The sequence below is a fragment of the Podarcis liolepis genome, assembly GCF_965112155.1.
Source record: "Podarcis liolepis genome assembly, chromosome: 17".
Taxonomy (NCBI): domain Eukaryota; kingdom Metazoa; phylum Chordata; class Lepidosauria; order Squamata; family Lacertidae; genus Podarcis; species Podarcis liolepis.
The window spans coordinates 43,263,378-43,507,170 of NC_139571.1; the positions used below are offsets into that span (position 1 = coordinate 43,263,378).

Here is a 243,793-nt window from a genome sequence, read left to right on the forward strand (position 1 = left end):
ACATGCCTACGCAAATACCTCTGTGCCCAGGGGTATCCTTGTGAGAGACGGAGTGCCCTTGACATGCTCACTGAGAAATTTTAGAAGCGCAGTGTGTCCTTTCTGTCTAAAAGGCTCTCCTTTCAGATTTAATTGCTGTATTGTTTTAGCAAGTACTATATGCTGATTAAATTCTTATTCTGACAGATCATAGTAAATGGAGTAGCTAGCTCTCCAGAAGACATCCAGAGTTATGCTTCCTGTACACTCTTTGGTGCAAGTCTGAAAGACTTCCCGGACAATGGGACAGAGCAGGAGAGAAATTGCCATGGTTCTATAGATGCTTGTGTGAAGTGGCTGCTTAAGAATGAATTTATCCTGATTTCGGTGTCTGATACAGGCAAAGGTAAAATGCACATTTGCATTTGGATTGCATGTTAAAGCAAAAAATGAAACATGCAGATTAGGAGCAGCAAACATTTGTACCATTTATGTGCAACCTTGAGCATAGCTTCTCTAACCTGTTTTGATGCTGTCTCTATGCTCAGCTTCTTCCACAAATTGATTCAATCTTGTTCTTTAATTTCTGTGCCTCAGTCACCCTCCCACGCCCTTTTAAGCCCTAACAAATCTTCCCAATCGATGTTTTACAAAATAGGCTACAATTTGGAAACTGTGCCCTTTGTCCCGACCCTGGGGGCAGCAAAGAGTAAAGACTCAAAGGAAGTCAATTGTTTAGTAGCTTGTTCCATAAATTCAAGGCATTTTAATCATGCACTTGGTACCACCTGGATACCATGTAGCTGCAACATCAACCAAGATTGTAATTATTGCTCTGCAGTAGGTCTACCACCTACCAGAAAAGAGTCCCAAAGACAGTAAAGTCACTTTGATCTCCAAAGGGGCCGATATTGGTGCCATTAGAATAAATGGTCATGGTCTAGTCACAGTGGAATTGGAAGCTTTAGGAAGAAAAACACATACCCATGTGGTGCTTTAACTCTCTGCTTTAGTCACCGCCAAGTGATGCAGAAAAACTGAAAGAAATTTCAACTAATTATTTCACTGAATATGATGCTTCTGAGGACTTGATAACAATCAAGTGGGAGGTGATGAAAGCTGTGATGCATGGGATTTGCATCAAGGAACTGAGATAAAAAAGAGACAAGGGACAGAAACTTCGGAGCAGGAGAGAGATAAATTACTGACAAAATATAGTAAATGAGGCTTCAACAGGGTTTATAAGCAACTAGAAGAGAAAGGAATTGAAATTATTAGAAGCTAAGAGAATCATGGCTAAATTTTAATATACAAATAGGGCCTTTGGTGTCAAGTAGTCTAAGGGACGCGGGTGGTGCTGTGGGTTAAACCACAGAGCCTAGGGCTTGCCGATCAGAAGGTCGGCGGTTCGAATCCCTGCGACGGGGTGAGTGCCCATTGCTCAGTCCCTGCTCCTGCCAACCTATCAGTTCAAAAGCATGCCAAAAAGTGCAAGTAGATAAATAGGTACCGCTCCGGCGGGAAGGTAAACGGCGTTTCCGTGCGCTGCTCTGGTTCGCCAGAAGCGGCTTAGTCATGCTGGCCACATGACCCGGAAGCTGTACGCCGGCTCCCTTGGCCAATAAAGCAAGATGAGCGCCGCAACTCCAGAGTCGGCCACGACTGGACCTAATGGTCAGGGGTCCCTTTACCTTTACTTAGTCTAACATAATCTGTTAGGGCTTCTTCTTTGCTGTTTAGGGTGCAAGGCAACATTTCCCAGCGCCCACTCACAAAACTGGGACAGTTTTGAGACGTTTAAAACCCATGGAAGGTTGTTGTTGTTTTTTTATTCAGGGGAGCTCAGAGCCAAGAGACTATGCGGCCTTTCTGTAGCTCATCAGGCCGCACACCGTAGTTCAGGTTTTCTTTTCTTTTTTGCTGCGTAGAAAATTGCATAGAAGGAGCTATTACAACTCCAAGGGCATTTAGTCAGGTTTAATTTGAATCTCAGGGATTATCTTTTTTCCTTCCCACTTCCTCATCTGGTTTGCTGGATATGATTCATTTATTAATTTTACAGTGTTCAGTCCTTGGAATCCGTTTTAAAAGAATAGGCTAGCCAGCAATAGCAAAGGCTTTGCCGCCGACTTTATTCTGAGATCCAGTAAGAATATACACTAGAGATTTAGATGTGGTTGGGGTAAGGCAGCTTCATGTGGCTATGTGTAATACTATCAAATTATACTTCTTACATTCGTCTCAGTTCAGAAATGAATCTGTCATTGATCCTACCGTCTCAGGTTCCTAGTCTGCAAAGATATGAGAATTCCCTCCCCCCAGCCACTAAAAAAATTCAAGAAACAGGATAATTAAAGACAAATTCTTGAGGATTAGCTGTGTTAGTTCGTTGCAGCAGAGCCTCAAAGCATTTTGCAAATGAACTGTAAAACACTTGTACTTTCCTGCAGTGGCTCCCCATTTGCTCTTCCCAGGGAGTTCCCCCTGGCACCTTCATTATGCACCTTTAGTAAAAGGCAAATGACCCCTGATAGTTAAGTCCAGTCGCAGACGACTCTGGGGTTGCAGCACTAATCTCACTTTACAGGCCGAGGGAGCTGGTGTTAGTCCACAGACAGTTTTCCGGGACATGTGGCCAACATGACTCAGCTGCTTCTGGCGAAACCACAGCAGTGCACGGAAACACCATTTACCTTCCCGCTGGAGCGGTACCTATTTATCTACTTGCACTTTTGGGCATGCTTTCCAACTGCTAGGTTGGCAGAAGCTGGGATCGAGCAACGGGAGCTCACCCCGTCGCAGGGATTCAAACCGCCGAACTTCGGATCAGCAAGCCCAAGAGGCTCAGTGGTTTAGACCACAGTGCCACCCACGTCCTTATTTTACACCTTTAGCCAGGCGAAAACATTATCCTTCAACCAGGCCTTTGGTTGGCTAACATCCTAAATCCTTTTAAATGTGTTGGGTGGGGGGCGGGTTATTGGTATATTTTGTTTTTGTTCTTGTTTTAATTATGTATTTTGTGGTTTTATCTTGTATTTTTATGCTGTGAACCACCCTGAGATCTACAGACGAAGAGCAATATACAAATTTAATTAATAATAATAATAACAATAATAGATGTATCTTTTCTCTTGGCAGAAATATATTGCCCAACACATCTTGGCTCTGCTACCTTGTTTTCTTCCTTCTCACCCATAGCAGCACTAGAAATTTTTGCTGATCTCCAGAGAGCAATGAAGAGCTTTGTCTTAGAGAATGATCTGCACAGTCTTTATTTGGTATGATTTTGTTCAGACTTTTTCAGCTACTTGAGGTATACAGTCTGATATTCCAGCGGAGGGGGAATCCTTCCTGACACCAGTGGCTTATAATTTATGCCTTATCCCAGCAGATGAAGTTATGTCTTAAACATAATCAGAAGAAATTATATTTGCATCAGCCACTAGCCATAGCAATAAAATAAAATGTACTGAAGATAGAGGTAAAAACTTAACATTTTTGGGGTTAACATCTATAATCAAATAATAAATCTTACTCTGATTGGCCCTGCAAACATATTAAACTGCTGCTTTGAATTTTTAAAGTTTTCCCCCACTGCAGGTATACTTTTTCAGCTTGGTTAAAGCTAATCCCATACGCTCTTTTTTATCAATTCAAAGCTAAAGATACCCAGCTCCCTCAATTGCTCCAGTGCTACATCACACTGTTGATTCATGTTAAGCTTTCCCCACCTCTTTTGGTGGTGCGAAAATAGTATGTAAAGGAAGTAGGATTCAAAACCTGTTTCTTCTTGTTTTGGTTCTTGTTTTTTTAGGTCACCCCTGTTTATGAAGACTGGGCCAAAATAGACTGGTATCGATTCTTTTGCATGTGGGAGAAGTTGCCTGCCTCAATGAAAAGAGTTGCAGAGCTGGTTGGAATTGAAGAAAGCTTTTTGGCTTGCTCTGTGAAGGGCAAAATAATTACTAGAACAGAGAGGCAGCGTAGGCAAATGGCCATCCACAAAAGGTAATGGCTGAACAACTTACAATGTTACACTATGGTGTATATGACATCACAAAGTGATGGTGACATTATTGCAAAATACTCCACCTTTGCAACCGGCATTCAGCAGTTTTCTGCTCTAAGTATAATGTTGAAGTTACTGGATTTGCAAGTAGCGTGTGTTTAGAAACAAGTTTCTTCTAAAACATTTCCATGGAGCCTATCTGTAGTACAAAATAAAGGGAGTAATAACTTTTGAAACAGGCATTGTGATTGATAATACCCAACACACATTCATCTGATACGGAGCAGTTTTGAAGAATCTCTTGCAAATAAGCAATTTCCAGTGCTTGCAGGCAATTACTGTGCTCCTCATGCTGTCTGTGTTCTTTGCCAGGTTTGCATCTTCATTTAGCAGCGTGTGGTCATATAATCTAAGAGGGAATTCAAAATTGTGGGTGATACAAAGGCATCCCAGCCTGAAACTTAGGTTTCCCAGTATGCCATTTGAGTTTCCTCTTTCTGCTAGTAAGGCACACACAATCCATCTTCTTGTACCTTGGACAAGTGCCCTGCATGGATGTGCCTCTTCCCCATGGAACAGCTGTCTTATTTCAGAACTTTCAATTAGCTCCACTTACTTTTTACCACTCTCAACCAGCAGCACAATGGCAGGATCATCTCTAATTTTATGAATTACTTTTTCACTCGCACCCTCTTTTCAGTAGAACACATTGCATTATACACAGACACCCCCAGTTTCTCATTCAGGCTTTAAGTAGACCCAGGGCTCCTTAGCTTCACCAACTGCCTTAAGATGGTAGTCCTTTTGCCATAGAATCATAGAATCATAGAGTTGGAAGAGACCACAAGGGCCATCGAGTCCAACCCCCTGCCAAGCAGGAAACACCATCAGAGCATTCCCGACATATGGTTGTCAAGCCTCTGCTTAAAGACCTCCAAAGTAGGAGACTCCACCACACTCCTTGGCAGCAAATTCCACTGTCAAACAGCTCTTACTGTCAGGAAGTTCTTCCTAATGTTTAGGTGGAATCTTCTTTCTTGTAGTTTGGATCCATTGCTCTGTGTCCGCTTCTCTGGAGCAGCAGAAAACAACCTTTCTCCCTCCTCCATGTGACATCCTTTTATATATTTGAACATGGCTATCATATCACCCCTTAACCTCCTCTTCTCCAGGCTAAACATGCCCAGCTCCCTTAGCCGTTCCTCATAAGGCATCGTTTCCAGGCCTTTGACCATTTTGGTTGCCCTCCTGTGGACACGTTCCAGTTTGTCAGTGTCCTTCTTGAACTGTGGTGCCCAGAACTGGACACAGTACTCCAGGTGAGGTCTGACCAGAGCAGAATACAGTGGCACTATTACTTCCCTTGATCTAGATGCTATACTCCTATTGATGCAGCCCAGAATTGCATTGGCTTTTTTAGCTGCCGCGTCACACTGTTGGCTCATGTCAAGTTTGTGGTCAACCAAGACTCCTAGATCCTTTTCACATGTACTGCTCTCAAGCCAGGTGTCACCTATCTTGTATTTGTGCCTCTCATTTTTTTTGCCCAAGTGCAATACTTTACATTTCTCCCTGAGATCAGGTTAGTCTGACATGACTTATTTTTCAGAAATCCATGCTGACTATTGGTGATCACAGCATTCCTTTCTAGGTGCTCACAGACTGTTTGCCATATACAGTGGTACCTCAGGTTAAGTACTTAATTCGTTCTGGAGGTCCGTTCTTAACCTGAAACTGTTCTTAACCTGAAGCACCACTTTAGCTAATGGGGTTTCCCGCTGCTGCCGCGCCGCCGGAGCATGATTTCTGTTCTCATCCTGAAGCAAAGTTCTTAACCCGAGGTACTATTTCTGAGTCAGCAGAGTCTGTAACCTGAAGCGTATGTAACCTGAGGTACCACTGTATATAACATAAATGTGCCTGAGTTTGTGACAATCATAAGTTGCAAGGCAGTAATTACCATTGCAAACCCCTCTTGGTGTTCCCTTGCTTCCTTTCCTTGTGCCCCCAACTTCTTCTGCAGGAATGTTAGCTACCTTGCCAATTCCCCCCAGGCACCATCTGTTTCCAGAATTCCTGCCAAATCCTACCATCACCTTGACAACACTCACTGTTACAGGCCTAACATAACTGCAATCCAAGATATGGATCTAGCTGGCTGCAATTTCTGCAGGACACTTGTTAATCTGCAGGGCACATTTAAGTTGGTGTACCGCAACCCCTTCTAATTTTTGTTTGGACCAGACTGCAACATGGACAATTACAGATGGTCTTTTCTGATTGTTGCTGCTGTTCTAGTCATAAAGTGGCAATCGGGCCTCTGTGTGTAGCTTTCTGTAGCCTTTCTTCCAGCTGAGAGACCAGTACAGTACTACAGTACTGTTAAAGTTAAAAGAAAGTGAAGAATGCTTGCAGTTGGTGGAGGGCATTTGGGGTGGAATGGGAAAATCAGTCACACATCTCTTGAAGCAAGACTAGAACCCACTTAACAGAGGTTCAACAGAGATTGTCCTGCTTGGCACATACGTGTTTACTCAACTCCTGCTGTTAGGATGTTTGGATAGATTGTAGGGAGTTTATTCCTCAGATTCGTTTCTGCCACCTGCTTAGGGATATATGAAGCCTCTTCCACCTTCCTGCCCCATGATCTTTGATATCATTGCTTTAAGGAATTATTATGCCTCTGTGTCTTCACGTACATCATATGCTATCCGTGATTTAGTGGGATGCACATCCACATCCAAACGTGCATTTCTGTTTTAAACTCTCAGCTAGCTTGCACATCCAGCCCCTGCCCCCCCCCCCGGCCAATTTTCTTCCCAGTGGAAGGTAAGTTGAAGAAAGTCAGACAGAAAATGAATTTGGCATAAATGTTGACACCGGTAGAGATGCAACCTTCTCGATTACTGCATCTGCTTCTAATTTTTTCGTTTCTATGTTCTTACCATAAAGCAATATTCATGCCCCTTTTGCAGCACACCAACTTATCTTAATTTTTACTGATGTAGATTTTTTACAAGCCTGGCTCTCTTGGACTTGATAAATGAGGTTCCTATAAATGATGTTGCTAAGAAATACGGCAGCAATCGTGGACAACTTCAGTCTTTACAACAGTCTGCTGCTACTTATGCAGGTGAGGCAATACTGATACATAATTTTATAAGTAATAAATTATTATTATTATTATTATTATTATTATACAAATTGGTGTTTGCAGGAGACTCCTTTGGGAGGAATGGCAGGATAATAAATCCAGTAACCTTTGCTGTATCTTATACAATATATTTCAGTCTTCCAACGTGTGCAGATTTGGCCAATAACAGTGTGTGTGTGTGTGTGTGTGCGCGCGCGCATGTGTGTGTGTGTGTGTGTGTATATATATACACACAGTGGTACCTCTGGATATGAATGGGTTCCGTTCCGGAGCCCCGTTCGCATCCAGAAGCAAACACAACCTGTGTCTGCACATGTGCCGGTCGCGATTTGCCGCTTCCGCACATGCGCGTGACGTCATTTTGATTGTCTGTGCATGCGCAAGCGGCGAAACCCGGAAGTAATGCGTTCCGTTACTTTCGGGTCGCCGAGGAGCGCAACCTGAAAGTGCTCAACCTGAAGCAACTTCAACCGGAGGTATTACTGTATATATATATCTCATAAGGGAATATTTGGCACTGTCAGAGTGAACATATGAAGACACCCCTGTGGTAGCTATCTTAAATGATCTCTTGAAAGCGATCATTTGCACCATTTACACACACACTGTTTGATAACAACATGTTTTTTTAAAGAAAAAGTTTTAAAATGCTGAATTTTGTAACAATTCTTATATATTTCAGGGATGATTACCATTTTCTGTAACCGTCTGGGGTGGCACAATATGGAACAGTTGCTCTCCCAGTTTCAGAGTCGTCTCACATTTGGAATCCAGAGAGAGCTCTGTGATCTTGTCCGGATATCTCTGTTAAATGCACAGTGTGCCAGAGCTCTCTATAAGGCTGGCTTTGTCACGGTCGCTGATGTCGCCAAAGGGAATATTGCCGAGGTGGAAAATGCCTTCAGGAATGCAGCACCTTTCAGAAGGTTAAAAGTATTTCTAGTATGACAGAGAGCTATCCCTTTGATACAGTTTTAGCTAGCATAAGTTTGGGAAATGGATCTGATTCTCACTCTTGGATGTCGGTTTACTAGAGTTTAGTATGTTACACTCCAATAATTTTATTTTAGCTTTCTTATGCTCCCCAGTGCCAGTGTGATATGTCTGAGATGGCTATTGGTGTAAAATACCATACATAAATGTTTGTCATGCTTTATCTAGGTAATATTTAGGATTCTATTTAAGACTCATAATATGGTGGTGTTTCAATCCTACTCTTAAGGAATGTGTGTTCCCATGTCAGCATGCCTGTGTGCTGTCTTCCAGGTTCCCCACCTGCTTGGAGTAAGGCAAGTGGTGTCAGAAGAGAGGGCCTTTTTGGTAGCATAATTCCCTCCCCAAGGCACCTGTGTTTTATTTATTTTTCTTCTTTCAGTTCTAACTTCAGCTGTTTCTGTACTTTCATTACTGTGTCACTGTCAATTTATATTTGTTAATAATTTTCCCCCTTTCTATACTGCCCTGGAAACATATGAAGAGCAATATACATTTCCCCTAAATTATGATATATATCACCTTAGGATGTGCAGTTCTTTAAAACTGACCTCTTCTCAGTAGAAGATTTCTGCTATCTTCTTCCTCCTCCCTCATGCTCTTCTGCACCTTCTAAGGGGAGCAGCATCTTAGAGAAATCCTGAAGGGAAAACTGTATTCCTCCCCATCCTTTCTTTTCTTTGGTTTTGCACCCCTTTTCTTCTTCCTTAGCTTTTTTCTAGAACTCAAGTGTCCAGCGACTGATCTCTGAATGCACATAACCTCTGATGCAAGCTAAGTTGTCACCACTGCTTCCCAACCCCTTTGTTCACTTCCTTATCGGCGTGCAGACTAATATAAAATTTGACTTTTTGTTATGGGTGCATGTGAGGTGACATGTTAAACAGAGGCTGGATGGTCATCTGTCATTACGATTACGATATCTTTATTGTCATTGTCCCTTGCGGAACAATGAAATTGAAAAACTACATAAAACTACATAAAACTACCACAAAACTACATAAAAACTACATAAAACTACATAAAACATTCAAAACATTCATGGCTGCTTGAGCTGAGATTCCTGCATTTTAGGGGGTTGGACTAGAAAACCCTTGAGGTCCCTTCCGACTCTACAATTCTATGATTCTATGACAGTAAGAGTGCTATGGTAGGAATTCTTTACAAATTTTTAAAGTCTGAAGCATGATTTCCAGGTAATATTGTCTTGTTTCTTCTGCTTCAGTCGTAGGGCAGTGGATGAAGATGAACAGGCTGTTGAGGAGCACCAAATTACACCCCTTATATGGATGTCTGGACTGAAGGGTTTGACTGAGATTGAAGCAGCTAATCTTGTTGTGCAGGAGGCTAAAACTCTCTTAAAGGAGGACTTGGCTGCTTTGGGAGTGCAGTGGAACCCCAATGCCTCTCTCTTATCAGATTCCTCTTCCACATTTTCCATAACAGGACAAGTTGAGGAAGAGGAAAAACATAGACTGTGTGGGAAACAGATATCAAGAAATAGCCAAAGTATAATTTCATCAGACAAAAGTATCGGTTCTCAACCTGATAATGCAAAATGGGTTAGACAAAAAAACAAGAGGTCGTTAGATGCTAGTTTAGTAAATGGCAGACTTGAAGAGACTCTGGTAGATGGAACTAAGGGAGAGACAAGACATGATGACGTATGCTGTAGTGCAAGCAAACGGCTAAATCTGAGAAAAGATGGGGAAAGTATGAGAGATACCTCTGTGAAGCAAAAGTTGGATTCCATGATAAGTACTGAACGGAGGACAAAGCCAGGCTTGAAAGCTACTTCAAAAAAACATCATGTTGCAGCTAGATTTAAGAAAAAGGCTGGAATTAATTTAAATCAAAGTAGGGAACAGAGCACAGTTGCAAAATGGAGTAGGCCTTGGAGTCAAGAATCAAGTTTCAACAATCATTTTCCGTCCTCCAGCGACAGCTGTGAGTCAAACCAGAAACATCACCAAACTGTAACCAAAGGATCATTAGGCTACCAGGAAGGAATTGACAAAATATCCCTACAGGCAAATGAAATATACCAAGATAGTGGGAAAACTGTGCACAAATTGCTTATAGAACCTATACATGCTAGTGAATCCAAATATGAGTTAACACTGAATAATCACATTAAAACACCCGCTTTGAATTCAGTAGAGGGAGATGCAGCTCCTGTTAAAGATAAAATGGAAATGCAAGATGTTATGGACGATCTGGTGATATCTGATAAGAAATTGAATCTGATAAGAAATTGCAGCAAATTGGAGCTCAGTAAAAACGGTGCTAGAAGCATAATTACTGAAGATAAATTGGACAGAGGTAGAAATGTTTTTAATGAAGCAGCAAGTGGCGCTATCACCACAACAGGAAATCGGCAAACAGCAGAGAGTTCTCGAAAAGCAGACAAAAATGAGCCTGGAAGATTCAACCCCACCCTGGAAAATGCAAGTACAGTTAGGGGTGAAGTGCATAATCACCCTGATAATGTTCTGAAGCCTTCTGAATGCATCAAAAGCTGTTCTCCTGATCTGTATTTTGTCTTCAAAGAATTTGAAGAAAGCTTCCAGTTAGATACGCAAACTGAGAGGATATTGCAACAGGAGGTGGCAGCTACAGTAGCTGATAAACAAAAAGACTTAGTAGCAGATTCAGCACTGAAAATAAAGTGTGCTAGTACTTCAGAAACTAATGCTGCATATATATTGGATAAGCTAGCGTGCAGAAAAGCAGAACCGTTACCTGTTAAAAAACCCGATGTAGCAGGAAACACAGCTTTATTGCATTGTAAAGCAAAAGGCGCTCACAAAAAGCCTATGAAATACCCAGAAATACCATTTTGCCTTGAAAGAAACAGTTTTTCTGTTATGGACTCCCAGTTAGAAAGCTTCTTACGAGACTATCGGACTCCAAATCTGGCAGAAGAGCAGGAAACTGTTGTTCTTTCAAAGGCTTCCTTTGCTGCTAATCAGTGCCCACCTGCTGTCGATGCAAATGCCAAGGGCTGTCCTTTGCCTGAAATAAATTTGAACAGCAGTGACAGTTTGTTGTTTGATGAAGACTTTAACCACATTAATGACCCTCAGGATGTTCACATTGGTGAAGCTGTTGCCATGGGAGAACTTCCACTGCAGCAAATTATCCCTGCTCCTTTCAAATCCACTTTAGAAGCTGATCTTCCAGGTGTACAGAATGTGGGGCCAGGCAACGGTGTATCAAATACCACTATAAACCAGCAGCGACTGACAGAGTATCATGAGGATGACTCTCTAATGTTCTCAGATGCTGATTCTTTCCACATAGCAGAAGTGGGAGATGGTGAGTCCGTGCCTTGTTTTCACAAAAACGTTCTCAACAAGCTGAAAAATGTGAGAGAGGCAGATGATGATGTCAGACCTGAGATTACTGGAAAAGATGCAAATGCTAACCAAGTGGGAAAGTGTGATTTTTTATTTGATTTAAGTCCAGGAATGAAAGAAGTCTTAGATGAATGGCCAAGCCCCACTGGAAATAAACCTGAAATTGATACAAGAAGCAATTTGAGAGTAGTGCTAACTGAGAAAAATCAGGATTCTGCCCTATCCTGTGGTCAGTGCAAATTTCGCAAAGATTTTAAGAGCATGGATGATCAGAGTAAGACCTGTGGCTCTTTACTAATCAACAGAAAAGGTAGTTCCATTTCTTGGACAGATGGGAACAAGGAACCTCTTTCTCCAGCAGAGTTCATGGAGCTTCCTTCACAGGAACAACGCTTTGTGGCACATGCTGAAGCCAGAAATATGAACCCCACAGACAAAGCTCCTGGTCTTCAGCTCCTGCAGAACGCTGCACTTGATTCACACCCACAAGCAAAACCAGAAAATGGCAGACATGCTGAGTTTCCATCTGAGGATGACTCTATTATAATTGAAGGTTTTTCACTGCAGTTATCTCAAGATCTACCATCCTGCAGTGCTGAAAATTTTGCTATAATTGATGTAGCGAATGATAAGGCTCTTTTCCAAACCTTCATTAAAGAATGGAGCACGAAAAAGAGATTTGCTATCTCGGTGGCTTGTGAAAGAGCAAAAGGCCCCCTTTCCCACAGATCAGCTATTGGTGCCAAGTTCAAGCAAGGTGAGTTTGCCCCCTGTGCTCCTTCCATTATTTTAGAAATGTATATTTTAGACATTTTATTCTGGATTTAGTAAAGTGGCAAGTGGCCCTATATCTGAAAGATAATCTACAGATTGATCTGAATCTGGGAAGGAAACAGAGTTTATATTCTAATGTATATTCAGTGGTTCCAACTAGGAAGAAGGCATATGCCTAGTTTTAGTAGCAAAAAGTCACTTGGAGATACCAAAGACGACAAATACGGATTCTTCACTGGTTAATGAGAAATTGCATATAATGTTTCCTCTCCACAGTTTCTTATGCCATTTAGTGAAAAGGGTTCGGCTATCATGGTTCATGGATTTATAGGTTATAGAAAGCACTGAGTTTGTTACATTGAAATCAAATCATACAATACAGTATACAGTCGTACCTTGGTTTTTGAACAGCTTAGTTCTTGAAAGTTTTGACTCCCGAATGCCGCAAACCTGGATATGACGGTTCCAGTTTGCAAACTATTTTTGGAAGCTGAACATCTGACGGGGCTTCTGAAGCTTTCTGTGCTTTGGCTGTGCTTTGGTTTCCGAATGTTTTGGAAGTTCAATAGACTTCCAGAACAGATTCCATTCTACTTCCAAGGTACAACTATATATATACCTGTCATTTAACATGTGGCCCAAAGAACCATGACTGTCGCACTGACTTCAAGCTCCACTTTTCTGCTGGGAATGGCTAGTGGGGAGCTTGAAGTCAGTGCCTATCAGATGATCAATAACTACTACAAGTCTTCCTTGACAGTGCAACATTTGGAACACACTTCAAGACTCCCAGTAGTCAGCCTTGTTTCCACAAGCCCTCACATGATATCACAGATGATGTCAGGTTTGGGGCAGGTGGGTTTGGGAGAAACTGCCCTGCAAACTACCTTGGGACCCTAATCAGGTCTGCAGGCCAAAGGTTCCCCTACCGCTATCATAAAGATAATTTAAAAAGCAGGAATGGAAAGTATGCTTTGCGCACAATTTGCAGGAACTTCAGGGGGTCTAACAGATTTTAATCTTTGTGTGTTCATAGGGAACGTGCACCAGGAGATTCAATATGAAGGTGATGGATTTCCTGTTACAGCCTGTGAAGACCTGCTGGTAGTTGGATTAGCTGTGTGTTGGGGTGGAAAGGATGCTTATTACATTTCATTGCAAGAGAAATCTCAAGAACAGACTGGTAAGGAAGTGTTTTCTAAAGGAAAGCACTTTAGAGAAGCCTATGCGTAGCATCTTGCTGCCTTCCCAAATCCATGTTAATGAAATTATAAAGTATTGTTTTATCCATAAGAGTGGCAGTTATGGTTTATCTGGACAGAGAACAATCACAGAATACTGACGAAAGGTGCAGCTTTTCCGAGGGACGGCAGAGCTTGGATTGCTTCGGGGTAAAAAATCTCACATAGGATTACAGCAGGAAAAGATGGAACTGAGTTTGGGACGCAGCCTTGTGTAAGGTGCAAGTGGGGAAGCTGAGGGCTGGGAGTTCAGGTCCATGGGAAGAAGTAAGATGCTTCTGAGAAAAGACCGAACGGCACAGGTGGGAATGGTAGAGAACTGGGGAAAGATGGAAGAATAAGGCCTGAGCTTTGAAGCCTATGAATGAGGATGGTGGTGCTGTGCTCTTAATGCGAATGGAAGGTATAATGGGAGCTGGAGACTGCGAGTAAGAGAGCCAAGAGGCAAGGGTGATTTTTATACTGCCCTGTACAAGGAAAAACAATGTATGTATAGGCATACACTCTTCCCCCCTCTTTCCTCCCATGGGTCCTTGTCATAATACTTAAATAAGATGGTTTCTCTGTTGTTTTAGAAATCAGTGCCAGTTTGGAACCGCCTCCTCTGGATCAGAACTTGGCCGCAGCAGAGAGGTTGCAGCATCTTCAATTACACCTGCAGGATTCCAAGAGAGCGTTTTCGCTTGCTGTGTATGATTTCATTCAGCACTACAAGATCCTCCTGAAGGCCTGTGGCATCTCTCTGGCAGGATGCTATGAGGACCCAAAGGTTTTATAGCTAACCCTTTTTCTATCTCCTCAATCACTCAATCTTTATTATGGTCCAGAGACCCAACAAATCGTTACAAAGCAATGCATAATTCAGACAGCCTACCTCTATCTGTAAAGTGAGAGTGATGTTTAAAATCAATGTTTAAATCCCCCAGCAATTGCCAGAAATAGAACTTATAAATTCCTATCTTTGGGGAGGGACGCACATACATATACCCAAATCTTGTTGCATTCTTGTGGGGGACGGAGAACGCATTTTGAGTTAAGTGTGCTTTGCATTTCCCTCATTCTAGGTGGCGTGCTGGCTGTTGGATCCTGAGTCTAAAGAACGCTCCCTTCACAACATGGTCACCAATTTCCTTCCTCAGGAATTGTTCTTGCTGGACAAACTTGGAGCAGGCCAGGGGTGTCAGAGTCTGGGGCTCAGCGCCAGCGCAGATCATTCTGGACGATACAGAGCAGCTGTGGAGTCTGTTCTTGTCTTTCATATTATGGAGCATCTCAATACTCTGTTGCATAAAGATAACTTGCAAGGTGAGAAGGCGAAGAACTTACCCCATGGGTGGTATTTAACTAAGTTTTACTCAGAGTAGAGCTATTAATATTAATGCACCTAACTTAGCCATGTTCATTAATGTCAATTCACTTAGTTAAATACCACCCTATGAATTAAGTTTAAAGTACGCTAGTCTCCAGCTGAATTTCAGACGCACATTAGAAAATCTAAAAACCTTATACGCTGTAGTGTGAAATTGTTTGTATCTTGCTATGATTAAACATGTTTGGAAAGTGACAGAATATCAGTACTCTTTACTAATGAGAAACAGATTTTCACATGTGACAATGAACTCTCTCTCCCCCCCCCCCCATTTTTCTTTTTGCAACACAGTCCTTTTTTGTAATTGTGATGCCCTGAACCTTGGGCACAAGGAGTGTGACTTTGGCAATACAAACAATGAATGATTATGATTCAATAGGTACATTTTCATAGACTTAGAATTGTAGAGTTGGAAGGGATCACAAGGGCCATCTAGTCCAACCCCCTTCAATGCCGGAATATTTTCCCAGGGTGGCGCTCGAACCCATGACCCTGAGATTAAGAATCTCATGCTCTGCTGACATTTTGTTTGTTGCCAGTATGAAACCTTCTCAGGCGTGATAGGCCTCCAACACTAGCTGTCTTGCTTTCAATTCCTTGACCCACAAACTCTTATTCACTCTGCACTCTGCAGATACTCCTTGTGCAACATGTTATTAAGAGCTACTGAGAATGTTAGTGGGGTGGAGTGGAGGGGTAATTGGTGAAGCACCATCTTTTATTATTATTAATTCAAGTAATTCTCTTCCGTCATTGTGTGTTTTGTGACACTGAACGAATGTTGTCTTTTGCCTCATTTGTCACTGTGTACCACAGATACTTTTCGTAAAGTGGAGATGCCAAATCAATATTGCCTGGCCTTGCTGGAGCTCAACGGTATCGGATTTAGCACAGTTGAGTGTGAGACGCAGAAACATGTCATGGAAGCGAAACTCAACGAGATTGAGAATCGGATATATCAGCTGGCAGGTCACAGTTTCTCCTTGACCTGTCCTGATGACATTGCTGAGGTACTGAACACATGGCCCCTTTCAAGAGAGTGAGCCCTGTCCTTATTGTGATCAGTGAGAGAAAACTGAAAAACAAATCCAGTGAAATTTTGAGTGGGATAAAGTTGCCGTCCTTCAGTTGGCCAGAGTGCTGAGAGGTTGTTCTCAACACATCGTGGGTGGAATTCAATGTTTTGCTAAGGCAATAATTGCATCAGTGCAAGTATTCCTGGAATGATGTTCCATCTCTCCCCGCCCCAGCCTCGTTGTCCTGTTCCAGGGATTCTCCTGATCTCCCTTTGCCAATTAAGGGGGGGGGTGTGCTGAGGGAAAAGGGTGGAGGGAAAGCCCCTTGCACTAGTAGGATTTCTTCATCTGAGTCCAGAGAGAGGCTAGAGAGAAACACAGATTCTAAACTTCCAATAAAAAATTAAATCAGCAGCTGCCATTATTTGCGTCATTTTAGTTAAAGTGTTCTTAATATTTTCTGCAGAAAATGAAGATTATGTTTAAGTGCTCATTCTTACTTAACTAACTTCTCCTTAATTACCTCACTATTATTATTAATTGAATTTATATACTGCCTTATAAAACCACAAAATACATAATCAAAATAAAAACAACAACCCAATACCCCCTCAAAACCCCACATGTTAAAAGGGCATAGGTTGTCAATCAAATAAACCAAAGGCCTGGTTAAAAAGGAACGTTTTTGCCTGGTGCCTAAAGGTGTTTGGTTACAAGTTTTTTTTAAAAAAATCCAGTATTGGTAAAATGGGAGTTTGTGGCCTCGCAGAGGTTGTCTGCTAATGGATTAGCTACAATCTCAGTTAATTGTAGCTTAAGAAGTGGGCATGGGAAGGAGAAGTTGTCTGAGCCCCAAGAAAATGGCAAGATTCCACTGACTGAATTTATTACCTCTTTCAGGTGCTGTTTTTGGAGCAGAAGTTGCCATTCAATGGAGAATCAAAAGTGCAAAGGGGCAAGAAAACATTAGGTTACACTGGAAGGAAAATAGCAAATGGAAAAATTGCCAAATTAGGCAAGCAATTCAGTACAACCAAGGTATATTGTTTGTGTGCAACCCCTGGAGAAGCATCCTTTCTAGCCTATGTGTCATTGTGGGAAGCTAGTCATTCAAAACCCATAAAAACCCACTGGTGGAATTACAGTGGTACCTCGGGCTAAGAACTTAATTTGTTCTGGAGGTCTGTTCTTAACCTGAAACTGTTCTTAACCTGAAGCACCACTTTAGCTAATGGGGCCTCCTGCTGCCATTGTGCCGCCGTTGCACGATTTCTGTTCCCATCCTGAAGCAAAGTTCTTAACCCGAGGTACTATTTCTGGGTTAGCGGAGTCTGTAACCTGAAGCGTATGTAACCCAAGGTACCACTGTATGTTTCACAATTGCTAGTTTTGCATAAGTGATGTCCACACAAAAATCAAGTTGCCTCCTTTACCGTTGTGTTACCTGACTCAGTATTATCAATTCCATGCATTACTTAAAGGCCTCAGATGTTTTTGCCCGTGAGCTGTACTAACTGCAGCTCACCGTAGCAACCATGCCTAGCTGGTCTTCATAGAATCCTAGAATTGCAGAGTTGGAAGGGACCGCAAAGGCCACCTAGCCCAACCCCAGTCTGCTTGATCCTTTAAAAAATGTTGACTAAGCCAATGTCTATGACGCATTATTGAGGCAGCAAATGCCATTCAACATTGCAGTAAGGCAATTGTTCAGCCAGGAAAAGCATTTTTGGCTTCCTGCCTTGGGATGAGAAGACAAGTTTGCTTAGGGCTTTCTGTGAGCCTTAAGGGGGAAAGGTCCAAGAAGAGAAAAGGCAGTAAACAATAAGAGAGAGGGGCTGGTTGACCTTTCCCACCATCTCCCAACCCACTCCCTATGTGCTAGGAGGTCTCTTTTCTCTAAGCGTCACAAGGGCTCTGCTTTGTCACCTTCTGTCCCGTCTACGGCAGAGTCAAAGCAGAAAAGAAAGGAGGTCCTTGGCACAGGACTCCCGGTGCCATGCTAGCCTGGCTGTACCCTCATAGAGCCCAGAATATTTTTCAGTGCTCCCATTGTTACAAAGAATCAATGGGAAAGATAGCTAACTGACTTGTGCCACGGTTAATTTCCATAGGATGTTCTGGAGAAGCTGAGGGCCTTGCACCCATTGCCAGGCCTGATTTTGGAATGGAGGAAGATCACCAATGCCATGACCAAAGTGGTGTTTCCACTGCAGAGGGAGAAGCGTTTAAACCCCGTGCTGGGCATGGAACGGATCTATCCTGTTTCTCAGACTCACAGTGCTACAGGTAGCAGGTGCTTTTTACATCGGAAGGTATCTCCTTGGTGGTTTATCAACGTATGACTGAAAAAGAACCAGGAAAGCTAGCGCATGGTCCAAAGGAATCATGGAAGCTTTGCTGTTTTTGTCTGATGGCACTTTTTGCGGGAAAGATCACTCATTGATTGAGTGTCCCTAGAGCAGGAATGTGGAACTGGTTCAAGCTGCGGGACCACATCCAGAGCTGGCCCAGCCTCCACAGGCTATTTTGGCAGCTTGGAAGGACTGCCCACCTGCCAAATCCCAGAAGCATGCAGAGGTTTCTTACCCATCTTTGTGCTGTGGTGCTTCATGTTAATACTGGAGATCAGATACCTCTGTGCCTGATGCCAGGCGGCTAACAGGCATGTATGGTTTATTCAGATGGCCTTGTGGGCCAGATTCAGAGGGCTGGTGGACCTATTTGGGTCTGCAGACTGGAGGTTCCCCACCATTGTCCTGTGGTTACATTTTTTTTTAATTACTGAAATGCCCACCTGCTACTTTGAGGCCTCCTTGCCCGACAGCTGAATTCACTCTGCTGCTTAACTAAGCCTCTTTTTCTGAGCTGACCAACCTACTAGCTAGATCTGTTTTGTGTGGAACTGTATATTAGTGCAGTTTTCTTTTTACCCTTTCTCCAAAATTTCCTTGTTTACTGTGGCCCCTGAAGCTTGCTGTCTTGGGTAAAATTGAAAGCTCGGTTTCTACAGGCTTACCAAGGATGTAGCCCCTGAACTATATAGGATTTAGCTCCTTGAACACAGTGCCATTGCTGTGCCTTTGTTGGTCAAATCTGATGCTTAAAAAAATTATAGAAATGGGTGTTACTTATCCTCCAGTCACCTGGCTGCTTAACTTGCCAGTTGGCTTTGCCTCTTTGTAACTCATGGAGTGAGCTTCTTCACTGAACTCTTTTTAAATTTGCATCATATGTATTCCATATAAACACTAGAATTTTGAAATGTACTAATTGAGCATCATCATTTAAAGAGTACTTTGTTTTGCAAAAATGGAAGCTTGTTGGTCAAGTCTGCTTTGGCTTCTGCTTTTTCAGTTCAGCATTTAGTGCTTTAGTTTTAGCTTCAGTATTCCTTCAGACGTCTGCTGTACTGCCACATACTGCCTGCCTTTTCACCTTTGCACCACGTTTGCTTTTAGGCCGTATAAGCTTCAGGGAACCAAATATACAGAATGTGCCAAAAGACTTTGAAATTGAAATGCCAACCATGGTTGAAGAGAGCCCACCTTCCCAGAAGGAACACAATGGGTTCAGTTTACTCAGAAGCAGGTAAAGTTTTCTTATCTATTTTTTTTTTATATCAGCTGTCATATTTTTTCTGATACATTCTTTAAAAGACCAGAATGTATCAAAGTTAGGGTGCCTTTTTTCCACCATGAAACTGAAGGTGGCTTGCATTGAGTTCCCAGAACGTCTTCCATCAGAGCATTAATCACACTGGCTTGACATTAGCAAGGTGGCTGCATCTTGTCGCCTTTGAACATGTCTTGGTTCTATAGTTAATACAGTACCTGCTGGCAGGAAACATAAGGAATAATCTGTAAACTGATGTGGTTGTGAAGTTTGCTTAATTGCCTGCATTTGCACATTGCCACACTTGCATTTGTAAACAAAAAATGACCATTTTTGGTGCATTGTTTTGTTCTTTCCCATAGCATATTATTTTACTAAATTTGTATACTGCCCTTCATCCGATGATCACTGGGTGCTTTACAGCATAAAAATACAAAATGAAAACACAAAATAAATAACAAAAACAACCCCATACATTTAAAAATCTGTTGATTTGTCAAATCGGCCAGTGGCCAGGATATAGAGGAGCATTTTCGCCTGGCGCCAAAAGACACGTAATGAAGGCGCCAGGGGAGCCTCCCTGGAGAGAGCATTCCTCAGAAAAGACCTGTTCTCATGTTGCCGCCCTCCAGAACTCTCGTGGAAGGGGCACGCAAATAAGGTTGTATGGCTACAGCATCTAATTATTCAAAAACCTGATCTTTAGATAAATATACAGGAGTTCAGGAAAAGCCAACTGGAGTGAGGTTTGTACAAGTACTCTCTAAAATGAAGGCCATCAAGGTAGATATTTTCCCGCTTAGAATCGCTGTGATATGTACACCTTGCAAAGTGTCACCAAAACCTCACATCCGGAAACTGCAGGATGTACATGAAATTCATGTGCCTACTGCCAAGGCCAGAGATGGCACATCACAATAAGTACATAAGTACTGTAACATCTTATTGGAACCCTATTGGGAATGAAAAGAAGTTTGTGTGTGTGGAGTGTTGTATAAAAATGAAGATGAGAAAAAACTTTGAAGTATCTGAATAGATGCATTTTTAAATAATTATTTGCTTGGCTCTAAATGTCCAACCTTGCAAGCCAGACCTATCAAGCAACAAAACCCACCCTCTAGAAATTACTGCTTGACTAGCCTATTGCATGCAAACCAGAGTAACAGTCAGCCATAAATATGAAGTTATTTTGTATTTACCTGCTACAGATATTAGATTTAACCCTGCTGTTTGGTTTAACACTGTGTGTCTTACAGAAGTCAATTAGATGCCAGTTATTTAATTTTATTTTACAGATGGAGAAAGCATTCTGTGCTACCACATGGACAAAGGAGTCTTGCTGAACCCAGTGGGGGGAAAGTACCATTTTCTGTTAGCATGAGGCATGCCTTTGTGCCATTTCCAGGTAACACCTTGAGAAATGCCTCATTATAGAGCTAAAAAGTAGAAGAGGGATATACAGAATTGAGCAATTATATTGTGCTGACACAATGAGCCTATTCAGACCCAATGGCAACCAAGGTTTGATGTTACATGAACAAGCCTGAGAAAACTTGGCAGCAGCATGTACTGCTGCCTCTTCTTATGCGTAACTCCCCATCATTGTTTGAAGGAAATTATAGTTTATTATGAACAATAGTTTCAAAGAAGGAACCTGTTTTACTACCTGAAATAAACGTCCGCTTTAGGAATTATTCTGTTTTATTGGCTGCAGGAGGGTTGATCTTGGCAGCTGATTATTCCCAGCTTGAGCTGAGGATCCTGGCTCATTTGTGCTGTGATCAGCGGCTTCTCCAGGTCTTAAATGAAGGTTCTGATGTGTTCAAAAGCATTGCTGCCGAGTGGAAGATGATTGACTCTGAAGCAGTTGGGGATGATTTAAGGCAACAAGCCAAGCAGGTAACTTACGGAAACATTTAGAATTCTTGGAACATTTTCATATAATTGAATGATAGTGGGTTTTGAAATAAGTTGTACAGGCTGAGGGATGGATTCAACTAAATAGCAAATGAGCAAACTCTGGCATATTGAATGTTTTAAATTTGTGTCCTTTGTTGCTTTGTGCAGATTGTGCTTTATTCTAATAAACAAACCTCATTTATAAGTAATCAAACAGTTTTTCTCGCACTTTAGTCCCCTTGGTTGTAGAGTATACTCTAGAATTAAAATTAAAATTGCATTATTTTTCTAGATTTGTTATGGAATAATATATGGAATAGGAGCGAAATCTTTAGGGGAGCAGATGGGTGTTGAGGAAAAAGATGCCTCCTGCTACATTGACTCCTTCAAATCAAGATACTCAGGTAAAGATTGCTAGCATCTGATTGTCTGGGCTTTTTGGCATAATTAACTGATTAAAAATATCCAGCATATAGTGAGTTGTGTAAATCTCTTTGCCTATGTTTTTTGTAACCTTTTTGGTGTTGGTTTAAAAGGGAGTTCAAGATACTGAGCCAAGAACTTACCTTACATAAACCCTTAAGAGTTGTGGCAACTTGGAGTTCTGTGTATTATGCAAAATGAAACGCTATGAATGTACCATGTTTTAACTTGCAGTGGTCTGTAGGCTGCAGAATTGGATAGCAGAAGAAAATAAAACACTGGCGTGTGACTGAGCAAAGTTTCGGGGTCATTGAATCCCCTTGATGGAGTGAGCTCCCGTTGCTTGGTCCCAGCACCTGCCAACCTAGCAGCTCGAAAGCACACCAGTGCAAGTTGATAAATAGGTACTGCTCCGGCAGGAAGGTAAACGGCGTTTCTGTGCGCTCTAGCTTCTGTCACGGTGGTCCGTTGCGCCAGAAGTGGTTTAGTCATGCTGGCCACATGACCTGGAAAGCTTTCTGCGGACAAACGCCGGCTCCCTCGGCCTGAAAGCGAGATTAGCGCCGCAACCCCATAGTCACCTTTGACTGGACTTAATCGTCCAGGGCTCCTTTACCTTTACCTTACTGCATGTTTGCTGCCTTAAACTTCATGATGGAAGGAAGATGGGATAGAAATGTAATAAACAAAACAGCAAAGAAGGCTATACATCCACTGTTGATTTGCACGTTTCCACAATCTTGCAGCTGAAATGTAAAATATAGCAACATAATAAATTGGGAAGAGTTTCCTTGTATCTTCTTTTCCTTTCTTAAGCTGATGGGATACATATTGACACCCAAGCATGGAAGTCTCCGTATGAAATGTCAGCATATACACAGAATTAACTAGAGCAGCCGCTGTTGAATATTTTGGATTGAACTGGAAGTTGCACAACACTGTTTCTTTTTTAAAATAGGTATTCAGAAATTCCTGAGAGAAACAGTCAGGAAGTGCAGCAGAGATGGGTTTGTGCAGACAATCATGGGGCGGCGTAGATACCTGCCAGCAATTAAGGACTCAAATCCTTACAGAAAGGCTCAGGTATGCAAAGAAGTGTTTTTTTCAGCTGCTAAAATCTAGCTGAGCTGGGAGATCCATTGAGCTAGCTGAGTTTTACTCTCTCCCCAGTGATATTGACTTTGGTAATATATTACTGTGCCCATTCAATCTAAGATGAGCCAGCTTAAATTTAGTTTGCACACTTCTTGTGCCTGTTGGACCTCCTTTTGGCTGGAGGAGCTTTCAGGGACCAAGGTGCCCTCAACTGTCTTACCGAAACTGCAAGCAATACCAGAAGAATATAGCAGTTTTCCGTAGCTGCTCCTAACATTTCCTTCTAAAACTTCAGAATCCACTGCTCTGTTTTTAACTAGTTGTGCGTTGCAACTGAGCAGGGATTGGAGGGACTGTGCAAAGCTGAAGGTTACTTTTGGGATTCTTGCTTTCTGCAAGGCTTTCCTTCCCATCTGTTCTCTCCCTGCTTGTCCCACTCACTCAGGCTTGAGGTGTGGAAGGAAGACTAGACAGCTGCAATTTCCTCAAAACTTCTGTCCCTTCTATTCCTTCTTTTAGGGGTTCAGGCTGTCCACTTCAGAAACTCTGCACTGAAAAGATTTGTTGTTGTCGGGGAGGGGAAGTTGGCTGCTTCTTCTTCTAAGTCATTTTGTAACTTTAGGCAGAGAGGCAAGCTGTGAATACTGTTGTCCAGGGCTCTGCAGCGGATATTGTCAAAACAGCCACCGTGAATATTCAGGCTCAGCTGGAATCTTTCCCTTCAGCAGTAAAATCTTATGGACACTTGGAGAGCTCGTTCCAAAAAAGACAAACGGGTATGTTTTCTCCTCTGGCTTTGTATTTGGTAGCAAATGCTTCCCATCTAAAAATGTTACTGGGTGGGGGATAAATAGTCAGTGTTCTCTTCCGCGAGCCTCCTCTTCGTATGAAACAGCTGGATTTGGGCTGCATGTATGCCCGTAAAATTATTTCAAATTCCCAAGTCACCATGATTTCCCAGTGCTCATTTACATTTTCCTGATCCCTTGAGCAAGGTTTTGAGGACTTTGAAGAAATTGAGGTATGAGGAACTCGTGGGTTAGACCCTACTTTTTTCTTTTTCCTTTCTCATCCTGTGATGAGGCTGCATTTTAATATTTTAATGTTTGAATATTTCAATCTTGTTTTTAAGTTGTATTCATTCAACTTGTTTTTATTATTGCTTGTTAGCCACCCTGAGCCCGGCCTTGGCTGGGGAGGGCGGGGTATAAATAAAAATTATTATTATTATTATTATTACTTCTTCATCAGATAAAAGACTCTAATGCTCACATGGCTTGTTGTATTAGAGGCGATGGCATTAGCCAAGAAAAATTTATTTTTCTTAAATTACAGCAGCAAGGGCACTCATTCATGATTTATTTCATTTATGATTCTATGCAAGGGACAGCCTAAACTTTGGAAATGGCTTTCTAACGCTAGAAAGTGCCATAGGTAAAACAAGTAGAATTTTACCTTTTTTTTTAATCTAGCATTGTGGAAAAAAACAAAGAAATACATTTTGCAGACCAGTCATTTATTTAGGGGCTGCAATAACGTTTGACGCCTGCAAGAGTGAATATTTTGAGAATAGGTAATACTTTTTCATCATGTTCAAATATACTTAAAAACTGCAGTAAAATGATAACCAAATGACCCCTGAAAAGCTTCATGATATATATGATAAATGTTGGAAATGTAGCAGCTTTATCCATATAGTGGCTGTGTAACAAAGCAAAGGACTTTTGGTTTCAAAATACAGAAAATAATGAAACTACAATTAAATCTTGATGCTGCTTTATTCTTGTTAATTAATGCAGGTGCCTGTACAATAAGAAGAACTAATATTCTATATGATTGTTGCAGTCTAAGAATATATTTATTTTCCCCACCCATCTGACTGGGTTTATGCTAGTCGTTGGAAAAAAGACTCAAATCCCACTGGGAATGGGAACAAAAAATGTACAATACACAGTTATGGCCAAATTTACAAGCTATTTTAAGACTGAAAGGTGGAGGCAGAATTAAACAGAATGAATTGAACACTGGCATTACAAACACATGATTTTCCCAGATGCAAAGATATTTGATACAAAATATAACAAGTTATGAATAATATACTTTCCGTTTTTCTTAATTTTTAGAAACATTCTTATATAAAACTAAATATTATTTAAAAACCTAGAAGAGGAATGAGATATTATCCAATTCAGGAACAGAAATACTAAAGAAATAGAAATGCTAGAGCAATAAAGAAGCAAAGCCATCACAATTACATATTTGTCTTCAAATTCTTTTTTATTCAGTTTTACACTATACATTTGAATTCAGACATTAGTCATAACCATCAACATTTAGGATTCCCCGAATCCTTAGACTTCCCTCCCCCCTCCGTGGTTTCTGATATCAAGCTATTTCCACTGCATCTTATATTTTATCTCTCTCTCTCAAAACAATCCATTTTTACCTTCGTTTTTAGTACATCAACAAGCGTTACTCTTGCCCAAGTTTTTAGTTGTTTACAGGCCATAACAATTACCTAGCAATACAGAACAAATACAAAGAATGTCTTTAGGTACTTGTGAATTTGTATAGCTCTTCCCATAAGCATTACTGAAGTCATTGTTTAGGTTTCATTTTGCCTAGGAAAACCAGAGAGGATGGAGAAGAAGAAGATGATACATTCCGTACCTGGAGGTTTCTTCATTCTCCAGCTGCATGACGAGCTTCTCTATGAGGTTGCAGAAGACAGCCTGATTCAGGTAGGAGGAACTGGTTTTACTGAAAACTGGGGAGTGCATCCCTCTCATAGAATGGGGCTGGCGTGTTTGTTCACAGGGTGGATAAAAATCAATGATGTTTTGAAAAATCAAAATATATTTTTCCCATTTAAATCAGATTTTTAAAATAAAACATTTTGGAGGAAAAATCTTTCTATTTAAATTACATTATAGTCCAAAGGCTATCCATCAGGAAATAAGGATTTGTTTTAAGCTTTTCATGTGTGCTAAAACTCAGTTAATTGTTTAACCGCATCAATTAACAAACATGGAGACATATGCTATAATGTTATTGTTTTAGTTAAATAATTTGTTATTAAGGAAATGATTGTCTCCTTCTAGTAAAGTACAGCAGAAAAGTTGTCCTAACATAAACAGTTAACTTATTAAACCTCACAATAATTTCATAATGACCTGTCTATGTATTTCTAATAGTATAACCAAATCAGTAATTTTTGATATAATTACTCTGAAAATTAATTATTCCAAAAATGAAACCTTCTTCTGGTTGTAAATATGAAGATTGTAACAGCAAGAATGTCTTTCTGTAAAAAAGTGATTTAAATCAAATCCACCCTGTTTGTTCACCAGTGTTGGCTTCAGTAAACTATAGAAGTACGATGGAGATATGGGGGCCATTCAGAGTTGTTGCTGAACCAAATCTGCACTATCTCCCTGTGTTGATATGTGCATCGCCTCTTCTCACTTTGTTGTGTTTGCAACAAATGATTTGTGTATTGGCTTTTTACTCTGCCGTAACATGCAATTTACCTATACCTTCTTAACTGCTTTCTGTGGGTGTACGAAGCTGCATTTGTTGAAAGGGAGACACAAACTTGAGGGCGTGTTGTGAGCTTTTCCTGGGGGAGTTTTGGCTCCCAGAAATTTGCATTCAGCTTCTCTGAATTTCAGCATAATTCTGACCCGCTTTTAGAGGCGTTTCCAGCTATGATACCAGTTGGAAATTCAACACGTCTGATCAACTGGACTAAATAAACTGCAGCCCTTTCTGCCTTACTGTCCCACTGATTCTTCTAAGTGCCTTGTCCTTTAGGTGGCCCAGATTGTTAAACATGAAATGGAACACGCCGTCAAACTCTCGGTGAAACTGTCGGTAAAAGTCAAAGTTGGGCCCAGCTGGGGAGACCTGCAAGAGCTGGAGTTGTGAACAGGTCATATAGAAGTTTGTACTGCGCTGCCTGATGCTGCAGCGAAATGCAAGACGTCTCTGACGAGTCTGGACAACGGGATCCATTTCTTTCAATGACAATTTTGAATTCTCCTAAGAATCTTTAAATCACACTTCCCCAACCTGGTGCTCTCCGTAGTCCAATACAGCTAGAGGGCGACGGGTTGGGGAAGGCAGCTCTAAATGACATGTCGCATAACTAGAAATCACAATGAAATGCTGAAAGCAAAGTATTTAAATGAATTCCTAGTAATATATTTATTTATTTGAAGACCTACAATTTTTCTCTTTCTTAACTGACTTGGGAGAAGCATTCTGAGCTTTTCCAGCTGGGATCCTCTGGAAAGTTTGGTTCCCCGGCTGCTTGTGTTAGTTCAAACATTTCACAATGTGCACGACTGAATGTACAATTTAGGGTAGCTATTGCTCAGATTTCCGTGATACTTGCATCTTTTAAAAAAAGGATGACATTCTCCTGGGAATTCATACATGCATATGACTCACTGCATTTTACACCATATGCACAGAATAAGACAGTATAAGGCATTAGCAGCCTTTCCAAAGTGTGCACAGTTCAAAAGCAGTAAATTTGGGAAATAGCCCGTTGCCAGAGCAAAGAGGGTGTCTCTTGATTTAAGGGACTATGATGTTACTGTAGTGAATATTCACCAGGTCTGTCCACTCACTTCCTTCGTTTGCTCTGAGAAAATGAATTTTCTCTGATTCTCCTGTCTCTAAAGCAGGTCGCCGTATCCTGCAATTCTGGCTCCTGTTGTGGGTTTTCTGCCAGCATTTTAACCAATGAATCGTTTGTATGATATTATTTCATTGCTGTGTAAATAATAAACAGATTTTTTATAGCACTTTCCTTCGCTGGAGCGTTACTTGAAAAAAAGAACAGCACTGTGCTTTGACAGGTAGGCCACCTGATATATCGTTAGATGCCTGCGGAATGTTACACTGGTTTTTGTATTTGCGGTACTTATAATTTTATGTGTGCATGTGAGTTTTAGATGTGTTTTATCAATAATTTCTTATGTGTGCTGCTCACGGGATCCTCGCTGCGGGAGCACATTCACCCGGTGCTACACCACCTGTACTTGCTCCCGGTGGAGTACAGGATCAGGTTTAAGGTGCTGGCTTTAACTTTTAAAGCCCTAAACGGCCCAGGATCCTTGTACCTACGGGTCCACCTCTCCTGGTATGTCCCATGGAGGACCTTAAGGTCCACAAATAACAGTTTGGAGGTCCTGAGCCTCAAGGAGGCTAGATTGGTCTCAACTAGGGCCAGGGCCTTTTCAGCACTGGCCCCGACTTGGTGGAACGCTCTCTCACAAGAGACTAGGGCCCTGCAAGACGGAGCTGCTCCGCCAGGCCTTTGGTTGGGGTTGAGTCTGATTCTTTTCTTTCTATACAGTGGTACCTCGGGTTACATACACTTCAGGTTACCGACTCGGTTAACCCAGAAATAGTGCTTCAGGATGAGAACAGAAATCGAGGCCCCATTAGCTAAAGTGGTGCTTCAGGTTAAGAATGGACCTCTGGAACGAATTAAGTACTTAACCCGAGGCGCCACTGTATAAGAACAAGCATTAAAGAGGCCTCCTAGCCCGCTCACAGGTCCTTTATATCAAGACCAGTGGTAACAGTTGGCCCTGGAGAATATTAACCACTCTCAATTTTGCCCATGGACTGCCATCTGTCCAGATTTTACCCATGGACTGCCATCTGTCCAGATTTTAATTTGCTCTGAACTAATTTTAAGATGTCTTTTAATTGATTGCCTGTTTTTATGTTCTTTGTATACTGTGTTAGTTTTATGATGTTAGCCACCCTGAGCCTGGCTCCGGCTGGGGAGGACAGGGTACAACGAAAATTTTATTATTATTATTAGAAAGCTCATGATTAACTAAAAAAGATAAGGTTCCACTTTGTTTGCATGTGTGCATCATATACAATTTATGCAACTTTAAAAGCCCCAAGTGGCAGACTTTGGGTTTCCAAATTTTAGTGGCATCTTGTTTGACACTAAAATTCTCTCCCTCTCTCGCTCTCAGAGCCCAGTACCAAACCAGCTGCACTACCCTAAAACCGCCTCCGATAGAAACTTGGCGGTTGATTGACAGACTAAAGAGGTTTCATAGCCAGCAGAATGGACAAACACCCGTGGTTTTGGACTTTCACCCCCAAACTGGACTCTGATGGCTGGTCCAGACTCTTTGCGGGCAAACAAGCGCCCTGAGGAGAGATCCCCACAGCTGGATACCCCAATATCCCAAAGGCCCTCAGCAGAAAACAGACCCTGACCGGGATGCCAGTCAATGATCGCCCAGCTGCTCTAGAACATTGCTGAGACATTGCAGGAGCACTGCCCATAGAATCAGAGTTGGGAGCCTGAGGGTCATCTAGTCCAACCCCCTGAAATGCTGGAACCTGGTCCTGAATCCTCACCTCAGACTCCCTCCAAGGCACCTTCTGGTTACAGATCACAGCAATGAGGGGGGTTGATTTCTTGGCCTAATCTGCTTCATTGCTCGATTTCCCAACACTAGCAGTGAAAAGGAAAGCAGCTCGTATTTCTACAATCCTGCTGCGATTTCCAATTGCCAGCAAAGGTTCTCCTTTTTGTCACAGCTACCTGATGTCCTCTTGGGCTTTGACTAACGTTGACTGCTGCATAAATAAAGCACCATAATTTGGCCACGGAAGTTTAATCTTACTTTATTTTTCTACTAATGAAATGCACAAGTGTTTTCAAACTAAGATTGTCTACAGAAAAGGAATGTCAAATGAGAGGAATGCAGGGCATTGTCTGTGGAGAGCAACATGCTTGAGATGTACTGACTTCTTTGCTTTAAAAAGAAAGTGTTGCTGCTTATTTCTTTTGTGGAACTTAGAAGGAAATCCCTTTTCTTCAACCACAGCATGCTTTGCTTTTGCGCCTTTTGTTGTATGAGAAGTCAATTAGTCATGCAAAGTTTTAAGTTTAAATGCATTAACAATCTATTTTGTACAGGACATTTTCAACTATCGACAGTCCTCCCCACAGTTCAAACCTAATTCCAGTGAAATCATTACCTGTTAAAGATGATTGTTCCAGTGGGAGTTGGGAGGAAGAGACTCAGTGTAGACTTGATTACAAAGACCCACCACGTCTAGGTCTCTGAAAAAGTTCTCGCGTGATCCTCTAGTGTGAAAGGGATTCCAAGGAGCTGCTTCTGCCCACTGACTGGATTTTTAGAATAAGGCCTCAAGGTCCTTTGACTCCTGTTCTCAGTTCACAGAAGTCTTGCTTCTTCATGGTTAAAAGTCAAAACTGGTACCATTTTTTGTCCTTGTATTTCAACATTACCTACAGGAGTGGAAAAGCAATATTAAAAGCAATATTATTCGAGAGACACAAATGAAGAAGTCACAGTTCAACATTGATTCCCAATATTTTGTAGCAGAGGACACCTCTTCTGGGGACACGGGTGGCGCTGTGGGTTAAACCACTGAGCCTAGGACTTCCCAATCAGAAGGTCGGAGGTTCAAATCCCCGCGACGGGGTGAGCTCCCGTTGCTCGGCCCCTGCTCCCACCAACCTAGCAGTTCAAAAGCACCTCAAAGTGCAAGTAGATAAATAGGTACCACTCTGGCGGGAAGGTAAACGGCATTTCCGTGCGCTGCTCTGGTTCACCAGAAAGTGGCTTAGTCCTGCTGGCCACATGACCCAGAAGCTGTACGCCGGCTCCCTCGGCCAATAAAGCGAGATGAGCGCTGCAACCCCAGAGTCGGCCGCAACTGGACCTAATGGTCAGGGGTCCTTTACACTGTTGGGATATGAGTACTACGCAGCTACAAACAAGCAGTTCAATGTTTACATCACATGATGGGTCTAACCATGGGACAGGATGTTCCAGGGATTTCTCAGGGATTTGTTCTCAGTGTAATATGAGACCTTCCTATTGCTTGTGTGAAGGAAGTCTGATGCAGCTGCTCGGAGGAGACTGAGTGAGCAGACATGTTTATGGTACAGTTGTACAGTCAGAAATAAAGTAGAGATGAAATAGATTTTCTTTCTCCTGCTGCTATGCAGAGGGGCAGGGGGTGTGCACCTTTCATCAGGGAGGTGTTGCCTATCAAGATCTCCCTGGTCTGCCAGCCAGGGTAGGTCACCGGCAAACAGGCCCCAACCAGCCTGGGAGAGGAGCCAGCCTTTCCCGAGGGGGCCAGTTTCCAACATACACCTCTTCTGCCCACAAGCGGTGTTAATTGAGGCGAGTGATGGGACACTGGCTATTACTGGCCAATACGCGCTCCATCTCCCCCACTGATGTCTAGATGAGAAGCCTCCTGTCATCAAATTCTACTCAATATTGATCCAGAGCAGATTCCAATGTATAGTGAGCAGAGTAAAAACTTAAACACGTTGCAGGATTCCCCAAAAATAGGCCAGAGGCAATTAATATTTCATCTAGCAGAGCTTTACAGCTCCTGAAGGCAAATGAGCATAATGGTCACAAATCCAATACAACGAGGACTGGCACTGTCCATAAGAAATCCGGTTGCAGCAGACTCACCGTCTTTTTCGCTCCATAAGACGCACCTGACCATTAGACGCACCTAGTTTTTAGAAGGGGAATGCAAGGGGGAAAAATACTTTTAAAGGGAGCGCTGAGCAGAGCCTGTATGCATCCCGGGCTATGCTCAGTGCTCCCTTTCACGAGCCGCATGGAGCATGTTTTTCTCTTCACTGACAGGCTGCCCTTCTCCCTCTTTGGGGGAGAAAGCCCCCAAGAGCCGCACACATGCTCCACGCGCCTCGTGAAAGGAATGCGGCTCTTGGGGGCTTTTCCGGGAGGTGGGGGAAGCGACTGAGGGGCTGCCCTCTGCCCCTTCCTTCACCTCCCACAAAAGCCAGCAAGAGCCGCATGCTCTTTAAAGAGCGCACGGCTCCTGCAGGCTTTTCTACGAGACAGGGGAATCCCCCCACCTCCCGCAGAAGCCGCGCACCCTTTAAAGAGCACACAGCTTTTGCGCGCTTTACAACGAGGAGGGAGAAGGGACTGATGTGGCCAGTCCGTCCCTTCTCCCTCCTGGGGAAAACCCACAAGAGTCGCGCGGAGCCTGCCTCCCACCTGCATTCGCTCCATAAGATGCGCACACATTTCCCCTTGCTTTTTAGGAGGGAAAGAGTGTGTCTTATGGAGCAAAAAATACAGTAACTTAAACTTACAATAGCGCATAAGTCTAAACCTTAACACTAAGCATACTGTGCACGGAACGCCACCCCAGAAGGGAAAGAGACAGAGAAACGCAAGCTCCTTCTGGCCCTACTTTTATAGTCAGCACGATATTGACAATAAGAGATAAGAGAACCAGTTTAAGCCAGCTGTACTCAGCTTCTCGGAAGGAATAACCCAAACGTCATGAAGTTTCTTTCACACAGAGAAGCTTCCAGAAGCCTCTTGAATTAAGTAGAACAGGAAAGATCTCTGCACATCAGATCCATAATGTCTGCGCCAAGAAATGCAACCTGACGCCTCATTGGAGGACCACCGCTCACCTCATGTGCATGTTTGGAGAAAGCTTCTGCACTGGCCATCATTCTCGCCGTCCTCTCATCCAGTTCCCCCAGTTTCTGCCCCCTCTCATCCAGAGCAATGCGCGCCCGAGCCAGCTCTCCGATTGCGCTGCCGGCGGCTCCTTTCACCCCTTCGATGCCCCCCGATCCGGGGATGTGCTGAGCAAGACTGCGAGATGCTTTTCCTGCCGTGGCCTCGCCAACTACCAAGAGAATTCAGAACTGAATCAGAGGGTTTTCTTTCTATACTATCTCCCCCCCCCTTGTTGATGCTATTCTGTAAAAAAAGGGGGGGTGGCGTTTGCCCTCCTAGGTGACATCATGCCGGGTCATAAGGAAAGGGTTAAATGAGTGAAGTGATTGGCCATTGGGAACCTAAGGGGAGGAGTTAGAGTTAGCGTTGGAGTTGTTGAGGAGTCAGTCGGGTGTTAGAGAAGGGAGAGTGAGGCTACGTCTGTGGGTTGGGATAGTTTGATGTGAGGGAGAGAATCTGCTGAGAGCAGTCAGACAGACAGTTGGGATAATCAGGCCGGTAAGGAAACGAAGAGTAAGAAACTGACAAGAAAAATGATCTGAAACTTGTTAAGGCTTATAAAATAAACTCATTTATTTGGTTTAATGTTAACAACTGTCTGGACTCCGTGTGAACCCGAGAGAAACGGGTTGGTGGCAGCGGGGAAGCCATCACAGTGGTGGCACAGGGATCTATAGACCGTCAAACGTCCGGGGACCATGTGTGATCGCCACGGGGGGGGGGGGTAATATGTTATTTCATGCCCTCTTGCTGAAATGCTGTACTGACAGTTCAGCAGCCTGGGGCCGTGGTGCAAAAGCAGCTCCATCTTCTGAAGGGATAATTATTCCATTTTATTAATCAGTTATTGTGGTGTTTGCCTCCTAGGTGGGTCATAAGGAAAGGGTTAAAATGAGTGTGATGTGATTGGCCAGTGGAAACTGATAGGAGGAGTTAGGGTTGGAGGGAGAGTTGTGTGAAAGTCAGTTGGGAGTTGGGAGTTGGAGGAGGAAGAGGGAGAAATAGTCTGTGGGTTGGTTGAGTTGTGTGGTGAGAGAGTGAGAGGAATTGTTAGGTGGAGTCAGATAGTTAGTTGGGCTAATCAGTTTGAAGTTGTTAGGAGCGAATAGGACAGTTAAGGAACTAAGATTCAGAAACTGCCAAGAAAAAATAACTGAAACCATAAGCTTGTTCATGCCTATAAAATAAACTTGATTATTAATGTTACCAACTGACTGGACTCCCTGTCCCCTTGAGAGAAACGGGTTGGTGGCAGCAAAGAAAGCAATCCTGGGGGCCCTGTGTGATCGCCAGTTCTATCCTCGGTTTTCCTCCAATGAGCAGTGACATGCATGGTACTCCCCCACTCCATCCTATCTTCACAACAACCCTGTAGCTCAGGCTGAGAGACACCAAGAGATCCATGGCTGAGTGGGGATTGGGGCCCTGGTCACCCAGGTCTTCCTCCAACACACTAACCAAGACACCACACCGGAAGACTCAGCTGAGACACAGCTCTGTCTCCCCAGAGGCTCACTTCCCTCCTCCCCACACTTAGGGGGGAAATTTCACACAAGAGAAAGGTAGCAAGAATCTTTGGAGAAAGTCTTACCTGTTAGATCAACTTGTGAACAGGGACAAGGGATGCTTTTTCCCCTTCCTATCTATGCAGAACCCTGGCCATAGCCCTTGGCACACTAACACACACCAACTTGTGGAAGGTCTGTTTTGAATTAGTGGTGTCAAACATAGTATAGTGGCGCCTTGGTTCTCAAACTTAATCCATTCTGGGAGTCCATTTGACTCCCAAAACCATCCAAAAACCAAGGTGCACCGTCTGATTTGCTGCAGGAGCTTCCTGCACTCAAGCGGAAGCTTCCGAAAAACATTTGCAAACTGGAACACTCACTTCCAGGTTTGCGGCATTCGGGAGCCGATTTGTTTGGGAGCAAGCCGTTCAAGTACCAAGGGACCGCTCTATCACCCAAATTATCTATTTGAATAATCTTTCCCATTTTGCTGCACAGGGACAGCAGCACATCCCAAAAGGTGTGTAGGCATGGCCGCCAATTTCATTTTCTTCCATTCTGCAGGCAAATGCCTCCTTCGCTATTAGCTTCCTTGGGCTTTTTTCTCCGTTTTGTGTTTGATGTGAGTGAGAGGGGGAAGATGACTTACAGAGCTCTTCTCTGTCGAGTGTGCCTCCGGTTCCACCAAACAGCCCCTTCAGAAAGCCTCTGTACTGAGCCTCCGGAGTTTCCACCGGAGTGAACAACTCCCCAAGCATGTCCTGGGCAAAAACAAAGCAATTTTAGGCAAAACAACAGACCAGAAGGCAGGTACTTTCACCATACTAAACTCTGGAACGGAATGGGATGTCTTCCCCTCCTCTAATTCCTTTCTTGGCCCATTTCCAGACACTTCCAACCACAGTGTTTGACGAGGTTTCCAGACTCACCTGCAGATTGTCAAACATCTCCTGGCTGTAGTTCAGTCTCTGGACTTCTGTGGGAGAACTAAGATACAACGCTTGTCCTTCGTTGGTAAAACGAAAGGTCCGGGCAATCCTCATGTCTGTTACGGGCAAATAATGAACATCTAGCAAAGGGCGGAGGCTGGGTAAACTGGAAAGAAACAAGCAGACGTTATATGTTGGAATAGAAAATACAGTATTCCCTGCAGTCCAGATTCTCAACTTTGCCATTAAAGCAGCTGTAATCCTATGCGTATTTGATGGAGGCAGTGAGAGATTTTACTTTCTTGGGCTCCATGATCACTGCAGATGATGACAGCAGCCACGAAATTAAAAGACGCCTGTTTCTTGGGAGAAAAGCAATGACAAACCTAGACAGCATCTTAAAAAGCAGAGACATCACTTTGCCAACAAAGGTCCATCTAGTTAAAGCTCTGGTTTTCCCAGTAGTGATGTACGGAAATGAGAGCTGGACCATAAAGAAGGCTGATCGCCGAAGAATGGATGCTTTTGAATTCTGGTGCTGGAGGAGACTCTGGAGAGTCCCATGGACTGCAAGAAGATCCAACCTCTCCATTCTGAAGGAAATCAGCCCTGAGTGCTCACTGGAAGGACAGATCCTGAAGCTGAGGCTCCAAGACTTTGGCCCCCTCAGGAGAAGAGAAGACTCCCTGGAAAAGACCCTGATGTTGGGAAAGATGGAGGGCACAAGAAGAAGGGGACGACAGAGGACAAGATGGTGGGACAGTGTTCTCAAAGCTACCAGCATGAGTTTGACCAAACTGCGGGAGGCAGTGGAAGACAGACTAAACAACAACAACAAGTCCCACTGAACACAGTGCCACTTGCTCCTGTATAGGATTAGGTTGTAAATCAACCAGTGGTCAGGTTCATTCAGGTGCTACAGTAGCCCCAGGTAAAATTTCATCCTATGATAAACATTTTGCATAAAGCATATCCAAACCTTGCAGGTAGCAAAGCTGCTACCTGTGCGAATTATCTAACTGCCTCCAAAATACTATTAATATTCTGCTGGGAGCCGCCCAGAGTGGCTGGGGAAACCTAGCCAGATGGGCGGGGTATGAATAATAAATTGTTATTGTTATTACTTCTACCCCTACCGTGAGATTAGAGGATGGGGATGTGAGGTACAGGTGCATATCAGCAACACGATGACACTTCCCCCCCCAAACCTCTAGATTATCTTTCTCAGAAGTTCTACTAAGATATTAAAAGGCATGTTTTAAATAGCATGGTAGGCAAGACAGGACCTGGGACAAAGGCCAAGGGTTAGAACAACAGTGACTTCCAGCACTGCTCCTCTAGGAATGAGTGGAACTACTGCAAAAAAAAAAATTCTTATTTAGAAAAGTCTACCCAGAAGCTTACAATCTGTTTTAATATTTTAAACTTCTCTATGTTTTAAAGTATGGTTGTAATTTTTTCTATTATCTTTTTGTAAACTGCTTTGATGTTTTTGTAGAATCAATTGAGTGTATAAATATAAACAAACAAACAAACAAATCACAGTGTTCCCTTAATTGGCAACTCTGACAGGCCGCAATGTTGAGCACGCGAATGGTAGCTGTCCAAGCGACTGAGACAAAGAAGCTGAGAAGCATCCATCACACCATGACTAGATATTGCCCTTGCAATGAGCCTTTTTGATTCTACTCTAAAAAGGCATCATCCGAGTTGGAGCAGATGCCAGTGATTTTATCACCAAAGTGTTTAGTAAACTGGGTGTTAGTAGACTATCAAGTGTATCACCAACTCAAAATTGTAGGCCAGAATTGTAGTCCTTCTAAAGCATTTGGAAGAGTTCTGCAGGCCAACAAGCTAAAACAATAGCAAAGAAGAAAGACGTTTTCATCACTATCAATGTCACAAAGTAGGCCTGAAAGGGAGCTCTCTCTAATCGCTGTGTTTTTGGACTTGCTTCATATCTTCCATCGCTTGCATTTCAGCCATCTTCCTACTGCCCTCAAATTGGTAAAGAACCAAGATGAATGGGAGAGGGTGCTTGGATGCAATCCTGTCTAATTGCCCAGACCATTTCCCTATTCCAGGGGTTGGCAACACGCAGATCGACTAGACATGTCAGCAGTAAATTCCCCCCAGAAACATCCTGAGAGGTTGTTAACTTGCATAAACAAAGAAACTTAATATATATATATCTACAGAGTGTTATCCATATTCATATATGTGGAATAGGAGAAGGATTAGGATTTTCCTTGGAATCCTGTTTCAGAGGTTCCTTTGATAAGCAAATACACATCACCCCTAACTGTGCTGGCCATTTTCCCCTTCCCTTCGATAGGGAATAGCTCATAATATTCACTTAATAATTTTAAATACCTCAGTATCATGATATGCCCATGGGCAGAGAAGCATGCCAAGCAAGCACTGTTACACATGGTCACCACATCCGCTCGCAAGAGAAAGGAGGTGTCTGTGATATTGTGAACATAGAGGCAGATCTGGGAAGGCAGTGAAAAAACTTTGGCTTGTTTCTCTGAACAGACAACGGCAAACTGGTGGTCTCCCATGTCCTGGGATGAACACGGAGAATGCATGACGAGTTTTCTTTTTCTTGTTCTTTCGCTTTCGTCGGTGCTGTTTGGATCTCTCCATGTTTCATAGGGTGGGTGTATTAGGGTCCCTGTGCAGCTCAAGCAACCAAACGTTAACACTGCTCCCTTCAGTGACAGAACGGTCCCTAGGAAACATAATTCAAATTGATTGATTAACTTCCCCAAATTAGCTATATAGCTGCCAACACACACTAACCAACTTTATACAGTCATTTGTTGAGTATATGTGCATCTTCCTCTTCTGCTGCCTCATGACATTGACAAATGATTAGACTTTAGAACAGCCATGCTGGTTTATAAATCTCTAAAACCTGAGGGAGTCAACTCTGGAAAGTCGCATGCCAACCTGCTGGCAGCACTCAAGAGATTATGCTGGTCAGAAAATCTCCTATCACCTCTTTGAATTATCTGAATAGTTCCCACCCATGCCATTAACTTCTCATGTGCAGCTTGAGCGGAAGGGAGGAGCACAGTCTTGGCGTCATGTTTCCTGGAATGAGCAAAATAGGAATTTAGCTCCCGCTACCTCCAAATATGACAAAGCGAGAGACTTTTTTCCTTCAAAAAATTGGAAGCTATTCTTAATGTTGTAAGAAAAAGCCAGGGTTTTTTTCAGTTGGAACTTACTGGAACTGAGTTCTGGCACCTCTCAGGTGAGCGCCATTGCAATTGTAAGGGACAAGGGAGGTGTTCATGGAGAATTCTGGCACCTATTTTTCTAGAAAAAATAGCACTGTAGCCAAAAATAGCCAATCAGCAAACTCGCAGCTAGTAATAGTTAGAAGATGGAGCTGGTTACTGCAGTTGCTACTTCCAAAGGAAATAATAGTTTTATTTGTTTTTAAACCTTTTTTATTCAATTTTACATTTGAATTCCAACATTAATCATAATCATCAGCATTTAGGATTCCCTGAATCCTTAGACTTCTCTCCACCCCTCCATGATCAAACTTTTTCTACTGCATCATATATTTTCTCTATATTCTTAAGATAATCCATTTTCTCGTTAGTTTTTAATCACTGCAAGTGTTACTCAAATCCTGCCAAAGTATTTAGTTGTTTACAAAGTAAATTGTATCCCCCCCCCATTCCTTATTAAAGTTTCTTATCTTCCTGGTTCCTGATTTTCCCAGTCATTTCTGCCATTTTGCCCAGCATCTTCATCAACCATTCGTCTCTGGTCGGGCAAAGGAAGCAACAGTTAATCTGTTGCTGTTGGCATCCATCTGTCTCGAGAGAGTGTGCCTCCAGGGGGGAAGTCAAACCGCTGCATTTGTAAGCACCCAAGTGGCCTTTCTGGGGCACAAGGCTGGGCAGTGTATATGGAGGTCCTGGGCTGCCCAGATGACAAGACCCCCCACTTGACCTCACTGATGTGTTCCAAAGGAAAGCACAGCAATAAATTCGGCACCAGCTTGGCTGCAGGAGTTGACGGAAGGAGGCATACAAGACACCATCCAACTGTCTTAGGAACTCCCCTCCAGATTTGTGCAGGGTTAGCCTTGGCGCTGTGGGTTAAACCACAGAGCCTAGGACTTGCCAATCAGAAGGTCAGTGATTCGAATCCCTCTGACGGGGTGAGCTCCTGTTGCTCGGTCCCTGCTCCTGCCAACCTAGCAGTTCGAAAGCACGTCAAAATGCAAGTAGATAAATAGGTACTGCTCCAGCGGGAAGGTAACCGGCGTTTCCGTGCGCTGCTCTGGTTCGCCAGAAGCGGCTTAGTCATGCTGGCCACATGACCCGGAAGCTGTATGCCGGCTCCCTCAGCCAGTAAAGTGAGATGAGCGCCACAACCCCAGAGTCGGTCACGACTGGACCCATTTGTCAGGGGTCCCTTTACCTTTTTAATAGGTGTTACATGGGTGTAGGGACGCGGGTACTGCTGTGGTCTAAACCACAGAGCCTAGGACTAGCCGATCAGAAGGTTGGCGGTTCGAATCCCCGCAATGGGGTGAGCTCCCGTTGCTCGGTCCCTGCTCCTGCCAACCTAGCAGTTCGAAAGCACATCAAAGTGCAAGTAGATAAATAGGTACCGCCCCGGCGGGAAGGTAAATGGTGTTTCCGTGCGCTGCTCTGGTTCACCAGAAGCGGCTTAGTCATGCTGGCCACATGACCTGGAAGCTGTACGCCGGCTCCCTCGGCCAGTAAAGCGAGATGAGTGGAGCAACCCCAGAGTCGGCCACGACTGGACCTAATGGTCAGGGGTCTCCTTTACCTCTTTTACCTAGCCTTTTTTTCTCCTGAAGATATCCCACAAGGCACAAGTTTAAAGTCTAGTTTATAATAAACAAAAATAATCTAAAGTAAGATTTGCTTAAGAGCGCTTGCCCCTCACTGATTTGCATGGGCTGTACCACTTCGGGCTGCAAGGCGGGGTGTAACAATAATCCTTCTCTCCACAAAACAACTCCTTGAACACAGAAAATTACCATGTCAGGAAGTAAGGATTTGGTACAGCTCAGATGTAGGGTTAGCACTTCAGTGAGAACTAAGCCTAAATCGTAAGATTTCTGACCACATTGCCCCTCCACTGCACCAAAGGGAGACAAATCCTGAGTTTAACAAGTTATTGTGCTTAGTGGTGTATTTTTACATATTTTCAAGAAAGCCAGGAAATCAAGATTTCTTACCGCTTGGAGAAACGACTACAGGCTCCGTCTGCCTCAATTCATCCACAGTGGGCAGGTTAAGGGATAGCGTCAAGACCATACCGAGGCCTGTACCAACCCAAAGGCAAGGAGACACTGTGGTGTCATTTTTCCGTGAAAAGGACTCTGTGAAATACAATGCTGTAATTGCTTCTTTAGATTCTTTGTCTATACTGGAGACACTGGAGCTTCGAGAATGGCTGATGGAGTTCTCTCTGGTTTCTGTCGAAAGAGAGCAACACAAATGAACACACCTTCTACCGAGAAGAGGCCACGGGGTCCCTCTGGTCCATTACTGCCTTCACCGTTTAGCAGCAGCTCTCCAAGGTATCAAAGCTGCTCCCTGAGACTGTGTAATTGGAGATGCATTTGAAGGAGGCAACATGAGAACGGGGTCTTTTCTGCAGTGGCCCTATTTGTGGAATGCTCTCCCCAAGGAGGCTCACCTGGCACCTTCATTATACATCTTTAGGCACCAGGTGAAAATGTTCCTCTTCAGCCAGGCTTTTGGCTGATTAACAGTTGGTGTCTTTTTAAATGCATCAGGAGGATTCGTTTTGTTCTTGTTTTTATTATGTATTTTGTGGTTTTATTTTGAATTTTTACGCTGTGGACTACCCTGAGATCTTCAGATGAAGGGTAGATAGATAGATAGATAGATAGACAGACAGACAGATAAATAGATAGATATGTCCTAAGCCTATGCATCTAAGCTACAGGTGGTCTTTACAGAGCATATAAAACAGCAGTGTTCCAGAACAGACAACCAAGCCTGTTTGTCTTCATAATCTCACAAACTGATTACTTGCAGTAATCCCAAAAGAGAGAGTGCTTATTAGAAACTCTAGAAGGCTAAGCTTGTGTGCCAAATTCTTTAAATACCTAAGAATAATAACCCCTTAAAAACCACATTAAAATACAAAAATGACTCATAGTTGCCAAGGGTCCTTCAATGCATTCACCAACCCCAGTTTGTGCTTTCAAAGCCCTCTCAGAGTTTTTCTTTTTTACTTGTCACATTATGGAGCCTCCACGTTAATTGGCCACCTTTGTGTGATGTCACACATGCACATACCTCCAAAGAACTACCCATTTAATAATTATCGACAGGGAACAGTACAAATGCTACTACCACAAAAAGTGAAGTGAAATACCACATAGATCAATTTTAAATTTTAAAAAGGTGAAAACAGCAGCTCCCAAATGCATATGTCTACTGACCTTCCGTTGTGACTGGCAAAGAAATCTCCATGCAAGCAGCAGATTGCACTTTCCTGAATGGAGGCTTTCCAGAACCGCGGCGGTTTATTTTTGAAACATCCGCACTAGACATCCTTTTGCCAGAGCTGCAGCTTTGGGAAGTTGGACTTGTACAGTGTCCGTTTATGTGATCTGCAGTGACATTAAAAAATAAAATAAGAAGTCACTACAGATTTTTTAATTGTTATATTAGTTGCTGTTATTCCTCTATGCTGTGAGTCACTTTGGGCACAAATTTGGGATTAAATAAAACAAATAAATATAAACGAATATAAAATAATCTGAAAAATAAAATAAACATGATTGAGCAAGTTACTTCATACCTCTCCAAAGCACCTTATAGTTTGCAGGATTCTCTCTCTGTGTGTATAAAATCATATTGTAGCTATAATAATATTGCTATTCCTATTACAAATATATTTCCCAGCGAACATAATATATAATATTTCAAGAGTGGAGATGTGCTTCATCTCACAAGCGAGAAACAGAGTGACCATCACAAACTGCTGACATACCAGAGCACATTTACCTGAGGTTGTGGGAGACTTGCATCTCTCCAGCTCCAGTGACACTGGACCATCTGATAGCTCAGTAAGACCTGGGGGGAAACGCAATGAAAATATGATATAATCAATTATCTAGGGACAGTAGGGGTGGGAAGAAGCTTGGAAACAGGTTTTTTTGCCCACAAATACCTTGTTCAACAAGGAACATTTTTAGTGGGGTGGCATGGTAAAAAAATATATATCAAAGGGATTGGTTCACATATCCCCCCCCCCAAAAGCATACAAATATAATAGAGACCTGGCCACATGCTTTACACACTCCAATATGAAATAAAAAAATCAAGCCACATGGAGCCAATATTAAACTCTACATAATCATGTATGTATCCAAGAGGCATAACTGTGTCCATTTGATTTCCATATTTGGTGGGAAATAGATGCTCCCTACATCCCTAAACTGCCATTACAAGAGCTTTTTCATCCCAAGGGCTCCTTGCCAGATCCTGAAATCCCAATATACTCAGTTATGCCACTTGATGAAGCTGTGAAACATTAACACACAGTTCACTGACCACTGCAAACGAAAGGAAAGACCACATAAAATATCACACTGGCACTGCTTATCCTATTCTATGAACCAGTAATTTCAGTCCTCGTGCTGTTACACAATTTAGAGCTGGTGAAGACATAAAACGCACCTCCTTATCCTGGACAGATTAAACCTGTGCTTCCTCACAGTCAGCTTACTAATACTACACTGAAACAAATAACCTGGCTGCAGCTGGACCACGTTGCTTGGGCATGGCTTACAAATTAGAGATCATGGAATTGTCGAGTTGGAAGGGGCCCTGCGGATCTTCGAGTCCACCCCCTGCAGTGCAGGAATAGGCAGCTGCCCCATACAGGGGTCAGACCTTTGACCAGTGTTCGAAACTCCCACTGTTCCAGGCGCATTTTGCAACAGGGAATTTCATTAATGCAAGCAGTTTCCAGGCTCTGGGTGCAGTACTGCGCCTAAGATTTCAGATTAAAACTGCAGAGTGGAAGGAAAGGAGGACCTTTTCCTGCCTCCCCACTTCCAGCTACTTCTGAAGAGACCCTCTTAAGAATATTAGGGGGGTGGGCAGGGGAAGGACACTAGACCATGTGAAAAATGAACATAATATTTTAGCTGCAGCTCATTCATTTTCAGCTTTGTATTCTTGTTATAAAAAAGCACACCTAGAAATTCCGTTGTTGTGCCCATAACCTTGGTCTAAGGTGCCATTTAGCTCCTGGCTTCCATATCTCAGTTTCTAACACTCCCTGTGACACCTTGGTGTTATTAGCACCACACTGTATCCAACTGAGCTATCCAAAATTGAAATGGCTTTCTAGATGTTTGAGATGTGGATGGAAGTGGATGGAGTTAAACTCTCATGAAAGCAAAGCTCTCAGTTTCTGAAAATGCATCCTCACTTTTCACAGCACATCATTCCTGTCAAATCCGACATCCCCGTGAATGTCAGCTGGAGCACTTTACAGACTTCAACAAGGCATTCTCTACATGTCACCCATCACTTCCTCTGATCTCATGAGAAAAATGCCACAGTAAGTCCAAAAGCATCACCTAGAGGTGATGGTGATCCCTGCTTCCAAACACCTTTCACTCCACTCAGCAGCATGGACTTCACGACTCTGGAAGTCACGATCTAGCAAAACGTTTCCAGCAAGCAAGGCAAACTGATGGCTCAGACAACAAAACTGCATTTTTCTGCTACAGCCCCCTAGAGAGGTTAGCTGTCTGGGAGCCTGAGGACTGGTTGCATAATGACAGAGTTTGAAGGGATACATGGACTGCACCTCTCTTGACGAGAATCCGTAATGCCATGAACCATTGCCATCTGCAAATAGTTGAAACAGAACTTCAGACACCTTGTAATTCTGTGAACTAAATCGTAAAGCCCACATTCCACCTTCCCTGGTATGTGGGAACTGGTGTATTAAAAGGAATCTGCACGTACTTGGGGAAAAATCTTCAATTTCCTATTCTTCAATTTCCTATTTCCTCTTGGTATAATGAAAGGAGAGAAATTCTTCAGCTGTGCCTAATACAAATTAAGCTCTGTTTCAATGCCCTCAGACATTTAAGTCTTTATTGCTAATTTTAGCTGTTTGAAAACTAGACGTGGTTACTAACTCTGCACACAGCCTCTCTCTTTTAACCATGCTTGTTAGGAACTTTCAAAATCTCCTAACGGTTGAAAGCAAAGGCTATGGGATTCGTGCATTCCTAAATGTTATTTATTTGCACAATGGCTAGATAAATTATTCAGTGAGGAGTCCCATAAATTAAATGACTAAATGATGGGCTCTTTTCTCTAGAAGCTATTACCCTTATTCATCTCCACCATTTGTTACCGATGGGATCCCTGTCATGGGATTAGGCACCAGGCAAAATTAATTAGCTGCAGGTGTACAAAATTAAATATAAGGAGAGTGGGCATGAAGCCAGCCAGCAATTCACCAGATAGCCATTGGAGAGAAGGGGAGAGGAATAACTTGAGCCACTTTTGGAATATTTGAGTCACGGGCAAAACACAGAGTCCATTTAAGTTAACAAGACCATTAATTCTTGGCGGTGTGCTCCTGTCCTATGGATCCCTGGTAATAACTGCAGAAAGACTATTTTTATACAGTTACATTTGATACTCTTAAACGAAACCCTCGAGTCTTTTGATATGGGATAGAGAGATCAGTCCTAAATGAATGTGGTTAAAAGACAAGAGTAGGAGCTATAGGATTTGACTCTTGGACAATAGCCCCATGCGACCAGCCTGGAGGTACCCAGCCTATAAGCTGCTTCTCCCCTGATTTTGGCAGCTAAGGAAAACTAGAGATTTCTACAGCCATTTCATGAAGAAGTTATTTTCAATAGTAACTTATTTTCTGCATATAATTTTACGGAAGCTGTTATGAAGGAGGTATCAGCACTATCATCATAATCAGTAGTGAGGTTAAAATCCTAAGCATCCTACTCCCAAGTAAAGTCTACTAAACATGTGCAACAGACTTCTGAGTAAACATGAACATTATGTCAGAGCAAAACAACTAAGTTAAACTGCTTTTCATGTAGCTGAGTGGTAATTGCAGCTACCTTCTGAAAGGACGCTCCTACAAAAGGAGATTAGTTACTTTTGTTGGATTGAACCACCACTTAACTACTAACAATAGTAATTAATTTCACCCATGGGGGGAATATTTAAACAAACAGCTATTACCATACAGAAACACTGTATAAATTTCAACAGAAACACCAAAATAGTCATTTCAAAGAATGTAAGCATGCCTGCAATTACTAGTAGACACTGTGACAATTCCTTCTATTATTCCTTCAGCTGGATGTTAGGAGTGTGTAGCAATTCTTTTTTATATATATCCCTAGTACAATATTTCTGCAGATTAATACTTTCATTAGAAGAAATGGCTTTTGAGTGTATAGATTTAAAGTTTAAAGAATTTCTGGCAAGCCCCGAGAGATTTTATCTCGTGCAGAAGGCTACAACTGAGTATTCACGTTCAAACTAATCCATTCCGACGAGTCAAGAGACGAACTAGACAAGACACCAGGAATAAGACAGCAGGGGCTCACCTGACCTCCAGCCATCCATTGTTGCTGCCCACCAGGATGAAGACGGGGAGGTACAAGATGGCAGCAAGACTGGTGTGGTGGAAGAGTGCTCTTAAGTGAATGCCAAGGTGTGTATGTATGCGGGACTCCCCAATTTTCACTCGGACTGCAGTGTACAGTGAAGGAACATTCAACAATTTCCTTCTAGGCTGCAGTCCTTCCCCATCCCCCCAAAAGCCCCCCGTTAGCCAGAAAAATGTGACAACTTTGTCCTGGTGAGAGAGGATGTGATATTGACACAATGGCTTGCAAACCAGTTCTGTACAGGCGCAGCTTCTCTTGGTATTGATCTGAAGAAGAAGGTGGTACATGTGCCCAAAATGTGGTACATCTGCGCAAAGTACTAACCTCTCAACTTCCCTTCAAATGCATATCATTTTTTTAAATATATAAAAACAGATTTTAACGCACAAAGAGCATTATGCTTCTCTTCAGTTGCCAAAAGTACTGAAGACAGATTCGTACTTCATGCAGAAACAAATTTGATTGCTGTGTGTTCTGTACTGTGGCAGGTTACCCCAATTACATGCAACAGCAAACTAGGGTTTGCCACTGATTTGGAAGAAGGGAAAGAAAAACAGAGCGGGGGGTGGGGGTGGGGCGACAAACATGCACACATATTTAAACATCCATTTACGTATGTCTTGCAACCCTCGTTGGGCCAGGGTTTCTGAGACATATGTTCACACACACATGCATATTGCAGAAATATTGAAGATGGTTCCACACTTTATGCAGCAACACACAAAGGACACTTGCAAATGCCCAGCCTAAAGAGGCAGTCCGCACAGGCTCTCGCAAGTGCCCAGTCTCCACAGCTTTTGTCACCATCCACGAAAACCTCAACAGAAAACCCATTGCTCTTCTAGCAATTTTCTTTGGGTGAAGCACTATGAGGTGGTTGTGTTTTTTTTTGCAACCAAATGTATAAATTTCATGAAGTAAATAAATGAATGAAAATTAAAACCATTTCTGCTAAATTTCACCACCATTTCAACTACAATCACCATCAGATCTAGAGATGGTACAGTTACAATTACTACTACAGTGGTACCTTGGTTCTCAAACGCCTTGGTACTCATACAACTTGGAACCCAAACACTACAAACCCAGAAGTAAGTGTTCCGGTTTGAGAACTTCTTTTAGAAACTGAACGTGCTCTGTTTTGAGTGTTACGCTTCCGATTTGAGTGTTACATTTCGGTTTTGAGTGTTACGCTGAGGTCTGTTTTTGCTATTTATTTTGCATTTTTGTGACTTGATTGATTGTGTGACTGAAGTACTTCCTTTATTGCTTTCATTTTATGGATCAATGGTCTTGTTAAATAGTAAAATTCATGTTAATTTGCCGTTTTAGGGGTTGTTTTTAAAAGTCTGGAATGGATTAATCCATTTTGCATTACTTTCTATGGGAAAGCGCACCTTGGTTTTGGAACAGACTTCCAGAACGGATTAAGTTTGAGAACCAAGGTACCACTGTATAACAAGGCATGTTTCACGCGTCCTCCAAAAAGGAGGAAATGGCATGCATGTTGGATGGAAACACACCGACACCTGACAAAGCACTTGTCCTATTCTTTGGAGAACTTACTCTGATAGGAAGTACGGATCCGTTTCGTTAAATCAGGATAAAAGTTAGACAGGCCACGCATGCAAAAGTTGTCTTGGGAACATGCCAGAATATCAGCAGCAGCAGCAGGCAGAGGAAAGAGTGGGGAAAAAACAGTCCAAAGTGAAAGGAAATGATATGACCATCTACATAAGCCCAGGTGAAGGAACCTTCACACCTGTCTTCACAGGCTCCTCTGAGTCAGAAGACACACCAAATAAATTAATTTAAGAACTGAAAAATGTGGGATGGATACTGGAGAGCCAGTAAAAGAGAGTGCAAGTATGTAATGTCTTTTTTAAAAAAAGCAATTTCTGAAAGGCTTAGAGAGTTTTGCTGTTCCAAAATTCATTTCATCCTTTTTTTCCAGTAGCTTAATTGCTGCTCTAAAGTTTCACCAGGTAAGATGTAGTAGAAACTGTCCAGTGGAGTTTGTTGAATACGTAAGGATGTAAGTGCCAAAAAGAAACAAACAAGCAAAACTACCACATCTGATTTCACCTGGGAGATTAAAGGTTGTTTCATTTATTCTTGGATTCTCCTTTGCACCTTGGTCAGCCCACCTGTCTGTTATGCCAAGTTTGCATCCTTGTGCCACTGAAAACTCATCCTGAGGACCAAGCATGACGCACAATATCCATAACTAATCACTCAGCTTTCTTGCTAGCTTTGTAAGCAGTCATGGATTTGCATCAGGGCTGTGATACTTGTACAGGGTTAAACCCTTTGCGCCACACCATTTTCCCAATGGAAATGAGCCCCTGAAGCTGTCACTAGCCTTTGTTGGAGGGTAGGAGGAGGAAGACAGAAAATAATTGCTGCACCGTGGCTTATTTCAAGTGAGCAATTTCCAGCAAGGAAAGGACTTGGGGAGTGGGGATTAAACCTCTCCTTCCTCAGCTTCAGGAGACAAATCCAAATTCTGCTCCACCCCCAGCTGCTTTTAAGGTTCAAATAGGTGACAGGAAGATTTAAACATGGATTGCCATCATCATGTGTGTCTGCTCTTAGCTTATGGCATATTTATGAAGAGAAGTAGTATTTGGAGAACAGACTTAAGGTGTCCTCTGAACTTTCTACCAATTGAAAAACCAATCTGCTCCCAATTAGGTCAGTGAGAAAATGCTTACTGACCAATGGAAAAACAGAAAGGATGTGCTTTAGTCATTAGGCAACTCCTAAAGTATGTGGATAGTCCTCTTGGAGCACAAGACAAAGATGGGGAGCCGTTCAATTCAGTTGCATTCAAAGATGAATCAAACCCACTTTCCCGAACAATATGAGAACCAAAACACCACCATCCTTCAAAATTCACACTTCTCCATAATTTGTAACCCAATTCTCCAACCAAACAAGATTTACAAAACTGAATATATTAGGGGAAAATGTGCATAAGAATGAACACTCTGTTGAACATAACATAAAAAATGCCTTATGTTTGGGGGGGGGGACGGCTTGCAAAAAGTGTGTGCTACAAATGAGTAATTCACCCTAAAATGCTGATGACTTTTCAGAAGTTTTTTTTTAAACAATTAAATAAGTAAATGCAAACTGCTGCAGAGATTTGGAAAACTGAAAAAAAAGAGAGAGAGAGAACTGATCCTTCCAGCCCTACCAGCAAGTAAAGAGTAGAAGCCCTGGAAAGCTGGGGGGGGGGATTGGGAATGTTGACTTAGCTCCATACTCTCCACATGTTTGTGCAAAAGAATGTATGGATGTGTTTAGGCTGCATGAATATGTATGCTATGGGCAGCCTACTTCTGCCTCATCCCATCCACCAATGGGTATGTGTTTACCTGCGAAGCTGTTGGGTCTCTTGTGTTTGTCCTATTCAGCAGTATAACTATTTAAAAACCTCACTGCTAGGCTACAAGCAGTGGAGACTTTAAACCAAATCATAGCTTGAGTCCAACCTTGAAAGAAATATTTTTATGTAGTTGTCTAACAAATTAATTTTTATTTTTCAAAGCATCCAAAATACAATATTCTCTCCCTGTCAGAAACTATCCTGTAAGCTTTGCTGAAGAGTGGATTTCAAACAAGATAAAACACAAGTAAACAAACACCTGATTCAAAAGAGTAAGCTCTATGCAGAGCTTCAGAAAACTCTACATAGTGTGATACTATATCTGAAATTTGTGATCTTCATACTGCTGCACTTACGTACCGATGATTAGATGCTCAGAGTTTGTTTCATTTGCCTCAACTAATGTTTTAAAAGATAATATAGGCAGAATGCAAATTAAACATTTCTTAGCTTTCTGAAGGATTTAACAAGGGGAGGAATCAAAATGCTAACCAAGAGCACAGCATAGCTTAGCCTGAAAGTTGTCTGTTCTGAACTTCTTAATCATAGAATTGTAGAGTTGGAAGGGACCCTGAGGGTGAGCTAGTCCAAACCCTTGCAATGAGGGAGTCTATGACAGACTGCCACCCAACCTCAGCTTAATAAACTTGAATGAAGAAGAGTCCACCAGCTTTTGAGGAAGTCAGTTCCACTCTTGAACACCTCTTACCACCAGAAAGTTCTTCCTGATGTTTAGTCTGAATCTCCTTTCTTGTAACTTGAATCCATTGGCTCGGATACTACCCTCCAGAGAAAACAAGCTTGCTCCATCTTCTACAAGACAGTCCTTTAGGTATTTGAAGGTGGCTGTCTTCTCTCAGCCTGATCTTCTCCAAGCTAAAAATACCCTCAACTGTTCTTCATAAGTCTTGATTTTCAGACCTTTTATCATCTTGGTCATCCTTCAAGATCACCCAGAAACATCAATTGGTTCAGAACACAGTGGCCAGATTACTAGGTAAAGGGACCCCTGACCATTAGGTCCAGTCATGACCAACTCTGGGGTTGCAGCGCTCATCTCGTTTTATTGGCCGAGGGAGCCGGCGTTTGTCCGCAGACAGCTTCCGGGTCATGTGGCCAGCATGACTAAGCCGATTACTAGCTGGGATTTTATTTATACCTCATGTAACCCCTGCTTTAAAACCAGCAGCACTGGTTGCCATTTTGTTTCTGGGTCCAATTTAAGATGCTCATGTTAACATTTAAAGCTCTAAATGGCTTAGGCTGCATCCTTCTTTACAGATCGTCTCAGGTATTAAGATTGGCAGAGAGGGCCTTCTTCACAGCTCCACTGCCCTCAGAAGCTTGGGTGGGGTGTGGCAGCCCAGGAGAAGGTGTTCTTTAAAAAATAATGATTTTCATGTCATGTTTTAAATTGTTGTAACCCACTACACAACCTAAGGGTGAAGGGTGGGTAAAATAAAATAATAATAATAATAATAATAATAATAATAATAATAATAATAATAATATCATTACATGACAAGCAGTCTGTCCGGTGCTTTTCATGTCGTTATGAGCTTTCTCTCAACTAGCACACATGCATTTTTAACCCATTCCAAAAACTGCAGGCAGCAAGAGAAAATTCTGTCCCAGTTCTTCCTACCTGCAGTAAACTGCTTGCTTCTGCGCGGAGAACGAGGCTGGCGCTGATAAGGATCACTTGACCCATAGAGCTCAAGGCTCCCCATGCTCAGCAGCGTGGTCTTCTGCATAAAATCCACAACAGCCAAACCATTGCAGCTTCCAAAGGCAACTCTGTGGAAAGAAACATTCTTCAAGGACACGGTGCTTTGGTATTATCTGCTTCAAGCAACGATCCAGCCGCAGTTAAAGGAAGAAGTTGGGTTATGTGTGACTCTTCATTCCATTTACACCCATCCCCAACCAAATGCTTCTTGCGATGTGGAAATACCACTCCAACTCTCATTCATTTGACGCTGAAACATGTCTGTTCACCCTGATCGTGCATTTCATACATACAATACACAGCTTGTCATTCCAGTTTTCCAGCTCAGAGGACTGGGGCCATGGAGCTGCAGAATGGGAGATGGGATTGTCTTCAGAACCACCCTTGGATGTCCTGAATGCACTGGAAGCTGTAGCACAAGAGAAACTCGTCTCTCCCACCTCATGACGCTGCCTTGTCATTAGGGATGAACATTCCACAGATCTCGGATTCCAAAGTGGACTCACCTGATTTAATCCAGGCAGTTCATGGCCCAGATCAAATCATGTCTACTTTAGCCTGCTTTAGAATCTGTAGCCGTGGAAACAGGGCTCTAGTGCTGCCTCTGATAGATTTTTTTTAAGAAAAATGTTCTCCAGAGGACGTCATCTGGCCACTTACAGCCTGCTGTGGCTAACATGCGGGTCTTCTTGCCACCACACACACCACACACTCTCTGGGAGCAATGGGGCTTGATTGTTGGAAGAACCACTCAGTTAGTAACCAAGCCAAGGATAATTCTGTAGATAGTTAGGACTCAGAAACACTTATGCTTGCCGTGTGCCTAGAAGGCATGTGTCTGAGCAGTTTTGCCATTCTCCTGCTGCCCCCCCCCCCCCGGAACAACCAAAGGACACGTTGCAGTGCAAAGTAGTGCAAGAAACACTGGCAAAAACATGATCTCCTGAAGAAAATTAAAATATTTTGGGTTAACTTATGTTATGTACTAAGCTTGGCGCCTAGAACAATAGGCAAGTAAGATCCTAGAATGCAACAACTGATTGGCTTGCAGGAGAAGACCAATCAGGCTCCAGGAGGAAGTTAATCAGCCTATTAGGCTGGTAGGATCCTAGAATGCAACAACTGATTGGCCTGCAGGAAAAGACCAATCAGGCTCCAGGACGGAAGCAGAATCAGCCAATCAGACAGGACTCATTGTGTAAATAATGTATATAAAAGCCTGAGGTTTGGGGGGCAATCAAATCACTGTTTTACAAGCTGCAATAAAGAGCATGAAATCACTACAGGACTCTGAGTATATTTCAACTTACAAGCCGTATGCGGAGTTTGCTGCTAGGCTGGTTATCTGTTGGGGAGAGTCGCCATCAGCGCACGCCAGCTGAATAACAAGGACTGCTTGGTAACCAGGAGGCATCCTCACAGCACGAGTCTTGACACTGAGAGCAAAAGGACAAGCTGTGAACAGAAGGACCAAGCTATGCCAGAAGACAGAATTGTAAGAACTACTTGGAGGAGAGAGAGAACTTCCTGTTGCATGACCTCTACTCTCATTCAGGGTTGACAAACATCCGGAATGTCCTGGACATATCTGGAATACTGCAGCCGCAAGCAGTGTCCGGACAGAAATAGGCAAAATGTCTGGGAAAATCTGGATGTGTGGCAACCCATGTCGGCAGTGCATTTTTTTGCCGATTTTCCTAAGAAACGTCCAATTTCTTTGCAATTTTGCTCCAAAAAAAGATAGAGAAAGCTCAACAAATTTTCTGTCTGGATTTTCACTCTTTGAACTATGGCAACCCTGCTTTCATTGGTTGTTGTTGTTATTATTATTATGACTTGGTTTCTTACCCTCCCTTCAGCATGAGGTTACACCTATTTATAAATATAGTAATTTAGGAAAAACTAAAAGAGATTTCAATCAACAGAATAGGGTGGGTCAAAGAATACATATCTAGTGTATCAAAGACCAGGGCAAAGAGGTGTGTCTTCAGGATGTAAAGAAAACTATGCAATGTGGGTGCCAAACGGGCCTCTGTGGAGAGGGAACTCAGTTCTTAAGTGTGTCCCTGGAGCTGCCTTCTCATCCTTCCTCTTCTATGCCTACAGAACTGTAGAGTTGGAAGGGATCACAAGGGTCATCTAGTCTAACCCACTGCAACGAAGGAATCTTTTGCCCAACAGGGGCTCAAACTCACAACCCCAAATTTAAGTCTCATGTTCTACCAACTAAGCTATCCACCTAGTAAACATCTATACTTTTCAGAAGAGACTGTGATTTAGGGCAGAATATCTGAAATAATCTACATAGGCTATAAGAAATTTTTCTCTCAAAGGTTTTCTCTCTCAAAAAAAAAAAAAAAAAAAAAGCTCTGCTGTACCTAATGCATGGAAGCCTGAAGATAAACTGACTCAGGAGGTCGGACTGATTGAAGCTTGCCATCCCAGGCCAAGTCATTCACTGCAGAGAGCAAGAAGTCAGTCTGTTTACCAGTCAGGGGGGCTTTTGCTACATGGGACCTGATCAGACTCTGGGAGTCAATCAGTGACCTCGGCTGGTTATCGGATGCAGGGTGTGGCAGGACCTCCCAGAGTGGCCCCGTGTCATGGACAGACCTGTCGACAACTCCTTCAGGCTACCCAGCAAGGTGAAAACAGCAGGCTAGAAAACAGGCTGCCTGGCGGATGGATCCTTGCCTGATGCTGCACAAAACCCCAGTCCATTGTTGTTGGCATCTGTCTATCTCGAGAGGCAATGGAGTGCGCCTCCAGAGGGAACTACTGGAGAACCACAGTGCCTGCTGTGGCTACAGAGACTGGTAACATGTAACTGCGATCCCCCCATGTTGTTTTTGCTACATTAGCAGCACCGAAATGACCTCCCTGGGAAGCAAGCCTGGGCAGAGTGTCTGGAGGTCCAGGGCTGCCCTCTCGGCCTCCCTGATGTGGTCCAAAGGAAAGCAGAGCAATATGCTTGGCACCAGCTTGGCTGCAGGAGTTGCAGCAGTACACGGTGCCATCCAAATGTCCTAGGTACTCTACTTCGGATTTGTGTAGGGTTTACTCCTTAGCCTTTTCCTCTCCCAAAGATGTCCTGCAAGACAGTCTATGGGAATCAATAAAAACTGGGGCCATGTTTAATCCACACTCTGCCTCTGTATGTCACTGATCCCTCACACCTGCTTCCTAATGCCCAGTGCTTGATCCACCAAAGAAGACATTTGGCTAGTATACTTTCTATATTTTTATCTGCCCCTTTATATATCATCTTTGATACATCATCATCCTGTTTAGTTTCAATAATTTTTATCTCATCACTTATTTATTTAGACACGCTAGATATGAAAAAATAAAAGTTAGTTACAACTGGAAAATCAAGCATCAATTAAAATGCCTGCTGGAATTTTTTTAAAAAAAGCAGCAAGGAAGCCTGCCTGACCTCAGCTGGAAGGGAGTTCCATAAATTTGGGTCCACAATACTAAATGCACGGCTCCTGGGAAGCCAGTAAAGGTTTGCCACCTCATTCCATTCCACTGGCCATTACTGGGTTCTACACAGTGCAATACAAGCCAAGCAAATCTAAACAAAAACCAAATCCCTGCCTGCCTTAAGGAATTTTATATCCTAAGCTTTGACAGAAGAGAGGACAGCAGAGGGAGAGGGAAACAAACCTTTCAAGCATCTAAATTGTGTACCTGAGACATGGGATACTGTCCTTCATCGTTCCTTCAGATGCTGCCACAGTGTTTGTACTGCCTGAGAGATCTTTTAAAGATGGAAGAGGGGAAGAGGCATTTGGAAAGGGAGGAATCATTTCTGCCTCGGGACTAATGATATCTTCAGCCTCACTTTGGAGGTGCACCTCTAAAGACTTAAGGAAATTAAAACCCAAGTTATTTTATGAAATCAAGTATGTTCTGAATAAAAATAAGTAGCAGCAATAAATCTGGTCAGTTCCTAGTATAGCAATCAAGAGATTCATTTGATAAGGTATTAGTTCAGTTAAAATGAAGGGGAGGAATGAATTAAGGGGAGGAGGAATGGAAACATCATCAACACTAAATATCCTCCACAGAACTTGCCCATTAACCAACCAATACCTGCCCCCCAACAACAACTTAAAATGAAATTGACCTTCATCTAAAGAACTAACATAAATGGGGTGGGAAGTCTTATAACCTAAGACCTGAATTTCGAGGATAACAATGGGATTTTTGCTCTCTCTTCCTAAGCATGAGATAGAGGGTACTTAAAGCAGTTGCTCAACAGATTCATCACCATGAATTTGGGCTCCTGGGAGTTTTGTGCCACTAATGTTATCTCAGAAACAGAAACACAAGGTTATTATGAAGAAAGACAGTACCACCCAGTAAAATGTTTTGCATCTGAGAATTTGATTTTGGGTTGTTGTTTTTTTAAGTAATCAACTGGCTCAAATGCAATCTGTACCCAAGGCCTTCCTACGTAACAGTTCACAGTAGTACACATGAAATAGTGTTACAATCACTTGCATATATGTATACATTACACAGAGGAAGTTAAAACGTGCAGTCATTATTGCACTGCCTGTTTCAAACATAGTTCTGTGTTGCAACATCCCAACTATCTGAAATTTTACTTGATTAACAAAATCTAAGCTTTTCACTTATGCTACATGCAACCCTGGAATACAGTGGTGCCTCGCAAGACGAAAAGAATCTGTTCTGTGATTCTCTTCGTCTAGCGGTTTTTTCGTCTTGCGAAGCAAGCCCATTGACGGATTAGCAGATTAGCGCTATTAGCGGCTTTTAGCGGCTTATCTGCTGATCGGATCAGCTGATAAGCGGCTTAGCGGCTTAGAAAAGGGGGGGGGAGGGAAAAAAACCAGCAGGAACTCGCAATACATTGTCGTCTTGCGAAGCAAGCCCATAGGAGATTCGTTTTGCGAAGCCCCTCCAAAACGGAAAACTCTTTCGTCTAGCGAGTTTTCCGTCTTGCGAGGCATTCGTCTTGCGGGGCAACACTGTATGATGTGTTTCATAACTCCCCACCAAGCCTTGAAGTAAGCAATGCAATAGATAAGCAAAACTCATGCAAACTTACTGAGATTTCAGTATTAACTTCATGCTTGCTGAATCTGTAAACAATAACATAGGCAGAGACTCCTGCTACACAAAACAGTCTACTTTCAGGGCACCAGTACATCAACTGGATGGCAAAAGGATCCTCTTCTGTGTTTTCTGGTGCTGGTTTTCCTTCTAACTTCTGCTTTTCAAAAACCTTTGAGGTTTTTAACTTGTATAACATCTGCAGTGTAACTGGAGAATATTGAAGACATCTATTATATTGCTTTAAACTAGATTAATATATGCTCATTATCTGTAAATATCACAACCTGTCTTTTCCAGTATTGTTAGATACTACAGTGAAACAGTGCAAAATGCAGCATTATTGAGTTTCATACTAGATCATATCTTCCGTTATCTGTGCTCTGCTCTCAGAGAAGACCAAAAAGAGAGACATACCTTAGCAGTGGATAGAGCCCTGCTCTTTTAGGGCGTATGAAAAAGAAGGTCAACCTTTCAACATAAGGAATCCTCTACCTTAAAAAAAATTGAAGATATATGATGGAATCCAGTGTAGCACTAAGTGGAGCAGGTGTGTACAGAACAAGGTTGACTCATGCAATGGGACTTAACCCCCTCTGCACTCCCTCCAAACCTGTTCTGGGGTTTTCCCCACACCACCAGAGCGGATTTACTGGTGGAGAAGAGATGGACCACGTTCCTGTTGTGCAAGCAGACCACGTTCCACACATGCAACACCTGAGTTCAATCCTGCCCATTTACTTTCTTTGCTTTTTTGTGTAATGCCTTTTAAGATTACAGTAAAAAGAATGAAAATATACCGTATATACTGAAGATATTCATACAATTCTGAATCCATAAGATGTGCAAAGGGTGCTCAAATCTTTATCTATCACCCTACCCATCTTGTAAGTTGGACACAGTTGTTCAAGATACGTCTGGCCAGCTTGACATTACTGGCTTCCATTTGAAAAGTGCAAAACCCAGGATTTTTCTTACCATAAGTTCCTATTCTCAAGGGAGGCATTAAATATCCTTCAGGACATTCCCTCCCCCTTTTAATCAAGGAGCAAGGCCAACTGCTGGTTGACTCATCCATGGGAAGGATCTCCAATCTACCAGACCATCCTGGACAAAAGCAAGAACCCTAAAACCTAGGAGAAACTAAAAGGAAGGCCAACAAGGTGAATGCAGAAAAATACACAAGCCACACAGATAAGAGGGAGAACGCCTCAAAAGGCCTTACCTAACAACTCCCTTCGTATGTCTATTGTTGAATTATTTGCAACAATTATCAACACATTTATATGGGATACAAATGTATTTTCAGTATTTTTTTCCTGTAGCACTGGTGCAATTCACAGTGAAGCACCTTTCCCTGATGAGGTAGGACTGCACTGGCATTTATAGGGAACACAACTGCTGCTCAGGGGTCACACTGTATGAAATACTGTATCTCCCTTGTTCTAAACACAATTCTATGCTACATGCTACAGGAGGTTCTTAAGTAATGTGAATTCTATCATCTTTCTTTACCACACAACTCTGTGTCACTCAGCACCGTAATTAATTATTATTAATTAACCACACTTCATCCTGAGGTTCCAGGGCGGGTTACAACATTAAAACACAACATTAAAAAGGCACAGACAGTGGAGTTCCCACCGCTGCACATTCTAGCCCCTCACACATTCAAAGCATTGCTCACAACACAAATATGTGTTTCTGTGCCACGGACACAGCAACCAACCTGCTAGTCTTTTTGTTTGTTTGTTTGCAGAGCAAACAGAAAGCGTTAAAGGCATTGGAGGCGGAGTCTGAATTCGCATTCATTCATGCTACACTGTTCTAAAAAGGAATGGCAAAATTCCTTAAACAACCACCTATTTAACAAGATCCAAAACAAATGCACTTGGATGTAGTGCCAAACTTCTGTCCTAATAACATGGCAACCCAGAGTCCTGCTTGGAGTCAAGAAAGAGCCGGCTAATAGACCAAGTGTTTGAGCGGCATATGGTTCACCACTTCAACAAATCAGCCCCGAGGCTGTGCTGAATGGAGGCCCTGATTACTATTGCAGACTAATTGAACTGCCTCGTTTGCAAATGTGTTGATTCTTGCTCCATGCTCTGTAAAGAAGAGTGTAATTGACATGTTGGAGAAACAGCAACTGGGACTGGTGTGTGTTGGCAGCACAGATACCCTACCTTCCAAGTCTAAAGAACAAGAACAGTGCCACAAATAGGGAGAGCAAGATAATTACTCCCCTGTAGTAAGCAACAAGCCCTACCATTGCTCAAAAGTGATGTGTTGCACAGGAGAGAGAAAGGGGTGGGGGAGAGAAGGAGGTGGAAGAAAGTGAGCATCCAAGAACTTGGGCGGCAATGAGCCTCTTCCTCCTGCACCACTCTTCCTTTTTGGATCCAGGGATCTTCCTTTCCTCAGCCTTTTGACTCTGAAATTTAAGGCTTTTAAATTAAGCCCAACTGCCCAGGTTCACGAGTGCGTACTCCCACCTGCTCAAAGGTTAAAGATGGGGCAGGAGAAGAGGATGCCAAACCAGTTCTGCAGGATCAAGGCTGCTCTCACTGATAACAGTGTGTGGCTGATTCACTTGGAAATCAACCAATACAAGAATTAGATACCTGTTCCAACACCACAAGCTATACTGATATGCCCCACTGTGTGTTGCCGCATAGCACAGAATTAAAACATCACTGAAATTTCCCCTTCCTCATTTTGTTTCTTAGGGCTACAACATACGCTACATTTCATTCCAGAACCAATGGAGAGGGAATACTTGTTGTTTTCTATTTAATGCACACACAGTCTAGCTCCGTTGCGTATTTGTTGCCCCTAAAAAGCAGTTACTGAGAAACTGGTTTCGTTTCAAAAATAAAAGCTCATTGCAGGCTGATTCTGTATTACCCTGCAATGCGTCCACTGGAAAACCCATGTAGGTGGTCTGGCAATAGGGGACGTCTCAACACCTGCCCAATAGCGTTCTGGGTGGGCATATACCAAGACTGCAACCACCACTTTTATCTTCCTTCTCCCGGGGCATGTGCAGGGAGGAAAAGGTGTGGATAACCTAATGGGGGGATTTTCAAACACATATCAAGTAACCACACACCCATCCTTGTGCATGGCTAGATCTAGAATCAAGCAAGATTGAAAGCGGCATGTTGAGGGCAAACATGAAAACTGCATTTCTGTGCTACAAACTTCGATAGCATGTATTCAACCTAGCTGTACCCAGGCTCTTTTTTTAGCCTATATATCATTCAGAGAAGGAAAGCATAGTAGCACAGGGCAGTATCAAACTAAGCAGTTCTGCTGGCTGAGCTCCTCTCTCTGCATGCTTCCTAAATCTGTTTTGGATTTCCCCCCAACGCTCTGCAGCAGATTAAGAAGACATGTGGGAAGAGGACAGGGAGGGGAAGTTCCATTGCACAGCCAAAAGCGCTTGCGCTAGTGCAGCTCTTCAGCTGAATTCCAGCCATAATAATTTTCATAAACTAATGCCTTTCCAGAGCATAAAAGCCCTGATTCATCATCCCTCTCTAAATCCATAATTTCCCTTGCAATGGGATAACAGTTCAACCCCATGCATTGCTCAGAAGTAATTCACGCTGGGTCCAGTGAGATTTACTCCCAGGTAAACGTGCGTAAAAACTAGGTGTCGTTTGAATGTTTCACTTGATCACCCTGTCCCTAGAAACAGAATTCCTCTACCTTGAAAAATTGTGTAGAAGAGTGAGATGTTGAAAGGTTGGCCATCTCTGGTTTAGAATTAAAAAGAAATCAACATATATACATTTCAGGATTTCAGGATTTCTTATTTTGTCAGCCTGGAGCATGATGCCACAGAAACAGGAGGCAAAGGGGAACAAATGGCTTTGGACAAAGAAACCCCACAGTGATGTGGGTCTCCTTCCACCAACATTCTCACTGAAATGTCGGGAATCAATTTCATTCCATTTGTTACATTAATCCTATCCTTTCAATAATGAACAAATTAAACAATTATTTCCCTTAAATTTGTAGCATGCAGTTATTAATGGTTTAAAAATTGTGTTTTGGCACTTACTGGCAGAAGCATCCCAAAATTTCACTGTTCCATCTGCATGACTTAAAAAGAATAGATTAAAAGTCAATTAAAACAAAGTACAGAACAGTTAACCTTTTAGTAAGGCTGCGTACAAACTGAAGCTTTAAAGCACATTCAGAACACATTTCTTCCCTCAAAGAATTCTGGGCATTCTAGTTTAACCCTTCATAGAGTTACAAGAGACTACAGTGGCTAGGATTCTTTGAGGGAAAGAAGAAGAATTCTATTATTTATACCCTGCCCATCTGCTTCACATGTGCTTTAAAGCTCCAGTTTGTACACAGCCTAAACGCCACATATATACCAAGGCCCCTGCAGATGCCCTATATATTGCACATTCATGATGATTTGTGCCCATTGTGCTATCGGGGCAGTCAAATGCAATCTCACTTTCAATACTGTTTGCAGCAGCAAATGTTTTGGGCAGTCACACTGCTTCTTTTCCAGTCAGTGCATATCCTACAACTTCATGCTGAAGTCCAGCCACATATCAATTATGAAGAAACACTGCATAAACACTAATAAAGAACAATTAAATCCGCCATGAATTCACTATTATTGTGTTAAGCCAGGCACCCCCAAACTCAGCCCTCCAGCTGTTTTGGAACTACAACTCCCATCATCCCTAGCTAACAAGACCAGTGGTCAGGGATGATAGGAGTTGTAGTCCTGAAACAGCTGGAGGGCTGAGTTTGGGGGTGCCCGTGTTAAAAACATGCTGTGGAACACATATGCAATACTGTACTGGAGGAGCCCTGGGTCTCCCTGCGGTGAGGGAGACAGACTGAACACAGCTGGTAAGCCATTGTGACAGCCAGTCCTTGATAGCTGCCTCACATCTTTCAGCTCTTCATTAAAGCATGGAAAGACTGAGCTCTGAAAACTGGGACAAGAAGCCTAGAAGTCAGTTTGTGAATCACCAGAGACAACCCCCGAGGACAGCTAGCAAGGTCAAGGGGAAATCAGAAACTGGTTGGGTCTGTAAATGGGTCCACCACTCCTTCAGTAAGCAGCCTCCTATAATAGCAGCCTCCTTACCCTGTTATGATAATTTCAGGATAGGTCTGTGCTCCGAGGTTCCACGCTCCGCCACTGATAGGCCACTCCTAAACACCATCAGAGGAGTTACATTTAGAATACTGAAATGCTGCATTTTAATTTCCAGGAAAGTGACAACTTACAGCTGTATATATGTTAGTGTGTCAGCTGCAGTATGTAGGTGTGTCATGTGAATGTTGCGTGTGCTCCTCCCGGGGCTGGAAAGGGGTTCGTTTAACCTCTGGTTAGCTAGTAAAATTGAATTACTGTGTAGTGAAATGATGCATGTCTAAAAAGTGTTTCACCAACATGAAAAGTTTGGAAAGCTCTGCACTATACCTTTAAAGCATGGGTAGACAAACTAAGGCCCGGGGGCCGGATCCAGCCCAATCACCTTCTAAATCCGGCCCACAGACGGTCTGGGAATCAGCGTGTTTTTACATGAGTAGAATGCGTGCTTTTATTTAAAATGCATCTCTGGGTTATTTGTGGGGATAGAAATTCGTTCATATTTTTTTTTCAAAATATAGTCTGGCCCCCCACAAGGTCTGAGGGGAAGTGGACCGGCCCCCTCCTGAAAAAGTTTGCTGACCCCTGCTTTAAAGCACACTCATTCTCTCTCCCCCAAAGGATTCTGGGTACTGTAGTTTCTTAAGGGATGTTGGGAAGTGTGAGGGGTAAAGCTAAAAATAAACTTTGGTCATCATTCAACTATAGCTGCTGTCTTTGTGCTTTAGGGCCAGATTCCAGTGCTTACTTTTAAGCCCTAAATTGGGTGGTTCCTATGTACGTCCAGGAGGACACTCTCTCTCTCTCTCTCTCTCTCTCTCTCTCTCTCTCTCATACGTTCCTCCTATGCCCCTGAGATTTGAGGGAGAAGCTATGCTCTGCGTTCTATCTTTCAACCCAGTAAAACAAACAAAGAAGAAGCACAAACCATTGGGAATATGCTTTCAAAAGAAACCTGCTTGGCCACATTCCTCACTGCATTACATCATCAACTAACAAGTTTTATTTTAAAAGCTTGTACTGTAAAGCAGACAGTACAGTCTGGAGGCTTTATACAGAAGACTGTGCCAATAAAGATACAGTTCTGCTTCAATAAAATGCACCCAACGTTTCCTCTTTTTACCTTATTGCTGTATCCTTGCTTCTTATGCTTAGCGCCTATGGAATATAGCACAGGAATCAAATCGGGAGGACAGTCAGCAAAATAGTCTGTGCAGGTAACTGGTGATTCATGAATGTCCATGGGATAAGGATTTTCAAATATTGGAAAGCTATTTGAGAAAGATATTTTATGGGATTGTATTAGCTCACCTTTTAAAGCAGAAAATTATGTAATACATAAAGTTTACTAAAATAAAACATACTAGCAATCTATGGGAGGATTTTTTTAAAAAAATCATTGACAGCTTATCAGAACTTTTTAAAAGATAAATTGAACATAAATGGAACATAAATTCCACTATAAGGCAGTTTTGCCTCTATTTAATCAGAGTGACGGGAACCAAGTTAACGCAACAAAATGAGGGACCGGTCTTCATTCTCTTTCAATTCTTTGCAAAGACCTGAGGTGGCAAGACTAAAGAGAGTAGGATAAGCAAGAAAGTTATGGAAAAAACCATAGAAAATGATGGCTTGTCTTTGTTATTCTATATTTCCAAGCTTGGATAAAATAAATAAATAAAGCTGACCTTCATTCAAATGAGTAGTAGCATCCTGCAGACCATATACTTACTGGCTTTGAGTCAGATCGACAACAATGAGATCTTTTTCCAATAGTACAACTACAGCGTAGGGTTCTTGCACTTCTATGAACCAAGAATTAAGCACATATATTAGTGAACTAGGACATTAAATAACAACCAGATCATATATATTCACAAAATGAAGGATTTTAGGCAGGGTTCTGAATAGCTGAAGAGGGTTTTCCAAACTGAAACAAATGCTATTAAACTACATTCCTACTGATGCGGATAAGACTTCCCTGTGAAGCAAAGGGGAAGATTTATAATGGGGAAAGGGAGAGAAAGGGTATGGATGTGGGAAACGGGAACGGAACTATTGGACTGTAAGTTATGTAGCTGCCTTATGAGCTGTACCATGAGTTGAAATTTATGCTGTTGTTAATTATGGTTTGGAAAAAATTAATAAAATGATTTTTAAAAAGGAAAAAGCCTGTTTGGAACACGGATGGGGAGATGATGTTATTTTGGTCGTAAACTTGATTGTTATGAACTTATAAATTTGTCTTTATTATAAAGACAAGGAGTGATGCCTCAATGCCTTTGACTTGTGCTGTATCAGGAAGATTTGGGGCATAACATGGCAGGACAGAGTCTGAGACAACAATGTGCTCTCCCAAGCCCAAATTCCCAGCATGTTCATACTCCTGTCTCAGCAATCTCTGTGTTGGCTTGGCCATGTCCACAAAATGGAAGATGTCAGGGCCCCCAAAGACATGTTCTACAGGGAGCTGGCTTCAGGCACCAGGCCCACTGGCAGACCAACTCTGCATTTCAAAGATGTCTGCAAACATGACGTGAAGTCTGGCAACATTAACCCCACAGTGTAGGAATCCCTTGCAGACGACTGCAGCGCTTGGAGACAGTCAAGTTGTGTATCTGCAGCAGTGACCAGAGGAGGAATGACCATTGGGAGGAGTACAGAAAGAAGTACAGTCGTACCTTGGAAGCCCGTTCGACTTCCAAAATGTTTAAAAACCAAAGTGCGGCTTCTGATTGGCTGCAGGAAGTTCCTGCAGCCAATTGGAAGCCGTGGAAGCCCAGTCGGACGTTCGGCTTCCAAAAATAGTTTGCAAACCGTAACACGCACTTCTGAGTTTGCGGCGTTTGGGAACTAAGCTGTTCACCAAGGTATGACTGTACAGAAAGAAGAAACACCATGGTACACCTGAATCGGCACAATTGGATGGCTTTATCTGCCCCAGCTGCAACAAACCATGTCTCTCCCATATCGGTCTCTAGAGCCACAGCAGGAGCTGTAACTCTCCAACTTCATCCCCAAAGGTCCACTCTTCCATTGTCTCCTGAGACAGACAGATGCCAACCAACCAGTTTTCATTGGAGCACCTTTTATTCATGTGGGGCATTGAAGAACTGTGGTGCCGCCTAGGTAGTCACCATGCAATCCAGAAAATCCACATTGGAAGCCTACTACATTGTTCCTGCTGCCACATGTGACCCAAACTACACAGAAGTACTTTTTATGGTAACTCTGCTGTTATGGCACATACAGATCAGATCTGATACACCCACTTAAATTGAGGGACACTTCAGTAACTTTGGACAATATTAGTATGAACAAACTCTGCTCCACACATTCCCATAGACAAGGCACAAAAATCTGCCTACAATGAGGCGGCTCTGCAAAATCCTAGACCAACTGTGGGTGGCAGAACCTTTGAGACTGGAATTACTGGAGGATTTTTTCCAACCCTGCTATCTTTGGTCTCTCTGCTTTACTGTGAGTACAAGGTCCCTACTTGCTTTCAGAGCTCTGGCTAAGATCGTAACACAAAGACGCTCACCATTTGGGTACGGAGTTTCACAAAGAGTTAAAAAGTCGACAATGGGGTGATCCATTTCAAGTACTGTAATTGCTTTTCCATGCATGATTGTCAGACTAGGTCTTCTCCAAGGTTTGTCGTAAGAAAGTCCACCAGAAAAAATGATAAAAGGCTCACTATATTGGGAAGAAATGAAAAAATAAATAAATGATTGTTTCAGATTTTTGCACTGACTTTCAGCCCAAATATTTTTGCAAGTTGCAAAAAAGGAATGCAGTCTGTATGTAAATTGTGATTAAATTCTAAGGGCTCGCACTGATCTTTATAGGGGAAAAGATTTAATTATGAAGCTGCCTGATACAAGTCAGGCCACCGGTCCATTTATCCCAGGACTGCCTGCTGTTTGTAGCAGCTCTGCTTCAGGCAAATTATTTTCTAGCACTTTCATGTGGAAATGTGCTGGGAAGTGAGCTGGGGGCCCTCCCCCTTAAGGCCTGCAATACAGAAGCTTTTAGGACAACCATTCCAGAAGGTACAAAGGGGATGTCCACAGCATATTCGTAGGCTTTAAAGAGACCTATGTTTTAAAACGGGGCAGAGTCTAGCTGGGACTGTGTGTTGTTGTTTTTCTGAGAGTCGACATGGAACCTACAGCATTCTGCCAGTCTCTGGGTTCCAGAAACAGCATGTACGCATAGAAAGATGTGTACCTCAGCACAGCTACTAATGTGATTAAGCTTCCAGCACAGCAAAGGGCAATGTGGGGGGGGGACCCTACTTACCTATTTTTACAGGTCTTGTATTCTACTTTAAGAATTGGTTTACAAGATTCAACTTTTTTCCCATCTCGTTGAATCTTACCTGTTAAAAGTTCACACAGAAATAGCAATTTTATTTTACCTTAAGGCCAGGGCGTTTGCAAAAATCACAACTGCTTGTACTGGCTAGTAAATTCAGGGTTATTCTTTAAGAACCAGGGTGGAAACAATAACCTACTGTGGATTAAAAAAACATTCCACATAGTGATTATCTGTAAATTCCAACCATTCAATGAGCCAGATATTGCCTGGAATGGGTGTCAGGTGGGAGGCAACATTTACGGTCTAAAATACAAGGTGTGACCGGAAAGTTCAGTGAACGGTCACAGAAATTGGAAAGCAAGAAATATTTGAACATACATGCCTTACAGACCTTCAAAGTAGGTCCCCTCTGATACAGTGCATCATTGACAAAGTTCATAGAACTGTTGGAAACTTCTGGAGAAGTCCTCTTTCTGTACTGCATTGTTCCCTTGTCACAGCAGCTTGGACGTGTGAAATGTTGGAAAATCTTTCAGTACAGATTTCAGTTTTGGAAAAAGAAAGAAATCCAGTGGGGCCAGATCGGGAGAATATGGATGGTGGGACAACTCAGTAACGATTTCACACAGAATATTCAATTCTTCCGCCATCATTCGGATGGACAAATGCCGATCCCACATCAATAACTCATCAACTCGTTCCCGTTCATGAGTTTGCTGCCGTTCTGCTCATCAATGGTCTGCCAGACTGAGGGTCATCTTCGATGGTTTGCCGCCCTTCACAGAAACACTTAAACCACTCACACACTGTCTTTCGAGTTACAGCTTCATCTCTGTACACAATTGTGAGCATTTTGTGCGTTTCCAATGCCGATTGTATGTTCGAATATTTCTCGCTGTCCGATTTCTGTGACCATTCACCGAACTTTCCAGTCACACCTTGTAGATACAGGGAATCTTAGGCCCTCCGTATGTTGCTGAACTCCCATCCCTAGCCAATCGCCATGCTTGCTGGGCTGATAGGAGTTGTAGTTCAACAACATCTGGAGGGCCAAAGGTTCCCCACACCTGGTCAAAAGGAAACCAGGCAAGGTAGTTCATCCACAGATGGATGGGGTGTCCTGAGTTAGGAAGAACAGATAGGTGCTGATAAACCAATTTCTGTGGCCTGAACTCAGAAACTGCGGCAATTCTCCCTCCTTGAAGGCAAAGCTTGACCTATTTATCCCAGATATTTAGACGAATAGAAGGGTGCATGGTTCTCTGCTGGGATATATCCCAAGAACAGCTGGTGCAGTCTGCACCTCATACAGGACCCATTTCTGGAGATTTTCTCTCTTTTCAGAGATGGTGGGGGTATTCATTCCCCTGACATATTCTTTACAATGGCAATCGAGATTAGGTGAAGCAGCTACAACATAAAATCAGGTAAATGGTGCAACAAAAATCCCACCTCAAATGTAGCAATCCTTACATTGCATTTCATTGAGTTATCAAGGTAATCAAGGTACAGCAGTAAATTGCTTCTTTTGCCCCCAGAAGCAACAATCTGCACACTATTTACCTACTATCTAGAAGTTCAAGATTATGGTCTCAGTTCTGTGTGACCAAATAGGGTTTAGTGTCTGCCCCCCATAACTTACCGTGTGGAACAATTATCTGGAAAGGTCTGCTTTGACTTTTTAGATTCCACAAAGTCAAGCTGCCATCAGAATGACTACACATAAACTGCTTCCCTTCATTATGCCATCCAATAGAATGAATAGCCTAAAAAACAATAAAAAATATTAGCAATGACAGGCAAAATAGTCTATATCTGACAATAAAACCATTATACCTTAGAATTACAGAAGCTTAAAATATCCTCTCTATTTTACCATCCAAATGCCATAATTTAGCTCTAGGGAACTTGTACACATAAAACCAAAAGGATACAAAATAAGCTACTCATAAGAAACATCTTTCACAAGTATTCTGCTAATATAGATCAGCTCCTGCAGCCAATCAGAAGCCGTGCTTTGGTTTCCAAATGTTTTGGAAGTCGAACGGACTTCCGGAACAGATTCTGTTCGACTTCCAAGGTACGACTGTAGTCCACTTTTCAAACTAATTGTCTAAAGTGTCCTACATGAAAATAAACATCGTAGGCAGGATTCACCTAAAGCACCCCATGGAATCATAGAATTGTAGAGTTGGAAGGGACCCTGAGAGTCATCTAGTCCAACCCCCTGCAATGCAGGAATCTCAGCCAAGGCGTCCATGAGAGATGGCCATCCAACCTCTGTTTAAAAGCCTCCAAGGAGGAGTGTCCACAGTCTAATAGCTCTTACTGTCAAAAAACATTTCCTCAAGCTTAGTCAGAAACTCTTATCAGTGGAAGCCCAATGCACTGACTTTCATCAGTTGAAGCCCTATGAAAGGAACCTGGCTTGTGCAATGGGATTTCCCCCTCTCTACGCCCCCCCCCCCCGCAAAATTAGCTCAGGGTGGTGGTGTCCAGAGAGCGGAACAGTGCACAAGGGGAAGACACACTCGACTGAAAACAGGGAGGAGGGAGCCTGCTTTACTTCTTGGGTAGGAAATTCAGCATGGTCTTGCTCCTGGTACCCACCCATCAAACCTTTGCTAATGAAGGGCAGATGTATGGCCTTCACCACTGATCTTGAAAGGCCAGGCAGGGTCACATAGGCAAAAGTGTTCCTTAAGACTTCAGACTGCTTAGGGATGTGAAAGTTTAATTCTGGCCAGACATGAGCAGATAGTAAAGGTAAAGGTAAAGGACCCCTGGCAGTTAAGCCTAGTTGCAGACGACTCTGGGGTTGCAGCGCTCATCTCGCTTTACAGGCCAAGGGAGCCGGTGTTTGTCCGCCGACAGTTTTTCCGGGTCATCGGGCCAGCATGACTAAGCCACTTCTGGCGCAATGGAACACCAAAACCAGAGCAGTGCACAGAAACGCTGCTTACCTTCCTGCTGCAGCAGTACCTATTTATTTACTTTCACAGGCGTGCTTTTGAACTGCTAGGTTGGCAGGAGCTGGGACAGAGCAAAGGGAGCTCACCCTGTCGCGGGGATTCGAACCGCCGACCTTCTGATCGGCAAGCCCAAGAGACTCAGTGGTTTAGACCACAGTGCCACCCGCATCCCTAAATAGTATCAGTTGTTGTTTAGTCGTTTAGTCGTGTCCGACTCTTCGTGACCCCATGGACCAGAGCATGCAAGGTATCAGTAAGGCAATACAAATAAAGTGAAAGTTATGATTGCCTTCCTTTGAGAAGCCTGTATAAGCTTTTTTATATATAAATTCACAACAATTCAAGCAGTAATTCATAGAGGAAGTAATCAACACAGAACTGCCATACATAGTCAGATTAGTAACCTAATCTTAACCAAGTCTACTTATTTTTAAAAAATATTTTTTATTGATTTTTTAAAAATATAAACATGTAACAAAAAACAAATCCAAATCCAAATATTGAGATTGAATCTCCTAACTTCCCCCATCCCTCCCATGGGTCCTAATGATAATAATTACAACTGCATATCAATACTTATCCAAATTTTTATCCTTCTAAATTATCCATACTTTCCGTTACTTTACAAGTGTGATTAAAATCCTGCTAATGTTTTGACCTGCCTACAATGGTCTACTTAGACCCCCTGACAAAACTACAGTAACTGTACACATTTTTGAAAATGGACCCCTTTTAACTAGTAGCATTTTTTCAACGCACCCAAACATTTGGGTTGTGCTTTTAAAGTAATTATAAATAGCTTACCTCATCGTAGTATAGTCTTAAATCTGCTCTTTTGGATCTCAAGTCCCAGAATACCACAGTCCCATTTTCATAGCCTATCAACAGCTAAGGGGGGGCGGGGCGGGAGAAAACAAAACTATTATGTTTTCAAATTATAATTATCTTATGATTTACTACACTTCGTTGTCACATTTTCCAAAAAAAAAAGTGTCTCAAAGTGACTTACAGTGTAAAAAAACAACAACCATTAAATCCAAGTATAAAAAAGAATAAAGTAAGAACCTAAAATGCAGTTCCACTTCACCCCACAAAAAAGATGAGGACAAACCCTCCAAATTAAGGGCTAAAAACCTGGGTAAACAGAAAGGCTTTTGCCAGGCGCCTATAAACAGACAGTGATGGTGGCAGGCATGTCTCCCTAGGGAGAGCATTCAACAAGCGGAGAGCCACCACTGAGAAGGCCCGTTCTCATGTTGCCACCTTCCACAACTCCTATGGAAACGGCACGCAGAGGAGAGTCCAGACTGGTTCATGTGGAAAGAGGTGGTCCTTAAGGTACTGAGCAGCAAAAGGCTTTATAGGTCAAAGCCAGCACTTTGAATTGAGACCGGAAACTAATTGGTAGCCAGCGCAGTCACACTAAGCTCGGTGTAGATTTATTCAAACTGTCTTGCTCCAGTCAGCAATCGGGCCACTGAATCCTGCATCAGCTGCAGTTTCCAGACCCTTTTCAAACGCTGCGCTGGGTATAACACATTGCAGGAAACTAACTTAGAGGTCGCCAGAGCACAGGCAATATAGGAAACATTTATTTTGAATGCTTCTTTAGCTGTTTTTGTTTAACTATTTATTTAAATTATATATCCTTAGCATCTTTTCATGCATAAAACAGAAAAGAAAATGAGTGCTTTAAGTTGAGGTACGCATAGAAAGATGTGTACCTCAATTAGAAAATCTGCTTTTATTCCACTGCGAAGAATTGTTTTCCTAATTACAGGCAAGAGTTCAACATAATTAATGGAAGACACTAAGTAGGAATAATGACTCAAGCTGCAATTTTACCCGGGGCTTATCCAACCAGCGTTTCCCCCAGTCCTTCCCCCTGGGGAAACCCAAACCTTAGCACTGAATTGGAACAAATGGCCATCTGGTTTTTTACGGATTGACGTTTGTTCTTACTCCTAAACAGTGGGTTTTCTAGGGGAAAGCAGTGGAGCAAAGACCGCTCAGACAGAAAACCACTTGGACCTAAGCTTTCTAGGTACAGGTCAAGTGGAATCAACAGGTTTTGTTTTGACTTCAGTGGAAACAGCACTGCGTCCTATGCTAATATAATTTGCTTGGGTTCTGCCTTACCTGTTACTCTGCTTTCCAAATGCTCTGTGAGACCTGAATGGAACTTGCTGCATAATATTCATTATCTGTTGTGTCTCTGGAAGGTGTCACAATGAAGGCTGGAGACAGACAATAGGTTTTGGTTTTTTCAGCGAGAGGAAGATGGTATGTCAGAGTTGTTGCAGCTCCCAATAAGTGCACTCTTTCTCCTGTCCCACTTTCGTCTCTGGGGCAAACTAGATGTGATGTTTTATCAGGACCATTGCAGGTGTGTAGGTGGGAATCTAAACTTTTCCTCCCCTGCTTCATTCCTGAAGAAAGTTCTCCCCAGAAACTGCAATTTACATGGGAAGGAAACTCCCCACCCCATTCTGATGCTATTTGCATTTTAAAAACATGAACATTACATTCAAAATTCAGGTAGGTAGCCATGTTGAATTTATTTCAACGCAGTTGAAATAAAAAAATAAAAAAATAGTCCAGTAGCACCTTAGAAACGGTGCTACTGGACTATTTTTTACTTTTTTATTACATTCAATGATGTATTTAACATCACATCAAGTTTGGCTTCTCGTTTGCACATTTTGCAGTTGTTTTTTTAAAGAACTTTTTAAATTTGCATAACCTTTTACATGAGGCAAAAATGGGACACAAGAAAATGCTATGTAGACCAGGGGTAGCCAATGTGGTGCCCTTCGAATATTGCTGGACTCTGACACTCCCCCAGCTAGCATGGCCCATGAGCAGGGATGAAGGGAGTTGGGTTTCAACAACATCTTGTGGACAACACAATAGCTATCCCTGACATACAGCATGGGAAGCAATGCTTCTATCATACCACTTCCGGCTCTCTTAAAGTCTTGCCTGTCTCCAGCCTAAGACCTCAAAGCCAGACATACTCGATTGGCACACAGTGGATAAATTCACACATAATGCTAAACCAAGCCTCTCCATTTGGTCCATGAAATAGCATCACCTGTCCTACACCTGACATTGCATGTGGCTGCAGAAAGGAGGGCTGAACTCCTGGGCACCACAGGGAATTGGGAATTCAATCTTGCTTGGTGCAAGCAAACAAGCCAGTTCACTTCATTCCTCCCTGTTCAATTTGCTGCTGCATCGCACTAAGCTACCCATTTTTGACTTATCGTGTTGCCTGAAGGGAAGCCCCTCAGACTAACAATGAGCAGCAGTCAAGGTCTGTTCTTATTTCCCCAGTTGTGGTTTAGTCTCTTAGGCTTCACCGCTTTGTCAGGGGAACTCAGTGGAACCCAAAATTTGCCAATCCAGAACAGTTAACTTTTGCATGTCAGTTTATCGCAGTGCAGATGACTGTGTTAATAAGGTACATATTCAGCTGCCCGTTCCAGTTTAGTGAGTCATCTCCCGGTGACTCAGTTTCAGAGCATAACTGTGTCTCTGTGATGAACCCTGCTTTTTTCTGCACTGTCAATCTTTTTCTCAAATCTACAGATGTGTATTCCATAGGGCTGAAGTTGTTACTAGATCAATCAGGGAGAGAGGCGAAAAAAGTACCGTATTTTTCGCTCTATAACACGCACCTGAGCATAACATGCACATAGTTTTGAGAGGAGGAAAACAAGAAAAAAATATTCTAAACAGAACGGTGGATGTATGATTTTTGTGGTTCATGCTGCAGCCACAGACATGTGATCTGACGGTGAGTTTGGGGTGGCCCAATGCAAAAATCCTGAGGATCCATGTGGATCCATGCTTTGTAACCATGTTTTTGCACCATTGTGGCCCCAGGCAACAGTGGGTGCATGATTTTTTTTGGTGCAGGCTGTAACCATGGATCCTCTGCTCACGACTGCAGCAGATCCCCCTGTCATCCGTAGGCATTCGCTCCATAACACGCACAGACATTTCCCCTTACTTTCTAGGAGGAAAAAAGTGAGTGTTATGGTGCAAAAAATACGGTAGTTGCAGAGCAAAATGATTGATCGTCTTTTCTTCAGATACCATGGCCTACATGTGATACTCAACATTGAGCCTATTCATGCAAAGAGGGACAGCTCTCGATTCTTGCCTTTTTGTCTTTTATTTTATAATGATTTATTATAAATTATTTATCATATATATATATATATATATATATATATATATATATATATATATATCGCAGTCTTTAGGACAAGCCATTTACATCTTCTGACAGCACTCTTCAGATAAATCTGCGAAACAGCAAGCCTGCGATTTATTCACAGGTTTATGGCTGTGGTGCTGGGACCTCGGTCGTTTCCAAAAGACCTGCATGCAGGAGGATTCATCCTGACACGCTTGCGGGAAATCAAATGACAGTGCAGCAAACCAACGTTATCCAACACTTTCCAGTGCATCTTCAGGCAGATGCACCCCATGCATTTAAAGCACATCCAGCTCACACGACTTCCCAAGAACCCCGGGAACTGCAGTTTCTTAAAAATAGCAGCTCTGTGAGGGTGGGGGACTTGTTGCTTATCTAGCCTAAAAAAGTTGTTACATATCCATAAAATATTACCTCTAGTGACTTAATATAATTTTTAAAATTGTACTTCGAAAGTCAGAAATTAGAAAAGCCATGCATATCCCCCAACATTGTTTTACAGAAATTGTCCCAACCACTTAAAAGGGAATTACTAATTCAAAAAATGTCTAATTATACAACTTCAACCCATCACGTGGTTTTCTCTTTCTTTGACAGGGTTTCTATGCCATTCTGAAACAGATGGTAGCTAGCTAAAACATTTTTCAGTATCAGCAAAGTAGTGGTCATAAGAACTATTGAGACTTAAAAAAATAGCCCAGTAAAATTATTATTATCAGGGTACATTTCTATTACGAATTGTATATGCAGTTTAGAATCAATATTTGTACTGTATCATGCTGTAATATTATTCTGGCTAAGCAGTCAGTTCATAAGCACAAGAAATTTAACTGACTTAAAAAAAACACACCCGAGTCTTATCAAGCACTAATATACACATGACAAAATCCACAAGTAAATGCTTCCAGTTAAATAAAATTATGTTTTTTGTCTCACAGAAGACAGTTGAAGCACATTGCTTAGTAGATAATAGTATACTACATATAGCCTGGTTTGCACATCATGCTAAGCCAATCTTTGAGTGTTCTTAGCTACAGCTTACAGTTAGTGAGGAGAGAGAGCGCTTAAGCACAAGCTTAAGCACAAGCACAAGCACAAGGTTAGGACATGACACTTAGTCAAACTTTGGGCTCAACCACACTTCTGCTTGTTCTGCTGTTTTTGCGTGGGGTGGAAAACACTCTTTACCACTGAACCAGCACAAACAGCAAATGGGTTTTCCATGGATTGAGCTTTACTCCGATTCAGCGGTAAAGAGCAGCTTTTCCTGGAGAAAGTGGGAGGGCAAATTGAAAACTGCATGGAGCTGTGTTTTCTAGGCATGTGACAGCAAAGTGGGACGAGCCCTCTGACTTAGTTCAGTCTGGGGTAGTATCAAAAAGGAAGCAAAGTGGGAGAAGGGAGAAGCAAAGCGGCTGCAAACTCCTCTCCAGGAGTCCACACGCTTGTAAAGTCTCACTATGCTGTAGTTTGTGAAGCAGGCGGTAGGAGTTCAATAATTCTTACGTAAGGCTATTCCTTGGAGGAAAAGGGTTGGAGTGACAAAAGTAAAATACTGTAGTTCCTCTTACTCACTTTCCCTTCATCTCTTGGGCTATCGCTTAGGTGCACCACGGGGCCAGGATGAGTCTTTGTGGATCTGCAAATCAAAACCAACGCTATGAAAAACTGAGTGAAATGGATTTTTTTTTTACCTTGTAGGCCAAGTGGGCAATATTAAAGGTAGTTGCCCCAAATGTTGTGGATATTGTGCTATAACTGAACTGAGTATAATCCTAACTGTGGGTGGAAAGTGGCGATTATACTCAAAATCAGCCTCGTTGACAGAAGGCAATGAATTAAAAGAGGGTGGGGAGCTGTCATGAGCAAATTGGTGGAAAACATTATTAAAAGAGAGAATTACCATATTTTGCGCCCCATAGGACGCACCGGCCCATAAGGCGCACCTAGTTTTTTTGGGGGGAAATAAAGAAAAATATTTTTATTTCCCCCCCCCCAGGCGCAGGGCTGGGGTGGGGGAAGCCCGAGCTTCCCCCGACCCCAGCCCCCAGAAAAGGCTGCTCTGCGCAAGCCGTGGGAGACCTCCCCCGGCTTGCGTGGAGCTATCCGAAGCCCCGGTGCGACTGCTGAGCGCGCCGGGGCTTCGGGATAAGAGGCAGCTCCGCGCAAGCTGGGGGAGGGCTCCCGCGGCTTGCGCAGAGCTTCCTGAAGCCTGGAGAGCAAGAGGCATCGGTGCGCACCAACCCCTCTCGCTCTCCAGGCTTCAGCGAAAGCCTGCATTCGCCCCATAGGACGCACACACATTTCCCCTTCATTTTTGGAGGGAGAAAAGTGCGTCCTATTGGGCAAAAAATACGGTATTAAACATACAGAAGACTAAGCCTTGTCAAGGAAGAATCAGCTTGGCTTCTGCAAAGCAAAGTTCTGCATTTCCCTACCTTTAAGTCTATGTTTGTTTCTTATACGAACAATAATTATGCAGTGAAAAGTCAACATAGATCTTTTTTGGAAGTCCTTGATTTCTGTTAATTCTAGATTAACAGAAGATTTTTCTTGGGGTGGAAATAGAAACATGAAAATACATTTGTTGAAAATACTTTTTATGGATGCGAGTGAGGAAGATTAAAAATATACCTCAAGGCAGCACATATAAGAGACAGAGACTGGTATTCATAAAAAAAACCAGAAAAACACCAGCAAATAGAAAACTGGTGAATTAAAAACTTACAGTTCTATGGCCTTGTTCCACATGATAACGTATCCAGAAAGTATGAACGACTCAATGTTCACAATGTGAGTATTCCCTCTCTCTGTTCCAACATAGAGCCATTTGCTTTGGAATGGTAAGTGACAGAAAGTAATTCTGTATTTGGAAAAATACAATGACGTTATAGATACAAATATAGTGACAACAGTTTGTTTTCACATGCACAAATCATACCAGGTTGCAGCAGTTAAATTGGAGCTTTTCCAGTATGTATAGGAAAAATTGAGATTCTCGTTCTAGACAAGCTCTCCTGGTAAGGAGTAAATAATTGTTCAGTATTCTGGAGAAGGTTCTACATCTGCATTTGGCTGCACACAGTACACTGCACACTAATGTGTTTAATAGTATGCACTTAATAGCTCCTTTGGGAAGAGGAGACTTCAAAGGAGTAAAATGGCAAGCTAGAGAAGGGGAAGGGCAACTTAAAGAGTAGTTAGAGTTGTGCCATTGTTTAATTGTACCCATTCTCCAAGGAGCTCAGGTTTTCCCACATCTTATTCTTTACAATAATCCTGCAAAATAGACCAAGAGAATTTAAATGAGGACAGCTTTCTTTATGGCCGACCTAACAGAATGTACTGATCATTGCATTAGCAGCCAACACTCCACCTGTACACCATTTAAATTGTAATTATATATATTTAAAAATTGAACTCGTGAGAGAATGGCAGTGAGCTCTCTCAATCAGACACTCTGTTTGGGGTTCCACAGCCAATGGGAACAGCAAGGGGGCAGGCTGAGATGGCTTGGCCTTCCCCCTTGATGCTCTGTGTCCTTCATCGGCCCACGACCACAAAGCTGGCATACCAAGAGCAGCAATCACTGCCACTCTCACCATGCGGTTAGCAATTAAAGGTGGGTCACTGGCGCGTCAGAGGCGCTGGCCAGCACAATGCTTCATGCACCATGAGAAACTTGCAGGCGAGAAACTTTATCCTCCTTTGAGATTCTGTTTATGTGCAATAATTCATTGCCTTGGTAACCCAAGTCAGAATGAGCAGAAAATGGGTTGTGTGGGAGGGAGCCTGCTACAGGCACAGAAGCTCATCATCATTACTGAGCTTCAGAGAAGAACTTGCCCAGATTAATGAAAACATTATTTTAAAAAATGTGTGGCACGAACTGCTGAACAATTAAGGACAAATGAGCATGGAATGTAGGATGCCCTTATGTACTTTCGTATGTGACAAATTCCTGCTTCGCACTGAGGAATTTTTTTTAAAAAAAAATAAATCTGATGAATCAGGCCTGGGTCATATTTTTGCAAAGTGAATTTGCCTACGACTCCAGTATCCAATTGCTGCCTTGTGCCCATCACATAATACTTGGGGCAAAATAGATGTGACAATGGATTGTGCTAATTTCCAATAAAGCAAGCAGCCATGAGCAGTGTGGAACCGTTCCCCTAGTTTGGAAACTCCATCTCTCCACCAGTCGTCCCCCCCACTCAGTGTGGTTTATTTTTCAGACTATGAGCCCTCCCACCAGATGTCAAAGAGAACAACAACTACCAGGCTTTTAGAAGACATCTGAAGGCAGCCCTGTTTCGGGAAGCTTTTAATGTTTGATGTATTATAGTATTTTAATATTCTTTTGGAAGCCGCCCAGAGTGGCTGGGGAAGCCCAGCCAGATGGGTGGGGTATAAATAATAAATAAATTATTATTATTATTATTATTATTATGATGATGATGATGAAAGTCACAGATGGGGGCTAGTTCAGCATCTTGACCCTGCACACTGATCCTCCATTTTTCATTATTTAATCACCCCAAACACTGCTTTATAGGGCAACCATGATAGTAGCCCAATGCAGATACATATGAGGCTGCCATCAATATGTCTACCTTCCCTCTCAGTCGCATTCACTGAACTTGTGGGATAACCAGCCTCATATAACCAACGTGTTTAAGTTCTAATTAATGCATGAAGGAGTTAAGACCATAGAGTAAGTTGTCCTGAAAGGCTTAGCTCACCCGGGGAAGGACTAGGTAAGCAAGTCTTTGTTTCCCCAATCTACCTGAGGAACTTAGTGTGTGAGGATGTGGAGCTGGTTGCTCCAAGCTCGGACCGCATGGCTCTCACCAGCCACTCAGTCTTGAGTTCCTATATCCATACTTTAAGAACTTTCACCACTTTGTAACAGCTAAATTTTACTGTCTGTGCAACCTATTCTGAAGCACATGAATCTGATCTTTGGAAAGTTGGAAAGATCTTTGGCAAGTACAGTAAAGCATATTGTTAACTTACCAAAGGTGTGGTCTTTTTCTATGCTCAGGCAAAATGGAAATTTTGGAAGGAACTCACAAGGGCACATATTTTTAAAATTTAATAGCATATATTTCCATGCTTTACTTTCTTGCATGTTTTGTGATTTTAAATCTCTGCTAGGGTTCTCTCACCAAAGAGTATTTGCCCCAAACTTGGATCTTGGTATCCTGTTGTCAGAGCTGCCCGAGGTCCCAGCTCACGAAGGACCAACGCCAGTTCGTTGTTATATACAAAAGTCTTTATTGAAGTTCAGTTTCGCTTTCACAGCCGCAGCGTGCAGCTCTACGTCTGAAACTCTAGACCGCTGAAGCTCCGTCTGAATCTCCTCCCCCCAGACACCAGTTTAAGACTCTAGCCTTGCTCCACCTCTTCCTTTGCTCTTTCCTCCTCTGGCTCCGCCTGTCAGCTGGGGTCTCGCCCTTCCTAGACTCTTCTGACGCTGAGTCCCCTGAGTCTTCCCCCTGCCTCCGGCGGGCTTTAGTACCTGGTTCCCAATCCGGGTTTTCTGCTGTCCCACGCGCCTGTACATTCGAACTTGGCGCGCGCGCCCAGCCGGCAACTTTCCTCCTGACCGTTACACTGCTCCTGTCACTGCTTCCCCCTTCGGGGAGGCTAGCTGGACCTGACCTCCCCTCCGTTCCCCCACTCTCCGATAGAGGCGTGGTCAGCCCTGACTCATCTTCTCTCCCTGCTGGAGGAGACGCTGGCCCTGACACCTGGGACTCTTCCCCCCCACTACGCTCTGGTGGGGAAGCTGGTCCTGATCTCCCGCTGCTGCTTTGGGAGTCCCCGCTGGCCCCTTGTTTCTGGTGTGTGTCCCCTGGGACCCCCCTTGCCCTGACCATCGGCGCCTCCTTCTGGGAATCTTCTGATTCGCTGGAGAAGCTCATGGAATCTCTCGGGTCACTGTCATACTCCCCTACGCTGCCCTCAGATTCTTCCCCTTCGCTCTCCATTTCCTCTCTCCCCTGTGCCTCTGTTCCTGAGCCCCTGACATCTGTGAATTGTCCTTTTATACCTACATTTTTTCCCTTGCCACCAACAGAACTGATCCGTGGAGAATTTCTCCCCTTGCTTAACACTGAGCTTTAAGTTCATTTCATGATAAAGTCATTTGGGTTGATGGCCCTCATGTGCCTTTATCCAGAGATGTAAGCTTTACTTTCAGAAAGACTTAAATCTTGTTACTGCAAGGTAATAGGAGAGATTTCTGAAATGAAACCATGCTGGATTACACTAAGGGCTCATCCACTCCTTTTTTACTGTATTGTGCATCAAGCTTTTCTCACTATTTTGCAGCTGGGGCTCGTGAAAATTGGATCTTACCTGCTGAATCAGATCTTATCAGATGCATGGAAAATCCAAAGAGAGAATTTGCTTAATCAGGCTTCAATTCAGCAGGTAAGATTGAATTTTCACAAGGTACACTGTGGAATAATGAGAAAAGCGCTCTGAACCAGGGAATTAATTGGCGTACAATCCGATCAAAATAGGGGACAAGTGAAAGTGTGAATTGAGCCCTAATTGTAATTTTAGGTACATGAAACAGACAGTGCTACCAAAATTAAGAATACATTTTAAAGTCTGTTACAAAGGATACCCGGGTGAAATTTAAGCAATAATAAAATGCTGTTGATGAAGGGGCATTTTAAATCAGATTCTGGCTACTAAAAGGAGAGGAAGCAGGATTCCATACACCTTTTTTTCTTTTCTTTTCTAGCAGCTGTGAGTTGTAAAGAACCACCTGCCTTTTCCTTTCTCTCACAGTGCAAATCACGGGGCAACAACTAGACAATACGTGGGTGACGGAAACTGTTTAGGTGTCACTTATGTGCTGGCTTTTTTCAACACTCCAAAGCAGTATGAGAGGCAGCAAATGAAGGTGGAAGAGCAGCAGGGGCAGGTGTGGGGGCTTAATCCTCGCTTTACCAGTCCCTACATCTTTCCCCCTGTGGAGAGAAAAGCTATTCAGGGTAGGGGTGATTTTGTGAGGACAAACAGCAGCGGCAGGAGAAAGAATTATGCAGCTCCCAGTCATTGGTGTGGCCAGGATTTTTGTTAGGGGGGCAGGCCTTTTGTTAGGGGGATAGAACCTCAGTTTGCTATGTATTTTTATTGATGGGGGGGCAGCTGCCCCTCCCTGCCCCCCCCTTGGCTACACCCATGGCTCACCTCCCTATCATTTATCTTTTAAAACTGGAAATCCAGCTGATTTCTCAGTAGGAAAAAAATGTTCATACATCCTACAAGTATAATTTAACCTGGCAATTACAACTACTTTAAAACCCAAATATTATAGTGCACGCTAACCCTCCCCCACCTAACCTGCCACATGACAAAAAGAAATGGCGTCAGAGAAAAGGAGCCGTGGCTGCTCTTGGTCTCAGTTCTGTACAGGAACTACTGTAGGATTAACTGCATAAACATAGTTTAAGTAGGTTTCAGCTACTAAGAGAATATACAACAGCAACATCTGTGGAACTAAATGTGAGAATTTGTTATGCCTTACCTTTCTCTGTTAAATTTCAGTGAATGAAGAATCGCTGGCCGTTTCTGCCTTAGATTCCACAAGTGGAGCATGTCATCTGAACTTGCACTGACCAAAGCACCCTATGATAACAACAGAGAAAAAGTGTGTCAAGTGTTGATTTAATCTTGCAGACATTACGGAGAACTGGATGGGTTCTAGTAATTTTTGAAGTTGCAGTTGAACGACAAGATCCTATTGCCTGTGACAGTTTTTCTGCCAGCCCAAAGTACACCTTCAGTTTCTCCTTTTGGCAGCTTAAAGGAAAAGGTACCCCTGACCCGTCCAGTCGCAGATGACTCTGGGGTTGCAGCGCTCATCTCACTCTGTTGGCCAAGGGAGCCAGCGTTTGTCCGCAGACAGCTTCCGGGTCATGTGGCTAGCAGGACTAAGCCGCTTCTGGCAAACCAGAGCAGCACACAGAAACGCAAGCTGCTCTGTCTAGCCATTCACATCCATCAGGGAAACAGATCAATACCTTCTGAAGTTGGGTGATGGGCTGTTCTGGGATTAATTGCCACCTGATCTCTGCATCTACCTGCCCTTTAGAACCTATTTTGCACTTTGTGTTTTCGAGGGGGGGCTATGACTTCTCCACCAAGACGGAATGGGGAATAAGAGATCCTGGGCAATCTCAAAGTGACAGGTGGCCACAGCAGAGATCTGTATCACGCAGCCCTCTTTGTTCTTCCTAGAGAGATTGTATCCAGGGACAACAGTATCCCATTGGCATTCTATCACGTTGCCATCTGGAAGATCTGGAAGACTTTCACCTTCATCTTGGATGATCTCCAGGTCCTGGGTGTGCTTTCCTTCAGGGGTTAGTTCAAAAGCTGCTCTGTTGCTTTTATTTTTATATATATGTAAGCACCAAGAGCCTGGTTCCATTTCAGTTCAAGTGTCATCTGTTCCTTTTGCACAGATCAGCCTGCCCCGAAATGCTCCAGAGTTTCCAGCAAATCCAAACCCCTTCCTTCCAACTCCATCATCTCATCTATGCATCCAGATGCCTCAGCCCCACCTGTCTAACCAGCCCTGTATGTGGAAAGGGCAGTGGGGCAGCACATGTTGGCATGCGAAATGTCACAGAATCATAAAATTGTAGAACTGGAAGGGATCCTGAGGGTCATCTAGTCCAACAGGTTCAAACTTCAGGTAATAGTAATAATAATAATTAAGAAATAATAATTCTGTTGGAAGCCACGCAGAGTGGCTGGGAAAACCCAGCCAGATGGATGTGGTACAATTATTATTAATTATTATTATATTATTATTATTATTATTATTATTACTACTACTACTACTACCCTGCCCATCTGGCTGGGTTTCCCCAGCCACTCTGAGTGGCTCCCAAAAGAACATTAAAAACATGATAAAACATCAAACATTAAAAGCTTCCCTAAACAGGGCTGCCTTCAGATGTCTTCTAAAAGTCTGAAAGTTGTTATTTCTTTGACATCTGATGGGAGGGCATCCCACAGGGTGGGCGCCACTACCCAGAAAGCCCTCTGCCTGGTTCCCTGTAACCTCACTTCTCGCAGTGAGAGAACCGCCAGAAGGCCCTTGGAGCTGGACCTCAGTGTCCAGGCAGAATGATGGGGTAGAGATGCTCCTTGAGGTATACTGGGCCGAGGCCATTTAGGGCTTTAAAGGTCAGCACCAACACTTTGAATTGTGCTTGGAAACGTACTGGGAACCAATGTAGGTAAGGCTGGGAATGTCTCGTGCCTGAAATCCTGGAAAGCTGCCACTTAGTAGACCAGCCTCTCTCAACCTTGGGTCTCCAGATGTTGTTGGACCACAACTCCCATCATCCCTGCTAACTAGGGATGATGGGAGTTATGGTCCAGCAACATCTGGATACCCAAGGTTGAGAGAGGCTGCCGTAGACAATAGCGGCCTAGATGACTCAATGGTCTGACTTGGAAATAAGCAGTTTCTTATGACAGCATTTCTGAAAAAGGTACCTTGGAGGTTCTGAATTTCAACTTCATACCTAGTAATGTCAATGTTGCTTGCAGAACCTTTGCCTAAGGCCCCAAAGATTTACTGCCACTTACCTAAATAGGCAGCTTCTTATGTTCCACCCCTGGGGGCAGCCATTTTCTGACTGGTGCCCTCAGCTCTTCTCAAAATTCCAAATGTGGCCCTGGACCCCAAAAGGTAGGCAACCACTGGTCTAAACAATCAGTGTTTCACTCTTTCTCTTGGTCTAATCACATCCTAAATGTGAATCATTTCTATGGCTGCACTCATTGGTCAAAAGCACTGAAAGGTAAGAGTAGGCTGGGGCTGGTTTCTCACAAACAAAAGCGACGTGCTTGCAAGTATTGCCTTTTATCTCAGATTCTACAAATGCTGGAAACTTGCTTTTTCAAACTGGGAATTCCACCCACAGATGCCCCCTTAAAAAGAAAAGAAAAAACTTGAACACACAACTTTGCTCATGTTTACATAAACATCTGCATTTTTGTAAACATAGCCTTACCTCATTGATCAAAAACTGAAGCTGCAGAACTGCAGCGTCACCTTCGTGTTGGCAATAACAATCAACACCCGGCCTGCCCAATCTGTTTAGAGTCAAAGTTAAGGATCAGTTAATCCAGTTTTTGATAGCTGAAATAAAAGCAAAACAAAATAAAACACAGTTAACCATTTTTAACTGGCACTGTCTAATACAGATAGGTGCTGGAGGTGTGACTGAAGTATGTGATGTGGGCATGTTTGGTACTGCAGTATTCTTTTTTGTGTGTCTGAAGTTGTTGTCCATATCAATGTTGCATTGGCGAAGCCCTTGATATTTGTGGAAGTTAATACACTTCATTATTTATATTCTTATAGTCCGGGGACAAATGGTAGGACAACAAAAGCTGATTTTGTGCGGTGGCCTGAAGACAGACCTGTCCTTGCTATATTTAATTAGTCTTTGGTTAATTAAACAATATATGGCCTTTTAAGCTGGGGTGTATTGTTTTCGTTTGTTACTATGTTATGTATTCTTGTGTTCTTATATTGTAAACCTCCCTGTGATCCTGGGACGAGGGGCAGTGTAGAAATTTAATAAAAGAACAAACAAACAAAATAAACACTTTTCTTATAAATTCCAACTCTCTGTGTAGATACCTGTCTGGTGCTCAAGCAAGCTCTGTCCTTTTCCAGGTGTGTTTAATTAGCATTAATTTTACAGTTTTCCTTCCACTGTCTCCCTGGGGCAGATTAAGCCCCGTGTGAGATTCCCCTAATGCACACTCCTATACTTTGAAGTCACAGGCTTTGTTGTACTTAAATGGATTGGTTTCCCAGTGCAGCTGCCTCCTCCAAATGTTTCCTTATTGGAGCATAAGGCACACAGAGATTACTTATAAAGACAAATTCTAAAACAAGACTAGTGAAAAGTTATTTTCTTTACTAATTTAGGAATTAATTCAAAACACAGAATATAAAATATATAGTGGAGTTGGTACGTAATTGCATAGCATCATAACATTGAATATTTTAACAACAAGGCTGGCCTAGTATTTCTCTTTGGAATAAAGTGAGAAATTGCATTTTTCTTTGCTCTAGGACCGTGTTTCCCTACCTTTGGTCTCCAGCTGTTTTTGGACTACAACTGCCCATCATCCCCGATCACTGGTCTTGCTAACTATGGATGATGGGAACTGTAGTCCAAAACCAGCTGGAGGCCCAAGGTTGGGAAATAGTGCTCAATGAGACCCTGAATTTTCAAGATACCTAGCAGTTCTAACTTGCTTACTGCTTCTCTTTATCAAGGTCATCTTGAGACAGTATTCTTTTGTGCAAAACAGAGGCTCGGTTGGGGTGCTGGTGGAATATAGGTGCCTAAAGTGATTCATAACAGGGTTTAATTATCTTACATAAGCCCCTATGGAATTTTCAGATACAGTGGTGCCTTGGTTCTTGAACATAATCTGTTCCGGAAGTCCATTTGCCTCCCGAAACCGTTCGAAAACCAAAAGCGCTGATTCCGATTGGCTGCAGGAGCTTCCTGCACTCAAGCGGAAGCCGCAGAAGTCGCATTGGACGTTTGGCTTCCGAAAAACATTTGCAAACCAGAACACTTACTTCCAGGTTCTCAGCATTCGGGAGCCAATTTGTTTGACAACTAAGCTGTTTGGGAATCAAGGTACCACTGTACTTTAAATAAAAAAGAAATTAAAAAGAGGCCCAGTCTGACCCATGAAAAAAAATCTCTCCCACCATTCTCATACCAGTCAAACATTTAGGGTGGAGGAGTTTGCGCCCAAGGACCTCCTCTTCCCCTCTCCATTGACAATAAAAGGGCTCAGTCCAGCTCATGAATAATCCAAATTCCATCACCACTCTGCATGCACGCCAAACATACTTTTGCGGTAGTTTACCATCAATCTAAGTGTTTATTTGTGTGAGAGGCAGAGAGAGAGAGAAAGATGAGAGTTTTTATATCTCTCAATCAATCCATCAGAGATGAACCCAGAGGTTGAACAATGAACTGACATGGATATATTGCTCCTTTCAAAGACTGGTAGAAAAGAAGAAAAAAAGACTGTGTTTGATGCTGCTTTAATCTGGAGCTTGCAAAAGTAGGGGAAAGAACTTCAGAGAAGAGCAACAAGCAACCTTTATTGAGGCAGTGCAGATGTCCTTTGCTGTGCTCCCCAAACTGAGAGGGAAGACATGCTTCACCATCCAAAGCAACTGGGAGATGGAAGCACTTGCCTCCCCTCCTGTCTCAGCCCCATCCCTATGTCATCCTCCTCCTGTTCCCCTGTTGGAATGTACAAACGCAGGAAAACAAGCTAAAAGCGCAAATTGTAAAATGTACGTTATGCTGCAAATCATACTGTTTGGTATACTAGCAAAGGATACATTCGAATAGCACCTGTTCTCGTCCCTATAGCCAGAATCTTCTGAACTGGGTCAAAAGCTAAGGCAGTGGGAAGATAAGGAAACCCATGGCGAACTGTCTGCAAAAGAAGAAAGAAACTCAGTTGATGTAGAGTAGTTGCTTTACAGTATCATTAAGTATTATTTCTGGAGCAAACAAAGCTCTGGATAACCAAACTAATTAATAGGCTGTCAACTGAGTGTAGATCTTTTAACAAATTAATTATATTCTTTAACAAATGAACTAGGCAAATTCTAATATTTAATAATAATATATATATACACACATCTACATACATATTATCATACCCTAATATAGATGCTCCTTTAGTATCTCAGTTCAAAAGGAAATACAGATAAATTAAGGTAAAGTACAACCTGTGGCAGCGGAGTCTGAAGAAATTATTATTGCTATTATCGTTGTTTTCAGAAAAGAGAACTCAAAGCAACTTACAAGTAACATTTTAAAAGTGGAAAAACAATAATAATACAACCCAGAATACATCAGTACCATATAGAAAAGAACAGAATCGACTCAACTCCAGAAGATAAACAAAAAATAAGTTCCAAAAGCCTGGGGGAACAAGAATGCATTTGCCCAGCACCTAACAATACACAGTAGTGGTGCATCCCTGGGGAGTTTCCATAAATTGGGAGCCACCACTGAGAAGGCTGTTCTCATGTTGTGACTCTCTGCACCCCACTCAGAGAGGGAGCACAAGGAAGAGCCTCAGATGACAAATGCAGGGTCCACGCTGGTTCATGTGGGGAGAGGTGGTCCTTGAGCCAGTGCGGTGCTAAGCTGTATAAGGCTTTATAAATCAAAACCACACTTTGATCTGGACCGGAAAACTATTCAGTAGCTAATGCAGTTGTGCCACAGGTTCAGGGGGAAATTTCAGCCAATTAGAACAGGGTACACTGTAACTACACTGTAAAATGAGAACACTGGAACATAGAGATTCAAAGGAAACTGCTGAATTATTGCAATTTATCAGACTGTTCAGTTTTGTCAACCATGACTTGAATTGAGATTGCAGTTTTGTTGGTTCTTACCGCAGCATATGTTAAATTGGCTTATCAGAGCCAGGACACGTGTCTTAATATCAAGTAACATTCCATTTTAACTTGGTCACTGTACATCCTTGTTAACTGCTCTCTGTAACTATTTTGCTTTCAGGCAATTGTCACTGCCTGTTCTTTTGAAGTTGCTCTACATCAAGCTTCCTCAAACTTGGCCCTCCAGATGTTTTTGGCCTACAACTCCTGTGATCCCTAGCCAGCAGGACCAGTGGTCAGGGATGATGGGAACTGCAGTCTCAAAACATCTGGTGGGCCGAGTCTGAGGAAGCCTGCTCCACATCTCCCACCCCTCAGTGGGCATATGCTTGCAAATTCAGGGTTACACTTCACACATACGATGAAGTAGACTACGGGCGCAAGCCTAACTTCACCTCCATGTAGGTGGGGTTTTGTGGAGCAGATTGGAGGCACGGCTGCATTTGCAGCCCTGCTGCTCATGGCAGCTGCAGCAAAAGGTGAGTTGCAGGATTGGTCCCAATGCAATCTCATGATGCCAGTGAGAATACAGGAGATTGGGATCCAATGGTTCCCGGGCCAGGCCAGGCCCTCCTTGTCCTGGTTTCTGCTAAAAACGACAGCAACAGGTGCACTTATAAGTAAGAAGGTGGTATTTTATTAAAGCAGATTAATGGCATGGACTCAGAGGCATGGAAATGCAAAATACAGTCCAGCAGCTCTTACAAGGTGAAGGGTTAGCAGTAATGTGTCCAGTACAGGCACAAGGGTCAGGGTTTACAAGCCCAAGATCAGCAACAAGAACTCCAGGGCTATATGGGAGCTGTAATGTTGTTCCAGCAAGTTACCCTGCCTACCCACCAAGCTTTTAAGCAGAGAAGGAAAAAGTACACTCACAAGAATCCCTCTCCATGTGGGCATTCCCGGCCTGAAGATGGGCGGTCCTCTGGGGGGGGAGGAGATGGGTCTCCTCCCTTTTCTTGACACCTCTCCCTGGGAGGCACCCAGGCCCACCTCCTTGTCTAAACTCTCTTGCTCTATAACAACAGACTGTACCCTGAGCCCCATCATCCTCCACAGCCCCTGAGTCTCCCATCTTTTCAGGTCCAGGCATGTCTGGAAGCAGAGGAGGGGCTTCATCATCATGTCAAAGTTGACATAGTCTCATCCTTTCTCCTCTCACTCCTGATCTGAAGCAGAGAGTTCAGAAGCAGCCATGACATTCTCTACCTTGGTGCCTTCCAGAAGCATCACTGTCATGCCCACCCACACTTTTGGCAGGTGAAAGGAGGAGTGCCACATCAACAGAATGATGCTTGTGTCCCTCCATTAGGGGACCAATTTAGCCAGGACAGCTGGGCACCTAATCCAACCTCACCCCTCTGCCCCGGAGGGTTAGATAGCTCTATCAATCTGTTAGCCTTTAAAGAGTCATATCAGCAGTTGAGTATGTCTGCCTTTCTTTCTTTCATTTTTTAGGCCAGCCTCTTCTGGAGAAGGAAGGACATGTACCGCATGCTCATAATAAAATAACCAGATACCTTTTCTTTACAACATCAGACTAAAAATGGATTAAAAGAACGTATTAGGTAGTGCAGGAAATGCTCATCCAAACGCATGAGCAAGACAGACCTTCATATATGCAGCAAGAGCACTGCTTCTCTGTCAGCCTCTCTCTCATGCAGTGAACACAGCTAGAACCTAAATCCCCATTTCCTGGCCTCCCTTTGCCACTCTGTGTGCATTTCCCTCATGGCTGAGTAAACAGGTTTGAAAAGGCACCTCGCTTTAGATAAATGGATGCACAGTCTACTTCTCAGTCAAAGACAGAAGACCACATCTCCCACCTTCACCCAGTTCAGCTGTATTTTTCCTTCCAAATAAGCAATGTTACATGAGTGATATGGTATAGTTGTACAATGTAATAATATTTCCCCACCAAAATTAGAACAAAGAAGGTAGTGCATTGATTCCTGGGCTTGTGCTTCTACATTTGCTGCAGAGTTGTTTACATGATTAAACTCTTAAATTACGGAGAGTTGCAGTCACAAAGGGAGTCCTAATTCAGTAGGGAAAGCTGCAGGCAGGCCAAGTTAAAAGGTAAACAAAGATGAGGGAGAAACACGTTGCAGAAAAGGCCTAAAATAGCTGGACAGTAAAGGTATAGGAGGGGCACAAAGTAAAGCCTAAAACTAATCTACAACATGGGGCAATTTTAGTATCACTCCCAGAGGTGCACTTCATTTTCTTGTAAGTCAGACAGATGTCAACAACAGCAAGTCAGTATATTTCACAGACCATTTATCTTTCAAACACTATTCTTTGACTGAGATAAATTGTCATAGAAGGGAAGAAGCTCAGTTGGTGGCTGGGATGGAAAACTTGCCCATCTGCTGCCTCCACCCACAGTATGCAAATACACACAACAAACCTCTACAGAAGAAATTGAATGGCAAAGTATCAAATAATTGCAGGGCAGATTGGTCGGGGAGAACCAGCCCTTCAAGCCAATGATGTCAGATGCCACAAAGAGAGGGGACATCCCAGTGGAAGTGGAACACTGGAAACTTGCTCAGGAAGAGGCACTGCTGGGGCTAACAGATGGGGCTAATGAGGCACCCCTTCTGTCATCACCCACTCATTGAGTCAGATATGGGCACTAAAGCAAAGAAACATCATGTCTGAACCCCAAGACTGGCCAAGGTTACCAGGAAGAAGAGCGAGTCACAGAAGATGTACCATATTTTTTGCTCTATAAGACTCACTTTTTCTCTCCTAAAAAGTAAGGGGAAATGTGTGTGCGTCTTATGGAGCGAATGCAGGCTGCGCAGCTATCCCAGAAGCCAGAACAACAAGAGGGATTGCTGCTTTCACTGCACAGCGATCCCTCTTGCTGTTCTGGCTTCTGAGATTCAGAATATTTTTTTTCTTGTTCTCCTCCTCCAAAAACTAGGTGTGTCTTGTGGTCTGGTGCGTCTTATAGAGAGAAATATACGGTATATCCCTCGGCTGAATGAGAAGCTGAGTCTAAAAGAACAGAAGGGCAAAGAGATTGCATCTTTGGACTTGAACAACTAGCAACTCCATGAAGTTTTGTCCCAGTGACCTTGGTCAACAGAGGTGCCAGAGAACTTCCAAGAGGTCTCCAAGCACCTTGGACTTCCAGGTTCTTCAAGTGTGAAGACACTCAACTAGGGATGGCAAAGCCTGATTGGAACAGCAAGGCCTGGCCCAGTATGTAACAGCTTAGCTGGGCTTTGATTTTTGTGGGAGTAAGTTGCCAGCTTTGGAGCTATCAAAGATCCTGCATCCAATGTGGTAATCTTTTCTCAGTTACCTCTGGCATTAATACCTCAAAGATCACCCCTTTCCCATATGAACCAACCCAGATCCAGTTATCATCATCATCTGAGGCCCTTCTCCGTGTGCCTCCTCCATGAGAGGTCTGGAGGTCAGCAACATGAAAATGGGTCTTTTCTGTGGTGGCTCCCCGTTTGTGGAATGCTCTCCCCAGGGAGACTTGCCTGGTGCCTTCATTACATATCTTTAGGCACCAGGCAAAAATGTTCCCAGAAATAACCAGGAAAGAAAACATCTTCCCTCCCCCTTTTCAGTTTTGTCCAATAGAAAAGAATTGACATTTGGGAGAACAGATGGCACTGGAAATGAAGTTAGTGCTATGAACTCCATTTAATAATAATAATAATAATAATAATAATAATAATAATAATAATAATTATTATTTAATATTTAATATTTATACCCCGCCCATCTGGCTGTTTATCCAGCTGCAAAACTGGCTCAAGTGGTATCATGCTGAAAATCTGATCTTTATGGCAGAGTGCAACCCATCCAGAACTGGTTGAATACTGCCATTTTATCTAGATGAAGCTTTACTTTATTAGCCTCCCTCTATCCCATTACTAACATCCATTGGTTTACTTGGTATATACAAAAAGGGGAAAGAGAAATGGCCATCACCCATATTTTGGCGACACCATGCCCCAAATCTTGAGTTGATTTCTCCCAGTGTTTTCATGTAGATATTAAAGGCATGTGAAACCCCATAGCATACGGCACGACGATGCACAGAAACTGCCACCCAGCACTGCAGTCCAGAGCAAGAGTTTCCCAGCATCACCTTCTTAATACTACCTGTAAGATAGGATTGGAACCAACAAAGTGCAGTGCCCCTGATTCCTTTTCAGACAGGTGATACAGAAAGTTACCATGGTTGAAGGGACTGAAAGCTATTGAGAGGTCCAGGAGAGTCAACAGGGGTACATTCCTCCGGCATTAGCCCATAAAACTAGGAACAGCATTTTCTCCTTCACTGTGCCATACAGAAATGTCACTACCAAGCCTCTTTGTCACTCTCAGAATGATCCACTCATTGTATGCCTAGCTCCAGTCTGGTCTGCATCAGCTGTGTAATAAGCCTTTTGTGACAGAATTTGAGAAAGCACAGAACTACAAGTTCAGTTTTCTGACCCTGATTCCAGGTCCTCAGTACGATTCTGGTTCAGTCATTTAATTCACTTTTGCAGGCTAATGCCAGTATCATAAGCTCCTTCTGTGTGTCAGAGCGGCTTAATGCAGAATGGGAATCTTCAACTCTGTGACTCAGCCCTGACAATTTTCCCAGGACAAACAAATAAATCTTAACTAGGAAAGGATGGCCGTCTCTTCTAGTAACTGCAGCTCCAGGCTGGTGCAGCTGCTCTGGGCACTACAGGGGGAGGGAGCTGCCCTGAAGCATGAACCTTATGGGCCAGATCCTCCACGATGGCTCCAGAGTTTCCTTGTGGTGACAAGCACCTTTGGAGCACCATGACCTGTTCCCCTATCAGAATTATTTGATGGTGACTTCACAGACACCTAAACCAGTGTTGGCAGCTCTTCCAGATATGTCCCATCCCTAAAGTCTACCCAGCAAAATTCAGCTGCAGGTGCACTGTGAGCCTCCCCATTACCAGAAAGGAACAATAAGTTGTTGGACGTTTAATGTTTTTAAGGACCCAAAATAGCCCAATATGCTAGAGGATGGCCTTGGAATCACGGCAACTCAAAGCAAGCGTCCTCACATTTTTAAAGTTTTTGTGTGTTTCCTTAGCTTTTTTTTGCAGTGGATGTGTAGGTGTTCCTGTAAGCAATACACAAATTCAAAAATTTATGGCGTGTAACATGGCTTAATTTCTAAGTAAGAGGTATGAAGTCAATCTTGTCTGAAAACCATAAGGTAAAGGTCCCCTGACCATTAGGTCCAGTCGTGGATGACTCTGGGGTTGTGGCACTCATCTCGCTTTACTGGCCAAGGGAGCCGGCGTACAGCTTCCAGGTCATGTGGCCAGCAGGACTAAGCCGCTTCTTGCAAACCAGAGCAGCGCAGGGAAACGCCGCTTACCTTCCCGCCGGAGCGGTACCTATTTATGTACTTGCACTTTGACGTACTTTCGAACTGCTAGGTTGGCAGGAGCTGGGACCAAACAATGGGAGCTCACCCCGTTGCGAGGATTCAAACTGCCAACCTTCTGATCGGCAAGCCCTAGGCTCTGTGGTTTAACCCACAGCGCCACCCGCGTACCTCTGAAAACCATACTTGGACCCTTTTATATGAAAGCTCTTCCCCTGTACATAGGTGCTTGTTTGCTTTTAGTGAGGAGACACATGTAACGTCACACTTTCTTAGATAAGTGCTGTACAAGTCCTGTAGTAAGGAAAACTGTGAGGTTTAAAACTGCAGTCCTACCAAGGGAGCCGTTACTGAGAGCGGACAAAATATAACCATAAGCTTTGCAAAAGCAAATCAGAATGCATGTTCAATAAACAGGTTGTCTGGACGAGTCCAAAAACAACACAATAATAAAATAAAATACAACACACAGATTGATTTTCATTTTAAAATTTTACATTCCGCCTAGAGCTTGGACCCCTATGATAACCACAGTCTTGCTGTCATAACCATAGACTCACTTAAGTCTGGAATTGAGTTTTTCTTTTTTTGCACTCTCCCCTCCAATGGACTCTTAATAGAGGTTTGCCACAGCTTAGGAAAGTCTCCTCCTTTTTTACTTTCTTTTAGGGAATTACCCTGAAGGTAAAGATCCTTACATGTCCCTCCAACCCTGTATTTTGGACATAGCACAAGGAAGAAAAGTTCTCTCACCTTTCCATTTCATTCTCCATCTCTCATTAGCTTTCCACCTTCCACCTGCTCCACCCCATCCAAAACCATGAAGGACGGTATATAAATTTAATAAAGAATAATGATAATGATAACAAAATTCACCACACAGCCTCTGTGGCTTAAATCTATTTCATTAATTATCCTTTCCCCCACACCCAGTCTTGCCTCTTAGACATTTATGGAGATCATCAAGGGTGTTGATAACTGTGGCAGCTGATTTCAACTCAGGAGGCTGTTTCAACTTCATGTATGCCAAGACAGTCCCTACTCAAAGGGAGCATGGGGCAGATAGCATATATGATAGCACACAATAGAGCCATTTGAGATTAAATGTATGTCATGGCTCTGTGAAAGTCAGAGGCCATTGCTCCACTATATATTAGGGCACACTAACAAAATGTTGAAAATGCTTCCCCAATGTGAGGGTTTGATTAGCTGCTTGTGCGTGAAAACGTGCTCCCTCAGAGTTTGTGCGACCCCACAAACCTCCGTGTGTGACGGAGCTCCTCAGACATGTCTGCTCTAGTCACTAGTAGAGTCCGACAGTGGCTGTCTGCGGAAGCGTTTCCAGCAAAGAAGTTCCTTAACGGAAACGCGTCTCCTGGACTCACGGCGTGACAGTTTCCTGCGAGGTGTGGGTCTCCCTATGGGAGACTCCGATACCTCCCCACTGTTCTCGCTGGAAGCCTCCCCGAGCCCTCCCTCCTGCTCGCATTCCCTCAGAGACCCACTCCTCCCCCTGCTGGTTCCTGCTTCAGCAGTTGAGTCTCTTTCATCCTGCCTGAGTCCCTCCACCACCTGATGCTCTGATGGCAGTTCCCTGACATCCACCTCCCCTCCAGGGCCCCCCTCACCCCCTCCCAATTCCTCCCCCCTGGGAGGTGAAGGGCTAAAACCCCGAAACGAATCTTCCTCATCTTCTGACGTCTCGAACAATTCTCTCCATCGATCGTCGTCCTGGCCAGCTGCATCCTCCTCCTCTTCAGAATCTGGGAACCCCTCCAACTCCTCTTCCTCGTCGGTGGTGGCAAAGTATTCCCTTCGGAACCTCGCTACAGGCTGAGGTTTACGTGGGAACCTCTGATGAAAAGTCTCTATTAAAACCTCGTCATTGACATCCTCTGCCCTAACCCAGGTGTTTTCCGACTCCGGTTCCCCTTCCCACATTACCAAATACTCTACTTGATCTCCCTTCCACCTGGAATCGAGGATCTCCGCTACATGGTAGCTGTGTTCCTTCTCCTCCATTGCTGGTCCCCTAGTGACCCTCCCCTCACTGTCTCCTCTATACGGTGACAGCAACGACCTGTGAAAAACTGGGTGCAGCTTCATGTGGTTCGGTAACCGGAGCCTGAAAGCCACTGGATTGACCTGCTGTATGACTTCAAACGGACCCAGCCTTTTGGGTCTTAATTTCTTACAACCTCCTTTGAATGGCAACCCTTGGGTTGACAGCCACACCTGGTCCCCCACCCTGATGCTTTCACCTTCCCTCCTGTTTTTGTCTGCCTGCCTCTTATATTCCTCCTTAGCCCTGTTTAAGTTGAGTTGGAGCTGGCGATGGATCGCTTCCATTTCTTCCACGAACTGTTCTGCAGCTGGAACGCTCCAGTTCTCCCCCTCCCCCCCTGGGAAGGCTCTGGGATGGCACCCGTGATTAGCTAAAAAGGGGCTCATCCCCGTGGACACGTTCTCTGCATTGTTGTAGGCAAATTCTGCCAACGCCAACTTCTCCACCCAATCATTCTCTCTGTCATTAACATAACACCTCAAATATTGTTGGAGAACCCCATTTGCTCTTTCCGCCTGCCCGTTGGTTTCAGGATGACGGGCCGTCGAGAAATTAACCTCTACATGCAGTAAGCTCATGAGCTTCCTCCAGAACCTGGAAGTAAATTGTTTCCCTCGGTCTGAAACCACCCTCAAGGGGGCGCCATGCAACCTAAACACATTCTCTACAAACAATTTGGCGGTTTCTTCTGCTGTAACCGCATGTGAGCAGGCTATGAAGTGGGCCATTTTAGTTAACAGGTCTACTACAACCATGATGGCTGTTTTCCCTCTAGACCTTGGCAGATCAGTCATGAAATCTATTGCCACTGCTTCCCACGGTCTCTCAGGTGTGGGCAGTGGTTCTAATAAACCAGCTGGCGCCTGCCTCTCCCCCTTGGCTCTTTGGCATTGTTCACACCCTCTCACATACTCCCGCACATCTTCCCTGACCTTGGGCCACCAAAATTCCCTGGTAACCAGCCACATGGTTTTGTGTTGCCCAAAGTGCCCTGCTGTGGGGCTATCGTGCAGCTGCTTGAGTACCTTCTCCCTCAATTCCCCTTCAGGTATATATAACGCTCCCTTATAATACAATGCCCCATTTCTCTCCTCAAAACCACCGGATTTGTCTTCCTCCCCTCTGAGATCCCTGAGTTTCCCCTGGGCGTATGCATCCTGCACCGTACCCTCTACCAATTCCCTTTGCCCCACCAAAGTCGCCCCACACACCCAGCGGTCCTCTGGAATGATATGGGTTTCTTCAGGTGCTCCCTCCCCCTCCAAATATTCAGGTTTGCGTGAGAGAGCGTCCGCCCTAACATTCTCTGGGCCTGGCACATAACAAATCTCAAAGTTAAATTTGGAGAACTCTTGGGCCCATCTCAACTGCCTTTGGTTGAGCACTCGCGCCGTTCTCCAGTACTCTAGATTTTTATGGTCCGTGCACACTTGCACTTTATGTTGTGCACCAACTAGCAGATGCCTCCATCTCCGGAACGCCTCATGAATAGCAAGCAGTTCTCGGTCGTACACCGTGTAGTTCCTCTCGGATTTGTTCAGCTTCCGCGAGAAGAAGGCACACGGACGCCACTCTGACTCCTCCTTCCCCGGCTGCAGAAGAAGCACCGCCCCTATGGCTCTGTCAGATGCGTCTGTTTCAACCCTTAGCTTCTTTCGTAAATCCACATGCAGAAGTTGTTCTTCAGAGGCGAAGGCCCTTTTCAGTTCCTCAAACGCTCGCTCCGCCTCCGCCGTCCATACAAACTTCTTTTTACTGCTGAGACAGTCAGTGATGGGCGCCGTCAGATGGGCGAAGTTGCGGATGAACTTACGATAAAAGTTTCCAAACCCTAGGAACCTCTGCACATCCTTCTTGGTTTTGGGTGTTTTCCATTCCAGCACTGCCTGTACCTTGCCGGGATCCATGGCCAATCCCTTGTCTGACAGGCGGTACCCCAGGAATTCCACCTCCTTGGTATGGAACCGACACTTCTCCAGTTTGACCCACAGCCTGTTGGCTTGCAGTCTGCTCAACACTTCTCTGACGTCTCTCACATGTTGCTCCTCATTCTCAGAATACACCAACACATCATCTAGAAAGGCAACGCAATTCTTGTAGAGCAAAGGGCCCAGCACGTGGTTCATAAAAGATTGAAAACACGCGGAGCCTGCTTGTAATCCAAATGGCATAACGAGGTATTCAAACGCCCCCAAAGGGGTAAACATGGTGGTTTTCCATTCATCCCCTTTCCTTATGCGTATCAGGTTGTACGCCCCCCTTAGATCCAGCTTTGTGAAAATCTTTCCCTTCCTCACCCTGGTCAAAATATCATCAATTCTGGGCATAGGGAACGCCACCGGTTCAGTCACTGCATTCAGCCGCCTAAAATCACATACAAGTCTCGGCTTGTCCGCATTTTTTTTGTCCACAAAGAACACTGGGCTCCCCCCTGCTGCTTTGGACTCTCTGATGAAGCCTCTCTTCAGGTTCTTGTCAATGAACCCTCGCAACTCCTGCATTTCCCTGTCTGACATGGCATACAACTTGCCCACGGGAAGCTGTGCTCCTGGGAGTAAATTGATCTGACAATCAAAGGGTCTATGAGGTGGTAGTTGGTCAGCTTCCTTCTCGCTGAACACGTCGCTGAGATCTGCATACTGTGGTGGTACCTTCACCTTCCCCATTACTTCAGTCCCTGCTAGGGTGGCTTGGGCCCCTGCTGAACCCTTCTCCCCTTTGCAGTGTTCTAGGCAATGTGCTGAACCAAAGGACACCACTCTTTGATGCCAGCCAACCAGCGGATCATGTAGAGCTAGCCAGCTCATTCCCAAAATAATGGGAGCGCCTCCCAGGGTGGCCACATTAAACGCTATCAGTTCTGTGTGCCTTGCCACCCTCATTATCATTGGGACAGTCTGCAAGCGGACTCCTCCTCCCAACAACTCCCTGCCATCAATCGTGGTCACCTGCAGGGGGTTGCTTAAAGGGATGGTCTGTATCTGGTGTTCAGCAGCAAACTCCTTGCTCATAAAATTGCAGGAGCTGCCTGAGTCCAATAGCGCCTTTATTTTTAGGGGGTGCCCATTCTGCAGCTCTAGCGACACTTCAATCACTAGAGCAGGTCGAGGAGCTTCTGGCACGGGCACTTTCACTGCTCTTTGGCCTGGCTGCAGTGCCCCAATTGTGGCAACCAGGCGTTGGCTTTTACCTGCTCCGCTCCCCCTTCTTCTCCCCCCTCAACAGCTCCCACCATCCCTTGCCATTCCTTCCTCTGGGGGCAGACTCTGGCAAAGTGGCCTGGCTGTTGGCAGAGATAGCATTTCCGGGGGCCCTTTCCCTCCTTCTTAGCTCCCTCGCTGGTTTTTGAAAATGCGCGCGCGCGCGCTGTTCCGATTTCCATCGGCTCTGCCGGCGGGAAAGCTGGCTCAGGAATGTCTGGAATGCGGAACTCCTTCCAACGTTCCCCTCTCCCTTCCCGCCTCTCCAAGGCTCTTGCCTCCTGCCGCGCTCCTATGGTCAGCGCAGATTTGGTCAGCTGATCCATAGACTCCGCCCTGGGGCTCCGTGCCAGCTCGTCTTTCACCCCCGAAGAAAGACCTTCTTCAAATAGCATTTGAACGGGTGCCGCCGATAAATCCCAACTCAGTCTGTGAATCAGCATGGTAAACTCAGTCCAATATTCACGGACAGATCGACTTCCCTGCTTACAAGCCATTAGCTGTCTGCGCACCACCCCTTCCTCAATATCGCTGGAAAACATGATATCCATTGCACGAAAGAACTTCATTGTGTCCTTTAGTATTTCATTGTGCGTTGCCATTAGGGGTCGAACCCAGTCTCTAGCCCCTTTCTCAAGATGCCCAATTACAAAAGCAACTCGCGATTCCTCATCAGGGAACTCATCGAACTGCACATTAAGGGCATATTGCATCTCTGTCCTAAAAGCATGGTAGTCCTTGGGGTCCCCCCCAAATTTCTGCACCAATCCTGGTACCTTTCTGGGGAATTGCGTGGCTCTCCCCTTCTTGTCTGCATCCTGAGCCCTTCTCTCCTCCAACCTCGCCGTCTGCAGGGCCAGTTGAACCTCCAACGCTCGGTATCTATCTTCCAAGCTTGGACCAGCTCCAGCCCCTGCTCCTCCGGTTCCGGTTGGTTCGCTCATGATGCCTTCTCTTGCACAGGCAGCGTACAAAGACTGTCGGACTGCTGTGAGGGTTTGATTAGCTGCTTGTGCGTGAAAACGTGCTCCCTCAGAGTTTGTGCGACCCCACAAACCTCCGTGTGTGACGGAGCTCCTCAGACATGTCTGCTCTAGTCACTAGTAGAGTCCGACAGTGGCTGTCTGCGGAAGCGTTTCCAGCAAAGAAGTTCCTTAACGGAAACGCGTCTCCTGGACTCACGGCGTGACAGTTTCCTGCGAGGTGTGGGTCTCCCTATGGGAGACTCCGATACCTCCCCACTGTTCTCGCTGGAAGCCTCCCCGAGCCCTCCCTCCTGCTCGCATTCCCTCAGAGACCCACTCCTCCCCCTGCTGGTTCCTGCTTCAGCAGTTGAGTCTCTTTCATCCTGCCTGAGTCCCTCCACCACCTGATGCTCTGATGGCAGTTCCCTGACACCCAATAACCCAAAACCAAAACAGGAACAAAATAAGGACAGCGTTTAGCAGGGACAGGTACTAAACTACACATCTTATGGCAGGGATTGGAAGATATTGTTTTGGACAACATCTTCTTTAGTACATATATATGCACTACCACTTAAGTCAAAATTATTACCACCTTTGAACTCAAGCTGTCGCTGAAGCCTTATCACAATGAATTGGAAGGACTGAGTCAGCTCCCCCACCCCACTCCACTAAGTCTTTTAGGGAAAATATATACAGTGGTACCTTGCAAGACGAATGCCTCGCAAGACGAAAAACGCGCAAGACGAAAGAATTTTTCGTTTTTTGAGTTGCTTCGCAAGACGAATTTCCCTATGGGCTTGCTTCGCAAGACGAAAAACGAAAACGTCTTGCAAGTTTGTTTCCTTTTTCTTAAAACCGTTAATACCCTATGGGAAACCGTGCTTCGCAAGACGAAAAAACTCGCAGAACGAATTAATTTCGTCTTGCGAGGCACCACTGTATTGAAAAACAAGAATTTGCAAAGTTAACTTAGCTTATCCATCTAGCTACTGTCTTACCTACTTGACATAAAAAACCTTGTCTTGTAGATGATAATCAGAATGTTCAGGTTTTCATAGGGAAATATTTAAGCATAAGAAGTGCATTTTTCTAGAAAAAGAGGTGCCAGAACTCACCATGAGCTCCTCCCTTGTTCTCTGATAACGGTAATGGTGGCTACCTGAGAGGTGCCAGAACTGAGTTCCAGTACGTTCCGGCTGGAAAAATAAACCCCTGAGAATAGGGATGATAACATCTGCATATTTGATAATATGCCACAGATATGCCACAATTCATTTCTTCACTGAAGTCTTGGATGAGGGACTTAGGGAGAGGGGGCAGGGAAATGCTCACAAATTTACACCAATATGTTTACCAAAACACACCTGCTTTTCCCCATGGGGGTCCTCTCCTGCTCAAAAATCAAAATTCACCAATGCAGACTACCTAGTCTCTACTGATTTTGTGGCTTTGCAAGCAATGTGGGATGAAGTACCATTAAAGGGCCTCTGATCTCTTATGTAAGAATCATGTGAATTTGATATTAGGGAGCTGATTACTCTTTAGACACCTTTAAAAATGTGTGTGTCTTTGTCACTCAGTAAAGAAGGCCCGCACTGGTAATGCAATATAACTGTTGGATGTCTTCAGTTTCTTTTCCACATTAATGTAAAGTCCATGTGGGGGGAAATATTAGTTCTATTGAAGTAGCCAATTAAGCCAGCTTTTAGCATGGTGCAATTAAGGGCAAACACTTAATTCAGGGCAGCTGACAAATCAATTGATCCAAAAGGGCCAAAACACCATTAATCATTGTTTCTGTAAGGCTAATGCAAATATCCCCAAGAACAAATGAAATCAGAGATACTTTTCTCTATGAGGCTAATGGCAATTCTAGATACTAAATCTGAAAAATATGATGAAGTGAGTACTTCATCTTTACCCTATTTCAAATGTTCACATTACTGAAACATCTAACGCACAACAAATGTGTTTGCATGGTTACATTTTGTACCCATTTACATGCTTTTGATACTGTGAAGAAAACCTCAGTTATAAAGAATTCAATTTTATAACTAAAAATCCTAAATTGAAAAAGGACAATATATACATTTGTTTATTTTTCTAAACATGGTCATAAAGGACATCATTCCATTTTGCTTTCCCCATCTTACTACTAAATTACTACTAAAACTATGATTAACACAGAACAAAAAATAACTTCTCACCCTGTATCAAAAAAATTAAAATATTTGAATGCTGGATAACATTTTTAAAAAAATCAAATCTGCTTTCCCTTTTCAGATAAAACTCCCACATAATTCAGATTGCATGTCAGCAACTCTAACATGGATCCCAACTATTTTCCATTATTAAAGTTGCCCATTATAGGTGCTGGGTTTCTAATATTGACTTCATTATACAAGAAGCAAAACAACTATTATGAAAACATAGACAGAATACAAAGACACAGTCTATAATTAATGTATCAGTAATGCTCTTACGAAATGAAAAGGCCTGTACCCAAGATAATTTAAAAATGAAGCCTTCTAGCTGATCCCTGCTTAAAATTAGGCCAACAGTGAATATATTTCATACAGAATGTTCAGAGAATGCTCCCAGTGTTCCCAGAATTATAAAAAATGATAAATATGATAAACTAGTATTTGTGATGAGCGCTTGTAAACACTTTTAAGTCATAGTTCAATCTGACTACAGCCCACAGTCATACCAAAGTATGATCTGCTATATATGTCTGAGACCAAGTCCTATGAGGACCCTTAATGATGCTGACATTTTTACTTACTCTGAGCAGGAAGAAAAAATAATTGGGATCCAACTTCTAATGTAACAGTAATTAAAAAGTAAAAGATGTTGTTCCACTTCATCCTTTAGGCATTTTGACTTGGCTTTAGCGCTCCAGATTTTTTCTTGTGCTTAAAACCCCCACAGGCTGTTCTTACCTTGCTTAACTGAAAATAGTCTGAAGTGAGAGTCTCCTGGATTTCCTCTCTGGGAGTCCCTGCGCTTCCTCCTGAGGGCACAGAACCACTGCCAGGCCCAGGGCCACTGCCGCTGCTTCCAGCCGGGGAGGAAGTTAAACCATCCAAAACTTTGTGGAAATTAAATTTCTTCATTTTGAAGAAGAAGAAGAAAGTAACCTTAGAAAGGAGAAAGAACCACTTGCCTTGGTGAGGATCACATTTAGCAACCCCAAAGTGGAAAGCAAAACGAAGTGCCTTTCAAATGTTTCAGTGATGCAGCAAAACGGTCTTTTGAATTTTATCAGTATGGTGTTTTACTGACGGAAGTATATAAAGACTCCATTTTATCAAAACTCTTAAAAAGGGCTGGGAGAGCAGAATCCCACCAATTCAGCAAACCCAAGGTGAGGAATTCGGAAGAGGTGAATTATAGCCACTCACAGGAAGCCGTTTATAAAGAATCCACATTGTGTATATGTATATATATATTAAAAAAGACTATCCATCAGAATTCAAGCCAGCATTCCAACTGCCCTAATGGCCTAAGAACTCACTGACATGTTGACTTTCATCCCCTCTTGTGAAAAAATATATTTCCATATTCATTGGCGTTTCCAAGCCCCAGGCCCGCTTCTGTAACAGATGGCTTGATCTGGACCTCGGTGCTTCTCTCTCTCCCGTCTGCCTATCTTTGAAGGACCAGATCCCGCCGCGGCTACGGCAGCTTGCCGGCCACCTACAGCAACTGCGGATCCTTCGCGATCCTCCCCGCCAACCTTCGCGGGAGGGATCTTGTGGGGCGAGGAATCCACTGCCCCTCAGCGGGCTGCTTCCGGGACAGCCAAAGAGCGGCTCGGGCAACCGGGATGGGGATCTCTCCGGGATGGGGATCGATCTCTCCCCGACGGGTCTCGCTCGCCTCCTCAAGCCCGACCCGCGACGTCGGCTCGAGGCGCTGCCGGGCTCCGGGAAGCCAAACACGGCGGGCTCATTCCGACGTAGCCGCCCATAATAATAATAATAATTTCTCGCCTGACGGGAATGGTGAGGGGAGCGAAAGCGTCCGAATGGGGCCCTGGCGGGAACTTGCTGGCCGGCTGTCCCTCAGAGAAAGCGCGGCTCTCCCCGGAACCCCGAGCGCCTGGGCCTGAGGGGGAAGCGCGCCCCGCCGAGCCCTCCTGCCAGGACTGCAAGGCTGGCGCCGGGACAGCTGCAATGGCAGCGCCGCCAAGAGCGCCCGGAGTCCCTCAGCTGGTGAGGCGGCGGCGGCGACGCAGTCCTCCCTCGCCCTCGGCCGCTCTCCGAGGTGCTGGAGCCCCAGGCGGCGGCTTCTCCTGCTCCTCCTCCTGCGGACCCGCCCGCTGGCCGGGAAGCGGAGGCTGGGCCTCGACCGGGCCGGGCAGGGAGGGCGGAGCAGCGCGCCCACAGGCAGCCAGGCCGGCAATTGCGCCTCGCCCGGCGCGGAGAGGGACCTGGGGCGGGGGGCGGGGCGGAGGGAGGCCAGGGGCCCAATGAGAGCCCCCCTCGGGACGTTCTGATAGGCCGGAGAGCCAGGCTGTAAATTTGAGGGAGCCAATCGCAAGGGGGGGGGGAAAGCGACCCCAAACAAACCCGGAGCGCCGGCCAATCAGGGGAGATCTGCGGAGGCGGCAAAGCGCTGCGGCGCCGGGAGGGAGGGGGCGGGAGCGCGCGCGGCCTGGTCGCCTCAGGAGGCGCCGGAGAAAAGGAGGCGGCTTTTGATGATGATTATTATTGAATGAATTTATATACCGCCTGTTATGTACTGAGGTGAAGAGGATCCAGAAGGCAGCAGTCTGATTGGTCCTGGAACAAGAGGATCCAGAATGCAGCAGTCTGACTGGTCCTAGATCAATAGGATCCAGAATGCAGCAGTCTGATTGGTCCTGGAACAAGAGGATCCAGAATGCAGCAGTCTGACTGGTCCTAGATCAATAGGATCCAGAATGCAGCAGTCTGACTGGTCCTAGATCAATAGGATCCAGAATGCAGCAGTCTGATTGGTCCTGGAACAAGAGGATCCAGAATGCAGCAGTCTGACTGGTCCTAGATCAATAGGATCCAGAATGCAGCAGTCTGACTGGTCCTAGATCAATAGGATCCAGAATGCAGCAGTCTGATTGGTCCTAGAACAATAGGATCCAGAATGCAGCAGTCTGATTGGTCCTGGAACAGTAGGATCCAGAATGCAGCAGTCTGATTGGTCCTGGAACAATAGGATCCAGAATGCAGCAGTCTGATTGGTCCTGGATCAATAGGATCCAGAATGCAGCAGTCTGATTGGTCCTGGAACAATAGGATCCAGAATGCAGCAGTCTGATTGGTCCTAGAACAATAGGATCCAGAATGCAGCAGTCTGATTGGTCCTGGATCAATAGGATCCAGAATGCAGCAGTCTGATTGGTCCTGGAACAATAGGATCCAGAATGCAGCAGTCTGATTGGTCCTGGAACAGTAGGATCCAGAATGCAGCAGTCTGATTGGTCCTGGATCAATAGGATCCGGAATGCAGCAGTCTGATTGGTCCTAGAACAATACAGCAGTATGATTGGTCCGCAGGATCCTGTGCTGGTCCCGGGGGCTAGCCGAGAGGCGAGGTCAGAGGTCGAGGGTGCGGTGTGGAGGCTGTTCGTCTAAGCCAGGGGTCTGCAACCCGCGGCTCCGGAGCCGCATGTGGCTCTTTTACACCTTCGCCGTGGCTCCGGGGCGGATACTAGCGAGGGGAGGAGGCGCATTGTGCACCCCACACTCCCCACTGTGGCGGGCGCTGTACTGGCTGTGACGTCGCATGGGGGTGGTGCGTGCGTTAGTCACGCACTGTCCTGGCGTCACCTTCCCGCCCGCCCGCCCGCCACACTGCAAGGGGCATGTAAGCTGGTCACTGCATTGAAAGGGGGCATGTACGCTGGTCACTGTTTTGAAGGGGAGTGAAGAACACACACACACAAAAAGGTAACTTGTTAATTTAACGTTTATTTCTATGAGGAGGAGTAATTCTGAGGGGTCAAACAAAGAAATAATAAAAAAGTGACAAAAAAGTTATTTTTATAATGACGAGTTTTGCGACTCCCAGTTTTGTTTGCTTCGGAAACGGGTCCAAGTGGCTCTTTTTGTCTTAAAGGTTGCAGACCCCTGGTCTAAGCTGATGCTGGGTCCAAGGCAGGGAGTCTGGTGAGGTCAGGAACTCTGGCAGAAGAGCAGGACAAGGTTCAGACAGGAACCGTCAACCAACGAAGTTGGTCCTGCAACCTGGGACTGGGCTGACTGGCTTTTATCTGCCCTGAGGCTCAGGGCGGCCCCGATCCTCTGGTGACTCGCCTCTCCTGGCCTGGAGGCGAGCACTCCTCCTACGGGAACTTAGTTCCCTCCGCCTCTCTGCTCTGAGCCTCTGCAGCTCAGGAGAGGCTGGAGGGTTACCAGACCCCGAGGCAACCTCAGCTTCCTCTGATGGGGCTGAGAGTGGAGCACCTGCAGGCAATGGGTCCTCCATCACCTCAGGAGCCAGAGCAGACTCAGCTGGTGCCTGCACCTGAGGATCCAGCACAGGTGAGGACCCTTCAGGCTCAAGCCCCAGTCCCGGCTCAGCTGGTTCTGGAGGCAGGGAATCCTGTGCAGGTTGGGATCCCTCAGGTTCAGCCTCTGAGTCTGAATCCCAGGCCATCACAGAGCCACCCAATCCAGCTCCAGGTGGAAGTGAATGCAAAACCTGATTGGCCTACAGGAGAATCCCGGAATTAGCCAATCATGTGGGGCCCATTGTGCAAATAATGTATATAAAGCAGATATTTGGGAGGAACTTCTATTCCTCCTCAGTGAGAGATTTTAATTTCTTGGGCTCTATGATCACTGCAGATGGTGACAGCAGCCACAAAATTAAAAGACGCCTGCTTCTTGGGAGAAAAGCAGTGACAAACCTAGACAGCATCCTAAAAAGCAGAGACATGACCTTGCCGACAAAGGTCCGTATAGTTAAAGCTATGGTCTTCCCAGTAGTAATGTATGGAAGTGAGAGCTGGACCATCAAGAAGGCTGATCACCGAAGAATTGATGCTTTTGAAATATGGTGCTGGAGGAGACTCTTGAGACTCCCATGGACTGCAAGAAGATCAGACCTCTCCATTCTTAAGGAAATCAGCCCTGAGTGCTCACTGGAAGGACAGATCCTGAAGCTGAGGCTCCAAGACTTTGGCCACCTCGTGAGAAGAGAAGACTACCTGGAAAAGACCCTGATGTTGGGAAAGATGGAGGGCACAAGGAGAAGGGGACGACAGAGGACGAGATGGTGGGACAGTGTTCTCGAGGCTACCAGCATGAGTTTGACTAAACTGCGGGAGGCAGCGGAAGACAGGAGGGCCTGGCATGCTCTGGTCCAGGGGGTCACGAAGAGGCAGACACGACTAAACAACTAAACAACCACAACAACAACAAATGCAATAGAAAAGTGAGTAATACTAAATAGAAAGGTGGAATGGGCCCCTGGTATTGGAGATACTGATGTCTATGTATCTTACATCTGCTGGATCAACGCTATCCTAGCTGCTCTCAACGGAATTCTTAGGGAAATACTTGTTTTGCTTATTTCTCAGCAGTGCTTCTTCCATATCTTCTTCTTTGGCAATTGCTTGTAGCCAAGTAAGATTGTCTTCCATGAATATGGTTCCATGTATATGCAAGCTGCAAGCCCCACATGCAAAGGAACCAACACAAACTCACTTTAAGCTCTTGGCAAAAGATTCCCGCCTTGTATGGTGTTGGACTAGATGACTAGAACTGGTCCCTTCCAGTTCTATGATTCTGTGATGGTTCCTTTGCAGCCACATCCTTATCTGTCCCACATGAATCGGGCTTTTAGTGCTGAGGCACCTACGCTTTTGAATTCTCTCTTTGGTGCCTACTAAAGATCCTCTTCCAATAAGCCTTTTAAGTTAAGATCTGCATCTGTACTGGAATTATTTTTATGACATTAAGTCTCTTGTTTGCTGCTCTGTGCTCCTTTGGGAAGAAGCGCTGAATATAAATTGATTAAATAATCAAAATAAATATTATGTCAGCAGTATGAAGCAGGTGGGTATATTCTGGTGGGCGGGACGACTGGGCCAAATTGGGACCTCTCTTAATTGGTTTCCCATCCCTGCTGTGAAGAAAATCCTCTAATTCAAGCATACTTCCTGAACCTCCTTCAAGAAATGCCAGTTGAGTCTTCTGCATAAATAAAACTCTGAAAATCAGTCTAGCTAATTAAACAATTTGTCCTGGTCTTAAAAATCTATGGAAATTCTATGAACAGCTTGAAGCTGTGGGTGAGGCATTTGCCTACTGCTTCCATTCTCATTTTTCAAGACCACCTCTGTGCTTTGCATTTGCCAACCCTCCCTGTTCAGAGCCTGCTACATTAGTTTAAATAGAAAAAGGAGATAGGTGTTTCCCCCCCTTCTCATTATCCATCTTAAATAATTAAGTGCCTGCACAGATGTGCAGAGAGCTGTTTGATTCTTTCATCCTAATTTATTTGCTGGAATCTAGCCCCTGCCTCACATATTCTTTGCTGTTATCATGATAATTGCTTTGCATCAAGAAAGCAACAAAAAAGGGGGAATGGAAAGCCAAATATAGCGGCAAATCTAAAGTTTCATAACAGATTTTGAATAATGCTGCAGTTGCGACACACTTATAGGCCAAGAAAGCCCCTGTTACAAAATTAGGCCACAGCAGTTCCCCTAAAGTTGATTAAAAATGCTCTAAGATAGTCTTTTTCATCAAGCAGTAATAAAACCTTAGAATTTCCTACAAAACAGGACAGACTCTTCACACTTTCAAGCTGCTGGGTGTATTTGCCATCTTTCGACTACAAGCTCTACGAATAAAACTCTTTCTCCATGCACCAGACACAATGCTTAGCTTTCCCTCATGACAAAGCCTCCTACCTTTAATGTTTCAAGTCTCCTTCATGCTCACAGACTGGATCCCTCTCTGCAGTGGTCTGCCACAAGCCAGTTGGAAATCCCTCCCAGTTCTCACCTTTCACTTCCACTTTTGGTTGTTGAACAAGTTCTCCCAGCCCAGATGTTGAAGATGCCATTCTCCAAGTGTCCAGACTTACTCCTAGAGGTGTGCCAAACCTACATGTCCATACTGGATAAGAAAATCCACCTCAACGCCCTCCCCCTGATTCCACTGAGTCCACAAAGAAAGAGGGGATTATTGAAAAATTGCAATTTACTGAACATTGTGAGTGATCTGTGTTCCTTCTACACAAATTTGAGAACTCTCTTCAAGATTCCCTAGCTCAAGTTACTTAGTAAGCAATTTTTCTGCCACCTATTCTATGGCCTAGAAGATCCCCACCCACTTTCCTGGAGAAGACAGCTTTGATTACTGGGCTGCCAAGTGAGTGCCAAAACAAATTTCCACCTTCCCCTTGGGCTCTGAAGAACACCTAATTCTTCAAATGAAACCATGCAAAATACAGGGGTACCTTGGCTCTCAAATGCCCTGGTACTCAAACAACTTGGAACCCAGACACTGCAAACCCGGAAGTGTTCTGGTTTGTGAACGTTTTCGGAGGCCCAACGCACTCCGTTTTTAGTGTTACGCTTCCGTGTTGAGTGCCACACTTCTGTTTTGAGCGTTACACTGAGGTTTGTCTGTTTTTGCTATTTGTGTTTTTGTTTTTGTGGCTTTTTTGTTTTGTTTTTGTGACTGTGGAACCCAGTTCAGCTCCTGATTGTGTGACTGCAGTACACTGTTTATTGCTTTCGTTTTATGGATCACTGGTCTCGTTAGATAGTAAAATTCATGTTAAATTGCTGTTTTAGGGGTTGTTTTTCAAAGTCTGGAACAGGTTAATCCGTTTTGCGTTACTTTCTATGGGAAAGTGCGCCTTGGTTTTGGAATGCTTTGGACTTCCGGAACGGATTAAGTTTGAAAACCAAGGTACCACTGTAGCGGATTCTGTCCCTAGTCACTCTAGCTAAAAGGACAGCAAGCTCTTACCTCCAGCTTCAGGTGTCAAATTGTGCAAAGTCTTACCTGGGGTGATGCAGAAATGCTGCCAGGGAGTGGGTTATAGATGGATCACCGGGAGTCAGAATAAGGCAGCCTTCGCCAATGCCCTCTAGATATTTTGAAGTGAACTCCAGGTATCCCCAACCAACGCAGAAGGTAGCAGGTTGGAAAAGGCTGGTGGAAGGCAATGTCCACGCTCATTATGATGAGTGGCGCATGTCTGTTGCTGACACTGACATATTTTAGGTGCCAGATTAAAACTGGGCATTTGATGGCATTTGGCCCAGCTGATTCAAGGCTTTGTGTTAGTGCAGCTTTGGGTTGCTGAACAGGTTTCCTTCCTCCCTTACAGAAGATAATATTTTATGCTAAGATTAGATGGTGTTTAAATTAGATGGCGGTTGGGTTATTTTAACAATGTTGTCTTTTCTCAACTGGATTGTAACTCCCCCAGACTGCCCTGCGCCAAGCAACTAATGCATTAAATAGCCATACAATGGAACCTTGGTTCTTGGAAGGGCTTCATTGACAAACACATTGGCTCCCGAGCGCCACAAACCCGGAAGTAAGTGTTCCGGTTTGCGAACGTTTTTGGGAAGCCAAACATCCAACGCGGCTTCCGCTTGAGTTCAGGAAGCTCCTGCAGCCAATCGGAAGCAGCGTCTGGGTTTTCGAAAGTTTCGGAACAGACTTCCAGAATGGATTACGTTCGAGAACCAAGGCATCACTGTAGTAACATTTCAGATGGAAAAGTGGGGCATAAATGTTCAGGAAAACCTATGAAAGATAGGGTGAGCCTGTCAGGAACTCAGCCTACACTCGAGTAGGGATGAGCCAAGGGCATGACCACCCAGGACTCCCCTGCTCAGCGCCTGAGGGCCCCAGTCCTGCCACTCGCCACCTGGCCAGGGCGGGGCCTGATGGGCTCTATAAAGGACTGCTGTTGCTGCTGCTGTGCAGAGAGGGCTCTGTTTTGTTTTTGTTTAAATTGCTGTTATTTTTTACCTATGTCATTTTAAATTGTGATATTAATGCTGTATTCTTAGTTTTAGATTTATGTGGAAATTGTTTCCCATTTTGTTGTGTATTTTTTTTGATGTGGTTTATTTATTGTTTAAAAGGGACGCGGGTGGCGCTGTGGGTTAAACCACAGAGCCTAGGGCTTGCAGATCAGAAGGTCAGCGGTTCAAATCCCTGCGATGGGGTGAGCCCCCATTGCTCGGTCCCTGCTCCTGCCAACCTAGCAGTTCGAAAGCACGTCAGAGTGCAAGTAGATCAATAGGTACCGCTCCAGCGGGAAAGTGTTTCCGTGCACTGCTCTGGTTCGCCAGAAGCGGCTTAGTCATGCTGGCCACATGACCCGGAAGCTGTATGCCGGCTCCCTCGGCCAATAAAGCGAGATGAGCGGAGCGCCGCAACCCCTGAGTCGGCCACGATTGGACTTAATGGTCAGGGGTCCCTTTACCTTTACCTATTCATTGTTTATGACTTTTATAATTATGTAAATCTTGTTATGCTGTAAGCTGCCTTGAACTGTAGAAGGGCGGCATACAAATAAAAAATGATGATGATGATGATGAGAGCTTTAAGGTTAACGATGAGGAGTTTGTGCTGGTATTATACTCCATTACCTTACTCAAGTAGTGAGGAGGGGGCGGCGAAGAGAACATTGAATACAGCAGCACCTGCATGCCAGCATCTGTTCTATATTGCCACAATCCTGAGCATTACCTCCCTGCCACTCCACCCAACAATAGCCTATTGTACGAATGCTGCAGCAAACTTGGTAGCAGTGCACAGATTGCTGTCACCGCATGAAGGCAACACGGTGAAGCCTAGCCAAGAGCAGCATGAATCATATTTCAGAAAGCAAAACATATGTGTGTGGGGGCTTGGTTCCTGAGAAGAGATTTTTAAAACGGGGCAGAAGAACTTGACATTTCCAGACAAAACAGCTTCCTGTGTTACAGAACTAGATTTCTGAGAACCAGCGAAGCATTTTTTCCTCTTAGTCTCCTTGAAACCCAGCTCAGACATATTCAAGGAAGTCTGATTGCTGTAAACATTTTAATTATTCATTTTTAGATTATAACTTACCCCGCCTGGGCCTTTGGGACACCAGATGCCCAAAAGAAATTAGTTAAAATTAGAATGTCAAGACTCATAAATGCAATCAGTCTGTAACAACATGCTTTACTTATCTGCAGTATTAGTCTGCAATTCTATGTGCACTATATGTTGGGAGTGAACCCCAATAAATTATCTCTCAGTAAACATCTATAGGGTCAAGGCTCTTAGGTTATGACCCATGCACACAAACTTGAGGGTAAATCCCATTGGACATGCAGGTTAAAAGAACTGTAACTACTTCCCTAAGGCAGGCAGGACCATTCTGAAAACTCTTCTTGGATGGAATTCCATAGTACCGAGTGTCCTATAGTCCAATCTAAAAGAGCATTGGAAATGTGGAGGAATAAGGGCAGCTGGAAATAATATTTGTTTCTTCATGGATCCACATACTGAAGACATTCCTTGTCTAAAACATCCTTGAGACAGATAGCTTTACCATTCAAAGAGCTTCACAATCTACTTCTTACTTCATACAACAATTATGCTTCAGATCTCATCCGTAATGCAAGAGTTTAAATGCAGTTGCAATGCTAAACCATGGTTTGGTGATCGCTTGGGCTTTTGCATGTCGTCATCCTCTCCTCACCTGGGGTAGACAAGCTATTGTTTCCAATTGCCAGGCCATGGCACCAATAAATAAATAAATAAATAAATACAACCCCGCCCATCTGGGTGGATTTCCCCACTACACTGCCAATGAGCCAGCCAGCAGCAATGAGGCCAAGTTACCTAGCAAGTCTGCATGCAACATGGTATTACAATCCAAAGCCTAGATATGATTGACTGACTTTGTCTTATACTGGCAAAACAAGGTGTTTCATCTAGCAAAGGAATACGAAAGACAGACTGTGACATTGTGTAGGAACACCTACAAGAGAGCCAAGAATTCTTCAACAAGTATTATCCCATTGAGCTAAAAAGAAAAAAGTGAGCTGCTCTAATTTGTTCATTAATCAATGAAAAACCAGTGGAAGGTGTTGTTTGTGCCTTTTTATTTTAAGATGGAATAAAAATTTAGACCATAGTTTAAAGATTGTGTGTCTATTACCAATCAAAATTTCCAAAGATAAAATCTTAAGAGAAACTTCACAGACTAACAAAACATAGAGGGTCCGTATACAACGGCTTTACATTTTAAGGGACCGATAACGTATATCGTTTCAGTAAATTAAAACAGCATGTGTGGCAGATGCTAAAGTTTTAAAATACACAGTCCTTTTACCACTCTGCTCTACTATAATGCCAAATAAGAAAAACAATGATTTTTAAAAGCTGTAAATGTTTTTAAAACGTAAAACATTACAAGATCGGCTTTGCTTGTGTAGGCACTGCTGGATATATAAAATAGACTGTTCTGTGCTAAATACTGACACACAACAAAGTTCTGCATAATCATTCAAAATCGAGAACACCTTTTGGGTTTGTGCCAAATTAAAATATCCCCAGCCCGAGTCTTAACTTAGGCAAAATCACTTTTTTGGGTAGAGTCAAAGAATGGAGAAGAGTGTTTTTCATTCAACATGGACTATCCAGCATGGGGGGAAATATGTTTTGACAGTTTTGGCCCATCTTTAGATTATGACCTACAATGGGAAGTATAAGGTATAAGAGCACTTCTGGAAGTAGGGGCTGAACTGAAGGTAATTTACATTTTGAAGTCAAGCCCACTCATTTGAAAATTATAGCACTGCAGGTGAAGTGATTGCATGAAAAGCCAGGAATCCACCCATGTTAGCAAAGAAATAAAATCACTGACCTGGAAAATAAATTTCAAAAATGACAAGTTTTACAAGACTGTAAAATTCACCATGCTCTTTGAGGCTGTGACAACTTCTTCCTAGTCAGCAATAACCAAAATGTCTACCTGTCTCCAGTGTGCCTCTTTCTCCAAAAAGCTATTTCAACCACTGTGGTGGCTTACTATCCATTAATTAACATGATTGTACATATGTTCTCTGCAGCTATAGATCGCTTTTAGAAACGATAGGATCTATAAGAAAATGGTACATGGGGAACAAAATATATATCCTGCTTGTCTAGGTGTAAGAAATAAAAAATACCCATATATTAAGTATGCAGGGCATTAAGTAGTTACAAGCAGATCATATGCAGTTCTGAAGCAACCATCTTTAGATATTATTTTCAGAGGAGATGCTATCACTGACTCTGAATCTAGGAAACTCAATGCAATGCCTTATACAACCCCCTTTCAGGACAGAGAAACAAGCAACCAAAAGGGCATTCCTATTTCCCAGATCAAAAGCAAACAATTATTAAGTACATGGAAATGAATGGATCTGGAAACTTTCAGTCTAAGTGTAGCTCGGCACACAAATATGTGAGCAAGGGAATCCGGATTGCCCAGCAAGCTCTCACACTCTTATACTACATCTTTGGCTGGCCGCCTCTTTATCTGTCCGATTGCTCATGTGGCATTTTCTGTGCGAATCTAAAGAACAATTGAATTAACTCAGAATGTATGGGAATATAATTCAGTATTTTGCTCTGTTCCAGAATTTCCAGGGGACTATCATCTATAAATGCTGCACACCAGCAGAAGGGAGCTAATCAAACATGTCCTCAAACATCCGCTGGCCCATCGCTATGTACTGGTCCTTCTCCTCCAGAGTCATTTGGGCCACCAGCTCAGGGCGCTGGGTTACTTGACTATAATAAAATGGGCGTCCCGCCACCATGACCGTGGGGTCTTCCGTCACCACCTCAAACTCATCGTCATCATCTTCCTCTGTCAGCCCATAGAGTGTTGTTGCAGCCGGGGCGACGTGGGGAGGGGAGTCCTCGTCCGATTCGCTCGTCTCGCTCTCAGAGTCACTGGCGTTGGTGGCAGATAGTGGGGCGATGCCTCCCATGGCAGCTGCAGAGGCAGAGGGGGTTTTCTTCTCGTGGATGAGCAGCGCCTGCATCACCTCCTCGTTATTGTCGAGGGCAGCCGGACCCTCTTCCCCTTCCTGTAACATATCTGTGTCTGGACCACCTGCAAGAAAACAAGGGAAGCAATTTTACATGCTACTGCTGCAATACTAAAGGTAAAAGGTAAAGGACTCCTGGACGATTAATTTCAGTCAAAGGCGACTATGGGGTTGCGGCGCTCATCTCGCTTTCAGGCCAAGGGAGCCAGCGTTGGTCCACAGACAGCTTTCTGGGTCGTGGCCAGCATGACTTATCCACTTCTGGTGCAACAGGACACCGTGACGGAAACCAGAGCAAACAGAAACACTGTTTACCTTCCCGCCACAAGGGTACCTATTTATTTACTTGCGCTGGCAAGCTTTTGAACTGCTAGGTTGGCAGGAGCTGGGACAGAGCAACGGGAGCTCACCCTGTTGCGGGGATTTGAACCACTGACCTTTTGATCAGCAAGCCCAAGAGGCTCAGGTGTGATTTTCGGCGTCTGGGCATGCGCAGGCGCAGTTTCCGGCATCACTCTGTGCCAGTCTGGCCCACAGAGGATCTCTGCAGGAGTGATCTGGCCCATGCCCAGTAAGCCTTACTGACCCCTGCTATAAACTGAGCAAAGTGGTATACCTTTTCTTGCACTATATAATTTCAAAGGTGGGGGTGGGAAGATGAATATCTGAATGTTTTTCTATGAGAAATTTCTCTGTACATAGAAAAAACAACATAGCAGGGAAGAGGTATCTTCAGTCCTCTTTCCATTCCCAGTTAGGAAATGTGGTAAACCTGTGAAACTGGGGATGGATTAAACCCCACAAAGGTGTGGTTACACTAAGCAGTGCAATGCCACAACCAACATTTTGGTTTCTAAGGTAAGCTGGTATAATGCAGCTAAGAGACTGCATTATAAATCAGGAAAATCATGCCTTGAATCTCACCTTGATCATGAATCTGTCAGCCTTATGCAACCCAGTTGCTCAGTCTGACCCCACATCCCAATGGGAAATATAGGGATCATAGTACCAGGCTACTTTAAATGGTTGTAGTGAGAATTACAGTAAGATAATGTGCATAAATTTCTTCCAAGCTTTCTGAAAGCATCATGTCAATTTTAAGTCCCACAGATGTCCCACAAGACATTGTTAGTTTTGCTGCAATGAACTAAGCCTTCTGGAACTCAACCTTCTGAAAATCTTTAGTTCTAAAAAATCAACCTGGGGCAGAGCATCTGTCACTGAGACTTCAGTGTTAGAAAACAAACAGTGTAAATCAGGCATAGGCAAACTTGGCCCTCCAAATGTTTTGGGACTACAACTCCCATCATCCCTAGCTAACAGGACCAGTGGTCAGGGATGATGGGAGTTGTAGCCCCAAACATCTGGAGGGCCGAGTTTGCCTATGCCTGGTGTAAATGTTCTAAGGAGCGTAAACTAATCACACTTTTTACACATCTCTGAGAAGGCAGCTACTTTACCAGGAGTAAGCACTAAGACAGTGTGTTCGCATGTGCACAAATATGTAGAGCACACACTTCCCCATTCTGAATTACGAACTTTCACTTCTTTATTTCTCCCAGATCTGTTTAAATTTCAGGTATTTATACATTGCTTAATACTCAGAATTTCTACATGTACATTAAAATGCCCGCTGAAATAAGGAAGTCTTTGTTACGTGCCTGCAGTTCAGTAGGGAGTTTGCTTATCTAATCTCAATTGAGAGGGAGTTCCACAGGCTTGGGCCCACAAGACTGAAGGCACAGCTTCTAGTAGTTTTGAACCATTCAGCTAATTTCTCCAAAGATCTCCATGAACGAGCAGGGGTATAAGGGATCAGGCGCTCCTTAAGATATCATGAACCCAAGTTGCTAAGGACCTTGGAAATTAATACGAGAGCATTAAACCCACCTCAATAACATGGGCAGCCAGTGCAAGCTTTTAAGCTCTGAGGTGATGTACTGGCGTTGCTTACTCAGGGAGACAATGCCCCTGTAATTGTGGACAAACAGAAACAATAGAGCATGTGCCTCTCCAGTGCCTATGTTAGAGAGACATTCGTATTAGCCTCATCTCCCCACTACTCCATAGGTATCCAGGGCTCACAGGATAATTCTATACCTCCCTGCTGCTTTTAGTTACCAACCCTGCTATAACATACAACGTTGCCAGGTTCTGCACAGCAGCGCTCAAAATTTGTCAGATGATGACCAGTACCACAAACTAGATTTAATGAACACTCATATAAGAGTGCTTTGTAAATGGGTAGTCATAATGTTTTATGCGCTTTCACAGTTGTTTAATGCTCCTAACCCTTCTTTTAGACTCTTTTAGTTTCTTTTAGATTCCTATACAGTAGTACCTCAGGTTAAATCCGCTTCAGGTTACAGACTCCGCTAACCCAGAAATAGTGCTTCAGGTTAAGAACTTTGCTTCAGGATAAGAACAGAAATCGGGCTCCGGCGGTGCGGCGGCAGCAGAAGGTCCCATTAGCTAAAGTGGTGCTTCACGTTAAGAACAGTTTCAGGTTAAGAACGGACCTCCGGAACGAATTAAGTACTTAACCCAAGGTACCACTGTAGTCTTTTATATATACCTTTTGTTTTTAATAATTTTAGCTTAACCAAAACGCTTTACAGATTTTAAATGATCGTACCCCACCCTCCTTGTGCTGGTTTATGACCGTAATAAAGATTTGATTGGTAGGATTGACGGATTGATATGTACTGGTGAGAGTCTGTTCCCATCAAGAGTCTAGTTGCAGCATCTTGCACCAGGTGGAGCTTCCAGTGCGCACAAGGGTAGTCCCATTTAACGGGCGTTGCAGTAATCAAGTACTGAGGTTACCTGTTCATGAATCCCTGCCTTTTAGCTTTCTTACCTTCTTTCACTTCATCCGGATCGTAAGCCCCTTGCACTGTGCTCTCACGCAGCCAAACCGGTCTCTCTCTAGCTGGCTTCCCTTCATTAGCTGGCTGGCGCAGATCCTCTTGGTCCTCCATGCTGATGATGACATTCTGGGTATACAAGTCCTCATAAGAGGGTCCCTTTGTAGACCAGGCTTCCCTGGGCTGCCCACTTGATAGACTGCTGTTTGCCAAAGCACTGGCAGCCCGCTCCTTGCTGTAGACAATAATAAAACACAGGTTAGAAAAAAGGTAAAGGACCCCCTCGACAGTTATGTCTAGTCAAAGGCAACTATGGGGTTGCGGTGCTCATCTCGCTTTCAGGCTGAGGGAGTCAGTGTTTGTCCACAGACAGCTTTACAGGTCATGTAGCCAGCATGATTAAACTGCTTCTGGCCCAACGGGACACCATGACAGAAGCCAGAGTGCACAGAAACACCGTTTACCTTCCCGCCACAGTGGTACCTATTTATCTACTTGCACAGGTGTGCTTTTGAACTGCTAGGTTGGCAGGAGCTGGGACGCCCCATCGTGGGGATTCGAACCGCTGAGCTTCTGATCGGCAAGTCCAAGAGGCTCAGTGGTTTAGACCACAGCGCCATTCGCATCCCAGTCTATAAAACACAACACTTTGCTAACACAGGTATTTTCACTCATTTAAATGAATTGACCTGTTAAATCACACTTAGTGTTCTACATTTTCGATCTATGAGGAAAAAATTGTGGCTGTTATTAGAAGGTGTGATTACGGTTGAAATTTTTTTTAGCTTCTGCTCTGATGTGGATTGTTTGTTTCATAAGAGTTCTGCACTGGATTTTGGTGTTTTACTAGATTTGTGGCTCTCAGAACATTGCTTTGGGGGGGATTAATCAATGTAATCAAATAAATAGAATGATCCCATAAACCATGCAGATTTCGCAGCAGTGTCATTATCTCAGGAATTTCTGGAAATTTCAACTGGGGGATATAAGTATCACTATATGTTTATTAATGTGGGATTATGAAGAGGAGCGCCACCATAGAAAGACAGATAATGGAACCATTAGGGGTAGGCATATATTGTCTAAATAAAAGTATGTTCTAACACACACAGCACAGAGAGGTGGAAGAGTTCTGAGGTGATATAACAGGTAGTATCACTTCAGACTATAGGTGAAGGATTCCTGTAAGTTCCTATACGTTAAACTAATTTACCTCCGAGTATAAATTGATACAGCCAAGGAGCAGTCCGGGCTAGTACCTCTCTTCTGATGTATTTGGGTTTTGTTTCTTAAACCTTCAGGCAGTTTGGGGTTTGTTACATGTGCATGGGTGGGACATTAGGCCTGGTACAATCCATTTTATCACCTCAGGCTTCTATCACCTAGTCTTGCGTCATGTGTAGGGGTAAGCCCTAATTTACTATATCAGCAATGTAATCTGTAACAAGTGGACAGTATCATCTTCCAACAAGATTCTGAACTTTTAACTAAGAATTGGGCCATAATATATTTGCAGTTATTATATATAAATCAAATGGGCATAAGCGTCTTGAGAAAAATTATAACATTAGAAGACGAATGGTTAGCACCTCTTCTTGGAACAAGTTATTGGATTATGGACACCTTTATAGCAGCTGTATTGTTAAAGCAAGTGTTATGTTTTTGTTGTTCTTTTTTCCTGAGGTGTCTAGTTTCAAACACTTAGGGCAGGGTGACTAAGCTTCAGTTCAGGGGCCTGATCCAGGCACTCCCCCCCAGCATTTTCTTCTCACTCCCCAAGGCCTCACCAACATGGGTGGTGGAAACAGAAATAACTAAACAAATAAGGTAGACAGAACTGGGCTGGGTGGAGTTTAGCAGCGCAATGGGAATGGGAATTGTCCACTCCTTAGTCACCAGACTGATGAACAGAGAGGAAGCAATCTGCTGATCAGTTGATCTGCTGAGAACGATGAGGGTCATGTTCAACGTATTGTGGGTGTGAGGAGACCATACTTTCCCCTGGAGGGTTGGTGAAGGGTAAATGCTGCTCTCAAGCTAAAAAAAAAAAGGTTAGCCACCCTAACTTAAGGCTTCGCTTAAAAAATTAGCTACCCATAGGAATTTGACTGTTGTGTTCTCACTGTAGGAACTTAAGCAATCCCAGTGTCATAACAGACAAAGTGATTGGTGATACATATTGCTAAGCAACTAATCCTTACGTGCCACACTACAGATTTCCACTTCTTCAGCGGTCTGTCTCCTTTCCCCTTAGCTGTAGACTAAATGCATCCTGATTCTTCACACAGCAGGTTGTGCAAAGGAAAACTGAACCTCATGAGCAGTCCTAACATATCCTACACCAAAAGGATGTTTGAATGCCAACACACCAGTAGCAGGTGCAGAAGGTTCAGTAGCCCAAGCCCACCTCTGTTTCAGCGCGAGAATCTCCATAGGCTCAGGTTCAAGTAATTCGTAGGCTAGGTTAACATCCTCAGTCTCACGGAGGAGGGCATAGATAGGTTCTATCTGTTCGTTAAACCGTGCCACAAGCGTCCTTGCATCCTTTTTGGGCATTGCCGATTCATCTTCCTCCACTTCAGTCTCACAAAAGGTGCAGCGAAAAAGTCCTAAGAAGAGAAACTGCTATGAAGTAAGAGAGATACAACTAAGTAGCATTTCAAGTAGAATAATTTATTATTAAAAACATTTCCCTCAGAATACCAAAAGAAAAAAGCAGAATGATATTGGAATGACGCATTTAAGACTTAATTCCAGAAGCCTTTTTCATCTCCTTCAGCCAGACATAGGCAACATGAAGCCTGTAAGATGCTTCCGTGCTTCCGAGCCACATATCCTCACCACCAGGGTAATTATCTGTTAACATGGATCAATCACATGGACTAACCAAGTTAGGTGGTTTGTTCCCACATTAGCTTCAACCTGCTCAGGTAAGGCACCCAAAATTTGTCCAACCCAGTTGGGTTCCTTATGAACTGAATGCTTGTACCTTACCTGTCATGGGATCAAACAACTGGTTTGCCTCTAAATCTGTGAAGGTGCTAAAGCAAATCGGGCATCTGAAGGAGGCTCGGTTGGTGGAATCTCTTTCATCTGTCTCAATCCTCCTCCTCATGTGGTCTAGTTTATACTTCACAACATTGACCAGCAGGCGGTAGTTGATGAAATAGAAGTTGTGCCGGGTGGTCTTGCCATCTGAGGCCGTCTCCACTCTCATCCTGCATTTGATGAACTTGTCCCCTTTCAGAGTGTTGAGAACAGCTCGGAGCTGCTTCCGATCAAACTTCAGCAATTCCAACATGTCCTCCTCTTTCACGCATGGATTCCGAATTAGAATGTCCAGGGCCAAAGAATGTTCAGTGCCATAGAAGCCACGTACTACATACTTGGCAAGGCGCTTCAGAGCAGCTGGGACTTCCGTGAGAACATCTGGGTCTGTCATATCAAGTCTGCAAACACAATAGAAGGAAATGATAAAAATGAGCTCCGTGGCCCAATAATGTTGATTACCACAACTATGTCTTCCCCTTACCAGTTAGCAACAGTATTGCCACTGTCATTGCACTGGGTTTACCATAAAATGGTAGATACACACCACCAGTCAACACAGATGGGTTTTAAATCCGTACCAAGAAATGAAATCTCAAAAGCAATTATACTACCTGTGATGGGGCCAGTGTTTTTGAATTATGCTTCTTTGTGCTGGGTGTTCAAGAATAATTTGGCTATGCGATCAAATTAAGTTGAAATTGCCTTTTAGTACAAAGTAGTGCCAGCAATGCCCAATTATCTAAATAAGCAACAGCCTATTATTTACATCTATTCAACCTTTTGCCAGACACATCATTCAAGTTAATCTTGTTTTACTGGCTTTGTGGGCAGATGGAGTTATCTATGTATATTCAAGGCTATGTTACTCCATCACTTATTTCTAGTTTGGAGTCCTGTTTTCTACTTCTCAACCCTTCCGTAACCACTCCTCCCATCCAGATCTTTCAATCTTGTAGAAAAAGTTTAATAACATGTAATATGAATCTCATCTGTCTCTCTGTATTTCCTGCCTCCATACTTGAGAACAAAGTTGATCTATTTTATTTTTTTTACCATAAGCTACATCTCCTCACTACTCAGCTGAACCAAGTTTTTCCAGTGATACCCACCTCTTCTAGCTACACTGCCTTTCCTGCTTGTTATTCAATTCTCTTTGATCCTCTTCAATCTAGTTTTCATTAGAAGTGCTCTCACTATGGTATTCGTGGATCTTCTCCTGGACAAATCATCATCTTCTCTGCCCTTTTACCAAACTTCCAGGGGATTGTTGATCATACCACACTCCTCTGGCTTTCAAACCATCTTCTTCTGATTTTCTTTCGATAAATCTTCATCTTTTCCCCATTCCCCTCATATAGTGCCTGATAAAGTATAAAGTTCAACAAGTTTATACTCGGGCTTTCTATTTTCTATGGGCTTACTCATCAGTTGCGGGGTGGGGGAATCCCTCCGTTTCTACTTGAACAGGCACAAAATTAGATACAGTGGTACCTCGGGTTAAGTACCTAATTCATTCTGAAGGTCTGTTCTTAACCTGAACCTGTTCCTAACCTGAAGCACCACTTTAGCTAATGGGGCCTCCTGCTGCTGCTGCTGCACGATTTCTGTTCTCATCCTGAAGCAAAGTTCTTAACCTGAAGCACTATTTCTGGGTTAGCGGAGTCTGCAACCTGAAGCATCTGTAACCCGAGGTACCACTGTACGGGAATCTGATATAATTTTTATTATTTACTTCTACTGCATACTCTTCACTATTTCTCCACCTTTCATTTGAGATTTTAAATTTCATGTGGAGAAAGCAGAAAACCTCACCCAAAAGACTGGCCACTGTTTAGGGAAGTTTTTAATGTTTGAAGTTTTGTCGTGTTTCTGGTCTTCTGCTGAGAGCCGCCCGGGGCTGATAGGAAGGCCTGGAAAAAACCGGAAAAATTGGGTGCAAAGCCAGTCCCCCCCCCGTTCCCCCCCCAGAAAAATCCTGCCCCCCCCCATTTTTCCGGGTTTCCCCCCCGGCCTCCCCATCTCTTGTCTGGCTAAGGTACCAAGGGATGTTCCCGCTGCTAAGGGCAACCCGGAGGAGGCTGAGGGGGCAGAATGGGGGTGTGGGACGTCATCAGCGTGCGCCGGGGTGGGGGGCGAAGGCTTGCGGGGATTCGGCCTCCCCCCCCCCCCCCGCTCCGACTGACCTGCGAGGAGCCCCGGACAAGCCAGTCTTCTCGCCGCCGCCGCCGCCGCCAGGCCGCACCAAGGGGGCGAGCGAGCGAGGCCGTCGCCGGCGCAGCCGCGTCACTGCAGCGCGACGCCGGCGAAAGGTAAGGCAACGGTCCCTCCGTGACGCGCGGCTTCCCGCCTCGCCCCACTGCGAGAGCCAATGACGAGCGCGGAAGCTGGGGTGGGGCGGGGCGAGCGGCGCAGCTGCCAGCCAATAGGGAGAAAGAGACGAACGGCGACGGGTTTTCCTACCTGGGAGAGCGTAAACTGACGGCGGGAGGCGGGAGGCGCTATTGGCTGGCGGGCGCGTCACTCACTCCCAGCAGGGGCGATGGCTGCTTTGGAGAGGGTGAAGGTGCTGGTCTTGGGGGATTCAGGTGAGCGAGGGCAGGTGAGGTCCAGGCAGGAGAGAGGGAGGGAGGGAGGAGAGGGGGGAAGAGGAAGGGACTTGCCAACACCCTGGGTCTATATAGTAATAGTAATAATTAATTCATAATAATAATATAGATGTAATGGGTGTTACTATTAATAATAGTAGTAATTCATAATACAGTGGTACCTCGGGTTACCGACGCTTCAGGTAACAGACTCCGCTAACCCAGAAATAGTGCTTCAGGTTCAGAACTTTGCTTCGGGATGAGAACAGAAATCCCACGGCGGCAGCAGGAGGCCCTGTTAGCTAAAGTGGTGCTTCAGGTTCAGAACAGTTTCAGGTTAAGAATGGACCTCCAGAACGAATTAAGTTCTTAACCCAAGGTGCCACTGTATATAATAATAATAGTAATAGTTCATAATAATATAGATGTAATGGGTGTAGGGACGTGGGTGGTGCTGTGGGTTAAACCACAGAGCCTCAGGCTTGCCGATCAGAAGGTTGTTGGTTCGAATCCCCGCGATGGGGTGAGCTCCCGTTGCTCGGTCCCTGCTCCTGCCAACCTAGCAGTTTGAAAGCACATCAAAGTGCAAGTAGATAAATAGGTACCACTCCGGCGGGAAGGTAAACGCCGTTTCCGTGCGCTGCTCTGGTTCGCCAGAAGTGGCTTAGTCATGCTGGCCACATGACCCGGAAGCTGTACGCCGGCTCCCTCGGCCAGTAAAGCAAGATGAGCGCCGCAACCCCAGAGTCGGCCACGATTGGACCTAATGGTCAGGGGTCCCTTTACCCTTTTTAATGGGTGTTACATGGGTGTAGGGACGCGGGTGGCGCTGTGGTCTAAGCCACTGAGCCTAGGGCGTGCCATTCGAAAAGTCAGCGGTTCAAATCCCCACAACGGGGTGAGCTCCCATTGCTCCATCCCAGCTCCTGCCAACCTACTACAGTGGTACCTTGGGTTACAGACGCTTCAGGTTACAGACTCCGTTAACCCAGAAATAGTACCTCTGGTTAAGAACTTTGCTTCAGGATGAGAACAGAAATAGTGCTCCGGTGGCAGCAGGAGGCCCCATTAGCTAAAGTGGTGCTTCAGGTTAAAAACAGTTTCAGGTTAAGAACAGACCTCCGGAACGAATTAAGTTCTTAACCCGAGGTACCACTGTATATAATAATAATAGTAATAGTTCATAATAATGTAGATGTAATGGGTGTAGGGACGTGGGTGGCGCTGTGGGTTAAACCACTGAGCCTCTTGGGCTTGCCAATCAGAAGGTCGGTAGTTCGAATCCCCGCAATGGGGTGAGCTCCCGTTGCTCAGTCCCTGCTCCTGCCAACCTAGTACAGTAACCTCAGGTTACAGACGCTTCAGGTTACAGACTCCGCTAACCCAGAAATAGTACCTCGAGTTAAGAACTTTGCTTCAGGATGAGAACAGAAATTGTGCTCCGGTGGTGCAGCAGCAGCAGGAGGCCCCATTAGCTAAAGTGGTGCTTCAGGTTAAGAACAGTTTCAGGTTAAGAATGGACCTCCAGAACAAATTAAGTACATAACCTGAGGTACCACTGTAATTTGAAAGCACGCAGTGCAAGTAGATTAATAACCAGACAGAGGGCCTTCTCAGTAGTGGTGCCTGCCCTGTGGAATGCCCTCCCTTCAGATGTGAAGGAAATAAGCAGCTATCTCATCTTTAAAACACATCTGAAGTCAGCCTGGTTCAGGGAAGTTTTTCGTATTTAATGCGTTTTTAACACTTGATTGGGAGCTGCCCAGAGTGGCTGGGGAAACTCAGCCAGATGAGCGGAGTATAAATAATAAATTATTATTATTATTGGTACCACTCCAGCGGGAAGGTAAACGGCGTTTCCGGGCACTGTTATGGTTCGCCAGAAGCAGCTTAGTCATGCTGGGCACATGAGAGCCAGTGTGGTGTAGTGGTTAGAGCGGTGGACTCGTAATCTGGTGAACCGGGTTCGCTTCCCCGCTCCTCCACCTGCAGCTGCTGGGTGACCTTGGGCCAGTCACACTTCTCTGAAGTCTCTCAGCCCCACTCACCTCACTGAGTGTTTGTTGTGGGGGAGGAAGGGAAAGGAGATTGTTGGCTGCTTTGAGACTCCTGAAGGGGAGTGATAAAGCGGGATATCAAATCCAAACTCCTCCATGACCCGGGAAAACTGTCTGCGGACAAACATTGGCTCCCTCGGCCAGTAAAGCGAGATGGGCGCCGCAACCCCAGAGTCATTCGCAACTGGACTTAACTCTCAGGGGTCCTTTACCTTTAATGGGTGTTAGGGAGAGGGGTAGTACCTCTGGGGGGGGCACATCACCCTCCTTTGGTCCTCACTAGAGATGGGAAGGCCTGGGAAAGAACCGGGGAAATATGGAAATAAACCAGGTCTTTTTCCAAAGCCATTTTTTTTCCATTTCGAAAAAACCTGGCTTTCCCCCCAATTTTTCCAGCCCCCCCCCGGCCTTCCCATCTCTAGTCCTCACCCTGCAGGTAAAAGGTATAAAAGGTACAGGACATCTGGAGACCCAGGGTTGGGGAAGGCTCTAAGGGCTATCCTACTAGGAGTTTCAAAATCTACTTGTTCCTCCTTAATTTAAACTACACAGAAAACTTACAAGAAAGGCAGTGATGTTTCACTTACCATGAAGGCTTAGTTTGCAGTTGCCTTTTTTGCAGGTGTGGGGAAGTCCTCGCTTGTTCACCTCTTATGTCACAATCAGATGTTGGGAAACCCGTCTTGGACTGTAGGCTGCTCTGTTGATGTCCGAGTAGGTGGAACTATAACTTTCTATTGTTTGGTGGTCTTTCACTTCAAAGACGAGGGAAATTCTGAAGGCTTATTGGCAAAGTAAAAACATCTAATCAGGTTGCAAAGGGAATTGTAAAACAATAGGCTATTGCAGTAGGGAGCAAGAAATCTTAATTCTGAAGCAGGCAAACATTAGTAGGTTGATCTGTTTTCAATCCAGCCTCTGGTGTAGATAAAGTAATGCAGATTTGTAAATAAGCCCACAAAAGTTACAGGAGCACCAATTTTTTTTCTAAACTGCTGAAAAGCTAGTAGACCATGGTTTTGTGTTGGTAACAGAGGAAAGGAAGTCTCCCCTAATCGCTGCCAGCTGCTAAGTTGACAGGTGGAGAAGGAATGGAAAGAGTTGTGTCTTCTTTGCCAGCCTGGTCACATGTTTGCAAGGAATTCCTGGTCACCTATGGATACCAGCCAGGCAATTTGTTAAACAGAAGGCTGAGGTAATGTTACCCAGTTGAACTGGTGTGGCCTTGCAGCAGCTTTTGATACATCAAATCACCAAATTTTGACAGACCACATGCTTGACCTTGCAGGAGATTGAAGAGCCCTGAGCAGATCAACTTGCCTTTGACAGACTGCACTGGCTGTATTCAAAGAAGCGGTTGGGGAATAGTTTGTTCTCCTCTGTGTTATTCCCTCCATGATGTGTTCCCTCACATATTTTGTCTAATACAGTGGTTCCCAATTAGCTAAATACTGTGGGTCCCCTGTTTTATGACAGCGAAGCCATAGACCCCCTACTTTTGAAAAGTTTGAGATTTCTGTGGTAGTTTTGTTAGGAGAATGGTGCATGGACCCTCTCAGTGGGGGGTTACAGAGACCACCAATTGGGAAGCTCTGGACCATTAATGAAGACATCTGCATGACTAGGAATGGGACGAAATGTCTCCCATATACTGATAATTTGCAGCTTTTTCAACTGATCCTGTAGTAGTTCCTCTCTTATGTCCTCTAGAAATGTTAGAAGAAGCAACCAGGGGAGCAAGCGCATGATCTATGGATCCAGTGCCTCCTTCCCTTCAGTTGGTTTTTTTAAGGATTAGAAAAAGCCATGGGGTTGCCTATCAACAGCTATTTGGCAGGAAAACTAAATGGAACTTACATGTGAAGTGTCAGTTTGCATCTTAGTACCAAATGCTGGAGGTACGCGGGTGGCGCTGTGGGTTAAACCACAGAGCCTAGGACCTGCCGTTCAGAAGGTCAGCAGTTCGAATCCTCGCAATGGGGTGAGCTCCCGTTGCTCGGTCTTTGCTCCTGCCAACCTAGCAGTTCGAAAGCATGCCAAAGAGCAAGTAGATAAATAGGTATCGCTCCGGCGGGAAGGTAAACGGCGTTTCCGTGCGCTGCTCTGGTTCGCCAGAAGCGGCTTAGTCATGCTGGCCACATGACCCGGAAGCTGTACGCCGGCTCCCTCAGCCAATAAAGCGAGATGAGCGCCGCAACCCCAGAGTCGGCCACGACTGGACCTAATGGTCAGGGGTCCCTTTACCTTTTTTACCAAATGCTGGAGCCAAAAGAGAGGACATGTGTCATCGTCATGCCCCTGGTTCTTGAGCTTTTGGTAGCTAGCTGCTAGTGGAAGCTGAATATCGGACCAGATGGATTTTGATCCAGCATGTCACTTCTCATGCTCTTAAACCCACCTTGTTCATGAAGCCCTTGGAGGAGCGGCAAAGTGCTATGCATGCTAATGGCCCTATATAAAGTAGTTGTTAGGATAATACGAAAACGAATCTTATATTTATTTTTATGGACAAAACCATTACAAAAGGCACAACAATAGATTGATGGTTTGTAACCAAACCATATGCCTTCAAGTAGAAATCTGTATTGCCTTGTTCTACATACATGGCACTCTTGGTTTTCCATTTTCAGATTCACGACTACAAAGAAGGAACCCCAGAAGAGAAGACCTATTATATTGAATTATGGGATGTTGGTGGTTCAGTGGGCAGTGCCAGTAGTGTAAAAAGCACACGTGTTGTGTTCTACAACTCAGTTAACGGTAAAGTATGCAGGTTTTAAGATCTGTTTCCTATTACTTTCATTCTATGAGAACACCTGTTAACTCGATTCATGCAGAACCTATTACAGAAGTACTACAACAGAGAGTTTCTGATATCAAAGCAAGGTTCCTTACTCAGCTGAATTCAGATAAGAAAATGTTTTACTTTTGTAGATACCATATACATGTACATTCTGGCAAATCTGCTTAAAATTGCTTTCTGAAATCATCTTCTGGGTGCAAAGGTGTTCATGGTGCCTGTTTGTAACCCGGTAGACACAAGCTTGCAAACAGATTAAATTTGTGGCAACCCTCTGCCACAGTGCCTACAACGCCACACATGCTGAGAGACGGGGGTCTAAAAGCACAAGGCCCTTTGGAGCTCTGGTCCTTTTATAATTTGTGTTCATGGAGTTGTATGGTTGGAAAGAACCAAACGTGCAACACCAACTCTGAAGGAGAGGAACACTTATAAGGATATATTAAATAATTAACATGTATTGTCTTTCATGTTTAGGGACTAGAGTCCTCAACATGTGTAGCAATGTTCTATTGAAACCATCCGGCTGGGGATGGAAAAGGGTGGTATAAGATTTATCTCCATAAGTTGCAACATCTCTTAAATAAAATGACTTTCAAAATTCCTGCATTGATCAAAGGGAATTCTGAGAGGTAGTCCGTAATGAATGACGTGAGGGAAGCATGTAACCCCAGTTTTCCTGTAGGAGAGGACTTGGAACAACAGAAAAGAGAATAATCAAGGGCAATAAATTGGAGACTCCCTTTGATTTCAAAAGCAAATTGCATAGGGTGCTGTACAGGAAACCCAAAGACCCAAACTACCTTGGGTATGTGAAGCGAGTTGTGCGGTTCTTTCAGCCTTGCCTTGTCTTCTCACCCTGCAATGTCTTTCAACATAATTTAGACGGTGTTTGGAATAAGTCATTGTATTTATGAATGGCCTTGTACTTATTTAGGCATAATTTTAGTACACGACTTAACCAACAAGAAGTCCTCCCAGAACCTGTATCGGTGGTCTTTGGAAGCTCTCAACAGAGATGTGGCTCCATCAGGAGTGCTGGTGACCAATGGGTGAGTATGCAGAGGACCTAACAATTGTGGCAGATGTGATGGAGGGATGAGATAAGTTGAGAGTCTCTCTCCCGTTTTCCAAAATGTGTGTTGAAGAGTATTTCCCAATACTCTTTTACCCTTTTACAAGTCCACCACATATGAAAAAACGTTCTACATCTGCTGCTGCTTCACTAGACTTTTCAAGTGCTCGCCTCCCAGTTAATGTTAGCGTCTTTAATGACTAGTGGAAAATATTGTTTACTGACCCACATATCCTCTTTTTCTTGTGTAGGGACTATGACCGTGAGCAGTTTGCTGATAACCAGATTCCGCTGCTTGTCATAGGGACCAAGCTGGACCAGATCCCAGAAGTGAAACGCAGCGATGTCTTGACCAGAACTGCTTTCCTTGCTGAGGATTTCAGTGCAGAAGAAATTAATCTGGTTTGTATTTTGTGTCTTATTTTTGTCAATTTGGATTAAGATTTTATACAGTGGTACCTCGTGTTACATGCACTTCAGGTTACAGATGCTTCAGGTTACAGACTCCACTAACCCAGAAATAGTGCTTCAGGTTAAGAACTTTGCTTCAGGATGAGAACAGAAATCGTGCTCTGGGGACGCAGCAGCAGGAGGAGGCCCCATTAGCTAAAGTGGTGCTTCAGGTTAAGAACAGTTTCAGGTTAAGTACGGATCTCCGGAACGAATTACGTACTTAACCCGAGGTACCACTGTATACATATATATGAAAAAGGGCATGAATGCTTTTTTTTTTCAAATCAGATTTATTGTGTTTATGCAATGTGCAGATCATTTACGCAAACGTTACAGAGTTAACCAGAATAGTATGCGTTTGTCAAAGGCTTGGTGCTGTCCAGCTGGCCATAGATAAAACTCCGGGCTCCCAGCCAGTTCCAAACAATTGATTTATTTGACAAAGTTCAAACGTACATCTCCAGCGTTTCCATTAACCTCCTTCCCCTTGTGCACAGTTGCTCCCTCTAATGTTACTTCCTCCTTTTCCGCACCCAGCATGCAAGTCTGCGCAAACTCCTCCCCTTACTTCCTCTGTGTACAGCATGACTTGTCCCAGGCTCATCCTCCTCCCCCTCTACGTCAGACTGACTGTCAGACGACAAGCTGCTGATGATCTCTTTAGGCTCTCTATAACTGCTGGTTTCTGTCCTTTCCTCTTTTCCCGTTTGCCTCTCCCTGGCACGTTGCATACTTTAAATAATTCAGAGAATTTGCTATTGTTAAAGAATGATAATCAGACTGCATCTCTTGTCAGTTTTAATAGTGGCAGCCCAATTATTCACAGCATTGGTTGCAGCAGGAGGTGGAGGCCAGGAGAGAGGTTGCATTACAGCAACTACATTAGACTGCCACAAAAACCTAGAGGAGATTTAGCCTGTTGCTGAAAACAAATTTCTGTTAGGCTGTGCTCAGGCACAAATGAGGTGGAGTGCGCAGAATGAAGACCCTGCTTGTAGAAAGCGTGGTAGGAGGAGAAGCAGAGCTGGATTTTGTGGAGAGGGAGTTTGTATTTTTCCAGAAAATTTCCAGAATATTAAAAACACGATAAAACATCAAACATTAAAAACTTCCCCAAACAGGGGTGCCTTCAGATGTCTCCTAAAAGTCAGATAGTTGTTTATTTCTTTGACATCTGATGGGAGGGCGTTCCGGAGGGCGGGTGCCACTACCGAGAAGGCCCTCTGCCTTGGTTCCCTGTAACCTCACTTCTTGAAGTGAGGGAACCCCAGAAGGCCCTCGGCACTGGACCTCAGTGTCCGGGCAGAACGATGGAGGTGGAGACACTCCTTCAGGTACACTGGGCCTTTGAGGCCGTTTAGGGCTTCAAAGGTCAGCACCAACACTTTGAATTGTGCTCAGAAACGTACTGGGAGCCACTGTAGGTCTTTCAGGACCAGCATTATATGGTCTCGGTGGCCACTCCCAGTCACCAGTCTAGCTGCCGCATTCTGGATTAATTGTAGTTTCCAGGTCTCCTTCAAAGGTAGCCCCACATACAGCGCATTGAGTAATCCCAGCAGGAGATAACTAGAGCATGCACCAGTGGCATGACAGTCTGCGGTCAGGTAGGGTCTCTGCCTGCGTTCCAGATGGAGCTGGTAAACAGCTGCCCTGGACACAGAATTGACCTGTGCCTCCATGGACAGCTGTGAGTCCAAATTGACTCCCAGGCTGCGCACCTGGTCCTTCAGGGGCACAGGTACCTCATTGAGGACATAGATGCTCAAGGACATGAACTTGTGGAGAAAAGATGTTACTTGTTCTTTTGATTAATTTTGTGTGTAAGTGGCAAGACAGGCTTCATTTGGTCAGTGGAAAGTGAGCAGCATTCTTCAGGTGGTCAAGGACATCTCTGTTATATTCTCAGTGTCTAATAGAAATAATTGTGGGCTACCAAGCTTGGGCACGATATATCGCCCAGCCCTCTTGAGCACAGGATTATGTTTTGCAGTTCAGAACTCATGTGCTTGTTAAGGATTGTGGTTTCAATGACTCTCAAGAGAAAGTTACCTGTTGATGTTTTCAGGACTGCACCAACCCTCGCTACCTGGCTGCAGGCTCCTCCAACGCTGTGAAGCTTAGTAGATTCTTTGACAAGGTGAGTCTTTCAGTTCGGTACTGCATATCTATTGCTTTTTCATTATTGCAGCATAGAAAGTGAAGAGCATTAGCCTTGAGTAGCCTGACGTGAATTGCATAGGCCACTGGATTATTTCCTTTACAGCTGCTTGAACAGATTCCAGGAACTGAGCAGGCCAGGCTGAGACAACCTGTTGAGGACCTAAAAATTCGTGGTCACGGAGAGCTGTATTCTGTGAGAGCAGTTCAGGCACACTAGACAAGTGATAAACAGGCAGATTAACAAGACTGGAGATGAAGAGTTCAGGTAGTGCCAGGAAATAATGCAGGAGAAGAGAACAGCAGAGCAGGAACATACAGGAAATACTTTTTGTAATGCAGGAGGAGGCTACAGGCAAGAAGTCACCCATTTCTGATCCAGCCTATTTCTGGGTTTTAAATTAAGGCTCTGAGATTTTTCTGCCTGTCTGACTATGCAACAGCTGTAGACAAGGCAATGAGGTGTCATTGAAATTCTACTCAATATTGATCCAGAGCAGATTCCAGTGTATAGTTAGCCGAGTAAAAATTTACAGCACATTGCAGGATTCCCAAAGAGGCATTTCATTCAGCTGAGCTTTACTGCTACTGAAGGCATTAAGATAAATTCAACAGTGTAAATAAGTTGGATGGATGCAACAATGGAAGACTGAATGGTTTAGTTTTTGTAAAATATGCAGGGATATGCAAAATGAACTATGGAAAGAGAAGAAGGGAAGTCATTGATATTGTAAGGATGTTAACATGAGTATTTTAAATTGTAAAACATAAAATTTAATAAAAGTTATATAAAAAAAGAACAGCACCTCTCACTTTGGGTTGGCTGGATGGCAGTGGTCTTGCCAAAGGAAGCAGGAGCCAGCAGGTGGTGGAGGTAGTCCAACTCTCCATTCCCTCGCCAACACCCCGTGGAAGCCAGCTCTCCCCAACCACTGCAAGAAGGCAGGAGTCCTTGAGAATTGCTTCTCCTCTTGGCACAAGCCTCTTGAGGCAGTGTGTTGGCTTACGATGTTGAAGCTCAAAGTTAATACAGATATCTTGACTTCAACATCAAACCGGATTTTTCTCTACAGTTCTTCCCAGAATGCCCCAGAAAAAATCCAGGGCAGTCTTTTGGAGGGAGAAAAATACCTTCTCATTGAGAAGTCCTTCTACTGCCTGTGTTTAAAAGTCTTTCTCTTTTTTTAGAAAAAAGTACCATGCTCTTTCAGTCTTTGCCATAGATTGTAACCAGCTTCAGGCTGCAATGCGGTGTGAATTTCATGGTGCTCAGCCAGGCTGGGCAATGGCACCATATGGAAACATCCTTATTTAAACCACTTGAGCTGCCACAAAATCTGTTGTATAAACCAACGCACAACACTCACTCTTCCCTTTTTATTTTAGGTCATAGAGAAGAGATACTACTTACGAGATGGTAACCAGGTATGTCTGCTCTCTCCTTAACAGTTAAAATTTTGAAAGCTTTGGCAAAGGGGGAAAAATAGGAAGAGATGTCAAAAGGACAAGGACTGATGTAATCCAAGTCATTGCAAAACTCACCAATGAGATAAAGCCTCTGCTTTGCTTAATTTTTAATCTCCTCAGCAAAGAGCTGGGAAGGAAAGCAAGTAGGTATGTCTCAAAATGTCTGCAGAAGGTAATGCCTGGTAATGGTAGTTATGTCGTCATAGAGTTTCAGTCAAAATTATTCAACCCTCATTGCAAATCAGGGTTATTATCAAAGTTTACAGATTTTCAGCTGTTTGCAATGAACACATCAAACAAAAGCAATTGAAATACCTCAACGCGATGGATGCTTCAGGTGGTTCCCCCCAATTCAGCTGAAATTGCAAAAGGCAGTATTTTTTTTTTCTTTCTAAAAATTCCCGGGCAACGCCAGGTACTTCTGCTAATATTGTATAACCAGAGATTTTCAGCCATTTTGAGTCCACAGCTCCCTTGACCAACTACATTCTTTCACCCCTGTGGGGCTCAGGAGCCCAGTTATGTCCCCCCTCACCTGCAGCACCAGCAACCCCTCACCCCTTTTGAACACCCTCCTTTATGGAGTGTTCCCTCAACCTCCTCTCCTCTCCCCTCTATTGGGAGTCCTCCGGGCAGCCACTGCTAGTACCTCATGTCTCTGGGTTGCCCCCCCCGCCCCCCCCAAGAGAGGAGCCTCCCAGAGGCACCATTCGCCTGCTGAGCTGGAAGCCAGGGCTGCTGCAACAAACAGCCTTGCAAGTCTATGGGGGGCAGAGATGCAAGAAGGGGTCAGAAGAGGGAGGGGCAGAGGCCTTTGTTGCCTGCGGCACCCCTGACCATCATTCACGGGACACTGGTTGAAAAGCACTGGTATAAACCAATTCTAATGTAAGGTTTTTTGTCTGACAGATTCCCAGCTTCCCAGAGAGGAAAAGATTTGGAGGCGGCTTTGTAAAGAATCTTCACTACGACTGACCACCACTTGCCAACTAGAGACTATGGAAAAAGAACGATAACACTTTTACCGCAACATTCCTGTTACCGCAACGAATACTTTTGCTAACAAAACCAAGTTCTGGAGCACATAAATCGCCAAGACTGCTCCACTGCAAGTGCTTCTGAACATATGCAGAAGGATCTCTTTCCAGACCTCTGGAAAGAACCTGAGATCTTTTGGACATAGTGCAATGATTTCACTGGATAGGCAACAGCATCGTGGAATATGCTGCCCTATAAAATGGAGTTATATCCATCCAAGTGCTACCCAGAGTAGGCCCACTGAAGTCAATGAACAAGTTAAGTTTATTTATTTCCAAGGGGTCTCCTCTGAGTATGACCTGGTTGAATGCAAACCCATGTTTTTTCTGTGTTCTGAAAGTTTTATGAAGCTGTTCTTCCACCCCTAGCAGAATGGTTGTGCTGAGGTCGATTTTAAAAAATAATTTAAGAATCGAAGGCTTATAAGCAACGAAAACATCAGCATTCCAGCTTACTGAACAATACTCTTGCTGATGCTATGGCGCTGATTTCATCCTGTTGCTAAGGGACCCCTACCCAAAATATCTGTGAGCTGTAAAGAGTTGTGTAAAAAATAAGCGAGGGAAACGGGAAGAGATTTGGAAAGCCTACATTGAAAATAAATGATGTTGCTAAGCACAATAATAAAAAATTAAAAACCTGGTGGATATTTTATTGAGTTTTTGCATTTAAGCAAAGAACAAGAGATACTCTTATGCACAGGACTCGAATACTTAGAGCAGATGTCTGGGAAGGTTGAGAAATGAGTTGATAATCTGAATGCCCTATTAAATCCAATCACTGTCCATCAGAAACTCTTTTCAGCCATGGCATGCTTTGTGTATCTTTTGCACTGGCAAGTATCCTTGGGTAAACACTCCTCCCCCTGGGAGTCGCATGCAGCAAAACTGGGTAGAATTTAACCCATGCTCAGCATGCGCTCACAGGGAGCAGAGGTGAAAGAACCCCTTTTGCAAGGAACTGCTTTTTCTAAATAATTCTTTTCCCTTTTCCTGTGGGAGGCACAATTTCTTTGTTGTGTAGTGATGTAGGTGAAAAAACCCCGGGTCAGCAAAGCACGCAGACGCCATTTTTTCCTGCAGCACTGCACCATGGGAGAAGTCCCTATCGGAGCCCGTGTCTACATAAAGTAGGTTTCTCCCTCCACGCAACAGGACTTCTTCATCATGCAGGGATGCAGGGGGAAAGTCTGCTTGTTTTTGCAGCACACCCCTTTCAAGAAACAGGCATGCAGTGAAGGATAGCAGACCTGTCCCCCCCCCCCCTCCTGCTGCTTCCTTTGGCTTTGTCCATCTGTTCACAAGAGGGAATGGGCAAGTTCGATCAAACTGATTTAACCCAACATCTGTGAAGTGGGGGGTTAAATCCTTCTGCTTTGGCTGCAGGCACCTGAGACAGTGCAGATATGAGCCCTGACCCATCAGCTGACATAAAAAGTATGAATAAAATGGCATTGCAAGCACAGGTTCCCTACGTCTGCATTTTGTGCTACACTTATCCCACACTTCCAAGCATGTGCTAACTGGAATTAGAATGAGCATAGTTTCCCAGTACGTTTCCGAGCACAATTCAAAGTGTTGGTGCTGAGCTTTAAAGCCCTAAACGGCCTCAGTCCAGTATACCTGAAGGAGCATCTCCACCCCCATCGTTCTGCCCGGACACTGAGGTCCAGCTCCGAGGGCCTTCTGGCGGTTCCCTCACTGCCAGAAGTGAGGTTACAGGGAACCAGGCAGAGGGCTTTTTTGGTGGTGGCACCTGCCCTGTGGAACACACTCCCACCAGATGTCAAAGAGATAAACAACTATTTCTGGGTTAGCAGAGTCTAACCTGAAGCATCTGTAACCTGAAACGTCTGTAACCCGAGGTACCACTGTAGTGTAACAAGAATGATGGACACAATGGAGTTATTAAAAATTTGGATTATTTTTAAAAAGATGCAGTAGAAAAGGTTTAACAACAGAACCCATGGAGGGGAAGGTGGGAAGTCCAGAGATTCGGGGGAACCTTGTAACTGGATGTCTTGTGGTATGATTATAATATTAAATATGTAAAACAAAATAATATATGTAAAACAAAATAATAATAATAAAATAATAGCCAATGCTCTTGCTCTCATTTTGAAACTTTTCGATCCATATTCCGCAAAAAAAAATTAAAAAAGGACCCTATCCCAGTGGCAGAGGAAGCTGATCAGGCGCCTGGGGCGCCACGTGTGCCCTGCACCCGGGGTCAGGGCCAGCTGCCCGCAGGGTGGGGCCAGCCAGGGCAGGACGTTCCGCGGGGCCTCCAAGGAGTCTGCCTGCCTCCTCCCCCTCAGCCACCCTACAGCTGAGGGGGAGGCAACGGGCGGACCATTTGGGTCACCACGGAGCCTGCGTGCACCCAAGCCACCGCATGGCTCCCAGGAGAGACGTGTGGCTTGGTCACGCTGCAGGCCCCGCGGTGAGTGCCGCCTGGCATTTTGTCACCCCCTTCAGTGGCGACATCCGGGGCGGCCCACCCCCCCAGCACCCACCCTGCTCTATCCTATCCTGTACTACCCTGAAATGTTCAAATGTTTCTTGGATTGTCCTTGAATCTTCCTGCCACACTTGCCACCCTCTCCTGCCACAACACCCTCGGAGAACTGCCACCCTAAACAATAGCTTATGCAGTGAGATTCGGGTTTGGGTTTCTTTCTCTTTTTTGTAAAAAGATGAGCTGCTAGATAGACCACAGGGGACAATTACTCTTCCTTTTAAATATAGAAAAAAGCATCGATTGCACTGGCTCACAACACTTTCTTAAGGAACAGCTAAAGAAAATGTAAAATGATGGTCTCACAAGAGGCACGATATCCCCGAGCCCCCCCCCAAAAAAATTACCTTCAATATAAAACCAGGTGTATTGCCAATAGCTCAAAAGGGATATTCTATTTTTTTGTACATATGTTTGTCATAATTCTAAGCATTCCTTATTAATTGTTGCTATTTTAAATTAAACGTCTATCCATACTTAGATTTTCTTGGTTCCTTGCTAACGTGAGCTGAAATCAAGTGAACAAAAACTGCTAACAAGCTGCCCTTCCCCTCCCCTCTTCCCCCCCTTTCTGTTTGTTGATCTGCAAAGATCAATTCCTCCCTTTGCTCTAGCAGAGAAGTCTGTTTCTTATTAAACTCAGGCTTGGTTGAGTAACTAGTTCAAAACTTCTCTTGGACTGTCTCACTTGGAGGCTCGATCTCTCGCCATCGCACGATCAAGACTGTCCTCAGCTGCTGCCGCGAGAAAATAAAGAATATTCCATCACTGGAACTCACTGGCTTATCAGCTGGACAAAACACCTGGCTTGGCTTTTGTGACTTCTCCGTAACACAACAAGCATGGACAAATTTGCAGAGCTGAAGGTAAGACAGCCGTAGAACTGAGAGCCCGGAGCTCTCTCTGGAAGAGCTAAAACATTTCCTTGTCTTCCAATTTCCCTCTAACAACTATTATTTCTTAGGAGATCTATAGAATACTTTTGTTTCAAGCTGGTGTGGGAATCCCTTTAAATCTTATTTGGAATCCTGGCTGCAAACGTTTTCAGCGTGCAGAATGGAAACCAGATGTTGTCATGTGCTTTTAAATCCAGATGTGTGCAGGGGAAGTCTGGTGCCGCCAGATCGTTCTACTGTTTGGCTTGGAGAGAGGAGCCAACTATTTTATTAACCTGTTCGTTTAATTTCAAGTTTTCAAATGTCCCTTCCATTTTTGCTGATCTGAAAAGTTTTAAACATCAATCATTCTATTTAACTAAATCATTTTCTCCCCATATTTTGATTTTGGCTGTCAAAATTTGGGTTGCAAGTGGGTTTTTCTTTTAACTGCAGATCCCAACTCCCATCAGTTTCACAAGCCAGACTGTCTTTTCTTTACCAACTGAATATTTGACATCCCTTCCCCCCAGCACACGTCCTCTTGGTATTTGGGGGGTGTTCCTCTTTCAGCCAATCGTACTGATACCGTCTTGCTTTTGCATAACTCTCAGTTAACTCTAAAGTCTCTAGACTGAACAAGAACTTTCCAGCTGTGCTGGAAGATTTTTAATTTTTTAATTGCACCATGAAAATAGCTCTAGCAGAAATCTGCTGCCTGCTTTGCCGCCTGACTAGGATACAGTACATCTTTAAAACACATTCAAAGCATATATTCCCCCTCAAAGAATTCTGGACACTGTAGTTTAAGGCTTGCCAGGAAAAATTGTAACACTGTGAAATCTTCCTTGAAGAAGCTCAACAATATAGCAATCCTATCATAATTCCAAGACTGTCCCTGGAAAATCAGAACACTTGGAGGGTATGCAAATATTCCAGAGAAGGGGATGCAGGTGGTGCTGTGGTCTAAACCACTGAGCCTCTTGGGCTTGCTGATGGCAAGGTCAGCGGTTCGAATCCCTGCGATGGACTGTGCTCCCGTTGCTCTTTCCCAGCTTCTGCCAACCTAGCCACTTGAAAGCATGCCAGTGGAAGTAGATAAATAGGTACCGCTTCAGTGGGAAGGTAAACGGCGTTTCCATGCACTCTGGTTTCCGTCATGGTGTCCCGTTGAGCCAGAAGCTGGTCATGCTGGCCACATGACCCGGAAAGCTGTCTGTGGGCAAACTCCAGTTCCCGCGGCCTGAAAGTGAAATGAGTGCCGCAACCCCATAGTCGCCTTTGACTGGACTTAACCATCCAAGGGTCCTTGACCTTTACCTTTTACCTATTCCAGAGAAGATGTGTGCATTTGTTGGACTGAGAGACAGGGAGGGTACATCACAAACAGCCTTTGCAGATGAAATACTTTCCTTTTCACCAAAGGGGTGGATTTTTGGGGAGTTTGACGCCACATACAGGTAGAATTCATATGGAGCTTCTAGTGTGGGTGGTTCTAGCACTGGTCAGATGTGTGTCTCTTTTCCATCCAGAGATGGACACACGCACGGTTTATTTATCTAAAGCCTTTTGTTTTTCTCAACTTTCCAGCCTGCATTGTATGTGTAGGCCCACCCGGAATGCCTCCCACATTTTGTAAAAGAATAACAGGAGTTCTTCAAAGACAGCCGTCACCAGGGTGGCCTTCAGAAAATGCATTATGCAGAGTGTTTGAGAAGCAACCTTAATCATATTCCACTTCATGAAACCCAACTTCAAAAGTCTATGTCCATGCCTGCTGTCTAATCTCTTCAGTGAAAGGTCACGGTTTGTAGGCCAGGACTGAGCTTCCAAGGAGAGCACTCAACTTTGTATTCAGCTCATTCAAATAAATGAACATCGTTTAATTTTTTATGCTCTGGTGGACTTTCATCTCCCAGTTTTGTTTGAAAAATGCCAAAACAAAGATAAAATGTTGCCAGATGAATTTTTAAATATATTTGCATTAAGCACTGTACGAATATTACATGAGTAAGCAAAATAAAAACTAGAAAGCATGACATTTTTTCTTTTGGACAAATGCAGAAATGGGTTGCTAATTCCCAGCTCCTTATTTGTATGAAAATTCAAAACAGAGCTTGTCCCATTCCATAATGACAATTTTACTATTTATACCCCATACACCTTACTGGGTTGCCCCAAACACTCTGGGCAGCTTCCAACATAATTAAACATTAAACATTTCTTTTTAAAAATTCCCTATACAGGATTGCCTTCAGACGGCTTGGGTATCGGATAACTCCACACACCCCAACATTTCTCCAGTGAAAATAGGGACGTCCTAAGGAAAAGCAGGGCATTCTGTGATCATATCAGAAACCAGGACGGCTTCTCTAAATCAGGGACTCTCCCTGGAAAACAGAGACGCTTGGGGGGGGGTCTGTGCTGGGGGAGGAAGTAGCATATCTATTTATAGACGCTGGTTTCATTGTGTGAAACAACTTTTTGTTTTGCAGTACATGTCAGGATTTGGTAATGAGTTTTGCTCTGAAGATCCACGCTGCCCTGGAGCCTTGCCCGAAGGACAGGTATGTGTGACATCTGAAATGTGAGAAGCATGCTGTTCACAGCGGGAGCCACGGCCAGCCTCTGGGGTGACCCAGCCGTCTGTGACAATTTCCGGTGCTACTTAGAGGCCCAACCCACCCATTTACTTTGTAAATAGATATTTTTGCGCCCTCAGAGAAAAAGTGGCTGGGAGTGTGTTTAAAGCAGAGAAGCTGTAGTTTGAGACAGTTTTTCCAATCCATATCCATCCCTCCCATGACTTTTTTTTTAGGTATTGGGGTTTCCATTGGAGGTTTCTAAGCAGAGGTTAGATGGCCATCTGTCATGGATGCTTTAGTTGAGATTCCTGCCTTGCAGGGGGTTGGAATAGATGACCCCTGGGGTCCCTTCCAAGTTCCAACTCTATGAGTCTATAATTATAATACACATCTGGTACATGACATATAATTAGTTTTCCCAAGCCACATTCCCTCTCCACGTACGAAAACCAGAGGTGCACCTGGGATCCCTTGCACCCTTGGCAAGGAGCTGAATCAGCCCCCCCCCCAAAAAAAAACTGCTTTGCTGCAATAGTCATATTAGAAATTACTACATTTTACATAACCCAAGGATTTGAAGCTCCAGGAGTGAGTGATGTTGAGGTGAAGAGGAAGGGCAAAAAAGAATCTCACACCTTTGTGCCGTGGCGTGAGAAGGACTGGAAGCTTCTCCTGTGCTGGGTCTTGTCACGACAGTGGCAGCACTGTGCCACACATATATGGCAGACCCTCCATAATCTGCTAGGCAATTTTTATGCACCTCTGGTGGTGGTCTGTTTCGTCAAGCCCTAGGTAGACAAAAAACAAAAAAACATATTTACAGAGGATAATATATAGTACAACGCATGCTCTCAGAAAATATCGTGGCTAGTGGAAAAACCCATTTCAAATTACAGTGGTACCTTGGTTTTCAAATGTCTCGGAAGTCAAACATTTTGGTTTTTGAACGCCGAAACTCCGAAGTAATTGCTTCGGTTTCGAACGCACCTCAGAAGTCTAACAGGAAGCGCAACTTCCACTGAGTGGAAGACCCTAAAGCCTAGCTGTCGGCTATTGAGTTTTGGTTTTCGAATGTTTCGGAAGTCGAACCGTCTTATGGAACAGATTGCGTTCAAAAACCAAGGTACCACTGTATATTTCGATTATTCTGGGGCACTCTGGATATGAAGTATAATTCATTTTCTACTCCTTTTCTTTATCCTGATTGTAGACTTCTGGATTGGAAACCGTATTTCTTGTGTGTTCTGTATTGAGCCAGGCTTTGGTGCTCAGGGAGTGCTAGGAGATGGGAATGTCTGGAGTTCCAAACTTGACCCAAGGAGCCAGTCAACAGATTTAGTTAAACTTTGTCACCCCAACCCAGCAGGATCATGGTTTTCTGATTTGACAGTTCCGAAAAAAGCATTCAAGCTCAACTTAACTCTTCTTATCTGTTTTGGTTTAGAATAGCCCTCAGATCTGCCCATATGGTCTGTACGCTGAGCAGCTTTCTGGGTCAGCCTTCACCTGCCCACGATCCACGAACAGGAGAAGGTATGCATGGATTTGGGGAAATCAGTTAACGTACGCGTGTGTGTGTCTATAGCGAGGGGGAGATAGTGAAATGTTCTTGGCACCAGCCTGGTGTCTTACAAGTCACTGCAACTTTATTCCAAAGACACAGGTGCTGTTTAGTATTGGTAGTGATAGACTAGGGGTAGACTTTGGTAATATTTGGTAGTACAGTCAAACCTTGGATCCCAAAAACCTCTGTTTTGGAACGTTTCAGCTCCCAAATGCCGAAAACCTGGAAGTAAATGCTTCGGTTTTTAAATGTTTTTCGGAAGCCGAACGTCCGGTGCTGCTTCCGCTTGAGTGCAGGAAGCTCCTGCAACCAATCGGAAGCCCCGGCTTGGTTGCTGAACATTTCGGAAACTGAATGGGCTTCCGGAATGGATTACGTTCGACAACCGAGGTTTGACTCGGTATGAGTGAGGCCAAAATTTGGATCCCCCAAATGGATCTTCTCAACTATGGATCTTCCCAATTTCATGTGCAGAAGCCCTTGAGGAACGTGTCAATAGGACACCTTGTCCTTGGCTTCAACACAGAGGCTCCCCGTGTTTTGCTCTGGGATCTGATTCCAATAGAAAGGCTTACTTAGTCTTGGAACATGCAAGCTTGTAATTGTGGAGAGTGCCTTTGAGCAACTGCCGAGTGCTCCTTCATCTAAGGGATTAGGGTATAGAGGCTTACGGGACAGCTTTCAAGAACTCTTGCTCCCTTAATCAGTCCTGAAAGAGAGGTCCACGTCTGCAAGAAAGCAGGAGTGGAATGCCCTGGAAGGAATCTGCTTACAGTCACACAGCTATGGCCACATTGATGATGCAGATTCAATGTATCCTGCCCCCCAGAGAGACTCCTTCTTTGATGCTCATTCACCACAGTGCAATAGTGTCCTGGAAATGCCTGGTGGTGATCTCTGCGGAAGGCGACTGCCTCCTCTCAACGCACACAGCAACTGCAGCCCAGAAAATCTATCTCACTCAGGGGAGCAGAGTCTGCTCAGTTCTTCCGCAGTCCAAAGCACAATGTCAAATTCTGCACTGGAGCAGTGCGTGTCGCAGAGGCATTTCGTCAGCCAAATTTCCATGACTTCTCTGCATTTCCTTTCCTCTCTAGCTGGCTGTACAGAATCCTGCCTTCGGTTTGCCACAAGCCCTTTCAGCCTGTGCATCAGGGCTACCTGACACACAGCTGGGATGAAGCAGAGCCTGAACCCAACCAGGTAATCCCAGGTGCAAGGAATAATGAGAACATGACAAGTCGAAACCCCTGGCTCCTTTCCCAGGAAGGCCAATGTTTCACAGAGACAGCACTTGATATGCCAGAGACACATGAACTCAAACTTTGTTTCCCGGAAGAGAATTTAAAATCCCTCCTCAGCTTGATCACTTCTATACAGACAATAATCGTAACCAGTGCTATTTTTATGGGGGGGGATGCAGGGGTACGCATAACCCTAAACATTGTGTGAATCTCTGTACTTTTGTCCATTTACTGTACTTATTTCCCCCAATTTGAACTCTCAAATGTTGGGCTCGGCTAGGTGCCCATGGAAGGGACTGACATCATAAGAGCCAAGGTCAAACTTGAGGCAGTTAGTCTAGTGGGACAAGAGTGCTATTGAGAAAAAAGGGTGGGGCAAAAATAGGGACCCCTACATTCAAAAAAGGGACGCAGGTGGCACTGTGGGTTAAACCACGGAGCCTAGGACTTGCCGATCAGAAGGTCGGTGGTTCGAATCCCCGCGATGGGGTGAGCTCCTGTTACTCAGTCCCTGCTCCTGCCAACCTAGCAGTTCGAAAGCACACCAAAAAGTGCAAGTAGATAAATAGGTTCTGCTCTGGCGGGAAGTAAATGGTGTTTCCATGCGCTGCTCTGGTTCCCCAGAAGCGGCTTAGTCCTGCTGGCCACATGACCCGGAAACTGTACGCAGGCTCCCTCGGCCAATAAAGCGAGATGAGCGCCGCAACCCCAGAGTTGGTCACGACTGGACCTAATGGTCAGGGTCCCTTTACCTTTACCTTTACATTCAAAAAAGCATTTGTTCTTTTAAAGATGTCATAATACATTCTTAGAATAATTTTTATTTCTCTCTTTCATTCTAGCTGCGATGGAAACCTTTTGAGATCCCAAAGGCCACTCAGAGGAAGCTGGACTTTGTAACCGTAAGTTAAAGACTAAAATGTAAGTTTAAAAAAATACAAACTATAACAAGGAATAGTGCTGTACATTTTGTAGCTGAGGAAACTGAGGTAGAATGATCTGCTGCAAACCACGCCTTGTTAACAAAAGAGTACTCAGACGATCTGCTTGTGGGTATTAAGATCACATGGAAAAATACTGCAATTTTTCTCTGTAAATGAAATATACACACACATTTTCTATCCATCTATCTGAAATAACTGGACAGGCCAATGTAAAAAGAAAAACAACCCGAGGGGCTAGAGGCTACATCAGCCCCACGGCCACTTAATTCACATGTAATTGTGGGAAACTGTATGAGTTCTTGGGATAATGCTACCCTCCAGCCCCCATCCCAGTCCTGAGAAATTCTGAAACTGACATGGACTTTCCCTACCTCCCTCAAAAAATTCAAACTCTTCTCTGTATCCCTCTAACTCTTCACTGAGTGACCACTTTTAATTGTCATCATTGTGGGATGTGATCCATTGGAGCAGTCAAATACAGCATTCCTTGTTTTCCTAGAGTGGGCACAGACAGGGGGATGTTCCTCCAGCCAGGAGGACTTCCTGTTACACCTGGTCTGGAGCATCCTCCCCCTGCATGTGGGTGTGACCTCGGGAGACCCCATACAAGGTCCAGTTACGCAGCCATCCTCCTCTTTTGCTCTTTTACTCTTTTGACTCCTTTTGATTCTCTTGGATTAATGGGATAAGTCCCCCTATGGGATGAATCCAGACCTTTCTCTGTAACTGTAACTACAAGCCAAAACCTGCCTTCAGGGATCAAACTGTGAACTGAATGTAAGTAAACTTCTTGTTACTTTTGAAGCAAGACTGTTGTGTCTTTTATTCTTTAGAGAGGCATCAAAAGGGGATTTACCAGGAATAATCCAATCTGGGCATGGCAGACTGGATTGCTTAACTAAAGAGATTCAAACGAATTTGCAAACTAGCTTCCTGCTGTATAAGGGAAATGTGCTCTGCTACTTGACCCACTGGCGTGAGGGAGGAAGGATAATATTGAATCAATATATCCTCTCCTACTATCCACAGCATTCCCACAATCAAGAGAGGATTTCAAAGTTGTTTAAACTGAAAGCAATAGCCAAGTGTTTATCTAAGGCGGAGAGAATTTGGGGATGGGGTTAGACTGACCAAAGGCGCCTGTCATTTATGCTAATGTTAAGCGCATGTTTTCCGTAGGGATTGCACACCGTGTGTGGCGCTGGTGAGCCCAGGTCTCGAGAAGGGCTTGCGATTCACATCTTTACCTGTAACAGCTCCATGATTAACAGGTCTGTGAGCAATGCGTGAGCAATGAAGGTTTTCCTTGACAGTTCTGGCTAATACTAAATATTGTTTGCTACAATTTGTGCTGCAATTGATTGGGTGGGTTATGGTATTGTCATTGCTGTTTCTTTTAAACATTTCACTAATTTTATACTAATAAATATTACAATCATGTTGACATTTCAAAACTTGACTTCCTTCCCCCTCTTTCTGCGGTTCCTTAACTTTATTTTTAATATCTTCTGCTTATCCTAATTAACCTAATTTGCTCATTTATTAATCTTCTTTAAATATATACTCTTATGAAACTGCAGGTTATTGCAATAATCCTGCCGATGTTTTTATCTGTTTACAATTTATCTGTAAATAGTCAATAAACCATTTCCATTCTTTTATAAAAAGTTTGTTATCTTGATTTCTTATTCTTCTGGTAAGTTTCGGCATTTCTGCATTTTCCGTAAGTTTTTGTATCCATTCTTCCTTTGCTGGGACTTCTGCTTCTTTCCATTTTGGGGTGAGTTACATTCTTGCCACTGTAGTAGCACACATGAATAAGTTTCTATACAGTTTAGGTAGTTTTGTCCCTATAATTTCCCAAAGAAAAGCTTCTGGCTTTGTTTTTTTACAGAGGTTATTTTAAACATCCTTTTCATTTCATTGTATATCATTTCCCAGTAAGCTTTAACCTTACTACCACATATGATTAAAAAAACCTTCTTTCTCTTTACATTTCCAACACTTATTTGATTTAGATTTATACATTTTTGCCATTGCTATTTCTGCTGCTAATGCTGTTTTTATTGGTCCCTCTCTTAATAAGCATTGCCATTTTCGCTTTTCTTGTACCTCACCATGGAATCGCTTTTGTCGTGAAGGGCAGGCTATAAAGATTTATTTGAATATTTGGAGTCCTTGATTATCCCTCTTTCTTTCCCCTTTCTCCTATTCCATGCATTGTAAATATTTTGAATGCTGCTTGCGGCACCAGAGCACTATGTCTTGAAGTACAAGGGTAGCCAGTGTTCTGCCCTCCAAGCGGGGCAGGGGGCGGGGACTTGAATAAAATATGGGAGGGGCAGGTAAGCCCCGCCCCACATAACTGATCACATGACTTGGTGCACACACGTCTTTTGAATGGCCATGCCCATCAATGTATAATGGTATACATTGTACCCAGTTGTGCTGCTTCAGAGCGGGGCCTCACACGATTCCTCACACCCGGAATACCTCTCATGTTCCCTGAACATAGAAAACTAGGATTCTAACCTAACCCTCTCGGCGCTGGCTGTTGTGAAAGTGCACTCAGTGTGTGAGCTGAAAACAATGACATTGAAAAACATCCCAGAGTCCAGGAACATTTATTTCCACACCTGGGCACACAGCATTGTGGAATTTTCTTAGCAGACTCACTTGAAAAGAAGTTTTGCTGAAATCAGTTTAAAGAGTTTAAAATAAAGATTCTATTGTGGATACCTTGAATTTTGAACACTCTGCAATTACTTTTTCCTCTATAGATGCTTTTATAATTCCGATGGAGACTTCCTGATTGGTGAGTTGTCCCTCTGACCTTTACCATTCTGATTTGTTCTTCTCAACTCTTTTTCTCTCTCTCTGTTTTATTTAAAGCTGCCATATTGACACAGAGGGGACTGGGAGGGTTTTGGAGCAAAGGGCAAGATTGCAGAGAGTAAGTAGATAACAATGGAATGATAGCTCTCTGTAGTATTAGAGAACCATCTACTCCAAGTGGCTTTCCTAGGGCAGGATCAGGTACATAACAATAGCACTGTACATCTGGAGTGTTGCCTGGGAATAGGAATGTGTTCCAGACCCACAGCATATATGTTTGTGCTTCCTTCCTCCAGTCCCACAGCAAGGCAAATTGCTCATCACTACAGAGTTTGGCAAGCTTATGGTGGAGCCCAATGAGATCTGTGTTATTCAGGTAAGCCCTGGACAGCACAACACGCAAACACCCTTGTATGTTGCCCTTGATCTTCTAGGCAAAAGTGTTAGTGCTGCAAGACTCCTGTAGGATCCTATTACACAAGGTCTCCTTGTATTTTGCTTTTCCTGCATACGAGTCACCACCACAGCTGTGCAGCTGCTCCATTGATGCTGGCCTCATGCAGTACAATGGGCGCCTAGTCTTCGTTTTTGGAAATAGCTGCCCTTTTCTGCATGTGACTTCAGGCCCTGGAGAGGTACATGCATAGGCCGGATTTAGGTTTGATGAAGCCCTAAGCTCCTGAAGGTAATGGGGCCCTTTATATGTCCAGCTGTCCTTTGTCAATATAGATGCTATATGGTAATTTATGGACTTAACAGGTATCCAAAACCATAATGGGATCAAAATAAATAAATTATGTACTACATGAAATCAATCAGTAGGCATAAGGCTCATACCCTTAGTCCATGCTGCCTGATCATCAGTCTACAAGCACTCTTTAATATTAGATAACAGGTACAACAGCTTGACCTACGTTCAACTGCTCTGCACTGCAGTCTGCAGCTGCCTGCTACATGTTGCCCTGCAACCAGTCCATACAGAATGTAGGCACCCTATATATAGAAATGAGCAGACCAGTGATATTTTAGGGAGCAGGCTAGCGGGCGGGCCCATTACTTACATCATAGGAGCCGACACAACACAAAACACTGTTGCTGTATGTAGGTTTTATTCTATTTGATTTTTATCTTATATTTTGGAAATGTACATCCAGTTTTTTCCCCTTTAAATTTTTTTGGGGGCCTCCATGAGAGTGAGGCCCTAAGCTAGAGCTTGTTTAGCTTATACGTAAATCTGGCACTGGCCAGATGAGCACTGCAGTGTGCTTCCACATCTGAAATAGGTTCCACATTCAGGTTGAATTGCATACATCTTCCCTGGGAAATTGTGGCATGTTTCTATGAAGGAAGGAAGCCTGGACATTGCTAGATATTAAATTTCATTCAATTAATATTGAAAATGTTGTTATCCTTGTCTCTTATTTTGGCTCTGACATCAGCACATTCTCTTTAAAAGTTGTTCTGCCAAAAATTATGATGCATTAAAGAAAACTATAGTGACTCACCTCTGCAGATTGCCTCTGTAAATTCTTATATTTGGCTCTTTTTGGAATAATGCAGTAACTGGAAACAAAAAGATGCAACTCGGTGCTATTTTTTTTTTTAAGCATTCTGGCATCCTAGGGCAGAAAGCTACATTTTCTGTGCCATGTCTGTGATTTAGCTATTGGATCAGTCTCGGTCAGGCAAGCTGCATTGTGCTTCTACACAACGTGATCCAAATGTTGGCCAAGTCCTATTGACACATCCTTAGTCATTGGTGTGGTCAATTAGTTAATGGCCTGAAGCAATAATCCTGAGGTGAGCTTCCTAATAGTTTTCTTTGTTCTTTGTCTCCCAGCAAGGGATGCGTTTCAGTGTAGAAGTATTTGGAGAAACTCGAGGCTATATCCTGGAGATATATGGGGGACATTTTGAGCTGCCAGACTTGGGACCTATTGGTAACTATTGACTATTCTTATTGCTTTCAATAACAATATAATGCTTTCTATTAGAATCATTACAACATCACAAAACAGAGAGCAAATAATCCCCCCCCCGTATTTCTTCTTCGCATTACTAACAACAAAATAAAATGTGGGCCCCAGAAGTTGAAAAAGGATTTCAGAGCTACACTGATGTTTCAGATTATACTTCCTCCATCTTTTATTATAGTGAAATATTAATGTACTATAATTGAAAGCTGGTTTACACAGGCAGCAGTGCTGCTGAATTCCCACCCCACATTTCAGGCTTGCACAAAAGCCTACAATTTGCCATGTTACTCAGTGAAGTTGGTTGGCAGAAGATTCCAGGACAAGCAAAACAAGATGTTTCTTTACCCAATGCATAATTCAGTAGCACCAGATGTGGTGATGTGCATTAGCTTCGATGGCTTTGAAAAGGGTTTTAGACTAAAACCCATGCCTTTAAATTCATTTATCGCCAGCATGGTGGTTTGGTGGAATATTCAGAAATGGTATATCTCTGAACACTAGATGCAGGAGACAAGCAACAAGAGAGAGGGTTTGTCTACACTTCCGCTTGTCCTGTGCTAGAAATCTGGGTCTGAGCAGTTTTCCACTTGACCCACACTTTCCCAGGAAAAAGCCACTCTTTAGTGCTCAATCGAAGCAAATGTCCATCCAGAGAAAGTCAGTTTTCCCTGGAGGAAAGCAGTGGGACGAAAGAAAGTATGGATGAGCCACCTCAAAGTTTATGAAGACCAAGAAGTACTTGGTGGCTGCTGTTACAAACCAAACGCTAAGATTCTGTGGACCCCCACCCTGGTATGGTTCAGCAGAGCGATACTTACTCCAAGCAGCCGTTTAGAATTCCAGCCTCTTGAAGTTACAATTATTATAGAATCATAGAATTGAAGGGACCTCAAGGGTCTTCGAGGCCAATTTATATTACCAGATCCTACCAACTTAACCTGGTAACGTTATGAGCTACCAATAGGTTTGCTGCAGGGTTTAGGAATATGAATCATGTGACTTGGCTCACATTTCCCAGATACTTCCCAGCCATTCAAGGACATGCAAATTTTGAAGCAAGGGTACGGAAGTGTTACTTAGAAATCCCTACTTTCCACAAGAATCATTGGTAAAAAACCTTTCTACAGTAACATCTAAATATACAATACAGCATAAAATGTTTTCATCTCAAGTACAGAGAAGCTCTTTTTGAGGCTGTCCAAGAATAGACTGATATTCCCCGTGCTGCGTGGGTGTATTGGCCCAGAGATGGAAAGAAGAGTAGCAGATTAAGTTGATGGATTATGCCGAAATGCCAAAAATGACTGGAAGAATCAGAAATCAGGAAGACTAAAATTTTAATAAGGAATGGGGGAAATTTAGAATTTATCTTTAAAACCGTCATAAACAGCTAAAACTGTTAGGAGGATGGAATAACACTTGTAGTTTAATAGTGAATTTTGAACACAATGGAGATATAAAAGATTTGGATTATCATAAAAGGTACAGGAGGAAATGATTAACAGTAGGACCCACAAAGGGGAGGAGGGAAGTCCAGGAGATTCTTTGGAATCTTGTTTTTATGCTGTATGTTGGATATGTGATTGTAAAACTTTAATCTGAAAACTACACACACACACACACACACACACACACACATATACACATACATACATACATACATACATACACTGTATATATGGGACGTGGGTGGTGCTGTGGTCTAAACCACTGAGCCTCTTGGGCTTGCCAAGCGGAAGGTCGACGGTTTGAATCCCCGCCACAGGGTGAGCTCCCATTGCTCGGTCCCTGCTCCTGCCAACCTAGCAGTTCGAAAGCACGTCAAAGTGCAAGTAGATAAATAGGTACCGCTCTGGCAGGAAGATAAATGGCGTTTCCGTGCGCTGCTCTGGTTCACCAGAAGTGGCTTAGTCCTGCTGGCCACATGACCCGGAAAAACTGTCTGTGGACAAACGTCAGCTCCCATGGCCTGTAAAGCGAGATGAGCATTGTGACCCCAGAGTCGTCAGGGGTCCTTTACCTTTCTATAGTGTGTGTGTGTGTGTGTGTGTGTATTTCCAGTTCCCGGTTCTACAATTTGTTACAAAGACCTGATTGCGCCCTTCTTTCCCAGGTGCCAATGGCTTGGCAAACCCACGAGATTTCCTTGTGCCCATTGCCTGGTATGAAGATCGCCAAGTAGCTGAGGGCTACACGGTTGTCAACAAGTACCAGGGGAAACTCTTTACAGCACAGCAGGTTAGGACATGACAGTTTTCCGTTTAGAAAACAAAGCATTTCATTTGATATCAGTCTAAGGGTTGAGGTGTTAAATGCAGTCCGTCACACTGACTTTCTCCTGTTGTGATTAAACCGTGCATGTTCTGTGCATATCCACCGAAGCAAAGCTAAAAAGTTCAAAGGCGAGCAAAGGAATCTGGTTAAGGAGATTTGCAATGTTTTGGAGTTTTGGCGAGGTGAGTGGAACGGGAAAACTGAAGGCAGGCTCTTCAGGCAGTAAGGGAAACCAACAAGGGAACTTCCACTGGGCTTCAGTTTGGAGTGGGTTGTTGGCGGGTGAGGAGCCCACCATGTAATCCATGATCAGGTTCCCACCCCCATGACAAAGATGATCAGTCAGAAATTGCAGGAATCAGGGATGCAGGTAAGATCCCGTCCCAAATACAAAGGAGAAGCGATGCGTAGTAGCAGGCAGAGGTTGTCTGTTTGCAAGTGAGCAGATAATGGAGATTATTGAACTGGTTTACTGTAATCACCACATTATTATTTACTTTAAAATAATATGTTTCGTATTTTACCCCCCTAGTGACCCATTTCCCCCCCAGTCATGTCATGTTTTACAATTTCTGCGTGTAAAATTTTGTAACAGAAAGATAAAATATACATTTAAGGGGCAGGGATGTGTTTAGACTGTACCAGTTACATTCTCTAATCTCCATAAATACCAGACACTTTGCACAAGTAAAGGTGCTTGCATTCTGCTTAATCTTATAGAGCTGTTCTCCATTCAATGTTGTGGCCTGGCATGGGAACTACACCCCATACAAATACAATCTCAGCAATTTCATGGTCATTAACTCTGTGGCTTTCGACCATGCGGTAGGTTTCTGGACGTCCTGGGTAAGTTAGGAAACATTCTATTGTTTGGTAATTCTTTCCAAAGCCAGCACCGTCCAAGGCAAGATTGGAATCAAGGGAGAGAGTAGTCCTGTAGCAATAATAATATAAGTACATTTGGGAATATATAATTCATGCTGGAATCTGTGCTGGGCCTGGGGGAACCCAAGAAACGCGGTCCAGGTCCGGTCCAGAATCCGAAGGCTCCGCTAGGAGACAGTCCAACAGGGCCAAGGCAGGACACAAGGCAGGAAACCAGGCAAGGACAGGTACAGGATCTCAGGCAGGATCTGGTGCACAGCAATGTTGCTCCCGCAACCTGGGCCAGGGTCCGACAGCCTTTTATCTTTGTCGGGGTCGCGGCCAGTCCTGATCCCCCGGTGACTCACCTCCGTGTTTCGCCTGAAGGCGAGCACTCCTCCTGCGAGTACTCAGGTCTCTCCTTCTCTCAGACCTCAGTCTCTGCAGCTCAGGAGACGTCGGTGGGTTACTAGACCCAGAGGCCACCTCAGCCTCCCCTGACCCAACCGGTAGTGGAGCAGCTGTAAGTGATGGCCCAGCTGGAGGCAACGAGGTCATCCCCACATCTGGAACCAGGGCAGGCTCAGGCCCCTGACTCGGCCCAGCTGGTGCTTGTTGCAGGGGAACCTGTGCAGACTGGGACTCTTCAGGATCAGGCCCCAGACTTGGTTCAGGTGGTGCCTGAGGCAAAGGATCTGGTGCAGACTGAGTCTCTCAGTCTGAGCCCAAGTCCCAGGCCATCACAGAATCAATGAGATGTACTCTAGGAGATATGCCTTGCCTGTCTCATACAATATATCTGATGTATCAGGTTAGCACTTGGCCCTGTTTAAATAACCTGTCAATCTTCTTTCTGTTTGCAGGATCCTTCTATTTTCACTGTTCTGACGGCAAAGTCAACTCGTCCTGGAGTGGCGGTTGCTGACTTTGTTATATTCCCACCCCGCTGGGCAGTGGCCACCAAGACTTTCCGTCCACCTTATTACCACAGTATGTCTGTCACTTACTCTGCTATGCTGTGAAACTGTTACAGTAGATCCTGTCAGGCTCTAGGGAATCAGCTTCCTCTCCTGCCCCTTTTGGCAAGTAGATAAGCAGAACAAAGCGAAAGGAGTCTCTTACCAGTTAGAAATTTTAATGATCACAGCGAGAGAACAAAGAAGTCATTCCTAGGAATTGAGGTCCTCCCAATTAAGGGTTCTACGCACTTCCTCCCTGGTCCCCCCTGTCACTCCTGCGTCTTGCAACCTGATCTCACAACCATTGTGCTTTCTGTGCTGCCACCTTACCTGCTCTCCTTGACCTTGGGTTAAGCAGCTGGACGCTTTCTAGCGACAGAGAGTCTGTTAACTTTCTCTCTCCCAGTGCTTCTCCTCCTAGCTGTTCCCCATCCAGTATTTCCCAGCTTCTGCCTTCTGAACTATGCCCTTCTGCAAACCGCTGTTCCGAATCTATACTGTCCTCCTGTTCCTGGGAAGATTCAGGATCCTGAACAGGAGCAGGGGGAGGCACCATTCCTCCTCAGTGTAGTCCTCCTCAGCATGGTCCCTGACAGATACATCCACAAAGGCTTCGGTTCTGCAAAACAGATAGAAGACCTCCTTTAGTAGAGTTTAGTTGCTAGCCTAACTGTCTCTTCAACAGAACCTGGAAAGGGGGATAAGTGGTGACTGGATAAAAGACAGTCTCCTCTAAACCACCATAAAGGGAAGTACAATAAAGTGGCCTGCTGCTTATTCATTCTTTAAAACAGCTGTAAAAGCTTAATTTAAATGTTTTTTACAAGGTTGTTTTTGTACTTCACCAGATCATAACCTATTATAGTATTTGTAAGAATGGATTCCAAATATCATTAAATTTGTCCATGGCAAGTCTGCGTTTATATGCAAGCTGTTCATATGTTGCGAGTTTGTATAAGTCTTTAATCCAATCGTAGAAGGGAGCCGCATTTTTATTTTTCCAGTTCATCAGTATCAGTCTTTTTTGCTTGGTAAGGGCACAGAGAGTCCATTCATATTGTCCTTTTGTTCCATGTGCTGGGTATATAATTCAGGAGGATATTTTGCTCTGTAAATGTAAGGTTGTTCCGTACGGTTCTCTTGATGGTTTCAGTTATCTTCTGCCAAAAATCTTTCAATACAGGACAATGAAAAAACAAATGTTTTAGAGAAGTATTATCCCCATTGCATCTCCAACAGTTAGCCCTTTTTTAAACAAACATAATGGGGTCCAGTATATTCTGAATATTATTTTTTTGTTGTATGAGCCTCAATTTAAGATCCAGAGACACCTTTTTTATAGCAGTTAAAACAGTTTCCTGTGTGGTTGAAATTGAGATCTCTATAATTCTTTTTCTAAAGAATTAGAAAAGCTTAATTTAATAATGAAGGGGTAAGGACCGTCACCTCTGTAACGTGGTTCAGATATCTCCAATTCTACGAAAGACTTGAGCCTCTACAACGTAGTTGACCAACTCCCATGGTGGCCAAATTGCAGACCAGCTGTGACTTTCCCCCTTTTTAATTTCCACAGGGAACTGCATGAGTGAGTTTATGGGCCTGATCAAAGGGACTTATGAGGCAAAGGAAGAAGGATTTGTTGCTGGAGGTGCCACTCTTCACAGTATGATGACGCCCCATGGGCCAGATGGCGCTTGTTTTGAGAAGGCAAGCACAAGCAAGCTGGTGCCCGAGAGAATTGCAGAAGGAACCATGGTAAGAGCCTAAAACATTGAAGCCTAGCAGCTGCAATACGGGGTTTTCTTCCAGCTTGCTCTCAAGGCGGAGAGGCAAATGGAAGAGTCGCCCATTTGGGCAGCAAGAGTCATTCCTATTTTACACAGGAAATGATCCACAAGGGGGAAGAACTTCTGACCAGTCAAAAGATTGGGAGAGAGAAGTAAGATGTCTAGCTAGCCAGAGAATGAACTGTATTAGTCAAGTGGCTTGTGGGCTGCCAAAGGAAGGCAACCAAGAGCCCAACCAGGGACGACAGTGGGTGGGATTCTTGCACTGCAGGAGCTAAGGACTCTTGAGGTCCCTTCCAACTGTACAATGCTGATTCTATGAAAATCATGCCTTAAGGAAGCCCACGGGTGCTTCAAAGATGAATGGGTGTCCCAAGTCAACATGGAAAAAGGGGGGCATCTTCTTCCTTTTAAACCTGAGGTGCAAAAAGAGGTTTCAAAGCAGCCTGAGACTACAAAGGAATTTGAATGTGTTAGATGTTAAGACTATAGACATACAGTGGTACCTCGGGTTACAGACGCTTCAGGTTACAGACTCTGCTAACCCAGAAATAGCACCTCGGGTTAAGAACTTTGCTTCAGGATGAGAACAGAAATTGCGTGGCAGTGGTGCAGCGGGAGGCCCCATTAGCTAAAGTGGTGCTTTAGGTTAAGAACAGTTTCAGGTTAAGAACGGACCTCCAGAACGAATTAAGTTCTTAACCCGAGGTACCAGTGTATTGCATTTTTTATTTCCTTTATATTCCACGGCTCATCCGAGGACCCCAAGGTAGTGAACAAAGCTCTCTTCACAACAGCCACGTGGTGTTGATTATGCAGAGCAGCAATCACTTGTGGGCATTATGCATTTACTAACTTGCACGGGAATAATCCGTGGTGTTTTATGAACTTGGGCCTCTGTATGAGGTCTTGCCAAGGCATGCTGCCTTTTGTAAATAGTTCGGGCTTTGTAAGAATTCAGATTTGTCAAGTCTAGCAAAGTATATGCAGAATTGTGTGCCTGTTACCAAGTTCTATGTGACATGCTCATGCAAATACACCACGCAAATTGAATTAGGTAATAGTCTTAAAATTCAGCATCATGAGATGAAACAACTACAGTGGTACCTCTGGTCACGAACTTAATTCGTTCTGGAGGTCCGTTCTTAACCTGAAACCGTTCTTAACCTGAAGCACCACTTTAGCTAATGGAGCCTCCCGCTGCTGCCGTGCCGCCACCACGTGATTTCTGTTCTCATCCTGAAGCAAAGTTCTTAACCCGAGGTACTACTTCTGGGTTAGCGGAGTCTGTAACCCAAGGTACCACTGTATATGAAAGTCTGCTTATTTCTACTGATAATCAAAATTCAGCTTCTCAGTAGACTTCTAATGGCTGAGTCAACCCAGTTCTGAATATTCATCTCTATATCTGGGCAACCTTATGAGAACTTGTAAACATGAGTAGTCAAAGGCTAGACTTGTCAATACTTCTAGATACAATTTAAGGTCTCGTGTGTATAACGGATTCTCTCTCAAATCATGTGCGCAACACACTGTGCAACAACTCTTGTTAAAGCAACTTCTGTTTGCATTTAATTAATAGGTTGTGGCTAGATACTTTCCCTTTCTCAACATTTTATATGACTTTTCCTGCAGGCCTTCATGTTTGAGTCTTCTTTTAGCTTGGCTGTCACCAAATGGGGGCTGAAAAATTCCCTAGATAAAAACTACTACAAGTGCTGGGAAACCCTGAAGAGCCATTTCAATCCGAAGAATCCCGATGTGCAGTCACTCTGATTTTTCTCTCCTGCTTAGCTGAAGGCAACTGTGTAGCTGTTAAGAGTGTCTTGGTCCATATTACATGCAGAAACTCATGGACAGCTGACAAGACGAATGACCTGCAAGCGTAAAACCAAAGAACTACCACAAATTTTGATTTGCCAAGTGCACCTTTACATTTGCTTAAAATGTAAAAGCCCCAAAACCTCCCATCATATAATACCCAGTGTAACAAAATGATTTTGTATTTGGTCTCTCTGGCACCAGAAAGAGTTTTTGAGTCTCTCTCTTAGTTTAAAATAAAGGAATTTTAGCAATTTGCCTTTATGATTTCTGACATACAGTGACACCCAAGTCCTTCTCATGAGCTATCATATTCAACACATTGCACAAGCTAAACTGCCATTGTACCATTACTACTTTATTATTTATTAAATAAAAAATTATGGGGTGTTATAGCGGGTGGAACCTCTGGTGGGGGACACATCATGCTCCTTGTGGGGTAGTTTGTCCACCTTTGGTCCCCACGCTGCACTCAGCTCTCACCTGTGGCTCTTAGGTTTCAGCAGATGACAATGGCCACACTCCAGAAAATGGCTTTGACTGGCCAGCTAAACCAGGTGAGGGTAGCCGATGGGTCTCAAACCCTCGGTGAGTTAGGGACTTCCCCTGTGTGCAAAAAGAGGCTGTGGCGGACTGAGCAGGCAAGACCAATAGTGGATCCAACTTTTGGCAGTTTCTGCACACACTGTAGATGGAAGTGAGGGGCAGATGAGGCTCATAAAGCTAGGGAGGCATTTCTTCAGGAGAAGAAAAGGCTAAGGAGTGAGCCCTACACAAATCTGGAGTCCTTAAGATGGTTGGATGGTGTCTTGGTGCACCTCCTTCTGGCAACTCCGGCAGCCAAGCTGGTGCCAAACATATTGCTCTGCTTTCCTTTGGACCACATCAGGGAGGCCAAGGGAGGGGGGGTCTTGTCATCTGGGCAGCCCAGGACCCCCAGATACGCTGCTCAGTCTTGAGCCCAGGAGAGGACACTTCAGTGCTGCTAATGCAGTGGTTTGACTTGACCCCCTGGAAGTGCGCTCAGTTGTCTCTCGAGACAGATGGATGCCAACAATTTATTACAAAAACATTCTTTTGCTCTAGGGCAGGGGTAGGCAACCTAAGGCCCGTGTGCCGGATGCAGCCCAATCGCCTTCTCAATCTGGCCCATGAGCGGTCCAGGAATCAGTGTGTTTTTACATGAGTAGAATGTGTGCTTTTATTTAAAATTCATCTCTGGGTTATTTGTGGGGCATAGGAATTCGTTCATTCCCCCCCCCCCCCATACAGTCCGGCACCAGTACATGGTCTGAGGGATGGTGGACCGGCCCATGGCTGAAAAAGGTTGCTGACCCCTGCTCTGGGGCAACTTTACAAGACAATTAAAACTAACAGCAAAAAAGCTTTTAAAACATGATGGATTTTAATCAAGAATGAAACATTAATGAAAATATATGCTACCGTTAAAAACAACCTGGCACCTGGTGACAAGAAGGCACCAGGTGAACCTCTCTGGGGGAACACCTGGGGAAATCTCCTTTTGTTACCTCCCCACCTCACCCGAGGGCCTCTAAAGATGGAAATGTTTGGGCAGGCTGATGTGGAGGGGATCCTCCATACATGCCAGACAAAGAAGGATTTAAAAACTATCGCCAGCACTAGAATTTTGAACCAGAAAATGAACCAGGAGTCAATTTACCTGTTAAAGCACAGGTGAGATGTGACCCAACACCCAGTCCCAGGTAGCATCCTAGCAGCTATATTTGGGACTAACTGCAGTTTTGAGGACAGCCTTCAAAGGCAGTAATTTAGCCTAGAACAGGGGGTGGGAATCGGTGACCCTCCATGTTGTTGGGCTACAGCTCCCAGACTGGTTGGGGTTATCGTAATCCGTGGCAGTCTGGTGAATGGGAGCCATTTTATCCTTGAAACATTAGCAATGGCACAATCCACACCTAAACAGCAGACATACCTAAATGCATTTAAAACCAAGTGGATGAAAATAGCCGAATTTCAGGCTCAGGTCTCAGATCTGAAATGGGTGAAGCTACATTTCTACAAATTGATTCCACAGAAGGCATAAAGGAGGTAACCTCATTATCGTGAAAACAAGGTTCCGGAATTCTGTAGCCTCTGGTGTAGAGGTAACTCTAATACCAGATTTAAGAACCAGGCCTCACGTCAGTTGTCCCTTCGCTTGCTCAAACAATATTCCTCTGTCCGTGGCCTTTGCACCCCCCTCTGGCCAGTACTGTGTTTTTCGCTCCATAAGACGCACCTAGTTTTTGGAGGAGGAGAACAAGGAAAAAAATATTCTGAATCCCAGAAGCCAGCTGCCCTGAAGAGTCTTTGTGCGGCTAAGCCAGAACAGGAAGAGGGATCACTGCGCAGCGCTCCCTCTCGCTGTTCTGGCTTCTGGGATAGCTGCGCAGCCTGCATTTGCTCCCTAAGACGCACACACATTTCCCCTTACTTTTTAGGAGGGAAAAAGTGAGTCTTATAGAGCGAAAAATACGGTAATTTGTGAAAATGTGAAGACATCTGAAAACCCATCTTTTGAAAGCAGAATTGCAAGCTGTAGTGACACAATAAATTTCAGCACACACACAAAAATTTTATTTTAGGTGCTGCACTTGAAATACAAAGGAAACAAACCAGTTTCTAACTGAGATTTATTTTGAAATAGGTTAGAGATGGAGTACAAGCCTCTTCAGCAGCAGGTACAGGACACTTAATAGAACAGAGGGAACGGTCGCTCATACTTGCCTTCCTGTATGAGCTTTTCTTTTCTATCCTGTGCAAAACAAAAACAGGGAAAAAATCACCAATCTAAGCAAGGGTAAAGAAATGCTCCAACAAAAGTGATGCCCAAAGACAACAGAGTTAGCAGAAGACTGCAACCCTAACTAGATACTAAGCCCAAGCAATGAGACTTCTGAGTAAACATTTTACTTTATTAAAGTATTTTTACACCCGCTTTCAATTTAAAAATTTCAGGGCAATTTAACGAAAGTCAGAAGTGTTGTATGCTGTGAAGTTCTAGAATGTGAGAGTTGGAGAGATGGTCTGTTTTGAAGAGGCTACACTCCTCTGAAAGGAAGGCTGCAGCTTGGGGCTACTCCTGGATCCGTTATCAGTGGAGGGTTAGATGGCCTGGTGGTTAGCAGTGACTATTTTCAGCTATGGCTAATTAGCCAGCTATTGCCTCTTCATTACTTGGCCTTGGGACGCCTCCAGGACTACTGCAGTGCACTCTACGTGGGACTGCCCTTGAAGATGGTGTGAAATCTCCAACGGCTCCAAAATGCAGCTGCCAGATTACTTCCTGGGTACCATTTAGAACAGGCATAAGCAAACCTGGCCCTCCCGATGTTTTGGGACTACAACTCCCATCATCCCTAGCTAGCAGGACCAGTGGTCAGGGATGATGGGACTTGTAGTCCCAAAACATCTGGAGGGCCAAGTTTGCCTATGCCTAATTTAGAACTCATATAACTCCTGTTCTGAAGCAGCCGCACCAGTTCCCAATTTGTTCCTTGAGTCAGTTCAAGGATATTATTATTCTTAATGTTCAAAGCCCTAAACTAACTGGGCCCCAAATTTCTGAAAGGTTTCCTCCTCTTGGATGTTAAAATTAGCAGAGATGGCCACCTTGGTAATTCTGCAGTGGTGACCCGGGCAAAGCATTATCTGTTGCAGCCTCCCAACTGTGAAATTCCATCCCCAAAGAGGCACGTTTAGCATCATTATTGTACTGCTTTTGTCATATGCTGAAGACGCACCCCTTCATCTGCTTCTAACAGCTGAGTTATTTTATGTTAAAGACTTCCTTTAGTCTACGTTTTATATTGTGTTTTTGGTGTTTTATTGTGTTTGTTTTTTTCAATTGTAAATTTTATTGTTGCTTTGTTGTAACGTTCCCTGGATCTTAAGGTGAATGGCAGGCAAGAAATCCTAAAAATAAATAAATGGCAACAGGAAAACAATTGCTACACAATGAAAATTATAAGGATAAGCAAGGTTGATTACTTTGTTTTTGATTTCAATTGTTTACAGGGTTTTAATCCCCTACTCCACTTACTGAGCTGCTTTCTTTTTGCAATAACCTGCCACCTTTAATTTATCCAATTATTTGTGCATCACTGAAGGAACATCAAGAGCTTTCCCACCAAAAAAGCTAAATGAACAACATTTCTGAAATATGGAAACCAGTGTTTTGGATGCCCAAAAAATTAGAATTGTTGTCAATTGTCAAGAGTCCCCAGATTGATACAAAAATAACAGGGGAAAGGGACTGAGGAATGTGTGATCAAGCAGAACGCATATTTCCCATTATGATATGCCTCTCACGAAACCTAGTGTTCCTGTGCAGCAAGCCATTTATACTAGTAAATCCAGTTACTGGATCTCACACTACACAGTTGTCTAAGATCACATACTTATAGCCTTACCCTGTCCGTTTTGAAGACATACCACCAGAAAAAAATGGGCCCTAGTCCAAAAGCAGCTCCCAGCAGTGAAGTTTTTGGGGTGACACGGAAATTAGGATAGGCGTTGTACATTCGGGCGTAAACCCATCGAGTCACAGCGGGGTCATCCTAAAGCAGAGAGACGATAGTGAACATCTGCCCAAATGTGCGCTGTAACAAACGCTACCCAGGTAATGTCAGCTCTCACCTTGACACTTGTAATCTACTGTACATCTTAGGCACAAAGTGCAACCACAGGCAAATGCAGAAGATAATAAGAGTGGGGTTTCCCCCCCTGGATTATGCAGGGGAATTATAACAGAAAGGAATTATGTGAATTATAACAGAAATATGTTAATATGTGAATTATAACAGAAAGGAACATAGGACACTGCCTTACGCTGAGTCAGACCACCGGTCCATGTACCTCAGTCCTGTTTATGTGCCAGCCTTTCTGAACCTGGACTGCAACTCCCATCATCTCTGACCACCAGCCCTGGGATGATGGGAGCTGTAGCCCAGCAACATCAGGCAGGCGTCCTGGAGATGTTGGGGAATTCATAAAATCATAGAGTTGGAAGGGACCCCCAAGGGTCATCTAGTCCAAACCCCAGCAATGCAGGAATCTCAACGTGCCGTCCCCCACCCAGTATGAAACCATAGCAGACCCTACTTAGCTTTGCAAATGTGCTGGCAGATTGGGGTTTTTGGCTGCGCACTGGGACCCTTTGCTTGAATAGCAGATCCCCAGCTACTAAGCTATGGCTCTACCTCTGCTTATGGTGTGTGTGTGTGTGTGTGTGTGTGTGTGTGTGTGTGTGTGATCCATCTGTCTCAAGAGACAACTGAGCGCACTTCCAGGGGGGTGAAGTCAAACCGCTGCATTAGCAGCACTGAAGTGTCCTCTCCTGGGCTCAAGACTGAGCAGTGTGTCTGGGGGGTCCTGGGCTGCCCAGATGACAAGACCCTGCAATTGTTGATGTGATCCAAAGGAAAGCACAGCTATATGTTTGGCACCAGCTTGGCTGCAGCAGTTGCCAGAAGGAGGTGCACCAAGACACCAGCCAACTGTCTTAGGGACGCCAATCTGGATTTGTGTACGGCTTACTCCTTCGCTTTTCTTTCTCCTGAAGATATCCCACAAGACGGCAGAACTTTGGGACCAGAATTTCCCTTCTCCTCGATGGATGGAGCAGAATTTCCCTTCTCCTCGATGGATTTTCTTCCCAGGTGGGTGAGCCCCATCTACCCCTCACTTCCCTCTACAGCACGTGCAGAAACCAACTTGACCATTGGACTCACTCCTGGTCTCGTCTGCTCAATCCGCAGGAGCCGGACTTTGCGTTCAGGCAAAGCCCTTACTCCCTGAGGGTTTGAGGCCCATTGGCTCCCCTCACCTGGTTCAGACCGCTGTTCAAAGCCGTTTCTGGACTGTGGCCACTGTCGCCTGCTGACAGCTTCTAGGAGCCACAGGTGAGAGCCGAGTGCAGGGTGGAGACCAAAGGTGGACAAACCACCCCGGGGGGAGCACAGCGTGTTTCCCACCAGAGGTAATACCCCTCCTCTTGCACCCATACGCCCCATATGCACGTGTGTGTATGAATATTTGAACAATAAAGCACCTGGCAAACCCCATACAGAACATACTTAGAGGAAGACATACCCCGGTCAAAGCGGGAATGTTTTGTCATGTTTTTAATATTCTGTTGGGAGCTGCCCAAAGTGGCTGGGGTGGTCCGGCCAGATGGGTGGAGTATAAGTAACAAATTATTATTATTATTGCTATTACTACTACTTTTTTATATGTCTGTTGTCTTTGTCCATGGAGTTTTCTTGGCAGGGATACTGGAGTGGCTTGCCGGTTCCTGCTCCAGGTGGATCAGGTTTGATGAAAACTCTCCGCTAAGACTTGTCCATTCTGGGTGGCCCTGCATGGCAGAGCTCATAGCTTCTCTGAGTTATTCAAGCCCCTTCACCATGGCAAGGCATGGTGGGACAGTGATCTTGAAGAGACCAGCATGAGTTTGACCCAACTGCGGGAGGCAGTGGAAGACAGGAGGGCCTGGTGTGCTCTGGTCCAGGGGGTCACGAAGAGGCAGACACCACTAAAGGACTAAACTACTACTACAGCCATACCTCGGGTTGAATACACTTCGAATTGAGCGCGTTCGAGTTGCGCTCTGCGGAAACCTGGAAGTAACAGAGCGTGTTACTTCTGGGTTTTGCTGCTTGCGCATGCGCAGATGCTCAAAATGACATCACGCACATGCGCAGAAGCGGCAGACGTGCCATCGCAAGTTACGTTTGCTTCTAGATGTGAAGGGGGCTCCCGAATGGGTCCTGTTCATATCTAGAGGTACCACTGTATTATTATTATTCAAACTGGCAGCTGACTGGAAGTTCAGAAAATGTTCTTCCCCCCCCCTGCACCCCCCCCCGTTTCCTTCTCTTGCCTTCATCTTAAACTGAGCTGAGGGGTCTCCAAGGCCCTAGAGCAGCCTTCTTCCCCAAACCTGGGGGTCTCTCTCCAGCTGCGGCTGGACTACAACTCCCATCATCCCTCGCTGCCAGGACCAGGGGCGAGGAGTGATGGGAGTTGTGGTCCGACCCCCCCCCCGTTTGGCCCTCGCCCCCCGCCTGGCCCCCACTCACGATGCTGGTCTTCCGGGGGTCGTTGAGCTCCAGCAGGTAGTGGCGCTTGAGGCGGGAGCGGATGGCCAGGCGCTCGGCCTCGGCGGCGCGCTTCTGGGGCGAGGCGTCGTACTGGGCCGGGTCGAGCTCGGGCGGGCGCGGGAAGAGGGGCGCCGGCTGGTAGGGCTCCGCCATCTTGAGCGGCCAAGGTCAAGCCCCGCCTCCCCGCCCCGTGACCCGGAAGCGCTGCCTCTCGCCTCCGCCGCAGAGAGAAGAAGAAAGGAGAGAGCGGCCTCCTCCTCTTCCGGCAAGGGAGGCTTCCGGGTGCGACGGCCTAGAAAGGCAAAGGAAGAGACGCCATTTTGAGGAAGAAGGGAGAGATTTCTCCTCCCGGGCTGGGCTATTCTCCACCCAAAACCCCCCAGAATCAGAAGAATCCGAGGAGTTTTGTGCCCTCAAAATAAAACAAAATAAACACGCAGGGCTTATTTCATTGCATAAAAAATGGGATTTGGAAAACCGTTCAAAGGACATGCAATGAAATTCAACCAGGGGGAAGCGAGGAAGTCACTTAACAAAGTTAATAACCGTAATTTTCAATAAGGCTGTGATTTATGTTTGTTGTGTTTGTTTGTTTATAATATTGTGAAAACCAACAAAATTTTTTTTTGGGGGGGGAACACTCAGGGCTTATTTCTCATGAAACATTCACTTTTCTTTTTTAGTTTAAACATCTAAAAAGAATTGTCCTGTTAAAAGGATATGCAATGAAATTCAACCAGGGGGAAGCGGGGAAGTCACTTAACAAAGTTAATATAAGTGCAATTTTCAATAAGGCTATGATTTATGTTTGTTTGTCTTATGTGTTTATAATATTGTGAAAAGCAATAAAAAACATTGTCCCTTCTAGGCAAGTTGCTAATGCCAACAAAGCCTATTATTTCCACTATGCTATTCCATGTTGCAGGGTGGGGGAGCGGGGGCGAGGTAGGGGGGCTCAGGACAGTCCTGCAAGGTAGTCAGCTGCAAATATTGCAGGCAGGTGAGGCAGAAAGTGGTCTTTGTGCAGTGATCTGCCTAACTCGGCAAGGATGAAAGGTGGGCAAAAGGAGAAGGAGATAGCAGAGAAACTGGAGGAATTATTCGCATCTGTCTTCGCTGCTGCTGCACCCTCCCCTGCAAAAAAATCCACAATCATCCAATTCTCAGCTTTATTTTTATTTTTTTTAAAAAAGATAGAGGTAAGTTTCTAGCAGTGATAGAACTTGAGATACAATGTACAGACATTACAGTGATCTTTTGTTTGAGAGAAACTCCCCTTCTCTTCCCTTTCAGTGTTTAATCCTGCAGACAGGCCAGGTAGTGCCTGAACTAACTTTCCTAGCAGTCTAAAGTGGATCCAGTCCATCCCACACAGGGCTGCCAGACCACAAGGAAGACTGAAACAGGCACTTGAGGCAGTGGGATTCAGCAGGGGGGGTGCAGTGACAGCTGCTGTCGAGATCGCTGCTTCTGCATGGCCCTGTTAGAGCAGTTCAGCATTGTGTAGAACAGTCTTAAATACCAGTTACAGTGGAACCTCGGTTTTCTAATGTAATCCGTTCGCGAAGACTCTTTGACTTCTGAAATATCCGAAAACAGAAAGCCGAAGCCTCAATTCAATAGGGAAACTCAAATCAGAAGCCACGCCGGATGTTCAGGTTCCGAAAAAATGTTCAAAAACCGGAGCATTTACTTCCGGGATTTTGGTGTTCAGGAACTGAAACGTTTGAAAACGGAGCCGTTCAAGAACCGAGGTTTGACTGTACAGTAAGATAACGTAACAAAGTAACGCAATGAGGTTCAGTCCTTTATGTAGCCTTAGGTTGGCGACCCCTGTTCTTATCCAAGTGGCATCCCATACTTCCATTTAATTGAGGGGTATGCTGACAATGAACCTCCAGGTTTTGGAACTCAGGGAGGGTGGGCTACTGCTGGGTTCCAGCAGCGACACACACCTGTTGTTTATTGTTAATTAACCCATTGTTTTATATAAGTGTGATATATCAGAAAACTCAAGGATAAAGGGGAAATGGCCACACCCACGGATAAACAAATACAGTGGTACCTCGGGTTACATACGCTTCAGGTTACAGACTCCGCTAACCCAGAAATAGTACCTTGGGTTAAGAACTTTGCTTCAGAATGAGAACAGAAATCGTGCAGCAGCAGCAGGAGGCCCCATTAGCTAAAGTGGTGCTTCAGGTTAAGAACAATTTCAGGTTAAGAACAGACCTCCAGAACGAATTAAGTACTTAACCCGAGGTACCACTGTACATGTGCACATGACTTGAGCCATCTGCACACTTGCAAAAACAGACTCAGAATGGCATAAAGTTTGCATACACATTAAGTCATATGCAAATGTGTGTCCTCTTTTTGCAGGTGGGAGAGCGGTTAGAGCCCAAAAGTAAATCAGGGGTGCTGCACACAAGCAATGCAGAATGTCAACAGATGAAGCTGCCCCCATAGTTGTATTTTGATATTTGAAAATACCTACCCAGCTTAATTTATTGATGCCGACAAGAGTCCTGTTGTCACCCATTTCTTTCATCTTTCCTGTATCTGCCAACATCCAGCTTCATTGAATGTCCATGACTTCTACTGTTATGAGGGAGAAAAACTTCTCTCTATCTACTTTCTTCATGCCGGGCTTAATCTTATAAACTTCTCTCCCGTCTCCTCTTACTCGCCTCCAGGTGTTGTGGAGGGACTGCAACCTTCATCATCCCCGGCTGGCATAACCAATGGTTGCAAATAATGGGGGTGCAAGTCTAGAGAGATCTGGAGAGCCATCGGTTCCCCAGCCTGCTGCAAGGTTTTGGAAAATATAAGTGTTATGTACTGGAGTTCTCACCCTGGGCCAGCAGGGGGATACTGTAGATAGTTATGCAAATAAGGGATCGAAAGTGATGTCCAGTGATTGGATAGTTTTAGAAAATTGTTAAAGTTACATTGTACTGGAGCTCTATATAAGCAGGCTGGCTGAACCCTTCAGTTCAGTTCTGTTCTGACCTCTGAATAAATAAGAGCCGTTTGAAGAATCGCTGTGTCGTCTGATATGTTCACCCACGACTTAACAATTAGTATTAGCAATGTGCTCTTCCTATATTTGTGCTTATCTCATTGTGCCAAGGACCCTTTCCCCATAGTTATCACCACCCAAAATCCCTCCTTGTGTGCTCTAAGTAGGTGCGACATGAGGCCACAGAGACAGAGACAGCCGTGTGAGCTTTCCTCTGAATGATTGCTGGCAGTTATTTATATACTGCTGCTGATGTGCTGTGAAAGGGTGTCAGCGACTGGCTGGACACTGAGGAGTGGACACCGTGAACAGGGGGGTTGAGGACTGACTTAGAAGAAGGGATCTGTGATCTGGGTAACCTGGAACAGACGAGAGACGAGAATCAGAGGCAGGAGAAGGCAAGATGTTAAACTGTTCTTATATGCAACAACTGCGGCAAGAGTATTGTTAGCCCAGAAATGGAAACAAGAAGAAATTCCGACGAAAGAAGAATGGCAGACGAAATTAATGGACTATGCAGAACTGGACAAAATGACAGGAAGGATTCGAAACCTGCAGGACCAGAGATTTACAGAAGATTGGAAGAAGTATATGAATTATTTGAAGAGCAACAGTAATCAACAAATCACGCTAGTAGGACTACAAGAAGTTTTGTAAGGAGAAATATACGAAGTGTTACAAAGTAGGAAAAGATAGAGATTTTGGTTATGAGTTTGAAATGTAATAGGGAAGATAAGAAATGCATACTGAGAGATTAGATTGGAAAATTTTCGGGCAGGATTTATGGAGGTCAAAAATTTGAATAAGATGTAAAAGTATGTTTAATTACTGTTGAAAATGTTATGTTAAAAAAAACCTAATACAAATTATATTTAAAAAAAAGAGAATCAGAGGCAGGAGAAGCTGCAGGATTGGAGAGTGAAGAATGCGTGCAGGAGGGAGAAATTGGCCAAACTGGTGCAGAATTCGGGCCTTCCACACCTCCTCCTCCTCCCCTCACCTCCACTTCTTCACTGTCTCCCAGGACCAGAAGAGGATCGGAGCAGGAGGAAGCATAACAGGTCACACGCAGACAGAGATACATACACCAGGGTATCAGATTAGGGACATTCCCAGTCTTGCCTAGATAACCCAGGGATTGAACCTGGACCTTCTGTGTGGAAAGGTCCTATGCTATTGAGCTGCAGCCAGTGGTATGGCTAAAACTGGGATGTGCCATGGGCTGGGAATGGATGTGGTGTGCGATGGGCCCAGTTTCCCTACATGCAAATCCCAGCCACCTGCCGGCAATGCCCCTTCAACCTTGCAGAACTTGTACCACCGAAAGAGCAGGTGGACATCAATTCAACCCATCGTGAGCCAATGTGGCCTAATGAATAGCTTATGCTTGTGAAACGTGGACCACTTGTAAACGCCATCTCCAGCTCCTCGAAAGATTCCATCGAGGGTGTCTCCAAAAAAATTTACACATCCCTTGGAAAGACAAGCAAACTAATGCCAGTGTACTGGAAGAAGCGAAGATCACTAGTGTTGAAGCAATGATTCTTCAACATCAACTCCGTTGGACTGGTCATGTTGTGCGGATGCCTGATGATCGTCTTCCAAAGCAACTACTCTATTCCAACCTAAAAAATGGAAAGTGTAATGCTGGTGGTCAACAAAAGAGGTTGAAAGACTCTTTCAAGGCAAATCTTTAAAAATGTAGTATGAACACCGACAACTGGGAAACACTTGCCTGTGAGCAGTCCAGTTGGATAACAGCCTTTACCAAAGGTGTTGTGGGCTTTGAAGACTCTCGAACTCAGGACACAAGGGAGAAATGTGCTAGGAGGAAGGCACGCTTGCCAAACCCTCACTGTGATCAACTCCCACCCGGGAACCAATGTCCCCACTGTGGAAGGACGTGGGGATCCAGAATTGGCCTCCACAGTCACTTATGGACTCACTGTTAAGACTGTGCTCATGGAAGACAATCTTACTCCCCTACAAGTGATCACCAAAGAAGAATGGATAGAGTGAGACCAGGGTTCAAATCACAGGGTGACCTTGAGCTAGTCACCACCTTTAATATTAATATTAATATTAATATTAATAATAATAATAATAATAATAATAATAATAATAAATAATTTAGTTACACCCCGCCCATCTGGCCCATACCAGCCACTCTCTGAGGCTTCCAACAGAACACTAAAATACAATAACCTATTAAACATTAAAAGCTTCCCTAAACAGGGCTGCCTTCAGATGTCTTCTAAAAGTTTGGTAGTTTTTTCTCTCTTTGACATCTGGTGGGAGAGCGTTCCACAGGGTGGGTGCCACTACTGAGAAGGCCCTCTGCCTGGTTCCCTGTAGCTTTGCTTCTCGCAATGAGGGAACCGCCAGAAGGCCCTCGGCGCTGGACCTCAGTGTCCGGGCTGGATGATGGGGGTGGAGACACTCCTTCAGGTATACTGGACCGAGGCCGTTTAGGGCTTTCAAGGTCAGCACCAACACTTTGAATTGTGCTCGGAAACGTACTGGGAGCCAATGTAGGTCTTTCAAGACCGGTGTTAAATGGTCTCGGCGGCTGCTCCCAGTCTCCAGTCTGGCTGCCGCATTCTGGAATAGCCTAAGCACCCTCACCGGATTATGTGAGGATGAAATGGGTAGGAGGAGAACCATGTACTCCACCTTGAGCTCCTTGGAAGGAAAAGGTGGTCTATAAATCTAATTACTAACCCCATTGGATGGTGTTGGTTATTGGACAACTCTTTCTTTCCCTTCCTGGTACCACGAGAAGTCTCTTCAAGGGCCTCTCTGTTTCACAGAGAGTTGCTTCCTGATTGGATAGTCAGGCAATTTCTCTTCGCTGAGAAACACAGAGTTATCGTGAGGTTAAAAATAGGCCTTCCTCGAGGTTGTGCCGCTGGAGATGACATTGGGATCTGCGTTGGAGGACAGATAATTCTGACACTGATTAAGGCAGGCAGGAGTCCTTAATGCGAGCTCAGAAGGTGAGCTCAAGAGGAGACCGTGTAGCAGCGGCCAAGAGCTAATGACACAGTTGGCTCCAACTGGAGTATGAGATAAACAGCACTACCCATTCCCCAGTGAGTAGAATTTACAAAGGGGGGGGGCATATTGTGTGCTAATTAGATGAGATCATAGACTTACTCCCTGGAAGATTAATTTGATCTCCACCCTTCCCTGGACACTCAGCTGACCTTGCTGTTGAGTTCGTCTTCTTTGCAGTGAACCATGTCTTCATATACTGTAATACAAACCGCTGCATTGCTTTCAGAACATGTTCGCTTCTCTTTAGCCATAATTGCTTGCAGAAAAGTGCAACCATTTCAGAGACGTGAAATCTGCCTCGCTGCATCCCTGTCTCCACTGCAATTCTGTTTTCAAGATTTTCACATCAGGCACCAACTAAAATCCTACAGCCCCACCAGTATTTTTCATTTTTTATTGCACAATACAGCAATTTATTTAGATGCTTGAATGAATACAAAGGGGAAATAAAGATTACAAATTATCCATACTACAACAATGTGTCATATATTAGAATTGGTATAAATGAATACAAAGCCGTGTTGGTGTCAACTAAAGATAAAACAAAATATCCAAAAATGCAGCACTCATTTCTGTATGCTGCTTTAACACAGTATACTTTCATACAGATCTAAAAGGTGTCAAAATTAGTAGCTGCAAACTTGTTTCTTGCACGTTATTTTTTTTTTTAGCTTAAAAGATTTCAGAAAATGGCTCAGAAATACATAGTCATCAGTTGTAACGTCAAGGATATTCAAGAACAAGAAAATTATATAATACAATAGAGTCCAGATATACTTTTATGTTGCTGGCCTCTGTTTTGAGATTGTACAAGGTTATGTGCAAAAACTAAGTCTGCCAAAATTCTTACTATAGCAGTTTCAAGCTTTTTGCTAGGTAAACTAGATACAGCATTTATTATACAGCAGGGCAACACTAAATAAGAAAAGGGAAAAAAGAACGAAATCTATGATGGGTACACAAGAACAATAGCATAAACAGCACTTGAATAGGTCTAAAAAACTGTATGAATATTGTTGCTGTTGTTGTTGTTGAGTCGTTTAGTCATGTCCGCCTCTTCGTGACCCCCTGGACCAGAGCACGCCAGGCCCTCCTGTCTTCCACTGCCTCCCGCAGTTTGGTCAAACTCATGCTGGTAGCTTTGAGAACACTGTCCCACCATCTCGTCCTCTGTTGTCCCCTTCTCCTTGTGCCCTCCTTCTTTCCCAACATCAGGGTCTTTTCCAGGGAGTCTTCTCTTCTCATGAGGTGGCCAAAGTCTTGGAGCCTCAGCTTCAGGATCTGTCCTTCCAGTGAGCACTCAGGGCTGATTTCCTTCAGAACGGATAGGTTTGATCTTCTTGCAGTCCATGGGACTCTCAAGAGTCTCCTCCAGAATTCAAAAGCATCAATTTTTCTGCGATCAGCATTCTTTATGGTCCAGCTCTCACTTCCATACATCACTACTGGGAAAACCAGAGCTTGAACTATACGGACCTTTGTGGGCAAGGTGATGTCTCTGTTTTTTAAGATGCTGTCTAGGATTGTCATTGCTGTATAAATATACATTTCAACTATTCAGAATGATACATGGGGAAAAACAATTTCCCCAGAATCCTACCGTACACATTAAATTTGTAGCTCATACGTTTGCCCTAAAGCTACCATGTGAAAAAGGGCAATGTTTAAAAAGACATACAGCTGAACATATACAGAGTGAAATATTCTGTGATAAAAGATGCATTTCATGTCTGTCACTAGCAACATGTTGGACACATCCCATTCCCATGGTATAAACGATGATGAGATTCTCCCCTAGTAGTGCTCATTTATTGCCGGCACATTGAACAAAAGTTCTGTATATCTTTAGTAAAGGAAGAGCAACAATGTGGTCCTTTCAAGCAATGTAATCCTTTTAGTTTCTGCCCCAAGCTTTCTCTGCAAAAACCCACTCTTTAAAGCTGAATCAGAGCAAATGTCAATGTGGGTTTTCTGCAGATTGACATTTGCTCCGATTGAGCTTTAAAGAGCGGGTTTTTGCAGGGAAAGCTATGGAGAAAAAGAAAAGGGCAGACACAGAACTTTAAATTGCAGGTCGTGCCTGAAAAGAGCAGAAGGAAGGTAACTGTTGGCGTGCCCTTAGTATGAGTTAATTACCAAAGTACCATTGATTTTGTTCCCAGGCACATCAAAGCCATGAGATACATTTCAGGGTCAGAATTAGGTGTTTCATTTTAATATAAGGGCTTGAACACCCTCGTACATGAAAGACATATCTTGCTGTTTATTTTACCCTTGTCCTCAGGCATTTTTAATATCGATACTGCCTTGTTTAAATTTGTTCATGCTTTCATCCACTAAGCCACCTTCCCGTCTTCCCTTTCGTTTCAGTGAACGCTACAAAACTTTCCTTGATCAAAATGTTTCCTGCATCAGTTATGGACAGACCTGATAATCCGATACATTTGCTCATGCTGAGAAATGTCTGGAGTGCAATAAAATAGTATTGAATAATACTTTGCTTTTTCTCTCTCCTAGAAATCATTTCAGCACAAACATTTCCCATCAACTATTTTTAAAAGTCATTTTGTATTTTACGTGAAAGTTTACAGCCCAGTTTTATGATTTCATAAATGGTTTTTAACTTTGCTATCATAATGGCTAATCAATTAAATGAGATTTAGGAATATCTCCATGTCAGGATTGCCAGTAATCTCTGCAGTGCCTCTAAAATCAATATTATTTTTTGCACAAAACCGAACTTATCCAGCCTTCACAGGCTTCCTCAACCTCGGCCCTCCAGATGTTTTGAGACTACAATTCCATCATCCCTAGTCCTGTTAGCTAAGGATCATGGGAGTTGTAGGCCAAAAACACCTGGAGGGCCGAGGCTGAGGAAGCCTGATTCAAAATGTGTCCTCATTTCCGTTTTTCTGTCTGAATTCCCTTTTGAAGGGAAGCATCAATAAGTCCACCACTCTTTCTTTTCTTTTCTAAGCTCTTTCGTCTTCAAGCAGTTCACAAGCAGCGATCTATTCCACTTTGCTTAGACCTCACCTGAAATATTGTTTCCACTTCTGGGCACCACAGATTAAAAAGGATAGACAACGGGATCATGTCCAGAGGAGGATGATAAAGATACTGAGGAGCCTGGAGACCCAAGTACAGTGGTACCTCGGGTTAAGAACTTAATTCGTTCCAAAGGTCCATTCTTAACCTGAAACTGTTCTTAACCTGAAGCACCACTTTAGCTAATGGGGCCTCCTGCTGCCGCACGATTTCTGTTCTCATCCTGAAGCAAAGTTCTTAACCCGAGGTCCTATTTCTGGGTTAGCAGAGTCTGTAACCTGAAGCGTATGTAACCTGAAGCGTCTGTAACCCGAGGTACCACTGTATTATGAGGAAAAGTTGAAGGAGCGTGGTATGTTTGCCCTGAAAAAGAGTTAGCATGATTGCCATCTTCAAATATCTGAAGGGCTGTCCCATAAACAATGGAATAAATTTATTTTCTATCGCTTCACAGAATAGGACCTAAACAAATGAGTTCAAATTGAAGGGGAAAGGGGTTTAGATTAAGCATGAGGAAAATTCCAGATGGCCACAAGTGTTCAGTGGCGGAACAGACTCATGTGGAGTGTCGCACACTCTCTGTTAACGGAGGATTCTCAGCAGAGGCTGGTTACTGATCATGGATGCCACACTGGTAGGTTGGGAATGTGCTGGATGACCTTTGAGGTCCCTTTGAATTCTATGGTTTTATGCCTGGGTGTAGCCAGGATTTTTGTTGGGGGGAGGCAGGACTTGGTTGAGAAGCAGAGCCAACTTGATTGGTCACTTAACTGATTTCTATTGTCTTACTTGTGTCATAGTTTTGCTCCATATTGATCCCCAGAGCAGACCTCAACATATAATTTGTAGAGTGCAAGCTCAAACACGATGCAGGCTTCCCAAATGACAAGTCAGAGGCAATCCGCTCCATTCAGCAGAGTTTACTGAAGGTAAATGAGCATAACAGTTCAAATCCATAAGCTCAGGATTGGCATAGCAAAAACCCAGCTGCAGGAAAGACTAAAACTTTAGCACTAAGCATGAGAGAAGATGAAGAAATGGAGGCAGTGAGAGATTTTACTTTCTTGGGCTCCATGATCACTGCAGATGGTGACAGCAGCAAACAAAATTACCGTAAAAGACGCCTGCTTCTTGGGAGAAAAGCAATGACAAACCTAGACAGCATCTTAAAAAGTAGAGACATCACCCTGCCAACAAAGGTCCGTATAGTTAAAGCTCTGGTTTTCCCAGTAGTGATGTATGGAAGTGAGAGCTGGACCATCAAGAAGGCTGATCGCCGAAGAATGGGTGCTTTTGAATTCTGGTGCTGGAGGAGACTCTTGAGAGTCCCATGGACTGCAAGAAGATCAAACCTCTCCATTCTGAAGGAAACCAGCCCTGAGTGTTCACTGGAAGGACAGATCGTGAAGCTGAGGCTCCAAGACTTTGGCCACCTGATGAGAAGAGAAGACTCCCTGGAAAAGACCCTGATGTTGGGAAAGATGGAGGGCCCAAGGAGAAGGGGACGACAGAGGATGAGATGGTGGGACAGTGTTCTCGAAGCTACCAGCATGAGCTTGACCAAACTGCGGGAGGCAGTGTGGAAGACAGGAGGGCCTGGCGTGCTCTGGTCCAGGGGGTCACAAAGAGGCGGACACAACTAAACAACTCAACAACAACAAGCATGAGAGACAGATAGTGAAAACCAGGTTCCTCCGGGCTGCTATTGTACGCAGCATGACTTTGAGATGGAAAGATAACAGGACCAGTTTAAAGCAGCTGCAATCAGCTTCTCTGAAGGAATAACCCAAACGTCAGGAACCTTCTGCTTGTTTCCAGGCGGAATAGAAACTTCAGGCTTGTATCACACAGAGAAGCTTCCAGAACCTTCTTGAATTAAATAGAATAGAAAACATCACTACGCTCTAAACCAATACTTTCTGTACCAAAACAATGCAAACCTGACATTGCAGGGGGGGGGGCAGCTGTCGCCCTGCCCCCCCCCTGTTACGCCCATGGTCCTGTGAACATGGTTGATAGGTGCATGGGAAATGAGAGATCACTCCATATATATGGAATCCAGAAGCAATTCTAAATAAAAGAAGGACCAAGTATTGGATTTCTCCAGGGTCATACCAAGGAGAGGATAGCGGGGAAATCATGCTGTAAGGGGGCAAATGATTTGTAACCACATAAGGGGAGTAGTGGGATGCAGGTGGAGCTGTGGGTTAAACCACAGAGCCTAGGACTTGCCAATCAGAAGGTCAGCGGTTCGAATCCCCACGACAGGGTGAGCTCCCGTTGTTCGGTCCCTGCTCCTGCCCACCTAGCAGTTCGAAAGCACGTCAAAGTGCAAGTAGATAAATAGGTACCGCTCTGGCGGGAAGGTAAATGGCGTTTCCGTGCGCTGCTCTGGTTCGCCAGAAGCGGCTTAATCATGCTGGCCACATGACCCGGAAGCTGTACGCCGGCTCCCTTGGCCAATAAAGCGAGATGAGCGCCACAACCCCAGAGTCGGTCACGACTGGACCTAATGGTCAGGGGTCCCTTTACCTTTAAGGGGCGTAGTCTGGGGGACTGGGAGGAAGCGTGACCCCAGACACACAATTTTAAGGGGGTGCAAACCAGACACACACCTCCACACCACCCCGAGATCCTTGTCTTGCCCTGCCTGCCACCAGGGGTCTCTGGACCCCAGGGTGTGACCTGGCTCTGACGCTACTCCCCCAGCCCCCTTGCTGAATGGCCACCTACGGAGACGGGCAAGGGGTGACCCCAGCATGGCTTGGCCGGGCATTCCTTCATTGTGGGTGTCGAGGGGATTCACCTGCCAAGGGCTGGGTCGGCCGGTTGGGCTCCCCCCTACGCAGGCAGGCTGGCTCACTGACTCCAGTGGTGAGGGCTGGGCTGGCTCCGCTCACCCTCCACACCCCGCCACTGCTCACACGTGCCCCGGGCACCGGCAAATGCTGCTATGCCACTGAAATACATGCATTGTTCTGAGCGCAAGTAGGTAGCTGAACAGCCACGCTCTTGAGAGCCCAATTGAAGCATGAAACTGGTTACACCGAACAATGCACAAGCCAGAATGCTGTCTTCCAAACTCATAAATCAGGCCTGAGTTTAAGTTTCTACCTTGCCCGACTTCTCTGACTTCCCTCTATCCTCAATTTTACTGCAGTGCATCAGTGGGGAGCAGGTCAAGTTCACCTGCCCTTTCCTCTCTCACTGCTTATATTCAGCACAGCTGCTAGACATGTGGATGGGGGCAAGGAGAGGCGAAGTCCGCGTGTCTGGAATTGAGAGAGAGGAAGGAAGTGGGGGCTGGCGAGAGGGGCGGCCGATGCCCCAACTGTGAAGGCAGGGGCATGCAGAGACTGAAGGGGGGCACATTGGTATCCAAGCATCACGGATCATGGGGGCAAGCTGTGGCCAAAGGTGTGTGTGTGTGTGTGTGTGTGTGTGTGTGTGTGCTGCTTAGGCTTTCCTGGCAGAGCAAAGGAAAGAGGAGTGCTTAGGTGTTGCTGGGGACAAAATGGTCTCTCACAGACCCCCTCCTTGTGACACTATTTGGCTGGGCCTTTGGGATGTATTGATGGAACCAAGGCGAAGCCCCTTGGGCATGGAAAGTGGGCAGAAGGGGTAATGGCAATAGCTAAATAAAAAAGTAGGGCTGGCCCACCCATTAGACAAAGTGAGGGAAGTGGGTGGCGCTGTGGTCTAAACCACTGAGCCTCTTGGGCTTGCCAATCAGAAGGTCAGCGGTTTGAATCCCCGCAATGACGGGGTGAGCTCCCGTTGCTCGGTCCCAGCTCCTGCCAAACTAGGAGTTCGAAAGCACGTCAAAGTGCAAGTAGATAAATAGGTACCGCTCCGGCAGGAAGGTAAACGGCGTTTCCATGTGCTCTGCTTTCCATCACATGAACAGGACTTGTTCACTTTTTGAATAAGAAGAATTCTATGTCACAGGGGTCGCAGTCATCAGGATTTGAGAGATGCTTAGGTGGGGCAGGTCCAAAAACAGGTTTGGAAGATGGTTCCCAGACGTCCCTGTTTCCGGGGAGAGTCCCCAGATTCACAAATCAGTCCCCATGCAAAATAAACTGAAGTTGAAAAGTGTCCCCGGATTCATTGGAAAATATCTGGAAAGCTGAGTTTGGAGCCCCTGCTGCTCACCAACGTTGCTGGGACTTTCTCTCCCTGAGATGGGAAGGTCGGGGGGGGGGGGAAACCCAGTAAAAACTGGGGGGGGGAGCAGGGGGGCTTTTTCCTGGGAAAATTGAAAAAAACAGTTTGAAAATTCCACACACATTTTTCCCCTCTTCATTTTTTTCCGGGGGGAAAACGAGGGGGGGGAACTGGCCCCCCCCATGTTTCCAGCCCCCCCCCCCCCGTCGGCCTTCCCATCCCGGCTCAGCGCGCCCTTCTCGGGCCGCCCTCCCCGCGCCGAGGGGCGGGATGGAGGGAAGGGAAGAAAGAAAGAGAGAGAGAGAAGGAGGGAGCCAGCCGCGAGGGGAGGAGCCGCCTTTCCCCTCGGTGTCCGCCTTCCCAGCGCACAGAGGCAGAGGCAGAGGCGCAAGCAAGCGGCCGGGACCCCGCCAAGATGGTGAGGGAGGCCGGAGGGAGGGAGGCGGCGGCGGCCGGGCAAGTTTCGCCCCGTCCTCCTGCGGCGCCGACTAAGCTTCTCTTCTCTTCTCTTCTCTTTCTCTCTTTCCCTCAGTTTCAGCAGCAGCTGTGCCGGAGCCTCGCCGTGGCCGCCCTCCTGGCCGGGACCCTCCTGGGGCTCCGCGACGCCGAGGTAGGAGATGCCCGGAGGGAGGGAGGGAGGGAGAGGCGGCCTTCCTGCCCGGCGCCCCGAGCCCCGTCCGGGGCCCAGAGAGCTGCGCGGGGCGGGGAGGGAAGGAGGGGCGGGCGGGGGGCTTTTCCAGCAAGAAAGAACTTTTTCTTTTTGGGGCCAAGGCGAGTTTCTCCAGAGGCGCCTGGGCTCTCCAACTTCATCCTTTCCAGAAGTCCGTTCAGAAACCAAAGCGTTCCAAAGGCAAGGCGCGCTTTCCCCTAGAAAGGAATGCAAAAGGGACGAATCCGGCCCAGACTCTGGGAAACACCAACCCCTCAAGCAGCAGCTGAGCAGGAATGCTGCTATCTGAGGAGAGCGAGGATCCATGAAATGAAAGCAAGAAAGGAGGTACTTGCAGTCACGCAGTCAATCCATCGGGAGCTGAACTGGGGTCCACACAGTCACAAAAAGAGAGCTGCAGCCAGGAAAACGTGAAATAAATAGCAAAAACAGACAGACCTCCGTGTAAGACTCAAAATGTCAGCATAACGCTCAAAACGGAGCACGTTCGGCTTCTGAAAAAAGTTTGCAAACCGGAACATTTCCTTCCGGCTTTGCAGTGTTTGGGTTCCAAGTTGTTTGAGTCCCAAGGGTATTCAAACTTGAGAACCAGAGGGTACCACTGTAGTTCTGCTTCCATGTGGAAGAGAAGATGGGTTTCCTTTCTTTTAGGAAACAGCTTTTCTTCTTTCCTTTGGGGGGAAGCAATCCTCAGCTTCACGGTGAGGTCCCTTAAGGAGACCTCCTGAGCAAAATGAGGTCTCAAAGGTCTCCACAAGTATTTTCGCTGGGACTCTTCTCTCTTTCAAAAGCCAAACGTTTTGTTTGACCAGGAATGAAGGAATGGTGTCTGAATCCCCAGAGTTGCAGCCTCCCTGAAAATGAGGTCAGAGGCAAAATATTTGATGATTACGGCTGGGAAATGTGGAAGTGATTTAAAGAAAATAAACTCAAGCTGCTGTGGGCTAGCGGGCAAAAAGGACAGAATATGCATTCTGGAGGTCGGAGGGCCCTAGTGGGCTGCCCGCTGCCCCTTTTTTTATAGATTAACTGCAGATGGTGAATTCGGATTTGGACCGGTAACAAAACAGAAATAAAGGCTTTGGGTAAAAGGTACCGAAATATGGCTCCCCAGTTCTAAGCGATGATATTTTCAAGGGCACTGCTACCAAGTTTAGTTTCCTTTGGATAAGAGAAAGCTGGGTACTTAGCTTGTCATTGTAATTTTTGTCCTGTTCGCCCCTGCAAAACAACAACAACATGCAAAATTATTTAAGTGGAGGCAAAAAGGGGCTTCTACTGCAGGGCAATGTATCCCCAAGGATGACCCCTATTGCAGCCTTTCTTCCACTTCCACTCCCCTATCCCCATATTCTACCCCACTCTCAAGTAAAAGCTTCTCCAAGTGCCTGGCTGAATTCCAGCTCCCATTATCCTGGTCACGCTGATGGGAGCCGGAGTCCAGTAACACCTGAAGGGCTGCAACTTCCCCATCCCAGAGCAAAAAGTCAAAGGCAAATAAAAAAGTTTTCACTTGTCACTAGGAAAACTTCAGGCTGGGCACCTGGCAAGGCTCCCTGATGAGAGAACCGAAATGGTCTCCAAAGGGTGTGTTTTAATGTTAATGACAGCTTTTGCAGGATGCTACTGCTGTGCCATCACAGGGAGTAGGAATGAGCCCTGAGTAAGCATAGGATTCCTCCCGAGCTTTGTTCCTTGTCCACCATGCCTCCACCTCTGCCGACTTTTTGTCCTATGTGCTGGCCGTGCTCCACTGGCGTAGGAGTAGAGTCTTCTGCCAGTGGAAGAGGGCTGGAATGCCGGTGTTAATTTTCCCCCATGCGCAGTGCTTGAGTTCACCATGTGCAGAGGACTCGGGAGCGATACTGATCAGGAGGTGTAACTTGAGAATAAGGTCGTTCTCTCTGCAAATGTTGGGATTCCTTAGTGCACTCTTAAGTGTGTCTTGCTGGAGGGAGTTTTTCTTGGCCACACTCTCAGATTAATCCAGCAGTCTGGTCTGCTCCACTGATCACCACAAGCTCCCAAATTGGAGAAATTGTAACGCAGAAATTCCTCTAATGTCTTTGAAAGCAAGCAGCTTTTTCACCACTTGGTTTGAGCTGCTTTTGTGCAAAACCTTTCCAGTATGTAGCCAAGAAAGAATGTGCTACATATTGTGACCTCTTTGGCTGTAATTTGGCAGAAAGGTGCTTAGGAGTCTGGAAAATGTGACAGGTTGCGAGAACTCTTGGCTGTTCCTGAACAGCTCTGGATGCTGTTGTTGGCAAGGGTGGTAATGGCAAGGTGAACAAGAGCGCCTTTGATCAGTAAATTGCTTTATTTGCATAAGAAAAAGGTTTGTAACCAGAAACCATATAATCTTCCTGCCCAAGTAACAGTACATCAGTTTTTCATCACATTCGTAAAATGGTCAAGACCAGGCTCCGGACCTGTCTTACTGAGTGCAGCTATGTCTGCCTGTTCATGCCTTTGCTAAATGGAATTGTCTAATCTGCTCTTAAACAGGAGGTAGCTTTTCTTGTAAAGGAGAAGCTCATGCCACCTTTGTTGGTATTCACTCCCTGGAGCCTTGAGTAGGCAAGCAAACATTGATCAGTGGCTTCAATGCATGGTGTCTGGACCTGGGTGAACAGTGACTGTTTCGGGAAAAGGGTTTGGGAGAAAGAGAGTGGGGCTCTTCAGATGTTCTTGCTTCAACCTCCCTCCGGCTGTGATGGAGACAATACGTCCCCTGGCCCTGTAGGGAGTTGCAGTGGGACTCTGTGTGTGCAGTGACTCTTCTGTGTGGCCAGGCTGTGGTGCTGCAAGGGAGAAAGTCCACATGAAGGCTTGGCTTTCACATCCGTGGTTGGAATGGGGGGGCCTGGCACTCACCAGCAGAGAGCTTTCCAGCTGACCCTTAGGTCTCCGATGTGGAAGAAGCGGATCCCAGCTGCTAAGGGGAGGGAGTATTGCTCCACCAGTACAGTTTGGTCCAGACAAAGTTCTCACATGTATCAGAGAGTTGGTGGAGGGAGAGAGCTCTGCAGTAGTTAAACTTTGCAATATCACATCCTCTTGGAATAAGGAGACAGTTACGAATGCCCTTATCCTGTTGACCAGTCCCCCTGGCAGCTTTTAGAATCGCTCACGCCAAGGAGGTCTCTTCCCTCCAAGGATCCTGTCTGTCCATTTCCCTGGGCTGTGCAAATAACCGCCCAAAGTGGGGGCATGAGCATTAGAAGGGCAGAACAGGAAAAAAATATCTAAATAAATAAATGAAACCGGATAAGCAGGAGCCAAAGTTATATCAACTAACTGACCTCTGTGTCGGCATGCAACTGGGGAAATTCATCTGTAAAGTGTTGTGCAAATTGGTCACAAAAGGCTACTGAGTGGACCAAGGTGTAGCAGGACTTTGGGCTGCTTGAAAAAGCTCCATGGGGCAACTCTGTGCAAATGCAACGGTGGCAGAGAAGTGCTATTTCTTCACAGCCATCACTCCTACAGAGCTCAAACTCATTCCAGGTCAAAAAACATTGCCCCACTTGTTTCAGCAGGCACACATCAGTTAGGAGGTAGTTGTAGCGAACAACTGATGGAGGGACAATGCTGCCATCTAGCTGTTTTTCCAAATCAGTTCTCAGACTCCTCCCACATCCTTCGGTGGTGCTCCACTGCCATCTTTTGGAGCCAGAGTATCCTGAGTATCCACCAGACCAGGGGTCTGCAACCTTTAAGACAAAAAGAGCCACTTGGACCCGTTTCCGAAGAAAAACAACAACTGGGAGCCGCAAAACCATTGCGACATTTAAAGCATGCGTGCCGCTGCCCTCCGATCTGACAGCAGGCGGGAAGGTGACGTTGGGACGGTGCGTGACTAACGCATGCACCGCCCCCATGCGACGTCACAGCCAGTACAGCACCCGCCACAGTGGGGAGTGTTGGGGCGCACAATGCGCCTCCTCCCCTCGCTAGTATCTGCCCCGGAGCCGCGGCAAAGGTGTAAAAGAGCCACGTGTGGCTCCGGAGCCGCGGGTTGCAGACCCCTGCACCAGACCAAAGCAGGGCAGGTATACTGAAGAAGGACGTCAAAAATGCCAGAGTGATCGGTTCTAGCGCTTTTTTTAAAAAAGGAAATGTAAGCTTGCAGCATAGCCTGTGCAGTCCCATTGCCTGTACAGGTGCAGGACGGACACTGCAATTATGAGAGGTTGCCGTGACTAGTCTGCGCCCGAGCAAACGTTTATACATTCTTTGTACACACAGCAGCATATGCCGCTTTGGGCAGGACTTTGCATCACTTCACTTGACCAGGGAGGGCATAGGTGGCCAATACCCAAATCTTATAGATAGTCCCCCTTTCTGGGCTCAGAGCCCAGCACCCCAAGCCCACAGGTAAGGTTAAAGCAAGCCAGTTAGCTTATCTCAAAGCAAGTGAATGCAAACATATATTCATAAACATTAACATTCCTGCATTGCAGCGGGTTGGACTAGATGACTCTAGGGATCCCTTCCAGTTCTACAGTTCTATGATTTTATATACAGCAACTATCAATTAATTGTGGGGCTATCTTGATTACCAAGATGCAGAGCTTCTGGAGCAGTTCGCTCTGGGTTCAACACACTGAGCGAATCTGTAAGTGCCTTAACTTCTCCTAAGTGTGTTAGCAACACACCTTGAATGTGTGTGTGAGAGGGAGTTGTGTGCACACACAGGAATGTGGCTTCCTGTGCATGGAGATGTTCTGCTTTAGTTGCCTCCCTGATCCCTTTTTTGCATTTCAGGGTCATTGTCACTGTTTTGGTCAGAGGGCCAATAGTGTGGCCCTAGTAGTGCTATTTTGATTTTTGACCTGGAATTTTGATCAGCGCGGTGAATAAATTTAGTTTTAAAGATGGTCTTAGGAAGAAATCATAACCACATTTACTTGAGAGGGAGGCCCACTGAACACAGTGGAACATACACCTGAGTAAGCATACTTAGGCATGCATTGTGTTGCATGACACACACCTGCCATTAGCAGTTGTGTGTTTGCTGGTTGAAGTGGTAGATGTCGAACACATGTGAGGTGAGGCTGGATTGCTGGTCTGCTCCTAGTAAAGGTAAAGGGACCCCTGACCATTAGGTCTAATCGTGACCGACTCTGGGGTTGTGGCGCTCATCTCGCTTTATTGGCCAAGAGAGCTGGTGTACAGCTTCCGGGTCATGTGGCCAGCAGGACTAAGCTGCTTCTGGCAAACCAGAGCAGTGCACAGAAATGCCATTTACCTTCCCACCGGAGTGGTACCTATTTATCTACTTGTACTTTGATGTGCTTTCGAACTGCTAAGTTGGCAGGAGCAGGGACTGAGCAATGGGAGCTCACCCCATCACGGGGATTCAAACCACCGACCTTCTGATCGGCAAGTCCTAGGCTCAGTGGTTTAACCCACAGCGCCACCCGTGTCCCTAGCTGGCATTGAATGATATAAGGTCTGATCCTGAAGAGCCAGACTAAGATGGTGCAGCTTCTATGAAGCTCACTGCTGTCTGTCAGGGTTGCAGTGATTATAAAATGGAGGAGAAGCCGTGTAAGCTGCCTTGAGCTCCTTGGAGGAAAGGTAGAATATAATTGTAAAGAATAAGGTGGTTTGGGGCCAGTTTTCTGGGAAGGCTTCAGAAGAACTGAACTGCAAAACATTGAATCATAGAATCCTAGAGTTGGAAGAGACCACAAGGGCCATCGAGTCCAACCCCCTGCCAAGCAGGAAACACCATCAGAGCATTCCTGACATATGGTTGTCAAGCCTCTGCTTAAAGACCTCCAAAGCAGGAGACTCCACCACACTCCTTGGCAGCAAATTCCACTGTCAAACAGCTCTTACTGTCAGGAAGTTCTTCCTAATGTTTAGGTGGAATCTTCTTTCTTGTAGTTTGGATCCATTGCTCCGTGTCCGCTTCTCTGGAGCAGCAGAAAACAACCTTTCTCCCTCCTCTATGTGACATCCTTTTATATATTTGAACATGGCTATCATATCACCCCTTAACCTCCTCTTCTCACATCTGGTGAGGAGGGAAGAAACTCTTCTGCAGAGTGACCTAAGCCTAGGGCAGGTCCTGGCCTGCTGCCTGATCTTCACTTCTGTTTCAAGAGATCTTATATCAGGCTGGAGCGTTTGAGAATATTAAGAATATGTTCTTATGTGACCTTTTACGTAAACAATTCGATGCCTTCAGATTGTACCAAGAGTGGGTTTTTTTAAAAAAAGTCTAGGCATTGAGCTTTAGGTCCTCCTTAAAATGTGCTCTGATTTCCTAAGTTCAGCACATGGAATGGTAGATAACGGAAAGAGTTTTATTTTTTAACTTCTTGGCATTTTAGCATTTTAGTAGAGGCACTGTAAGGGGAGGAAGCTTCCAGCGTTTGATTTTCCATTGTCTTTGTTGCATTCATGTGGTTTCAACTGTCTGGTGCTAGAAAAGTTTCAAAAGCTGCTAAGAGAGGACTAAAAACCTTGCTGTGACTTTCCTTGTACATATTTGCAATATTGCCTTTTAAAGGGCATTCCAATCTTCTGACAGGGTTGGGGAGCTGCATGTTCTGCTGTTCTGGGTTGTGCAGCCAGATCCTTTGGGAGGCGCTTGCTCCTTTGAAACAATGGTCTCAGCCCCGGTGACCACGTAACTCTGGAATGCTCCGATTGGCCAGCCTCCTGGAGACTTGAGGTCTGGCTGAATAGGCAGCGACCTCCTTCCTCCTCCTGGGGGTGTATTTTGCAGTTGGTTTTTGTTAGAAAGTATGAGAGCCAAGAATGCAAGATGTAAGATGGGTGGAGTTTGCGCTTGGCTGGTCTCGGAAAGTGAAGCAGGGTGGGGAAACATTTAAGACAAGCTGGGAAAACGTTGTCAGAGTTGGACATTTTAATACAGAAGCTTTGTGGAGTGCTTGAACTAATAGACTCAAAGCTGTTATTTCCCCTTTGCTCAGACTGTTGTGAAGGGGGTTGGCATTAATGCCAGTCTCCTTGCACTCCAGGTGACAATTGTTGTTGTTGTTTAGTCGTGTCGGACTCTTCGTGACCCCCTGGACCAGAGCAGGCCAGGCCCTCCTGTCTTCCACTGCCCCCCGCAGTTTGGTCAAACTCATGCTGGCACCTTCGAGAACACTGTCCCACCATCTCGTCCTCTGTCGTCCCCTTCTCCTTGGGCCCTCCATCTTTCCCAACACCAGAGTCTTCTCTTCTCCTGAGGTGGCCAAAGTCTTGGAGCCTCAGCTTCAGGATCTGTCCTTCCAGTGAGCACTCAGGGCTGATTTCCTTCAGAATCTTTGATTTTCTTGCAGTCCATGGGACTCTCAAGAGTCTCCTCCAGCACCAGAATTCAAAAGCATCCATTCTTTGGCGATCAGCCTTCTTTATGGTCACAATAACACACACATAACCACAGATGCACAGACCTGGCCCTTCTGTTTTGAGAGATGACTCTGAATCAACAATAAATACTTCCCTGTCTAATTTGAAAAACGCACCTTGGTAGCCTTAATATTTTCTGTGGTTATTCTAGTGCATCTTGGCTTGTGAAATTTTGCTTAGAGAGCAGAGGTTAACTTTTCTGTTTCCTCTGCTTCTCAGACCAGCTTGTGCTAAGGGGTGGGGAAGCTGTGGTTCTCCAGATGTTGTGGGATGGCAACTCCCATTAGCCCCAGCCAGCAGGGCTGACAACATCTGGAGGGCCACCACTGCCCCACCCCGACTAATTGGCTTGTCATGGCCCATCCTCTCCAAGTGGCCTTTTGCCAACAGGAGCTCACAGCCTAGTGCTTTAACTGCTGTGCTTCCCAGTGAATAAGAAAGACACCTGTCAGGGCTGCCTCAGGTCTCAGCTCACAAAAGACCAACGCCAAGTTCTTCTTATATACAAGGATGTTTATTGCAGTTCATTATTGGTTCCACAACCGAGGCGTGCAGCCCCACGTCTGTTACGCTTAGACCGCTGAAGTCCCCTCTGAATCAGTCCCTCCCCTGCACCAGTTTAATAGGCTTACGCTGCTCCACCTCTTCCTCTCTTTCCTTTTCCGCAGGGTCTTCCTGCCCGCTGGGGTTTCGCCCCTCCTGGATTCCCCTGCCGTGGAATCCCCAGACTGCTCTCCCTCCCTCCTGCGGGCTTTGGGACTTGGCTCCTCCTCCGGGCTCCCTGTTCTTCCGCGCGCCTCCACATTTGAACTTGGCGCGCCCGCCCAACCTCTAACCTTCCTTTTGACAGTTACACTACTCCCTTCACTACTCCCCTCCCCTTCCGGGAGGGTGGCTTGCTCCGACCCCCCTTCCCTCTCTGCTGCCGGAGCTGCTTCTCCTGATACACTGGAACCTCCTCCCCCTTCCCTGCACTCTGGCGGGGAGGCTGGTCCAGACGCCCAGCTGCCACTTTGGGATCCCCCACTGGCCCCCTGCTCCTGACACGTCTCCCCTGGGGCTCCCCTTGCCTTGACCACCGGCGCCCCCTTCTGGGAATCCTCTGATTTGCTGGAAAGACTCATGGAATGCCTTTGTCTTTGTCATCCTCTTCCTCGCTGTCCTGCGATTCATCCCCATCACTCTCCATCTCCTGCCTCCCCTGTGCCTCTGTCCCTGAACCCCTGACAACACCCTTTGTTCAATTTTAATTTTGAGAAAGATATGTTAGGACAGCAGCAGATCAGATTGATGGAAAAGCTGCAACATTTAAAGATGTGCATGTAACCACGTAGTTTAGAATCCATTTTCTGGCAAAAGCACTGAGAAGGTGTCAATAACTTTTTGATTGACACCTGCCAGCTAAAGTCAACAAATCACCCACAAAGGCTTGTTCAATCTGCTAGTGATCTGTGGCTCTTCTGATATTTCTGGAACTTTTAAGATCTGTGAGAAGGTTGCAGTTATTGGTTGCTGTTTGTGGTTTTTACCTCTTAAAGTTTTTCTTTCATTGTTGGCCACCCATAACTTTTATTATTGGGCAGGAGATCAATGTAGTAGCTAAATAAAAGACACAGTCTTTATCTGAAGAAGGCTTCTCCCCCCCAAAAAAAACAAACTATTTTTTTCTTTTATGCCTTGCAGGAAGAGCCGATGAGCAAATCTAAAATCTGTGCTAATGTGTTCTGCGGGGCTGGCCGGGAGTGTGCTGTGACAGAGAAGAGTGAGCCCACCTGTCTCTGCATTGAGGTAAGTGAAGTCCTGGGACCGACCGCTGAGATCAAAGGCTGATGTCATCCCAAATGTGGAGAACAAGCATGCCTAGTGGTAGTGACTGATGTGTGCTCCCTCCTGGTTCCTCTGTGGTCCTAGGGATTTTCTGCACAGCCTTCTTGGTTTGTTGCATGTACAGCAGTACCTCGGGTTACATACACCTTGGGTTACAGACGCTTTAGGTTACGGACTCTGCTAACCCGGAAGTAGTACCTTGGGTTAAGAACTTTGCTTCAGGATGAGAACAAAAATCGTGTGGCCCCATTAGCTAAAGTGGTGCTTCAGGTTAAGAATGGACCTCCAGAACGAATTAAGTTCTTAACCCGAGGTACCACTGTATGCTTCTTTTTTGCATCAATGACTCAAATCTTCTCTCAAGGTAATTCTTTCATTGTACAGTGGTACCTCAGGTTACATACACTTCAGGTTACAGACTCCGCTAACCCAGAAATAGTGCTTCAGGTTAAGAACTTTGCTTCAGGATGAGAGCAGAAATCGTGCTCCGGTGGCGCGGCAGCAGCAGGAGGCCCCATTAGCTAAAGTGGTGCTTCAGGTTAAGAACAGTTTCAGGTTAAGTACGGACCTCTGGAACGAATTAAGTACTTAACCTGAGGTATCACTGTAGCAACATCACATTTCCTGAGCACTTAACAGCACATCCTATTATGCTGCTTCCCTCCAAAGCATTTTGGTCTTCTGACTGGTATGTGGAGTATACTTAGCAAACCGTCATAAGCACCTATTTGATGCAGCCTGTGACTGTGATTATCATTATTACTTGTTGTTTCACTAATGTAGGTTTCCCTAAGGTGCATTTGCCTACAGTATATATTGCCCACATTACAGCAGGAAGCGATAGAAGAAGAGGAGGAGGGAGAAGATGTAAATAAGCCCAAATAGGGGGAGACTAATGCTTTCAGTTCAGTAAGTTACACGTAGTGGGGCTTAGTTTTCCATAAAGGATGAGAACTAAAGCAATAAGCCACGGGTTGGCAACCTAAGACCTGGGGGCCGGATCCGGCCCAATCGCCTTCTCAATCTGGCCCGTGGGCGGTCCGGGAATCAGCGTGCTTTTACATGAGTAGAATGTGTGCTTTTATTTAAAATGCATCTCTGGGTTATTTGTGGGGCATAGGAATTTGTTCTTTTTTCCCCAAAATATAGTCCGCCGTCCGCCCCCCCGGTCTGAGGGACAGTGAACCGGCCCCCTGCTGAAAAAGTTTGCTGACCCCTGCAATAAGCTAAAACAGGGATAATCAGTGCTTTTTTTCTTTAAAAAAACGTTTAGGGGTACTCACATTTTTATTCAAGAAAATCACCATTTTATAGTTCAAATCAAGGAAAATAAATATAGTAAATGGACAAAAGTACAAAGATTCACAAAATGTTTAGGGGTATGTGTACCCCTGCGTCCCCCCCAGAAGAAAAGCACTGGGGATGGCTAAAGGCTTTGTGGAAGATTAGAGGAGGGATTTGAAGAATGAGAGGGCGGATGTCTTCTAATCAGGGAAGAAAAACACGCGGCAACAGTGTAGGCATGTGATTTTATCCTGTATGTCACTTGCCCTATTCAGGCCCTCCCTGAATTAGTTTAAGAATTCATGAGCTTTGGGACAAACTCAGACTGTAAAGTTAATCTCATCAAAACCTAGACATGTCTGGATCCTTTGTTTCTGTTTGTTGATGAATTATTTCTTTGTGCGTTGTAACCCTTGATCTGACTACGTTTCCCCACTGTGGTGCCAATCCAAACTGGACCCCACATGTCTATTTGTAGTGGGTGGGGAAGTTCCCACTATTCAGGAAGGGAAATCCTGCACTCGGGCAAACTGTGATTTCTGTAAATTGTAGTTTGGACTTCCCTCTCAAGCCCTCCTAATTTAATTTCCTGTGTGAAACTGCTTCTCTTTATGCCCTGTGTCTCCTTCCATCTTTGGAGCCTAGTTATATTGGATCTGTCATTTTCTTTTTGTTGCTGCTGCAGAGATGCAAGCCTCACAAAAGGCCAGTTTGTGGCAGCAACGGGAAGACATACCTGAACCACTGTGAGCTACATCGTGACGCTTGCCTCACTGGCTCCAAAATTCAGGTGGACTATGATGGTCACTGCAAAGGTAAGTCGGATCCTTGGGGCTGGGGTACCCCTGGAACAGCTACTACTCCAGGAAGTCCTGGGTTAGAGGACATTCGAATTCAATTCTGGGAATTCTGGCACCAGATAACCATTTTGGTTTTTCAAAGGCACATGACTTAATGTGCCACAACATTCCCTGCCGGTTTCCACTGAATATTGCTGCTAAAGAGTGTGTTGGATCCTGTATACCTGAAGGAGCGTCTCCACCCCCATCGTTCAGCCTGGACACTAAGGTCCAGCTCCGAGGGCCTTCTGGCGGTTCCCTCATTGCGAGAAGTGAGGTTACAGGGAACCAGGCAGAGGGCCTTCTCTGTAGTGGCACCCGCCCTGTGGAACATCCTCCCTTCAGATGTGAAGTAAATAAGCAGCTATCCTATCTTTAAAAGACATCTGAAGGCAGCCCTGTTCAGGGAAGCTTTTAATATTTAACGCTGTACTGTTTTTAACACTTGATTGGGAGCCGCCCAGAGTGGCTGGGGAAACTCAGCCAGATGGGCGGGGTATAAATAATAAATTATTATAATAATATTATTATTATTGGATGGCCCCAGAAGTGAGGGCAACAAAGCAAGGAGCCGGTTGTCACTGTGACATAAGACCTTTGGTCCAGCCCATTGCAGTGCAGCCCTGACTGTGGCGCACTACAGTGAAAACACATCGCTCTCTGGTCTTGTGAGACAGAATAGTAACAAGGAAATAGAGGAAGATATGGGAAGTAATGTCAATAGTAGGTGGGATTTACAATCTGTAGTCAGCCATACCAGGGATGATTTGCCTGGAGCTTGGCTGAGTGTTTTGTGGCCGAACTCGGGTGAAAGTAGGAGCCCTAGATGAACAGCTGTATGTGCTACTGAGTCCTGCCACATGAACCTTCCTTGCAATACTGTAAGGGACAAGCTGTTCGTTTACAATACTTATATTTCCACCTGACCTCCATTGCAGCTGACAGCAAATGGGAAAACATCATCATCACCATCATGTTCCAGAATCAAAAGTTGGGCAATACTTTTAATGGGCGTCAACCAAAATGTCAAGAAAAGGATGTTAAACTTTTGAGTAGTTTCCTCAAGGGTTGCCAGTGCTGTGCCATGTGAGCACCATTGCACTTGAAAATGCCTTCATTGATTCCTCTAGGCAAGACACCCAGACTCTGAACTAGGGCGGTGGGTGGGTGGGGGGAAGCCCTATTGCACACGGAAAAATTAATTGAATTGATGGGATGGGTTAGTTGAATACTGCCCCCCACCCCCAGCAATGTCTGGGGGAGATATGAGCTGTACTTCAGGAAAACCATAGACCATTACAGTACCTTCAACCTGAAGTTTTCTTATTTCTTTCTGTAAATAGAGAAGAAACCTGAGAACTCCGCTGCAAGTCCAGGTAAATATGCCTTTGCCTGAGCTGTGCAGTCTGTGGGCTGTTCCTCATGTTTGTTGTTTAGTCATTTAGTCGTGTCCGCCTCTTCGTGACCCCCTGGACCAGAGCACGCCAGGCACTTCTGTCTTCCACTGCATCCCGCAGTTTGGTCAAACTCATGCTGGTAGCTTCAAGAACACTGTCCCACCATCTCGTCCTCTGTTGTCCCCTTCTTCTTGTTCCTCATGTTACATTTGTTCAATATAGGTCAAAGGGAAAGTGTCCGAATGCCCTTCAAGTGCAGATTCTGTCTGAAAAAGTGTTAAGCTACGTTCTATGTCTTGAGCTGCAGTATTTACTTCATGTTCAAAATTCAAGGATAAGGGAATTTGTGCCTCTCCCCCACCCCACCCCATTTACCTTTTCTTTTCTGTTTTTAGACTCAGTTCAGTTGTAGATGGCTACTGTGCCTCACCAGGCTGGTAATAAAAAACAATAACGGAAATGTGCCAAGTAGAATATGAAAAATGAAGCCTAGCTGGTTGACTGAGGATCAGTGGATAACGGCAAAAGAGATTTTGCCTTCTGTCTGCTCCTGAACTGTCACCTTTAATATTCTGGATTGAAGAAATAAAACATAGAATTTATTTTGTTCATCTTGCCCATTGAAAATAGCACTGTGCATAATTGGTGGTAGTTTCTCATGTGCCTCAACAGCAGAGGAAAATAAACATGGCCTATCACTCCATAAGCTGGGAGTCTGCTGATTTCTGATCCATTTTCCACTTGAGATGAAGAGACGTTGCGTCGCTTCTTGCCTGCCATCTAGCTGTCTCCCCCACTTTCTGACATTCCTGGTCCAACTCTCCCCTCTTCTTGTCACTCAATAGTTGTCTGTTACCAGACTGACCGGGATGAACTCCGGCGTCGTGTCATCCAGTGGCTTGAGACTGAGATCATTCCTGACGGCTGGTTCTCCAAAGGCAACAACTACACTGAAATCCTAGACAAGTACTTCAAGGTACAGATGGCAGGAGAAGAAAAATAGAAATGGTGAACTGATGGGAGAGGCGGTTAGAGATTTGCTTCATAGTATTAGTGCGAACTTTCCTGAATCACTAATTTGTTTGGCAAACTAGCTTGTGAATATTCTACATTCTCACCTCTGCCTTTAGCCTTCACTTGCTTTTCTATACTTACAAAAGAGATGTGATCAGATTATAGGCTTCTATAATAAACCCTCCATTAGATCTTCTAGCAGCCTTCAATCACGATGGTAAATGAATGAGAAATCGTCAGGTAAGCACATGGCTAATTCAGAAGACAAAACAGCTTTGTGAGAGTCACTATCACCATATTATATATTATTCTGGCCTGTATATTCATGTTGGATAAACTGTTTTCTCAACAAAACAATTATGCCTGATTTGCAGATAAATGTGCAAGACTTAGCTTAATACTCTCAGACAACAGCGGGCCCTGGGGGGGTGGTGGAACTGTGTCAAGTATAATTCAGTCTCCCACACAATCTAAAAATAACAAACAGTGTTGGGACCCTTTCAATAAGACAGAAAATTAAGCAGCTTACTATGGAAAAAAACTGTACAGGTCTGAGGCAGCGAAGTCAAGCTAATCAGATTTGGGAGAGAATTTTTCCCCCACTGCACATATGGCTTTCATTCATTCAGACCTAAACATAAGCAAGTTGTATCCAGCCAGTCATCCCCCTAAAAGGAAAGCGTCAAGCTGTAGTCTCTAAACTTCAGTGGCCAGCAGGGGTGCCAACTTGAATAAAATATTGTGAGTGCCCAGGGAAGTCCCGCCCTGCACAATCAACCACGTGGCGCAGTGCACACATCCCATTTGTATGGGAATGCCCATCAACTTTTTGGAGGGCCAGCCTCCCTCAAATATTTTATTGTGGGGTCCGAAGCCCCTACAGCCCCCTAGGAATTGACTCCTCTGGTGGCCAGTATGGCCATATAATACTTCGTATGCTGTCTCAGTTACAGTTGAGGTGATTAAGGTACTTGACAAATAAAGATCAGGCAGCAGGGGGTGGCGAATGGTGAGACTGTGCCACTCACCTGACTGCTGTTTGGCTAAGTCGCTCCAGTGTAGCCAGGTGGGGAAAGGGAGCAATGTGATGGTAGCTGGATTGCCAGAGACCAGACTGAGGATTACAGCTCTGAAGAGGAATGGCAGGAACCTTCCCCTCTTCCTGCTCCTTACCAGGATCCTGAAGCTGCTCAGGAGCAGTGGAGCAATATAGATTTAGAGAATTGGTTTGCTGAGGGACATAGTTCAGAAAACAACAGCTGGGAAGAGCTGAGTGAGGAACAGCTAGAAGAAGCAGAACAGAAAAAGAGAGAACTGACTCCCCTTCGCTAGAGAGGGTCCAGCCTATCTTTCCAAGGGCAGGGAGAGCAGGTAAGGTTGCTATGCGGGGGGCTCAGTGGTTGCGAGATCAGGTTGCAAGAAAGGGAAGTGACGATGACTCAGGGGGAAGGAGGAGGAAAACTTAATTGGGAGCACCTCCGCTCTGAGAATGGCTGCTGTGTTCTTTTGCAGTGATCATTAAACACTCTTAAACTGGTAAGAGACTCTAATCGCTTTGTTCTGCTGATGCACGGCCAAAGGTGCATCTCTGAAGCATGACACGAATGCTCACAGAACAAACACACTGATGGAGTCAGTCCAGTGTTCCTCCTAGTGCGCTGACACCACACTAGCCTTGCCACCACTATCCTCCTCCCCCTCTGCAGTGATTCACCTGCATGGAAGTCAGGTGAGCCACACAGCCCCTCCATGTCATCCACTGCTACATTCAAGTGAACAAGTGGTGGAAGTTGTGAAAGGAAATAGCTAATGGTCCACGGAAGCAGCGCTGTTGTTTTCAGCCTCTCTTTCATGCTGCTTTGTAGAATTTCGACGATGGGGATTCTCGCCTGGATTCCAGTGAGTTCCTGAAGTTTGTGGAACAAAATGAGACAGCGGTCAACATCACCACCTATGTGAATCAAGAGACCAACAAGTTGCTCAGGTAGCTTGGGGCAGAAATTAAAGCGAATGAGATTCAAACTACAAACGGCACTTAGGTTCGTGATTCTTTCCCCTGATCAAATTGGGACCCGTTCCAGATCTAATTCGGCCCACGGTCCACCCCTCCTTTACAGGAACACAAGCAAAAACAGTGCACTGTTAGCTTCTACATATCACAGGGTGGTTCTAGTCATGATCTGGAATCCTGCTGATTCAAACAGTAGACCAATCTGTCAGAAAGCTCCCGTTCTTGGCCTTTGCCGGGCAAAAAACCTTGTCACCTATGCTTTGCAAGCAGCAAGACTAATGACCAAGTATTTGAACCTAACCCTACATTCCTGTTCTTCTGCATTTGCCTGTAAAAGTGTTTAGTAACTGCCAGTGATGATTGTGGAACTTGTCAAGTTACCTGAGAAAGAATAGTTGCTCATGTTTAGACCATAGGAAGAAACAGCAGCCATTGAATGCCGATAATCTGGTGGGCTGCTTCACATGTTCAGAAAATCCAAGTGAAACGATTTGGCAACATTTCATTGTAAACATGTTAGCCTTTCCTGCTTTGCTGCTTTGCTGTCTTCTAGGCTGATGCTTGTGTTTTTTGTGTTCCTTGCAGGGGACTCTGCGTCGATGCCCTCATTGAGCTCTCTGATGAGAATGCTGACTGGAAGCTTAGCTTCAATGAATTTCTGAAATGCCTCAATCCAGCCTTCAACCCACCAGAAAAAAGTAGGAACGCCTTGTCTGCACAGAGAGAGACTGAGGTTCCTAAAAGAGTAGAAGGAGCAGAGAGACTGAGGGCTGGAATTGTGTCTCCAAAACCAGCCAGTGTCTTATCAACCTGTCTCTGATTAGTCATTAATATTTAGTCTGCTCTATCATTATCCATATGTTATAAGCCACATATCACACTAAGCCACAGGTTTCATATACAGTGGTACCTCGGGTTACAGACTCCACTAACCCAGAAGTAATACCTCAGGTTAAGAACTTTACCTTAGGTTGAGAACAGAAATTGCACGCCAGTGTTGCGGTGGCAGCGGGAGGCCCCATTAGCTAAAGTGGTACCGCAGATTAAGGACGGTTTCAGGTTAAGAACGGACCTCTGGAATGAATTAAGTTCGTAACCAGAGGTACCACTGTATATTGAGACAATATTCCATTCTCTGTGATCTTTCTAGAATGTGCCCTGGAAGATGAAACCTATGAGGATGGAGCCGAGACCCAGGTGGAGTGTAACCGTTGTGTCTGTGCCTGTGGGAATTGGGTGTGTACTGCCATGACCTGTGAAGGTATGTCAACCAAGGAAATCTTGAACAAAAAAATTCCTTCCAGTAGCACCTTAAAGACCAACTAAGTTAGTTCTTGGTATGAGCTTTCGTGTGCATGCACACTTCTTCAGATACACTGAAACAGAAGTTGCCAGATCCTTCTATATAGTGAGAAGGTGGGGAGGGGTATTACTCAGAAGGGTGGTGGGAATGGGAGATTGGCAGATAGCTGAGATGAGCCTGTTGACGACTCTTAACGACTGCAATAGGTCTTACAGGAAAAGGCAAGGGGTGAGGATAATTTTAGAACAATCTGTCTTCCTCAGAGGAAAGAAATGTGATGTCTGGACCGTTGGCTTTTTGCTCTAAGTACTTGAATGCAGAAGGAGTTCCAGATCGAAATCCCATGAACCAGCCTTGGTCTGGGACCAGTTATTTTATAACCTGGAAATTGGAAAATGTTGTTTTCGTGATAGAAGAGACCCTTCTCCCACTACCCAATATACTCCCAATGTACTATTCTGGTCACTTCAGTTCTGGGGACTACTTGGGCATTAATTATTTGAAGGCATCAAAGGACCATGGGAATTGGTTCAAAATGGAGTACATTCGTACCTTGGAAGTCGAATGGAATCCATTCCAGAAGTCCGTTTGACTTCCAAAACGTTCGGAAACCGAAGCACGGCTTCTGATTGGCTGCAGGAAGCTCTTGCAGCCAATTTGAAGCCCCATCAGACATTAGGCTTCCAAAAATAGTTTGCAAACCGGAACATTCACTTCTGGGTTTGCGGCTTTTGGGAGCCAAAATGTTAGAGAACTAAGCTGTTTGAAAACCAAGGTACGACTGTATAAAAACCTGTTCCTCTTTTACCCAAGGAACCCTCCTGCAAAATTAGGTTACACTATCTTAGGAGATGGGACACGGGTGGAGCTGTGGGTTAGACCACAGAGCCTAGGGCTTGCCGATCAGAAGGTCGGCGGTTTGAATCTCTGCGACGGGGTGAGCTCCCGTTGCTCGGTCCCAGCTCCTGCCAACCTAGCAGTTTGAAAGCACATCAAAGTGCAAGTAGATAAATAGGTACCACTCCGGCGGGAAGGTAAACAGCATTTCCGTGCGCTGCTCTGGTTCACCAGAAGCGGCTTAGTCATGCTGGCCACATGACCCAGAAGCTGTACGCTGGCTCCCTCAGCCAATAAAGCGAGATGAGCACCGCAACCCCAGAGTCGGTCACGACTGGACCAATGGTCAGGGGTCCCTTTACCTTTACTATCCTAGGAGATGAAAACCTGTTCCTCTTTTACCCCAGGAACCCTCATGCACAATTAGGTTACGCTATCTTAGGAGGAGCCCCAATGCACAGCAAACAGATAAACAAGCAGCTTTCCAAATATATAGGGCATGTAAACATGACTCTTAGATTGTAATTTGTATCAAAAGAAAGTTCTGAAAAGCCAAATGTCAGCTTAGCACTGCCAGTTGGAAACTAGGGAGAGCGACGGAATTTTGGTGGAATGGGGTGAGTGGAAAGACCGATCCCACGGTCTACTCCACATAGAAATAGAAATGTCCGATAGAAAAATGTCCACCCTTCCCTGAGTGGAAAACACTAATATGGCAACACTAATAACTTAGGTGAGCTAAAGAGGAGAGGCTGTTTGCTCTTTTGTTCTGCCCTTTCATAACAACCACAGGTGCATTTGGTTTGACTCTGGTTTTGTTTGTTACATTAAATTCTTGATCTTGACCTGTGACCTTGCCTGTACCCCCAGGGTGGTCCATTTCCCCAAGGCTGCCCATGGCAGATGAAGGCCCAGGGTGCAAGGCAGTTCCTTTTGAGCTAGAGGCCACCATGTCTTGTGAGAAAGGAGAAAGCTCCTGAGAAACTTTGCTGTTCACAGCCATGCATGTGACTGAAGGAGGTGGGAGCTCGTGCCTTTGTTCAGCCAAAGCTGAGGAGGACATGGGGGAATTTAAACCACTTGCCCTCTAGATCTAAGGCCAGGAGAGCAAGTGGGAAGCTTGAAGAACTGAACAGGCAGGATAAATAGCAGGTGCTGCAATGCTGATGGCCAGGAGGGGGCACACAAAGCGACAATAAACTCTAATCTAATTAGAAAATCAGCACCGCACTGTTGCCCTTGATCAGCTTAAAATTTGCATTTATTCAGCTGCCCAAACCCCAGCTCCTTTTTGATGGCATCTTATTATTATGCAAGGAGAGTCCCTTTTATTATGTTTCCTCTTACTAATCCCTTTATAAGGGGGAGAACTCCAGCTCTTTTATGTTTTAGTCTTGTAACCGTTCCTTCTGCCTCTCTTTGAATCTCACTACATAAAACTGAATCTCAGGCATAAAACTGATTATCTGCCTTCCCTTCATCATGTACTTTTACCTCTCAGTCTTTGACTGACCCATTCAATTTTCTCACTAACTGCTGCTGAAAAAGGCTGGTCTAACAGGATGACAGGCTGCCATGATGAGCTCATGAGCGAGAATTTTAAGTGGCTGCACCAAGTAGTAAGCAATTGCACCAAGTGGCAAACGGGGTCTAGTAGCATGCTACTGTTTTACCTGAAGATTGTCCCAAGCTTGGGGAGGTTGTGTGAATGGTTGCAAGATACTTACCAAGGGGGTGGGGATGAGGGAAGAGAATGAGATGAATTGGTTTCATCATTAGTTCTTGGGTACATTAAGGAAGTTCATTTCCGTATTCTTGCTGCTTACCCCAGGGTTCTGCAGCTCCTGCAAAGACCACGAGTGGGCAGCTGGCATTGGGTTTTTGCAAAGGTTACACTAATTTGGTGTGTCTATGAATTTCACCAGGAACATCTCTATGATAGGATATGTATGGAGATATTTCTAAGCCTGCTTCTTTCTCCTTGCTAGTATTCAACCTCAGTGGTTTCTGTCTTCTGGTCAACAAAGCCAACACTTTGTGTTAAATTTGATGTGGTGGTAGAATTTGCTCTGATTCTGTGACAGTTGTGTAATCCACTTATCCTTGTAGGCAAGAACCAAAAAGTGCCTTCTGAAGGGCAGCAGCCTGAAGATAAGATGACTGAAGAAGAACTGGCCAGATATGTTCAGGAGCTGCAAAAGCACCAGGTTGGAAGGGGACTGTAGAGATTTCTTTGCCTTACAAACATGCTGGCTATATATTTATTTCTATAGGTCTTTCTGCTGAACGGCTATAAGATTCTGTACCTATTGGAGGCTGCTGAGAATAACTAGGGATACAACAGAACTCATGCCAGTTTTGTTTTAGTGACTTGCCTGGTCACCAAAGTCAAGAAGGAATTTTATGCAGGCAAATGGACAGAACCCCTTGCCCGGAGCCTGGGTCCGCACTAGAGCTTTAACACATACACGAATCACTGTTAACATGTGTACATTTGTGCACCTTTGTCCACACATAAGCACTTCCGGTTTTATGCCTCCAAAATCCATTTTGATGTATCTTGTCAACACTAGTGGGCAGTGTTTGATGGAATGTATTTGTGTTGTGTTTTATAATTATAATTATTAATACTACTACTACTATTATTTATTAAATTTGTATACCGTCCTTCACCTGAAGATCACAAGGCATTTCACAATATAAAAAAGAGAACACAAAACACATAATAAAACAAAAACAAGAACAAACCAATATTTCACAAACACATTTAAATGGCCGTTGAATGTTCAGTCAGCCTAAGCCTAAGAGAAACATTTTCACCTGGTGCCTAAATATATGTAATGAAGGTGCCCGGGGAGCCTCTCTGGGGAGAGCATCCCACAAATCAAGTGGCCCTGAGTTACTAGTGTTACAAGAGAGATGAAAACTTCCCTCAAGGGGGCCTTTGCAGATGGTTCATTGTTGTTGTTTAGTCGTTTAGTTGTGTCCGCCTCTTTGTGACCCCCTGGACCAGAGCACACCAGGCCCTCCTGTCTTCCACTGCCTCCCGCAGTTTGGTCAGACTCATGTTGGCAGCTTCGAGAACACTATCCAACCATCTCATTCTCCATTGTCCCCTTCTCCTTGGGCCCTCCATCTTTCCCAGCATCAGGGTCTTTTCCAGGGAGTCTTCTCTTCTCATGAGGTGGCCAAAGTCTTGGAGCCTCAGCTTCAGGATCTGTCCTTCCAGGGAGCACTCAGGGCTGATTTCCTTAAGAATGGATCAGTTAGATGGTTCATAGTTAAGCAGAAAAAGGTTGCTGACCCCTGACATAGATAAATACTCAAATCAGAAGTGTGATTCTGGGTCCTAATACAACAGTTCTGGAACGGAAACATTTTGAAAATTTGTTCCAGCTCCCTATTTAGCATGTTTTCATCCCAGACAGATCTTAGTGGGGTGGGGGAAGAACTGTGTCCTGTTGTTAATATAAGAACTGAGTGTATAAAGTGGACCAGATAAGTAGGTTTTTCTTTCTGTGGGCCCCCTATCCTGGCACCAGCTGGTGAAATCACAGTGCAAGCGTTAGATTTCTCTCCTTTTCCTTTCCAGGAGACATCTGAGAAGACCAAGCGAACGGCCACCAAAGAGATGTAAGCGAAGCGCGCAAGTGGAAGATGCCCGAAGCCGGTGTGTGTCGCCTGACTCACCCACCCGTCTTCCTTCAGTGCTGATTTCAATATGCAAATGTGTGTAGGACTTGTTGCCCAGTCACAGATATTTACATTGTATAGCAATGGGGGAGGGGCAAAGAAAAAAATAGGTTCTTTTAAAATTTAAGAGAAACCCCTCTGTATCATGGTTGGGTTTTTTTTTACAATGAGGAAAGGAACTGAACTGAGGGCATTAGTGAGGACCACAAATAATTCCAGCTCTGGCACTTAGGGCGTAGCATCCCTGAGACCTGAGCTCCTATCCTGTGTGGGATCTTGCTGCCTCTCGTGAGTTTTGCTGACAGCCTAAAAGCTACTACCATAACTGCAGGGACTTGGAAAGGAAGTGCCTATGGCGAAGCATATATTCCATGGGATATTGCTATGCCTCACGATCTTGATAACTGGCTTTTCTGTTTTCACACATGAACAACTTTCACCCCGTCTTCCCTTTCCTGTCCATACTCTGCTCCCAAAGAGTATCTGGCCGTTCAGACTGGTTTACTGTGCCTGTGTAAGGGGGTTCCTGGTGAACACAGTCCAAATCTCTGCCAGAAGCCAGATAGCCCACTGCATTGAGTTCCAAAGTGACCTCATTTTCTTCCCCTCTCTCTTTGCAAAGGTGCTACAGTATATTTTCTTATCACACTCTTACACTGATTCTTTTTTTTAAGTAATGACTTTTAACTGAGCTTTTTGTATCTTTGATTTATAGATATTGTTTATAGTTACTGAATAATGCTGTACTTCTGGTTCGTGCTTTGTATTATAGCTGCATGTATCAAATAAGTCAAATCCGTGCAGCGCACAGAGGGCCTCAGAGCATACGGGGCCCTTCTGGATTTGATATTTCAGCATCCTTTATGGTAAAGAGCCTTCGTTCGTGCGTGAATAGAGCTGGGTGGGGTTTTCAAAGGAGACCCTGTCTCCCACAGGGTCAATTCTTCAAGGAAGGGGAGAGGGAGAATTATTCGCTTCAGGAAGAATTGAAGGCCAATCCTGTTACATTAAATGGAAGGAAATATTATGTCGGGCAAACACGTATAAGTTCTCCTCATGCTATGGAAGCAATTTTGGAACTGCAGTCACTAAGATGTGTAAGTTCCTGGTGCTTCTTTACTTAGGGACTGGTTCTGTGACTCTTGCACAGCTGGGGTATCCAAGCAGGTTGCTGACCTGAGTGCTGACACAACTTTTTCCATGCAGTGAAAGGAAAGAACCTCCAGCAAAGGAGGGAAGGAAAACACCAAGTAAAGGAAGGAGAATATGCAAACCCATCAATACATTGCATTTGTTGGTGTGATGCCAGAGACTGTTCCATGCTATTTAGGAATTTTGGCAATAAAATCAGGGGACTCAATCTCCCCACAGTGGTATAGTAAACCTCAGGAGCATTGTTGTTTGTGCATATCTTTGAAGAGAAAACTGTATCCTAGATTGAAATGTCAAGTCCTACTGAATAGCCCCAATCTTTGGGAATATGTCCAAAAGTAATTTCCCCCATGTCGTTCCTCCCTGATGTAAATCTCCCACAACTGCTATTTGAATCAGTAGTGAAAACTTCCAGGGATTCAAACAGACTTTGACAAAAGGGAAAGGCAGGATCCGCCCCTCTCCTCATAACTGAATGGACTTCCTTAATGCATACAAACTGTTGGAACCACTTTCTCAATTCTCACCACCATCACTTTAGGAAATATGGCCTGAGGATAGAGGGGGGAATTGTAATGAGAAGGGTTAATTGACTTGTTGATTATAAAAATGTTAAAATCCAACAACCCTCAAAAGGTACTAGTCAATAGATTTACTTAAGCCTATGATTTTAGGGGATTTAAGCATACTTAACTCTAAACTGGATTGTGCCCCAAAAATTCCAATAACCATGACCGTGCTATTTGTCTACATGCACGTGGTGCTGTGGGTTAAACCACAGAGCCTAGGGCTTGCTGATCAGAAGGTCGGCAGTTCGAATCCCCGCGACGGGGTGAGCTCCCGTTGCTCGGTCCCTGCTCCTGCCAACCTAGCAGTTCAAAAGCACGTCAAAGTGCAAGTAGATAAATAGGTACCACTCCGGCGGGCAGGTAAACGGCGTTTCCGTGCGCTGCTCTGGTTCGCCAGAAGCAGCTTAGTCATGCTGGCCACATGACCCGGAAGCTGTACGCTGGCTCCCTCGGCCAATAAAGCGAGATGAGCGCCGCAACCCCAGAGTCGTCCATGACTGGACCTAACGGTCAGGGGTCCCTTTACCTTTACCTTTATTCCATCCCCTGAAAGCACAGACAAACCCAGTATCCCACAGCTTTAAAATCTACTAGCTGTCCCTTTCATCCTGAAGTTAAGGACATTTTACTGTGCCATTTTAACCGCTAGGGTCTTCAAAGGGCAGGAAGTTCCAGAGCAAATGGAGTTGTGCCTCTGTTGTTTGCCATTTTAGACTTGGTGCACAGATAGTACACTGAAGTTAGAAGTTTTGGTAAATCCCATAGATTAGGAAAAGAGAAACTGGGGACGAATCTTAAGTATGTCACTTCAAGCTTTATAGGTCAATGCCAACATCTTCAGCAACACCTAGAAGACCATGGAGAGCTAGTGCAAGAACTGGAGCACCAATGTACTACATGCACAGCCATAGCTTGTTGGTGGGGCACATGCCTGGTATGCAGAAGACACAAGCACAGCTCACAGTATGGATCTTTCCCAAACTGCCGTGCTACGAACAAAGAAGAAACTTAACAAGATCCATGAGTGACCCAACAGCGAACTGCAAAATAAAGAAAGGGGTGTTTCTATGAAGCTAGAATCCACCCAACACAGAGTGGGCGAATCAGACCATTGGTTCAGCGAGCTCCTGGGCTTCAGGTGAGGGGATTGGCCATCTTCCTCCCATCTGATCCTTTTAACTAGAGATGTTGCAGATTGAACCTGCTGCCTTCTGCATGCAAAGCAGGGACTCGACCACTCCTGTGCCCCACCCTCCTTATCCTGAGTCAGGCCAAGGCTTCATTTCCCTCAGAATTGTCTACTTTGGAATTGCAGCACTGAAGAGGACAATCGGGTTTAATTGCCAGTTGTCCTGAAAGTTCAGAGCTGAAGGGCAGCTTGGTCTGCCCCACCCGTGAGTCAGAAGGCTGGTGGGTGTGAACTGTTGTTTTGCATTACTAGAACCTATTGCTTGTGAGCTGCCTTGAAAATAATCTGATTGAACTTCTCACGGTTAAATGATGAAGGCACGTTTGGGAGACAACCCCTTTTCACCATTCCACCACGGCACATGTCAGAACACACCATCACTCTTATCCACTCGGGTCCCCACAACCTTCAGCCTAATCTCATTGGCTTGCTAGATGACAACATCCTGAGTGCAGGGCCGCCTGGTTTCCGCTGGGCTAGTTAGGGTGGAACGTGGGTGGTGCTGTGGGTTAAACCACTGAGCCTAGGGCTTGCCAATCAGAAGGTCAGTGGTTTGAATCCCCGCCACGGGGTGAGCTCCCGTTGCTCGGTCCCTGCTCCTGCCCACCTAGCAGTTCGAAAGCATGCCAAAGAGCAAGTAGATAAATAGGTACCGCTCCGGCGGGAAGGTAAACGGCGTTTCTGTGCGCTGCTCTGGTTCGCCAGAAGCGGCTTAGTCCTGCTGGCCACATGACCCGGAAGTTGTACGCCGGCTCCCTCGGCCAATAAAGTGAGATGAACGCTGCAACCCCAGAGTCGGCCACGACTGGACCTAACGGTCAGGGGTCCCTTTACCTTTACCTGTTAGGGTGGAAAGCAGGGAGACCAACAATAGGTGGAACCAGAGCCAATAACAGGCTGAGTCAATTCTAGCTGTGTCCCCCATCCTGCTCCCAGGCAAGTTCTGCAAAGGCAATGCTGAAAAGGGGCAACCTGGCAGGTAGTACCACCCACTTGGGCTGGCGGTAAGCAAGGCAGGCAGGTGGGAGCTGACTAAGGATTGGTGGGGCAGGAGCTGTGTCTGGTCGTTAACACTTTAGATTGCGGGGGGGGGGGGGCAGCTGGTGTGATGGAATCTAGCGCCTTCCTACCAAAACTCAACAGACAGAAAAGCAAGCCCCGTGTCTGGAAAATGAGCAGACCAGGGAATACTCCAGGCCAGGCCCCTCCTGTCTGATGTGCCCAGTCACCACTAGAGATGGGAAGGTCTGGGGGGGGGAACCAGGAAAATTGGGGAAAAACCCATTTTTTTCCTGTACCCCCCAAGCCGTTTGTTTCCATTTGGAAAGAATGGGGGGGGGAACAGTCCCCCCCCTAATTTTTCTGGGTTTTTCCCAGGCCTTCCCATCTGCAATCACCACCCCGTCACCACCTCCATGTCAGGAATGCCTAGACTTTCTTATGGCAACAAGGATCTGACATCTTTTAATGGAATGGCTGGTGCTGTGCTTTTTTTGTAATTATTTGCATGGTTCTAAGCGGGTGGGTGTGTACACACATAGTTTTAATTCTATGTTTAATTGTTTTTGAATGATCCCCCCTATGTTTTTAATCTGCATGTTTTTAATTTTTATCTGTAAGCCACCTTGAGTCTCTTTCGGGGGGGGGATAGGGTATAAATAAATATATAATAATTTATATTTGATCCAGAAGCTGCAGTTAGTGCAGAAGGCTACAGCACAACTGCTGACAAGAGTGAGACCTTGTCAGCATGAAACACCTGGGCTCAGGTATCTGCCCTGTTGGCTGATTTGCTGCAAGGGCCAAGTTCAAGGTTGCAAATGGCGAGGGAGGTGGACAGACGACCCTCCGCTGTTTCCATTGATGCCGGGGGTTGAACTACGGCAGGTGACACTCACAGCCCCTTCCAAGTCTAAAAATCTCTAATTCGACGACCCACCATTTTCTCTTTTTGTCAATCGCTTTGGGGCAGTGTTGTTTTACAGTGAAGTAGCGTACAAATTTTATAGGAGAAATAGTGAAAAACAAATAGGTAGGAAGGCAGACCATAAACAGGTAAGCAGGTAGATAAAAGAATAGTTTCTGCATTTTAACTTCTCCTCCGTTTTTAAAGCAACCTTGTGGATTTCCCTCACTTTCACCGTTTTGTCTTTTTGTAAACCACTTTGAAGGTGTTGTTGTTTTACAATGGCGTATAAATTTTATTAAATAGATAGATAAATGAGAGAAACAAACAGGTAGGTAGACAGAAAATAAATAGGCAGGTTTGTAGAAATGATGATGATGATGATAAATAGTAGTAACAATAGTAATAATAAAATCACCATCTGTTTCAGTATTTTAACTTCTGCTGTTTTTAAAGCAACGTTGTGGATTTCCCTCAGTTTCACCGTTTCGTCTTTTTGTAAACTGCTTTGAAGGTGGTGGTGTTTTACAATGGCGTGTAAATTTTATGAAATAGATAGATAGAAAAATGAGAGAAACAAGCAGGTAGGTAGAAAATAAATAGGGAGGTTTGTAGAAATGATGATGATGATAAAAAATAGTAGTAATAATAGTAATAATAAAATCACCGTCATCATGTTTCAGCATTTTAACTTCTGCTGTTTTTAAAGCAGCGTTGCCGATTTCCCTCCATTTCACCGTCCCATCCTTTTGAACACTACTTTTGATTTTTCCCCCCAAAATTTTTTATTAGTTTTCACAACATTATAAACAAACAAACAAGACGAACAACCATAAATCACAGCCTTATTGAAAATGACAGTTATTCACTTTGTTAAGTGACTTCCTCGCTTCCCCTTGCTTGGATTTCATGGCATGTCCTTTGTCCCAATTTGTATGAACTTTAACTTAAAGACTGAACACCACTTTTGAGGCGTCGTTGCGGCGCATAGACCTGGAGGAGAAATCCCTCCGGGGCAGGAGAGCGAGAGCGAGGCCGAGGCGGAGGCGCCGCCCGGGAAGCTGTGTGAGGCCCGCGGCCCGAGGACGGAGGCGGGTGGGCGAGGCGCGGCGCAGGTTCCGGGGCGGCCTCCTCCTCCTCCTCCTCCTCAGACGGAGCGCGATGGCGGCGGAGCCGGGCCGGGCCGAGGCGGAGGCCGAGGAGGAGGAGGCCGCGGCGGAGGAGGAGGCCTCGGCTGCCGCCTTGTCGCCGACCCTCCGCCTGGCGCTGTCTCCGGGCCTGGGCCGGCGGCGCTTCCCGGCGGGGCTGGAGGTGCTGGACGTGAGCGGGACGGGGCTGTGGGCGCTGGGCGCGGAGCTGCTGGAGCTGCCGCGGCTGCACACGCTGCTGGCCAAGAACAACCGGCTGGGCGCGGAGGGCTCGCTGCCCAAGGGCCTGGCCGGAGCCCCCCTCGCCCGCAGCCTGCGCGTCCTCAACCTCAGCGGCAACCGCTTCACGCGAGTCCCCGGCGCGCTGCTGGGCCTGCGCCGCCTCCGCAGCCTCAGCCTGGGCAGCAACCGACTCCAGGGCATCCCGCCCGCCATCCAGCAGCTCAGCAGGTGAGGAGCAGGAAGAAGGCAGGAAAAGAAGGGACCAGCAGCCCAAAGAAGGGGGCAACATTTACTCTGATAAAAGACATATTTTGTTGCGTGCCAATGGCTTGAGATACCTCTGAGGTCCATAAATGACCATATAGCATATTTCCAGTTACAGAAAGGTAGCCGTGTTGGTCTGCCATAGTCAAAATAAAAAAATTCCTTCCAGTAGGTCTTTAAGGTGCTACTGGAAGGAATTTTTTTATTTTGCATATAGCATATATTCAGCACACAAAAACAGCGGCAATTTGTTGTTGACAAAGCCCAGCTGGACCTAGAAAGGGCCCCATTGCCTTCAGGAGCTTCTTTAAGGGACCTCATCCAGAAGGGACATGGCGCTGGGATAAGGGACTCTCCCGCCAAAGAAGGGACGCTTGACAGCTATGTTGTTCAGTCGTGTCCGCCTCTTGGTGACCCCCTGGACCAGAGCACGCCAGGCTCCGAATCTCAGGGTTGTGGGTTCAAGCCCCACATGGGGCAAAAGGCTGGGCGTGGCAGGAGGTTGGACTAGATGACCCTCATGGACCCTCCCAACTATAATTCTGTGATCACAAAAAAAATATTTAATGAAAACTATTTGTTAAAAAAGAAAAGAGGCTTTCAAAGCCTGCTCCCAGCAACACCAGCCAGAGGCTTCCCAGAAGGAGGTTCTGAGCGCAACAGTTTTCCTTCTGCTCCTTGTATGAGACATAACCATCAATGGCTGTTGTTGTTAAGTCGTACAACGACTAAACAGTTTAGTGTTTAGTGTGTGTATCTGAAGAAGTGTGCATGCACACGAAAGCTCATACCAAGAACTAACTTAGTTGGTCTTTAAGGTGCTACTGGAAGGAATTTTTTTATGCTGTTTAGTCGTTTAGTGGTGTCCGCCTCTTCGTGACCCCCTGGACCAGAGCACGCCAGGCACTCCTGTCTTCCACTGCCTCCCGCAGTTGGGTCAAACTCATGTTTGTAGCTTCAAGAACACTGTCCAACCATCTCGTCCTCTGCTGTCCCCTTCTCCTTGTGCCCTCCATCTTCCCCAGCATCAGGTTCTTTTCCAGGGAGTCTTCTCTTCTCAGGAGGCGGCCAAAGTCTTGGAGCCTCAGCTTCAGGATCTGTCCTTCCAGTGAGCACTCAGGGCTGATTTCCTTCAGAATGGAGAGGTTGGATCTTCTTGCAGTCCATGGGACTCTCCAGAGTCTCCTCCAGCACCAGAATTCAAAAGCATCCATTCTTCGGCGATCAGCCTTCTTTATGGTCCAGCTCTCACTTCCATACATCACTACAGTGGTACCTTGGTTTACAGACGCTTCAGGTTATAGACACTTCAGGTTACAGACTCCGCTAACTCAGGAATAGTGATTCAGGTTAAGAACTTTGATTCAGGATGAGAACAGAAATTGTGCTCTGGCAGCGCGGCGGCAGCAGGAGGCCCCATTAGCTAAAGTGGTGCTTCAGGTTAAGAACAGTTTCAGGTTAAGAACGGACCTCCGGAACGAATGAAGTACTTAACCCAAGGTACCACTGTACTGGGAAAACCGTAGCTTTAACTATACAGATCTTTGTTGGCAAGGTGATGTCTCTGCTTTTTAAGATGCTGTCTAGGTTTGTCATCGCCTTTCTCCCAAGAAGCAGGCGTCTTTTAATTTCGTGACTGCTGTCACCATCTGCAGTGATCATGGAGCCCAAGAAAGTAAAATCTCTCACTGCCTCCATTTCTTCCCCTTCTATTTGCCAGGAGGTGATGGGCCCAGTGGCCATGATCTTTGTTTTTTTGATGTTGAGCTTCAGACCATATTTTGCGCTCTCCTCTTTCACCCTCATTAAAAGGTTCTTTAATTCCTCCTCACTTTCTGCCATCAGTGTTGTGTCATCTGCAGATCTGAGGTTGTTGATATTTCTTCCGGACCGTACAGGTCCTTTGCACCGTGTTCTTTCCATAAGTGGGTTGTATTGTGAATTGAAATTCTGAGCTGAGAGAAATCATTACTATAAACTTTTTGTGTCACTTTTCTCTTTGTCTTCCAGTTTGGAGTTTTTGTACCTTGGAGGAAACTTCATTACTTCGATTCCACCAGAGTTGGCTAATCTGCCTTTACTCAATTACCTAGTCCTGTGTGACAACAAGATACAGAGTATTCCCCCTCAGTTGGCACAGTGAGTATTTTGAGCCATTTAACTGTTTTGAATATATTTAGCTCTTCAGAACCTGGTAACTCCTGCTTCAGCAGGTACTTGTGTGTAGGAAGAAGCATGCAAGGTGTTTTGTTGTATGTGCAAGCCAGTTGTGATGAGCTGTGGCTTCACAGCACGCTTATGTCGCAAAACATATTGTGCAATTGTGTCATATGACAATCTGCATGCAATTTGTGTGCTATAGGAAAAGTCTCTAAATGAAATCAGGCAGCTTAATCTCATTTATGTGTACTGTTAAATTTACACAAAAATGGCAATACTGAATCTTGCAGTAATTCATTTGGATTTCTCATTAGTCTGTTTAGGGCTGTTTTGTCTATGCAAATATGCAGTTTTGACATCTTTGAATGGTTTGGAAATAATCTCATGCAGACCTGTGAAGGGAAAGGTGTTATGTATGATCTGAAGTTTGAAGTGAGGTTATCACAGCAGCAAAAACCAGGATGTAAGCCATTGGATCAAAGCAGCAATCCAATGCCCTTTGAACATACAAAGCGCTTTAAACATACTGCATATGTTTGGGTTCTTGAAAGGAATTTTCAAGGTCTAATCTAGGAGACGTAGGCTCTCCTATGGAAAGTGTAAGGGAAAGAGGGACCGGAGGACTGGAATTATGGCATTTCCTTACCCCAGGTTTTCTGATGTTTGGTTTCCAGGTTGCATTCCTTGCGCTCCCTTAGCCTCCACAATAACCTGCTGACATACCTTCCTCGGGAAATCCTCAATTTGGTTCATCTTGAAGAATTGAGTTTGCGTGGGAACCCATTGGTTGTACGATTTGTCCGTGACTTGACCTACAATCCTCCAAGTCTCCAAGAACTGGCTGGACGCACCATTAAAACCCGCAATGTTCCCTATGTTCCTAGTGACCTCCCTGGGAATCTCCTCCGCTATTTGAGCCTAGCCAGCAACTGCCCCAACCCTAAATGTGGAGGTATGTCCTATTCCCTGTTCTTGTGGGACATTCCTCCTACCTTCCTGCACAAGTATACAGGCACCAGGAGAGGACTCACAGCCACTTTGTTCCTCCCCGTTCCTTTTTACTGCCATGATAAGCCAACCTAAGGTTTGATCAAACATGTTGTCATAGTTACACACTTTCCTTAGTGACCATGAGCAACATTCAAGAGCAAACCTTGGCTACAGCTTGTGCTAATCATAAGTTTCGGCTTGGATGACGTGCAAAGCCCAGCCTTGACTTGACTTAGTGCCCAAATTGTTCAGGTTTATTTCTAAAGCTGACGCATGAGGAACTAACTTGTTTTTCACATATGAGGTTACTCAGTCAATTTTCTTTAATATTAGGGCATAGTAATTTAAAGACTAGTACAAAATATATTCCTGTTTGCATAGGAATCAATGATAAACAGTGGACCCTCGGGTTACATTACCGTCGGGTAATATAACTTTCGGGTTGTGAATGCGCTTCCAGGTTTTGCCGCACACTCTGCGTGCCGCATGCATGCGCAGAAGCAGCTCCTCATGTTGCGGGCTTTTCAGGGTACGCATGGATCCCCGGAACAAATTAAATTTGTATCCGGAGGGTCCAGTGTACTTAACAAACTAGCCCTCAACTTTCAGTAAGGCAACCTTGCAATTTTCTTGCCCAGAAAAAAATAAATTTTCTGGAAGATAATTTGGAGAAATAGGTGTTAAATCAGAACTGTGAGAACTTCCTTTCATTTAGGAAAGGAGTCATCCACCTTTTTGGAACAGAGACTTAGGCTGCAGTCCTATACACATTTACCTGTGAATCAGCCCCAATCAAGTGAAGAGTAGACTTGAATAGAATTGTGTCAACAGTGGTTAACTGCAACATGCACCATGGGACTTTATTTATTTTACTGTTTACAGCCCAAATTCACAACAGGGTTTTCCTGTTTGTTAGTGCCTTTTGCAGAAAGATAATTAGGGTTTCATCTAAAATAGCACTGAGTACAGTAATGTGTAATCAGCACAAAGATTTTGCTTGTGCAATAGGACTTCCCCCCCCCTCCCCTGTGCACCCCTTCAGTCTGTTAAGGGGGTTCCCCCTACCCCTTAGGAACAGATTTGGGGCGGATGCAAGGGAAGAAGAGGGGGGAATTCCTTGTGCTGACTGGACACAGTTGAATATTGCATAGGAATTCTACAAATAAGATACATGCACACTTTAACTATAAATACAAAAGCATTTGTTGTCTTAAACTACGTTTCTTTTGCCCATAGGAGTCTATTTTGACAGCTGTGTCCGACAAATCAAATTTGTGGACTTCTGTGGGAAGTACCGCCTTCCTCTGATGCACTACCTGTGCTCGCCAGAGTGCTCTTCCCCCTGCAGTTCTGCGTCTCAGAGCTCGACTTCCCAGAGTGAGTCCGATTCAGAAGATGAAGCCATTGTTGCAGCGCGCAGGATGCAAAAAGTTCTTCTTGGCTAGGAGAAGGAAGGAAAAGACTAGATGCGAATCGTGTTAAGAAAAGCAGTTGTGGAACTACGGTGTCTGCTGCTGTGCAAGAGACATCCTAGGAACCTTACCTTGACCTGTCTGCTTTGTGGCTCATAGAAATGTGGGTGGCCAAACAGAATAGTTTGGGCCGTGTGCCCTGAGAGGCTAAAGTTACTTTGTGCATTTGGGTGGAAATTGACACAGGAACCTTTGAAGGTAATGCTATTGGGGAAATAATTCTAGGGTTAGATATTTCAGGACTTTTTGGCACTGGGGACCAGTTAAAAGGGTGCTTTGAGTGCTTCAGTACTGAGACTAAGGATGAAGTAGACTGATCTTTGTCACTGTGATAAAACAAATAATGATCTGATAGTGCAGGGTGGAAAGAGTGCTAGTAGCTGCATCTGCCATACTTGAACATTTCTCTCTCTCAGTGGAGGTGCTTTATTTTTAACAACATTCCTCCAAAGTACAGAAATGTCTTAATTTTGATACTACTTTGGCTGGGTTCACTGCCTCTATCTATCCAGGTCTTCTGCTCTGTTGATAGAACTATGTTTTTCTTTATATTACATTGCTTTGCACTACAGCAATAGTGCCTTCTTTGGACTTTCTCCTTTTTGTTACAGTTGCTACATCACTGTCCTTATATAACTATCTGTGATAATTTGTGGTCCAAGAATTACCTGCCCTGGTCTAAGTCCATCTGAAGCAAAAGTGTAACTAACTAGTAAATTGCAAACTAATCCTTTACTTCCAACTTGGTTCTTACACACACAGGTGCCATTCTTTAAGAATTTTATGCTTTTGACAATATTTGCTCAAAGAGCATAGCTACGTCGTAAACTTCGGTGGTTACAATAATATGATGCCTTGCAGCTATATAACCCTGAAGAGTCAGGCATTTCTACCAATACTACAATGTTCCCTGTTCCCTTCAAGGCAACTAATTTTGCCTTTCTCATATTAGTTTTGGCTTCCTGTGGATTTTGCCCACGTCTGTGCTCATCTGTCACTGTTGGAGATTCAGTCATGTACAGTAGTCAAGTGTCTAGCCTCTCTAGAAGATTTTTTAAAAGTATTCTTTTTTTAATTCTACAGAATAACAGACAGATAGGAATTTCCATTGATCACTAAGAGATATTGCTAGCTCTAACAGTTGCCAACGTCACACAGCACTCAGTTTCAATAGATCTGTAAATTCAAAGGATGTGCTGCTCCTCTCAAGTGACAGGTGTTTTCATACACCTTTTACCTGTTTCTGTCACTTGTTTTTGTCGAAGATCCACAGTGACTTTTCTCAAGATTTTTTGCTTTCGCTGCGCAGAGAGTTCATTTTTTGAACAATGCATTTAGTATTGTGGGTTAATGCTGAGAAAAGTTATTTGCAATGGAAACACTGTTTTGAGGAATTACATTTGGATAGGTACCGGGGCTTGGAGAAGAAATCACATCTAGAAAAGCCCTTGGCATAGAGCAGTTGGGCGAGAAGGGAGTCCTACTCCTGCTCCTGTAGACAGGGCTGTTAGGAAGAGTCTAGTTGCTTGTGATAAAGTTTGGATCTGCCTGCAGTTCTGTTTCTACCCATCTCTTCCCTGCTTCATTTAGCCTTCGATTCCATGGAAGAAAGGCAGGGTATATGTATCAGAAAATAAATCCAATCACCCCACTTCTAGTTCAATAACATACAGTGAAAACCCCCCACAACTTCATAGCAGCAATACCAAATTAAATCTTGTCGCTTGAGCCATGAATTGTCAGCGTGTTTCCTTATTAGTGGTTCTTATGTAGGATTGAATCTGTGAATAAATGAAGTAAAAAAAATGTTTGATACATACTGTTAGCCTCACCCAGGCACACTTCTTACCTCCAGTCTATCTTGATGAATTTTCTAGCATCTTTGAAAATAAGTAGAGAGAGTATATACTTTCCTTTCCAACCCTTAATATGTGAGAGTGTTCTGATTTCGTGTTCAGAATACTAGCTAAAGCTGCTGTCTTTATGAATCTTCACTACCAAACAGGCATTTTTAGCCTTCATCAAAGCATTCTCATTGCTTTAGCTACTGTTCTCATTTCAGCTAACCCTGAAAGTGAATAAATAATTCCATTTTTCCTGCTGTTTCTTCCTCCTGCCATCTCCTTAGCCAAAAAACAACAACAGATGGGCTGTTTGTAAATGCAAGTGTAATGTCTTAAGATCAGTAGGGAAGGCTTTGAGGACAAAATAGCTACTTGACTGGAAGCAATTTATACAGTTTCCAGTCTTCCTGCTTCTCTCTGGTTAGGATTTGCAGGATTTGTAGAATCTTTCAGTATCCCTTCAAAGGTACTCATGCACTTTCTCATGGGGCTCTGAATGGCCTTCCTGATCTTTTTCTCTTTTTACTGAAAGCTTATTTGGATCGCTTGGCAAGGGGGAGATCTTGGTCTTCTTTAGTTAGTGGCAATGAATGGGAGGGATTTAACCGATGGGAAGTAATGAAACTTAATCCTTACAGTGCTGCTTTGTTACTGACTTCAAAGAGTCATTTTAATCATCTTAAACTGCACCAGTAAGATGTTTTTCACTGCTTGAAAAAGCTCCTTGGACACTTCAAACAGATGAGTTGGAGCGTGGTGTGGTTTGAAAATAATTCCCATCTTCAAAAAACTTTCCAGTCAAACTGCGTTGCTTGTTTATCTAGCATGCTTGATTGCACAGTGAACTCTGATCCGGAGTTTTCACCTAATTCTCTCGTTAAATGTAATCATGTGCCTTATATTTGCTTTACCAAGTTTTAAAGGTGCCTTGTGTTTGTATAACTTCACTTTGCTAGATATGCAAAGTTCTGTATTTCTAAAAGTATGTCATTATGAATTGTTAAGGAGCTTTTGAACACTAAATCAAATAATTATTTAAAACTTGCACCTGACTCTTAAGTGTCTGTTTTGCCCTTATGTGAAGTAATTGTACCTGGATATGGGTGCTGCAAAACGCCCACCTCCCCCAGTGTGTAATCTATACTGTATATAATTTTAAAACATTTTCTTTTTGTTTGTGGGGAGAAGTGTCAAGTAGCTTGGCTGGTGTTCCAGTGTTTGGGATGGATTCAACTAATGAGTCTTGCTAGTGGAAGCTCACACAATGATTTCTTGTAGTGAAAGGATAGTCCCCCCCCCCTGTCCCCCCACCACCAGAAAAAATGGGTTCTTTTCTGTATCCTGTTAAAATTATACTTTTTATCACCTCTATTTATAGCATTTTTGACCTGAACACCCTCAAGGTGGCTGACAAATTAGTATAAAAGTGCAGGGCATAATGTTCTACACATAATTTTCAGAAGTACACCCACAGTGACATTTCGACTTTACTCCAAGTGTGTGTGTGATGCAAGTATTTTTCCTCTCATTGAAGATAGGCGGAAGGGAACAAATGAAATAAATTTGCCACACTGTGTTGGAATAGTGTAACACAACCTGACAAGATGGCTCAGTTGGTTAGAGTGTGGTGCTGATAATGCCAAGGTTGCAGGTTCGATCCCTGTATGGGACATCTGCGTATTCCTGCGTTGCAGGGGGGTGGACTAGTTGACCCTCAGGGTCCCTTCCAATTCTATGATCCTATCCTATCCTATAACCTCCAGTCCCAACACACACCTCCAGCAGGCTATAGACTCGGGAAATGCAGTAATGGGGCAATTTCTCTCTAGCCATGTGTCATGTATCCTTGAGTTTGCAAAGGCAAACTCTGGTGATGGGTAGTTATGGAGAAAGCGCGCTTGAGCACAAGGGACCACTTTGCAAAATGTTTGGCTCCTGAGCTCGCATGGAAACTTGTGCCCATTGCAAACATTTCCCCTAGAACTCTCTTGTTGGTTGCTCTGTCCATGCCATCCCCCCAAACAATGGTTTGTGTGTAGATTTCTTCAGCGTTTACAGTGACCATTATTGGTTTCTCTTCCCTGTATTCCTTCTAATACTCTTTAACACCTTTATCTACCGGTAATAATCCCATTGCCTCTTCATCTGGTTATCTTCTATACAGTCATACCTTGGAAGTCAAACGGAATCCATTCCAGAGGTCCGTTCAACTTCCAAAACGTTCGGAAACTAAAGCATGGCTTCTGATTGGCTGCAGGAAGCTCCTGCCTCATTGGACGTTTGGCTTCCAAAAATAGTTCACAAACCGGAACAGTAACTTCTGGGTTTGTGGTGTTTGGGAGCCAAAATGTTCGAGTAGCTGTTCGAAAACCAAGGTATGGCTGTGCAGTATATTTAAAAGCCTTGTTTCAATATATGTGGGCTTGCAACACAACTTTGATGTGTAGAGTTCTCTTCTTTGGTGTCCTAGCAAGCCGGCCATGCCCCATTTTAGAACATATGTTCCTTATGAACCCTGGTTTTTTCTTATTTCTGCCCCCCTCCCCAACCCTTCCAGTAGTCAGCCAGCATTGCATGGCAACTGAGCACGCTCAGCCCTCGCTGATCTGCCCCCCCCCCATGTTTTTCAATTAGTCTCTTGTTTATGCAAAGTTTAGGGTTCCCAAAGCTCAATGACACTTTTCTCTTGTATGTGGATAGAAGTGTTTTGGCTACATAAAGATTGCCGTTTGAAAAAATTAGTTTGCTAATTGTATACAATCTCTATAAAAGTTTCTTTACTGAATTCAATTTTTAGTTCAGTCTAAAAATAAAGTATAAATTTAGCTAGGCCTAAAGTGGGTTGCATACATTCCAAGAGGGACCAAACTAACTTGCAGTGCAGCCTTAGGTTCCTTCAGAAATAGGAACTACTAAGAGCTCTGGGTGTTTCCCCCAGTTAAGTGTAGTTAAGACTGCAACTGATAAAATTACTACTCTTTTTTCAACTAGGCCCTTGCAATATAATTAGAGCTACAAAAAATTGCTGGCCTACATGTGTAGGGCTGGCTTGTGGAGAAGCCTTCATAGATGCAGCGAGTGTCAAGGAAATGAAAAGCAGCAAGACAAATTAAGTAGCTGTGAAAGTTCAGCCACCAGGCAGGTAGGCTGAAGTAAATCAATTGATTTTTGGTTTATTGCTAAGTTCAACAACCTAATCTTTTGTCAGTTCTATTTGGCTTACTTCTTCAGACAAGCTTCCGGAAAACAAATCCCAGTGCAGGTATATAAGCTGATCTGCACCTTCTACAGTGAAGAGAACAAATAATTATACTTCTGTCTATCCTTAAGCAATTCTTCTGTGATTAGGCTAGGCTAGGCTTTCTCTTCTTACATTATTTAAGTCCTACAGGTTTTAGCAGCATGCTTGTTTGCTTGCCATATTGCCAACTTACCATTTATTTTGCATTTTCAAAAATAAAGAAGATTTTGTCCTTGGGTTTTTTTAAAGTCAGCGGCTACACCTCTCCCTCCCACCTCTACTCTGCCTCTGGACTATGAAAACACTTTGCAGTCATAAGCAAAAGGGAATATAGATTACAGAACCTTGCCTGCAGTTCAACAGAAGTAACTGGGGTGAATAGCAATGAAAATGGCCACAATGTCCTCCTAAGGCCTGAAATTTGTGTGGGTGGGTCAGTCAAGCTACCTCAAAGCAGTGCTACAGATCAGAAGACTTAGAAGCAACCTTTAGGCAAGTTGCATTTCAATCTTCTTTTTGTAAGATGCTTTGAGGATCCATCTATATCAACAGGTTGAGTAAAAAAAATCAGAAACGGTTGTTACCTAATGGGAACAGGTGGCTACACACAACATCATCTTGCATGGAGCATAATATGGATGTACCCTATGGAATATACCTACCTCCCCATTCCTCTATTCAAAAGTGCAGCCACCTGGATTGACTTGAACTTTTAAAGAAACAACGACTGGGATGGAATCGTAGAACTGTAGAGTTAGAAGGGACCCTGCGGATCTCCTAGTCCAGGGGTCTGCAACCCGCGGCTCCGGAGCCGCATGTGGCTCTTTTACACCTTTGCCACGGCTCCGGGGTGGATACTAGCGAGGGGAGGAGGCGCATTGTGCGCCCTGACACTCCCCACTGTGGCGGGCGCTGTACTGGCTGTGACGTCGCATGGGGGCGGGGCGTGTGTTAGTCACGCACTGTCCCGACGTCACCTTCCTGCCTGCTGTCAGATCGGACATTAAGGTAAGAAACAATATATGCAGTGTTATATTTGTTTTAAATGTCGCAATGGTTTTGCGGCTCCCAGGTTTTTTTTCTTCGGAAACGGGTCCAAGTGGCTCTTTTTGTCTTAAAGGTTCAGACCCTGATCTAGTTCAACCCCTTGCAATGCACGAATATGCAGCTGTCCCATGCAGGGATCCAGCCTTCAACCTTGGCGTAATCAGCGCCATGCTCTACCTATACCTCTTACCTCTTTTAATTATTGCCAACCTATGGGATTTGATCAGTTTTGGGTTAAAAAAAAATCCTTACATTTATGGTTGCCATATTACCGTGTCAGATAGAAGCGATACATCTGTGATACTGTCTTGCTAAGATTAATTCCAGTGTTGAGTTTTTTTCCCAGTGAGTCAAAAGAGAGATACCTATCCCTGCCTCGCTGAGTGTGATGTTGCATGTGCTGCAGAACAAGAAACCAGCAGAGTAGGTTTTTCTCTTCAGCACTGAGAGCAGATCTGTGAATGATTCAGAGGAGGTAACCGTGGAGCCCAACAGCTGCTTGTATTCAGCAAAAATGGACCTTAAATATTTCAGCAGACTGGGAAGCTCAGGGGGCCAGAAAGGAATAGATCACCTTTCCTAATAATAAAGTGGCTAACTAGTGGATGATCTGCAGTTTGTCAGAGGCATCTTAAGATCCCCAGTAGATAAGTCAACGAAGTCCTTCCATGTGTGCTTTTGAGCAGAGGAGTAGCCGCGGTAAGTAGCTTAGATTACGGGGAACAGTTAAAGTTATTTCTGAAAATGTTTTTCTCTGCAATTAGTAATACAACAAAACAATGTAATGAAAAGAATGGCTTAGTCTAATGAGAAGATGGTGCTAGGGAAAAAACAAGTGACTACACCTGAAACGTGAGAAGCACTAGTTAGACATGTGGCGAGGGACCAGTGTTAGCGCTCTTATTTATATCGAAGGACCAAAATAATACATTAACGTAGAAGGGGATATAATGGGACACTAAGTAATAGCAAAAATACTGGAAAGGGATATATATACGCAGGAGGCGCTGTGGTCTAAACCACAGAGCCTAGGACTTTGCCGATCAGGAGGTCGGTGGTTCGAATCCCTGCGACGGGGTGAGCTCCCATCGCTCAGTCCCTGCTCCTGCCAACCTAGCAGTTCAAAAGCACCTCAAAGTGCAAGTAAATGGTGTTTCTGTGCACTGCTCTGGTTCACCAGAAGCGGCTTAGTCAAGACAAGACAAGACAAGACAAGACAAGTTTATTAAATTTGTGAGGTCCATGCCTTTACACAAAATACCACAAAACATTATTAAAAGATAAACAATAAAATTATAAAAGTAAGCTAAAATTCATGCCATGCTGTCCCAGCAAGGAAACTACCCAATAGACCCCACCATTCAGGGAAGAAGATACAGCAACAGGTTAGGAGAGCAATGGGAGGGACCTCACCGTTTCATCCAGGAACCATACCCTAGTTTTCATAGCCTTCACCACAAAGACCGCTACCACGTGAGAAAGCGGCTTTGTCATGCTGGCCACATAACCCGGAAGCTGTACGCCGGCTCCCTCGGCCAATAAAGCGAGATGAGCGCCACAACCCCAGAGTCATTTGCGACTGGACCTAACGGTCAGGGGTCCCTTTACCTTTATACACACACATGCATGACAGATTGCTGTGGGAGAAAAAACCTACAAAGCTACGAGGAGCAGTGTGAGTGTAGGTAATTTTAATGTGCGGTGGTACATGTTTAAAGCTTTAATGTGTAGTTAATAGAAGTTATTAATAACTTCTATTAATGATCAAGCTGATAGGATATCTCCTCTTTTGGCACACAGTAATTTATAGTTGGGCCTGTTATGATGAGGCTTGTGTAATTTGAAAAAGGGATGATTAAAGATAGATGGGGATGATTTTTCAGCTCTCTGTCATGCCATCGAGGACTGGAGGTAATTCAGCTCTCGAATAACGTGAAATATACACAACACAACTTGCTTTGTTTTATGTAAAAAACTTCTACTAATAGAGCTGTGGTGAAGGAAGCAGCATATTCCAAGAGGGCAATTGCATTTGCTTTTTAAGTTCCCAAGGCTGAATTATGAACACGAAGTGTTTACTTTTGAAAAAGCAAATATTGTTTAAACTTCAAATACAGTGTGATGTGGACTTCTGGGGAGCTGAGGGGAGTTGTTTTGGGAATGTTGTTTGGTTCTAACAGGTGCTATTTCACTGATCTTTTAAGTTCTCAAGACTATGAGATGAGACTTTGTTTCGCTGATGGGATCCTGCCCATAAATGATCATTGCTGATTATGTCAGTCACTGATGTATAATATAAGCATTGTCACATAGGAGTCACTTGTGCATGTAGCAGTCTCAGCAGCAATTGAGGTGCTGGATTGAGAATAACAATTACCAAGACAGCTCCAGTTGGAATTGCCAGCTATAGAAGTGCAATTTGATGGGGAAATTCCTGCCTCCCTTGCAGCAAAGCTGCACAGCACTCATTTCCCCTTCCTTCCAAACAAACAAACAAAACCAGTCACAGCTGCAAAGTTAATAGTTTTATCAAGGTACCAAGAGGACCCATCGTGCACCTAGCAGATGCTTTCCCTCGGCTGCTGGAACAAAAGAAGTGGACTTTAAAAGGCAACACAATACCACAAAACAATGAGCATAGGACAGGTGAGAGCTGTAATCGATAGTACACTGTGTACAGTGGGAAGTTGCCTGGTGGAATGTGAGAACATCAGTCGATGCTGAGCTGTTATCCCCTTCCTAAGGGGACACGGGTGGTGCTGTGCTCTAAAGCACTGAGCCTCTTGGGCTTGCCGATCAGGTCAGCGGTTCAAATCCCCGCAACAGAGTGAGCTCCCGTTGCTCTGTCCCAGCGCCTGCCAGCCTAGCAGCTTGAATGCAACACCAGTGCAAGCAGATAAACAGGTACCGCTATGGCGGGAAGGTAAACGGCTTTTCTGTGCGCTCTGGTTTCCGTCACGGTGTCCCATTGCACCAGATGTGCTTTAGTCCTGCTGGCCACATGACCCGGAAAGCTGTGGACCAACACTGGTTCCCTTGGTCTGAAAAGCGAGATGTGCGCCGCACCCCATAGTTACCTTTGACATGACTTAACCATCCAGTGGTCCTTTCCCTTTTACCTCTCCTAAGCCTGTACATGTCCTGCTTTACATATTATGCAACCTTACACGTTTACCTGTGCAAACCTTGGAGATGGGATTTTTGGCTAGAAATAAAAGTGGAGAGTTTACTGGCTGCTGCAGTTAGATTCCCATGTGTGCTTGGTCATATTTGTCATGAGTCTTTTACCATTTACTCTCTAGTCACTGGTCTACTCTTACATGGTTCTTCAGAATACCAAGAAGCTCACAGGTGGGTCAGGGGTGTTTGGCTGTGATATAATAATGATGATGATGATGATGATAATAATAATAATAATATATTTATACACCACCCATCCGGCTGGGTTTCCCCAGCCACTCTGCGCAGGTGTATTGACAGCCCAGGGCATCTGCCCATGACCCAAGGCCTTAGGAGGAATTCCCCCTCCATCTCAGAAAACAATAATCATTGATAACTGTGATATACCGCTTAATATGCAAAATGCAGCAAATACTGTACAAATAAATACATCATTAGAAACAGAGAAGCCATCAATAAAATATTCAGTTAAAAAAGGTTAAGGAACCCCTGACCATTAGGTCCAGTCGTGACCGACTCTGGGGTTGTGGCGCTCATCTCGCTTTATTGGCTGAGGGAGCCGGCGTACAGCTTCCAGGTCATGTGGCCAGCAGGACTAAGCCGCTTCTGGCGAACCAGAGCAGCACACAGAAATGCCGTTTACCTTCCCGCCGGAGCGATACCTATTTATCTACTTGCACTTTGACGTGCTTTTGAACTGCTAGGTTGGCAGGAGCAGGGACTGAGCAACGGGAGCTCACCCTGTCACGGGGATTCAAACCGCCGACCTTCTAATCGGCAAGCCCTAGGCTATGTGGTTTAACCCACAGCGCCACCCGCGTCCCTAAAATATTCAGTGAAGCACAAATAAATAATAAGACACAATAATGTGATGCAACCCAGGAGCCCAGCAAATCCCTGCTTCAATACACGGGTCATAGAAGTGTCCAAGGCTAGGATAGCCCCCTTCTGACTCCTCTCAAGCCTAGTCTGAAACCTGCTGGATTCAAGGAGGAGAGGCAGGTAATGGCACTGGCTAGAGCATCTGGCGGGAGATGGGGAGAAAGAAAGTTCCCTGGAATCTTCTGGTGGAGAGATCTCTTAAGGGACGAGACTGGCAAAGGATTTCTCTAACTCGCAGCAGCAGCAGCAGCAGCAGCAAAACGTCTCTCCGGCCCCCATGCGGCTGAAATGAAGGCGATGGATTGGGGGGGGGGTGGTACCCGGGAGGTATTTTGCTTTGTTTGGCGGAGTCTTCCAAACTGGACTCGGGGGGCTTTGATTCCCCAGCGGGGTCCCCTTTTCGGCTCGTGATCTCGGGGTGGCAGCAGCAGCAGCAGCAGCAAGTTTGGTTCTGGGTGCGCGGGGGGCGCACGCACTTCCATTCTGCTCTGGACCAGGATCCCGCTTCCAGCTCGCCTTGTGCAGGGAAGCCGAGGCTGCTCCCCCCCCCCAGCCACCCCCCCGTCCCCTCCCTTGCTTGGAAGAAGCGGCCGTCCTCCTTTCCGCCGATTCTTCCTCCTGCGACCCGCTCCCCGGCCGGAGGTTTCCAGCTCCGGTGCGCCCTCGAAGCGCAGACAGGGCTGCTTGGGGAAACCTGCGCACCTGCCGCCCAGCCAGGTAAGAAGGAAGGACTTTTCTTGCGCTGCCTGGTCGAGGGTGGAGGGCGGAGGAGGAATGACCATCTTTAGCCTGGATAAAAGAGGAGATACGATAGCCATCTTCCAATATTTCAAGGGGCGCACTGCGCATATGGAAACGGCAGCAAGCTTGTTTTCTCCTGCTCCAGAGCGTAGGACTCGAACCCAGGGCTTCAGGAGTTTCCGACTCAACATCGGGAAGAACTTTCTGACAGCAAAAGCTGTTTGGACTCCCTTGGAGGGTGGTGGACTCTTCTTCCTTGGTGGTTTTTAAGCAGAGGTTGGGTGGCCACCTGTCCTGGGTGCTTGAGTTGAGATTCCTGCATTGCAAGGGGGTTGGACTAGATGACCCCTGGGGTCCCTTCCAACTCTATGATTCTGTGACCGTGCTCACCTCCGTGTGCACCCTAACCCTTCGCGGCTGGTGGGGCTCCAGGAGGATCTGCAGAACTCCTTGCCGCATGACTTTCATTCACCTTCTCCCATGAAACAGGGATACTACTCCCCACCTAACTGGCTCCAATGACCTCATCAGTAGTGGGGAAGGCTTTTCTCACCTGGACCAATAACTGGCCTGCCTAGTTGAGTAAGGGCTAATGTACGTATGGCATGATGGACCTTTCAGGAAGGGATGGGGGGGCATACCTGCTCCATTCCCTCTTCCAAATTTAGGTGCACCACAATCCTGTGATGGAGGTTAGACTGAGAGAGAGCTACCCATCCAAGGTCATCCAGAAGTTTGAACCCAGGTCTCTCCCCTCCAAGTCAGGTACTCTGATCACTACGCCAGGCTGGTTGTCTGGACTTCATTTTGCTCACTTTATAAGCATCAGTTTCTCTCAAGGTAGATGGCTGGTGCCTTGCTGCCTACATCACACGGCTGTTGTGAAGTGGGGACATCATATTCTGCGCTCTCCCCCCCCCCTTTATGTACCATGACAACGGAAGAGGGCACAACTTTCTCCCCCTCTTTCCTTTCCAGTAATGGAAGTCCAGGTGTGAGGCATGGCCAGTCTTGAGTGCACGTTACCTGGGCAAAGCTGTCCAATGGAACTGTTCCAAATCTTCTCCATCTCACCCCTCAAATAGTAATTTAAACCTTTGGTGGCTTTTTGATGTAAAGCACTTGAATCTGCTTTGACTTGGACACTCCTGTTGTCCAACCAGAATTTACTCTCAGGGTCAGCTAGTTGCTTGTGTCTTGATGAATTTCGGTGTGCATGAGCTTTTGTGTGCATGCGCACTTCTTCAGATACACACAAAAGCTCATACCAATAACAAACTTAGTTGGTCTCTAAGGTGCTACTGGAAGGAATTTTTTAATTTTGTTTCGACTACGGCAGACCAGCATGGCTACCTACCTGTAACTTCTGTTATTGTAGACTGAGATCTTGACAGTGTGCTGGGAGGAGCACTGCTGCCTGTTGCCTCTGTGCTTGACCATTGTCCATTTTGGCTTATTACACAAGGCCAGTTAATGCTTTGCATACACACACACACACACACACAGAGAGAGAGAGAGAGAGAGAGAGAGAGAGAGAGAGAGAGAGAGCGCTTTGAAAGAGGCAAACATGAAAGACCACTCCTAAACCATTCTTCCCTGTACCAAGACTTTTTGGAAAGAAGCATAAAGACATGGCGTGTGTTTGTGTGGAACAGAGGCTGTAGCTCAGTGGCGCAGCACATGCTTAGCATACAGAAAGGTCCAGGATCTATCCCTGGCGTCCTCCTCCCTGGGACTGAAGCTGAGGGAGGCTGACCTCAGGCCAATGAAGGAGTGCAGGGCAGCAGTGGCATGTGGTCATTGGACCAGGGGGAGTGAGCGAGTTGTCTAAATCTTCCCCTGGCGCCACCTTCCCGAAGCCCAGGAAGCTTCTGCGTGGCTTAGGGAGGGAGATGCAATGCTCCGACGGGTCCAAGAGCCTTCCTGCCAACTTCCCAAAGCCTGGAAAGCTTCTGCCCAGCTTGGAGTGGGAGGTTTGATGCTTATACATCAGGACATCACGTGCATGACGTCCCCGTCCCCCACAACACTCACAAGCTGACACCTCTGGCCCTAACTGTCCCCCTATGAAAAATGTCACCGCACACCTCTGCATGGCAGCGATCCCAGGAACACAGAATTCTAGAGTTGGAAGGGACCACAAGGGTCATCTAGTCCAACCACCTGCGATGCAGGAATGTTTTGCCCCACGTGGGGCTCAAACCCGTGACCCTGAGATCAAGAGTCTCGTGCTCCGCTGACTGAGTTACCAGGTGGGCAAGTCAGAGACCTCCTCCTTCATGCCTCAGCCAGGCCACTCCGCCAGTTCCTGAGTGAGCCACAGTCTATACAACGACCGCCTGCCTGGACACACGTAACTGGGAGAAACGACAAATGCTACCGCCACCCTGATTCACACCATAATTATGGCATATCATCAAAGTTGGTGAGACGTAGCAAAGAGTTCCAAACCAAGTTTCAAGTTGGCTCCCATGAGCAAGTTGACTTTGATTGTTAACTTAATTGCTGCCATGTTTCTGTCACTGTTTTGCTTGTGATCAACCCTCCCTCCCCCTTTTCAGGACACCCGAGAGGGGAGGAATTTGTTGCACATCTTGCTTGCTGCCACTGGATATACCCAATCTTGAGTTTCTTGGGACTGCGACACGGTAAATTGTACTGCCCAGACAATGCGGTTGAAGGAAGGCTTACAATGCGCCGTGGAAACGGGATTCAATTTCTCTAACCAGTGCGATAACACCCAGGAACAACAGCAGAAGACCATGCAGAACCTCTGTACTATAACAATTGTGGGTAAATGGATAAGGAAAGAGTTACAACTTTTAATGTTATTTGAAGTAAATATATGCCAGTTTAAAATGTATGGGGGTTTTGGATTCTTATAATGTTAGGGTGGAAGAGTTGGACCAGAGGCAAGCAACTTTATCCCCAGAGTGTGTGACTTCCAACATATATCAAAACATGATTAAACATTAAAAAAACTTCCCTAGACAAGGCTGCCCTCAGATGGCTTGGGGGTTGGATAACTCCATACCCTCCAACATTTCTCTGATGAAAATAGGTGTTAAGTTGTGGGTGAACATATCAGACGACACAGCGATTCTTCAAACAGCTCTTGTTTATTCAGAGGCCAGAACAGAACTGAACTGAAGGGTTCAGCCAGCCTGCTTATATAGAGCTCCACTAGAACGCAACAGTAACAACTTTCAGTAACTATCCAATCACTGAACGTCACTTTCACCCTGCTGGCCCAGGGTGAAAACCTCAGTACATAACAATAGGGATGTCCTAAGGAAAAGCGGGACATTCTGGGATCAAATGAGAAACCAAGATGGCTTCTGTAAATCTAGGATTGTCCCTGGAAAATAGGGACATTTGAGGGTGTGCATTCTCTTTGTGGATATTAATTATTTCTGGTTTTCCTGAGGTGGCCAATATAGCTCTTAAATTATGCTGCTTCGAGTTAAGTAGGTCCCCCCCACCTCATCTGTCTTTGTGACAAAGGGGTCCTTACTATCTCCCATCTGTCTTTCCTCAGACATCCTCTGACAGCAGCTGCAGGAACTCCCCCTTTTCAGCAGCCATCTTGGGCATCGCATGGGTCTTCCTTACCAGTGGAGTCCTGCTCAGTTTCTTCTTTCTCATCTTCACAATTCACTTCAGAAAAAACAGGTAAGGCCAGAAATATATTGTGGTCCTGTTTTCAGTAGCTGGGCATACTGCTCTAAGGCTCCATTGTTCCGGATAAATCTTTTGCTATCATATACAGTACAGAAAGGCATTTTTGTCTCTGAACATTTGAAAATTAGCTTTAAAAAGTTCAGAATATATCATGATGTGCAAACTGCATGATTGTCTACATTTACACTGCAGATATTTAATAACAAATATTCCCAAGGTTGCCACAGGTTAATAAAATTGTTTTTAAGTCAGCAAGTAAAACAATGAATATAAAACGGTTTAGAGCTAATTCAGAACAAGCAACAGAAAAATGCTTCCATTTGATGGCTGGAGGTCTGGGAGGAATGAAAAGGTGTTTACGTGTCTCCAAAAGGACAACTTCAGATGCAAAATGTGAAAACTTTGCAAATAGGTTTAGGTGTGTCTTCTGCTGTGCAGGAGCTGAAGTTCAGGAACTTCTTCTTCTTATTCTCTACTGAATTTATATACTGCCCTAAACCCAGAGGTCTCAGGGCGGTTCACAGAAAAGAGCAACATAAACTTACTAGGAATCCTCATCCTAGGGACTTCCTACGAAAAAGGGGGACATTCTGGGATCCAATCAGAAACCGGGATGGGTCCTGTAAATCCGGGTCTGTCCCTGGAGGGCCTGGAAGGGTTTGTGGTGATTTTATGTGTTCTTTTTCGGTGGAGAGAGGCCCCCTATTTTGGAAACTGCACCTGAGCCCCCAACCACTTAAATCCAGCCTTGCTACTGAGTGATGCCACTTGGGATATTCAAGTGCAGTGTCACCATTATGCTGTATCAGTGTGGTGACAACACCCAGTGGTACATCTTCTTTTCATCAATGATGCTGTGGAAGAGATGAAGCAGTGCCTTGGACCAGTAAAGGGATGGTTGAGGGCCAACCAACTAAAGCTCAATCCTGGGAAGATGGAGATGTTTTGATTTCAGAGATAGTATTGGGCCTCCTTTGGATGACGTTGCCAACTTCCTTAGGGATCAGGTCTGCAGTCTGAGGTGCTATTAGACCCAGCTCCCTAGCTCTGGAGGCCCAATTGTCTTCAGGGGCAAAAAGCACTGGGGAGCATTGAAAAAGGACTTCTCAGATAAAGCATAGCAGGAGGAGGAAATTATTGCATTACATGGGTTGTAAGAGTGGGGCAAGCCTAACTTCTCTATCCAAGGGAAGCTTGGATAGCTCACTTGGTTAGAACACGGTGCTGGTAACTCCAAGGTTGCAGGTTCCATCCCTGTATGAGACAGCTGCATATTCCTGCATTGCAAGGGGTTGCACTAAATGATCCTCAGGGTCACTTCCAACTCTACAATTCTATTTGTTGTTGTCGTTTAGTTGTCTCTGCCTCTTCGTGACCCCCTGGACCAGAGCATGCCAGGCCCTCCTGTCTTCCACTGCCTCCCGCAGTTTGGTCAGACTCATGTTTGTAGCTTCGAGAACACTGTCCCACCATCTTGTCCTCTGTCGTCCCCTTCTCCCTGTGCCCTCCATCTTTCCCAGCATCAGGGTCTTTTCCAGGGAGTCTTCTCATGAGGTGGCCTAAGTCTTGGAGCCTCAGCTTCAGGATCTGTCCTTCCAGTGAGCACTCAGGGCTGATTTCCTTCAGAATGGAGAGGTTTGATCTTCTTGCAGTCCATGGGACTCTCAAAAGTCTCCTCCAGCACCATAATTCAAAAGCATCCATTCTTCGGCGATCAGCCTTCTTGATGGTCCAGCTCTCACTTCCATACATCACTAATGGGAAAACCATAGCTTTAACGATACGGACCTTTGTTGGCAAGGTGATGTCTCTGCTTTTTAAGATGCTGTCTAGGTTTGTCATTGCTTTTCTCCCAAGAAGCAGGCATCTTTTAATTTTGTGGCTGCTGTCACCATCTGCAGTGATCTTGGAGCCCAAGAAAGTAAAATCTCTCACTGCCTCCATTTCTTCCCCTTCTATTTGCCAGGAGCTGATGGGCCCAGTGGCCATGATCTTCGTTTTTTTGATGTTGTGCTTCAAAATTCTGTGGCTCCTCTTTCATAACCTTTGCCTCCATGTTTTCTTATCTCCTTTCTCTGCTGGAGGATTGTGAAAATGTCCAGTCCTAACCTGAACATAGTGACCCTGCTGGGCAGTGGCTTGACCTACAGTAGCGCTTACCTCTTTGGAGTTGAAAGGAATAATTCATTGACCAGGCCATCCCTGGAGATGCTGGTTCAGGTGGGTGAAGGCCGGCGGTGTGGCTCACGGGGCATTGCTCTGGTGGGGACATTTTTATATTAGGCAGAATTCAAAGGGGTACGTGGGCTAATGATGCATGCGCACACAGATCAATCCTGCCCCAAAGTTCCCCTTCAGAAAGAACTCTTCCAGAGTGTCCAAACTGTTCTTTCAACTCCTAAAGTGTAACATTCCAAGGCATGGACTGAAGGAAGGTGATGCAATAACATTGCAGAAACTAAGGTGGCTTGATTCTATTGTCATCTGGGTGGGAGGGACTACCTGGGAATCCTATGTAGCCTATGTTGAGATAAATATCTGAGAGATGTAATAAATAGTTTTTGAGAGCCAGTCCAATGTAGGGAATAGAGTGTTGGACTGAGACGGGGGTTATAATCCTCATTCAGCCATGAAACCCGCATTTCAACACCTTCCATTACATGAAATCTTGAATAAATATCTACTATGCCAAAAATAATAATGACATGAGCAATTCAGTATCTCAAAACCAAACAGTCTGAATATTCCTAAAATAAGTTCATGAAAACAACTCTCTATGTATATACTTGTGCTCGTGTGATCCCAATGGAACTCCGACAGCAAGGTACCCAGATTTCAATCTCTGTTTTTGAAAAGAGCAAACTGCTGTTCCAAGGCTGGAGCTGACCTGTTTGGTGGAGCATTAATTGCCATTGTATCGTTCTTTTTCGGTCCAACCAGAAGAACGGTTACGAAACACACACTGAAATTCGGGTATCTTGTTGTTATTTTGGCATTGTGTATATTATTTAAGATTTCATGGAACAGAAGTTGTTAAAATGTCATACATTATTGTTAACAAATTTTTGTAAATCAGCATACAGAGTTGTTTAGTTTGTGATTTATCTCTTTGTATTCCTTGGGTGTGGGACTGAGCTCAGCAGTGGTTCCCCAGCACCAAGCTCCCGGAATTGACTCCCAAGATATGAACAGGACCGGGAGGTGGAACAGGATAACATTGTTAGTGGCACTGAAGAGAATTAGCGGGATCACACTTCTTCTGTCCTTGTGGCAGAGTGGCTGCCATTATTTTTAAAAGCTACAGGAGATCTTGATTACAAATATCCCATGTTTATCTTGAACCTTAGCTTTATGGACCTCTTTGTTTTTATTTCTCTCTCCTCCTCCTCCTTCTCCTCCACAACCCAACACATAACCCTACAGGTGAGAATCAGCTTGTTGTGTATTGGGGTCTCTCTGGCTTTCGGCCCCATTCTAGGGAAAAGTTGGCGGTTGTATAAAGTGTTCAGTCGGCAAGTTCCAGACAAGAGAGTGGTGAGTTCTTACAATGTACATCCAGCTGTCAGAAACAAATAAGACTGGGCCACAGTTATTGGGACTAAGATATACATGTTGGAAGCAGTCACCATGTATGGGGCCGGATTCAGTGGCCCCTGGACAAAGTGCCCTCAGTGAGAGCTGCTACCTGGGGGCAGCTGGCCTCACCTGGTGATGCCCCCTCCCTCCTGTCAATGGAACTTTACTCCAGCAGTGCTGGGCTCAGAACATGGCAGGTGGTGGTAGAGGCTGGCAGACTCTTGAATCTATTTTCAGATTGGTTGACCTTTCCTTGAATTCCCATACAGCTTTCAGCCTCGTGCCGGGAAGCTGCACTGACCACTCAAAGTAGATAAGTAAAGGTGAAGGACCCTTGGACAGTTACGTCCAGTCAAAGGCAACTATGGTGTTGTGGCGCTTATCTCGCTTTCAGGCCGAGGAACCCAGTGTTTGTCCACAGACAGCTTTCCGGGTCATGTGGCCAGCATGATTAAACCGCTTCTGGTACAGCAGAACACCGTGATGAGTACCAGAGCGCACCGAAATGCCATTTACCTTCCTGCTGCAGCGGTACCTATTTATCTACTTGCGCTGTGGTGTCTTTAGGATATATGATTTATTTGCACATATAAAGGCTGAGCCTGATGGAGGGGCGGCCAGGATTCTGTCCCTCCCATGGCTGCTGCTGACTTGGATTCAAACTGGCAACCCGCATTGCTCTGACCGGACCCCACCTTTTTCCAGCTTGCAAACTGCAACTATCTTTTCCTTTTGCTTACATCAGGCAAAACTGCAATCCCAAAAACTCAACCACTGACCTTGATCTTCTACCTAACTCTGACGTCAGGGAAGGGCTTCCCCCATTTTCCTGCTGGTGCAGTTTTAGCTTTGCTGACGACTCCCTTAATGGACCATCACCCTCCCCTTTGTGCTCTTTTAATGGTCCATCTCGCCAGGCAATTACTTCATCTGGAAGCCAGTCTGGTTTATATTTTAACATGGCTTATATTTTAACATGCTAAATTCAGCATCTGGCACTCAGAAATTAGAAGGGGAGTCCAGGCACTATAAATAATTTGTTTTCTGTGGTGTTATTTTGTCATCTCACTCTTTTTGGTATTTGATAGCAAAGGAAACATTAGCTGGTCCTGATTTCTGGCTATGTTCTCTAGTCTTGCTTATCTCAGTACTGTACAGTGGTACCTCGGGTTACATGCGCTTCAGGTTACAGACTCCGCTAACCTCGGGTTCAGAACTTTGCTTCAGGATAAGAACAGAAATCGTGCTCCGGCGGCGCAGCAGCAGCAGGAGGCCCCATTAGCTAAAGTGGTGCTTCAGGTTAAGAACAGTTTCAGGTTAAGAACGGACCTCCGGAACGAATTAAGTACTTAACCCGAGGTACCACTGTATATGGTTTTGGAGGAAACTCCTCTGTGTACAAAAGATGAACTGCGATATTGACACAGCAGATGACAAAGTGAGAAAGTTGATTGTCTTTTTTACAGATTATCAAAGATTTCCAGCTGCTGGTGATGGTGTCTGTGTTAGTGCTGGCGGACATTATCCTGCTCTTGATATGGATGTTTGTGGATCCAGTCCAGTGTTTCCAAAGTCTCCATGCAGATCTGAAGGTAAGATGAGGAGGGAGTGCAGATTGGATGTCTGGACATAGGGATGCACCCATGTTCACAGTCTAAGAGAAAGCTGTGCACCCACCAACTTTTAAAATATGAAAACAAGGAAAACTCTGCCCCCATATTATATAGTACTTGGGTGAGGTCAGGTTGGAGCTTAATGATATGGGGTTGGGGAAGCTTTGAGTTAGAAGATAGAGCCAATGCAATCACTGCTGTAAATGTGCTATAAATGAGAACTTCAGGCAGACCTTGAGCAGATAATTCCCTAGACAGACCTCAGATTGTTGAGTTAGTCAAACATGTAACAAAACACACATGTAACCCATTGCTGTGGAATTTAGCTTGCATAATTAGGTATTTTAGGACACACTTATCTTTTGTTGTTGTTATTATAGAACAGTGACTATCAGAGAGAAGGGACTACTAGCCAAGCTGCTTAGTAAATCCATGCCAGAGAATTATTACATGCAAACTTCAACAGGCTTTTGTACAGCACTGTTCCCATTTTACAGCTCGGGAATATAGAGGCTGAAAGATTAAAAATGCAGGCTAATTAGTAGATTCATCACACAGAAGGAGCCTAATGACGACTGTGAGGGTTTGATTAGCTGCTTGTGCGTGAAAACGTGCTCCCTCAGAGTTTGTGCGACCCCACAAACCTCCGTGTGTGACGGAGCTCCTCAGACATGTCTGCTCTAGTCACTAGTAGAGTCCGACAGTGGCTGTCTGCGGAAGCGTTTCCAGCAAAGAAGTTCCTTAACGGAAACGCGTCTCCTGGACTCACGGCGTGACAGTTTCCTGCGAGGTGTGGGTCTCCCTATGGGAGACTCCGATACCTCCCCACTGTTTTCGCTGGAAGCCTCCCTGAGCCCTCCCTCCTGCTCGCATTCCCTCAGAGACCCACTCCTCCCCCTGCTGGTCCCTGCTTCAGCAGTTGAGTCTCTTTCATCCTGCCTGAGTCCCTCCACCACCTGATGCTCTGATGGCAGTTCCCTGACATCCACCTCCCCTCCAGGGCCCCCCTCACCCCCTCCCAATTCCTCCCCCCTGGGAGGTGAAGGGCTAAAACCCCGAAACGAATCTTCCTCATCTTCTGACGTCTCGAACAATTCTCTCCATCGATCGTCGTCCTGGCCAGCTGAATCCTCCTCCTCTTCAGAATCTGGGAACCCCTCCAACTCCTCTTCCTCGTCGGTGGTGGCAAAGTATTCCCTTCGGAACCTCGCTACAGGCTGAGGTTTACGTGGGAACCTCTGATGAAAAGTCTCAATTAAAACCTCGTCATTGACATCCTCTGCCCTAACCCAGGTGTTTTCCGACTCCGGTTCCCCTTCCCACATTACCAAATACTCTACTTGATCTCCCTTCCACCTGGAATCGAGGATCTCCGCTACATGGTAGCTGTGTTCCTTCTCCTCCATTGCGGGTCCCCTAGTGACCCTCCCCTCACTGTCTCCTCTATACGGTGACAGCAACGACCTGTGAAAAACTGGGTGCAGCTTCATGTGGTTCGGTAACCGGAGCCTGAAAGCCACTGGATTGACCTGCTGTATGACTTCAAACGGACCCAGCCTTTTGGGTCTTAATTTCTTACAACCTCCTTTGAATGGCAACCCTTGGGTTGACAGCCACACCTGGTCCCCCACCCTGATGCTTTCACCTTCCCTTCTGTTTTTGTCTGCCTGCCTCTTATATTCCTCCTTAGCCCTGTTTAAGTTGAGTTGGAGCTGGCGATGGATCGCTTCCATTTCTTCCACGAACTGTTCTGCAGCTGGAACGCTCCAGTTCTCCCCCTCCCCCCCTGGGAAGGCTCTGGGATGGCACCCGTGATTAGCCAAAAAGGGGCTCATCCCCGTGGACACGTTCTCTGCATTGTTGTAGGCAAATTCTGCCAACGCCAGCTTCTCCACCCAATCATTCTCTCTGTCATTAACATAACACCTCAAATATTGTTGGAGAACCCCATTTGCTCTTTCCGCCTGCCCGTTGGTTTCAGGATGACGGGCCGTCGAGAAATTAACCTCTACATGCAGTAAGCTCATGAGCTTCCTCCAGAACCTGGAAGTAAATTGTTTCCCTCGGTCTGAAACCACCCTCAAGGGGGCGCCATGCAACCTAAACACATTCTCTACAAACAATTTGGCGGTTTCTTCTGCTGTAACCGCATGTGAGCAGGCTATGAAGTGGGCCATTTTAGTTAACAGGTCTACTACAACCATGATGGCTGTTTTCCCTCTAGACCTTGGCAGATCAGTCATGAAATCTATTGCCACTGCTTCCCACGGTCTCTCAGGTGTGGGCAGTGGTTCTAATAAACCAGCCGGCGCCTGCCTCTCCCCCTTGGCTCTTTGGCATTGTTCACACCCTCTCACATACTCCCGCACATCTTCCCTGACCTTGGGCCACCAAAACTCCCTGGTAACCAGCCACATGGTTTTGTGTTGCCCAAAGTGCCCTGCTGTGGGGCTATCGTGCAGCTGCTTGAGTACTTTCTCCCTCAATTCCCCTTCAGGTATATATAACGCTCCCTTATAATACAATGCCCCATTTCTCTCCTCAAAACCACCGGATTTGTCTTCCTCCCCTCTGAGATCCCTGAGTTTCCCCTGGGCGTATGCATCCTGCACCGTACCCTCTACCAATTCCCTTTGCCCCACCAAAGTCGCCCCACACACCCAGCGGTCCTCTGGAATGATATGGGTTTCTTCGGGTGCTCCCTCCCCCTCCAAATATTCAGGTTTGCGTGAGAGAGCGTCCGCCCTAACATTCTCTGGGCCTGGCACATAACAAATCTCAAAGTTAAATTTGGAGAACTCTTGGGCCCATCTCAACTGCCTTTGGTTGAGCACTCGCGCCGTTCTCCAGTACTCTAGATTTTTATGGTCCGTGCACACTTGCACTTTATGTTGTGCACCAACTAGCAGATGCCTCCATCTCCGAAACGCCTCATGAATAGCAAGCAGTTCTCGGTCGTACACCGTGTAGTTCCTCTCGGATTTGTTCAGCTTCCGCGAGAAGAAGGCACACGGACGCCACTCTGACTCCTCCTTCCCCGGCTGCAGAAGAAGCACCGCCCCTATGGCTCTGTCAGATGCGTCTGTTTCAACCCTTAGCTTCTTTCGTAAATCCACATGCAGAAGTTGTTCTTCAGAGGCGAAGGCCCTTTTCAGTTCCTCAAACGCTCGCTCCGCCTCCGCCGTCCATACAAACTTCTTTTTACTGCTGAGACAGTCAGTGATGGGCGCCGTCAGATGGGCGAAGTTGCGGATGAACTTACGATAAAAGTTTCCAAACCCTAGGAACCTCTGCACATCCTTCTTGGTTTTGGGTGTTTTCCATTCCAGCACTGCCTGTACCTTGCCGGGATCCATGGCCAATCCCTTGTCTGACAGGCGGTACCCCAGGAATTCCACCTCCTTGGTATGGAACCGACACTTCTCCAGTTTGACCCACAGCCTGTTGGCTTGCAGTCTGCTCAACACTTCTCTGACGTCTCTCACATGTTGCTCCTCATTCTCAGAATACACCAACACATCATCTAGAAAGGCAACGCAATTCTTGTAGAGCAAAGGGCCCAGCACGTGGTTCATAAAAGATTGAAAACACGCGGAGCCTGCTTGTAATCCAAATGGCATAACGAGGTATTCAAACGCCCCCAAAGGGGTAAACATGGTGGTTTTCCATTCATCCCCTTTCCTTATGCGTATCAGGTTGTACGCCCCCCTTAGATCCAGCTTTGTGAAAATCTTTCCCTTCCTCACCCTGGTCAGAATATCATCAATTCTGGGCATAGGGAACGCCACCGGTTCAGTCACTGCATTCAGCCGCCTAAAATCACATACAAGTCTCGGCTTGTCCGCATTTTTTTTGTCCACAAAGAACACTGGGCTCCCCCCTGCTGCTTTGGACTCTCTGATGAAGCCTCTCTTCAGGTTCTTGTCAATGAACCCTCGCAACTCCTGCATTTCCCTGTCTGACATGGCATACAACTTGCCCACGGGAAGCTGTGCTCCAGGGAGTAAATTGATCTGACAATCAAAGGGTCTATGAGGTGGTAGTTGGTCAGCTTCCTTCTCGCTGAACACGTCGCTGAGATCTGCATACTGTGGTGGTACCTTCACCTTCCCCATTACTTCAGTCCCTGCTAGGGTGGCTTGGGCCCCTGCTGAACCCTTCTCCCCTTTGCAGTGTTCTAGGCAATGTGCTGAACCAAAGGACACCACTCTTTGATGCCAGCCAACCAGCGGATCATGTAGAGCTAGCCAGCTCATTCCCAAAATAATGGGAGCGCCTCCCAGGGTGGCCACATTAAACGCTATCAGTTCTGTGTGCCTTGCCACCCTCATTATCATTGGGACAGTCTGCAAGCGGACTCCTCCTCCCAACAACTCCCTGCCATCAATCGTGGTCACCTGCAGGGGGTTGCTTAAAGGGATGGTCTGTATCTGGTGTTCAGCAGCAAACTCCTTGCTCATAAAATTGCAGGAGCTGCCTGAGTCCAATAGCGCCTTTATTTTTAGGGGGTGCCCATTCTGCAGCTCTAGCGACACTTCAATCACTAGAGCAGGTCGAGGAGCTTCTGGCACGGGCACTTTCACTGCTCTTTGGCCTGGCTGCAGTGCCCCAATTGTGGCAACCAGGCGTTGGCTTTTACCTGCTCCGCTCCCCCTTCTTCTCCCCCCTCAACAGCTCCCACCATCCCTTGCCATTCCTTCCTCTGGGGGCAGACTCTGGCAAAGTGGCCTGGCTGTTGGCAGAGATAGCATTTCCGGGGGCCCTTTCCCTCCTTCTTAGCTCCCTCGCTGGTTTTTGAAAATGCGCGCGCGCGCGCTGTTCCGATTTCCATCGGCTCTGCCGGCGGGAAAGCTGGCTCAGGAATGTCTGGAATGCGGAATTCCTTCCAACGTTCCCCTCTCCCTTCCCGCCTCTCCAAGGCTCTTGCCTCCTGCCGCGCTCCTATGGTCAGCGCAGATTTGGTCAGCTGATCCATAGACTCCGCCCTGGGGCTCCGTGCCAGCTCGTCTTTCACCCCCGAAGAAAGACCTTCTTCAAATAGCATTTGAACGGGTGCCGCCGATAAATCCCAACTCAGTCTGTGAATCAGCATGGTAAACTCAGTCCAATATTCACGGACAGATCGACTTCCCTGCTTACAAGCCATTAGCTGTCTGCGCACCACCCCTTCCTCAATATCGCTGGAAAACATGATATCCATTGCACGAAAGAACTTCATTGTGTCCTTTAGTATGTCATTGTGCGTTGCCATTAGGGGTCGAACCCAGTCTCTAGCCCCTTTCTCAAGATGCCCAATTACAAAAGCAACTCGCGATTCCTCATCAGGGAACTCATCGAACTGCACATTAAGGGCATATTGCATCTCTGTCCTAAAAGCATGGTAGTCCTTGGGGTCCCCCCCAAATTTCTGCACCAATCCTGGTACCTCTCTGGGGAATTGAGTGGCTCTCCCCTTCTTGTCTGCATCCTGAGCCCTTCTCTCCTCCAGCCTCGCCGTCTGCAGGGCCAGTTGAACCTCCAACGCTCGGTATCTATCTTCCAAGCTTGGACCAGCTCCAGCCCCTGCTCCTCCGGTTCCGGTTGGTTCGCTCATGATGCCTTCTCTTGCACAGGCAGCGTACAAAGACTGTCGGACTGCTGTGAGGGTTTGATTAGCTGCTTGTGCGTGAAAACGTGCTCCCTCAGAGTTTGTGCGACCCCACAAACCTCCGTGTGTGACGGAGCTCCTCAGACATGTCTGCTCTAGTCACTAGTAGAGTCCGACAGTGGCTGTCTGCGGAAGCGTTTCCAGCAAAGAAGTTCCTTAACGGAAACGCGTCTCCTGGACTCACGGCGTGACAGTTTCCTGCGAGGTGTGGGTCTCCCTATGGGAGACTCCGATACCTCCCCACTGTTTTCGCTGGAAGCCTCCCTGAGCCCTCCCTCCTGCTCGCATTCCCTCAGAGACCCACTCCTCCCCCTGCTGGTCCCTGCTTCAGCAGTTGAGTCTCTTTCATCCTGCCTGAGTCCCTCCACCACCTGATGCTCTGATGGCAGTTCCCTGACAACGACCATTCTGTTTTACAAATGGGAAACAAGGAGGCTGAAGAAAGCAGGGGTTGAAGTGGGTGTGATTGTGGTTGCTTTCAAACTGGCTGTTCAATACGCACTCGGCTTGATGAGCTTGGGGAGAGTTTAGATAATGTGCATCCAAGCAGGTGTTATCCGGCTTGACAGTGCATTTTCCCGTCGCTTTTCTTATCGCAAAATGCATTATCTTTCGGGGAAGCAGGTTTGTTGTGCAAAAGCTCCAAATATGCTTTAATAGTGCAACCTGAATTTGCCAGGATATGATTGAATCCCACCTGAAAATAGTGACAATGTAGATGTTCCCAGTGATTGCAGCAAGCAAGCAAGCAAGCAAGCAAACAATTCCAGCATATCCATGTGAATCCATTATTTATTCCCAGTCTGATAGACATTTCAATTCTGTTGCATCCTGGGCCTTTTGCAGATGGGAAGAAGCCTTTTCTGTTTTGTGTTTCAATTCTCTGCCAGGTGACAGAGAGAGGTTTGACTTGCACAGTGAGCCAAGGCTACTTCTGCACATCAACGTACTCTGATCTTTGGCTTCTTCTCTTTCTGGGATTTAAGGTATGAAATTGGTTCCAGTTTCTCGTTGATCATGGCTATCTATTTTTAGAAAATCAACCAGGCAAGGGCAAAGTGTGTGACAAACGCCATATCTCATTTGGCCCACATTTCGCAGACGGACTTTTATAACACTTGTAACTCATTGTCATACCCAGGGCCTCTTCCTGAACATTGGCCCCTCTGCTGGTACACATTGTAAAAGCCCTTCTCTAAGTTGTATTATGGATGCGGATAGCACTGTGGTCTAAACCACTGAGCCTCTTGGGCTTGCCAATTGGAAGGTTGGCGGTTCGAATCCTGCGACGGAGTGAGCTCCCATTGCTCAGTCCCAGCACCTGCCAACTTAGCAGTTCGAAAGCACGTCAAAGTGCAAGTAGATAAGTAGGTACCGCTGTGGTGGGAAGGTAAACGGCTTTTCTGTGCACTCTGACTTCCGTCATGGTGTTCCGTTGTGCCAGAAGCGGTCTAGTCATGCTGACCACATGACCTGGAAAGCTGTCTGTGGACAAACATTGACTCCCTCAGCCTAAAAGCGAGAGGAGCGCCGCAACCCCATAGTCGCCTTTGACCGGACTATACTGTCCAGGGGTCCTTTACCTTTTTTTAAACCTATTATTTTATAGCAGGGCTGGTGAACCCTACTTCCTTTCCAGAGGTCTTCCAACTCCCACTGTTTCCAGCCACCATGGCCAATGGTCAAGACAAACGGAAGTTGTAGTCTTGCAACATCTAAAGAACCTCAGGTTTCCCATACCTGCCTTGCTTCTCTTATTCTATAGGCGCTTCCTTGCCTCTTCTGTATTTAATGCTTGCTAATTATCTGGTAAGGGACTTGGGTGGCGCTGTGGGTTAAACCACAGAGCCTTGGACTTGCTGATCAGAAGGTCGGCGGTTCGAATCCCCGCAATGACGGGGTGAGCTCCCGTTGCTTGGTCCCTGCTCCTGTCAACCTAGCAGTTCAAAAGCACATCAAAGAGCAAATAGATCAATAGGTACCGCTCCGGCGGGAAGGCATTTCTGTGCACTGCTCTTGCTCGCCAGAAGCAGCTTAGTCATGCTGGCCACATGACCTGGAAGCTGTATGCCGGCTCCCTCGGCCAATAAAGCGAGATGACCAGAGTCGGCCACGACTGGACCTAATGGTCAGGGGTCCCTTTACCTTTATAATTATCTAGTAAGACTGCCATGGTTGGAGGGTTCTTGGTGGGTGGCCTGATTCTGACTCCCTCCTTTCCCAACACCTTGTTGCTTTCAACTTTCCCTTGAAATCTGCAAGGGAGGAACAGATTATTGAAGGCAATTGCTAGATCATCTTGGCCGAACGAATTTTAGTTTAAATCAACAGTAAAGGTGCTGACCCTGCAACAAATATGTGTTTGAATCTGATTAGGTTTCTGCAACATGTTATACATGGGGCTGCCTTTGAAGATGGTTTGGGAACTTCAGCCGGTGCAGAATTTGGCCGCTAGTTTGCTCACCGGGGCAAGGTGGTTGGAGCTTATAACGCCAATCCTGGCTCAACTGCACTGGCTGCCAGTTAGTTTCTGGGCCCGATTCCAAGTGCTGGTTTTGACCTATAAAGCCTTAAACAATACCTCTCCCCCCCCCCCCCACTCCACACAAGTAGTTTAAAAGGCTGTAGATTGTTTAATTAGCCAAAGGAGGAATGTTTTTGCCTGGTGTTAAATATAAGTAAAGCAGGAAAGTCTTCCACAAGCACGGAGCCATTGGTGAAAATGTTCTTGAGTCGCCCCCCTCCATAAGAACAGCCTCACAGGGTGATCCCAGGGTCCAGACTGGTTCGCATGGGGAGAGGCGGTCCTTCAGGTATTGCCGGTCTGAGCCCTTGAAGGCTTTATAGATCAAAACCAGCACCTTGAATTGGGCCCAGAAACATTATTTTTGTGTTTTTATATTGTAGACCACCCTGTGGTCCTCAGAGGAAGGGTGGTATATACATTTAATAAATACTGTAATGAAAATAATAATAAGGGGGTGGTTAATTGGAACACGACACCTTACTAAAAATACCCACATTCTGCAGAATGCTAGAAGTCTTTCTCCTGAATTAACGCTTCTCTAACCGTGTGTTGTTGTTTTGTTTCCCCGCAGGGCACCCTCTTGATCTATGGGGCTTACCTTGCTGGCCTGACGGATGATCTCAGCTGTTCACCTGTCAATCAGTCCCTGACCCTCATCATTGGAATAGCCATTATTTTCCTCTCAACGGGTGCTACGCTCCTGGTCAATCGTTTTTTCCACTTGTGGCACAACCTGGTCTTTGGATTTACCTCAGGAGGAATCTTTGTCTGCACATCTACAATCAATTGTTTAATCTTTATTCCACAGGTAAGAAACTGGAGGCGAGGAAGAAGGAACCCAAATCATTGCTACCTGCCCCCTGCCTCCCAGAAAAGCTCAGTACGTTTCCCCAAAAATGAGATTTGTAAAGGATAGCTGAGGTGCTGGCAGTGAGCTGGGAATGCGTTACTGAGATAATTTAGCCTCAAATATGTATAAGATGGCACTTATCTGTTTGTTAATCAACCAGTGGATAGAAGCAGCCTGTACTGTACTGTACTGTACTGTACTGTATTGTATTGTATTGTATTTTATTGTATGTAGCCAACTTTAGGGAATCTTCTGGACTGATAGGCAGGGTAGAAGTTAAATATATACAGTGGTACCTCAGTTTTCGAACATCTCTGTTGACAAACATTTCAGTTTTCGAACATCATAAATCCGGAAGTAAATGCTTTGGTTTTTGAACACGCCTCAGAAGTCGAACATGTCACACAGCTTCCGCTGAGTGCAGGATCCTGAGGCCTGGCTGTCAGCAGTTGAGTTTTTGGTTTTTGAACGTTTCAGAACTCGAACGGTCTTCCAGAATGGATTACATTCGGAAACCAAGGTACCACTGTCCTGGAAGTCCATTCCAAAACCAAAGCGTTCCAAAATCAAGGCATGCTTTCCCATACATTAATCTGTTCAGGCTTTTAAAAACAACCCCTAAAACAGCAATTTAACATTAATTTTACTATATAATGAGATCATTGATCTATAAAATGAAAGCAATAAACAATGTACTGCAATCATACAATCAATCAATCAATCAATCAATCAATCAATCAATCAATAGCTGAACTGGGTTCCACACAGTCACAAAAACAAAAAAAGGACAAAAATGCAAAATAAATAGCAAAAACAGGTAGACCTCAGCATAACACCCAAAATGGAAGGGTGGCACTAAAAATGGAGCATGTTCAGCTTCTGAAAAAAGTTCACAAACCAGAACACTTATTTCCAAGTTTGCAGCGTTTGGGTTCCAAGTTGTCCAACTTCTAAGCCATTTGAGAACCAAGGTAGCACTGTATAGGATAAGAAGCTTATCTGCATGAGCAATGCCTTTTCGTATTAGGGAAAAAACGAGAAAAAGGTTCAAATATGGCATTAGCTTCAGGTATGTGTTGTGTTTACTGACAGAGGCCTGAGCCTATAATGCGGCTTCAGGGATAAATGTTTCTGTTTCCTTAATTCTCACTTGTTTTCCCCTCTTTCCATCTTCGTCATCTTTCTGTTTTCCTCTAATACAATTAATTCATAGGTCTACAATATGCTTTCATGTTCAGCAGGTCAGAAAATGGAAGGCTTTTGAGAAACAGAAAGATGACGTCAACAATATGGCCAAGTATTTTAGCAGCTCAAGCAAGAACTTCCACTCCACCATGTACAGTGATGAAGAGATCTATCAGCTGCTGGGGGAAAAGGATTCCATGATGAAGCAGCTTGTAGAGGTGAGAAACTTCCACTCAGCTGTGGCGGCAAACAGTTGCTAGCAGATAACAACACCTTGTTGAGGGGATTTTTACTGCCTGCCAGTCTGCTACCAAGCCAAGTTCAAGGTTTTTTGGTACGAAAATATCACTCACTCAATCAATCTCATTTATTGGCATAAGAAAAGTGCATCGTATACACGGATCAGAACACAGCACAGTTAAGGAAACATAGTAGGAGATACCGTATTTTTTGCTCTATAAGACTCACTTTTTCCCTCCTAAAAAGTAAGGGGAAATGTGTGTGCGTCTTATGGAGCGAATGCAGGCTGCGCAGCTATCCCAGAAGCCAGAACAGCAAGAGGGATTGCTGCTTTCACTGCGCAGGGATCCCTCTTGCTGTTCTGGCTTCTGAGATTCAGAATATTTTTTTTCTTGTTTTCCTCCTCCAAAAACTAGGTGCGTCTGGTGGTCTGGTGTGTCTTATAGAGCGAAAAATACAGTACTTTAGGATAAAACTGTCTAGATATTGTGAGGAACAAAAATGGTTCTTAGGACCGATGGTGACGTAATGTCACAAGAACAAAGAACTTGCCCTGTTTGTGAGCTTTCCGGGGGTGTTCAGTTCACCGAATGTTGGATTTTACAGGCAGGTAGATTGATTCAGTGGAGCACTTTCTATGAGAGAATATCATTTGGTTTAAATGAAGAGACGCTCACAACATTCTGTCAGAAAACTATCCTATCTTTGAGAAGAAACCATAAACGAATATCGCAGATGCTGTGTGTGTCTGAACCCACATGCGTGTCCAACACTTTTGTGCATTCCTACACACGACCAAGAGGTTTCGAATGTGCAACCGTTATGAATATGTGGTTACCCTTAACTTTATGCCCCAAGAAGTTTGTTCACCCAATGAAGTAAGGCGGGTGGCAAAATGCAAAGCTTATTTATTTAATTACGGTACATATTTATAATCCACACTTCTATAAAATATATATATATAAAGGTGGTATACAACTCATCAGAATAAAATCAGCAAAAAGCAACAACATAAAACCATCAGTAAGTACTGATTGGTTAAAATGAAGAAAGGGGGGGGGTGATTCCTATAACAGCTCTGCTGGTAGGGAGTTTCACAGGGCAGGACCTGCCACAGTACAGGCTTGGTCCCTTGTGAAGCTCAGACTGGGGGGAACCACCCAGAGTGTCCTATCAGAGGACCTCGGTTATCCAGGAGGAGCATAAGGAATCAGAGAGTCCTTCAGGTTCTTTGGCCACACGTTCTCCTCCATGGTTGCAGCCCATCTACAGAACCATTGTTCTTTATTTGTTGTTAGGTTGTGAGTGGGAGAGTCATTGTTTTGTTTTCCTTCTTTTTTTAAAAAAAAATTATGTATTGTGTTTTTATCTTGTATTCTTATGCCGTGAACTGGATTTCATAAATACATAAATAATTTTTTTGTTGCCAGACAACCACTTCCAGGCTTTTAGGATCTAATGAGATTTCAGTATTGAGTTGGATATTCTGGTTTTATGTTGCTTATTTTTTATGTCTATGTGCTTGTAACTTGTACAGTCGTACCTTGGATCCCAAACGCCTTGGTACTCGTCTGTTTTGGTTCCCGAATGCAGCAAACCCAGAAGTGAGTGTTCTGGTTTGCAAACGTTCTTTGGGAGCCAAACGTCCAACGCAGCTTCTGCAGCTTCCAATTGAGTGCAGGAAATCCTGCAGCCAATTGGAATCCATGCCTTGGTTGTCAAATGTTTTTGGAAGTCGAACAGACTTCCGGAACGGATTCCTTTCGACAACCAAGGTACGTCTGTACTTGTAAAGGGCATAGATAATTTACTTTGGAAGTATATGTTAAATAACTGCATATCTGTTCATTCTTTCTGAATTATTCTACCTCAATTCTTCTGTATGGGTAATTAGGCCTAACTTCTGTTTGTTACCTGCACACTCTCGCTTTTCTGACAAATTTTACCTTGGTTTATTCAATATAGAAAGATACAGCAATTGCAACTCTTCAAGAGCAAGTGAATAATGCTAAGAAGAAGCTGATGAGACTTGTGACTGTGGAGGAAAAATACAATGCGATTGACTCTCCGTTTCCTTCTTCTTCTTACTCTGCAGCCAATTGTTCTTATGCAGCAGTTGAAAACCCAATGAGTTCTCCTTTTTCACCTGGTCAGGGGCTAAACTCAAGGCTCTCCCATTCACAGCGCAAACCAGGATTGCTTAGTCAAAAAGATTCCACTGATGATCTGGAACGCACAAATCAACACCAGCAGAAAATACTGCCAGAAATTGCTGTTGGGTACAGACCTCTGAATGGATGCAAGAATGTCGCTGGTCATTCAAGTGACCAAGATCAATGGTTCACCCAATATGCCACCACACTTAGTATGGGCACCCCACAGGACCCACTCGGGCAGAGTTGTTCCACGCCGAGGGAGGAAGCAAAGCAGCCATGTATGCCTCACAGGCAGCTTCCAGGGACCAGCTATGTGAGCAGTGAAAAGCTTCAGGAAATATTGCAAGAGCTAAGCATGAACCATGTTGCTGTTGCCCAGATATCTCCCAGGGGACCCGAGCAAAGTTTAGATTGCAACATGTGCACATTGTGGGAGCCAGAGGAGATCCAGGCAGGAGAGTCTATGAAGCTGAGTCCTTGTAAGTCAAGACAGGGGAGGAAAACCCCCAACTCCACGGCTCCTGATACTTGGCATATTGTGGACAAGGCAACCAGCAGAAGGCAAAGACATTTCAGTGGATTAACAGAATTTCATCAGGCTGCAGCAGGAGATGCGGAGGACAGATGTTCCCTGCATCAGCCACCCTCTTTGTCATCACCGGTGGTTAAGAAAACGCTGAACTACCAGGCTGAAAACTGGTCCAAGCATTCCAGCAACGATGGGTGTGGCTGGCTGTTAGACAAGTGCCAAGGGAAGAATGGCGTGTCCACTCTTTATCTTAGCAGATCCAGGAATCTCCGTCATCATCAGAATTTCCTGACTCACACAGTGCTCGGTCCTGTCCCTTCCCAGCACTTTTATCCTGATTCTGATTCTGATAGCAGTTCCTCTGGGAGGCTGACCCATTGCGACCCCAGGCAGCGCTGTGAAGTTTGCCACGACCGCCTGTCTTCCTCTAGTGATAGCTGCATCACTGATACAGATCCCGAGTTTGGTGTGGCCCTGGACTACTGTGCAAAGCTTTATGGCAAGCGTCAACCAGTTGTGAACTTCATTGAGGATTTGGAGCCCACCTATGTGTAGGGGTTGTCAAGTCAAGAGCGCCCCCCCTCAGACCCTGCTATTTCAGGGTGGAAACCTGAGACCTAGGGGTGGCCCCTGGTGGTATCCTGGTGTGCAGGCCTCCCTCTGCTACCTTGAGGGGGTCAGGCAACCTTGAGACCAGGACAGCCGTAGAGGTCTGGCAGGGAGGGCAGTGGCATGCCGGGGGGGGGGGAGGGTGTGGCCCCAGGTGCCTTTTTTGACGGGATTTCAGAAGCTGCCTCCCAACAAGCTCTCTCATCGAGGGCAGAGACTTCTGCAGCCAAGCTGGTGCCAAATGTCTTGCTCTGTTTTCCTTTGGACCACATCAGCGAGACCAAGGTGTGCGTGTGCGCTCTTGCCATCTGGGCAGCCCAGAACCTCCAGACACACTGCCCAGACTTGCGCCCCAGAGAGAAGTGGAGTTGTCCTTTTTTTATATATAAAAAAAGGACTTTAAAAATGGTTGTCTGTGTTGCCATCTAGTGGCAATAAATCAAGAGAAACAGCTTTGTATGAAAATGGAAGGCAATTGTGGGCATAATTGTGGGCTTACTGAACCTGAATCCATGCCTATCCAAATACAGTTTTCTGTGTGGCATTTGATTAAGCATGTTCCATAAGAACCTTGCTGGATAGGTACATCCTATGGCCCTGCTATGTCACTGGCTAATGTGGAGGAACTAACACTGACATAATGTAGCTGTGATCCTAACTGCAGTGTTTATTGGAGAGCATCATTTGAGAAGCAAGCTCTGACAGCAACATGGAGGGATGGGGCTGCCAACCTTTCATTTTTGTAGATCCCCTGAAGTAACACAACTTTCCCAATCAGCCACATGCCAGTGGTGGGCAGCACAGGGGTGCCAACCTGGAATAAAATATTTGGGGAGGCCAGGTACACCACACACACACATCACATGGTGCAAAGCACACACACACCATTTGAAAGGCAATGTCCATCAACTGGGGGGGCAGCCCCCTTAAATATTTTATTGGGGGTGCCAAAGGGCCTCAGCCCCTAGGAGTTGGCTGCTATGTGGCGGCAGCAGTTATGTTTGTCTACAAAGCACTCTGGAACCCCAGGAGCCCCGTGAGGGTCGACTAAGTGGCAGCCTTCAGATAGGTTTCCAAATGGTCGTTGCTGGTATAGATCTTGCTTGACCTACACATCACTGAGAGTAAAGAACGTATTCTGTCTCTAGTGACTGACCTGTTTCGCGTGCCTTGGCTTTGATCTTGCAATTAAAAAAATGAGTCATGAGGCAACAGGTTAAGTTGAGTTCTCCATGTTTACCAACAAAAATAGCTTGGCTCCTCATTCCTTTCATTAGTACATGGCGATATTTTTTCCAAATGAGAACCTCCTGATCTAATTGTCTGCAGCAACTTGGGGGAAGCTAGCCAGGTCTATAACTTTGGAACAATCTAGTGTAGAGGCTCCTTCCATAAGTGGAGCCCCAGCTATTGAAGCATCTCAGTCCTAGTGATGAAGCAGCGAGCCAAGGTAGCAGGCATCTGAGTGACTAGAAGGTAAACACCATTCATTCATTCATTAAATGCATAACATTAAACTAAAGTAAGGGCACTGTGGGTTAGGAACTAAATCCTGCAAACTTATAGCACATGAGCTAAATTCTAGGGGTGATAAGCCTGCAGAACCATTTTTTTTAGCTCTACCTTAGCAGGGAGGCCTTTGAGGGTCTACTGCGAACCAGAAACCTAGATTAAATTCGAGTTTTGGAGACCCAAAAAAGCAAATCAGTGCTCCTGATTCTTCCTTTGCAACCGTGGCTTGAACTTTTTTTGCACCTGCTCCAATATATAGGACACGGGGTGTAGAAACTGTGGGTGTGGCTTGCGAAAAATAGGTCAGTAGGCCAGCCTCTGAGTCCTGACAGGCCACCAGTGCGTAGGCAATTGCACACCACTGCCATAGATCTTTGGGTTTTCTACACACCAGCTGTTAAGTTCCTCACTTAACAGTATCAACTCACTTTTTGTAGGTCTGTATACTTTTGAATGAGCATCTTCTCAGGAACAAACCTTTTTTCCCAAATAGGGGCTGGAAAAGACTGAAGCTGTCCTGATTCA

At 44.9% G+C, this 243,793-nt stretch overlaps 9 protein-coding genes and 2 long non-coding RNA genes across 25 annotated transcripts in view; 7 read left to right on the forward strand and 4 right to left on the reverse strand.

The window, feature by feature from the left end:
• POLQ (DNA polymerase theta) overlaps positions 1 to 27,737 on the forward strand; it is a 40,037-nt gene extending 12,300 nt beyond the window's left edge. Inside the window, exons 11-30 of one of the 4 annotated variants that reach the window (XR_014520543.1) lie at positions 187 to 385; positions 3,121 to 3,260; positions 3,797 to 3,990; positions 7,000 to 7,124; positions 7,828 to 8,071; positions 9,364 to 12,254; positions 13,308 to 13,454; positions 14,088 to 14,281; positions 14,577 to 14,817; positions 15,698 to 15,891; positions 16,798 to 16,935; positions 18,009 to 18,190; positions 19,356 to 19,485; positions 20,805 to 20,914; positions 21,224 to 21,408; positions 21,701 to 21,812; positions 22,790 to 22,914; positions 23,549 to 23,702; positions 25,552 to 25,667; positions 26,740 to 27,737. Coding sequence is in view for 2 of the 4 variants with exons in the window: in XM_083481614.1 (XP_083337740.1) it covers positions 187 to 385; positions 3,121 to 3,260; positions 3,797 to 3,990; positions 7,000 to 7,124; positions 7,828 to 8,071; positions 9,364 to 12,254; positions 13,308 to 13,454; positions 14,088 to 14,281; positions 14,577 to 14,817; positions 15,698 to 15,891; positions 16,798 to 16,935; positions 18,009 to 18,183; positions 19,356 to 19,485; positions 20,805 to 20,914; positions 21,224 to 21,408; positions 21,701 to 21,812; positions 22,790 to 22,914; positions 23,549 to 23,702; positions 25,552 to 25,667; positions 26,740 to 26,853 (5,928 nt within the window). In the remaining 2 variants the exon portion in view is untranslated. The remainder of the gene's footprint in view (positions 1 to 186; positions 386 to 3,120; positions 3,261 to 3,796; positions 3,991 to 6,999; positions 7,125 to 7,827; positions 8,072 to 9,363; positions 12,255 to 13,307; positions 13,455 to 14,087; positions 14,282 to 14,576; positions 14,818 to 15,697; positions 15,892 to 16,797; positions 16,936 to 18,008; positions 18,191 to 19,355; positions 19,486 to 20,804; positions 20,915 to 21,223; positions 21,409 to 21,700; positions 21,813 to 22,789; positions 22,915 to 23,548; positions 23,703 to 25,551; positions 25,668 to 26,739) is intronic. The other 3 variants (XR_014520544.1, XM_083481614.1, XM_083481615.1) reach the window with 3 other exon arrangements.
• On the reverse strand, positions 25,183 to 102,056 carry STXBP5L (syntaxin binding protein 5L). 6 transcript variants are annotated; one of them, XR_014520547.1, is made up of 28 exons: positions 100,565 to 102,050; positions 84,921 to 85,018; positions 82,543 to 82,624; positions 80,037 to 80,137; positions 75,219 to 75,353; positions 74,066 to 74,129; positions 69,070 to 69,153; positions 66,936 to 67,059; positions 65,276 to 65,354; positions 64,515 to 64,669; positions 62,703 to 62,775; positions 62,094 to 62,241; positions 60,962 to 61,029; positions 59,903 to 59,943; positions 55,829 to 56,043; positions 54,442 to 54,617; positions 52,059 to 52,184; positions 50,665 to 50,816; positions 47,195 to 47,266; positions 41,958 to 42,026; positions 41,390 to 41,560; positions 40,151 to 40,390; positions 37,285 to 37,645; positions 34,912 to 35,077; positions 34,632 to 34,743; positions 32,423 to 32,643; positions 29,953 to 30,226; positions 25,183 to 25,724 (listed from the first exon to the last, which is right to left on the reverse strand). XR_014520547.1 is itself a non-coding variant. In XM_083481681.1 (28 exons), the coding sequence occupies exons 6-28, from the start codon at positions 75,239 to 75,241 to the stop codon at positions 30,185 to 30,187; spliced, it is 2,982 nt and encodes a 993-aa protein (XP_083337807.1). In that variant the 5' UTR covers positions 75,242 to 75,353; positions 78,854 to 78,954; positions 80,037 to 80,137; positions 82,543 to 82,624; positions 84,921 to 85,018; positions 100,565 to 102,025; the 3' UTR covers positions 29,580 to 30,184. The 6 variants fall into 6 exon arrangements, 5 of the variants coding, with proteins under 5 accessions (XP_083337807.1, XP_083337808.1, XP_083337805.1 ...); XM_083481681.1 differs by lacking the exon at positions 25,183 to 25,724 and adding an exon at positions 78,854 to 78,954 and having other exon boundaries at positions 29,580 to 30,226; positions 100,565 to 102,025; XM_083481682.1 differs by lacking the exons at positions 25,183 to 25,724; positions 47,195 to 47,266 and adding an exon at positions 78,854 to 78,954 and having other exon boundaries at positions 29,580 to 30,226; positions 100,565 to 102,056.
• Positions 102,057 to 110,703: 8,647 nt separating this feature from the next.
• GTF2E1 (general transcription factor IIE subunit 1) lies at positions 110,704 to 120,923 on the reverse strand. Of its 2 annotated transcripts, XM_083481872.1 has the most exons (6): positions 120,770 to 120,923; positions 119,696 to 119,947; positions 118,530 to 118,984; positions 117,943 to 118,144; positions 115,529 to 115,770; positions 110,704 to 112,733 (listed from the first exon to the last, which is right to left on the reverse strand). In XM_083481872.1, the coding sequence occupies exons 3-6, from the start codon at positions 118,975 to 118,977 to the stop codon at positions 112,303 to 112,305; spliced, it is 1,323 nt and encodes a 440-aa protein (XP_083337998.1). In that variant the 5' UTR covers positions 118,978 to 118,984; positions 119,696 to 119,947; positions 120,770 to 120,923; the 3' UTR covers positions 110,704 to 112,302. The 2 variants fall into 2 exon arrangements, with proteins under 2 accessions (XP_083337998.1, XP_083337999.1); XM_083481873.1 differs by lacking the exon at positions 119,696 to 119,947 and having other exon boundaries at positions 120,770 to 120,870.
• Positions 120,924 to 121,065: 142 nt separating this feature from the next.
• Positions 121,066 to 132,863, forward strand: RABL3 (RAB, member of RAS oncogene family like 3). Of its 2 annotated transcripts, none has more exons than XM_083482022.1 (8): positions 121,066 to 121,171; positions 123,851 to 123,942; positions 125,859 to 125,988; positions 126,966 to 127,080; positions 127,355 to 127,505; positions 129,625 to 129,696; positions 131,103 to 131,141; positions 132,093 to 132,863. In XM_083482022.1, exons 1-8 carry the CDS (start codon positions 121,126 to 121,128, stop codon positions 132,156 to 132,158), a joined length of 711 nt encoding a protein of 236 aa, XP_083338148.1. In that variant the 5' UTR covers positions 121,066 to 121,125; the 3' UTR covers positions 132,159 to 132,863. The 2 variants fall into 2 exon arrangements, with proteins under 2 accessions (XP_083338148.1, XP_083338149.1); XM_083482023.1 differs by having other exon boundaries at positions 121,093 to 121,171; positions 123,851 to 125,126; positions 125,494 to 125,988.
• Positions 132,864 to 135,358: 2,495 nt separating this feature from the next.
• Positions 135,359 to 154,720, forward strand: HGD (homogentisate 1,2-dioxygenase). Its single transcript, XM_083481868.1, has 14 exons — positions 135,359 to 135,604; positions 138,109 to 138,180; positions 139,643 to 139,731; positions 140,860 to 140,965; positions 141,849 to 141,908; positions 143,130 to 143,221; positions 144,731 to 144,765; positions 145,082 to 145,161; positions 146,626 to 146,725; positions 148,875 to 148,999; positions 149,756 to 149,860; positions 150,763 to 150,889; positions 152,432 to 152,613; positions 154,281 to 154,720. The coding sequence occupies exons 1-14, from the start codon at positions 135,581 to 135,583 to the stop codon at positions 154,419 to 154,421; spliced, it is 1,338 nt and encodes a 445-aa protein (XP_083337994.1). The 5' UTR covers positions 135,359 to 135,580; the 3' UTR covers positions 154,422 to 154,720.
• Positions 154,721 to 157,103: 2,383 nt separating this feature from the next.
• On the reverse strand, positions 157,104 to 161,809 carry NDUFB4 (NADH:ubiquinone oxidoreductase subunit B4). The gene is made up of 3 exons (XM_083482062.1): positions 161,570 to 161,809; positions 158,900 to 159,046; positions 157,104 to 157,242 (listed from the first exon to the last, which is right to left on the reverse strand). The coding sequence occupies exons 1-3, from the start codon at positions 161,741 to 161,743 to the stop codon at positions 157,180 to 157,182; spliced, it is 384 nt and encodes a 127-aa protein (XP_083338188.1). The 5' UTR covers positions 161,744 to 161,809; the 3' UTR covers positions 157,104 to 157,179.
• Positions 161,810 to 167,517: 5,708 nt separating this feature from the next.
• On the forward strand, positions 167,518 to 168,592 carry LOC310696530. Its single transcript, XR_014520616.1, has 2 exons — positions 167,518 to 167,704; positions 168,341 to 168,592. It is a non-coding gene; the product is annotated as an uncharacterized lncRNA (long non-coding RNA).
• Positions 168,593 to 175,192: 6,600 nt separating this feature from the next.
• Positions 175,193 to 198,519, forward strand: FSTL1 (follistatin like 1). Its single transcript, XM_083481953.1, has 11 exons — positions 175,193 to 175,302; positions 175,417 to 175,494; positions 184,615 to 184,719; positions 186,728 to 186,857; positions 188,225 to 188,257; positions 189,124 to 189,254; positions 191,158 to 191,276; positions 191,889 to 192,001; positions 192,454 to 192,564; positions 195,553 to 195,650; positions 197,036 to 198,519. Exons 1-11 carry the CDS (start codon positions 175,300 to 175,302, stop codon positions 197,078 to 197,080), a joined length of 966 nt encoding a protein of 321 aa, XP_083338079.1. The 5' UTR covers positions 175,193 to 175,299; the 3' UTR covers positions 197,081 to 198,519.
• A 4,575-nt stretch (positions 198,520 to 203,094) lies between these two features.
• On the forward strand, positions 203,095 to 211,097 carry LRRC58 (leucine rich repeat containing 58). Its single transcript, XM_083481942.1, has 4 exons — positions 203,095 to 203,550; positions 205,597 to 205,725; positions 206,421 to 206,698; positions 207,973 to 211,097. Exons 1-4 carry the CDS (start codon positions 203,114 to 203,116, stop codon positions 208,179 to 208,181), a joined length of 1,053 nt encoding a protein of 350 aa, XP_083338068.1. The 5' UTR covers positions 203,095 to 203,113; the 3' UTR covers positions 208,182 to 211,097.
• On the reverse strand, positions 209,272 to 214,410 carry LOC310696516. Its single transcript, XR_014520599.1, has 2 exons — positions 211,810 to 214,410; positions 209,272 to 211,648 (listed from the first exon to the last, which is right to left on the reverse strand). It is a non-coding gene; the product is annotated as an uncharacterized lncRNA (long non-coding RNA).
• A 5,155-nt stretch (positions 214,411 to 219,565) lies between these two features.
• On the forward strand, positions 219,566 to 242,281 carry GPR156 (G protein-coupled receptor 156). 5 transcript variants are annotated; one of them, XM_083481727.1, is made up of 10 exons: positions 219,566 to 220,243; positions 221,717 to 221,932; positions 222,682 to 222,815; positions 224,909 to 225,044; positions 226,248 to 226,358; positions 227,867 to 227,992; positions 234,551 to 234,646; positions 236,759 to 236,995; positions 238,276 to 238,440; positions 240,428 to 242,281. In XM_083481727.1, exons 2-10 carry the CDS (start codon positions 221,813 to 221,815, stop codon positions 241,700 to 241,702), a joined length of 2,400 nt encoding a protein of 799 aa, XP_083337853.1. In that variant the 5' UTR covers positions 219,566 to 220,243; positions 221,717 to 221,812; the 3' UTR covers positions 241,703 to 242,281. The 5 variants fall into 5 exon arrangements, with proteins under 5 accessions (XP_083337853.1, XP_083337852.1, XP_083337854.1 ...); XM_083481726.1 differs by lacking the exon at positions 219,566 to 220,243 and having other exon boundaries at positions 220,467 to 221,932; XM_083481728.1 differs by lacking the exon at positions 219,566 to 220,243 and having other exon boundaries at positions 220,467 to 221,932; positions 238,279 to 238,440.
• Positions 242,282 to 243,793: the final 1,512 nt, after the last annotated feature.

Excerpts from the sequence above, each read along its gene's own strand:
- HGD (XM_083481868.1), top strand. The coding sequence starts at position 135,581 with ATGGACAAATTTGCAGAGCTGAAG. Across the intron at positions 135,605-138,108 it reads ACAAATTTGCAGAGCTGAAG|TACATGTCAGGATTTGGTAA; the intron begins GTAAGACAGCCG and ends TTTGTTTTGCAG. Across the intron at positions 146,726-148,874 it reads GCCAGACTTGGGACCTATTG|GTGCCAATGGCTTGGCAAAC; the intron begins GTAACTATTGAC and ends CTTCTTTCCCAG.
- GPR156 (XM_083481727.1), top strand. The coding sequence starts at position 221,813 with ATGCGGTTGAAGGAAGGCTTACAATGCGCCGTGGAAACGGGATTCAAT. Across the intron at positions 222,816-224,908 it reads ATTCACTTCAGAAAAAACAG|GATTGTGAAAATGTCCAGTC; the intron begins GTAAGGCCAGAA and ends TCTCTGCTGGAG. Across the intron at positions 238,441-240,427 it reads TGATGAAGCAGCTTGTAGAG|AAAGATACAGCAATTGCAAC; the intron begins GTGAGAAACTTC and ends TATTCAATATAG.
- RABL3 (XM_083482022.1), top strand. The coding sequence starts at position 121,126 with ATGGCTGCTTTGGAGAGGGTGAAGGTGCTGGTCTTGGGGGATTCAG. Across the intron at positions 129,697-131,102 it reads TTAGTAGATTCTTTGACAAG|GTCATAGAGAAGAGATACTA; the intron begins GTGAGTCTTTCA and ends TTTTTATTTTAG. Across the intron at positions 131,142-132,092 it reads ACTTACGAGATGGTAACCAG|ATTCCCAGCTTCCCAGAGAG; the intron begins GTATGTCTGCTC and ends TTTGTCTGACAG.
- FSTL1 (XM_083481953.1), top strand. Across the intron at positions 189,255-191,157 it reads TCCTAGACAAGTACTTCAAG|AATTTCGACGATGGGGATTC; the intron begins GTACAGATGGCA and ends GCTGCTTTGTAG. Across the intron at positions 192,002-192,453 it reads CTTCAACCCACCAGAAAAAA|AATGTGCCCTGGAAGATGAA; the intron begins GTAGGAACGCCT and ends TGATCTTTCTAG.
- STXBP5L (XM_083481678.1), bottom strand. The coding sequence starts at position 100,738 with ATGAAGAAATTTAATTTCCACAAAGTTTTGGATGGTTTAACTTCCTCC. Across the intron at positions 74,130-75,218 it reads TGGAACAAGGCCATAGAACT|ATCCACAAAGACTCATCCTG; the intron begins GTAAGTTTTTAA and ends TTTGATTTGCAG. Across the intron at positions 62,242-62,702 it reads GTCGATCTGACTCAAAGCCA|CTTTCCAATATTTGAAAATC; the intron begins GTAAGTATATGG and ends TTTCTCAAATAG.
- NDUFB4 (XM_083482062.1), bottom strand. The coding sequence starts at position 161,743 with ATGGCGGAGCCCTACCAGCCGGCGCCCCTCTTCCCGCGCCCGCCCGAG. Across the intron at positions 159,047-161,569 it reads ACCCCCGGAAGACCAGCATC|GATGACCCCGCTGTGACTCG; the intron begins GTGAGTGGGGGC and ends TCTCTGCTTTAG. Across the intron at positions 157,243-158,899 it reads ATGTCTTCAAAACGGACAGG|GATAGAAAAGAAAAGCTCAT; the intron begins GTAAGGCTATAA and ends TGTTTTGCACAG.
- LRRC58 (XM_083481942.1), top strand. The coding sequence starts at position 203,114 with ATGGCGGCGGAGCCGGGCCGGGCCGAGGCGGAGGCCGAGGAGGAGGAG. Across the intron at positions 203,551-205,596 it reads GCCATCCAGCAGCTCAGCAG|TTTGGAGTTTTTGTACCTTG; the intron begins GTGAGGAGCAGG and ends TTTGTCTTCCAG. Across the intron at positions 205,726-206,420 it reads ATTCCCCCTCAGTTGGCACA|GTTGCATTCCTTGCGCTCCC; the intron begins GTGAGTATTTTG and ends TTTGGTTTCCAG.
- GTF2E1 (XM_083481872.1), bottom strand. The coding sequence starts at position 118,977 with ATGACAGACCCAGATGTTCTCACGGAAGTCCCAGCTGCTCTGAAGCGC. Across the intron at positions 118,145-118,529 it reads GTTGTTTGATCCCATGACAG|GACTTTTTCGCTGCACCTTT; the intron begins GTAAGGTACAAG and ends TTCTCTTCTTAG. Across the intron at positions 112,734-115,528 it reads TCCGGATGAAGTGAAAGAAG|GTGGTCCAGACACAGATATG; the intron begins GTAAGAAAGCTA and ends GTTTTCTTGCAG.